At 39.0% G+C, this 288,358-nt stretch overlaps 1 protein-coding gene and 1 pseudogene across 1 annotated transcript; both read left to right on the top strand.

The window, feature by feature from the left end:
• The first annotated feature begins 78,126 nt into the window (after positions 1 to 78,126).
• On the top strand, positions 78,127 to 245,279 carry DGKK (diacylglycerol kinase kappa). The gene is made up of 28 exons (XM_045994759.1): positions 78,127 to 78,747; positions 134,472 to 134,582; positions 136,499 to 136,579; positions 138,870 to 138,974; positions 158,241 to 158,376; positions 158,847 to 158,950; positions 159,270 to 159,395; positions 189,922 to 190,024; positions 201,638 to 201,821; positions 202,525 to 202,633; positions 203,391 to 203,530; positions 204,446 to 204,527; positions 206,806 to 206,897; positions 207,725 to 207,824; positions 225,072 to 225,291; positions 225,920 to 226,024; positions 226,479 to 226,575; positions 228,212 to 228,319; positions 233,511 to 233,607; positions 233,883 to 233,990; positions 234,641 to 234,754; positions 235,093 to 235,227; positions 236,480 to 236,640; positions 237,189 to 237,330; positions 238,372 to 238,458; positions 242,286 to 242,396; positions 243,783 to 243,906; positions 245,218 to 245,279. Exons 1-28 carry the CDS (start codon positions 78,127 to 78,129, stop codon positions 245,277 to 245,279), a joined length of 3,765 nt encoding a protein of 1,254 aa, XP_045850715.1.
• LOC123935219 lies at positions 99,251 to 99,771 on the top strand (annotated as a pseudogene).
• Positions 245,280 to 288,358: the final 43,079 nt, after the last annotated feature.

Raw genomic sequence — 288,358 nt, 5'->3', positions numbered from 1 at the left:
TTAGGTGTAAGGTTAGGTTATGAATTTGAGACTTTTCTTGCTTCTTGAGGTAAGCCAGAATTACAAAATACTTCCCTCTTAAGACTGCCTTTGCTGCATCCCAAAGGTTTTGGACTATTGTGTTTTAATTTTCATTTGCTCTCATTTTTTTAAATTTTATTTCTTCTTTAATTTCCTGGTTAGCCCATTCATTCCTTAGTAGGATGTTCTTTAATCTCCATGTATTTGTGGTCTTTCCAAATTTTTTCTTGTGGTTGACTTTAAGTTTCATAACATTGTGGTCAGAAAATATGCATTGTAAGATCTCCATCTTTTTGTACTTGTTGAGGGTTGATTTGTGACCCAGTATGTAATCTATTGTGGAGAATGTTATATGTGCACTAAAAAAATGTGTATTCTGCTGCTTTATGATGAAATGTTCTGAATATACCTGTTAAATTCATCTGGTCCAGTGTGTCATTCGAAGCCATTGTTTCCTTATTGATTTTCTGTTTAGATGATCTATCCATTGTTGTGCATGGGGTGTTAAGGTTCCCCATTATTATTTTATTATTATCCATAAGTTTCTTTATGTTTGTTATCCATTATATTGTATTACTTTGTATTACTTAATACATTGTAGTGTATTACATTGTATTACTTAATGTAAATACATTATTTATGTATTTGTGTGCTCCCAAGTTGAGGTCATGCATATTTACAATTGTTCAATCTTCTTGATAGATAGACCTCTTAATTATGATATAATGCTCTTTTTCATATCTTGATACATTCTTTGGTTTAAAATCGTCATTTAGGTATGGCTATCCTGGCTTTCTTTTAATGTCCATTAGCATGATAGTTTTTCTCCATCCCATCACTTTCAATCTGCAGATGTCTTTAGGTCTAAAATGAGTCTCTTGTAGGCAACATTAGATGGTTCCCGTTTTGTTTTGTTTTATCTGTTCTGATACCTCATATCTTTTGATTGGAATGTGTAGTCCATTTACATTGAGAGTGACTCTTGATAGATATGAATTTAGTGCCATTGTGTTACCTGTAAAGCTGGTGTTTCTGGTGATGTTTTCTGCTCCTTTCTAGTCTTTGTTGCTTTTGGTATTTTTTCCACCATTCAAAGAGTCCCCTTTACTATTTCTTGCAGGGCTGTCTTAGTCACAAACTACTTTAGGTTTTGTTTGTCTGGGAAATTCATCATCTCTCTTTCTATTCTGAATGACAGCCTTATTGGATAAAGTGTTCTTGGCTGCATATTTTTCTCATTCTGCATGTTGAATATATCTGGCCACTGCTTTCTGGCCTACCAAGTTTAAGTGAACATATCTGCTGAACTTGATTTATCTTCCCTTGTAGGTTAAGGACCCTTTTCCTTGATGGTTTCAGGATTCTTTCCTTGTCCGTGTATTTTGTGAATTAAACTATGATATGTCTTGGTGATGGCCAGGTTTTGTTGAAGTTAATGGGAGGTCTCTGTGCTTCTTGCATTTGAATTTCAATGCCTGTGTCCTCTCCCAGATTAGGGAGGTTTTTAGCTATAATTTGCCCCATAAATCTTCTGTCCATTTTTCTCTCCCTTGATTTTCTGAGACCCCATTGTTACAAATGTTATTACATTTTAGGAAATCACTGAACTCCCTAATTCTACCTTCATCATCCAATACTTTTCTTTCCCTCTTCTTTTCAGCTTCATTATTTTCCATAATTTTATCTTCTATATGCCCCATTCATTACTCTGTTTCTTCCATCTTCATTGTTATGGTATCAATTTTGGTTTGCATCTTGGTTAAAACATCTTTAATTTCAGCCTGATTAGATTTTAGGTCTTTTATCTCTGCAGTAAGGGATTCTTTGGTGTTTTTATGCTTTTTTCAAACCCAGATAATATCCTTGTAATTGCTGTCTTAAATTCCAGTTCCAATATCATTTATATCTGTATTGATAAATCCCTGGCTGTTAGTTCTACTTCCTGTTCTTTCTTTTGGGTTGAATTCCTTTGTCTTGTCATTTTGTCCAGAAAAAAGAGGTGGGTCCTAGGCATGTTTTGATCTGCTTGTTAAAAGAAGTGAGACTCCCCACTCCTCAAAAAAGGAAGATAGATTCTATTTCCCTAGACCCGAAGCTCTGTCACACTCTGTGATCCATAGACTTGGTGAGTGCAATGGGTTTGCACCAGCCATCTTGGGGAAAGTCTTTTTGCACTGATTTTCAGTCCAACTTGCCCTTATGGAAATGCATCCGCAAGACACAAGAGGGTATGGCTTGTTGTAAGTAGCTCTGGTCTCCACTTTTTGGCACTGTTTAGCTTATTGAATTCAGTCAGTGCTGATGAGTGGGGTACAAAACGGTATCACCCCACTCTCTCATTCCATGAGCAGAGAGCTTGCACACATCACTCTTCTGGAAGCCTTCACAGAACAACAAACAATCACCCATAACCCCTCTTGTGTTCTTAGCTTCCATCAGATCCCTGTCTTCACTGTGTGTGTGTCTGAGCTCTTTTCATGCCAGGCATCACAGCATCCCTTTGTTTTATCTCAGGAACACAGCTGGGATTCTAAAGTCTAAATTTTAGATACTCACCTGGCAAGTCCCCATGCTGAACCTTTGGGAAGGAACTCACTACAATTTTGCCATTTGCCAGCTCATTTCAGGAAAGTGGTCACAGGACCATGCAGTGATTTGGAGTTTATGCCAAAGAGAGGAGAAAGCCGGCTCTAAGGTTTGCTGCCCTCAGCCAAGTTCCCTGCTCCTGTGCCTGGGAACAGTGCAGCACATTGGCACAACCCATTCTTCTGTCACTGGAGAGGCCTTGCTGTCGATGCCAAATGCATTCCAAGCAGAGTTACAGTTTCTCCCTGTGTGACCCAGGAGATCCTCAGACCACACTGTTTGCTCCTGGGTCTCCACCCTCCTTCCCCACAGGAGCACTTCTTAGCCAGGAACAAGCCTGGTAGTGGCAAACATCTAAAATGTCAGGTTTTGTGGTCCACTATTTAAAATACTTCGTCGTAGTCTTTGTAAGCATGGCTCCCTCCCCTCCGTAGCACCTACAGTTCTTATTTCCCCCCATGTCAACTCTTGACAGCTTCTACCATCCATGATGCTACTTGTGGACTTGTGGTTTTGTTCTTTCAGTCCTCAGATTGATTTTGGGGGTGTTCAGAATGATTTGATATTTATCTACCTGTGTTTGAGTGACAAGGTAAACTTAGGGTTCCCTTACTTCATTGTCATCTTTACTCCAACTCCAAGACACATTACAATTGAAATGTCAAAAGTAAAAGATAAAGAGAATCTGAAAAGTAGCAAGAGAAAAAAGTATAGAAGGGAACCCCTTATGGCTGTCAGCAGATTTATCATGAGAATGGTGTGACATATTCAAAGTGCTGAAAGGAAAAAAACTCTAACCCAGAATATTCAATCCAACAAGTTTATCATTTACAATTGAAGAAATGGATAATAAGTTTTATAGGCAAGCAAAAGCTAAAGGGTTCATCACTACTAAACTGGTTTACAAGAAATGTTAAAGAGACTTTACTAAGCTTAAAAATGATGGCACTAATTAACAAGATAATATGAGAAAGTAAAAATCTCAGTGGAAAAGGTAAATACATAGAAAGAGTAGTGGGTTAATCACTTATTAATTGACTATGAATGTTAAAAGACAAATGTAGTTAAATGAAATAAAAGTACAATACTTACTTAAGACATATGTAAAATAAAAATATATAAAATGTGGCATCAGAAACATAAAATATGAGAGGAAGTAAAAATGTAGAGTTTTAGAATGTGTTCAAATATAAGTTGCTATCAAATGAAAATAGAATGATTTAGGTGAACCTCATGGTAACCACAAAGCAAAAATATACTAAACATACAAAAGAAAATGAGAAAGACATCTAAACGAAACACTAAAGAAAGTTGTCAAACCACACATGAAGAGAGAAAGAGAAGAAAGGAACAGAGTAAGTAGATATCTACCAATAATTACTTTAATTGTAAATGGACTAAAAAACATAGTGTTTGAATGGATTTAAAAAAAAAAAACAAAGATGAAACCAACCCAAAAAAAAACCCCAAGATGAATCTATATATTGCTTACAAGGGATTTACATTAGAAGTCAGGACACAAAGACAGTAAAGGTATGTGAAAAGATATTCCATGCAAATGAAAACCCAAAGAAAGCTGGTATAGCTATATTCATATCAGAAAGAATAGAATTTAATACAAAGTTTGTAATAAAAGACAAAGAGGTACACTACGTAGTGAAAAAGTGGTCATGCCAGCAAGAAGATATAACATTTATAAATATATATGCATCCAGCATAGAAGAACCAAAATACACAGAGCAAATTTTAACAAACCTAAAGGGAGAAATTGTAAAAACATGTATGGACCTTAAGGGTATTATGCTAAGTGAAGTAGATCAAACAGAGAACAACAAATACTGCGAGATTTCACTTATATGTGGAAGTTTTTTTTTTTTTTAAGATTTTATTTATTTATTTGACAGAGAGAGAGATCACAAGTAGGCAGAGAGGCAGGCAGAGAGAGAGGAGGAAGCAGGCTCCCTGCGGAGCAGAGAGCCCGATGTGGGGCTCGATCCCAGGACCCTGAGATCATGACCTGAGCCGAAGGCAGTGGCTTAATCCACTGAGCCACCCAGGCGCCCCTATATGTGGAAGTTTAAAATAAAACAAGAACAAGTTAGTAATGTAAAAATATTTTAACTTACTATGTTTTGCACTGGAAACTAATGTAATATTGCATATCATTTCTACTTCTATAAAAGGTAGATTTTTGTAGTTTTCCAAATATGTCTTTATTTCTTTTGTTAAACTTATTCCTAAGTATTTTATTCCTTTTTGGTGCTATTATAAATGAAATCTTTTTTAAATTTTATCTTTGGAGTGTTCATTGTAGGCGCAGTAGAAATACAATTGATTGTTGTATATTGATCTTGTGTCTTTGTTGAACACATTTATTCTCATAGTATTTGTAGTGGATTCCTTAGGATTTCCTATGTAAAATCCTAGGATTTTCCATTGTCTTCTGGCAATAGAGATAGTTTTGCTTCTTCTTTTTCAATTTCGTTGCCTTTTACCTATTATCCTTCTCTAATTTCCTTGGATAGTAACTTTTGATAAAGGTAGTGAGAGCAAACATCTTTGTCTTGTTCTTATCTTAGAGAAAATGGATCTAGACCTATACCATTAAGTCATGTTAGCTGTGGATTATTCATAGATGTTCTTTATTGTGTTGGGAAAATTCCTATTTTTAAATTCCTGCTTGTCGAGAATGTTGGATTTTGACAGAAGTTTTTCCATATATATTGAAGGATAGTGTGACTTCTTTTTAAATTTAAATTTAATTTTCATTTGTTTTATTAACATATAATGTATTATTTGCTTCAGGGATACAGGTCTGTAAATCATCAGTCTTAGACAATTCACAGCACTCACCATAGCACATATCCTCCCCAGTGTCCATCATCCAGCCACCCCATCCTTCCTCCCCACCCCCAACAACCCTCAGTTTGCTTTGTGAGATTAAAAGTCTCTTATGGTTTGTCTCCCTCCCCAATCCCATTTTTTTCATTTTATCCCTCCCTATTCCCCACAACACCCCGCTCTACCTCTCAAATTCCTCATATCAGAGAGATCATATGATAATTGTCTTTCTCTGATTGACTTATTTCACTTAGCATAATACCCTCTAGTTCCATCCACACCGCTGCAAATGGCAGGATTTAGGTTTTTTTGATGGCTACATAGTATTCCATCATGTATATATACCACTTCTTCTTTATCCATTTATCTGTTGATAGACATCTCGGTTCTTTCCATAGTTTGGTTATTGTGGACATTGCTGCTATAAACATTCAGGTGCACATGCCCCTTCAGATCACTACATTTGTATCTTTAGGGTTAAATACTCAGTAGCGCAATTGCTGGTCATAGAGTAGCTCTATTTTCAACTTTTTGAGGAACCTCCATGAGTTTTCCAGAGTGGCCAAACCAGCTTACATTACCAACAACAGTGTACGAGGGTTCTCTGTTCTCTACATCCTCGTCAACAACTGTCATTTCCTGACTTGTTAATTTTAGCCATACTGATGGCCGTGAGGTGGTATCTCACTGTGGATTTGATTCGTACTTCCCTGATGTTGATTGAGTGACATCGAGCACTTTTTCATGTCTGTTGGCCATTTGGATGTCTTCTTTTTTTTTTTTTTTAAGATTTTATTTATTTATTTGACAGAGAGAGAGATCACAAGTAGGCAGAGAGAAAGGCAGAGAGAGAGGAAGGCAGAGAGAGAGGAGGAAGCAGGCTCCCCACGGAGCAGAGAGTCCGACACGGGGCTCGATCCCAGGACCCTGAGATCATGACCTGAGCCGAAGGCAGCGGCTTAATCCACTGAGCCACCCAGGCGCCCCTGGATGTCTTCTTTGCAGAAATGTCTGTTCCTGTCTTCTGGCCATTTCTTGATTGGATTATTTGTTCTTTGGGTGTTGAGTTTGATAAGTTCTTTATAGATTTTGGATACTAGCCCTTTGTATGATATGTTATTTGCAAATATCTTCTCCCATTCTGTCTGTTGTCTTTTGGTTTTGTTGACTGTTTTCTTTGCTGTGCAAAAGCTTTTGCTCTTGATGAAGTCCCAATAGTTCATTTTTGCCCTTGCTTCCTTTGCCTTTGGTGCTGTGTCTACGAAGAAGTTGCTGTGGCTGAGGTCAAAGAGGTTGCTTCCTGTGTTCTCCCCAAAGATGTTGATGGATTCCTGTCTCACATTGCAGTCTTTCATCCATTTTGAGTCTATTTCTCTGTGTGGTATAAGGTACAGTTTCATTCTTCTACATGTTGCTCTCCGATTTTCCCAACACCATTTGTTGAAGAGACTGTCTTTTTTCCCCGGACATTCTTCCCTGCTTTGTCTAAGATCAGTTGACCATAGAGTTGAGGGTCCATTTCTGGGATCTCTATTCTGTTCCATTAATCTATGTGTCTGTTTTCATGCCAGCACCATACTGTCTTGATGATGACTGCTTTGTAATAGAGCTAGAAGTCTGGAATTGTGATGCTGCCAACTTTGGTTTTCTTTTTCAACATTCCTCTGGCTATGCAGCATCTTTTCCAGTTCCATTTAAATTTTAAGATTATTTGTTTCACTTCTTGGAAAACAATTGATGGCATTTTGATAGGGATTGCATGAGATGTGTAGATTCCTTTAGGTACCATAGACATTTTCACAATATTTGTCCTTCCAATCCATGAACATGGAACATTTTTCCTTTTCCTTGTGTCTCCTTCAATTTCTTTCATGAGTACTTTATCGTTTGCTGAGTACAGATTCTTTGCCTCTTTGGTTAGGTTTATTTCTAGGTATTTTATAATTTTGGGTGCAGTTGTAAATTGGATCGACTCCTTAATTTCTCTTTCTTCTGTCTTGCTGTTGGTGTATAGAATGCAACTGATTTCTGCACATTGGTTTTATATACTGACAATATACTGAATTCCTATATGAATTCTAGCTGTTTTGGAATGAAGTCTTTTGGGTTTTCCACATAAAGTATCGTGTCATCTGTAAAGAATGAGAGTATGACTTCTTGTTTGCTCATTCAGATGCCTTTTATTTCTTTTTGTTGTCTGATTGCTGAGGCTAGGACTTCTAGTTCTATGTTGAATAGCTATGGTGATAGTGGACAGCCCTGCCATATTCCTGACCTTAGGGGAAAAGCTATTTTTCCCCATTAAGAATGATATTCACTGTGGGTTTTTCACAGATGACTTCTAAGGTATTGAGGTATGTACCTGTATCCCTACACTGTGAAGAATTTTGATCAAGAGAGGGTGCTGTACTGTGTCAAATGCTTTTTCAGCATCTATTGAGAATATCATCTGGTTCATGTTCGTTCCTTTATCAATGTATTGTATCACACTGATTGATTTGTGGATGTTGAACCAACCTTGCAGCCCAGGAATAAATCCCAATTGGTCCTGGTGAATAATCCTTTTTATGTACTGTGAGGTCCTATTGGCTAGTATTTGGTGAGAATTGTTGCATCCATGTTCATCAAGGATGTTGGTCTATAATTCTCCTTTTTGATGGGGTCTTTTTCTGGTTTGGGGATCAAGGTAATGCTGGCCTCATAAAATGAGTTTGGAAGGTTCCTTCCATTTCTTTTATTTTTTGGAACACTTTCAGGAGAATAGGTATTACTTCTTCTTTAAATGTTTGGTAGAATTCCACTGAAAAGCCTTCTGGCCCTGGGCTCTTGTTCGTTGGGAGATTTTTGATGACTGCTTCAATCTCCTTACTGGTTATGAGTCTGTTCAGGTCTTCTGTTTCTTCCTGGTTCAGTTTTGGTAGTTTATATGTCTCTAGGAATGCATCTATTTCTTCCAGATTGTTAAATTTGCTAGCGTATAGCTACTCATAATATGTTCTTATAATTGCTTGTATTTCCTTGGTGCTGGTTGTGATCTCTCTTTTTCATTCATAATTTATTTATTTGGGTCCTTTCTCTTTTCTTTTTGATAAGTCTGGCCAGGGGTTTGTTACTCTTATTAATTCTTTCAAAGAACCAGCTCCTAGTTTCATTGATTTGTTCAACTGTTCTTTTGGTTTCTATATCATTGACTTCTGCTCCGATCTTTATTATTTCTCTTCTTCTGCTGGGTGTAGGCTTTCTTTGCTGTTCCTTCTCCAGTTCCTTTAGGTATGGGGTTAGGTTGTGTATTTGAGACCTTTTTTGTTTCTTGAGATAGGCTCCTATTGTTATGTACTTTCTTCTCAGGATCCCCTGAGATGTCCCAAAGATTTTCAACACTTGTGTTTTCATTTTCATTTGTTTCCAAGAATGTTTTTAATTCTTCTTTAATTTCCTGGTTGACCCATTCATTCTTTTTACTAGGATGCTCTTTGGCCTCCATGTATTTGAGTTCTTTCCAACTTTCCTCTTGTGGTTGAGTTTTTTTTTAAGATTTTATTTATTTATTTGACAGACAAAGATCACAGGTAGGCAGAGAGGCAGCCAGAGAGAGAGGAAGGGAAGCAGGTTTCCTGCTGAGCAGAGAGCCCGATGCGGGGCTTGATCCCAGGACCCTGGGATCATGACCTGAGCCGAAGTCAGAGGCTTTAAGCCACTGAGCCACCCAGGAGCCCCAAGTTTTAATTTCAAAGCACTGTGGTCTGAAAATATGCAGGGAATAATCCTAATCTTTTGGTACCAGTTGAGACCTGATTTGTGACCCAGGATGTGATCTATTCTGGAGAATGTTCCATGTGCACTAGAGAAGAATGGGTATTCTGTTGCTTTGGGATGGAATGTTCTGAATATACCTGTGCTGTCCATCTGTTCCACTGTGTCCTTTAAAACCTTTATTTCCCTTTTGATTAGATGATCTGTCTGGTTCAGTGAGGGGAGTGTTAAAGTCCCCTACTATTATTGTGTTATTGTTTATGTGTTTCTTTGATTTTGTTATTAATTAGTTTATATAATTGCCTGCTCCCATGTGAGGGGCATAGATATTGAAAGTTGTTGAAACTTCTTGTTGGACAGACCCTTTAAGTATGATATAGTGTCCTTCCTCATCTCTTATTATAGTCTTTGGCTTAAAATCTAACTGATCTGATATAAGGATTGTCACACCATCTTTCTTTTGTTGTGCATTAGCATGGTAAATTTTTTTCCACCCCCTCATTTTAAATCTGGAGGTGTCTTTGGGTCTAAAATGAGTTTCTTGCAGAGAGTGTATCGATGGGTCTTTTTTTTTAATCCATTCTGATACCCTGTGTCTTTTGATTCTGGCATTTAGCCCATTTACATTCAGGGTAACTATTGAAAGATATGAATTTAGTGCTATTATATTGCCTGTAAGGTGACTGTTACTGTATATTGTGTCTGTTCCTTTCTGGTCTGTTACTTTTAGGCTCTCGCTTTACTTAGAGAACCCCCTTTTAATATTTCCTGTAGGGCTGGTTTGGGGTTTGCAAATTCTTTTAGTTTTTGTTTGTCCTGGAAGCTTTTTATTGCTCTTTCTGTTTTCAATGACAGCCTAAGTATTCTTGGCTATGTATTTTTCTCATTTAGTGCTCTGAATATATCATGCCAGTCCTTTCTGGCATTCCAGGTCTCTGTGGATAGATCTGCTGTCACTCTAATATTTCTACCATTTTATGTTACATATCTCTTGTCTGGAGCTGCTTTCAGGATTTTCTCTTTGTCACTGAGACTTGTAAGTTGTACTATTAGATGATGGGGTGTGGATGTATTTTTATTGATTTTGAGGGGAGTTCTCTGTGCCTCTTGGACTTTGATGCTTGTTCCCTTCATCAAATTAGGGAAATTCTCTACTATAATTTGATCCAATATACCTTCTGTCCCCCCTCTCTTTTTTCTTCTTCTAGGATCCCAATTATTCTAATATTGTTTTGTCTTATGGTATTACTTATCTCTTGAATTCTCCCCTCGTGGTCTAGTAGTTGTTTGCCCCTGTTTTTCTCAGCTTCCTTATTCTCCGTCATTTGGTCTTCTATATCACTAATTCTCTCTTCTGCCTCATTTATCCTAGCAATAAGAGCCTCCGTTTTTTATTGTACCTCATTAATAGCCTTTTTTATTTCAACTTGGTTAGATTTTAGTTCTTTTGTTTCTCCAGAAAGGGATTTTCTAGTATCTTACAATCTTTTTTTGAGCCCAGCTAACACCTTGATAACCATCATTCTGAACTCTAGTCCTGATGTATTATTAATGTTTGTATTGATTAAGTCCCTAGCCATTGGCACTGCCTCTTGTTCTTTTTTTTTTTTTAGGTGAGGTTTTGTACCTTGTCATTTTATCCAGATAAGAAGAGATGAATGAGAGAAGAAAAAACTAAAAGCATAGGAATGACTACAGAAAGATATACACTAACCAAATCAGAAGAGACCCAAAACTGGGGGGAGAAGAAAGCAGGAATAAAGAAAAAAAATAGAGAGAGATGAAAGAAAAATCTGTACATATACAAAAAATGGTGTTAAATACAATGAAGGGAAAGAATATGACTATAACAATGAAAATTTTAAAAGATTTTTTAAAAGGTATTGATTAGATAAAATAGTTTAAAAAAAACCTTAAAATAAGAAAGAGGAAAACATTTAAAAATGGAATAAGAAAAAAATAAAATTTAAAAAATTTAACTTTGGACGACTAAAGAATCATGGGGGGAGAACCATGAGTTCTATGTACTGTATTCCTGCAGCTCTGAAGTTTTGCAGTTCTCATTGATCAGTGAAGTTGATCATGGCTGGATGTTCTTGTTGATCTTCTGGGGGAGGGGCCTACTGCACTGATTCTCAAATGTCTTTGCCTGAGGCAGAATTGCCCCACCCTTGCCAGGGTCAGGCTAAGTAAACTGCTCAATTTTGTTCTCAGTAGCTTTTGTTCCCTGAATGCTTTCTGTACAGCTTTGGAGGAGGAGAATGAAGATGGCAGCTTCCCAATCTCCAGCTTAGAGGAGCCGAGACCTCAGGAACCCACTCCTCAGTGCACACTCAGAGAAAAGCAGTCCATCATGCCTGTCTCCCTGGTCTCTGGCCACTCTCTATGCTCACCTGGCCTGTGACCAAGCATTTCTATCTCTGGTGCACAGCCCTGTTTGGAGTCTCCAAACCCAGCAGATTCCTGTAGCACATTCCCATGCCACTCCTCCCAGAGGAGGAAGGAGGGGTTCTCCCCAGATCTGCCACTTATGGGGTCCATGCTCAAAGAGCACCTTGGATCGTGGTTTAAGGTAACCCCGAGCTGAGAGCCCACTCCTTGGCTGTCTCTGCAGCCATCTTCCCCACTCTAATATCTGGGAGCTCTGCCCCACTCAGGCACCCCAGTTTCTTTCTGTGACCCTGAGGGCTCTGAGACCACACTGTCCCTGCGAGTACTTCACCCTCTAGCTTAGCCTCTGGAACAAGGTCCCTCAGTGAAGCAAACTTCTAAAAGTTCCAGTTCTGTGTGCCACTGCTCTACCACTTGCCAGGAGCTGGCCCCTGCCCCCATGGTCTCTCTTCCCATATATCATCTTGGATTCACTACTCTACATGTCCTACCTTCCAGAAAATGGTTGATTTTTTAAAGATTTTATTTATTTATTTGACACACAGAAAGAGAGATCACAAGTAGGCAGAGAGGCAGGCAGAAAGAGAGAGGGGGAAGCAGGCTCCCTCCCAAGCAGAAAGCCCCATGCAGGACTGGATACCAGGACCCTGAGATCATGACCTGAGCCAAAGATAGATGCTTAAGCCACTGAGCCACCCAGGTGCCCCTGCCCCTTCATTTTTTTTCCCCTTCATTTTTAAAAGACATTTTTACTGAGTATAATATTCTTGCTTGACAGGGGTTTTTTTTTCCCTCTACTTTGAAGATGCCATGCCACTGCTCCCAAGCTTCAATTGTTTCTGATGAGATGTCATCTAATTATCTGTACATAATGTCATTTTTCTCTTGCTAATTTCAAGATTTTCATTTTGTCTTAGTCTTTCAACATTTTGACTATGATAGGTCTGTTTGTGGCTCTCCTTGAATTTATTCTTGGATTTCAATGAGCACCTTGCATGTGTAGATTAACATTTTTCATCAATTTGGAAAATTTTCAGTATTTCTTTAAATACTTTTCTGCTCATTTCTCTCTCTCCTCTCTTTCTAATATTCCTGCTATGTATGTGTTGTTATACATAATGATGTCCCATATTTATCTGAATCCCTGTCCCCATTTTTCATTTTCTTCCCTTCTGTTCAGATTGCCTAATCTTTATTAACCTATTTTCAAGTTGATTAATTTCTTTTTACCATGTCAAATCTATTTATGAGCCCTTGTAGTCACTTTTTTTTTCATTTTGTTTATCGTACTTTTCAACTCCAGAAATTCTATTTGGTTCTTCATTAAAATTTCTTTCATTTTATTAATTATTTAATGAGATATTGCTATTACACCTTATTTTCTTTAAGCAAGTTTCCATTACTTATTTGAACATATTTATGATAGCTACTTTGAAGTTTTTGTCTGCTAAGTTAGTATCTGGGTCACCATAAAGTCAGTTTCTATTGTATTTTTTCTCTATATGGGTCATACTTTCTTGTTTCTTTTTGTATGTCTCATTTTTTGTTGCTGAAATGGACATTTTAGATAATACACTGAAACAATTCTGGATACAGTTTCTCTCTCTCCTTTTTAGGATTTTATTGGTTGATTGCTTGCTTATTTATTTTGTGACTTAGCTGGACTATCTAGGTGAAGTCCATTTCCCCATTGATGTAGAGCTTCTGTTTCTCCCCAGAGGATACAACCTTAGGCATGCATGCATTATTCCTGACCACCATGAATGACTATGGTTTTAGCTTCTCTCTTCTTGTCTCTTTCCTGAAGTACTTGTTAAACTTCTGACTGGTATGCTTCTATTAGTATTATACCTAGCTCTTAGTCTCTATTAATTGCTACCTGATTGCTCTATTGCTTTTAACAATGCTCTGCAGCATAAATTGCTCCATAATATGGTCCAATCCAGTTGGGTTCTTTGACAGAGACACTGTATTACCAGTCTTTTATGTTTACTCAGATCTAACCTTAAGAAGAACCTCTGAATTATAAATCAGGAGCTGGAGCATAGGGTGGGAATGGGGGGTGGAAAACCCACTATTCACTAGATGTCCCACCTAGGTCCTCTCTTTGGAACAGGTGATATGTGTGAATGCACACATACATGTACAGGAGGCACTGGTGCTGCTCCCAGCTGCTAACACTAATTAGTATGGATCTTCTGCATCTCAGATGTGTGAAGGATAGAATACACAAGTTTATTGGTTCCTGATTCTACCTTAAGTAGGCCTTCTATCCCCAGAAATCTTGGCAAGATAAGAGCTACCACTAGACTGCCAAATGTTTTGGAGTCCCTCTCTTATAACACAACACAGTACATAGTTAGGGGACTATTTTCTTGACCATCTGCCCTGTCTGGTTCTCCTTAAATAGTGGGAGTTGGGGTGGGAAGCAGGCACCTCCTGGTTACTGCCACCTACTCTATATAGACCTTCTACATAACAGAGCTGTCAAAATGGGACCGATGATGTCTGAAAAGCATACAAAATAGTTTTCCCATCCCAGGGGTCTTAGGAAATGAGATTTGCCACTTGATAGTTGAGCCTGATGAAATAGTTCTTCTGCGTGGCAGAGCTATCAGGGATGGCTGCAGTCTCTGGTTCAAACAACATGGCCTTCTTCATGGTTTTTACTGAGTTTCTATACATTTTAAAAATAAATGTATCTCAACTTTTTGTAAGCCTGTTAACCAACTTCCAGAGGTTTTGCTAATTTTGATCAGCTTTCTACATGTATTCCCAGGGGAGAGGTTTCCTTGAACTCTTTACTTGCCATTCTGGGAATTGGAACATCCTTTCTCTTTTTATAGCCACTGTTGTAGAATGAGTTGTTTACACTTAGTCTCTTTACTTCCTCAATTTATTCCTTTCTCAACCAATTGAAGATTGGCTCCTGTTCCCACTATTCTCATGTGGTAAACCTCCTAATGACCTCTAACCTGTCAAATCGATGGACACTTTTCAGTTCTAATTTTGCCAGAAACTCTTCACAGAATTTGACACTGTGAACCAATCCCCTGTTGTGGTTCTCATTCATCTTGTTTTCGGTGATACCATTCTCTCCTGAGTGTTCTCCCACTTCTCTTTCTCTTTTTAAAAGATTTTATTTATTTATTTATTTGAGAGAGAGAAAGAGAGCAGAAGCAGAGGGTGGGGGTGGAGAGGGAGAAGTAGTCTCCCCACCAAGCAGGGAGTCTAATACGGGACTCCACCTCAGGACCCTGGGATCATGACTTGAACTGAAGCAGATGCTTAACCAACTGAGCCACCCAGGCATCCCTCCCACTTCTTAAACTATGCTTTGATATTCTGTCTTTTAGACTCTTCTTTGACTATCTGCCTCCGAAATGTTGGATTTTCCCGGACTTCCCTCCTTGTCACTTCTTCCTATATGAACTCTCCCTACGTAACCAAATTCACCCTCTTTGTTTAAGTACTACCAATATTCAAGTGTCTCCCCAAATCACATCTCTATAACCTTGCCTGGAACTTGATACTTGTGTATCCAAAAGCCTGCTGAATATCTTCACTGCTATTTCTTGGCCTTTTCAAATTCAACAACTACAAATCAGGCCTTATCATCTACCTCTGCTCAAACCTGTTCCTTCTTCTGTATTCTCATTGTCAATGGATTGTGACAATTTCTACCTAGTACCCCAAAAGAGAAGACTGTAAATCATCCTTAATTGTTCTTCTTTATTCCCCTTCCAAATCTATCAGGTCATGAAGACCTGTTGATTTTATTCCCCAAATGTCTCTCAAATTCATCCTTTTGTCTCTAGTCTTACTGCTCATGCCTTAAGGCACCAACCATCATGTCTGGCATTGACCCAATTGTCTTTGTGTTCTAGTCTGGCCCCATCACCTCCCTAACTTTATACAGCAGCCAGAATGATGTATTTATAACACAAAAATGATGTTATCATTACCCTAGTAAAAGTCTTGTGACAGTTCCTTATCATGAACAGGATAATATTCAAATTCTTTATGTCTTATAAAGCCCTTCCTGACGTGGTTCCTGATCACTTTTCTGGTTGCATCTAACCAATTTCTGCCCTCCTCTATCCCTTCCCTCAGGTATCCAAGGCTACCCAACATTCTTTTAATAAACATATTGCCTGTTTTAGATTAAGTTTCTGTTGCTTGCAATAACAATCCCAACCAATTCATGAGCTGTTTGTGTTACTCAGCAAATGAACCAACTTTTGATGTTTCATCATCTTTTCAGAAACTCTTCAAGAAGTTAGAGTATCCCACTTACATATCTTGACTACCTGACAATATCTACAAATTCTTCAAGATTCATTTCCAATACCAGCTCCGATCTGAGGCCATTTTTGGCACTCCTATACTAAATTAAGCATTTGTTCCTTCACTAGATTTGTGGGTTTCCAAGTGTATTTTTCATGTCTGTATCCATGAAGGTTAGCACAGTGCCTGATATATAACAGATGTTCTGTAAATGTTCTATACATGAATGTTAGCTACCATTTACTGAGTTTCTATTATGTTCAGGGTGCTCTACTATTGCTTTTTTTGCATCTGTTACTGCAACCCTGTCCACAATCCTACACAACTTGCATTAAAATTATCCCTATTTTGTACAAGGAAACTGATGTGCATAATAGCAACGTCTCTTCCCTAGGGACATATGGTTAGTCAGTGGTAGAATCTGAATTAAAACTCAGTTCCTCAGGACTCTGAATCCTGTACTTTATAAACTTCTGGAATGAACCTGAGGTTAGGGGTATAATGAACAGCATAAACAAAAGTACAGAACTAAGAAGACAATACATACAGGGAAACAGTAAAGAGTTTAGCTGGTTTTTGGATTTGCAAAACTGGCATAGAAGGAAGACATCTGAATGCAGATGGCCTGAAATGCATAGACTTTATTCAACAGACATATATAGGATTGACATGAAGAATTATCTTTTTGAGAATATTAATCAAGTGTCATTGTTCAAGATGGATTTGAGGGCAAGAGACTGAAGGACAGGAATCAAATCAGAGCCCTTGACGCTGTTCAGCAAACTTATTCCTCAGCAATTCCCTCTTCCCTTCCTCTCAGCAGGTCCCAAACTTTTAAACAATTTTCTTCAGACCTTTACCCACCTGCATTTCTTGCTTCCAGCAACTGGCCTTTATTGAAAGAAAGGTAAAGGACTTATGTAAGAATGCCTTCCATTCTTTTTTTTTAAGATTTTATTTATTTATTTGGTAGAGATCACAAGTAGGCAGAGAGGCAGGCAGAGAGAGAGGAGGAAGCAGGCTCCCTGCTGAGCAGAGAGCCCGATGCAGGGCTCGATCCCAAGACCCTGGGATCATGACCTGAGCCGAAGGCAGAGGCTTACCCCACTGAGCCACCCAGGCGCCCCAGAATGCCTTCCATTCTTATTCCCTACTGCTAAATTTATATCTAGCTGGCCCCCAACATATCCTTCTTAGTATTAATAGCTACCATTTTGAGCACTTACTGTCTTATGTAGTCCTTACAACTACAGTGTGAGAAAAATTTGGTTATTCTCAATTTGTAACAGAAAATTGAGGCTTGCAGTGGTTAAGTCCCTGTCAAGTTCACTCAGATAACAAGTGGCAGATTTGGGATTTGAACCTAGGGTTATTTGGTTCCAAAATCACCTTATAACTACTACAGTCTGAGAGTGAGTGGTATCTGCACCACTACCCTGAAAGGGTTCCATTTCAACTCTCTCCTCCCACCTCTTTTGGGCCCTTCTCCAGCAACTATTCCAGCCTTTCTTTTACAAAGTCTACCTCTCTACTTTCATGGACTTTTCCCTCTCAGTGAATATATACCCTAAAGTATGATCTACTAAAAAATAACATTGAACCAACAGAAGGTCAATTTCACCCAAAGTTTTTTTTCCCTGTAAACATCATCCCAGTTCATACCTTTTATTCTGCATGTCTGTAAATATTTTTCTATCCTGTCTCTACTTTCTCAGTTCCCACACTGAAATATGATTTTGTCTCTACCACAGCATGATATCACTTTTGCTAAAGCCATCAAATTGAAATATCTTATCTCAAAATTTGTATTACCTACTCTCTTTGTTTCCAGTCTTCTCCTTGTTGCTCATCCACTGTGTTTTCTTATCCTCAGCTTCCATACCACTACTTTACTTCAAACTGCCATCATTCCTTGTCTGGATTAATCTTTTTTCCCCACTCTTACTATCTCAAGCCTATTCTCCACACTGGCTGTAAGAATGACCTTTCTAAAATGTAAATTTAACCGTGTTGTTGTTCTGCTTAGAATCCTTTAATTCAAATACAGAACTACAGGGCACCTAGGTGGCTCAGTCATTAAGCATCTGCCTTTACCTCAGGTCATAATCCCAAGGACCTGGGATTGAGCCCTGCATGGAGATCTGCATTGAGCCCCATATCAAGCCCCACAGTGAGCCCCGCATTGGGGTCCCTGTTCCACAGGAAGCCTGTTCTCCCTGCATATGTTCCCTCTTTCACTGTGTCTCTGTCAAAAAATAAGTAAAATCTTACAAATAAAAAAATACAGAACTACATAGTATGTTATACATGCTTTTTAGAATTATGGCCCTTATTTAGACTCTCAGCCTCATCTTCACTCTCTCGTGTTCCATCCATATTGAATGCCTTGCTTTCTCATACCTTCATGCCTTTATATGTGTTTTCCCACTTTTTCATACATTTCTTCTCTTTGGTCACTGGTTGAACTTCTCTTCCTTCAAGATTCAGTTCAGATATAATTTCCTTTGTTCTACCATTCCTGACTTACTGCCCTGCAATCTCTTCACTCTTGTCTCTTCCATATTTCCCAATTCCCCAGTTTGTTGTTCTACCCTCTATTTCAACACAGTACCTCTATTAGCACTAATAGATTCCAATAACAATCATAATATATCCCAACAAGATAATGAATTCCTCAAAGACAGAAACCGGGTCATAAATATTTTTGTATCTTCAGTGCCTGACACATAGTGTGTGCTCAATGAATATTTGTTGAATTTAAAGGATGAATTAATGAGGCTGTCAACCTTGCCCCTATGTAAAATAAGAGATCCAACCTATGGTAACAAACATAGGAATATAAATAGAAGAGACAATAGGCCTTGGCTGGGTAAGATGAACACAGCAGAAAAGATAATTGGGGATGTTCTTATCAATGACAGAAAATGGAAAGTTAATTGAATTGAAACAAAAATGCTGAACTAAGACTGGTTATTTTTATGTAAACATGAGACATCCAGGTAGCAATTTACAACCATTGGAAACTGAGGTGCAAAGTTTAGGGATAAAGCTGAAATTTCTAAGGTAGAATGGGGAAGTGGCCTTTTCTTATAGAAAACAGATACCACAACAGGATTTAGTTTGACTGAAATTTATCTACATCACTTTCTTATCTCCCACGGTTTTGGGAATGACATTTATTAACAAATTCTTATTTATAAGCCAGGACTAGATTACTGTGGTTGCATGTGTGTGAGTGAATGAGTGATGAGGACAGACATTCAGGCTCTCTTTCAGTCACCCATTTATTCAACAAAAATTCAGCAAGCATCTACTCCCTGTCAGACCTTGTGCTAGGTGCTGGTCTGAACAAGAAAGATTAAGTCCCTACCTTTGTGTGATACATGAGATTGTTAACAACAACAACAACAACAACAACAACAAATCAAACATAAAACAAATAACCACTTGAATGTATATAAAAGAAATATAAATCAAAAATTACTGAAACCACGATGACATAAAGGAGAGAATAATTGGGGAAATTCCTCAAGAATTCTTTGAGGATGGGATGCCTGGGAGGCTCAGTCAGTTAAACTTTTATCTTTGGCTCAGGTCATGATGCTGGGATCCTATAATCAAGTTCCACATTGGGCTCCTTGCTCACTGGGGAGCCTGCTTCTCCCTCTGCCTGCCACTCTCCCTGCTTGTGCACAATTCTCTCTCTTTTTCTCTCTCTGACAAATAAAATCTTTTTCTAAAGGATTCTTTGAGTAAGTGATGTTAAACTAAAATCATGATTTTCATCAATCTTCTTAATGATCAGTTACTTAGAAATGGGCCAAAAACCTAAAATTAGGAGTCATTCAATATTGGGAAACTCAGCTGCATTTCCAATCAATCCCCTTAACCTGACTCCCATATATATACACATAACCACCACCACCACCACCACCCCCATTCTCCCAAATCCACCCAGTTATGGCTGCAAAGGGACAAAGAATACTGGGATCAGAAGATGGGAAGGGCTCTGTGGCAGTTAATCTCCAAATGAACCATACTTGCCAGTGTTCATACCATTGTATGGTCCCCTCCTGACTTTGGGCTGGCCCTGTGAATCATTTTCACTAATAGCAAGTAGCAGAAATGATGCTTTGTGACTTTGAATCTTAAGGATCTAAAATTTCTGTTTTCACCACTTAGCACACTCCTTGCTGAACCCAGCTGCCTTGCTGTGAGGAAACCCAAGTAGCCATGTGAAGAGGTTTGCGTGAAGGAAAACCAAGCCTTAGGCCAAAAGTCTGAAAACTATTAGCCAGAAGCCAGCACCAATCAACCACCATGTGGATGAGATGAAAATTTTGGACCTTCCAGCCATCCCAGCACCTCATCTAATAGTACATGAAGAAGAACTGCCAAGTCAGCACACAGAATCATGAAAAACATTGTTGTTCTGAACAACTAAGTTTTGCAGCAATAACTGAAATAAGTCCTTACACCCATGAAAGACCAAAAGTAGGAAAATGTGTTAAGCCAAAACTTCATAGAATCTTCTTTGTGCTTTTTGGGTTGTGTTTATTTGTATTTACCAAACTTTTTTCTTTCACAATGATCAGTAATTGCCTTTATAATGAGAAAAAATAAATATTTAAGGAATTTTTTTTATATTTTATTTATTTGACAGAGAGAAATCACAACTAGGCAGAGAGGCAGGCAGAGAGAGAGGAGGAAGCAGGCTCCCTGCAGAGCAGAGAGCCCAATGTTGTGCTCGATCCCAGGACCCTGGGATCATGACCTGAACGAAGGCAGAGGCTTTAACCCACTGAGCCACCCAGGCGCCCCTTAAGGAATTTTAAAGTAGGATCATTCCTGGGGGATTTGGGTATAGTGTTGGACAGAGTCTGCACCAATGAGGACTGCATTTTTTTTTTACCTAATCAATGTCATACTGGTAAAATATCTTGCTGGCTCATATGAGTCCTGGCAATTGTTTGAAGTTGAGTAAAATTTACCCTCCAATTATCTGGAGATTTGGAATGGAATAGAATAAAGAAGGAAAATAAATTCAGTGATCTAGAAAAAAATGACATGTGGCTTAAAAGGCTGGAAGGTTTGGGGTCATGAGCAGAGAGCTATACATTTCTAGCAACAGTTAAAACCTTCCCATTAGGAGAAAAATCTAACACAGACCTAAAAGTATCTTAACAGGACTTTTGTCCCCCTGAATTTTTCTTCTTTTTACTTTCTTTGGTGAGAAATACATGGGTACTGCAGGTAATTTCCAATTTCCCAAATAAGCAGAACAAAATGATAGCTGCCAAACTGATATTCTCTATCAGACAAGAACCTCTTCTCCTGGTAAGAAGGCATTCTAGTTGGCACACAGCTTTATGGCAGCAAAAGGATGAAGAGTAACTGGACACAAAACTGCATTTTCATGTCACTTGCCATGTGAAATTGCTATTTCAGCCTTATTAAAAAAAAAAGCTTTCTTAAGGTTTATCCTTTTGTCAAAAGAGAGGTGAATTTAAAAATTTTCCTCTCTGTTATTCCATTCAATTAGCAAGTGACAGTCCATTTCCATCCAATCTGTTGATTAAATGTGCACCAACTTATTCAGATTCAGTCAACCAGCAACTTTGGTGACAGACTTCTCTTAAGTGTATAGAAATATAACATAAGCAGATATTCACAACTTGATTATAAATAGTCTGCTTAAATAATATGCAAATGCTATTTATTGCTCATTTCCAAATTAGAAGTAAACTAAATCAAATCCAAGTTCAACATTCAAAGTAAGACCACGGTTATTATGAAATAGCAGAATAAGAGAAAAAAATGCTTTAACAATTTTAAGAAAAATCATCCCAAATTTGTGTTTTTGAGAATAGCTTTGCTAAATGCTTCCTGTTAAAAGAAACAGCCAAAGAAATGTACAAAATGTACATTACATTGGTAAGTTCACATTTCATACCTTGATGGTGTGGGTGTTGGACTATGTGAAAGTTGATGGTGCAAGAAAATGGACCCTGACAACAAAAATTGCAGTACTTATTATTCAATCCACTATGGTTTGAAAATAGTCTTCCTTTTATATTGTACTAGAATTACAAAAATGAAATTAAAATTTTCTGGTTCAGGCAAACACCTGCATGTGAAGACTGAGGTCTGTGGGAAAAAGGAACCTTGCAAATGTTGAAAAAGAAAAACAAAACGGGGGCATCACTTTGCCTGATTTCAAGCTTTACTACAAAGCTGTGATCACCAAGACAGCATGGTACTGGCATAGAAACAGATACATAGACCAGTAGAGCAGAGTAGAGAGCCCAGATATGGACCCTCAACTCTCTGGTCAAATAATCTTTGACAAAGCAGGAAAAAATATACAGTGGAAAAAGACAGTCTCTTCAATAAATGGTTCTGGGAAAATTGGACAGCTATGTGTAGAAGAATGAAATGTGACCATTCTCTTATACCATACACAAAGATAAACTCGAAATGAATAAAAGACCTCAATGTGAGGCAGGAATCCATCAGAATCCTAGAGGAGAACATAGGTAGTAACCTCTTTGACATCGGCCACAGCAACTTCTTTCAAGATATGTCTCCAAAGGCAAAGGAAACAAAAGCGGAAAATGAATTTTTCAGACTTCATCAAGATCAAAAGCTTTTGCACAACAAAGGAAACAGTTAACAAAACAAAGAGGCAACCCACGGAATGGGAGAAGATATTTGCAAATAACACTACAGACAAAGGGCTGGTATCCAGGATCTATAATGAACTCCTCAAACTCAACAAACACAAAACAGATAATCATGTCAAAAAATGGGCAGAAGAAATGAACAGACACTTCTCCAATGATGACATACAAATGGCTAACAGACACATGAAAAAATGTTCATCATCACTAGTCATCAGGGAGATTCAAATCAAAACCACGTTGAGATACCTATTAGAAAGGCCAACATTAACAAGAGAGTAAACAACGTGTGTTGAAGAGAATGTGGAGAAAGGGGAACCCTCTTACACTGTTGGTGGGAATGCAAGTTGGTGCAGCCACTTTGGAAAACAGTGGAGATTCCTTAAGAAATTAAAAATAGAGCTTCTCTATGACCCTAAAGTTGCACTACAGGATATTTACCCCAAAGATACAGATGCAGTGAAAAGAAGGGCCATCTGTACCCCAATGTTCATAGCAGCAATGGCCACAGTCGCCAAACTGTGGAAAGAACCAAGATGCCCTTCAACGGATGAATGGATAAGGAAGATGTGGTCCATATATACAATGGAGTATTATGCCTCCCTCAAAAAGGATGAATACCCAACTTTTATATCAACATGGATGGGACTGGAAGATATTATGCTGAGTGAAATAAATCAAGCAGAGAGAGTCAATTATCATATGGTTTCGCTTATTTGTGAAGCATAAGTAATAACACGGAGGATATGGGGAGATGGAGAGGAGAAGGGAGTGGGAGGAAATTGGAGAGGAAGATGAACCATGAGATACTGTGGACTCTGAAAATCAATCTGAGGGTTTTGGAGGGGCGGGGGGGGGAGGTTGGGTGATCCTGGTGGTGGGTGTTATGGAGGGCACGTACTGCATGAAGCACTGGTTGTGGTGCATAAACGATGAATTCTGGAATACTGAAAAGAGATTAAGAAAAGAAATTTTTTAAAAGGAAAAGAAAAAAAAACAAAAAAATGATGTGAATAAATATCCAAAGTCATTGGGGAGGGGACGCGAACCATAAGAGACTATGGACTCTGAAAAACAACCTGAGGGTTTTGAAGGGTCAGGGGTGGGAGGTTGGGGGAACAGGTGGTGGGTAATAGGGAGGGCACGTTTTGCATGGAGCACTGGGTGTTGTGCAAAAACAATGAATACTGTTATGCTGAAAAAAAATAAAATGGGAAAAAAATATCCAAAGTCATAGTAATGATGAAAATAATTGACTTTATATAACTATTTTTAAAAAAATAATAAATGGATATAGTACAAAAAAAAGGAACCTTACCTCAGTCACACCTAGAAGGACTAGTAAGGAGGTGACTGAGAGATGAGGACTGTTGGAAAAAATGTGAGTTCTGAAATTAATGATGAAAGCTTTAAAACATGACCAGTTCAGGTATTGTTACTTCAGGGGTTGAGTGTATAGAGAAGGGTCTTTGTTCTAGGTGACTCTGTAGACAGCATCTGAGGAACTTATAATTGTACAGAAATGGCCATATTTATTGAGTACCAGAAGAGCTGTAAGGAAAAGGTCTGGTTTAAAATGAAAAGTAACATTCATTCATTGATTTATTCAAAGAATAAATGAGGCAAGGTGGGATTGGGAGGGAAACAAACCATAAGTGACTCTTAATCACCCAAAACAAACTGGGGGTTGGTGGGGGGAGGTGGGGTTGGGAGAGGGGGAGGGGGTTTATGGACATTGGGGAGGGTATGTGCTATGGTGAGCGCTGTGAAGTGTGTAAACCTGGCGATTCACAGTCCTGTACTCCTGGGGATAAAAATACATTATATGTTTATAAAAAATAAGAAATAAAAAAATAATTACTCAGAAAAAAAAAGAAAAACACATTTATAGGGTTCCTATTCCATCCCATGTCCTGTTATAGATTTTGGGGATATAGCAGTGAACAGAACAAAGTCTCTGCTCTCACAGAACCTACAGTTTAGTAGCTAAATTGAAAATATCAATAAACAAAAATTTTAAATGGTTCTAAAAGCAGGATCCATATGTGAGTAATGTCTGTAATTTCACTTGGACAAGTTGTGTCTGATTCCTGAACAGCTTATTTATTTTCCCTTATGGGCATTTCTATATCAACATCAGGAGTCACTCCCAATATTCTTCCCTCTCTGCTTTAGCTCCTAATTTCCCATCCTTCATCTTTCTAATGCTGATTTTGGGGGATCAGTATGCATTAAGAAAGGAATGCTGACTCCACCTTTAAGTTCTTTAAGTTCTAGCCTCAAAGGAATGGTCCTGAATGTCCCAATCTATTAGCAGAAGATCATACCACATAAGAGAAGCCAGTGAGTATGAAGACAGGCCAGAAAGTGGGGACTTGAATTCTGACTCTCGTTGGTTACTTACTCCTAAAAGGCACTTTGCTATAGGACTATAAATCTAAGAGTACCTGATACTGTGCAATAGTAGTCAGAAGAAGATAAACATAGAGAAGGACCATGAATATATAGAATGAATTGGAAATAAAATGTAAATAATTATACTTTCTAGGTTAAAAAATTATAACCTTCTGAATTAAACTGCATACATTTGCTACCCTTTTGAGCCAAGAAAAAATTCACACTGAAAGATAAAGCAACCCTAAACATAGCTGATACACAAAAGTGTAATGTTAAAACACATCTGCACCAAGATAACTTTTAAACAAGTTTTGAAGTGAAATTAAACATAATAAAGAAGTAGCATCATCAGGCTCTAATGTCCTTAAAAGTTTTCAGGAGCTTGCTTAAAATTTCCACAAAACTCTCAATCTACCTCTTCATCCTTCCCTAATTAAATCTGATTTTCTTCAAGCACTAACATTCTAAATCCAAAAAAATAATTTCTTACTCAATTTTATTGTTTTCTCCTTTACTCATTTAAAAATATAATTTATTTTCTTTTTTATTAGAAATCTCTCCAACTTCAGCTACATTGTAAACTGAATTAGTTTGATGGACTATCTTTGGAACCTAACAACCATTTATAAAATATTTCCTTCCTCTCTTTTTGCACAGATATATTTATTACAATGTAATTCATGAAATATTTTAGCTTATTCGTCCTCATAATGGGTTTTGAATTTCAGGACTTTTAGTCTTGTGCACCCAGCTTTATTGAAGTATAATTGAAAAATTTTAAGATATTTAATGTATATAACATGATGATTTCACACCCATTTACGTTGTAAAAGGAGTCCCCCATCTATCATCTACATATTTACTTATTTTTAATGAGAACACTTAAGTTTTACTCTCTTAGTGAATTTCAATTATATAATACAGTGTTGTCAACTATAGTCACCATGTTGCATTTTAGATCCTTATATTTTATTCACCTTATAAATGAAGTTTGTACCCATTTACCAACCTCTACCTATATCCTACAAGCTACCTACCCACTATCCCTGGCAACCACCATTCTGTTTTTATGAGTTCAATCATTTTTTTAGATTCCACATATAGGCAATACCATATATTGTTTGTCTTTCTCTATCTGGCTTATGCAAAATGTCTCAAAGATCTATATATATTGTAACAAATGGGAGGATTTTCTTCTTCTTTGAGGCTGAACAATATTCTTATAGTTATCACATTATCTTCATATGTTCATCCTTTGACAAACATTATTTTGTTTTCATACATTGGCTATTGTAAATAATGCTGCTGTGAACATGGGAGTACAAATAATCTCTTCAAGATACTGATTTTGGGGGCACCTGGGTGGCTCAGTGGGTTAAAGCCTCTGCCTTCGGCTCAGGTCATGATCCCAGGGTCCTGGGTTCAAGCCCCACATCAGGCTCTCTGCTTGGCAGGGAGCCTGCTTCCTCCTCTCTCTCTACCTGCCTCTCTGCCTACTTGTGATATCTGTCTGTCAAATAAATAAATAAATAAAATCTTATTTTAAAAAAGATACTGATTTTGTTTATAAAATTTTTTCTATGGAAAATTAATTCTGTAATCCAGACAACTGACATACAAATGAACATTGCAATGGCCTGTTTGTGATTGATAAGTGTCAGTAAAGTGTTGCAGACAATAAATGTTATTAAAATTCAGATGGAAAGAGCCCTCTGTGTTAAAAATTCTGGGATTGGTTTTACAAGTGAGTCAAGAAAGCATCCTAAACAGGTGAAACAGTAGGATCTGGGGCATTGAAGCAGGAATTGTCTAGGGCATATTTGACAGTTATTGCTGGAGTGAATAGCTTGAACAGAAAACTGTTGAATTGATCCAGATTATAGGGATGGGTGAGGGTTTTTTACAGGGAATAATAAAAGTATACAGAATTCATATGAGCTCCTATGTTAGTACTATTTGCCAACTTGAACACAGAACAATGCAGAGCTCTGCATATGTGTGTATGGAAATTGTCACCATCCCCTCCAAGTTATGGTCTATCCCTTTACTGTATTCTTACTCTCAGTGAATGACACCACATGCACCCATCCACATGAAGTAAAACCCTGGGAAAATTTCCTTGACACACACTACCTCTTCATTCCCACATGTAAGTCATCATCAAATCCTGTAAGCACTACCCCACAAACAAACAAACACTACCCCACAGACATATCCAGAATTCACCCACTTCTCTCCTGCCATACTAGCTTCCTCTACTACCTCCATAGTCCAAGCCATCAACACCTCTCACCTGAACTACCTCAATATCCTCCTGCATCTATATTTGCCACCCTCAATCAATCTACTCCACACTGTAGTCAGTGACCTTTATAGAAAACCAATCTGACTGTGTTACACATTTTAAACTCTTTGGTGGTTTCTCATTGCTTTTAGAAAACAGAACTTCTTCACAAGGTCTTTTACAGTTTGTTCCCCACTATATCTCCAATCATACCTCAAAGCATGAACCCCCACTTTCTACAGTCAGCCATACTAGCCTTCTTTCAGCCTTTTTTCTTTCCCAAGTCTCTACTGCCTTGGGGATTTTGAACACAATGTTCCCTCAGTCTGAAGTGTTTTTTTCATTTTCTTCATTCTTCAACTACTTGACTACTATTCATTCTTCAGATCTCTACTACATAGCAATTCCCCTGAGAAGCTTTACTTGATCTGCCAGTCTAAATTAGACCTTCATATTATTCTCTCACAGCATGTGAAAATTTTCCTTCCCAGAACTTTTCAAAGTTGGACCTTCAGATTTGCCTCTGTGGTTATTTAACTAATGTCTATTTCCTTTATTAGACTGTAAGCTCTAGGGGGCAGGAACTATATTTGTTTTGCTTTCCATTGTATCCCTGATGCTTAGCAAAGTGAAAGACACGCAGTGGGTGCTCAAAAGAAATTTCAATCCAAACTCCTTGCTCCCTTGCACTTCAACCATACTAGCCTCCTTACTATTCCCCTAATCTTCTCCTTGAATACTCCTGTGCAAGAGCTTTGGTACTTGCTGTTACTCTGCCTGGAAAAGTCTTCCTCCAAATTACTCTCTCACATAATTCAGGTCTCCGCTCAAATGTCTTCTCTGAGCAAATACCTGTGGTGTGCATTCTTGCACAAAATGCTGCTATACAGTGATGGTGAGGATAATTAATACAGACCCAGTGAAATATAATTCTTACAAAAGCAAAGATTGATCTGTTTTTTTTTTCATTGCTATATCCCCAATGCCTAGAGCAGCTCCTGAAATAGTTGGTACTCAACAAATATTTGTTGAAAAAAATAGATTATTCCAAGCACCTAACCAAGGCAGTCTATATCATGTAAAAGAAATTTGAAAGACCATTGAGAAAGGAAGATCGCTGGAGCATTAGTGGGAAGCTACCTGAAACAACTTGTGTGAGAAGTTGACAGGTTTACCAGTTTGGGGAAATTTTCTTCAACTTATATTTTCGTTGTTGTTGTTGTTCTTTTTTTAAAATTTCTTTTCTGTGTTCCAGATTTCATTGTTTATGCACCACAACCAGTGCTCCGTGCAATACTTGCCCTCCATAACACCCATCACCAGGCACACCCAACGTCCCACCCCTCGCCACTCCAAAACCCTCAGATTGTTTTTCAGAGTCCACAGTCTCCCATGGTTCATCTCCCCCTCCGATTTCCCCCAACTCCCTTCTCCTCTCTATCTCCCCATGTCCTCCATGTTATTTCTTATGCTCCACAAATAAGCAAAACCATATGATAATTGACTCTCTCTGCTTTACTTATTTCACTCAGCATAATCTCTCTTTTTTTTAAAGATTTTATTTATTTATTTGACAGAGAGAGAGGTCACAAGTAGGCAGAGAGGCAGGCAGAGAGAGAGGAGGAAGCAGGCTCCCTGCAGAGCAGAGAGCCCGATGCGGGGCTCGATCCCAGGACCCTGAGATCATGACCTGAGCCGAAGGCAGTGGCTTAATCCACTGAGCCACCCAGGCGCCCCATAATCTCTTATATTCTATTAAAGGGGAGTACATATTGAGATCTCTCATAGAATCTCTCAAGTTTGAGTATGAAGGAATTCTCAGTTTATATTCTCTTTCTCCCACAATTATCTAACATTAACTTGAAAGTTCTCAAGGGAATTACCCTGTTCTTCCCAACTCCTATAGATTGTAAACTCCTTGAGGCAAGGGACTATATTTCCTCTTGTCTCCAGGAGAGACTCAGTGGTTGCTAAAATACATTGAGTAGGTCCTATTTGGGGAAATGCTTTTAAAGATTCCTTTTTGTTTCTGCTTAGACCAGTGCTCCCCCGTCCTTTTTCTCCCCTTTTCTCAGAAATACTGGAAGTCCTGGGAAGAGAGGAATGAAGCCATGATGATTGTTACAGATATAATCTCTCAGTGTTCTCAAATGAGTAAGAATGCTGCTTTTTTCCTATATGAGCAAATTAGTATATTAGCAAAACAGAACAGAAATGTATTTCTTAACATAGCTAAAAGAACTATACCTTCTACTCAAGGGATCCAAATGATGATGGACTTTATAAATAAAACATTTGCTGGAAACAAATGATATAACCAATTCACAACTTTGTAGCAAGTCTTTTAACTCTCATCACTGAGAAAGGGGTCCGTATGACTTACCTAATCAGGGTCAAAGAGCCCTGAGTATGGCTCAAACATCAGAGACCAAATACAAAGTGGCCAAAAGAAACTTATCAGCTTTCCTGAGGTTACTAGTTAACAAACACAAGATTTTATTTATTTGCTCTTCCATGGGTTGTGTGTCTTTTCAAGTTTCTTAAAGAGATTATAACAGAATAATAACTATGGAATGCAAATAGCCAGACTTTGAGGTTCTTGGATGAATATAAACTTCAAACCATCCCAAACTATTCTTCTTCCCCATTATTCTAACAATAAGAGGAAAGGCAATGGATATCTTTTCCTTTATTCTTATAAAGATAAGACATATCTGAGCATTGGCAGGCTGTCTTTATAGAGCTGACATGACAAGCGGTTACACTAGAGCAAGAACCAAATACTGCAATATATACCTTCCAAAGCCTTCAACCTACCACTCCAATTTACAATGGCCCTAATATGTGGGTATGAAAGAGGTGCCAGACAGGGGTCTGGACTGGCACTATCAATTGATTCTTTGTAGCTTCCAATCTCAGGTAGAGATGACCCCCTCCTACATGCTAGTCTCCAATAAGCCTATTTTGACATGGAAGACACACATTAAAAGGTTTCCCAGGTATACGGACATGGGAATGTCACATATGTAATCTGGGAAGTAAAATTAATTATGAAACCAGAACAGGGGCACCTGGGTGGCTCAGTCAGTTAAGCATCTGCTTTCGGCTCAGGTTGTGATTCCAGGGTCCTGGGATCTAACCCCACAGGATGCCTGCTTCTCCCTCTCACACTCCCCCAATTGTGTTCCCTCTCTCTCTCTCTCTGTCAAATAAATAAATAAAATCTTTATTTAAAAAAAGAAAGAAACCAGAACAATCATACTGAACAAGAAACCAGCTTTGTCATCATTCATATTGGTTTTGTTTTGTTTTGTTTCTTTCAAAGGTACCCCTAAAGCCCAATCCCTCTGTTTTTAACTATCTTGTCTCCTGACTAAGTGAGCAGTATCTGGAACCAGGCTGCTTCAATTTGAATCTCAGTTCTTGCACCTTAGTCTTGCATAAATGAACTAACTCTTTGTCTCTATTTCCCCTTCTGTAAAATGGGAAGAATAACAGTACCTACCTTATAGGGTTTCTGTGACAAGAAAATATGTGTATAGAGGAGTAAATGCAGCACCTAGTTCATAGGACTTTGCTGCTAAATAAAGGGTATTATTGTTATTCATTTAGCTAAACCACAGGTAATTAGGGTTTTGTTTTAAAGAATTTATTTATTTATTTGGCAGACAGAGATCACAAATAAGCAGAGAGGCAGGCAGAGAGAGAGGAGGAAGCAGGCTCCCTGCTGAGCAGAGAGCCTGATGAGGAATTCAATCCTAGGACCCTGAGATCATGACCTGAGCGGAAGGCAGAGGCTTTAACCCACTGAGCCACCCAGGAACCCCGGTAATTAGTCAGTTTTATCAACCAAAACAAACTAGGCCTAAACTTAAGGTCAGACAGCCATGATTTGTAAGCTTTTTTCTTTCAATACATTGATATTTTGCTTGCTTTCCCTTGGCTTCCAAATCAAAAAACAATGACAAAACAACTGCTTATGTTCAAATTATGTCTCTACCACTTACTGTGTGACATTCATTAAGTTATATAACCTCTCTGTTTCAGTTTCTTCACTTACAAAAAGAGAATAATAATAGCATGATAAGGTCATTGTGAGTATTAAGTGGGTTATTTCACATAAAATCCTTCAAACAATGCTTTCTAGAAAGACTGAATAGGGACTGGAGCAAGACTGGAAAAAGCTGGGGAAAGTTAATTTTAAAGATGAGGAAACTGGAATACAAAGAGTAACTTGGCTAAAATCTTACTGCTAGAAGTAGTGGATCCAGAAGTTGAGCTTGTTCTGAATATACTTTTTTCCCTAGAGTTTTCTTCCCCTTCCTTTCTTGTCCCATTCTCTCTTACATAAACTGCCTCCTTCAGACTAGTATGTTCACTGGTCCTCAAATGTACCTTGCCCCTGCACACCTTTGCACATACTATGTCCCTTGCTTGGAATGCCTTTTCCCATTTCTTTACCCCCTCTCTTAATCAAGACCTAAGTGAAAATCTGCCACTGGCTTGCTCTCCAGCTCATGCCATTCTCTTTGCCTCTCAGCTCTGGAATTCTCAGTGTCTACATCAAACCCTTGACAACACCACTAGTAACTAACAATGAATGCCTAATGTGTACCTAGGTATCAACTAATACATTTTATTTAATCCTCCCAAGAAACCCAGAGTTAAGTACTTTTATTAACAGCTTCATTGTACAGATGAGAAAATTGAGCCTCAATAAAGCTAAGTAGTTTGCTCATGGGTAGTAAGTGAGGGAGACAGGGTTCTAATCCAAGCCATGTAATCCCCAAGACCATACTCTTACCATAACATTCCACTGACTGGTGTCCTTGGGCTTCTCTTCACATGTTTCTCCCAGTTCCCCAACTTGATTCTGAGTTAATTGAAGGGAACAACCATGTCTTATTTATCTTTATAGTTCCAGTGTGCCCAGTAGCATAATGCCTGGCAAAGAATAGGCATCATAAATATCTATTTAATAAGAATTGGCTTCCAACTTACTCCACAATTTCACCTTGAAAATCAAACAAACAGACATGAATCATGTTTATGGATGAAATTAGGCAAGGTGGCTTGATCACCAATTCCATTAGTCATTAGTGACAGGATGATGTCTGCATATTCTGGAACCTGAGATAAGCTTCTTTTTGTCTTTCCGTCTTTCTTTCATCACTCACTCATTCAACAAACTATAATAGAGGTAAAAGCTTGCATAGAGCTCTGAGAGAGCACAGAGAAAAGAATTAACTTGGGGGGGGTGTGCAGGGGGAGGGTGCTGGGGAAGGTTTCTCAGAGAAGGTGGCATAGCCCCATTCAGCAACCACTACAGTACCATTTCAATAAGTGGATGCATAATAAATGGAAGTAATAATACCATTACCTAAATAAATAATGGAAATGGAATAGAGTTGGCAGAGATCACTTGATTTTAGAATTATTAGTGAAAACAAGTTAGGAAAAGGATCTTGAGACTTAAGGGCATGGGATTTGCCAGGGCTTAAAGCATAGGTTCTTTGTAAGTAAAAGATGGGGAAATAAAAAAATTCCCCAGGTATTGAATGCTTTTTAGGTACCTGATGTTTGACGTATGTTATTTCATTTAGTCTCCAAAGTAATAATGTGAAATGAGGCTTTTCTCCCACTTTATGGTAATAATGCTGAGGACAGGAAGGTAAAGGGACTTATAAATGGTAAAGATCAGTTGACCTTGCTTTAGTGCTCTTTCCATGAATGTTGGTAACAAACTCTCATACAGAGCTTATTAATTACAAAGCATGTTACTTAGTGTGTTACATTTGTTAAGTTATTTAATTCTTTCAGGACCCTCAATGAGGCAGGCATTAGCATTACCATATTATTTTACTGATAATGACAATGAGACACAAGGAAGCTAAGCAATTTTCCCTAGATCACATAATAAAATGATGGAGCTAGAATTCAAACACAAGTCATCAGTCTCTTAAACTAAGTACATTAGACTGCTTGCATTATGTTAGGCTTAGTTGGCTAGAAGGAGGCATGTACCTTCCTAGTTCTACAAGGTCATTAGCACAAATTCTTCCTTTGAAGGTGATTGATTGGGGGTGGGGGGTGATAGCAAGTTGGAAGAGAGATTTGGTGTCAGCAGAGGAAATCAGCATTTCTTAGTATTTCTTTTTCTTTCCCAGCTTTAACCCAAAGTCAGAGGAGTAGGTATGTGGCAGCCTAGGGATATAGAGGTCACAATCTACTTCCTCACCCCGTCCTTGAATCTAACAAGGGCAGAGTCCATCTTTTCAGAGATTCCCCATAAGTAAACCCTTTAACCTCATCTTGGAAATACACAATGATTGATGTTAGAACATTAAATTTCTCCTCAGTTTGCCCTATGTACCACCCAGGATGAATACCAGGCCAAAGGGAAATGCCAGAGTTAACTCATGATGGGGGTGTCCCTTTTAAGGAAGTTTTAACTTATTTAGTTTCCTATGCCTTCTTTGTTAAGGGGTAGAGCACAGTCTAGGGGAGGGGAGGCATGACATTTTCTAGTTTTGAACTGCAGGGACCCAGGGTAAGGAATATAAGATATACTAGACCTAAGCAATTCCCATGAGAACTTTGAGAATTTGCTGTCCTTCCATCAACAAACTTGTTGATTTGTCCCAATAAGGGTTGTCAAAATAATTGTCTCCACTTACTCCTTACTATCCAGCTTACTTTTCACTTCACTTACCTTTTGTTGCCTTGTTTTTTGAGAAACATTTGTCATGTCACTTTGATGACTGAGTTTTAGCAATGTTTTGTTAGTTGGTTTTAGTGGATGATGGCCAAATAGAGCAAACAAGATCTCGGTCCAAATTGTATCACCCAAAGACACCTCTATCTGACATGCCAATACCTCATTCTGCATGCCACTCAAAGACATTCCACTCAGCTTCCCTCACGTATTCAGAATCAAGTTTATCATGCCAGAGCCCCCACTGAGTTGGCTGAGATATCTCTGCTTATAGAATGGCATACGCTAATTGAAGTAGGCACCTCCCAGTTCTATCATGAATAAGAAATGAAGCATATACTTGATCCCCCAACACCAAGTTTCCAATCTACAAGGCAGTAGAAAGAGTGGTTTGTAACAAGCCAAAGAATTACATTCTAAGTGTTTTCTGCAGCTTGATTTTATTATACCTTTAATTAAATCAATGCTGTGGCACCCACCCCCAGTAGAGATGATGAAGGGTAGTTAGCTCAGAGGATTTCTGAGGGAATAAATGGCTTCTCCAACCTGTAGACAGAGAAAAGAATTGGCTGAAACCAACCTTGCAGCAACTATTGTGGCAAAGAAAAGAGGAAACAGGAAGAGATAGAGGAAGGGATATCAGAGACATATATGAAACAGTGAGAGTGAAGGGAAGCCAAGACCAGAGAGAAGGTGAAGGATGCAACAGCTGCTGATCAAGCCCCATAGCACAGAGCTGAGATATCTGGAAGGGTGTTTTCTCTGGGAAATCACCAGATCAGTGAGCATATTAAAAACCTCACTGAAAGGTGCCTGGGTAGCTCAGTTGGTTAAGCATCCAACTCTTGATTTGGGTTCAGGTCATTATCTCAGGGTCCTGGGATGGACCCTGAGATGGAGCCCGGCATCAGGCTCCATACTCAGCACAGAGTCTGCTTGTCCCTCTCCCTCGGCTCCTCCTCTGGCTCTCTCTCTCTCTCCCTCTCACCCTTGCTTTCTTGCTCTCTCTCTCTCAAATAAATAAATAAAATCTTTAAAAAAAAAGAACCTCATTGAGCAGAACTGTGGCTTCAGCTGCTGGAGGTATGGAGTGGGGAGGGCAAAAGATAAGCTCCTGGAGGTGGGAATGACCTCAAGTTGGGGGTGGAGGGGGACAGAGAATGGAAGAAAAAATGCAACAATCCGTAAGGGAGTAAGAAAAACACATTAAAGGTGGGACTCAGATGTTGACATTCTCTGTGCTGTTTAGTGTCAGGGCCTCACGGGAGAAGAAAGAATTGCACAATTCTCAGGGTGAAAGGAAGACACGTGCAGAATCACTGAGGGGAAGAGAAAACATCAGTAAACCATTCAAATGATGATTTGTTGTCAGGATTAGATACCCAGTGATATTAGTAAATATTCACACAGAGACTGTGTGGTGGGAACATTAATAATTCATACATTGTGATGCTTCCCAGGGATCTATTTGCTACGATTCAAATCTGAGGCATGACAGAATTTGATGTAAGTTGGAGGCCCCAGGGACAGCTGCATATTGTGGGGTTTGAAATAAAGCTTACAATGGAGAGAATTAGATAAATTTTAGAACTAAGGAATCAGCTAATTGAATTCTCCCCCTTGACAAATAAAGACACTGTGGCTCAGAAAGCAAAGGCATTTGCCCAGTGGATTACTGTGGGATCTGGGCTTTTAGACCAGGAACTTGAGCTCGTCTCCATACAATTGGTCACTGGTGCCATCTGTGTGGGTCCAGAACTGAGGAGAATTGGGACAAAGAGTCACTGGAACCCAATGCAATCTTTCACCCCACCCCATCTCCAGGATTCAGAAAGTAAATAGATCCTAAAATGGATAATAAAAGAGAAAAATGCCTATAAGAAAGGCTGGGCCATCATAGCAAGAGAGAAATGGGCTCTTCATCTCATTATCTGAATTAATTAAATGGAAACAGCATCAAATAACATGCAGCTACAATGATGTTCTAGCATCATCTATAAATTGAAAAGTACATTTTGAGATTCTTCTATGTATTCCATACTATGTGAGGTTGTGAGAAATAAGTGAGGAATGATTCTTAAGTTGATTTCTCAAAGGAGAATTCCACGTGGGTAGGGAAAACAGATCTGGCAAATGAATTTAGCTACCAAAAGCCCTAGATTTTCCAGGTCAGTTCTCATTTAAAATATTCAGCACCATATTCATAGTTGCAAATCAACATCTTAAACCACTTGATTTAAAAATTTTGGTTCACTCATTCATTTAACATATATTTATTAGGTGTCCACAGTGTGGCAAGCACTATATATACAAGGTACTAGAGATCCACTTATGAACAAAACACAGTTCCTGGCTTCATGGAGTTTACAGACTGTTAACAGATACAGATAATTGAACACAATTAAAGTCATAAAGTAGAGTTATTTTGGGGTGAAACACACAGTACTATTGGAACATAGAGGAGGGGACAACATTATGCCTCCTGGAGGCTAAAAAGACTTCTGAGAGGAGGTAATGGCTAGGGTAAGGACTGAAGAGCAAGTAGGAATTAAAAGTAGGAATTAACAAGGCAAAAAGAGAGAGTGAGGAAGGAGACAGAAATATATTCTTGTTAAAGGATATAGCATGTGCAAAATCCCCAAGGCAAGAAAACAAAATATGGAAGTTTTTTGTTATCAACTTAGTGTTAAATTGTGGGTTGCAAACATTAAGTGTATCATGAGGTAAGAAATGGGGGGAACTACAGGTTTTTTTTTTGTTGGTGATGGTTAAGAGAGAACAAAGTCTGGAAGAAATTCCAAATACTGAAAATTGGGAAATATAATTTTGACTTTCAAAACAATAGAGAAAAAGGAATTCTGCAACTATTAGCCACTGTGTTTGATGTTAACCCAGGTCCGTATCCCTAAATGTATAGTTAAGGGACTGGTATAAAAACACATCATTTTAAAAAGGAAAGAAAAAGCATAGCAGAACTCACCAAGTGTTAGCCATGGAAAGCTAACTTTATTTTCCCTATTTATGGGATTACTAACTCAGGGAAATGCTATAATCAGGGCATGTCTGAGTGCCAGGCAATCTCTCCTGATAATTTTTTTAACAACTGAAGAAATGAGGCTGGATGATAGTAGAATTTGATGGATTCCCAATAGGATGAATGAACATTCCCAAGTATGCAAATGACAAGATATCAAATATGATGGAAAACAGAACAAGAAGCTACAAAAATATTTCTTCTCAACCGGGTCATAAATGCTCTCTAACTATAATGACCACATAATTTATCACCCGGATTGGAGCATTTTGAAAGAGACAGGGATCATTTTATAATTATGTCAGCAAAATACTCATAAGCCAGGACTGTCACCAGGCAGACTAGGGTATATGGTCCCTTATCTATATTTATTGAATGAATACATAAACAAGTGCACAAATGGAACACATCTAAGAACACCACATCTCCTTAAGTCTTTTTGAAGTGTGCCATAATCGGGCAACAGAATCAACTCTCTCTCTAATTCTCCACATTGCTTCCAAAGAATTACTCCTGATGTAAAAATCTTTTCCTGAGGTTCATATCTTCAGCAGGTGGTCAATACCATGTAAAAACCTCTTGGTCATTCTTCCACATTCATTGAAGACTTTGAAACCCATCCCTAACCTCTCCTCTCACATAGGCTTCGCTGTCATGCTTTGGGGACTTCAGTGGTCACTGACCTGTTCAAGCCCATGCTCTCACAGTTTCTTTCTGGTGAATTTCTCTTTTCTGCTTCAACTACAACCACACCTTGGACTTTTTTGCTGCTTGGAACTGCTCCATTTATGAAATTTTGAACTCTACTATCCTACTATCTAATTACACCTTCCTATCCTTCTAAGCTTCTCACTCCCTTACTCCTATGACATCAATTTTTTAATCTCATTGAGACCTTAGGTTACTTTCTTTAAACAACGTAGACCCCCTAAGCAATAACTTCTTCTCTTCACTATCCTATCTCTGCTACTCCCTTTCCATCTTATCCCTCTACTGCACCCTAAAAAACAAAATATTTTGTGGGTTACCTGCCCTTTCTTTACCTATCTTAAGCTAAGTATGACTAGAGTAAAATATCGCACAAGCATGTGGATAACCACCAGTATAAAATCTTGATATCCAACCTTAGCTTGATCTTCAAGCAGTCAGATAATCCTACTATCTGACCCTAACCAAGTTTCTTTCCCAATACTCTCAGTGGCTATGAGATACTGTCAGCAGGCCCCTCAAGTTCCCTATCCACCCACCATATTTCTTAACATGTACAGTAGATGAGCTTGCCTCCTATTTCACTAGGAAAGCAGAGTCACTAGGTCATCAGGACAGGAACCCTCCCAACTTTATTCCTGTACCTAGAAACTTACCTGCACTTGCAACTACCCTAACCTGACCTCTCATGCCTCAGAGGAAGAGGTGTCTTCTTCTAATTAAGGTTTATTCCTCCATCTGTGCTATTTTTTAGGAAGATTTTATTTATTTATTTGAAAGAGAGAGCAGGAGCCGGGCAGGGGATGGGCAGAGGGAGAAGGACAAGCAGACTCCCAGCTGAATGGGGAGCCCAACACAGGGCTTTATCCCAGGACTCTGATACCATGACCTGGGCCAAAGTTAGATACTTAACCAACTGAGCCACCCAGGCACCCCTCCATATGTGCTCTTCTTCCTCAAGAAACTTGCTCCATTATCTTCTCTCTCTTCTGTGCGTTTCACATTTCCCTCTCTACTAACATGGTCCTTTTGTAGGTCTCCAATGATTACTTGGACACAGTCATTTTTTTTTCAAAACTTGTTTGACTTATTTTGAAATAATTTAATTCACAGGAAATGGCAAAGCTAGTTCAGGAGTGGCCCCATGTATCCTTCACAGTTTCTCCCAGTGATTACACTTTATTTAATTAGTATCAAATCAGAAAATTGACACTAGTTTTATCATATGTGTGGATTCCTGGAACAATCACTGGAATCAAGATATTAATCATACCATCACCATAAGAATCCTCCTTGTGCTGCCCCTTTATAGTCCAATTGCCTCCCCTTTGCCCTCATTATCCCTAACTCCTGGTAACCATTGAACTGTTTTCCATCTCTATAATTTTGTGATTTTGAGAATGTTATATAAATAAAATCATACATTATGTGACCTTTTGAAATTGACCTTTTTTTTTACTCAACATAATTCTTTTGAGATTCATCCAAACTGTTTCACGTATCAATAGTTCATTCATTTTTATTGCTGAACTGTATTTCATCATAGGAATATACCACAGTTTATCCATTCACCTGTGTTGGACATTTTGATTGTTTCCAGTTTGGGGCCGTTAAAAACAAAGATTTTTAAAAACTATTCTAGAGCCTGTGCATTTCCATACACATTTTATAATAAATTTTTCTAATATCTATAAACAATCTAGCTGGGATTTTGATAGGGCTACATTAAATCTACATAACTCTTTGGGGATAACTGTCATTTTTACTATGTTGAGTCTTCCAATCCATGGACACTGTATGTATTTTCATTATTTAAGTCTTCTTTAAATTCTTTCATTAGCATTCTGTAATTTCAACATACAAATTTCATATTTGTTATGTTAGATATTCACCTAAGTGTTCAATTTTCATTTTTTGAGTGATTTTATAAATAGCATTGTATTTTAAATTTTGGTTTCCATATGGTCCCTTGCTAGTATATAGAAATACAATTGACTTTTGTATTTGATATCATATCTCATGACTTCACTGAACTCACTCATTAGTTCCATGAATTTTTTGCAGCTTTCTTGGGATTTTATATATAGACAATCATATTCTCTGCAAATAGAAATAGTTTTATTTCTTGTTTACCTGTGTGCCTTCTATTTCCTCATTGAACTGGCTAGAACTTTCAGTACTCTGTTGAATAGTCATTGTGAGAATGGATATCTTTGCTTGTTTTAGATCTTAGAAGAACATTCAGTCTTTATCTGTTAAGTATGATGTTAGCTGTAGGTTTTTTGTATATGTTATTGACTTGAGAATGTCTCCTTCTATCCTTAGTTTGCTGAGAGTTGTCACCATTAATGAATGTTGAATTTCATCAAATGCATTTCAGCATCAATTGATGCAATCATGTTTTCTTGTTTTTGTTGTTCTGTAAGCCACTTAATGTGATGGATGACATTGATTGATTTTTAAATATTAAAGCAACCTTACATCCCTTGTCTCTCCATTAGAGATTTCTAGTTTGATTCTATTGTAATCATAGAACACATTTTGTGTAATTTCACTTTTTTAAAATCTGTTGTGGCTTGCTGTATAGCCCAGGTTATGGTTTCTCTTGGTATACGACCTTTGAGCCCTTGAAGAGAATGTGTATGCTGATGTTTTGGGGTGAAGTGTTCTATAAACATCAATTAGATCCGGTTGGTTGACGGTATTGTTCAGTTCTCCTATATCCTTGCTAATGTTCTGACAAGTTGTTCTTTTGATTGTTAAGATAGGAGCATTGAAGTCTCCAACTTTAATTCTAGATTTGTCTATTTCTCCTTTCAGTTTTATCAGGTTTTGATTCACATTCTCCTTTTAGTTCTTTCGATTTTTGCCTTACATATTTTGTAACTCTATTGGTTTGTTAATGCACATTTAGGATTCTCACGACTTCTTGGTAGATTGACCCTTTTATCATTATGTAATATTCCTTTGTCTCTGGTGATTTTCTTTGCTCTGAAATTTACTTTATCTAAAATTAACTTAGTCACTCCTGCTTTCTTTTTATTAATGTTTGTATGGTATATCTTTTTCCATACTTTTATTTTCATCTTATATATATCATTATATTTTAAATAAGTTTCTTATAGAAATATAGCATTAAGTTTGGTCATATTTTTAAAAAATTTACTCTGCCAATCTGTCTTTGAATTGATGCATTTAGACAATTTGCATTTAATGTAATTACTGATATGTTAGGATTTAAGCCTATGATTTTATTTTTAACAAAACTGTTTTTCTGAGGATGAATACCCAACTTTTGTAGCAACATGGACGGGACTGGAAGAGATTATGCTGAGCGAAATAAGTCAAGCAGAGAGAGTCAAGTATCATATGGTCTCACTTATTTGTGGAGCATAACAAAGAACATGGAGGACATGGGGAGATGGAGAGGAGAAGGAGTTGAGGGAAACTGGAGGGGGAGATGAACCATGAGAGACTGTGGACTCTGAAAAACAACCAGAGGGTTTTGAAGGGCGGGGGGGAGAGGGGGGAGGAGGTTGAGGAACCCAGGTGGTGGGTAATAAGGAGGGCACCTACTGCATGGAGCACTGGGTGTGGTGCAAAAACAATGAACACTGTTATGCTGAAAATAAACAAACAAACAAACAAAAAACTGTTTTTCTGTTGTTCTGAGGGTTTTTTTTTGTTTGCTTGTTTGGTTGGTTTTCCATTTTTCCCCTAGCCTCCCTGTAGGTTACTTGAATACTTTTTTAGTTTAGTTTTGATTTTTTTCTCCCCCCACCCAATCCCCTACTTTAGTCTTTAATTAATCTTTTTGTATAGCATTTTAGTGATTGATCTTAGTACTCCACTATACATGCATAACATCACATTTTACTGGTGTTATCATTTTTTCAGTTAGAGTATAGAAACTTTATGCTTATGTTCTTTTGTTCTCCTCTATTTCCAGTATAATTGTCCTAAATTGTTGTCCTCTATTTACAGTATAATTGTCCTAAATAGCTCTATATACATTGAGAACAACATCAGTGCTCTCAATTTTCCTTAGCCACCAAACATAATTGATAAACTCATGAGAAGGAAAGCGTGTTACTAGGGCTGCAATAACAAAACACCACAGATTGCATATTTTAAACAGAAATTTATACTCTCACAGTTCTGTAGGCTAAAAGTCTAAAATCACAACATTTTCACGTTTGAGTTCTTCTGAGGCATCTTTCCTTGGCTTACAGATGATGATCTCTCTGTGTCTTCACATGGTCTTTCCTTTTGTGTGGCTGCGTATCTACGTCCTAATCTCCTCTTCTTGTAAGGACACCAATCATATTTGATCAGTGTCCACCCATATGACCTAATTTTACCTTAATCACCTCTTTAAAGGCTCTATCTTTAAATACAGTCACATTCTGAGGATCTGGGGCTTGAGACCTCAACACATGAATTTGGGAGGATATAATTCAGTCCATAACCAAAAGCATATTGTATTTACTCCTATTTTTGCTCTTTCTTGTGTTCTTTCTTCTTGATGTTCCAAGATCCCTTATTTTATAATTTCCTTTCTGTTTTGAGAAATTCTTTTGCTATTCTTTTAAATTGGTCTGTTAGCCACAAATTCTCTTAGTTTCATTCTTTTAAGAATGTCTTGATTTCTCCATCATATCTAAAGGATATTTTCACTAGCTATAGAATTCTGATACAACAGTTGTTTTCTTTCAGCTCTTAAAAAAAAATCTCATGCCTTTTCCTTCCAGCCTCCATAGGTTTTTATTTGTTTGTTTGTTTGTTTTTGAGAAATTCACTATCATTCTAATTGGTTTTTTCTCCCTTTAGGAAATACATTCTTTTCCTAGCTGCTTTAAAGGTTGCTTTTCATTGTCTTTAGTTTTCAGAAGTTTGACTATAATGTGTCTTGGCATGCATTTCTTTCATTATGTTTTGAGTTCACTTAGCATCTCAAATCTACAGGTTTATGTTTTTTGCCAAATTAGGGGAAATTTCGGGCAGAAGATATGAACAGACACTTCTCCAATGAAGACACACAAATGGCTATCAGACACATGAAAAAATGTTCATCATCACTAGCCATCAGGGAGATTCAAATTAAAATCACATTGAGATACCACCTGACACCAGTTAGAATGGCCAAAATTAGCAAGACAGGAAACAACGTGTGTTGGAGAGGATGTGGAGAAAGGGGAACCCTCTTACACTGTTGGTGGGAATGCAAGTTAGTGCAGCCACTTTGGAGAACAGTGTGGAGATTCCTGAAGAAATTAAAAATAGAGCTTCCCTATGACCCTGCAATTGCACTGCTGGGTATTTACCCCAAAGATACAGATGTAGTGAAAAGAAGGGCCATCTGTACCCCAATGTTTATTGCAGCAATGGCTACAGTCGCCAAACTGTGGGAAGAACCAAGATGCCCTTCAACGGATGAATGGATAAGGAAGATGTGGTCCATATACACAATGGAGTATTATGCCTCCATCAGAAAGGATGAATACCCAACTTTTGTAGCAACATGGACGGGACTGGAAGAGATTATGCTGAGCAAAATAAGTCAAGCAGAGAGAGTCAAGTATCATATGGTCTCACTTATTTGTGGAGCATAACAAATAACATGGAGGACATGGGGAGATGGAGAGGAGAGGGAGTTGAGGGAAACTGGAAGGGGAGATGAACCATGAGAGACTATGGACTCTGAAAAACAACCAGAGGGTTTTGAAGGGGCGGGGTGGGGGGTGGGGTGGGAGGTTGAGGAACCAGGTGGTGGGTAATAGGGAGGGCACATACTGCATGGAGCACTGGGTGTGATGCAAAAACAATGAACACTGTTATGCTGAAAATAAACAAATAAACGAATAAAAAAAAAGGAAAAAAAATTAGGGGAAATTTCAGCCATTTTTCCTTCTCCAGTCCCACCCTTTTTTCCCCCTCTCCTTCTGGAAATCCAATGACATGGAAATTAGTGAGGCTTTTAAAATTTTTTTCAGTCTATTACTCATACTGGGTATTTTCTATTGCTCTACTTTCAAGTCCACAAATTCTTTCCTTTCTGTCCTCTATTCTGATACAGAGACCATCCACTGAGTTTTTGTATTTGGTTATTATATTTTTCAGTTCTAAAATCTTCATTTGGTTCTTTTTTATATCTTGCATTTCTTTGCTAAGAATTTCTATTTTTCATTTGTTTCAAGCACGTTTGTAACTATTCATTGAAACAGTTTTATGATAGCTACTTAAAATTTTTTGATAGTTCTAATGTCTGTGTCATCTTACTAGAGTTTGCTGATAGTCTTTATGCAAGTTGAGATCATCCTGGTTCTTCGTATGATGAGTAATTTTTTATTGAAAACTGGACATTTGAGGTATTGTATTGTGAGACTGGATCTTATTTAAATATTTTGTTTTCCAGCTCTCCTCTGATACCACTCTGGTATGGAAAAGTGAGTGCTACCTCATTATTGCCATGCTAGAATTGAAATCCAGGTTCTCTATAGACCTCTGGTGATATTCAGGGAGAGCATTGTGGAAAGTCTCAACTTTCCACAAGGCTTTCCCTGACATCACTCCAGTAAGTAGAGTGTGGGGTTCCTCATTACCACCAAATAGGGTTCCTCATTTTCATTGGAAATGAACATTCAAGCTCTCCATGTGATTTTTCACTCACCCCATGAAAGAGGGATCTTATTACCTCTTGGTGAAGGTAAAAATCCTAGCTCTCTACTCAGCATTCTCTGACATCTTCTTGGCAGGAGATAGTGAAAGACTGGGAGCCTTGTTACAGGGTACAAGTCTAGCTTCCTTATTTGGTCTTTGCTGACAGTGATGGGGTAAGGCCACAGATTTTTCTGTGGTGTTTAATTGGAGTTTTCTGCCTTGCTACTTTCCCCTTTTCCCAGCCTGCTGGAGACAGCAGGCTTTACTAGGCTTTTTTTTTGGGGGGGAGGGTGGGAGGTAGGGCCTCTGTGCCTATTTTTTCTATCTTCTCCTGCAACCAATCTGAGATATATGAAGCACAGGGTAACCCTGGAGGCCTCACCTCTTTCATTGGGGTCCAAAGTCTCTAATGGTCTGTCTTCTCTCCCACCTTGTAGAGTCTTATTTTTGTTCTATAAATAATTACCAGAGAGGTTGCTATATTTGGTGGGAGAAATAAGGAAAAGTATGTTTACCCCATACTACTGGAAGCAGAAGTCCCATAATCCCAAATAATCATTTTATATCTTTGATTTATTTGAACTCTCTGCAACATTTGACACCGTTCTTCTCAAAATTCTCTTTGATTGTTATCCCACTCTTTAAATTTCTCCCTAATTATCTTGCTGTTCACTCTTAGTCAACACTGTGAGTTCCTTTTCCCCTGTCCACCTGATAGATTTTGGGGTTTCCCGGGTTTCACTATCAGATTTCTAATTTTTCACTCTATGACCTATCATGATTGATTTTCAGATTTAAATATCAAGCTCAGTTCTTGTTTTTTTTCACACTCCCCGTCCATATATCCAATTGCCTATAGGATATGAACATTGAATACCTCACGAATATCACAAACTGAAAAGATCAAAACTTAAGCTCATCATTTTTCACCTTGAAACCTGACTTTTGCCTGTATTCTCATAGAGGTGATATGATATAGTGGTAAAACATGCACACTCTGGGAACTAGATTCAAATTCAAGCACAGTTTATTACTAGCTACATAGCTATGGGTAAATTAATTTTTCATTGCACTAGTTTCATGATCTGTAAAGTGGATTCAACCACCTCATAGGTTGAAGGGTAAATTATTAGGACTTAAAATTCCTCAAAGTCTTTCCCTCTCTTTCAGGATCCAATCCAAACACATTACCATGGCAAACAAGGCTTAGTCCCATGTTTTGACATCTTCCCTGTTACTTCCTCCCCTATCGTTGCTAATACACAATCTATACTCTCCTTAGAAAGGTTGTAGTCTTCAAAATATACCACATTCTTCTTATTCATACTGTCTAAAAGATTTTGTTCTGCCTTAAAAAAATTTTCTCACCTTTTAAGAAGCTGCTCAAATGTTCAAGCTTAAGTTGATGAAGACTGTTCCTTGATTTCTTTAACACTAACACAACCGTTATCACACCCAAGGAAGTGTTCTATAAGTTCCATATGTATTAACTCTTTTTTCCCCTACAATTCCATTGGTAGATAATATTATTATTTTCATTTCATTGATGAAGAGAATGAGGCGCAAAGAAATCAAACAACTAATAAGAGACTAAGCGAATCTATCACTCTAGGGTCATTTCTCCCAAACCCAAGCTTAGACTGGGTACCCCTTTTATGTGTTTCTACATAACCCTAAAAACACTTTTAACTTGGCATTTATCTATCAGTGATTTTATTCTCTATTCCTTTCATAATATATGGAAGTCAGGCACTGTCTGTGTTTCATAGCATCCAGCACAAGACCTGTACCACTAAATGTTTTCTGGGTGAATGAACAAAATGATGAGTTGAATGAACCAAAATGAAATTTACCAGGAATGAATGTAAGGGACTACCTTTGAGTTCCAAGAACAAGCTGTACAATGCAGTACAGGCATCTTTGTCTTCACGCCAGCCTGTGTAAGAACCATATAGATGAATGGTTTGACAATAACTCCTATTCCACCCAACAATGAGATGTGGCTGCCAAAAATACAAAGGGATAGAAATCCTCATTACCTCAACCTCTCACAGCCAGAGTCACTGCAGCTCAGCCCTTTCCTCATCATGAGCCATCGTGACTTAGGCAACACATGTAGTGCAATTCAAGTCTAAAATGGCATTAAATGGAAGTAAAATCTAAATTTCAAAAACATCAAAATGAAAAATGGCTGAGAGCCATCGTAAAATGCCATTGACTGTAAGCCCCATCCTGTGTTCAAAGAAAAGAATAGCATGCATCTTAAAGTTGATTAAACATGAGTATCTTCAATTTCAGCTCACCACTTGGTGGGATCTAAATTAGCCTCACTAGCAGCCCATTGGCAATGTCAGGGCTAAACATAAAGCTTTTGTATAACCTCTGAGCTACAGCACTTCCTTAAAATGTATTCCTCCTTTCCTGTTTCCTCTTTTTTTTTTTTTAAGATTTTATTCATTTGCTACAGAGAGAGAGAGAGATCATAAGTAGGCAGAGAGACAGGGGGAAGCAGGCTCCCTGCTAAGCAGAGAGCCTGATGCGGGGCTCGATCCCAGGACCCTGAGATCATGACCTGAGCCGAAGGCAGAGGCTTAACCCACTGAGCCACCCAGGTGCCCCTCCTGTTTCCTCTTAATTTTCTGTGTTAGTGCAAGCAGTACAACAGGGTATCTGTCTGTCTGTCTCCATTTCCTTCTTAAATTCTATCCTACAGCTTGGTCCTAAGGTGCTACTCCAAATCCTAGTCCATGTGGATGAAGCTAACCCAGATCTCTGAACCTTCCAGTCCCCAAATTAAATCTACAGTTAATAAGTTAATTGTCCAGAAGCCCTGGCTTTGAGGACCCCTTTACCTGTTTGGCTTCTGACTCTCAATCCACTTTTTCTCATGGCTTGGGGCTTGCCCCACATTTAAACACCATACATTAGACCCACTGGGGGCTCACCAAAGTTTGGCCTGTGCAGCCCAGTTAGTGTCCACAGTACTGCTTTGCTCTATTATGAAAAGCAGCCTCACAGCTGCGACAAGAGCAGCTCCAAAAAACACTTCATCATGGCTTGAAGCCTGCTGCAGTGTTTAAAGCACATTCGCCGCTTTATTATCAGCCTGTGGATCATTTATTTTGTGAATTATCTGTGGTCATTTAGAGCCCTAGTTTGCCCCTCCTCCCAATCGTAGAGGCTGAATCCAGGCACTTCCACTCCCAACCATCAGGCTCCCCCCTCCCTTTGCCAACAGTTCATGTGTGCTCTGGAAATGCAAACTCATTCTAATATCAGCCCAAGAAAAACCGAATTAGGAACAGAGGTATCTATAAAAACAAATTCTTAAATACATCTCTAAGACAAAAGGAGAGAATTCAGAGCTTATCAGTAGCAATGATAACCTCAAGTAGTGCATATAATTAAGAGCAGGCTTGATTCTCTGAAAAAACTCTGAGGTACATACAAACCTGTAATCTGATGAAATCCATGCAGTGAAAATAGACACATATATATTTTAGCTGTCCAAAGGTAGATCATGTTTGATATCTGGCTGAGAATAGACTAGAAATCAAAGAATTAGATAAAACCCCAGAGAAAAAGAATAGAATGGCCTGGAAGCTCATTGCCACTGAAAAATAAAAAATTTATAGATGCTAAAGAGATGGGAGTGTGGAGAGATGAGGAACTAACAAACAGGGGAGAGGGAAAAGAAGAAAAAGAGATGGGAGAGGGATTTGTAGATACTTTGGGGATGTTTGATGGTAACGATGATGAAATGGAGAAGAAAATCAGCTGTGCTGACTTTCTGCCTGCTGCAGGACTAGAACCATGAAAGGAATTCCAGAGCAGAACACAGTTTGGGATGACTGTAGCAGGCAAGGGGGAGCTCAAAAACAGCTATAGGGATGAGCTATAGATATTTGCATTCATTTTTCAACAAGCTCAAAGTAAAAAGCACAAGTAAGAGATGGAGGAAAATGGTAAAAAGAAGTGATGAGGAAAAGAAAAACCAAGAAAAGGAGCCTAAAGAGGCTGGGACCAGGAAAAAGAGAAGCATATGGTAAAGATGCAAACTAAAAAGTACTTGAGATCCAGCTATTTTAAAAGGTGCCTGATGTCAATTCACAGACTTGTACCCCTGGGGCTAATAATACATTGTATGTTAATAAAACATAAAAATAAATTTTTAATTAAAAAAAATTTTTTTAAAGGTACCTGATGTGAACCAAATGAGACACAGCTTTAGTCATCTTATGCTCTGAAGTGTCTGGCACATTTTGAGTGTTCGCAAGTGTTTTATACGATTCAAGATATGTATATGTGAACATGTGCACATGCATACACACGAATACTCCTATAGAAAGTTGAGGATGGACTAAAACACAAAATTCTCTTCAGAGATATGATAAGACTAGCAGAATTTATTTTTACCTTTATCTCCACTAATGCTTGGTCCTCCAGATGACATCAAGCCCTAATAATGCTCTGCTTCTCAGGACCCCAACTACTCTGTTTATGGCATCTATCTTGCTCTGGGTGTATGATTATAGAGACTGTGGCCTTTTCTGTGCACTCATCAAGGGTAGAGAGCAGTTGTCCACAGCACTGCCTCAAATAGAGCTAGACACATAGTAAGTACTCAAAAAACAAAACAAAACAAAACAAAACAAACCAACCAACAAACCCAGAGTGAGTGAATTAAGTAAGTGGAAAATTCCAGTATTCTTCAGATAAATACCAAATTGGTCTTATCCTCCAAGGAACTGTCTTCAGGTAGAAAGGAGAATTGGCAACCTCCCAGAAATGGTGGCTGGGAGAACATGGCAGATGGGTCTCCTTTTTTACTCCCCCAACCTTTTCCTTCCAGAAAACATCCTGAACCCAAAGGTAATACTGTGAATCACAATACTCTGTATTCTGCAACCAATCTACCCTGCTGGAAAAACCCCTTAATATACTCCTACTTCATGAAGACAGTTCTGCTGCATTCAAAGTGTGACCTCACATTTTAGGACAAGGTCAATTTTAAGCATTCTTTTTTTTTATTTTTTAAAAAAAATAAATATCTGCATATTACATTGAAGAGTTTATATGCATTTTGCAGTACTGAATCTCATCTTGAACATAATAAAAAGGGTCATTCCAAATTCGTATTTCCAAAGGTTTACTGGGTGGGAGTTAGCCAGGTGTTTATTTTTTTTTTTATTTTTTAAGATTTATTTATTTATTTCAGAGATAGCAAGAGAGAGCACTTATTTATTTTTTTGAGAGAGAGGGAGAGAGAGCACAGTTGGGGGGGCAGAGGGAGAGGAAGAGAGAATCTCAAGCAGACTCCCCACTGAGCATGGAGCTTGATCTCACCACCCTGAGATCATGACCTGAACCGAAATCAAGAGTCAGATGTTTAACCAACTGAGCCACCCAGGCACTCTACCAGTTGTTTATGTTAAAATAATTTGTTAAGCTGCACATTTATCTTTCATGCATTTTTCTGTATGTGTGTTATATTTCACAAAAAAAAGGTCTTAAAAAGTTCTGTTGTTTCCAACTGAGAAAGTGAAATACATATTTGTGGAAATTATTTGAAGTATTAAAATGTAACAAATGATTATAAGAGAGTGCTTTTGAAATATGTAAAAGTAATGGTTGTCTTTTTTTTCTGAAACATGTCATAATGATAAGACCTCCATTAACTCTGAAATCCCCATTAAAGGGCTTACTTTGCTCCTATCAAATGAAAGTAATCACCTGTAGTAGATCTACAAGGATTGCTTTGGGGTACAAACCTCTGAAAAAAAATTTTTGTGTGTTGTTGTCTTCTAGGATCCTGTTGAAATTATTGGAAAATAAATGACTATATATAATGCTGCTGTGGGAAAAACAAGCACCAAAGAATGGTCACCTCACCCTTCTTTCCCAACCTATCCAGGACTAGTTGGAAATACAAGAATGATGGTAAAGTTACTGCATTATTTGTTATTGGATATTTCTTTGGCTTCACCAAAGATGATTCACTAAGAGTGACTAAAGTGGAAAAGAAGCTGATTGCTAAGAATACAAAATCTTCTGGTGCAGATTAAAATGTTGGCTTATCCAATAAAATATCAGGAAATTATTATTTTCATCCAGGCTATTCTCTCTGTCTCACTCTTTCTCTCCTTTTGCATACTTCCAAGCCTTATCACAAGCTGCTTCTTCTGCCTAGAACACGGTCTCCCATTACCACCCCAGCTCTGACTCAGTTAACCTGTACTCTTTTCTCTTAGCTTAGATGGTACCTCCAAGAAGTCCATCCAAGGGTACCCAAGGCTAGACTCAGTGCCATTCCTCTGTACTCCTCCTCTCATAGCCCTGATCACATTTGATCCTAATGGCTTATTTATGGTCTTGTTCATCATGGTAGTCCCAAGCATCTATCACAGTTTCTGGCACAAAGTGGATGCTCAATGAAGGCTGTTGAATGAATAATTGAAATCCATTTACATGAAGACTTCCCCGCATCTCCCAGTCAAAGCAAATTGCTCTTTCCATGTGTCATAGCACTTTTTACAGATCTCTATTTTAGGCTGTCTTATGTTATAACTAGCTGTGTACTGGGTGTCTTCCTTCACAATGTTTCATGCTTCCAGGGGACAGGGAATTAACCTGATTTATCTTTGTATTTTCCTTAGGACCTACCTTCTTCCTTATTTGTACAACGTAGACCTCAAAAAATGTTTGTTGAATTGAATTTCTCTGCCCTCTAGCCCCACTGTCACACAATTAATGATCAGTAAGGATTGGTTCATGATCCGTAAACAAAAACTTAACTGCACTAGAGAAATTGCTATTTAAAAGAACAGGTTAGTGAATGCTTAGGGAAAGAAAAAAAAGAATGTGTAATGTGAATAATTATCTCCTAATTACCTGGTTAGCAAATCTAAGATTTCATAAACAGGGTTTGGGGGTGTTTTTCCCTACAAACATAAACGTGCTCCTGTGATTACTTTAAATTTTGCAATTTTACTGTTTTTCCTCCTTGGAATATATATTTATAAATTAGGTAGGGCCAGAATTAATTTTAGGGAACTAGATAAGACAGTGAGATCTCTCTCTCTCTCTCTCTCTCTCTCTCTCTCTGTCTCTCACGTGCACGCACGCACACACACACACACACACACACACACACACATTCACACAAGAAAAAAAGAGTTATAAATTAGAGGGATCTTTTTGGTCTCAGCTCTAACCGGAGATGGTCCCAGTTAACTGAGATAAGATGCAGCATAATGAACATAGCCTGACACTTTTGCAAGGCACGAATTTAAACTCAAGGCATGCATATTAAGTCTTTTTAATTTGTTGCTTATACCACATACTTGTCTGGTTACAACTTAAAAAAATTAAATGGAACATTCTCATCTCTATTCCACTGGTCTCCCAGATTCTACTCTCTCCCTTGCATGGTCCATTTTGCATACAGCTTTCCAGAGTGTTCTCATGAAAACATAAATTATATCATGTATGCACACTGCTTACAGCTTACCATTGACTTCACACCACATGAGAACAAAAATCCATACTTCCCACCTATCAGGCCCTAAATAGCTCAGTCCCTACCTACCTCTCTACCTTGGTCTGATTTTCTTCTAGTTTCTTGAACAAGCCAAACTATTCCCAGCTTAGAGACTGCAAATACTGTTCCCTTTGCCTGGACTGTTTTTCCCATAGATCTTTTCAGGATCAGTGCCTTCTCATCTTTCTTGTCTCAAGTCAAAAATCATTCCCTGACCATTCTATTTAAAGTAACCCTCACTCCCACCATTGATCACTTCTTAAAGCATTACCTTATGGCACTTATCACCGTCTAATATCATTATCTTGTTTATATATTTGTTTATTGTGTGTCTTCTTCTTTAAGAAAATAAGTTCTATTAAAGCAAAGGCATTATACACTGCTGTGTCCTTAGCAGCTAGAATAGTGCCTCATACAGAGGAAGTTGGTTTAATAAATATTCATGAAATAAATTATGGTGAAAATCATTTGGGATCCTTTTCAGTACTGAGTTAGTTCTGCGTCTTGCCCAGGGCTGAGCAATTCAATCTGATTCAATTTAATTTAGTTCAACAAGCATTTATTTGTTTTATTCACCTATGATTCTCCAGAACCTAGGAAGCACTTGGCATATTGTAGATACTCAACTAACAATGGTTAAATGAAGGAATGGGCTGTGCACCTACTGTGTGCAACATGGAGATGGGGAGAGCCACTGGGAAAGAGGGGCACAATAATTAGGAAAGCAGCCCGGAGCCATTTGTTGACTGTCAACAGACCAAAGGCAGAGGCTGGGGCTGGTCTCCATGGCAACCTTACAATAGAAAGCATAGGAAGGAATCCATCTTACACTTTTCCACCAGTCCAAATAGAAGCTAGAAGGAAAATGAAAAAAGAGGAGAGGTGTTTTTTTCTGAGGCCCACATCACCTCTCTTTTCCACTATCAGGGTATGGGTCTCCAAACTGCTTGCAGGGTATGTTTGGGGGAGAGGCTCCTTCATCAGTCTTGTTCCCACTGGAGCTCACTGATGGGAGGAGTGCAGCACAGTGCCAGTTTCCCAGTAAGATGATCCCTTGGGGCCTACCTGAATCACCGCGGGGGAGGAGTTTCCATGGAGAGGGCTGCTTCCTTTAGCTCCATTAGGCCTAGGTGAAAGGTAGGGATGGCGCAGGGGGAAGGGGACTAGCCTGGATTAAAGCTGCAATTTGTGAAGCAGAAGATAGGCTCTGTGCCACCTCTGGGCCTCTTCCTATAGCTGCAGCTCTCTCCTGCTGCTCTAGTTACACTATCAATGACATCTTTATAAAAAAGCACCATCTATATTGTAGATTCTACAGAAAGTTCTTTCTAAAAGCATCAGTTCAGGAGGACTGAGTTGGGCTTTGTATTAAGAATTAGCCCAAGATATATTACCTCTATCTCTCCAAACTCTCCAAAGTAAGATAATAATACTACCCCCATTTTGCAAATAGAATACTGAGACTCAAGTTAAGTAGAAGTTTAAAATCTCAGACTCTGGAGCTGAACTCCAACACTATGAGATCTTGGACAGCTCAATCTTTCAGAGCCTCAGCTTCTCTAAAACGAGGGTAAAAATAATATATAACTCTATAGGGATTTACACACACACACACACACACACACACACACACACCTTGAAAGTGCTTAGCGCATTATCTGGTAAATAGCACATCATTGCTCCATAAATATTAGCTGTTGTCATTATCCAAGGTTACTGAAGTAGTATAGAGATCAGATTCAAACCCAGGTCTCTCAGGTCTCAAGGCCCAAATTTCCTTCATTATAGCAGGAGTTTTCAGACCATAGCATGTTTCAGAATGACCTGGAACACTTGCTAAAGCAGGTTACTAGGTTTTACCCCTAGAGTTTTAGGTCTGAGCGGAGCCTGAGAATTTATGTTTCTAACAAGTTCCCAGGTGATGCTGATGTTGCTGGTCTGGAGACCACGCTAAAGATGACTGCACAGAAGTCCTAAACTAGAGCTTCACTTTCAAAGAACATCTAAAAGCAGCTCAAGATATTTTAGAAGATAATCAGGTAGGAACAATTCCAGAGCAACTGCATTCTAAATAGGGGATTATGGAAGCTGAGAGACTGCAGCTCTGTCTATAGAAAAGCACAAAGTAGGGTTGCCTTTTTAAAGCAAGGAACTTGCTCCTCCAATCACAAAAAGCTTAAGCCAGTTCTTCATTCAGAGACTATACAGCTACTGTGAGCAACATGAGAAGGCCCTAGGGGAGAATCTCCTTTTCACTGCTCACCAGAGCCACAGTGGCAAACAGCCAACCCTGGTGTTTGGGTTTTTTTTTTTTTTAACCATGTCCAAGCCACACTGTTGGCTCTCGTTCAGGCCTAAGCTCACACCTTGGGTATTTCGGAGCTAATGAGAGACACAGAACCTGTAAATCTGTTTTAACAGTGAGTCCACGTGGCTAGGATGGACTTTTCCTTCCATTGGAATGACTACAAAATACTTCCTCACCAATAATTCATTCCAAAAGAGGATGGAACTTGAATACATGGGCTTCTCAGTTCTCCCACTAAGTAAAGTCCATGCTTAGAATTCTGTACCCTGAAACATCCATACTGACATTCCTAAACTCCCATTTCTAGTAGCTACCATCAGAGGTAACAACGCACAACACAGGGCTTATGCTAAGCTCCTCTCCCCACAGTTTCTTAAGGCCCTCTGCTCTATGCTTAATACCCATTGATCTATTTCCATGACATACTCTCAATTATTTAGTTCCCCCCCCCACACACACACCATCACAGGCATCCAAAAACTAGATTTCAATCTCTGGCTAGGCAAGCTTTCCCTAAATTTTCCCATAAACATTGGTTTGAAATACAGTTCTTTGGTATAGGCTCCTCAAAATGCAAATATCCTTGGCAGAGTAACACCTTAAAGCACAGTAAGTCTTAATACTCAAGTGTCAGTGATTCTGGGAGTCCTTTCCCAGCGATTTAGGAAAACGTGGGGTATAAACCTCAAGCTCCTTCAGGGTTAGGTATATGATTGACACATGTATATATTCAGTCCCCAAGAAGACCCCACTTCTATTTATTTGGGAAAGGCAGTTAAGTGTCTATATGCATTATCTGCTAAGTCTTTCAAAACACACCTATACACTGAAAATGTAGAAATTTTAGATTTCTGTCCCAGGCCCCTAATTTTGAATTTTGTGAACAATAGATAGCTTCGTTTGAGAAGAGTGAAAGATATTCTCTTTCTCTTTCTCTCTCTCTCATCTCCTCATCTAACGTTACAACTGGGAAGCCCTTAACAAATATCTGTTGCCAGCATTTCTCTATCGGAGGTATATATTGGAATCTGCTAGGTCACTTTTTATTTTTATTTTTTAATTTTTTATTTAAATTCAATTTAGCTAATATATACTATATTATTAGTTTCAAGGGTAGACATAAGTGATTCAACAGTTACATATAACACCCAGTGCTCATTACAAGTGCCCTCCTTAATGTCCATCACCCAGTTACCCCATGACTCCACCTACCTCCCCTCTAGTATCCCTCAGTTTGTTTCCAAGAGTTAAGAGTCTCTTATGGTTTGCGTCCCTCTCTGATTTCATCTTATTTTATTTTTCCTTCCTTTCCCCTATGTTCATCTGTTTTGTTTCTTAAATTCCACACAGGAGTGAAATTATATAGTATTTCTCTTTCTCTGATTGACTTATTTAACTTAGCATAATACCCTCTACTTCCATCTATGTTGTTGTAAATAAAAAGATTTCATTGTTTTTGATGGTTGAGTAATATTCATATATATATATACATACATCTTCTTTATCCATCCACCTGCCAGTGGACATCTGGGCTCTTTCCATATGTTGGCTCTTGTGGACATTACTGCTATAAACATTGGGCACAGGTGCCCCTTTGAATCACTATTTTTCTGTCCTTTGGATAAATACCTAGTACAGCAATTGCTAAGTCATAGGGTAGTTCTCTTTTTAACTTGTTGAGGAATGTCCATACTGTTTTCCAGAGTGGCTGCATCAGTTTACATTCCCACCAACAGTGTAAGAATGTTACCCTTTCTCCACATCCTGGCCAATATCTGTTGTTTCTTTAGTTGTTAATTTTAGCCATTCTGACCAGTGTGAGATGGTATCTCATTGTGGTTTTGATTTGTATTTCCTTGAGAGGACATGAACAGACATTTCTGCAAAGAAGACATCCAGATGGCCAACAGACACATGAAAAAGTGCTCCACGTCACTCGGCATCAGGGAAATACAAATCAAAACCACAATGAGATATCACCTCACACCAGTCAGAATGGCTAAAATTAACAAGTCAGGAAATGACAGATGCTGGCGAGGATGTGGAGAAAGGGGAACCCTCCTCCACTGTTGGTGGGAATGCAAGCTGGTGCAACCACTCTGGAAAACAGCATGGAGGTTCCTCAAAATGTTGAAAATAGAACTACCCTATGACCCAGCAATTGCACTACTGGGTATTTACCCTAAAGATACAAACATAGTGATCCGAAGGGGCACGTGTACCCGAATGTTTATAGCAGCAATGTCTACAATAGCCAGACTATGGAAAGAACCTAGATGTCCATCAACAGATGAATGGATAAAGAAGATGTGGTATATATACACAATGGAATACTATGCAGCCATCAAAAGAAATGAAATCATGCCATTTGCGACGACGTGGATGGAACTAGAGCATATCATGCTTAGTGAAATAAGTCAATCGGAGAAAGATGCCAAGTGATGTTGAATTAAGTCACCTTTCAAAACTATATATACCTGGGCCCTACTCCATATATACTGAGGCTGGGTCTCAATGCAAGGGGACCCTAGGCATCCAGATTTTCAAAAAACATAACTCTTACTGCTTCCAGTTTATATACCTAGCTGATCTCATTCAAACTCATCATTTTAAAGATGTAGAAACTGATGTCCAGGGAGGAAAGTCACGCATCCAAGGTTACACAGCCTGTTAGTAACAGAACTGACTCCCCAGTCCAATCTTTTTTTTTTTAAAGATTTTATTTATTTATTTGACAGAGAGAGATCACAAGTAGATAGAGAAGCAGGCAGAGAGAGAGAGAGAGAGAGAGGGAAGCAGGCTCCCTGCTGAGCAGAGAGCGATCCCAGGACCCCGAGATCATGACCTGAGCCGAAGGCAGCTGCTCAACCCACTGAGCCACCCAGGTGCCCCTCCCCAGTCCAATCTTGAAAGAGTCAATTAATTGCCTTTACTCACAACTTTGTCCAGAACTGCTTTCTCTGTGTGCCTTATGAACTTAAATGTATACAACAAAAGCTCTAAAAGAAAGGACACAAAGAGAAGGATAAAGAAAAAACAGGGAGAGGGAAACAGAAAGCATGGTGGATTTCAAACTATTCAAGGAGTTAGATGGGGATAAGAACCTGTGAAGGTCTGGAATTTCCAATACTTACTAGCTAGACAGGATCTGCACAGAAATTATTTGAGAGTCACACTGCAAACACTATTGGGAATTTTATGATCCCTGAGCTCAGTGACTGTCATTTTGGTATTGCTATTAATCAGCCAGGCTTGGTCTTCCATTCCCCAGTGTAATCTCCTCAATTGTCCTTAGCCCTAGGCTATGCTATGTGATACTTTCACCCCATATTGAGCCTTACCCAGTCTTCTGTCTCTTTGCAGGTCAGACAGGCTCCCTTCCATCCTTTCTGTGTTAAAGCCACTTACAGAGTGGCAGAGGCAAAGTCTCCATGGACCTAAGTTACATGAGTTTGTTTTCTTTTCAGATTTATTTGTGGATGGTGGAAGCTGGAAGCCTCCAAAGCTTTTTCTACCAATGCATCAATGACATCCAGTCTAGAGGAGGGATTTTCAGCTATCACAATTGTCTATTTGAAATAGGATCCTGAAAAAAAAATAAGCAATTGTAAATTCAAGGTTAAGAAAGTGGTTAGGGGGGTTGGTAACACCAATTTTTCCAACTACCTTAACCTTCTGCCAATGCAGAAGTAATCCTTGCCTTCTGCATTTGTGATTTTTGTTCTTCTGAATCTTGATAAAGGATGTCATGAAATGATGCTGAAGTCATTTTAGGTATAGCTTTCAGCTTCCCCATCTCATTTCCCAAAGTATCTGTCACATACATTCTCTTGTCATACAAGCTCCCTCTACTCAGTCTTACCTCCCACCTTACTGAAACCAAAGTCACACTAAGTGAGCTCCCTAGAACTCCCTTCTCCCTACATTTCTACCCAACATTCATTTTCTTCTTTGTATCACCTATCTTCTCTGCAACGACTGTCTATATCCATCTACTTGCCCTTCTTTTAACCTCCAGCATTCTGGCTTCTATCTCCATCACTCTTCTATACTCCTCTACTTTCATCAGTAAACCCATGAAATGAAATAATAGTGGTAGAGCGTATTGGCACAGTAGAGCATTGGCACAGTTCCTGACACAGAACAAGTACTCAATAACATGGTACATCTTCCCAAACATAAGCAACCGTATGTGTGCACCCGTGCATATGCATGTACACAGACACACAGACACACACACACACACACACAGTCAATTCCAAAGGCTTTCATTCTTTCATTCTTTATCTCTTTGTGGCATTTGACACCATTGACCACTCTCCTTCCATTCTTTTTTTTTTTAATATTTTATTTATTTGACAGAGAGAAATCACAACTAGGCAGAGAGGCAGGCAGAGAGAGAGGAGGAAACAGGCTCCCCGCGGAGCAGAGAGCCTGATGTGGGGCTCGATCCCAGGACCCTAAGATCATGACCTGAGCCAAAGGCAGAGGCTTTAACCCACTGAGCCACCCAGGCGCCCCTCTCCTTCCATTCTTGAATGTTTCTGTCACTATGCATTAGTGTAGTGTCTTCTTACTCCTTTCTTTTTTCTTCCTATCTCTTCCAAATGTGGTCACATCCTAAGATTCACAACTGAAATCCCTTATATCTCTAGATTCTCTTTCATAGATCACTGCTACTCTAACTATAGTCCATGTATCAGTGTCCATCAGCACTAGTTACAGGTCCACAATGAGATAAGAAGCTTATCCAGAATGTAAATCACTCACATTGCTAAGCACATAGCCGAACTGGCATTTTTTTGGTAACAAAGCTTTCTTGATGAAGGAAGCAGTGCATTGATTTGCATTGATTTACATTCTGCCCCAAGTGTCTCCTCTTACCACGGCCCAATGCCCCAAGATTTTTTACACTGTTACAGCTTCAGTATTCATCTCTATTCAAATAAAGTTTATTCAAATCAGCATCTCTAACCCCAGCTTCTTCCCAGAGCTCCAAACCTATATCTTAGGTGCCTGCTAGACTCCAACCACCATCAGCAACCTGGATATTCTTTAAACTCAACAAGTTAAAAACTAAACTCATACCTGAAATCCTTTTTGGTGACAAAAAAACAAACCTACATGTTTCCAAATATGTCTTTTATACATATTTTTTAATCATACACATAATACATAAATTCATTTTCTTTGTAAAAATTTTTAAAGTTACAAATAAAGTCCATTTTGTATACCATCAGCAATCAAGGTCCAATCCTCTCCTCCTCAGAAATAATGTTGATAGTTAGGGTTTGGGTATCATTCTAGATCTTTTCCTACACATTTGCATACATACAGAATATGTCACTATAGAAAACATAGGGCACTGTTTTGTTCTTTTTTTAAAATCTCAGTGTTATATTATAATGTATTATTCTCAAATTGTTCTTTGCATTCAACAAAATATTTGGTAGATCTTTCCACATAGATATATTTCATTCTTTTTAAGTGCTGAATAGTATTCCACAGAAAAGACATCCATAGTTTATTTAGCCATTTCCTATTAATAATGAACCTTGTGTCACAGACACTGCTGTGTTCAGGAAACCACTCTATTACCCTCCTGGGCACACAAAATGTCACAGGTGGGAAACATGACTAGACCTGGCCAATGGAATGTGAATGGAAATATACATTCTATTTTTAGGCCTGGCACTAAAATCTACAACAAACTCCTCTGCTCTCTCTCCCTTCTATTGTGACCATGTGGGCCATATGTGGAAGATGGTGGTATTACAAGATGGGAGAAATAGGATCTCTGAATAACTGTGAGGATGATCTAAGTGAGGAAAGAGATGTCATGTTAGCAGGCAATATATCATTATGGTGTTAAGTCACTAAGACTTTAGGATTGTTTATTACATCTATCATTGCTTAGCCTGACTATTACAGACCTTAAGGTTGTTTCTAGATTTTTACTATTTCAAACAATGCTGCAGTGAATGACTTTTGTATATGTGGAGTTGTTTTCCTATAATAAATTCCTTCCTTACAATTTATCATTTGCTCTAACTCAGACCTCATGGTCATTGTTCACTACTCCCGTTTTTTGGCCCTCCTTCTCACCCAATTAATTATAAAGTTACTTTTTAGTTGGTAATGTCTCTTGCACTTCTCCCTTTCCCACCCCATGTTAATATCAACCTAGTCCAGGGCCCCAACCTCTTATCTGGTCTCACTGCATCAATCCTCTACACACTCTAATCTAGCCTCACAACCAGCTGATCTAAGTTTCATAAACTTCCACTTTAATCATGTCACTATTATTGCTTAAGAAATGATCACTAGCTCCTTGTTCCACATCAGATAAAATATAAACTCCTTGACCTCACACTTAAGGTCACAATTGAATCCCATTCTACCTTTCTAACCTTACTATTAGTTACTTCCCCAAAACTGCATTTCAGTTGGAAGTACCTTCTCTTAAATCTGAATTTACTTCATATATTCACAATGCTGCTTTTGCTTAGTCCCTTTCTTTATTTATTTGAGTCCTACTCATCCCTTAAGACCAAGATTATACCCTTTCTCATCTGTGAAACTATCTGTGATCATTTGATCTCACTGCAATCGCCAAGTCCACAAATTTCTTTAGCACTTTTACTTCCTCATGTGGTTCATGGATACTGTCTCTTTAACCTTTAAAACAATTTTGCCTGCCATATCAAGACCTCCCTGTAGAATTATGCCGTCTCCCTGCCTCAGGACATCATCTCTCTGATATCTATCATACAGCTTTTTCTTTCCCACTTAGGAGTACTGTGCTCCCCTACTTTTTGTCTCTCTTCCACCACTCATATTTCTTCTTCTGGGATTTTAAAAATAAATATTCTCATAACTCAAGCCCAATAGCTCTTTCTCTTCTGGCTTTCTTCCACTGACTCAGATAGACTCCCTCAATTCTGTTGCTTAAATTTGGGTCAAAATGGGTACAGATGGGAAGTTACAACTGTTGCTACTTCAAGAAAAGTGGGAGGGGTCCCCGGTGACTCAGTTGGTTAAGCATCTAACTCTTGATCTCAGCTCAGGTCTTGATCTCAGGGTCATGAGTTCAAGTCCAGCATTGGGCTCCATGCTGGGCTTGGGGTCTCCTTAAAAAAAAAGGAGAAATGTGGGAGCAGCAAAGATCTTGGGGTGATGTTGGGCAGCTCTTGGGAATTTCACAAAAGGTATCAGAGGCTAGGTATCAAAATGGGTAGAAGCACCCCAGAAGTGATGAAAGGAGATGAATGGAGAAATGAAAGGAGAGAATGAGGCAGTCTGGAGAAGGGGGGGAAATGAAAGCAGAAATTGGGGCAGATATGAAAGTAGATCCTTGGATTGAGAAAATTCGGTGGATGGAAAATAAGGGCCAAATTTTAAAAGGTGAAAAGATTACCATTCCTAGGCAGCCAAGAATCTCTGGTGGCCCTGAACATTTTCTTCTTTGTTCCATTTGTGTTTCAACCAAAAGCTCTAATTACAGTTGATGAGTGTTAAGAGCAGTGCTGATGCAACCAAATTAAAGAATGAAGAGCCATATGCTTTACAGTGAAATTAGACATGATAAAAAAAAAAAAACCTGTGCAGCATCCTTTAAAGTCCTTGAAAGTGCCAAAAGTCCTATTCAGAATCTCTGCAAAAGCCCTCATCTTACTTTATCCCACTCATAATTAAACCAGCTTTTCAAAGTACCAGCACTAAAACTTATCTTATTCAACTTTATAGTTAATTTAATTTGATTATTAGTACAACAACAGTATTGCTCACGTGAATTTTTGTAACAATTATACAATTTCAGCTATGCCATGGAACAAATTGGATTTATGGCTGCATCTGTAAAAATATCCATCTTTAGCAAGTTCCTGATATAACATTCACTCCAAGGTCCAAACAACTGTCTTACAGCCCAACATTAAAACATCACTTACTATTTACTTTTCTATGTGTTTGTTTCTTGCCTCATCAAACAACCCATAAGCAACTCAGAGTTAGGGAACCTACCATTTTCATTTCTTACCCAGTGTTTCCCCAACCCTGGGCCAGGCACACAGCCTGTATCTTCTTCAGAACTGGGTTCAGATAAGAATTCAGTTGAATGGCAAATTAAACCTGCCTTCTCCATACTTGTTCCTTTCACTTTCTCTCTTCCTTCACTACTACACCTCTTAAAAGAGTAATCCGTCAGGGCAAGTCACTCAACTTCTTTGACATAGTTTCTACACCTGTATCTTGTGTATGTAATAATTTACTTTACTGATGTAAAATGTTGAGGACAGTGGCTATTTAATAAAAGTGGTCCATCATTATTATCTTACTCCTTGGCTCACTATCAATAAGTTACTGTTACTAATAGTGAAAGCCAGAAACCACCCCCTCCCAGGTGTGCTACAGTGATAAAAGGATTGAGTACCACTCTCTGAAGTGGTAACTCCATAATTTAGTCTTTATAACTGCCTTGGGGATCTCTGATGGACTCAGGAGGGCTCCCCAGGCTTGATTTGCAGGGATGCCTTTATGTTCACTAATGGTACACAGAAAGCGGAGGGTTTCCAGCATATGTAAATTCAGATGTTTCTAAGAGTGCTTCATGCACTACACAATAACGTTCCCTCTGGGCTGAGGATGGGGCTGCTTTTAGGTAGATAGGAGCTTTTCAAGAACCAAAAGGTCAGTAAGGTCTGTGGGCCTTACTCTCCAGAAAGGACCTCCAAAACCATAATCGGCTGCTCACCCTATCAAAAACAACATACCCTCGTATATGTATATATTATATAAAATAGTAAATATGAAAAAATACTAAATATTAGATATGGATTTTTTTTTAAAAAAGCACCTGTCCCTAATATTTCTGGCTATGTACCTTGGTGTACAAGAGACCCTCAAGGCAAGGTTCATTGTTATTGGGAAATTTATGAATTTGCACTTAGTCTCCACTTCCTTCCCTGTAATTTGTGTCTCAGCCCATTTGGCCCAAGATTCTTCTGGCACCATTCTACTGAGTATGTTCTTTTTAAGGTCATCAATATCCCAAGTATGGAATAAGTAGGCCTTGCTCCTGTCGTCATCTTTCTTGACCTCTGTGTAGTATTTGACACTGTGGACCACACCATCCATCTCTTCGGGTTTTCCTCCTAGCTCTCTGATTACTCATTCTCGTCTTTCAACAACTTTTCTTCCTGTGCTTATCTTTCAAATGTTGCTGTTTCTAGAACTCTCATTCATAATGCCCTTTCCATATTTTGCGAACTCTCCCAGAGAAATCTTCTTCACTCCCTTAGCTTCAACTACCTCATTGATGATACATATTTTTATCTCCAACCTACACATTTCTCCTCCACCCTAGACCCATATATTCAACTATCTACTGAATCTCTTCAACCACTCTCCATTAATGACACCATCATTTATAAAGTCTTCTAAACTAGAAATCCGGGAGCCACAAAAAATTTTCCTTCTCTCTGGTATCCACATTCAATTGTCCATGAAATACTATTATAACATTCATTGGAATTGCCTCTTGATCATATTCCCTCCTCATTATTTCCACTGTCACTGGCTTTGTTCTTACCCTTATCACCTCTCACTTGGACTTTTTGCAACAGTTTTTCTAATTGGTCTCCCAGCATCCATTCTCGCCTCCTTCCAAACTGCCTTCCATGTAGCTGTTGGAGTGAACTTTGTAAATTGCCAGTGCTATCTCATGCTTCTGCCCCACAAATATTCAGTGCTAAATCCAAATGCTTTACTATGGCATAGGGAGGTCCTTCACAGTCACTCTAATTTCCTTTTCTAGCAAGATCATCTGACATTGTTTCAGTCAAACTGAACTTCTTGCAGCTCCCTGAACACTCTAAGCCCTTTATATTTCTGTGACTTTGCAAATGCTCTTCCTTATGCCTGAAATGACTCTTCCCTTCTTCTCCATTTTTGAAACATAACTCAAATGTCACCTCCTTTATGAACACTTCCTTTGTTCCCCTGGAGCGAGGGGAGACTATGCCTCTTCTGAGTTTGCATTTTGTCCAGGCATCTAATCATCTCATTTATTATTCTGTATTTCAATAATTTGTGTGCACCTTTGTCTTGAAGATAGATCTGTGTGTAGAGCTATCAATGAAATAAAAGCAGAAAATTGTATCTTATGTGTCTTTATACCTTCATACCTACTACAGTGCCTGGCACATAGTAGATAATCAATAGCAATTTGGTGAAATGATAAATATGGTTGGCTGCCTAGAAAGGCACTAAACCAATAAAATCATAAAACAAAAAAATCTTCACAGAGTTACATGCATGCATTGAGACCCATGAATTACTTGGATTCTAAGCATCTGGGTTCACAGTTAATGACTACATGAATTCTATTCTAAAGGTGCCTAAGGCAATAATGAAAGATTCTATAGCAGCAACCAGAGCTACAATAACCAAGAAACTAATTTACTTAGTTATGGAACTGTAATATCCTTTTCTATTCTTAAGTACATTCCTTCTTGGCACTGAAGAAGAAAAACACTAACCCTTAGGCTAGTGGTGGAAGTGGGAGTGGAGGGAGGGAGTGAGGATTAGCTGACTTCTTCAGTCTCATTCACACATTTTGGTTTCCATGGAAGAGAGAGAGTACACGTGTGATGTCGTCAAGACTACAAAATCTTTCCTCGTTACTCTTTTCTCCAAAGAAGTCAAACCTCTTTTAAGAACTCTATCCTCTGACTTACGCTCACCCACCTTCGCTTGTCACACAAAAGAGAACCTTTATCAAGGGAGGAAAGTCTATGATATTTCAGTATGTAGTCAATCTAGTCACCTCTTTTATCATCATACCAGAGTGTGTCTTGATGAAGCTTAATATAGCACAGAAGAAAGAGATTTACAGAGCAGGAGTGAAAATCCAACCCGAACTCAGTAGAAAGAAAGTAGTTAAAGGCAAAAAGTGAGTCAGCTTTATAGGCACTGTCATAGCTGATGGTACCAAGGAAAACATGGACACTCAAAAATTTTTCGCCGAGGCTTGCTGACCAACTTTGTTGTCAATGCCCTATGTTCTCACCAGATTAATTAGTACTAGGGAAAATGTTCAATAAGCACCTGGCAATGCAGTTTGATTCTCTGCTGTGGACTGAATTGTGTGTCAACAAAATTCATATGTTGAAACCCTAAACCCCAATGTGATGGTATTTAGAAGTGGGCCTCTCAGAGATCATTAGGTTTAGATGAAGTCATGAGGGCCCCGCCCTCATGATGGGACTGATGGCCATAAAAGAAGAGACACCAGAAATCTTGCTCTTTAACTCTCTTCATTGTATGAGGACACAGTAGGAAGGCAGACATCTGCAAGTCAGGAGGAGCACTGTTACACAACCCAACCATCCTGATCTCAGATTTTTAGCCTCCAGAACTATATGAGTAATAAATTTATATTGTTTAAGCCACCTAGTCTGTGGCACTTTGTTATGGCAACCCAAGGCAACTAAGACATCCTCCTAGGATTCTCCTTAAAGGTAGCAACTCCAAGTTATTAGTGGTGAGTTAATTTAGTGTATACTATCTGTATCTGTTCCCAGTTCCCCTAACTCTTCCATTCTTCAAGCTCAAGAGAAGCTTCAAATTGCATTGGAGCACTTCTTCCTGCTCCTCTTGTTTGTTTTCCTCGAGGCTATGTTCATGTGAACAATTCAAGACATTTCCAGCTTTATGCCTTTTATTCCTGAAACTTCAAAGAAGTTTGCAGCTTGGAAGAAGTTCTCCTCATTTCCAGTCCAAGTTTCCATTTCCCCTATGAAGAAGAAGTAGAATAAGACTGCAGTTCCATGCTGCAGTTACATGCTGCAGTTGGAAGAAAAGTCAGTATTCTTGGGAAAGAATGCAAGCACAAGGGAAGATTTTGAAAGGAAGCAATATTCTCAGGTAAGGATGGGAAGAAATGGCTAATGGGAGGGGGAGGTAGTATTGATTAAAAGCAGATGCCTCCTACTGCAGGTTTGGAGTGGACAGCAAATGAGGGGGAATAGCAATGGCTGATGTAATGTGCCTTTCTATCATTTCTAGAGACCCTGACACAATTTGTAGGGAAACTATCCTCTCCAGAACTTGATTGATTTGGAAAGTATTCACTTGGAGGATTCAATGTTAATGAACTACAAATGAGTACCTACCTCACAAGGCTGTTGGGAAAATTAAATGAAATAATCTGTGGAAAGTGTTTAGCATGGACCCTGGCTTATCGTACTCAATCCATAAATGAAAGCAGTCATTATAATTGCTGTTGTTGCTGTTGGTGGTGGTTAAATTAGGGTTTCCTTATTATGGTAACTGTTCCTGTTAATGGTATGTTTTCCCTGAGTTGATTTTGTCACAACAGCAATTGTAATGAAGGGAGACGAGTGAGTTGATAGCAGTCCTGCACAATAACCTGAAAAACAGTGAATCAAGAGATCAATGAAATGCACCATCCATCCCACAACACGAACTTAGGAGTCGTCAGTGACATCTCCCTCTCTGTCTCTGCAATTCATTCTCAATCCACCACCAAGCTCTATTTATTTCTTCTCTTAAATATCCATTGACTGGCTATCTAACTGTTCTCCCGACTTCTCTTATCCCTCCCCAATTGTCTATTCTTCACAAAAGGTCAGCATAATCTTCTTAACATGTAAATTATGACATCCTATTGACCATGACAGGTTACACACATGCATTTATCTCCACTCCTTTGGCAGACCTCACTAAAATGATCATTCTAGGAGAGATGATGATAACAATACAATTTTTGAAGCTAGAAAGTAGAAATACAAGGGTAACTGACTTAGCAGACCTGAGGAAATTGAATCCAAAACAGGCAGTGGGAAAAATTGATAAGCAAAACAATGCACAACAAAGAACTTCCAAAAATTCAGCAATTGGTGGTACCAGTACTTCTGGAATTGGGGGTGAAACTGAGGCTGAAAAAGAGAATATGCTCAAATTAACCAGTTAGATCTCGATATCCCATCTGTAATTTCACACTGTTGGGTGATTGTTTCTGCCATCCTCCCACCAGAATATGTGAGTTTTATTCTTTGAAGAAAGTAAAAAGAAAGGTTTCTGGATTGGGGAAACATTGAACACAGTTGAAGCAGAGGTACTATATGAAAAACAGAAGAATTGAGAAGTTTACATATTGATTGTTGAGACTCCTAGCTTCTTGGTTCTCAGAATTCTGGCAATCAGACTTACAGCCTCCAAGCAGGGTATTAGAATATTCTTCTTTGGGAATATAAGAAAAAAAGAAAGACTTAAAGATACTTGTATAAAGGGTTGTTCAAAGAAAAAAGCCAACCAGATCATCTTATAGTAAAGCCCCTTTGAAGCAGATAAACTCTAAAGTGATCCTCAACAGGTTACACTTCCTGGTGTTCATTCCTTCGTGTAATTCTCTCCCCTGGAATGTTGTTGGGACCTGTGACTCGCTTTTAACCAACAGAATATGGCAAAGATAATGGGATATACTCCCATGATTAAGTTATATTATATAAGGTTCTGCCCTAGCAGACTGGAGCCAGGGTCTCTTCTTGTGGGCTTGATGAAACAAGAAGCCATGCTGAAGAATCCCACATGCAAGGAACTGCCAGTACCTTTAAGGAACAGTGGGTGGCCTCTAGCCAATAGCTAACAAAAAGCCAGGGCCCTCAGTCATATGGCTACAAAAGAATAAATCCTGCCAAAAAACTGAATGGGCTTGGAAGAAAATTATTCCCCAGTCAAATTTCCAGATAAGAATGCATCCTAAACAACACTTTGATTCATCCTGTGCAGAAGGCCCAGCTATGCCAAGCTTGAATTCCGGATGCATAGAAACTATGAGATAATCGATGTGTGTTGTTTTAAGTCACAAACTTGGTGGTAATTTGTTACACAGCAATAGAAAACTCGTGCACTCATAGTCTACAGGTCTTACTAAGCATTCTGATTTTCTAGTCAGCTTTTAAGGAACCTACTTGTAAACATGAGCAGATAGCCAAGGATGATGACATATCTGAGGAAAGCCTCTGATATCAAAGATAGAAATCTAAACAAACAAACCAAAAACTTAAAAAAAGAGAGAGATGAAAAATAACCATTAATACCAAAGAGATTAGAAAAGATACTGCATCCACTAAACAAGGTGATATTTTTTATTTTTTATTTTATTTTTTTATACTGAGAGAAGACAAAATTACTATTTAAAATTCTTTGAAATTCTTATCAGAAGGAGTTGTATAATAAGGAATTTGTATGGTCTTTATCCCAGGTTCCTGGGATGGAGCTTCTATACCCTTGGAATTTCTTGAGTGATAGGATTGTCTTTGTTATTCATGATAGGCTCCTTGAACCATGTTTGAACTTATACTAATTAGGTGATTTATGGTGGGCTCCTAGGTAGTTTCAGGATGGAGGCTGCCATTCTGGAAAGACTAAAAATACTAACCATGAGTGTTAGGGCTTTGAACCAGTTGGTATCAGCTCGACTTGATCTCTGAGGAGAAGGAGGGAGTTGGAGATTGAGTTCAATCACATGGTCAATGATTCGATCATGTCTAATAATAAAGCCACACATATACAAAAAGAAATCTCTGGACACCAAGGCTCAGGTGAGCTTCCTGGCTGGTGAGTACATTGATGTGCCAAGAAAGAGCATCCTTACTCCACTGGTGGGGTGGGGGCATGTAGACTTGGAAGCTCCATATTTGATAACCTCCTAGAACTCACTCTACAGATCACTTCTTTTGACTAGGCTAGACTTCATTTGCATCCTTTGTAATCAAAATGTAATAAGAAATATCACACCTTCCTGAGTTCTGTCTATTGTTCTAGAGACTAATCAAACCTGAGGGAGTCATGGGAACCTCCGAATTTGTAGTCAGTAGGAAAGAAATGTGAGTGTCTTGGAGACCTCTGAATTTGTGACTGGCATTTGAAATGAGGGCAGTCTTTTTGGGAACTATGGGAACTATGACCTTAACCAGTTAGCATAAACCTGGGGCAGGGGGAAGGTAAAAAAAAAAAAAAAAAAAAACCAAACCCGAAGAGAATAAGATGAAATAAATAATTCAAGAAAACTTCCTAGGATTAAAAGACAATTCAAAATTTAAAGAGCCCACAGAATGCCCAGTACAATGGAAGAAAATAGACATGCACCAAGATATATCAATGTGACATTGCACTCATAAGGGCAAAACAAAGAACCTAACAACTTCTAAAGAACAAAAATTAAAAAGGTAACTTACAAGAGATCATGAATCAAAATAGTTTCTGTCTTCTCCAAAGTTAGGAGCAAAAAGACAATGAAGTAATGTCTTCAAAATTATTAGAGATATGGTCAGGATAAGAGCAGTGCCACAGATCTGAAGAACAATTAGGCCATGCCAAAGCAGTTCAGAAGGATGTCTCCCAGAAGACGAATTTGATAGAAGGAGCAAATGCTCTCAATGATATCAATCTTCACACACTGAGAGAAGAGTTGGTTGGGGAACAGGTTATATATGAAGTAATGTTAAGTATGTAGAAAAATAAGAAATTGAATAAATAAGACAATTATCAGTTCCATTAAAAACCCAGATGTGCAAGAAAGGAAAAGTAATCATAGTATGCTATAACTCAACTGTGGACAGGATTTCACATAATATAATAACAATATAAAAATAATGATATAAGCACTGAATATTGATGTAATCAAAATTACAACATAATTGTACTGGCAGAGTGGTAAATGGGAAGTTTATGTTTGTGTGTACATGGGGGCTAATGGTGATAATGTGCTAAACTCCTCTCCCATAGAACACTTACTCTGAAAATTATAAATTAGCTTTATAAGCATGCTATTTAGCTAAAAGAGTTCAGAGTAGTTGCCTCTGGTGAATTGATAATGGGTTGGGTGACAGCTGTTATAAATAACTCTTTGGTTCTTTAAACTGCATAAAAAGTAAAAAAATTAGAAATAAAAACTGCTTTAAAAAGAAAATTAAAATCAGATCATGTCACCAAATAGCTTAAAACTCCTAGTGGATTACCACTGTAATTAGAATCAAATCCTAACTCTCCCATGACTTATATGGCTCATCATGATCTGAATCCTGCCTATTTATACTTCATCTCATACTTATCCCCCACCTCTGCCCCCTACAACTCTAAGTTCCAGCCACTCTGGTCTACTTTCTCTTCCTCAAACATAACAAGCTTTTCCCCATCTCACAGCCTTTGTGTTTGCTGTCCTCTCTGCCTGGAATCACTCTCCCCAGATCTTAACATGGTTGAATCCTTCTCTTCATTCAGGACTCAGCTGAAAGCTGCCTCTTTGGAGATGTCTTCCACAATCAGACAAACCCAGACTGGGGGACAGTTCTGAAAGTAACTCACCCATAAACTTTAAAATTGTCAATGTCAAGAAAAATAAATAGAAGCTGGGGACTATTCTAGATTAAAGGAGAATAAAGAGAAAAGAACAACTAAATGCAATCTATGATTTTACCCTCTAAATTTTTAAAAAGTTATATGGAGCATAATTGGGACAATCGGAGAAATTTTAATATGTATTATATACTAGATAATATTAATGTATCATTGTTAAACCTTCTGAGTGTGATAATTATATTGTGTATATACAAGAATGTTTTTGTTCTTATGAGAGTGATGCTAAAGTGTTTATGGGTGGAGTGTCATGCTGTCTACAACTAACTTTCAAATGGTTCAACCAGAGAGAGATAGAAAGAAAGAGAGAAGAGTTATAGATATCTAGCAAATGTGGCAAAATGTTAACAATTAGTTAATATTAATGAAGAATATATGCATTCACTGTATTATTCTTGCAACTTTTCTGTAAGATTGAAAACTTTCCAAAACAAAAGTTGGTGGGGAAAAAAATATTGAACTTCAGTAGGTTTGTTGATAGTAGTGGTGCTGAAGTAATTGCAAACTATTTTGGATATGTTATAGGATTAAACAGATGAGTAAACATATTGACCAAAGTAGTCCTCTAGGTAGTTTCTAGCACAACATCCCGTTTTGTTTTCTTCATCACATTTATCATTATCTAAAACATTATTTTGTTTATGCATTCATTTGTCTGTTTAATGTTTGTATTTATCCCAGCTCCTACCCATAAATGCTATTTGAGTAGAGATGGTGTCTGTCCTATTTCCTGGTGAATTCCCAGCATTCAAACTAAGGCCTAGCACATTGTAGATGTTCAATAATTACTTGGTGAATGAATGAATGAAACAATCCCAAGAAATCTTAGGTAGAAACAATGGTCAGACAGCTGCAATTTTGTTCCTAGGGTCATGTTAAGGCTCTGAAGCCCAGTTGGGAAAGGGCTTTTTTATTGCAGAGACCTGTGAAGCTGAGAGAGAAAAAGGATAGGGAAGTCAGCCTCATTCGGGCATATGGAGTGTGGTTAAAGGCAATAAGACCTATCAGAAATGGCGGTGACCCCAAAGATTACAACTAGAGGATAGGGACCTAAAACTAAAAGGTAAATGATAACAAGGAGCTCCTGGAAATGCTTTAATCTCCATACAAGTGAGTTATATGACACGTGTCCTTGCAAGTCACTTGAATTGTGTAAAGACTCTTCTTTGAAATTCCCTCTTATCACAGAGCCAATGAATTGTAGATTTAGAGCTAAATCTCAGTAAAGGAGGAGAAACGGGGGAAGAAAAAGGGGGTATCTGAGAACATAGTAGGTGCTTCTTTGGGGGAAAGGAAAGTTACCTTCCACCTCAACTCTTGTCATCACAGCAGTTCTCCCTGTCAAGCTTTTTTTTTTTTTTTTTTAAATTTCCTTTCACTACCTGTTTCTCCCTCAAGCATCATTCCCCTGCTCCCTACCCTACCTGGGGTTAGTGCCAGAAAGAAGTGTTTGTGGAGACTGGAGAAGTGGTAAAGTAATTTTGTGTGGGGACAATTCTTACTAAAATAATCATTTTGTGCTGCTGAAAAGGACACACACACACACACACACACATTCAAATATTGAGAAAGAGTATTACAGTTGTCTGCTTGCTTCCATTATTGACATCACACCATGAGGATGCTAATACAGAAGTTTTTTCAGTCTTTCTAAACACCATCATCTCAGGAATCCTATCAGCTCTACATGCTCTCCTACCCCACCCTACCCCCTCGCACACACCTGTGTCCTGTCATACCACATTCTATCACTTCTTTCTCTGTGGCCTTATAGCAATCTGTTTTCTCTTATTAATCTGAGTTCAGTTTAGATCCTTGGCAGTTCAGAACTGGATGGCTGCTTCTCAACAACTTTCCCACATATCTAAGCCATAGTAAATCAAAGATTCTGCAAAGATCCATTTTCTTATCCCCCCCACCAAATTGTCCTCCATCTCTTAATCTGCTTTCAGGTCTACAACCATCCCACTCCAGCCTGCCTAAGAACTTTCTCTCATCTCCTCCATTCCACTGTTCATTCATCATCAGTTAGAATTTCAAATTAGGAATTCCATTAGCATGTTGAGTCCATGGAAGCCAAATGACCCATTATGGACTGAATCCAAATGTATAGGCAGGTGGTTAAGCAGGTTGGGCCAGCAGTCCTGGCGATGCAAATTCAAAACTAGAGGTTGCAGCAAAAATCAAGAAAGAATCATGATTTCACAAATGACCCTGGATTAGCTGGATACTAGCTCAAGGGAGACAATGTAGATTTGTAGATGATTCTAGAACCAAGTATACCATTACGGATAATTTTCTCACTGGTTGGATCTACTATGTTATCCCCATACTCAAACAGTCTTCATTGGCTCCCAATTACCATTAAAATCAAATCTTCAAATCCTTCAGTCTGGCATTCAAAGCCTTTTACATTTCCCCTTCTTACCATTTACTCTGCTCTTACCTTACTTCTCATCAATCCTTGGTATGATCTGTTTACCTCAATCAACCTGGCATATTCTCACTACCAGTTTGCAATTCTTGCTCTTTTCCTTGACTGTAACATCTTTCACTTCCTCTTTGCAGATCCTCATTAACTGCATTCTTTAAGACCCACTTCAAGATATACTCCCTTCTAATAAGCTTTCCCTGATTCTCTCACTGCATTACTGATATTTTGTGCTAAAACAGACTTTAAAACTCACTGATCAGGGGCGCCTGGGTGGCTCAGAGGGTTAAGCCTCTGCTTCGGCTCAGGTCATGATCTCAGGGTCTTGGGATCGAGCCCCACATCTGGCTCCCCTGCTGAGCAGAGAGCCTGCTTCCTCCTCTCTCTCTGCCTACTTGTGATCTCTGTCTGTCAAATAAATAAATAAAATCTTTTTTAAAAAACTCACTGATCAAGTTCAACTTTACCCCCAACACACACATTTTTCAGATGAGAAAACTTAAGGCCCAAAAATATTAAGTGATTTGTATAAGGTCTTTGAGTTTAGTGGTAGCAACTTAATCTCAAGCCAGATTTCCTGACTCCCTTTGCAATTTCCTTTCTACACTGTTACACTTTGTCCCCATAATCCCATCCCCCACACACAAGTTCAATGTGGTGTAATCATCATAAACTAACATCTGTGTTTGGATTGTTTTTCACCTCTATTTGGTTTATCTCAACCACCAAGTTCTAATAATTCTTGAGGGAAGGGACTATGTCTAATATTTCTGCCCCCTCTTCTCCTTCCCCATGGCACCTAAAAAGACTGTATATACCTCAGAGAGGCAAGAAATACATCTTCACTGTGGAGTGCTTCTCTTCAAGAAAATAAAAAAAAACAAAACTAATAAAATGAGTACACCCAGGGTAGATTATTATATCACATCCATATTCAAAAACTTCCTTTAAACAGGACCTCCTATAGTGAACTTGGTTACAGATCATTAACTACCATCCAGAGAGAGAGGGAGAATGAGAGCTGAGAAACCTCGAAGTGAAAATGTAAGAATCACTGCTCCTCTTACAGGCTTGAGAAATAGAAGGGCGTTAAGGAAGACTTCCCACTTTGCAATAGAGAGGATTTACACAGCCCCTGTCTCGCAACCCCCAACTCAGCACTAGCTCTGGTCTCTCTCAGCTGGAAGTTGAGTGACATAAGTTCTAAATGTCCATTCCAACATTAATTATCTTTGTGACCTAAGACATATCACTTAATCTCACTGGACTTGTGTTTTCTTGTCTGTAAAAGGTTAGGGGGTGGGAGTGTGGGATGGAAGTCCAGACTTGCTTTGCCTCACACATTTTTTGTGAGGCTGAAGTGAGATAATATATGTGAAAGTGCTTCAAAATTCAAAAGGCATTATATGAATGCAAGGTATTAACTTTTTAACTCCCATTCCTGTATCAATTAAATCGTAGGAGACTAGAGCAAGCAAAAGATAACAGGTTTGCGTGTTAATCCCATCTAAATTAATTGTCGGAATCCTCTACCTTCTCTGTAAATGCTGTTCTTCATCTCGTCTCTATTTTATTTGGTAGAATATTATAAAGGTTGCTATTTTGGCTTCGCATATTGCCGAGGTGGCAGGAATGGGGGAGGTTGGCAGCTGCTGAGCCTCAAGAGAGGCACCTATTTCTTTCCCAAATTGCTCTAGAGGGGGAAGGGGAGGGAAATTGAAGCTATTGGTCAAGAAAAAAAGGGCTTGCACTCTAGCTCTACAGTGTCACTCTCTCATTCAATAATGAAAAGAAAAATGAAAATAAAAGGAGAAATAAAAGCTTTAATTTTGCCACATTTCTCAAGTTTTCTCTCCTTTACCTCTCCAGAATTCCTAGCATGCCTGAAATCAAAGGACCTATGTACAGGCTTGGAAGAGCTTTATTTTGGGTGGTATCAGGATAAATGTGAGGCAGGGGAATGAAGTAGCACATTACGTGTTCAAAAATTTGAACCCATTCTTCTGGTATATCCTTCCTCTAGCCCAATGAGGTAACTTATATAATATACCCTAATGTCCCACGTTAAGGACCATGTCTGCCCTGGGACAACCAGAGCCAACTCCACTCAAACCTCTGTGGAAATGGTCATCGTTCTTATTCTTATGCAGCTCTTGGCCTTTATATCAGTATTGTTCAATTAGAAAAGAGCCTCTTAAGAGATCATCAATCATTTGAAATATCAAATACTGCTAAAAAGCAAAGCAGAGGAAGAAAAGACACCCTAACTGATAACCTGCAATGAATCATCCACTTAACAGACATCTTCTGAATCCCTACTATAATTCCAGCCCAGATTATGTTTTGAGGAAAACACACAAGCATCTCAGTAAAGCTTTCTCTGTTAAAACACTAGCAGACTATGGGGGAGAGGAAGGTATAGATAAGATATAGCAATGGTGTCTAGGAAGGTATAGATAAGATATAGCAACGGTGTCTCCCTATGACAGACACCAATGAATTCTAACCTCAACCCCCCCCCCCCCCACACACACACGGTGTTCCCATGTAAAGCATTGTATTCAACGTTGGGCTGAGGAGAGACTAAAAAGCAAAGCCAAGCCTTACTATAACATAAAGCAATAAGGCAGCTTGTGATGTACTAAGAAATGCCTTAAAAATTAAATTAACCATAATTAAATCCAGGCAATATATAACCCACCCTAATGGAGGAAAAATCATGCGCAAACAACTATTTTAGCATTCACCCTCAAACTGACCTTGCAGCAAGAGTTTACATCATTAATTTTTGACTCCTTGTGATTAAGTATAGTATTATAGTCAAGAGTATCAATGAACATACATGAAGCAATAGCTCCAACTTGTCCCCTGGTGGTGTCCTGTTTGATGACACCTGATCTATGCCAAACCCCACCCTATTGCTCTCTAACCCAAGAGGCCGTCCTGAACAGTAACTCCTCCACCTTGAACCCTTCTAATTATATGCGAGGGTTTGGTGAAAATAAGATTTAAATGTAAGATATTAACCCCTGCTAAGGACAGAGATTTCACCAAAGTCTGAAAGCCTGAGAAGTGAGTTCCAAGCATAGGCATACTGGTTAGTCAGCTTTGACATCTGCGTGTTTCAGTCCTGAACTCAGGGTTAAAAGCAGCTTGGCTGCTTACATGTGGGATGTAAGAGAGGAGAAAAAGCCCAAGGCGGGTAAAAAAGATGAACCCTTTGTGTGGATTTACTGGAAAGCAGCCTGCCATCAATGAGAGATGTGGTAGACAGGGCTCACCTCCCCTGGGTTTTCCTAGCCCCAGACATTAGGGATGGTCCTGACGCGAGCTTAGTAACTGCCAAAGAGTGTAGCCCTTCTCCAGAAGGGTGGACTTAGGCTGTGATGCAGCAGTGAGGATCTGGGAAATGCAGATCTCATCAGAGATTCTGGTCTTTGGAGTGAGGGGCTAGGTGAGACTGTCTTCTGCTGTATTATTTACTGCTGCGACGTGGTGTAGGGAACACAAAAATGCGGCAGGTTTTAGAAAATTCTGGGTAGGTCAGTATCATTTGTCAAAAGAAGAGGGATTAGTGGAGGATATGGTCTGGGAGGAGAGGGTGAGAGGAGGGGCTGCAGAAGGAGGGCTGCCATCCACAACTGCAGTGTTATGTGTATCAGAGATAAATTCTTTTGTCATATTTCAAATTAGGTTTATAGGTACTTCCCCATCCCCCACACAGCAGTGGCTTAACTGGTGGTCTTCTCAATTTTTAATTGCAATTTTGCAGTATATTGGTGTCTGAAGTCTAGATCTGACTGAGGTGATGGTCTGTATGTATGTGTACGTGACTAACAGTCGAGAGAAAAGTCTCTCGATGAGGTGGGAAGGGTGCTGCGGCAGGGACCGGCTGTACTCCTCTCAAGAGAATCTTCCATCCCTAACGTCAGAGTGCTATTGAGGTATCAGGAGGTGAAAAAGGTGTGGGTGGTGCAGTGAATTTCCCCCAACACAAGATACACACACACACACACACACACATTAACAAGTTCTGTAAAAAGTCCTGCTGATGCCTGGGAAGTCCAGCTAAAGCAGTAGGTAGTCTCCCATGGCCAGGGCGAGCGAGGCGGACTCCGGAATCGCCACGGAGACCAGGGCAGCGGTCTCTCCGGAGCGCGCAGCCTAGCCGCCGCTTCCCCGGGAACTCTTCTTGCCTTGCTCTAGGGGCTACATCTGCAGGCTGCGGAAAGCCAGGGCTCTAGCCCTTTCTTATTACACACCTTTCCCGAAGCACCCCAAGCCCTGTACCCTACGGCAAACCCGTCAGATCTGGCAAAGCTCAAAAATGCAAAAACTGAGGTGGGGGGCAAATTGTACTTCAATCTTAAGGACTGAACACGCGCGCGCGCGCGAACCGCATATACCCCAACCCCGTGCCGCTTAATTTCTCTCCCCGGGTTAGAAAAGAGGATTACTTGCCCACAGAGGCTTGGAGATGGGGGCAGGAGGTTCGTCCGAGGCTAGGCTCACCTGCTGCTGAGGTGAGAGAGCAGACACAGGATGCAAGCTGTTAGGAGCCGCAGCTCACAGCTGAGTGGTTGGGGGGTTGCAAAGACCCTCAAGTTCTCCTCTGGGTTTTTTTTTTTTTTTTTTTTCCATTCACGTCACCAAAGGGTTAAACGGCTGGGCTCCAACAGCCGCCCCCCGCCCGCCGCTCTACTCCCCCTCCCCTTTTTTGTCCCCCACCCCCACCCCCCCGCACGTCGCTAGGAGGTCATCAAGCCCTCTGTCCAGTCCGCGTTCGCAAGCCCCTCTGCTTCCCGCCCATCGGGCCCGTGGCTGCTTACGAAGAGGTGTGCGCTCACCGAGGGGCGTGTTCCAGCACTGGGAGACGCCGAGCGCCCCTGGGTTAGACCTCAGAGCGAAGCCAGCCATGGAGCGGGGCTGGGGAAAGTTTGGCACCCTGCAAGGGGTAGTCAAACAGGAGTGGGCGGGGCACCCGAGGGTACTTTAGCCTTCCAAGCTCAGGGGCGCTAGCTGCCCAGACCTGAGGCGGTGTGCGGCCATGGACCGCGGAGCTGCCGCGGCCCAGGGCACTGCCCCGCCTCAGGATGGAGAGCAGCCCGCGGAGTCTCCAGAGCCACCGCCGCCGTGGCCGCCGCCGCAGCCGCCGCCGCCACTGCCGCGGGCTCCTGCGCTGCTCCATGCGCCTTCACCAGAACGGGCACCACAGTTCGGTCCAGAGCCTGCTCCAGAACCCTGTCCGAAGGCGACCCCAGAACCAGCCACAGAATTCGACACAGAAACGGTCTCAGAACCCGATACAGAACCGGCCTCAGGGCTGGCTCCAGAACCAGCCACAGAACTCGACAAAGAACCGATCTCAGAACCAGCTACGGAGCCGGTCCCCGAGCGGGCTCCGGAACCAGCCACAGAACCAGCCACAGAACCAGCCACAGAACCGGCCTCTGAGCCGACCCCAGTACCAGCCACAGAACCTGCCCCCAAGCCGGTCCCAGAACCAGCCCCAGAACCAGCCATAGAGTCCTGCCCTGAGCCGGCTCCAAAGTCCCTTTCGGAGCCGAGCCCAGCACCACGTCTATTGCAGTGTCCGGTGGTCGCTCCAGAGAGGGGTCTAAAGACTTCATCATCGCCCCGAACACCAGTGCTGTTCTCCAGTATAAAGGTAGGAAAAAGACCCCCTGGGGCGTGCAGGGGGGAAGAAGCAAAACGAGGACGGATGGCTATTGAGCTCCTGGGACTCTGGGTACCCAGAGCATCCCATTTGGCTGCCACTGACTGGCAAAGATGCGCAGAGAGATGCGGGGATGGAGAAGACCGGGGGAGTGGGAAATGGTTGGGAGGCGGGAAGCAACATGTGGAAGCAAGAGTGGGCAGTTGGGGCTAGAAACAGGGTGACTGCATGCGATGGGAGTCGGAGCAGTTTCCACCATGGGGAGAAGTGGCAGTGCAGTGAGCGCCTAAATCTGGAAAAAGAGGAGGAAGACGTCCCCGGAGCGCAAGAGACCTAGAGAAGTATTTGGGGCTGGCCCTGGGCACACGGGGATGGGACTGAGTGGTGGGGTTCGGGGCGTGGGACACACCTCTCAGCCATGGTCACTGCCGCAGAGGCCCAAGCTGCGGAGCCGCAGCGGTCAGCTTAGCCCCATCCCTGACACTGGGGAGGGGGTCACCAGCTGGGACGCAACTGGCGGCGCTCCGAGGAGGTTCCTGGCGCCTCTGTCTGCTGACCTACTGCTGGGAGCCGGTACTCCGGGTGGGGATGAGGGGATGGGCGGCGCCCACGCGCACTGCAGGGGAAGGGCAGGGTTCCTTGGGGAGGAGGGGGAGAGCATGCGTGTGTCGAGGCCACCATTCCATCTGTCTGCAGGATTTCCCGGCAGGTAGGTGCAAACACTGTGATATGATGATGGACCGCGTTAAGAGCGGGAGACTGGCATCCCGCGCCGGGGCCAGTTGGAATGGTACAGGAGTCCTGGTTTAGAGACACCAAAATAGGAGTTGGTATTTGAGAGCGTGTGAATGGAAATCTTCATCTCTTCCAGTCTTCAGAGATGCCTTCCTAAACGTTGCGGTTTGCCTGGAGAAGACAAGTGGAGGATCCTCAAGCACCCGCCTAGGGGCGGGGGGGGGGGGGGGGGCGGGGGGAGGAGGGAGGAAGGAGGTTTTCTGTATTTGCCTTGGACCCCCTGAAATCCCGCTGGCTCTTCAGCAGGAGTCTGTTTGCCTTTCTTGCTTTCTCTGTACTCCCCCTACTCTTCCCTTCCCCCTATAAACTTCGTTCCAGCTCACTGTGAATACAATGATAATGCATAGATACACCTTGATTTAGCTTCCCCTGCAGGGGAAAAAAAACCACGAAACAAAACACAGAAACAAACAAACAGCACACCACACCAATACCTGTCCATCCTGCTGCCTAGTGGGACATAGGGACAGGGCTCTGGAATCCTTTTGCTGCAGACCGCACACTTGTAGAATGTAGGGGAAGGGGGCAGAACTTGGCACCGCGAAATGGAAATGGAAGCGCTGGTTGCTTCCTGAGTTATGAGTAGGGAGGCTTGAATTTGCAAAATAACTGCAATGATAAATGACTGAACAAGAGGAAGCCTAAAGCAAAAAGTTTCACAGGGAAAAAGAGGTGTAGAGGTTTAAAAATATAAATAAAATAGGACCATAGGAGACTAAGACAGGTTGTGGTGGCTGTTTTAAATCCAACAACTGAGTTCTCACCAGGGGGTGGATCTCCCCTTCCCTGCAATGATCTCAGGAAAGGAAAGGACCCTGCTGCTAGACACTGGAGATCACCCTAACCTGGGATGTGCTCTGGTCTTTTTGGAAGAGTTTGCAATGAAGCAGGTGGGAGGGAGACCAGCAGGGATGACCTAAGCTATGGCCTTCTTAAGTGAGATTTTGGGAACATGGCTCAGAAACTGACGCCTGGGGACTTAATTACCAGGATATCCGGCAAATACAGGGACTCTTTGACCCCTGAAAGACTGACGAGAGGCCAGGAACTCCAGGGATGAACCCTGTGGCAGTGGGAAAGCATGTCCCACAAGCTTGACAGGAAAATGCCTGTTGCCAGACAGCTAAGGAGGATCAAAGTAAGGGGAATCAGGTTAGTTTCCTCTACAGAGTGCCCTCTCAGACCGGCTGGCCAGCTGACCCATGGGCATTTGTCAGCCCTGGCAGCTGACAGGTTTGACTTTGCCCTTGGTAGAGTTAGTCATTTGTTCAGCCATTTGTCTTCTAAAGTGGGGTTAAGAATCCTGACCATCCACTAAAAGGGCCAAGAAAATGAACCCATCAGTGGCTCTAGATGATTTCAAAGGATGCAAAGGATCTGGGTAAATGCTCAGATTGCTAGGCGCCAAACCCGTCTTCAACACCCTAGGTGTTGCTATGCAGTTGCTCTGTGGTGCCCATGGGAACATCTGATCTTAAGTGATAGGACCGTTCTCTGCTGCATCCCCCTCAGGCAAACAGCACGCACAGCCAGCTGACTTGCATCTTAACATTCAAGGCAAATAGGAGGTTGCCATCTTAGCAGGGAAAGCCTTGTTCTCAGACACTGCCTCCTTGAGGCAAGCTTGGGGAAACACACACACACACACACACAAACACACACAGTCTCAGAGATTGTAACAAAATACAGCTTTTATCATACAATGAAATCCTACATGGCAAGGCACAGTCAGTGCCAGTAGCATGAAACTAGCCTGAAACTACTCATTTCATCAAAGGACGAAATGAATAAAACGAAGAGTTTGAATGTGACTGCAGGTTTCTCCCAGATAATTTTTGCTGATTGGTATTGCAGTTAAAAAAAAAAAAAAATTCAACATCTTCCAGTATGTAGTCTGCTCTCTATTCAGGTTTCAGAAACTGTTGGTTGCAAATCGATGCCAGTCATGAAGATGGAGACTGGGAAAAGGGGACTCATATTGTCTTTCCAAATAGATACCAGGATAACACAATCTTGTGAACCAAACCTGTCTATTCCCCTCCTTTCTAAAATGTTTTGATTTCCAGGAAATGAGCCATGGTCATTTCGCAGCAAGTGTAAGTGAGGATGTGTGAACTGGTTCTTTAACTATGCTATGACTTGCTTGGGGGGCGTGGGGCTTACATGAAATATACTGTATTTTGTTTCCCTTGCCTCACCTATAGTTGAAGAAAGATAGTTCATGTTTTTATCAATTGGGTTTGACTAGCTATGAAATTATGATCACACTGTACAGGTGATTGATGAAAAATCTGAAAAGAAATAACACTTTTGTGGCCTTTATTTCTGGGATGGGGGTGTGTGTGATAAGAGATCCATTGCCATTTACTATTACACCCCAAACCATAACAAAGCAGTTTTCTGGTATTTTTTGCACACACTTTCTTGCAAGGTAGCAAGCATTTGTTTATATGTTATCTGGTAATTCTTGCCCAAATACTTTATCGTTTTACTTATTTCTGAGCTTCTCAAAGGTAGATACTGTCTCTCCCTCTCAGTGCCCAATACAATTCAGCCCTCCCTGTTTTTGCTCAGTAAACATTCGCTGAAGCTTTAAACCTAGCAATTCCACTTCCAGCAATGATAAGGACAGCAATGTAGAGACTGCTACTGTGAATGAATAAAAATGCATTCTCAATGATTTCAGAGTGAGAAGTAAATGCTTACTTAAATAGCCTGAAATATATAGCCCTTAATGAAATGCAGTCAATCTTTCCCTTTCAAAATGGGTGTTAGAACCATAATTAAGAAGCAAATTACCAACAATTAAAAAAATGGTTTGGAAAGTATCCTTATCCCCTGCAGTCCCCAGCAGCAGTAGACTAATGATGATGCAGGGGTAATAAATTTTTTTCTTAAGTGAACAAAATATCTGCAGTGACTATAAACAACTTTGGGATTGTAGAATTGAATGTTTAACCTGTTGAAGGTCAGGATGAAATTAATTTCTCTCCTCTTAGGTTCTCTCCCCCCACTCTTTGCCAGGTTTTGATGAAACCATCTGATTTGTTTGGTATATATTGAGAGCTCCTGAACATTTGCGGCAATGTGTTCTAGAAAAGATAATGAGATATTTGGTCAGTTGTCTTTCTTTTCTGAGAATATAATTCTTAGGTGTTTATTAAAATCTCTGACTGAGGCTTCTGCACAATCACAGCCCAAAACCAAAGGCTGATCCATTGTCCAAAGTGCTTCCAAGGAAAGGGGGAAAATCCATAGAGACCAGGAAACCATTCAGGGATATTATAATAAGGATTATATAATCCTTTCTGCTAGTATGGAGCTCTACAGTTTGCAGAATGCTTTCCTCTGCATTATTAACTCTTATTCTCCTGACAAAGGCAAGCAGGGTAGGAGAAGTCAAAAAAAAACTTGACGCCTAATAGGATATAACTATTAATTTATCTAGTGTGGATTTAAGAAAATATCCAACATAGGGCTTTCTGTGATACACAGGATCCTCATTTGTCTAAGAACAATCTTTTAAAATTAACATATAATGTATTATTAGCTTCAGGGGTACTGGTCTGTGAATCATAAGTCTTACAATTTCACAGCACTCACCATAGCACATATCCTCCTCAATGTCCAAAACCCAGCCACCCTATCCCTTCCCCCCACCCCCCAGCAACCTTCAGTTTGTTTTGTGAGATTAAGAGTCTTCTAAGAACAATCTTTAAGCTGACATTCCCTGGCCTGGATTTTTTTTTTTAAAGCAGCCATTGCTGTTCCCAGTCTGATGCTCCCGCTGGGGGCCATCCTAGAACAGGAGTCTGAGAAGGAAGGATAAGAGGCAGAGGCACAAGACCCTGAAACCTATTACTCCCAAAGAAGACATTTTTGGAATGAAAATAAATAGAAATTCTGCCACGTATAGGATGCCAACCTTTCCAAAGACTGCTGACTGTAATTCCCTCAGTGGAAAAAAATAATTTTAAGGGTTAAAAAAAGAAATCGTCCATTCCTAAAGGGAGATGCCCCACCCTCCCCAAAGCAAATAAACCTTATTCTCAAAATAGAAAAACAAATTTACAAGTTAAAAAAAAAAAAGAAAGGAACAGTGACCCCAGATAATGAAACTTATCCCTCCCCTTAAAATTATTTTAGGAAAAAAAGAAATTCTAAAGGGAGATGTTCTTCACCCTCATTAAAACCCATAAAACTTATGTCCTCAAGAGAAAAATTAAAGAGGAAAAGAGAGAAATCACCTCAAGGTAAACAGTATTTCTAATCATAAAAAATTCACAAAATTTATAAACTTTATTTACACTCACTGCTCATGCCCAATCTCTTACAAAAAAATATGGTGGCAAAAAGAAATCTCCCAAAGGGGAATCTCACCACATCTCCCTAAGGTTATTTCTTCTAATTACATGAAATGTCCAAAATAGGCAAATCCTTAGAGACTGAAAGTAGATTAGTGGTACCCTGGGGCTTGGGGGAAAGGAAAAGGGGAAGTGTGGGTGATGGCTAAAGGGTACAGGGTTTCTTTGGAAGATAACAAAAATGTTCTGAAATTAGATAGTGGTAATGGTTGCACAATCCTGTGAATATACTAAAAAACACTGACTTTGTACACTTGAAAACAGTGAGTTCTGTGATATGTAAATTATATCCAAATTTTTAAAAATAAGTAAAAGAAAGAGATCACTCCTCTAACTGCAAGATAATGAACCTACTGTTTTCCCTCAAATAAACAAAGGAATAAATGAATACATAAGGAAAAAATAAATTTTTAAAAAAGAACCAAAAGACAGAGAGATCCTTTTAAGGGCACGGCCACCAACCTCACCAAGGAAAATAACCTTTATTCACAGCCCCCCCACCCCAATTTTTTCTCTTTGGGAAAAATAAACAAAAAGGACATCTTTGTATGGGCAGATATTTTCAAAATCATCAAAGCCCATGAAACTTACTAATCCTTCCATCCCAGAAAAACACAAATGATTTTACCAAAAAGAAAGAAATATTAAAGGACAGGATCCCTGATCTTACCAAGCATCCTGAATTTTAATTCCCAGAAAAAGAGAAACAAAAGAAATAAATCCCTCCACTGCCAAGGGGAGATACCCCATCCTTACCAAAGCACATGAACCTTATTTTCAAAATGCATTTTTTTAAGATTTAAAAGAAAATCGATAATGGAAAGGCATGTATACTGGTGGAGGAGATAATATCAATGAAATTAAAATAAAATCCTCCAGCCTCACAGACACATGAAATTTTCTGTCAAGATACAGCAAAACCAAATGCAGATTCTGTAAAGGAGAAAAAATAAAAGGAAATCCTTCTAGTGGGAGATGATCTGAATTTATTCAAACTCCAAAGCTTGATCCCTAATGTAGGAAATTTAAAAATTGGAAGCATAAATAGAAAGAGAGAGAAACAGAAACAAAACCAAGATGTCCCCAGCCTCAACAGAGCCCCTTTTTACTCAAACAAGAATATATATTTAGGATTAGGGAGAAAAGAAGGGGAAAAAATGAAAAAGATATTTTCAAAGAGAAACCTCCTTTTTATGGAATGAAGATGCCCCAAACTCACCAAAGTCCCTGAATGTTTTTCACCAAACAACAAAAAGGAAGGGAGAGAGCAAAGAGGTGAGGGAAAGAAGTTGGAAGGGGAGGGAGAGGGGGTGAGGAAATGAAGAGGGTAGAGAGGAAGGGAAGGAAGGAAGGAGAGGCAGATGAAAATAAATTAAGGGACAATTTTTAAAAGAAAGACATTCTTCTCAGGGAAGGTATGCCAATACTTTATTGATGATAATGCATATTATTCCTGCTGATCAAGCCACTCTACCTCCCACAAAAAGGAGAAAAAAAATCCCCCACAAAATCTCTTCCTAAAACTTCTTTAAGAGATGTCCCCAATCTCACCCAAACACAGGGGCCTTACTTATCCTCCAGCCTTCAAGTATTTTTTAATGAAATAAAGGAAAAAGAAATTCTTTTATAGAAAGATGCTCTCAATCTTATTACTTCCAAGTTAATTATTTATTTTAAAAAACATGAAAGAAAAGAAATCCCCCCACCCCACCAGGACGGCCCCCAACCTCACTAAAACCTGTGGCCCTTATAGTTTTGCCATACAAAACCCAATCTTTTTCTGAATGGAAATCCTCCAAACTTAAGGAGTTATGACAACCCCACCAAAAGCAAGGGATCTTTTTCCCCATCTTTTTTTCAGAGAAAAGTCCTTCCATCATAAGAGATGCCTTCAATTTCACAGAAATCAATCTACCTTATTCCTCTTTACATCCTCTAGGAAAACAAAACCAGAAAAGAATGGTAAAAGGAAAAGAAATTCTCCTAACCTAAAGCAAGTTGGCCACAATCTCACCAACATCTTTAAACTTTATTCCCCTAAAGAGATTAAAAAAAAAAAGAGGGGAGAGAAAAGCCTGTCTTTTAAGAACAAGTGCTCTCTACACCTACCCCATACTAAAGACTTCCTAGGAAGTGTAATGCAAAGAAAAGGCAATATCTTTCTAGAACTGTGCCAATGAACCTTAAATTCAGAACCTGAGGCTGAAGGGTAGTAAATGTTTAATCCCAGGCTGGTTTCCCTTTGCTCCAACTCCAGCCCATTTCTGGTTACCTTCCCCATCAGTCAGTCAGGCTGTGCACTCCAGTAAGGCAAACCTTGCCCATGGGAAACAAAATTAGGAAAACAAACCTTCTGGGAAAAAATGATATACTGCATTTCCAAACCAAACAGAAATGATTTGGGGGATTAGCTGCCTAGTTGTTCCCTTCTAGCACTATAGAAACTCAAGAGTTGATGATAAACTCTAAAGCAATGACGCTCTATTAACTTCCAAATTAGACACACACCTACCTAGCAGAGAAGGACCCTTAGCCAATTCAGTAATGGGTTTCTCAAGGTGGTTGTCTAATCATGTGCTCACTTAAATGTCTGTTCTCTAGAGTTATAAAGGGCTTGATTTTCACAAATACATAAAATTTGCAAGTCAGATTTATAAGCAGAGACTAAGACTCAATTAATGTTTTCCAAAGTTTTTAATTCATTTACTTATTTAAAAATTAATTTGAGTACCTGTTTATATCCTATGTGCTCAGCAATGAAGATTCCATGGTGAGCAAAATCACAGAGATGAGACTTTCTTTAAACAAACTGGCAAATGAGACACCCAATTACCAAAACAGATATACAGGGGGCAAGGATTTGTTTTACTAGATGTTTTGCTGATGCATTCATTTAAATAATTCTCTCAACATACCTCCTCTTAAATAAAAATTTAATGTAATAAAATAAAGGTTATGTGTCTTAATTTTAGAGAAAGTAGGAAATCAAAACTGCTTCCAAAAAGTAAGTAAAAATTATGTAGCACCCTCCACTCAAGATTGCGTATCAAGAGATAATGAATATTTTGTTGTTTTTTCCATTTATTTTCTCAGAAAAGATGCTTATATACACTTACAATCTACAGTTAAGGCTTTAAAGGAATGTACAATTGTGTCTCAGCCTCCTCTTACCCGTTACCTCCCCCACTTAATTATTAAATCATGTGTGTTGTTCTACATTGTATTTAGGAAACAATTGTTAATTTTAGCTTAAAGTTTATCTAATCAAATGTCTGCCTGTGTGATCTGATTGATGAACATATGCTGGAAACCTAACAGTTCAGAGATGTATTTGAAATGTAAAGCAATGAGAATATACATTGTCACATACACAATTGGCAGTTTGATCTCACATTTACCATGTGCACTTTCTTAGACATCCAGATTTCATTTGTTCAACTAACTTTCGCGATTTGGACTTGAAGCAGGAGACCTGAGTAAAATCCATCCTTTTCCCACTGTTAAATTCCCAAAAGGAAAATCTACATTTAAATTTCTAAGACTCTGCTGGGTCACTTTTAACTATATGCAAAAATGTACTAATGGTTTTGTCTCTTTAACACACGGTTACCAACCATGCTCATTAGGGTTCCTCCTACCCAGAAGGGAAATACTTTTGTTTGAGGACGTTATCAGCAATTATAAGGAGACAGAATATTCATTCACTTTTCATTAACCAAATGTGGTAGAAAATTGAGAGAGTTAATAAACTGTATACAATCCAACTGAGGTTGAAGTAGCAATTTAAAAGGCAAGTGTGATGTGGTATTGAGAAGATCAGAGTCTTCTTCCTTGTCTGTAGCACTTGGAGATTTTCATCTTCCAAAACATTACAGGCATTTGCTGTTTAAAGGCTGTTTAAGCCTTTTTCTTTAAAGAGATTGTAAAAGAGATTTCAGACCCTAAGGACGGCAATTCCCACCCCCTTGTTTTCCTCCCAGCACAGGGCAAGGCACATGATACTGGGAGATTCTTAGAGATAAGTGTGATGCTCCAACCCAGAGCTTTGCAGAATTCTTCTAAAACAAGAGGCAGTGGGTTTGGGGAATGAGCTTGCCTCTGCCTCCAGGAGTGGGACGAGGATAGAAAAGCTGCTTACAGGGCTCAACTAAGAACTTCCAGAATCCTGGATGTTCGTTCATTTGCCTTCTCCTGCAGCTAACGTCTCTACCTGTTCTCTTCCGGGATTTTGCAGTTTGAGGCAGGAAATGAAAGGTACCTGCTGAGCAAAACCGAAATTGTTGATCTTCTTGGCTGTAAGAGGAGACACTTGAAACCAGGCAAGTTTTTGTTTAACCTGGGCTCTGTCAACTGAGCCCCCCACTCTCACTTCACTCTTCACTCTGTGAAGTTGCTCCAGCATTACAGCAGGATCCTCTGAACCCCACCTCTAACAGTAGTCCCTGCTTACCTTGATTGTTAATATTCCCTCAATAAGTGCATTTATTATGTTCCTTGAACATATTATTTCATGGTTTATTCACATCACCACGCATGGCCCTTGCAATATAAATGATAAAGGTGATGTAGCGTTACTAAAACAGCTATGCATAAACAGCAAAGAGGAAAGTAAATTAGGCTACAGAACAAAATTATTGATTTCAGAAAATTAATAAGTTTGTGCCCTTCTCACTAACCTCAATTAATGCCTACTACGACAGTTTCCCTCCTGCCAGGCTTGAGTAGAACATAACTTTTCTCTTACTCAGAATTTGGGTATTGCTGTCCCTTTCTCACACCCTCACCTTACTCTGCTTGACTGTTAAGACTAACTAAATTAAAATGATAAGTTTGGCATTGTCCTGGTCTCTTTTTCTTTAATTTATTCAACTTGGTGACTAGATCTCCAGGGCTTGCTTTTTTTTTTTTCATGTGAAATCAAAGCACCCATTTGTGGCTCACTTCATAGCTTTCTTAGTATATTGCTTTTCCCTAATGAGTTGTCTTTCTAGAAATGCCTGGAAAAACCTTAATTTGCCTTTTCATCATCCCTCATTGCACTAAATTTTTTAAGAGTTGCTCCATTTCATCTTCTAATGGTGGAGAAACAAATATTCCCAGGCAGCTTGAAAGCCTACTTTATTTGTTTGTTTGTTGGGTTTTTTATTTGTTTGTTTGCTTGTTTTGCATCCAGTATAGTAAGGCATCATTGTGAGTGACTCGTAAGCATATCTGTTAGTTAGGTCATAAAGTGTTCAATAATTATGTAATTTATATAAAATGCTCTCAATATGATACATATTTGGAGGATTGCTACATGGGTATTTTAGAGTATTTTACTGATATTTGAGGAAATTGGTTGGGGTTTTTAAGATGAAATGGGAATACATTATTACTTATCCGATGTAGAATAATGGAAAAAATTTTCTCACTATACAACAAATTTTTAGAGGTGGATTAGATTCAGATATGAAGGACTGCCTGATAGCAAATACACTTTGGTATAAGAAATTCAGGGGAAAAATATAAAGTTGTTTGAGGTAAGTGGGATATATTATTCCCAATATATTCTCCTCAAACCCAGAGAAAATCAGAATTAAATTAAACAGTAACATTATCAGGTAGAAACGAGGTTATTCCTGAATTGGGCAGGTGAGGCCAAGGCCTACAGACAGAAGAGTGAGGCCTTGGTATAGTATATGGAGTTAGAAAAAAAATGGCCACTCCAATAGAATGATAGAATAGAGATTGAAATAATGGGGAAAATTAAGTGAACAGGCAAAGTCCTATTAAAACTTTGAAGGCAACCAACAAAATTGTATATATCATCCAACTGATGACATACAACCATTGGAGGGCTGTTGACTAGTAAAATTAACATGGCTAAAGCAGAGGATTGGTTGATGGGGCATATAATTAAAAACTTTCAATTTCTTTGCATGCCAAATTCCAAATTAAACTACTAAAGCTAAAAGTGGAAGAAAAGAATTTTATTATCTAGTGTCCTTTTTCTATTGCTTTGGTCTTCTTTGCTCTTTTGTAAGTGGCTGTCTGCTTTCTCTATATTTTTTTTTCTATTTCATATCACAGACTTTTTCTATAGCAAAAGTAAGAAGTTGATGGGAATCCAGTGAAACCTTTTGTCCTCGGTGTTGTACACCCATGAAATGTCCTGAAAAGGGCCTTTGGGGATCAGCTAACCTAATATGTTTAAAACCTTTTTTAAAGATTTTTATTTATTCATTTGACAGACAGAGATCACAAGTAGGCAGAGAGGCAGGCAGAGAGAAAGAGAGGGAAGCAGGCTCCCTGCTGAGCAGAGAGCCCGATGCGGGGCTCTATCCCAGGACCCTGAGATCATGACCTGAGCCAAAGGCAGAGGCTTTAACTTATTGAGCCACCCAGGCGCCCCTAAAACCTTTTTAACAGTAGAAACTTTTTAATATTTTCTCAATAAAATCTTAAATGAGAGCCCAATATTTAATATAAATACAAGAAATATTTCATTAGGTCTTTTCTTTAGTAAAATGGGTTTATAACTGATGTACATTTCTAATTGTTTATTTGAATCTAAGAGGAAAGCAAGTTTGCACTCCCTGTTTATTACTGGCTGCTTAGCAAGGGTACTGGTGATATAAGAACATATTGAATAGGAAAAAGAAACAAGTCAGAATTTAAAATTTGGCCTAAAATATTCCAAAAATTCATAATAGTCTCCTGGAAATATAGCCATTCTGAAGAGTTCCTCCTCCCACACACCCCAGGAATGTGTTACAACAGGCCTCATAAAATGGATTGTCATAATGTGCATTGCCTTTGCTTATAAGAATATATATATTATGGGGGATTGTGTTCTTGACCAAGGACACTATATCAAGTAAATGGTAGGTATAACTAAAAACATGTAGTGAAAGCTAATGTATAACTGTAAGCTTCTGTAATAATGTAAACTAGCAAAATTTTTCCAAGCCCTATAAAATGGGCATAAATGTACCATACACATTGATTTTGTAAGGGGTCCTATTGTACTACAAAGTGTATATGCAGCACATTAAAGAGCCAATTCTACATAAATTTAATCTATTGTTATTATTCATTTAAAATTTGTGCTCTGCCTGCATCCAGGAAGGAAATGAAGTATCCTACAAAATTAAACATATAGAACAGGACAATTAAGCTCAAACAAATACAAGACAATACCAGTTCAATGCAGTGGTGAATGAGACTTTAAACTAATACATTCTAGTTATAATAAACCCCAATTACACATTTAACTAGCAGTACTTTTGTTTGCTGCCTTCGGTGCTTGAAGGACTTTGGGGAATGATCTGAATGACTCAGGCCTCTTAAAGTTGGTATCCAAGGAAGTTGAGCTGATGCCTCATTTTTGTGCAATACATCTTCCTGTAGCAAGCTGCAGCAACCACAAAATGAGAAACTAAAGGTTGCCAGGATTGTGGTATAGGTGTTAATTAACTGTCCTAGAAGGCTGAGGCTTCGGTTATTTTGGTGTGCCTGCATTTTCTAATATCACAATGCATGTGTCTGAGAGGCATATAAGTATGGGATTTCTCAAATAAAATAGTATTTCCAATAAAATTTCTCAAAAAAATCCAAACAGTAACTGGTTTGATAGTTTGGACTCTTTCTCAGATTGGGAATTGCTTCACGTTGGTTCTAGTCATAATTACACCCTACATAGCTGTACAATATGGGGTAAATTGCTTAATCTTTCTGTGGCTTAGCTTCTGTGTCTCTTAAATGAAGCCAATAATGTGCTGTTGACTCAGCGCAGCTTAGCAGTCTCCTCCAGCAAGTCTTCACTGCTATCACATCCCTGCTAGGCACCCTTCCTGTAGGCTTCCATAGCATCCTACACAAACTTCTGCTTCTCAGTTGCCAAATATACTGAGATTATCAGCTTCTGTATCCCATTAGGGCTGTAAGGATAAGGTCCTTAGGACCTAACATGCTGTCTGACATTCAATAAATTGTGGCTAAACTACTTTATAAAATTTTGACATTCCAAATTTTATCCAAAATACCTTTCTACTAATTACAGGAAAAGCTTTAACTTGTTTTGCCAATGTCTCTGATCAGATTAGCACACTGATCTTGAAAATGGTTTGATCAGGAAAGAGAATATGGAATCTCTACTTAGACACAGGAAACTCTTAAAAGCTGTCTTGTTTCCAATTAGAAGGAACAACTTTTCCCTAAAATAAGATAAACAACTTCTGTCTTTTCAGCTGGGAAAGATCACCACATAAAGTTTTACAGTTTGTATACTATATAAGCCTGCCATGTCTAAGGGGACACTTTTCATAAAGTAAGCCATTATATGTGTGTGTGTGTGTGTGTGTGTGTGTGTGTGTGTGTGTGTGTGTATTTCTTCTAACAATTTTCCTGCAGATGGCAGTCAAGTGCCTTGTGCTAACAAAATTGGTGTATTATGACAATTTTCTGACAAATGGAAGGAAAATACCTTTAGCAAATGGTGCCTTTTCCTGATGTGCCCAATGGTGTGTTGTGGGCTGATCCTGCTACTAATTCTTTGCATTGAAATACAATGTCCCCCTTAGCAACTCCTTCAAAGCTTATAAACCATATGCTCAGAACTGATTTCCAAAAGCACCTATTTTATTCCATAACACGATTAACCTGAGCATCATTTTAAAACAGAAACCTACAACTGCTTGAAAAAGGAATTTTCAGGGGCACAGGCATAGTCAGGCATACACCCACAGATGCATACTGGCACATTTACTCCAGGAACTAAGTATATATACTTCAATAGCTGAACAGCCTGGTAAGTAGGTATACACACACACAGCTTAGCTGTACATTAAAACATATAAAGAAGGAGGTTCTTGTTGCTTGCTTTGGTACTAACCTCTTGCTCAGTTTTCCTATTTCATATATTTTCATTATGTCTCACTCCTACAGGCCATGAGTTCCCCAAAGTTTGCACGCTCTTTTGTGAGTTCAATTCAACATTCCTTTGTAAGGGCTTACTAGTGACAAAGAACTGCACTAAGTAGATAAAGGAACCCATTTCATCTTGGAAGATTGTTTGAAGGTGGTTAGATCTGAACTGTGTCTGAAAACTAAGTAGGACTTTGATAGGCAAACATGAAAAAGGAGAGAAAAGGCAGAGGGAGTATCCTAAGCATAAACATAGAAGAGGTGGAAAGGACAATGCTCTCTGATAATCCCACAAAGACTAGATATGGTAGGAAGTTTTAGTGCATCAGGAGGAAAGGCTGGAGAAGCCAGGTGGGACCTAAAACGCAGAGGACCTTGAATACCAGGTGAAGGAATATGTGATTGATTCCTTAAACAGTGGAGAATTGTGAAAATTTTTGATTGAGAGTAACATGACTAGGTTTGGATTTAAGAAAACTCTATCAATATATAGATTGGGTTAAATAGGACGACTCTAAGGGATGGGACATCAGTCTAGGCAAGAGTAAAGGCAATCAGTATGGGAAGAAATGGAAGAGAGGCTAACAGGATTTTGTTTGTAACTGATTGGGTGTGGACGATGGGCAAGATGAGTAGAAGACAACTTCGAACGTATGAGTCCAGCATGGTTAGAATTATAGAGATCAGGACAAGAGCAGACTTAGGTAGTAGCTAGAGGAAGATTATGAGTTTAGTTTTGGAAAATTTGAGTTTGAGGTGTTGGTGAGGCCTGTGCTCAAGACAGTGATTATAGAAAGGCAAGAACTTAAGGGTTAGAGGACTGGAGGACTGTTGCCCTGCCCTTGGATTGAAAACAATGAAATGAAATTAATAGAATCAGATAATGGAAGAGAAACAATAAGAACAAATTCTGTTTGAGAAAATACACAGAAGAAAAAAAATACTGATGTAGAAATTAAAGTTTTGGAAGAGAAGGGAGAGATAAGAGAATGTATACTTTTTAAAAAGGAACACTTTCTTTTTAAAGTGTTGATCCTGAATAACTTTTTAAAATAACTTCTCTATCCTCTCCTTTGGCTATTTTGTTGATGAAAACCCTCTGAATGGTATTGAAAGGACAGAAAATATTATTAATGTGTTGTTCTCAGACTGAATACAAGTAGCTCTTCTCCCATTACACAAGTCTTTATTTGTAAGCCTCAGAATATACTGTGTTCGGGGAAACCATTAAGAAAGGTTAATAGTTACCTAATTATTAAGGGAAAAGCATGAGAACATTTTTCTTATGTTAACATAATAAGAAGAAAATATTGTCCTCTACATCAAAGATTCTATTTTAAAGCTCTTTGCACATAGTACGCACTTAATAACTTGAAATAACAAGAACCGCAAAACAGTCTTATATGTATAATGATATTAAAAGATCTCCAAAGACGGTAAACTAAGACAAGTTAAGGTATTATAAGATTTTCTCTGAATATGTTGAGAGGAGATAGGGACTTTCTTAAAGAAAACTATTCTTACCAGGTGACCCTTGTCTTTTGGCAGCGAGGTAAATAATAAGCCACTTAAAATGGCTCCAGACAGTGGAGGAAACACATGAAATTCCAGGCAGAATAATCAAAGAAGAAACTGATAAATGTTTGAAGGTGTGAGCTGAAGTTTTAGTAGGTCCCTAGCTCTTTGCCAGTTGGTGTAGAAAAAGCAAAGGTAGATAAATAAATAAATAAATAAATAAAGTCTACGATTTTATTTGGGAAACAAAACATGTATACAGAAGACGGGTACATAACAATACAAGGAAAGATATCATTATATTTCAGCATGCGTAGTACAGAAAATAATGCTATAGAAATATAAAAGAGGAGAAATAAAGGATGAGTTAGTTTGGGAAGGCTTCCTGATGGAGGTGAGATCAATTGAGTTTAGATCTGGGAGCAATATACAGAGACTTGGAAGCAGCCAGGACTCTATTCAACTGATATCAAAGAGCTTTTAGAGAAAATCAGAGGGATTTGGACTCTATTCTGTATAGCAGGACATTATTTAAGGTTCTTGAATAGGAGAGTAACATAATGAAAGAAATTTTTCTAAGATATATATTGTGACAGTAAGAACGATAGATTGGAAGAGAACAAGATAGGAGGCAGGGAGATTAGGCTGTTATAAAAATCCAGGTGAGAGATGCTGGTGGCCTGATTATTGAAGTGGTGATGATCACTCATTCATCTAAAATCATTTATTGAATACCTATTCTGTGTCAGGCACTGTGCTGATAACTGTAATTTACCTGAAGGAAATTATAGCCAAGCAAAGGAAATAAAACCAAGTATACAAATAACTGCAATTCCAAGGAGAAAAATGATACTCATTTTAATACAAAAGAAACTCTGGGTTCAAAGGAGATAAGAAGTGATTGGACCCTGGCAGAACGGGGTAGACTTGGGTTCAGAGATGAATTAAAGTATATTCCAGAGTTTTTCTTACTTGGGGGGGAGTACCAGAAGGAGTGATAAGAAGGACAAACAAAAGAGTGTGAGCAAAGGAACAAAGGTGAGAAAACACTGTGTTTTTGGAAGCCAGAGGATGTAGATCTTCAGGGATACAGATAGAAATGTAGAACTGGGAGAAAATGGGGATAGAACAACTGATTTGGGGGGTGGTGAGTAAGGAGGAAGGGAAATCATTAAGTGAGAAGCATGAGAGATTAATAATTTCTAATTTTCTTTCTACTTTGCAACTCACCTTTTTTCAAACTCTGTCTGGATTCTTTCTTGGTGACATCTAAGGGTCCAAGATGCTTTTGTTTCATTTCTGGACTACCCACTTCTACATACCATCTTTCTCTAACATGAGAGTATAGACTCCTGCCTGATGTTCAGAGATACCCTAATCTGAGAAGAGAAATGATTCACCTATGGATTTCATACAGGGTCTGTTCCTGTAGTAAGCAATATCTACATTCAATCTTTGGATTTAAGAGCATCTTCTAGTCTCAGTTTTGCTACTGTATATTCACGTTTGGTGTGCCTTTAGAAGGCATTGTTGTGCATGTGAGGAACACTATTCCTAATCAACTTTCTCTGCATGCTTATAATACTAAAATTTCAGACTGAGCTTTCAGAGACCTTGCCCAATCACTCATGTTATAGCCATAAAAAGCAGTGGTCTTTCTAGACTACCATTTGATTTTTGTATTATACTCCACAATTTTCTAAAATATTTCCACATTTCCCATATCCTATGTCTTTAGATCCTCACCCCAACCCTGTGTGTGATATTGACTTTATCCCCATTGTGCAGATGAGAAAACTGAAGCTAAAGGACACTTGAATTAAGAATCGGAGTCAAGATTCAAGCCCAAGTCTCCTGACTCCAAAACCGGCCCCTAACAGGCCAGTTAGTACAAGGTTTTCAAAGCAGCCCTTTTGAGCCCACAAATGATCTAGATTCCTCTAAACAAAGTGGCAAAATGGGGGCCTGTCTTCATTTCAGGACTAATTACCTTCATTAAAGCCAACCAAGTCCACAAGCTTAAGATAAGACAAGGTTTTTGGGTGGTCATAATGTTGTTTTGTTTTGGTTTTTTTTTTTGATGCTGAAAAATGCTTTAGATGCTTATAATAATGATTCATTATGTAAATAATTGGGGACTTCCTGAGGTCAGAATTCTCAAAAGGTTCTCTAATTCTTAAGAGATTAAAAACACACCAGTCTAGTCATTCGGCCCCAGAATTGAGATTTAAGCGGTTGATTCTATTCTTCGCATGCCTTTGTGATTTGAGGTAAATCCTTTAACCTCTCACTTTTTATTTATCCATTTGTAAATAAGCATATTGCCCATCATGGAATACCCGGGAAATACTTTAAAATTCTAGGCTTAAAAGTATTTCAAAGCCTTATAATTCCTTAAACCTCTTTATACAGCTTCAAAATGACTGTGACATCAATACAAGGTAGAATTATTTTGTTAAAAACAAGTATATGTGAGATTAAGAGTCATTTATGGTTTGTCTCCCTCCCAATCCCATCTTGTTTCATTTATTCTTCTCCTATCTCCTACCCCCCCATGTTGCTTCTCCATGTCCTCATATCAGGGAGATCATATGATAGTTGTCTTTCTCCGATTGACTTATTTCACTAAGCATGATACGCTCTAGTTCCATCCACATCGTCGCAAATGGCAAGATTTCATTTCTTTTGATGGCTGCATAGTATTCCATTGTGTATATATACCACATCTTCTTGATCCAAATGACTCTTAATCTCACAAAACAAACTGGGGGTTGCTGCGGGGAGGTGGGATTGGGGGAGGGGGAGCGGGCTATGGACATTGGGGAGGGGAAGCGAACCATAAGAGACTATGGACTCTGAAAAACAACCTGAGGGTTTTGAAGGGTCAGGGGTGGGAGGTTGGGGCAACCTGAGGGTTTTGAAGGGTCAGGGGTGGGAGGTTGGGGGAACAGGTGGTGGGTAATGGAGAGGGCACGTTTTGCATGGAGCACTGGGTGTTGTGCAAAAAGAATGAATACTGTTACGCTGAAAAAATAAATAAAATGAGAAAAAAAAAAAAAAAAACAAGTATATGGAGATCATATGATAGTTGTCTTTCTCCGATTGACTTATTTCACTAAGCATGATATGCTCTAGTTCCATCCACGTCGTGGAGAAGCAACATGGGGGGGTAGGGGGATAGGAGAAGAATAAATGAAACAAGATGGGATTGGGAGGGAGACAAACCATAAATGACTCTTAATCTCACAAAACAAACTGGGGGTTGCTGGGGGGAGGTGGGATTGGGAGAGGGGGAGCGGGCTATGGACATTGGGGAGGGGAGGCGAACCATAAGAGACTATGGACTCTGAAAAACAACCTGAGGGTTTTGAAGGGTCAGGGGTGGGAGGATGGGGCAACCTGAGGGTTTTGAAGGGTCAGGGGTGGGAGGTTGGGGGAACAGGTGGTGGGTAATGGGGAGGGCACGTTTTGCATGGAGCACTGGGTGTTGTGCAAAAAGAATGAATACTGTTACGCTGAAAAAATAAATTAAAAAAAAAAAAACAAGTATATGGAGACAGGGTTAAAGCACAGATTTCTGCCTGCCTACTACTGTTTCTAATAGGCACAGCTCAGGTCTGTGTTCCACTTTCACCTCCACCACAATGTGGTCTTGCCACTGCTAGTGGGATCATCTTGCATCCCACCTCCTGCAGGGTCATAAGTCACAAAGACTGTTATCCATGGGTGGAGATTTTTCTATAGTAGAAGACCAGTGAAGCACAGCAATTCTCTAATTTCATTTCCTCCCTTTGAAGGCTGGATTATGTGGAAGGAAAAATATTTTAGACTCTAATACAATATTTCTCTGTCCCATGCCTTAATGTCCCTGTGTATAAAATGGAGTTATTAAGATCTGCTTCTACCTGCAGAGAGGATGGTGTGAGATTAACACCAGGAGTTGCACTATAATATAGAGGGCTTCAAAGTCAGACACATTTGAGTTGAACTCCCAGCTCTGTCATTTCTTATCTCTGTGACCTTGGGCAAAGACCCTCACTCACCTCTCTGAGTCTTATTTTTCTCATTTTACACAGGAAACTAATAATTCCTACCTTGTAGTGTTGTTCTAAGGATCAATGGCATATCAAGAGTTTAGTTCAGTACCTGGCACCTAGTTGGTTCTTTAAAAAATGGTAACTGGGGGCGCCTGGGTGGCTCAGTGGATTAAGCCGCTGCCTTCGGCTCAGGTCATGATCTCAGGGTCTTGGGATCGAGCCCCACATCGGGCTCTCTGCTCCGCAGGGAGCCTGCTTCCTCCTCTCTCTCTGCCTGCCTCTCTGCCTACTTATGATCTCTCTCTCTCACTGTCAAATAAATTTAAAAAAAAATCTTAAAAAAAATGGTAACTGTAGGGGCGTCTGGGTGGCTCAGTCATTGAGCCTCTGCCTTTGGCTCAGATTGTGATCCCAGGGTCCTGGGATGGAGCCCCACATCGGGGTCCCTGCTTCTCCCTCTCCCACTCCCCCTGCTTGTATTCCCTCTCTCATGGTCTCTCCCTATCTGTGTCAAATAAATAAATAAAATATTTTTTTAGGGTATATTTTTTTTTATTTGTTTATTTTCAGCGTAACAGTGTTCATTGTTTTTGCATCACACCCAGTGCTCCATGCAGTACGTGCCCTCCCTAATACCCACCACCTGGTTCCTCAACCTCCCACCCCCCACCCCCCCCGCCCCTTCAAAACCCTCTGGTTGTTTTTCAGAGTCCATAGTCTCTCATGGTTCATCTCCCCTTCCAGTTTCCCTCAACTCCCTCTCCTATCCATCTCCCCATGTCCACCGTGTTCTTTGTTATGCTCCCCAAATAAGTGAGACCATATGATACTTGACTCTCTCTGCTTGACTTATTTCGCTCAGCATAATCTTTTTAAAAAATGGTAACTGTAGTTTTCCTTGCCCCTGCTAGCAGAGGTGGCAGCCATCTCCTACTTGGTATCATAGCCACCCTCAGAACACTTGTGAAGTTCAAGATTGTTTAAAAAAGAACCAAGAAGTTCATCCAGCACCAGTCAGACCAATATGTCAAAATTAACCATAATTGGTGGAAACCCAGAAGCACTGACAGTAGGGTGCACAGAAGATTCAAGGGCCAAACCTTGATGCCCAACATCGGTTACAGAAGCAACAAGAAAGCAGAGCACACACTGTCCAGTGGCTTGCGGAAGTTCCTAGTCTATCTCAGGTGCTGCTGATGTGCAGCAAATCTTACTGCGCCCAGGCTGCTCACAATGTCTCCTCCAAGAACCGCCAAGCCGCTGTAGAAAGAGCAGCCCACTTGTCCGTCAGCGTCACCAATCCCAATGCCAGGCTGCGCAGTGAAGAAAATGAATTGACAGCTTATGTGCATGTTGTGTTTGTGTTAATAAAACCACAAATATATTTTTTTAAAAGGTAGCTGCTACCATGTGAAAGACACTGATTTTGTTTCAAGCAAGTGCTGTGTGTGTGTGTATAATGTATATATGCGATCACTGCCTCTGCTTCCCTTCTCTTTTTAAAAGGATGAGTGCTCCATGCAAAGCAAACTGAGAAGAACAAGGGTGGCTACCATTGCTTCTTAATAATATATCTTAACATCAGAGTCATATACCCCCTTTACTTACTGATGTTTTCTTCTTCTGGTTAGAGGGGTATGTCAAGATAGAGTCTTGCAGTTCAAGTCAACAAGTATTTTTCTTTTGCTTTAAAAAATTTTATTGTGATATAACTGATGTATAACATTACATTAGTCTCAGGTGTACAACGTAATGATTCCATATTTGTATATATTGCAAAATGATCACCACAATAAGTCTAGTTAACATCTGTCACCATATACTATTACAACATTTTTTTCCTCCAGTCAACAAGTATTTTTGAGCGTGTTGTATGTGCCCCTCTGACTTCTTAAGTTCTCCCCTCTTACCATGATTTCATTAATATTAATTACTTATAGAATTTCCCAAGTTTTTATTTAATAATGATTTCAATCCCTCCTGACACCTGACTACCTTCCCCAGAAAAGTAGCAATTTTAATTCAAAAGCAATGTTATGTGTGAGCAAAGGAAGAGAAAAGAACCCCCAAAAAGCTGCAGGGCAAAAGCGATACAGCTGCAGCAGTCTGTCTCTGCAGGCAGCCTGCATATATATATATATTCATAGTCATATATATATATATATATATTCATTCTCCAGCGTGCATAGAATTGGCACCAATTTAATTTATGCTTGCCTCTAGCAAGAATGTTGATAACACTTGAGTGATCTTCCTTCAGTCATCAAGGATGATGGACTTTCATGATCAAAGAATGAGAACTTGCAATCTAGTGTTAACTTTATTCCAACTTTTGAAGAAGTTGCTGCAGAAACTTAAGCCCTGAAAGAGGCTCTTTTCATTTGTAGGCTCTCCCAGGGAGATATTTTAAGCAGATAGTAGAAGTACTAATTCAATATTTACATAGGATTTTTCCCTTTAGGTAGAGGACTAGAGAAATGCAATTAGATCTCAAAGTTCCCTTTATCATTTTTTTCATCTGGACAGAAAAGAAAATTTTTTAAAAAGAAAGAAGAAAATGATTTTTTGTGTTGCCCTTCCCTCACCCCTTTCGATAAAAATTGTTTTGAAGCTGCTATCAAAGAATACTGACAACTGTATTTTCCTGGTATTGCCTTGTAATTTGATGTTTTAGCATAGCAAACATGGCAGACACAATCTCTGCCTCAGGCACATGTCTGATACATGGATTTCTATCCATGAGACGATGTGGAGGGAATAAGTCTGTTCTGTTTATGAGCTAATGTTACAACATTTGTTACTATTAAGAGACTTGAGCTCTGACATTGAGTTTGGCTGCTTTGAGAAGGTCTCTAAGATCCTAGGGCTCCTCATAATGGGTGACATCATGTATAACCAACTCTCCATCATTAGGTGAAATGAAGACAGATTTGGGTATTCAATTTATAGTGTCAAGTCGTCTTGAGATTTCATGAAGGAGGTTCATGGTGGAGCATGTCTCTTGTCCTCTGGGAAATTCTTAAACTCGGTAGTTTAAAAATAACCTTTGAATTTCAGGGAAATTCATTTAGATACCACTGCGGTTAAGTGGTTGTGTTTGCTAAGCACACACCTCAGAGGACAGGCAAATTATTATAAATGGCAGTACAGAGGCAGCATTGCACTTCTGGGAAGCGTAAAGCTAATCCAGTTTATGTGTCATCCTGCAACTGGATCAAGTTCTGTGCATAGATGACAGTCAGTGGAAATCTGCCACTTAAAGCTCACCAGTAGAACAAGGTGGGCAGTATCAAAAAGTCAGGGCAGCAACATCTGAGTTTCCATCATACCTCCACTTAACCTGTGTTGGCACTATGTAGATTATAAATTAAAGCCGGAAACTCAACAGCCAGTATACAATGAGGTGAGGTCATCAGAAGCCTAGAGAATAGATAAAGAGAAACTTCCAAAACACACTGAAACAGAGCATGACTTGGCCTTGGATTTCTAGAACATGAGAGTATGCTCCTAGTCAGAAGCTCTCAGAAGCAGAGTATCTTTTTACATATTGAGCCAAATCTTATCTTTTTTTTTCCCATTTTATTTATTTTTTCAGCGTAACAGTATTCATTCTTTTTGCACAACACCCAGTGCTCCATGCAAAACGTGCCCTCCCCATTACCCACCACCTGTTCCCCCAACCTCCCACCCCTGACCCTTCAAAACCCTCAGGTTGCCCCATCCTCCCACCCCTGACCCTTCAAAACCCTCAGGTTGTTTTTCAGAGTCCATAGTCTCTTATGGTTCGCCTTCCCTCCCCAATGTCCATAGCCCGCTCCCCCTCTCCCAATCCCACCTCCCCCCAGCAACCCCCAGTTTGTTTTGTGAGATTAAGAGTCATTTATGGTTTGTCTCCCTCCCAATCCCATCTTGTTTCATTTATTCCAAATCTTATCTTAGTTGCAAATGTATACAAAACACCTGGCATGAGGTAGATACTCAGTGGATAAGGCTGGCCTCAAGCATAGGGTTTGTGTTTAGTTTTCTCACACTAATTATTGACAACCATGTATATACACGACTCATCATCACTTGAACCTGTACTACATTCCAGCATGAAGGACAATATGCTCCATGTTTTTCAAGTCCCAAAATCAGAAGTCCATATACACATTTTCTATGATTTAGGGAGTGGAGGAAGAAAAAGAGAAAAAAACACATAAACCTAGTCATTCTTTCTAGGCTAAAGTCAACCCTAGAAACTAACTCCTGATTGCCAGAGGGAGTTTTATGGGAAAAGTATAATATAGCTGAAGAAGTCAGGCATGAAAGCTTTAACTCACTGTAGGATCTGTTGAATCATTCTATGCTCTACATGTGTCTGAGCAAGGGCAGGCATCATACCAATAGCATAAATGGTAGCACTGGGGTGGTTTTGAGTCAGGTCAGATCTTAAGACCAGAGTATTTATTGGTTTTTCTTTATAGGGAGCCTGGTAACCAGAATATGTGCATGACCAATTGCATTCTTTGCTCAGAGGCAGAGGATATCTGTTCTCTGCATGTGGCTTCTTTTTAACTCTGAGGTAGAGGGAGGAAAGCAAACTAAGTAGTAGTCAGCCTTGTCTCTCCTCAGTGTCTTCTAGTCCAACTGCTATTGAACTCTGTCTTTAACTGTTTTAATTGAGGTTTCCACCACAGCAGACACTTCCTTTGTGGGATGACTATTGGTGGGTCATGCGGGGGGGGGCGGTTCATCACCTTTGGGCAGGCCTTTCTTTGCTTCTGCTTAAGGAAAGAGAAAGTGGGAAGAGAGGAAGCTCTAAGTGGGTAAATCTGAGATGCTGTTATTTCCTGTCTTCCTTCTGATGACTATCTGGACTGCCATCCTGAGGGATACTTGGGTTTTGGTGTCATCATGTGTTTTAGCATGCTAGTCACACTCCAGAGATTGGACTTCCTACCCAGCAATAGCAGTGTAGTGGTGACTTTAAGAAGGAAGTTGATTTTTGAACGATTTTATTTATTTATTTGACAGAGAAAGACAGTGAGAGAGGGAATGCAAGCAGGGGGAGTGGGAGAGGGAGAAGCAGGCTTCCCGCAGAGCAGGGAGCCTGATGCATGGCTTGATCCCAGGACCCTGGGATCATGACCTGAGCCGAAGGCAGCCACTTAATGACTGAGCCACCCAGGTGCCCTGGAAGTTGATATTTTTATTGAGAAACCAAGCTACTGTTAGCAGCTTGTTGAGGCTATAGGCTGACAGCAATGAACTTCACCTTACCCTGCCCCTGCTCTAGAAGAAAAAGACCTAAGACTCACTATTGTTAAAGATAACCACTCAGTTAATTCTAATATCCTGACAATTATTTTGCCAGGGTGTGAATACAGAGGCACCTCCCCCTTCCTCCCAACTTCACAGTTCCCTGCAGTCCCACTGGGGCAATGAAGACCATTATTCCTAGGGAATCCTACGAGGGGAATTCCAGGTCAGGGAGCAGGATGGGGTCCTTAGCTTTTGTTGGAATATAGTTTTGTTCACTGTTGGGACACCTTTCACAGTGACTCATAGTAGGTACCTGATCTTTGAGTCATCACTATTAAGAGATGCTGGTCATCCAGTGTTAATTATGAGCCCTTGATAGTTATACAGACTTTACAGACCATAAGAAGAACAAGAGAATCTATGTGGAAGCTCACCATCCCTTACTTCATCCCCTCTGTGTATTGTGTCCATTTGTGGCTCACTGTATACTTACGCACATTCATATGGATTTGCCCTTGCTGATATATGTTTCTCTTCCTACCAGTGGGAGTTAGTGTTCTGTGTAGGAGTCTGGCATTGTCCTTTTTAGTCAAGTCCTATGAGGAGAATTCTCAGGAGAATTAATAGGACAATTTCTTTAGAAAACACTTCCCACCCCCAGATGTTCCTAAGCAGAACAAAATGATTACAAAAAGGACTAATCAAATCAGAACTCATTGGGAAGTTCTCAGAAGATCAAACAGTCCCATTTCAGATTAGACATTTGGGATCTAGAGAAAGGTATTTGAGCTAGAGCCTGCAAGATGGAGGTACTGGGGATGTGATGATAAAAGAGAAGAAGAGAAAGGAGGTTTGGTAAAAGGTTAAAAAGAACAACAAATAAGGACATAGCCCCTGCCAGAAGCCTAATTTCTCTCTCAATGTTTTCAAATGCCACACAAATAGCTCTTGCATTTGAGTTGTTCAGGTGGCTAGAGATCTATTTGTTTTGCATTTAACCAAGGGTCAAAGGATCTTTGCTGATGTTTTTGCTTAAGTGTTCCAAATAAACTTTCTACCACGTTTACCTGAGTGTAGACTGGAGTTGAGGCGGTTTGTTCAGTACTTAAGTTATTTTTTTTTATCACCTTTAAGTGACTCCTTTGGAAAAAAAAAAGCAGCATTTATGTCCTGAAGGATTTCCAAAAAGAATAGAAAAAAGTTGGGTTACTGCCCCCTCATTCCTGACTCTGAGAGAATTTGCCATGGGGAGCCAGGCAAGTCACTTGGACTCTGTTTTCCCTCGTCTCAAAGTGTTATTGGGCAAATAACCAGAACTGGTCAAATAGTGGTACAAACTAAGGCAAAGTATTAGAGATCTAGCTATATCTCAAGCCAGGTTAAGTTTTAAGGGCAGATAATGACAAGTCAGTGGTTGGCAATATAAACTCATGGACTCTGGTTGTCCTCATATGGAACATCTAAAACCGTGTTGTGCTGTGAGTTCCATTTTACTGAATTTTATTCATGTTATCTTACTAAAGTAGGTATGTCAAGCATTTGTTGTACATTGGTCTCAAATCTCAGTTCCTGTAAAACTATATACTGTTTCCCCTAGGTGCCAAAGAATTTCAGATTTTAGAATTTTCCCCTGTGTATGACCACATAATTTTCAAGGTATAAATTTCACAGATTTATATAACATTATATGTATATATATACAAGTCATGGTTCTCTATTTAGTTTTTCTAAATAGAGATAGTATAATTTAAAGAGGAATTGTAACTTTATGAGCTATTTTCTCCCTGTTCACATCAGAGATAATAAATAAACTCTTCTAGATAATATATTTTGTAGCATTATACTCAGCATTAGGAGCTGTATTTCTATAGATTCCACAGTAGTACATATACTTTAGTAATTATGCACAAGCAAGTTAAAATTCTTCTAGTTAGGCCAGTTAGTGCATGTGCATGTGCACACATATAAAAGCTTCCAAAGGCATGGAAGATAGCAGAAAGGACTTCATGGACAATGTTTCTCCAAAGGTGTTATATAAATATGCATATAATAAAATGGTACCAAAAACATGATTCATAAAAATGAAAGTTGATAAACCAGACCTCATTAAAAGGTAAAACTTTTGCTCTGTGACTTTATTAGGAGGATAAAAAGGGAAATTATAGACTGGGAGAAAATATTTTCATATCACATTTCCAACAAAGTGCTTATTTCTATAACATATAAAGACTCTAAAATCTAAGTATTTAAAAACCAAAAAATCTAATTAGAAAATGGGTAAAAAACAGATATTTCATCCAAGAGAATATACAGACAGCGAATAAGTACATGAAAAAATGTTCAATATCATTAGCCATTAGGAAAATGTAAATTAAAACCACAATTAGATGTTACTACATGTCTATTAGAATGGTTAAAATTAAAAAATAGTGACACCACCAAATGCTAGAGAGGATATAAAGACACTGGATCACTCATATATTATTGATGGGAATGTAAAATGGTACAGGCACTCTGAAAAATAGTTTGAATGTAAAACGGTACAGACAATCTGAAAAATAGTTTGGAAGTTTCCTTTCAAACTAAAAACAGATTTGCCATACGTCCCAGCAATTGAACTCTTGGACACAGATTCCAGAGAAGAAAAAATTTATTTTCAGGTAGAAATGTGTGCACATATAGTCATGGAAGTTTTTTTTTAATTGTGTTATGTTAGTCACCATACAGTACATCATTAGGTTTTGAGGTAGTGTTCCATGATTCATTGTTTGAGTATAACACTCAGTGCTCCATGTAAACCATGCCCTCCTTAATACCCCTCACCAGGCTCACCCATCCCCTCCTTTTAAACCCTCAGTTTTTGTTTCCCAGAGTCCATAGTCTCTCATGGTTTTTCTCCCCATCCGATTTCTCCCTTCTCCTAATGTTCTCCATGCTATTCCTTATGTTCCACAAATAAGTGGAACCATATGATAATTGACTTTCTCTGTTTGATTTATTTCACGTAGCATAATCTCCTCCAGTCTCATCTTTGTTGGTGCAAAAGTTGGGTATTCATCCTTTCTGATGGCTGAGTAATATTCCATTGTGTATATGGGCCACACCTTCTTTATCCATTCATCTGTTGAAGGGCATCTTGGTTCTTTCCACATTTTGACTATTGTGGATATTGCTGCTATGTTCATAGATGTTTTATTCATAATATCCAAACACTGTAAACTACCCAGATGTCCTTCAATTGTTGAATGGTTAAACAAATCATGGTACATGCATACCATGGAAAACTACTCAACAGTATAACTTTGATGAACCTCAAGGAACTTATTCTGAATGTATAAAGCTAATCTCAATGCTGTGAAGTGTGTAAACCTGGCGATTCACAGACCTGTACCCCTGGGGATAAAAATACATTATATGTTTATAAAAAAAATAAGAAATAAATAAAAAAATTTTAAAAAGCTAATCTCAAAAGGATACATCCTGAATAATTCCCTTCATAATAACAATTGTGAAATAATAAATTACAGAAACAGAACAGATTGGTGGATGCCAGTGGTTAGGGATGGGAGGGGCAGAGGCAGTAGTTTGGCTATAAAGGAGTAGCATGAGAAAAATCTTGTAGTGATGGTATAGTCCAGTATCTTGATTGTCATGAAGTTTACTCAAAGCTACACCTGTGATAAAATTGCACAGACACACACACACAGACACACACACATAGAGTTTATGTGTAAATGGTGAAATCTGCGTAAGTTCTATGGATTGTACCAATGTCAGTTTCCTGCTTTTCATATTGTACAATAGTTATGCAAGCTGGTAACATGGGGAAGGGTGGGTGAAGGGTGCACAGGACCTCCTTGTACATTTCTTGGAACCTTCCTTTGAATTTATAATTATTTCAAAACACTTTTTAAATGTCTAAAAAAACCAAGAGTAACATTTTTTGGTTGCCATATATTTTGTTTTCTATGTAGGACATACTTAATTTTTAAAATTTTATGTATTAAAATAATTATTGTATATTAAAAAATAATTTCCCGTCTTTTTGTGCCTAAACATAGCATGATGTATTTTAAAAAGTGCAGCTTATAATATAAAAAGATATTAATTCTCTGGCATAAGAATGTGATGGTGAAAATGGGAAGTACCAGAACACAGCTGAAACCAGAGTTTTACAGCCCACTGTTAAACTGTAATTAACAAATTTCATAGTGTTGTTTGTTTAGGATTTTGTAATAATCAGTCCTCAGTTGTGGCATGATTGATCAAAATATGTTTATGTTTGGCTTTTAGAATGTGTTTTATACTTTCACTTAAATATGGTTATATAAGCCCAGTGACTCCATATTCCAATCAGAAGGCAGATAGCATCTCGTCTTAGACTCAAAGTACTCAACTAAGGCAGAATGGCTGTCTTGAGACTTGAAAAATATGTATTTCACGTGTTTTTAGTTCTTAGTTGCTTTAGATTGTTTATTATGTGGTGAGTTGGTCTTGTGACATTTACCTTAAGGAAATTAATTAAGTATTTTGATTCAAGAGGACTTTTTTAGGGCTATAGGTTACATTAGACTTTAAAACTCAAGAATAAAGAATGTTATCAATGGACTTTCTCAAGATCCTTTGTTAAATTGTCTTAGTGAGACCCCGAAAACATTTTAATCCAGGAAAATGGTATAACTTTTATTTATTTATATCAGCTTACCAAAAGGTTTATATCTAAGCTAATATATACCTACAAACATATTCTGGAAAAAAACATGCAAGTGGCAATAATATAAACTGAACAGAATCTGTAACACACTTTGACGTTCTTAAATGCTATTGAGAAAATATGACATTTTACCACAGCTAAACTTGGAGAAGGAAAATCACTCTAAGTGTACTTATTGAAGCAATGAATTATAAAGATGATACCCTATGTTCTCATTGCCTTTGTAGGATGCTGAAAGGATAAATCAGGCAGAGTATAGAAAATATTATAAGCCTTATAGAAAATGTAACCTTGATTTTTTTTTTCTCATAGAGTAAAAGCTTTTACACACGGAATTCTGCCTTCCTGGTATCCTTCACTGCCATCTTTTCCTCTACCATTTTTCTCTTTTATTCTCCTATCCAATCATTCCAGAACCACCTTCTTTCATCCAAATACCCATATACCTCATTTCAAGCTGTCAATCAACACGTCCTCTTGACCTCTGAATATGCGTTTTGAAACACTTGTATATGTGGGATTCAATTAGAAAATTAAGATAGACTAAAGGGCATCCCAATCCACCTCCAAGTCCTTGAATGAGGAGATGGTATGTGCATATACTCTACATATTTGGGGGTCAATAAGATTGTCCTCTTTCATACTTACTCAAGGTTTATGAGGTTTTCAGGTTATATTTCCCTTGTTATTTTTCATTATGTAAGGAGCTACTCCTGGCTAAAAATCATGTGAATTTAAAAAATCAGTAAATAACGAGCCTGGAAAAGTCTTACCTTGCCTCCAGTTCTGGAGAAATTAAAAAGCCCATCAGCTAGGAATATCACAGTGGAAGTTCGACCCATCAGGAAAAGCATAGAGATTATACGTAGGTGGAGTATTTTCTTATAGCTGATTTCTCTGCAATAACCAGAGAGCGTTCATTGGCATGGGCAATCTCTGCCTATTCTGCGCTCACTTCTCTTCATTAAAAGTGCTCTTAGTTTTCTACTGGTCTCATGTTGGTAGAGCAAATATTTAGTTGCTCCTGTCGAATTGAGAGCTAAGTAGAACAAGCATTTACTTTCTCTGCATCAAGTCTAAAAGGAGGAGAGGAATCTTTTAAGAAAAATAAGAGCAGCCATTTGGAGGGGGTATCTTAAGTATATAGTTATAAGTATATAGCCATGAACAAGGAGATGGGTTTGTTGACTATGATGTCCACTCTAAATATCTTAAGGTTTTGAAAGGTACACAGATAAAATGAGAAGATGCATTTGCCAGTTTTCACTGTGTAACTGTACATTTAGACTTCCCTTGAAAGCTCAAGGCACATAAATGGCAAAGTAGAAAAGAAGGGTTAGAATTTGCTTTATGTTGGCAGAAGTTGTTATGTAGTTAGCTGTAGACTTCTGGGTTCTGTCCCATAAAGCCATAGGTCATACTAGTTGGTGTGTTGACACTCTGCTTTTAATTGTTAGTTCTGTGGGAATGATCTTGTGATACTTACCTTTATTTCATATAACTATATTTCATATAACTAGTTTTGAGTTTGCAAGGTCAGATCTCTACAAACTAGTCATTTCTTCCTACATAATTGGCCTAGAATTAGAATATGCTATCAGAATAGATTGCCACCAGGTAAATGGTGGTGCCTTAGTTATGGCAGATTATAGCAGCTCTTGAAACTATTTCCCATAGTTGTGATTAATGGAATATAACAGAAGAGGATGTTTTCACGTCAGTCATTCTTTTGGTTCTTCAAAAATTGCCTTGCTGTTTTAATATAAACATTAGAGAAGATTAGACTCAAAATGTCTATGTGCTAAATTTAAAAAGATTAAAAAAACACACACACTTGGGTTTACTAATCTGAGCTGTTCTAATCACTACTTATTTCAACACTGGTTTCTCTTCCAGACTTGAGTAGCACATTTCTCTTAGCTTACCTTAAATCTTCATATCTCCAATCAGAAGCCCTTCTGATACTCTAGGTTCTCTTTTTGGGGGGTGTGGAGAGAAGTTCAAAAGTCCCAGCACTATGAGTATGGGGACAGCCGGCACAAATTCCTCTATAGACTTAAAATTGATTTTCTATTTATAGGCTTTGTTTCCTTCCCCAGTGATCCCTGCTCTGTTATTCATGGGAGGGAGAGATCCTGTGCTCACATGAACTGATCCTTAAAAATCAAAATTACCCTAACCTCTGGTAGTAAAGACCCACTGGGTTTGGACAATTAGTATGTAAATGATGCTGTCAAATTTGGGAAAAAACACTGATTTCAAATTGAACCCCTCAGTATCCTGTTGCAACCACATATATACTCACACTCAACAAATCTTGCATTCCAATTTAAGGATCAAAAAATATTACCACCATATCCACAGAGGGAAAAAAGAAATTAGTATTGGATTTGTATGTAGCACTAAGCACTTTCATGTATTCTCTTGATCTTTATTAAGAGTTGAATGTCATTATATGTGTTTTTTAAATAAAAATGCAGAGGTTTATAAGTTAAATTACTTGCCCAAGGACACACACATAATAAGTGATGGAGCTGAGTTTCAAATCCAGGTTTATCTGACTCCAAACTAATACACTCTCTTTTTATTATACTTAATTGGCTTCTGCCTAAATATATATGTTTGAAAATATAAGAAACCTCATGTGTTTTCTACAATAGCAAGTGGCTTATAGGAGCCAATTAATTAGAACATTCAAGAATACCCTTTCTCATTGTTCTCCCCAGGTGTGTTTTTCCTGCACTCAATTTCATGTTATATACATTCATCAACTACCTGCTATGGGTAAGCACTCTGGGCGCTGTGCTGGTCAGATATAACTCAGCCTTGTGATTTACCAAGAGTCCTGAGCTGAAGTTTGCCTTTCTGACCTGCTCAGTTTTGAAATAATTTCTATTCCTGAATCCAGGAGTTATCCTTGCAGTCTTTAATTTGGTAGGAGGCTACTTTATGGCAATAGACCTGAGCAGTATTAATAGGTTTGTTGCTTATGTCTTAGTCTTCCCTTGAAGAAACAATGCCTAATGTTAGCATCTTTATCTGTAGTTCACAGCAAAGAGATGGCAGCTTGGGGAAGTAACATGACTCGCTCATATAGCAGATTACTGATGGAGTCCACACTCCATGGAATTCAGAGTTTATTATTCCCACTGTCTCTCCCAGGTGCCATATTGCTCCCACGTACAAATGCTTCTCTGAAAACTCCCAAACTGGATCATTCAGATCTCTTGTGGTTTTAGAAACTACCTTCTCTCTCACCTCAAATCCACCCTTACTTTCCAGGAAAGAGGGGCAATGTGTACAGTATACTGGGTAGAAGTGTGTCTAGGCTTTGTAATCAGACAGATTTGGGTTGGCAGTCATCCCTTTTTGTAAATATGTATGATCTTGGAGAAAGTGGTTGACCATTCCGAGTTTCAGTGCCTTATCTGTAATATGAAGGCAGTAATACTTACTTGGAAATACTGTTGTGAGTATTAGAACTAATGTACACAATGTGACTAGCAGGATGCCAAACCATAATGGACACTTCAGAAAAGGTGTGGATATCAGACTTGTGTCTGTAATAAGATAATTAGGAATAAACTTAACCAAGAAGGTAAAAGACCTGTACACTGAAACTATAAAACACTGATGAATATGACTGAAGATAACACAACCAAATGGAAATGATATTATATGTTCATGGATTGGGAAAGCAAATATTGTTAAAATGTCCTTGGCACACAAAGAAACCTACGGAATTAACAAGTACATCACTTTTTATCATATGTATGAAGAGAAGAAAGGAGCAAGAGGGATTAGCTGTGTCTCCATATTTCTCTGTGTATCAATTTTGGTGTTTGTTTATTGCTTTTTGTCTGTTTCACACTGGATTCCCCCCTGCCACTTCCCCTGCCCCTCCCCTTTCCTAAGCAAGTTGGATTGTTAGGACCTGTTTCCAATTAAATGTCAGTCCCCTCACCCTCCCAGAGGACAGTTTTGCCTACTGTTTATTTTTTGTGTGATGAAGCTCTAGCTGTCCCCAGATCTTAGCTAATAACCCTTCTTCCCATTTTAGTCAGTGCTGCATTCTCCCCAGCAACTCTGAGCAGGGATCTGCCCACATTGATTAGGGCACAATCTCAGAGCTAATGAAATAGTGGCTGAGAGATGGTTCCAAGACCAGTGGAAATCCTATGTATGCATCCTTGGTGGGAAAACAAGCATCTTTTGTCATCTACAAGTCTGTGAATGATCACTGCCATTCCCAGTCACTCTTCCAATGTAGCACACTCATTTTATTCTTTTTTTTGAATTTTTTTAAATTTTTTTTATTTGTTTATTTAGAGCATAACAGTGTTCATTGTTTTGGCATCACACCCAGTGCTCCATGCAGTACGTGCCCTCCCTATTACCCACCACCTGGTTCCTCAACCTCCCACCTCCCCCCCCACCCCCCTGCCGCCCCTTCATAACCCTCTGGTTGTTTTTCAGAGTCCATAGTCTCTCATGGTTCATCTCCCCTTCCAGTTTCCCTCAACTCCCTCTCCTCTCCATCTCCCCATGTCCTCCATGTTATTTGTTATGCTCCACAAATAAGTGAGACCATATGATACTTGACTCTCTCTGCTTGACTTATTTCGCTCAGCATAATCTCTTCCAGTCCCGTCCATGTTGTTATAAAAGTTGGGTATTCATCCTTTCTGATGGAGGCATAATACTCCATTGTGTATATGGACCACATCTTCCTTATCCATTCATCCGTTGAAGGGCATCTTGGTTCTTTCCACAGTTTGGAAAGACCGTAGCCATTGCTGCAATAAACATTGGGGTACAGATGGCCCTTCTTTTCACTACATCTGTATCTTTGGGGTAAATACCCAGCAGTGCAATTGCAGGCTCATAGGGAAGCTCTATTCTTAATTTCTTCAGGAATCTCCACACTGTTCTCCAAAGTGGCTGCACCAACTTGCATTCCCACCAACAGTGTAAGAGGGTTCCCCTTTCTCCACATCTTCTCCAACACAAGTTGTTTCCTGTCTTGCTAATTTTGGCCATTCTAACTGGTGTCAGGTGGTATCTCAATGTGGTTTTAATTTGAATCTCCCTGATGGCTAGTGATAATGAACATTTTTTCATGTGTCTGATAGCCATTTGTATGTCTTCGTTGGAGAAGTGTCTGTTCATATCTTCTGCCCATTTTTTGATATGATTATCTGTTTTGTGTGTGTTGAGTTTGAGAAGTTCTTTATAGATCCTGGATATCAACCTTTTGTCTGTACTGGCATTTGCAAATATATTCTTATCTCTTTTCTATCCCTCTCTTCCTCCACATTTCCAGGCCTGTCAGGTTGAGTATACCACTGATCTCTCCCTTTCTCCCTCTCTTTCCCTCTCCCTTAATGCATTTGTACTTTTCTGGATAAGCTATCAAGAGTTGAGCAGCACAAAATCCAGATGGTAACAGTCAGCTTTGCTTTAAGCCCTGGCCAGTGGGTGTTAGAATTTGATTACTGTAGTTAGTAGCCATTTAGAAGTTGAGCAGTCTTAATCTCTTAAATATAGCCTGGCTAGAGACAGGGGTTGTAGTTTTACCAGATGTTTGCATTCAGGGAAAAGTTGGAAAGGGATGCATATCTTGTTGGTGTTTCAACAGGGAAATAAATGAAGGTCCAAAACTATGAGAAGGATAGCAGTAGGTCTTAGAGTAAAGCATCTGAAAGGGCTTTAGCAAGTGGTTCCTGAGGGGGAGGCAGCAGTAACAATGGCACTCTCAGTCTTTTCTAGTAAGATCCTTACACAATGCTTTTGTGTAATAGTTGTATGGCCAAGTTATTTTTTAATAATTGCTACCAGGAGCTGTTCAGGTCAGAGAAGAATTTCCCTTTGGGCCCAGCATGGTATTACCCTCATTAACCATGAAGATATCTGCTAATAGTGCACTTGAGTATGCCATATTTCTTTACCAGAGGTGACAGTAGAGAGTTGTACTGCAGGATGGAAGAAAAGGGATGAGAAGGGGAAATTAGACTTTGAAAATACAGATGACTAATTAAAAAGATAGAAAATAACACCAAAAACAGAAAATGTAGAGATACAGTGAAAAGAGCCTTGTAATGGGAGTTAGGAGGCCAGGGTTAGTTTGCCACATAGTGGCCTGGGCAAGTTACCTACTTCACTTGGATCACAGTGCTTTCTCTGGAAAAAAAGCCAATAGTATTACTTACCTTGCCTACTCCTCAGGGTTATCTTCAAAGCCAAATAAGAATCTTCAAGATCTTTATAGCTGATAAAGTGCCGTGTAAATTAAACAATTAGTATCACCTTAATTACTTTAGCATTTCATATTAAAAACAAAACCAAAACTGAACCAAATACCTGTGATTCACACCATGAATCTCCCCCCATATCCTGCCTCCTTTTGTCAAATGACCTGGAATAGGATGTAACTTGCAAAAGAGACCTGTGATTTAAACCTTTCTTTTTCTTTCACTGAGGAAATAGCTGGTTTTCCATGTCCTATAAAACTCCAAGAGAGATTTTAGCTCTGCCATTTATTAACCTACGTGGGAAGCTACTAAAGTTGTCCAAGCCTCAGTTTCTCCATCTATAAAATAAGGATTGTTACAGCACATACCTTTTAGGGTTGTTGCTGATATCAAATGAGATAATACATGTGATATGGTTTTACAGTGCTTCTCACATAGTAAAGATCCACCAACTGTTAGCAATTCACATTATTTTTATCATTACTACTACTAGACTACTACTACTGCTACCACTACTATCACCACCACTGCTAAGGAATCTTGTCCCTGGTGGCCTTCTTTGTCACAGCTTTTTAGCTTTGTTACTTGGCCAGTAATTCGTCTGGAACCAAAGCCCACAAATATAATCTCTTCCTTGACAAATTAGTGTTTCCTGCAATCACAGCTCTCCCCTCCCATTTTCCTCCATATTTGGTGGGCTGCCATATTACCATTGCCTCCAGGTGAGGCAATTTTACTCAGCCAGAGAGTCCTCTGCTCAGAGGCAGCTAAGGTATCCACAGGTTTAGGGGTTGCGTGAAGTCTCCCATGGATCTGCCTCTTACTCTACCCTGAAGTCAATCCCACCTTTGAAGTCCTTTTACCTGAGAACTTGCTCCTGCTCTCACCTATCACTGGTGGAGCAAAGGGGACAAGGCACACACACACATACATACACACACCTCCAACATGGACACATGCCTCCCATCACCGCCCCCTACAGAGGTACTAATGAATTAATGAATTTCATCTTCCCTAGACCACTACTGCTGCAAGAAACAAGCAGAACCAACTGGTTCTAGTATCTATTTCTGTCTACCAACCTCATGATTTTTGTCAACACAACTTTATAAAACTGAGAAAAAATAAAAATGAAAACTCACACAACCCCTCTTTATTATCTAACCACTTCATCACAAGAGGACCTCTTAGTAAGTGTATTCTTAGGTCCTGTTCATGCCTTCAGATAGCTGTCTCCATGGGGCCAGTTTGGCAATGAGGCAATCTCCCCAAATCCCCATGTACATGGGTTAGGTGATATGGGCTTGTCACACCCACATTATGAGGTACATTTGAAGACATGATTAGAAAGAGACAGGTATTTTTAATAAAGACCAAATCACAGAAAGCATCAATTGAGTCTTCAGTGTTTTGTTCTTTGAGTGAGTTGTATGTTTACAAGGTTCCTTTGGTACTAGATTGCAAGCATTTTAAAACACCTCTAAAGGCTAAAGTCCCCAGCTTTAAGAGCTTCTAGGTATGGTATATACCATGTTGTTACAAAGTATAAAAATATGCAAAATTTGAAATTATGGCATTTCAGGCACCTCTCCAAAGGATTGTGATATTTTTCCTCCCCATTTATGAATCATTTGCAGTATATGGTCTACTCCAGCTAAACTAGTGGGAAATCTATAGACATTGCCAGCCCATAGTTTTTCTTTTGGGTGAAATGGTGGCCTCTATAGGGTGAAGAAGTGGATTACAGTGATTCCCAGGTTAGACCTCACACCCGAGCCAGAACATAGTGACCACCTTGTAGCTCCTTGGTATTTGGACGGGACAGGCAGTAAAGTCAAACAGACCTGGGTTACTATGACTTGAACTAATCACTTAACCTCTCTAAGCCTCAACTTCTCCACCTCTCTTACAGGACTGTTACTGTGGGCGTTAAATGAGATAATGCATGTAAACCAAGAGCTAATCACAGGTATTTGTTAGCCAAAAACAACTCTCTTCCTTTGGAGGGGGATAGTTGAAGAGAAAATTGAAGAGGAAATCACTGCCATGGCTGCTTCAGTGAGGACATCACCAGAGTCAGAACAGGAACCACTGATCTCATAGGAGGTGGTTAGGATATCATGTGGCTTGGTGGTGGGATCCCAGAGCTGGAAGCAGCAGGTGGGGTGTCCCCAAGAAGAAACATCCACAGAAGAACTTATCCATTGTTGGTAGCTGGTAGGTGAAAGGGTGGGGAATAAGGCAGTTGGAAGAAATCATTCCTTTTTTTTTATTGAAAACAGTCATTCCTTTTAAGTTGGTGGCACTAGATAATTGATGCCCTGGTGTCTGTGATCTTGGATAACTTGAAGACCAGGGTCCAAAATTATCTGATATCTTTCATTTAGGGACCTTGTGTGACAACTTAACTTCCTTTTCTAACCATTAGCAACTGTGCTATAGCAACAGGAGTCTTCCACTAAGCTCCCACTTACACTATTCATTTCACTGGGTTTCCTGTTTCTGAGCTTTTAGTTCTCCCAAGGCTCAAAAACAATCCTCTTTTCCCTAGTTGACACCTTTAGTCGTCCCTGCATTTGCAGAGGAAGGCCACCCTTCTGCCTTACCATGAGCTACTTTTCTCCCCAAACTTCCAAAGCTCTGACCCAACCCTTCCTCATGATCCAGCTCTTAGACCCAACCTATCTCCCTGCTGGTCTCCTTGCATCCCTTTCCCCGATATCCTGCTAGAGCCCCCAAAACTATGCATATGTTCCAGAAGGCACTTCCAATACAAAACAAACTCAGTGGCTGTGATTATAGGGCACCTTCACTCCCACTAAAGAGTTAATGAAGATTCTCCACACCACTAAAATAGAGCGGCCTGAAGCCCCAGTCCTGGTCCTGCCACTAATTTTCTGTTTGAATTGGGTAAGCACAGTCCCTCTTAGGGCCTTATTTTCATCATCTCTAATGGGGTGAGGAGGAAGATGATTAGTCATTGCTAAGGTCTAGCTCTGAAAATTAAAAGGCAGTTTTGCAGCAAGAGCACAGATTTTGAACTACATAAACCCCATCTTCATATTCCTATCTTCAGCTATCTTGCTAGTCCCTTATAGCAGTGAAATAGCATGTTGAAGTCTGCACAGTTCAATGCAGCAAACCAGCATGCAAATCTTTGTATAGGTCTGGGAGGACTCAGCTGAGCTCTTCCCCCTTCCTGGATGCTGCTGGTCCCAGAGCAATTATCAAGAGCCAGGTTACTGTTTTCTGCACTTTGTCAGCCTCAGTCCAAATTACTCACCTCCTCCCCAACCCACAAGCAATTAGTGGTCCTTACCCTTCCTAGGAAACTCCAACAATAGAAAAAGGAAAGGGAGAGACATAAGAGAGATTTGAGAAGACATATGTGTTTGGGTTTTATGGTCCCAGTCGATTAGTTTAAAGTTACCAACCCTTGATATTTATCTTATCAATGTACTCACACCAGTGCAAAATGACATGTATATACAGAAAGTCACTGCAATGTTGTTTGAAATAGAATAAGATTTTAAACCACTTCCACCAATAGGGAACTGTTGAAGTAAATCCTATTACATCCATACAGTGGAATGCTATGCAGCTATAAAAAGAAATGAGGCATGAGTGCTGTGAAGTGTGTAAACCTGGCGATTCGCAGACCTGTACCCCTGGGGATAAAAATACATTATATGTTTATTTAAAAAAAATTTGGAAGGGGAGGAGAACCATAAGAGACTATGAACTCTGGAAAAAACCTGAGGGTTTTGAAGGGTCAGGGGTGGGAGGTTGGGGGAATAGGTGGTGGGTAATGGGGAGGGCACTTTTTTTTTAAAGATTTTATTTTATTTATTTGACAGTGAGAGAGAGAGATAACAAGTAGGCAGAGAGGCAGGCAGAGAGAGAGGAGGAAGCAGGCTCCCTGCGGAGCAGAGAGCCCGATGCGGGGCTCGATCCCAGGACCCTGAGATCATGACCCGAGCCAAAGGGAGGGCACGTTTTGCATGGAGCACTGGGTGTTGTGCAAAAACAATGAATACTGTTACACTGAAAAAATAAATAAAATGGGGGAAAAAAAAGATGCATGAAAGTATGATCAACAAAAAAAAAAAAAAAAAAGAAATGAGGCAGCTCAGTATGTACCAATATTGAAAGGACTCCATGATGAGTTAGGTGTAGAAAGTGAGAAACAAAACACTCTGCATACGTGAAGGCAAAATAATATGTGCACGTATGTTTGTACATGTGCATAAAATATCTTTTGAATGGTGTATGAGGAACTGGTTAAAGTTTATTCCTATTCGGAAAAAAATGTAGCGTCATTCTCATCTTTATTTTATTTCACTCATAGAGAATAGGGACATGGATGAGTGTCTATATACTTCTTCCTTAGCACAAGAAATAATGAGAGGAATTTGCAGCTATAGTCCTTATAGACCTGAGCAGTAGAAAGATCTGACTCTTCAATGTTAAGGTGACCAACAGATCTTGGTTTTCCCATGACTCTCCTGGTTTTAGCACTTATAGTCCTGGGAAAACTGGAACAACTGGTCACCTTCACGTTCTTCTGCTGCAACCCTTAGCCATCCAGAGTTGCTAGTGCCAAGGGGAAAGCTCCCATTAGTGGGATGAACGAAACTGTGGCACAAGCCTCTGCCTCCACAATCCAGGAGGGGCTCACACTTACAGAGTGGCTGGCACTTGTTCTGTGAGATATCCTCATCTAACAAGACAAGGAAATTGGGGCTCAGAGAGGTTAAGTGATTTGCCCAAGGTCACACAGCTAGTAAACGCTGGAGCCAGTCTGTCTGACTCCTGCCATGTCAACAGGACCCTGGGGAGTGTTAAGCTTTCAGTGCAACACCAGTTTTGGCCTTGTTTAAAGCCTAAAGCACCCAAAGTTACATTTTAACCAAATCAAACATTGTTGCTCTGAATCAGCTTTGACAGGCCATTTTGGGACATGGCTTTTTTCCCATCACCTCAGCCCTCAAGGCAAAGAGAAGAGATGTTCCAGGTTTTCAGACTGAAGGAGCCATAAGCAGGAAGCTGGCTTCCCCAGCTGTGCTCACGGTGGGAGTCCAGTTCTCAGCTGAAGAGTGGCAACCTACTCCTCTCCCAACCTGATCTACCTCCCTCCCAAGATCAGCATGAGAAAATAAAACAGAACACCAAGCTAGTAACAGGTAGTGGTACATGTCATGATGCTTGCCTACTCTTTGATTGGCTGGGGTTAGAATTCAATTTAGCTATGTAATAAGAGCTCCTTTTGCTAGGAAACATTAAAGAAAAAAAAAAACCCTAAAGCCTCACCCATCAGAAGCTCACTGAGCCACAATAAAAACAGACATAGCAGATAGTCACAGCTTTGGGGATTTGGGAAGAATATAGGAAAAGGTCACAGCAGCAGCTGTACTTGCCCTTTCTCAATTAAGCAGCAGGCAGGTGTTAATTATATATAGGAAATTTGGCTGTTTTGTAGACCCTGTTGAGATATTTTATAGAAGATATTTAATAAATATGGGTCAAGGGAAATCTTACCCGCACTGCTGGCAATTAATTTGTACATACTGAGTTGCAGAGCATCAGGGAGAGAGGTCATCTGTGCCAGGATGCAAGAGTTTCTGGGAATAATGGAGATCGACTTCTCAAAGAAGACTTGAAAGGAAACTGAAGCAGAGCTTTCCAAAGCTCTAGCTTCCTCTACAATTGTTGCTACACTTTAGGCAAAGACATTTTGTGTGAACGTGAATTACCTATACTTCGATAAATTCTGTAATCTCGGATCTGAATGAAGCTGATCCATCTCTGTGGTAGCTGAACTCAACACCACACTCACTCCCTACAAAGCAACCAACCTTGAGAGTTTAAGAGTAGACACTACAGTGTTTCGGTTTTAATGTCGGATAAAACTGGCAGGAAGGAGTAGGAGACTTGCCTGCAGTATGTTCTGGTTTAAGAAGCATCAGGTGGGTCACATGGCATTTCAGTATGTACAAGGATCCTATGACCCTTCCTAACTTCTTCCTATCTGCAGTGTCAAAACATTGGCACGGAAATGTGGCATCTTGGACCAAAAAGATTACTGGTGTGCTCCATTTTTTGTGAAATTGTTGTATGTCTGTAAACGTGACCACCAAGAAAAATTTTACATATAGAACCTATTCCTCAGTACCTTTCATAATAACATTACAGATGGATTCTTCTGACAAATTTTTTGCCCCAAGATGCTGCAAAATCTCAGAAACGCAAAACAAACATTAACAATTTTATTTGAGAGGAAAAATTTCAAGCGCCTTGATATGTCTTAGAAATAAAAATATATGGTCGAGCCACTTAAACTGCAGCTCAGGTTATCTTTCATAGGGCAATATTGAGTTAGATGCCTTCACTATCAACTTCAAAGAGCTGCTGAGAGGATTCAATAACAAAAGTAAAAGTGCTTTATCAATTGAAAGTGCAGTATACATGTGAATTCTCATTACTCTTCTAGTCAATCCTGGACAGTCACTTTATTTATTTTCTTAATTATTTTTATTAACATGTAATGTATTATTTGCCCCAGAGGTACAGGTCTGTGAATCATCAGGCTTACACATTTTACAGCACTCACCATAGCACATACCCTCCCCAATATCCATAACGTAACCACCCTCTCCCTACCTCCTCACCCCCCAGCAACCCTCAGTTTGTTTGTTGAGATGAAGAGTCTCTTATGGGGGTGCCTGGGTGGCTCAGTGGGTTAAGCCTCTGCCTTCAGCTCAGGTCATGATCTCAGGGTCCTAGGATTGAGCCCTGCATCAGGCTCTCTGCTCAGTGGGGAGCCTGCTTCTCCCTCTTTCTCTGCCTACTTGTGATCTGTCAAATAAAAATCTTTAAAAAAGGGGCGCCTGGGTGGCTCAGCGGGTTAAAGCCTCTGCCTTCGGCTCAGGTCATGATCCCAGGGTCCTGGGATCGAGCCCCGCATCGGGCTCTCTGCTTGGCTGGGAGCCTGCTTCCTCCTCTCTCTCTCTCTGCCTGCCTCTCTGCCTACTTGCCTACTTGTAATCTCTATCTGTCAAATAAATAAATCTTTAAAAAAAAATCTTTAAAAAAAAAAAGAGTCTCCTATGATTTGTCTCCCTCCCAGTCCCATCTTGTTTCATTTTTTTTCTTCCCTACCCCACACAACCCCCTGTCCTGCCTCTCATATTCTTCATATCACAGATATCATATGATAATTGTCTTTCTCTGATTGACTTATTTCACTCAGCATAATACCCTCTAGTTCCATCCACATCATTGATATGTATATATCACATTTTCTTTATCCATTCTTCTGTTGATGGACATCTAGGTACTTCCCACAGTTTGGCTATTGTGGACATTGCTGCTATAAACATATGGGTGCACATACCCCTTCAGATCACTACGTTTGTATCTTTTGTATAAATACCCAGTAGTGCAATTGCTGGGTTGTAGGGTAGCTCTATTTCCAACTTTTTGAGGAACCTCCATACTATTTTCCAAAGGGGCTGAACCAACTTGCATTCCCACCAACAGTGTAGGAAGGTTCCCCTGTCTCTGCATCCTCGCCAACATCTGTCATTTCCTGACTTGTTAATTTTAGCCATTCTGACTGGTGTGAGGTGGTATCTCACTGTGGTTTTGATTTGTATTTCCCTAATGCCTAGTGGTGTGGAGCACTTTTTCATGTGTCTGTGGGCCTTCTGGATGTCTTTTTTGCAGAAATGTCTGTTCATGTCTTCTGGCCATTTCTTGATTGGATTATTTGTTCTTTGGGTGTTGAGTTTGATAAATTCTTTCTATATTTTGGATATTAGCCATTTATCTCATATGTCATTTGCAAAATCTTCTCCATTCTGTCAGTTTTCTTTTGGTTTTGTTGACTATTTTCTTTGCTGTGCAAAAGCTTTTGATCTTGATTAAGTTCCCATAGTTCATTTATGCCCTTGCTTCCCTTGCCTTTGACAATGTTTCTAGGAAGAAGTTGCTGTGGCTGAGGTCAAAGAGGTAGTTGCCTGTGTTCTTTTCAAGGATTTTGATGGATTCTTATCTTACATTGAGGTCTTTCATCCATTTTGAGTCTATTTTTCTGTGTGCTATAAGGAAATGGTCCAGTTTCATTTTTCTGCATGTAGCTGTCCAATTTTCCCAGCGCCATTTGTGGATGAGATTGTCTTTTTTCCACTGAACATTCTTTGCTGCTTTGTGATGATTTTTTGATCATAGAGTTGAGGGTCTATTTATGGACTCTCTATTCTGTTCCACTAGTCTATGTGTCTGCTTTTGTACCAATACCATACTGTCTTAATGATTACAGCTTTGTAATAGAGCTTGAAGCCTGGAATTTTGATGCCACCAACTTTGGTTTTATTTTTCAACGTTCCTCTGGTTATTTGGGGGTCTTTTCTGGTTCCATATAAATTTTAGGATTATTTGTTCCATTTCTTTGAAAAAGCATTGATGGCATTTTGATAGGGATTGCATGAAATGCATAGATTCCTTTTGGTGGCGCAGGCATTTTCACAATATTTGTTCTTCCCATCTATGAGAATGGAATATTTTTCCATTTCTTTATGTATTCCTCCATTGCTTTCATGAGTCCTTTATAATTTTCTGAGTACAGATTCTTTGCCTCTTTGGTTAGGTTTATTCCTAGGTATCTTATGGTTTTGGGTGCAATTGTAAATGGGATTGAATCCTTAATTTCTCTTTCTTCTGTCTTGCTGTTGGTGTATAAAAATGCAACTTATTTTTTGTGCATTGATTTTATACCCTGCCACTCTGCTGAATTCTTGTGTGTGAGTTCTAGCAATTGTGGGGTGGAGTCTTTTGGGTTTTTCACATGAAGTATCATGTCATCTGCAAAGAGTGAGAGTTTGACTTCTTCTTTGCTGATTCAGATGCCTTTAATTTCTTTTTGTTGTCTGAATCCTGAGGCTAGGACTTCTAGTTCTATGTTTAACAGCAGTGGTGATAGTGGACAGTCCTGCCATGTTCCTGACCTTAGGGGGAAAGCTCTCAGTGTTTTCCCATTAAGAATGATATTCACTGTGGGTTTTTCATAGATGGCTTCTATGATATTGAGGTATGTACCCTCCATTCCTACACTGTGAAGAATTTTGATCAAGAAAGGATGCTGTACTGTGTCAAATGCATTTTCAGCATCTATTGAGAGTATCATCTGCTTCAAGTTCTTTCTTTTATTAATGTATTGTATCACACTGATTGATTTGTGGATGTTGAACCAAACTTGCAGCTGAGGAAGAAATCCCACTTGGTCCTGTGAATAATCCTTTTAATGTATTGTTGGATCCTATTGGCTAGTATTTTGGTGAGAATTGTTGCATCCATGTTCATCAAGGTTATTGGTCTGTAATTCTCCTTTTTGATGGGGTCTTTGTCTGGTTTTGGGATCAAGGTAATGCTGGCCTCATAAAATGAGTTTGGAAGTTTTCCTTCCATTTCTATTTTTTTGGAACAGTTTCAGGAGAATAGGTATTAATTCTTCTTTAAATGTTTGGTAGAATTCAGCTGGGAAGCCTTCTGGCCCTGGGCTCTTGTTCGTTGAGAGATTTTTGATGGCTGCTTCAATCTCCTTACTGGTTATGGGTCTGTTCAGGTTTCCTATTTCTTCCTGATTCAGTTTTGGTAGTTTATATGTCTCTAGGAGTGCATCCATTTCATCCAGATTGTCAAATTTGTTGAGGTATAGCTGCTCATAATATGTTCTTATAATTGTTTGTATTTGTTTGGTGTTGGTTGTGGTCTCTCCTCTTTCATTCATGATTTTATTTATTTGGGTCCTTTCTCTTTTCTTTTTGATAAGTCTGGTTAGGGATTTATCAATCTTATTAATTCTTTCAAAGAACCAACTCCTAGTTTCGTTGATTTGTTCTACTGTTCTTTTGGTTTCTATCTCATTGATTTCTGCTCTGATCGTTATTATTTTTCTTCTCCTGCTAGGTTTGGGCTTTCTTTGCTGTTCTTTCTCCAGCTCCTTTAGGTGTAGGGTTATGTTGTATATTTGAGAACTTTCATTTTTCTTGAGAAAGTCTTGTATTGTTATATACTTTCCTCTCAGGACTGCCTTTGCTGTGTCCCACAGGTTTTGAACCATTGTGTTTTCATTTTCATTTGTTTCCATGAATTTTTCAATTCTTCTTTAATTTCCTGGTTGACCCATTCACTCTTTACTAGGATGCTCTTTAGCTTCCATATATGAGTTCTTTCCAACTTTCCTCTTGTGATTGAGTTCTAGCTTCAGAGCATTGTAGTCTGAAAATATACAGGGAATGATCCCAATCTTTTGGTACCAGCTGAGACCTGATTTGTGACCCAGGATGTGATCCATTCTGGAGAATGTTCCAGGTGCCCTAGAGAAGAATGTGTATTCTATTGCTTTGGGATGGAATATTTTGAATAGAGCTGTGATGTCCATCTGGTCCAGTGTGTCATTTAAGGCTCTTATTTCCTTGTTGATCTTTTGCTTAAATGATCTATCCATTTCAGTGAGGGGGGGTATTAAAGTCCCCTACTATTATTGTATTATTATTGATGTGTTTCATTGATTTTGTTATTAATTGTTTTATATAATTGTCTGCTCTCATGTGAGGAGCATAGATATTGAAAGTTGTTGGATCTTTTTGTAGGACAGACACTTTAAGTATGATATAGTGTCCTTCCTCCTCTCTTATTATAGGCTTTGGTTTAAAATCTAATTGATCTGATATAAGGATTGCCACCCCAGCTTTATTTTGATGTCCATTAACATGGTAAATTGTTTTCCACCCCCTCACTTTAAATCTGGAGGTCTCTTTGGGTCTAAATTGAGTTTCCTGCAGACAGCATATCAATGGGTCTTTTTTTTTTATTATCCATTCTGATACCCTGTGTCTTTTGATTGGGGCATTTAGCCCATTTACATTCAGGGTAACTATTGAAAGATATGAATTTAGTGCTATTGTATTGCCTGTAAGGTGACTATTGCTGTATATTGTGTCTGTTCCTTTCTGGTCTATTACTCTTAGGCTCTCTCTTGGCTTAGAGGACCCTTTCAATATTTCCTGTAGTACTGATTTGGTGTTTACAAATTCTTTTAATTTTTGTTTGTCCTGGAAGCTTTTGTTCTCTCCTTCTTTTTTCAATGACAGCCTAGCTGGATATAGTATTCTTGGCTATGTATTTTTCTCGTTTAGTGTGCTAAACATATCATGCCAGTTCTTTCTGGCCTGCCAGGTCTCTGTGGATAAATCTGCTGCCAGTCTAATATTTCTGCCATTGTATGTTACAGACCTCTTCCTGAGTTTCTTTCAGGATTTTCTCTTTGTCACTGAGACTTGTTAGTTGTACTATTAGATGATGCAGTGTGGACCTATTTTTATTGATTTTGAGGGGAGTTCTCTGTGCCTCTTGGATTTTGATGCTTGTTCCCTTTGCCATATTAGGGAAATTCTATGCTATAATTTGCTCCAATATACCTTCTTCCCCCTCTCTTTCTTCTTATTCTGCAATCCCAATTATTCTAATATTGTTTCATCTTATGGTATCAATTATCTCTCAAATTCTCCCCTCATAGTCCAGTCATTGTTTGTCTCTGTTTTTCTCAGCTTCTTTATTTTCTATAATTTGATCTTCTATAGCACTAATTCTCTCTTCTGCCTCATTTATCCTAGCAGTAAGCCCCTCCATTTTTTATTGCACCTTATTAATAGCTTTTTTCATTTCAATTTGGTTAGTTTAGTTCTTTTAATTCTCCAGAAAAGGATTTTATTTCTCCAGAAAGGAATTCTCTAATATCTTCCATGCCTTTTTCGAGCCCAGCTAGCACCTTGATAATCATCCTTCTGAACTCTTGTTCTAACATATTACCAATTCCGTATTGATTAGGTCCATAGTCATTAGTACTGCCTCTTTTTCTTTTTTTGTGGTGTGTTTTTCCACCTTGTCATTTTATCCAGATAAGAATATATGAATGAGAGAGTAAAATACTAAAAGGATGGCAAAGATCCCAGAGAAATATATGCTAACCAAATCAGAAGAGACCCGAAACCAGGAGGGAGAAGAAAGGGGAAAAAAGAATTACATACACATATGTGTGTGTGTGTGTGTGTGTGTGTGTGTATCTAACTGGTGAATAGAACAGATCCACACACTTCACTTTGGGTGTATTCTGGTCTCTTGAAAGAAATTACCTCCCAAAATTTTAAAGAAGGAAAACATTTTATTTATTTATTTATTTACATATTTATATGCATATTTTTATTTATAAATTTATTTATTTTATATTTTGATATATTTATATATACTTATATATTCATATATATAAATTTTTATATAATTTTAAATTTATTTATATATATATACACACACCATATATATGGGTAAACATGATAAAGGAATGGGATATGATTATAAAAATGAAAATTTTAAAATATTCTAAAAAATAAATTGATACATTGGTTGGAAAAAGAAAAAAAGAAGAGAGAATGTGATCAGGCTGGAGCTAGATTTAGGGTATATTTTTATCTATTAGAAGAAATTGTATCTTAAAATTTTAATTTTTTTTAAAGATTTTATTTATTTGACAGAGAGAGATCACAAGCAGATAGAGAGGCAGGCAGAGAGAGAGAGGGAAGCAGGCTCCCTGCTGAGCAGAGAGCTCGATGCAGGACTCAATCCCAGGACCCCAAGATCATGACCCGAGCCGAAGGCAGCGGCTTAACCCACTGAGCCACCCAGACGCCCTCTTAAAATTTTAAAGAAAAAAAACCTATATGTATACAAAAATAAGGTTAAATACAATGAAGGGAGAAAAATGACTATAACAATGAAAATTTAAAATCTTTTTTAAAAAAAGGTATTGATAAAATAGTTTAAAAACGTTAAAAAGGAATGAGGAAAAGTTAAAAACTGGAATAAGAAAAAAAAATTTAGGGGCGCCTAGGTGGCTCAGTGAGTTAGGGCCTCTGCCTTCGGCCCAGGTCATGATCCCAGGGTCCTGGGATCAAGCCCTGCATCAGGCTCTCTGCTCAGCAGGGACCCTGCTTCCCCCTCTCTCTCTGCCTGCCTCTCTGCCTACTTGTGATCTCTGTCTGTTAAATAAATAAACAAAATCTTTAAAAAAATTTGACTTCACAAGACTAAAGGATCATGGGGGGGGAAAGCCGTGAATTCTATGTGTTACTTTCCCCTAGCTCTGGAGTTCCACAGTTTTCTTTGATCGGTGAACTTGGTCTTGGCTGGATGTTCTTACTGATTTTCTGGGGGTGGCACCTGTTGCAGTGATTCTCAAATGTCCTTGCCCAAGGCAGAATTGCACAGCCCTTGCCAGGGGCCAGGCTAAGTAATCTGCTTGGGTTTGCTCTCAGTGGCTTTTGTTCCCTGAATGCTTTCTGTAGAGCTTTGGAGGACAGGAATGAAAATGGTGCCCTCCCTATCTCCAGCCTGGAGGAGCCGAGAGCTCGGGACCCCACTTCTCAGGTGCCTTCAGAGAAAAGCAGTCATTCTCTCCCATCTCCTTGGTCTCTGGCCACACTCGAGCTCACCCACCCTGTGACTGTTTCTATCTCTGGCTCATGGCCCCATTTGGAGTCTCCAAACCCAGGAGATTCCTGAAGTGTGCTCCCATGCCTCTCCTTCCAGAGGAGGAAGGAGGGGTTCTCTCAGGATCTGCCACTTCTGGGGTCCACACTTGAAGAGCAGTGGCCCAACTGTGACTTGGATTGTGGCTTAAGGTAACCCTGAGCTGACAGCGCACTCCTCAGCTCTGTCTCTGTAGCCGGCTTCCCCACTCCAATACCTGGCAGCTCTGCCACACTCAGACACCCATGGTCTTTCTGTGACCCTGCAACACCTGAGACCACACTGTCCCCACCCCCTGCTTAGCCTCTGGAGTGATGTCCCTCAGTGTAGCAGACTTCTAAAAGTTCCGATTTTGTGTCCACTGCTCCACCACTTGCCAGGAGCCGACTCTTCCTCCCACGGTCTCTCTTCCTATCACTTCGATTCACTTCTCCGCACTTCCTACCTTCCCAAAATTGGTCACTTTTCTGTTCCTAGAATTGCTGCTCTTCTTCTCTTCTATCTCCTCTTTCATTTGTAGGTGTTCAGAATGGTTTGATAACTATCTAGTTGAACTCCTAGGACCTAATGCTATTTCAGTCTCCTACTCCTCTGCCATCTTGCCTCCTCCCCACCCTAGACAGTCACTTAAAAAAAAAAAACCATAGGAGAACTACCCTCTTACTCACTATGGATTGCCATTTACCTCTTAGAGGGAAGCTCATTAACAGTTTTAGTATTGAGTATTCAGAACTGTTCATAGAACAGCTTTTAATTGTTTGATATCTATGGTCTTGTCTTTCAGGACAAAGTTTGATTAGTGTGCTTACTCTGTGGTGTGCATACTAATTATTCAGTCACTCCACATTTTCTTGTCATGGGCAGAGTAGTGGAAAGAGCATAGAGCCCACCAGTCTTTTATAATTGTGGTTCCTCAAGCAAAGCAACAGAGGATTGCTTTGAGAGAGCAAAACACCCAATCCTCAGATTTACCTTCTGGAAATTGGAGGTACCACTGCATGGTTGTGGTGGAGGGTAATGAGATGATGTTATCTGCAAACAGCCAGGAACTGGGAAACACTATGCAAATACTCTCATGGGACACAAGCGTTCTTCTTCCAAAGCTACCCTTCGCAGGGTGTGTGTGTGTGTGTGTGTGTGTGTGTGTGTGTGTGTGTGTGTTTCTTCCAATTTTTGTCTCACATGGTTGTTAGGTTTAGTAGCCTTGAGAAGGTAAAAGTTTGTTTGCATGCACATATTTTATTGACTTGAGGCAAGCCATTGATTGATTTTTAGCTTCTGCTTGTTCAAATTGGAGCTGCTTTTCAAGTTTTAAATAAAAAGTGGTTTATCTAAAAATGGGGATTGGGTTAGTAGGTAAGTTTCTCCCAAAGGTGGACAGAGTTAAAAAGGAAAGGAACTATAGTAATTTTACCTTTTTCCAACCCAGATTTTTATATTTGTGGAAGTTCAGAGTTAATGATATAGAGTCTGTGTTTAGAACTTAAGAAACTCTTGTGTGACCTTCTGACCTTCTTACCTACTATACATGGACCACATCAACATTTATCTGCTCCCAACATGGCAATATACATCTCATACACAGGATCCTAACACACAAACTCTAAATTCATGCACTGCAATCTCCTCTGACACTAGAAATAACTACCATTTAATTCACTTTGTCCTCTAGGGAAAGTGACAATTGTTATAGTTCAGAAATTGCAGACTGGTTGCTTAGGTGGGCTTTGTCCTGCATACATGTTTTGTTTGGCACTCAAAAATTTTTAAAAAGTTAGTTAGTTCCTAGTATTTAAATATTAAAATACTTCACACAGATTTTAGTTTGTATTGCCAGCTTGTCTTAAAAAATGGAATGAGCTGGTAATATTTGTCAGCATTCAATCATTATAATCACCTAGAATTTAGTAGCAACTGATCTTTGTCTCTCCAATTCCCTGCTAAGTCTTGATGAGCCTTTTGTTACCAACCAGCCCTCTATGGATATTGACTAGATAGACCTACACTTAAAGCTGTGCATTCAAAGTGATCAGTTTAATATTATGGGACAGAGAAGAGATAATTGTGATTTGGCTGGTATACCCAATGATAGGATATATGAGTAGATAGCCACTGTCTTGGTGGAACCCCTCATTTGAATCAGAAGGTAAACATTTACAGCAATAAGCATGAAGCCTCCAAGGCTTTTTCAAATAATTCTCTGAGCTCATATAACTTTGTGTCTCTCTACATGAATTATCAGTCCCTCCTCCTCTACTCCCACTATCTTCATCTTTGAGGCAGAGAATGTGCCTGCAATTTCTTCAGCTACCCCAAAGGGCCCTGCCAAAGGTGGAGTCCATATTAGAAGCTCAGAAAATATGAATGAAGCACTCTATCCAATGATACATGTATCACAAAGTCTCTTTTTCCTTTTTCTTCACTGACAAATACTAGGCTCATGGAATGAGAAATGAAGATTTTGATGACTTGCTATATCCTGAGATTAATAGATTAATTAATTAATTGGTTGGATCACTGTGTCCTTGGGTGGATAATAAAATGTCATTAATTAGCAAGGCACAGGTAAGAGAAGAAAAGAGAACCATTTCTTTAGTACCAGGAAGGGGAATTAAAGAGTGGTCATTACTAAGATTTCATGGAAGGAAGCAGCTGGGGAGAAGAGGCTGAATTCTATTATTTCAATGTTTCAAATCACCAGGGTCTGGGAATTTTCTGAAGGCCAGAAAGCCCAGAGTTCTGGGAATCTTCTAGAGCAACAAATCCCTCTCCTCATTTCTCATTACTACCTCATCCTATCATGCCACCCTTGAAAGGAACAGAAAGAGAAGAGAGCTAGGTATGGCAGCAGCAGTAAGAAGAATGTTGAAGTTAAGGGAGACTTTAAAGAAGTGAAGGGAAGCTTTAAACTAAAAATGGAAGGAAGATAAAAATATCCACCCAATGACTGTAAAATGAATCATTTTACAGGGGACACCATATATGACAAAAGTAAGAACAGTATGAGAAACATTTAATAATTGACTGAATAGAATAACTTGAGAAAGGGGCAGAAATAATGGCCGTGGCTTCAATGGTTGGAGCAGTTAAAATTTTGAACTTTAGTCTTTAGCAGAAAGGGATAATATGACTGCTTAGGTATCATTAAGACTTAGTGTGGAAGAATATATGGCATAGAGGTGAGGAAGTTGGGATAGAGAAAATTAAATACCATCATTGAGAGTATATACCATAGGCCACCAGACCAGAGAAAGACTGATGTAATTACAATGTTTAGAAGAGTTGTTTTCTCTTTGATGACTCAGTTTTAACAATTTAAATATAATTTCTCACTCTCCCTGCCAGATTTCCCCTTCCCACAGATATTAATGTTCATTTTGTCTTGACTCTTTCACACCATTCTTTTGTAAACATTTCAAGGGTATTGTAATAACCTTGAAACTCCCATAAACTATCAAGAGAACTCAAGTAAACTTTCCTCATGATCTGACTTTACAGTTGACATACTGAGGTTCTGTCTATTAGTGGTATCTTATGGGTTGGAGATAAGATAACAGAGAGTGTAATATATGTGTGTATATTTGGGAGAACAGGAGTAGCGAAGGATTGCTTAGATCAGGGTCCCAAGCTCAAATGCCTACTGGAGTCAAATACCCCAAACTGAAAGAAGCAATTGCTACTCTGATCCAGCAAACTGTAACCATGTGAGACTATAGGTTCACATTGTTACCAGATTTTCTGTTTTTTCTTAATGTTATGTTAGTCACTATACAGTACATCATTAGTTTTTGATGTAGTGTTCCATGATTCATTGTTTGTGAATAATACCCAGTGCTCCATGCAATATGTGCCCTCCTTAATACCCATCACCAGGCTCACCCATCTCCCTACCCCCATCTCCTCTAAACCCAAAGGAAACCATCAACAAAACAAAGAAGTAATCCACAGAATGGGAGAAGATATTTGCAAATGACACTATAGACAAAGGGCTGATATCCAAGATCTATAAAGAACTTCTCAAACTCAACACCCAAAAAACAAGTAATCAAGTCAAAAAATGGGCAGAAGACATGAACAGACACTTCTCCAAAAAAGACATACAGATGGCTAACATACACATGAAAAAATGTTCATTATCATTAGCCATCAGGGAAATTCAAATCAAAATCACACTGAGATAACACCTTACACCAGTTAGAATGGCCAAAATTGACAAGGCAAGAAACAACAGATGTTGGAGAGGCTGTGGAGAAAGGGAACCTCTTACACTGTTGGTGGGAATGCAAGTTGGTTCAGCCACTTTGGAAAATAGTGTGGGTGTTCCTCAAAAAATTAAAAATAGAGCTACCCTATGACCCAGCAATTACATTACTAGGTATTTGCCCTCAAAATACAGATGCAGTGAAAAGAAGGGCCAAATGTACCCCAATGTTCATAGCAGTAATGTCCACAATAACCAAAATGTGGAAAGAGCAGAGATGCCCTTCAAAAGACGAATGGATAAAGAAGATGTGGTCCATATATACAATTGAATATTTTTAAAAATATTTTATTCATTTATTTGACAGAGAGAGAGGGAGACCACAAGAAGACAAAGAGGCAGGCAGAGAAAGAGGGGGAAGCAGACTCCCCGCTGAGCAGAGAGCCCCATACGGGGCTCGATCCCAGGACCCTGGGATCATGACCTGAGCCGAAGGCAGAGGCTTAACCCACTGAGCCACCCAGGCGCCCCTATACAATGGAATATTAATCAGCTATCAGAAAGGATGAATACGCAGCTTTTGCATCAACATGGATGGGAGTGGAGGAGATTACGCTAAGTGAAATAAGTCAAGCATAAAAAGCCAATTATCATTTGGTTTCACTAATTTGTGGAACATAAGGAATAGCATGGAGGACATTAGGAGAAGGAAGGGGAAAATGAAGGGGTGGGGCATCAGAGTGGGAGATGCACCATGAGAGATTATGGACTCTGAGAAACAATGTGTTGGGTTGTTTTTTTTTGTTGTTGCTGTTTTTGTTTTAAGAAACAAGAGACTTGACTTTTTCTGTGAAATATTCTGTCCCTTAAATATTATCAGCTAATTAAAAACTGAAAAACACAAGGTAGGCCAAACAAAACACTTCCACAACCACTAAGCAGTGAATTCTAATTTAGATTATGATTGGAATTCATGGTAGTGCCCTGATTTGGTGACTTAACTAAGTCTGACTCTTTGTCCATTCAGTATGGGTTTGGTTCCAGCTTTGTGGTTGTGAATATTTCTCCCAAATGGCACTCTCGTATGTTGGTTTATATCCTATAAATGTAACTGAGAACTTCCTGAAGATAAAAATGGTAAACAGATTCTATGCTTGCTTAAAATCAGTCTGTTCAAAAAGTGAAAAAGTGACCAGACTGTGAGATACATAAAGAAAATAATCTGAAGGTAGTTCCTTTTGGTGACTCTTTTTCTTTCTTACCAGATCATAAATCCCTTGAAGGTCATGGTAAAGACTTAGAATTTGGTTCTGAAAATGTTAGGAAGCTATTGGCCTTCCTTCATGAGCAGGGGAAAGGATGTGATCCAACTTAATATTCTAAAAGGAACACTCTAACACTGATAGGAATGGTCTAGAGATACAACCTGGAGCCTTCCAGAATATCTGCCATTGCTGAACACAGATTTTTCCCCTATTAATTATCTTCTCCTAAGAATGTTGTTCTTTTTTTTTCCCATTTTATTTATTTTTTCAGCGTAACAGTATTCATTCTTTTTGCACAACACCCAGTGCTCCATGCAAAACGTGCCCTCCCCATTACCCACCACCTGTTCCCCCAACCTCCCACCCCTGACCCTTCAAAACCCTCAGGTTGTTTTTCAGAGTCCATAGTCTCTTAAGGTTCGCCTCCCCTTCCAAATTTTTTTTTTAATAAACATATAATGTATTTTTATCGCCAGGGGTACAGGTCTGTGAATCGCCAGGTTTACACACTTCACAGCACTCAGAATGTTGTTCTTATATTTTTATGTTCATGTCCCTCCTCCCCATCCCTTATCACGAGTGGAGATGTTCTCCATGTTTCTTGGGCTAAATATCCTGAGGAACTTAGAGCCTATATCATTCTAAATGTGTTTTCCAAGAGTAACCAATTCCTTTTCTAACTGAATTAACTTTCTTGTATTTTTATCTGGCTCTTGGGCCATTTCTCGGATATGTGACAGAGATAGAGCCATCCAGATACCTGATATTCTTAACTGAGAGAGAAAGTGATATGGTCTTCCAAATTCACCTAATTACTCAACATTATGCTTTTATCTTTCAGAAAATACTGAAGGAAGGACCTTTGCTGAAGAACTGTAATTCCTTCAAGAGATGGAAGCTTAGGTATTTTCTGGTTCGAGGACAAAGGCTCTGTTTTGCCCATCATCCCGCGGTAAGAAAATATATAGTATATATAGAATATTTATTCCAGAGAATATCTATATAATCTTGCCATTTGGGTGAGTGGGCGGGAATGCCAGGAAATGTTTGTGAGGGGAAATAGGACAATAGGTAAATACATGTTGGCAAATATCAAGGTAGAATTTAAGATCTTCTACTTTTCCTTTAACTTGTCCTTTTGGGCCAAATCGGGGGACACTTTTCTCTCCCTTCCCTTTCCTCTTTCCCTTACCTCTATAGATTTCCTCAATTAGCTTCTACATCAGAACCAACTACACAATTTGTGGTGCCCAGTACAAAATGAAAATGCAGGGGCCCTTATTTAAAGCAAGGAAAAACGTCATTAAAGATATTAAAATATAAATCAATGATTAGTCATGTCATCTTTTATTTGTTGTTTAATGTCATTCTAAGAAAAGATAAAATTTTAAATTATTAGTATTTTTGCCATTCATCTGTATATTATGCAATGCCAGTTTTAAAAGCAAATATAAAAGCATTTAGCTCATATGAAAAATGACCAAAATTATATAATTTGTATTTAGTAGCTCATACACACATACATACATATTTTGTTCTCACCAGTATGCAAAGCCATCTCAACTGTTTTTATTTCACATCTTGATATTTATACATTCTACCAGCACCCTGGCTGAAAGAAAAAGGAACTATGGGCTGCCCCTATCTTTCCCTTTCCTTCAATGTTATCATTTTCAGCATAAATTATTGGCTAATATAGGGAACTAACATAAGTAAGAAAGAACACAATAAGGTGCCTTGGTTGTTCATATTTCTCAGAACACCATTGCCTTTTTCTCTGTTTGAGGCAAGTTCTAGTTCCTACCAAAAGTGTGGACTCTCAGGGCTGTAAGCTCCCTTACTTACTCAGTCAAAGATGTAACATGCTTACCTTGTACTTGCTTTGAGTCTCCTTGAATTCCCATGCACCATAGGTCCACTGGAATTCTATGCTTATGGGCATCATGAATGCAAATGGAGTGATAAGACATGGGTGACGTGCATGTTGTGCATATCTCCTCTGCTTATTATGTTCATGAGTGATTGTCCCATTGGACTTCATTTCCAAAACCTGTCCAAAGATGAAATTATTAAAAATTTCAAGATTGGGGGTGCCTGGGTGGCTCAATGGGTTAAAGCCTCTGCCTTCAGCTCAGGTCATGATCCCAGGGTCCTGGAACCAAGCCCCGCATATGCTCGGCAGGGAGCCTGTTTCCTCCTCTCTCTCTCTGCCTGCCTCTCTGCCTACTTATAATCTCTGTCTGTCAAATAAATAAATAAAATCTTTAAAAAACTTATAAAAAATTTTTCAAGATTGTAACAGCAGAGCATTAAATCAAGTGCAGGGCCCTTCTGAACATGGGGCCTTGTATGAATGCACAGGCTCTATGCCAGGGAAGCCAGCCCTATCTCTATTCATAGTACTGCTTTTCTTGCTGCTGGCTGGATGTTAGCTATTATAGCCAATGTATAAGGAGACATAGGCCTCAAACTGGATAGGACTAGCAAACTTTAACAAAGTTAAAGGCTGCCAGCTAATAAATAGGAGCTAATAACTCTTATCTGCTCCCTTTGGCCCTTAGCTAGACCACATACCATTATCTTCTCCAGCATAAACCCTTATTTTTGAATATTTCTGAACCACCTAAGCCTTCTGGTAAATCCACATAACAGTTTTAGGAAGAGTTGTGTTTTGCTTTAGTTTGGTTTGGTTTTTGTAGGTCACATGATATATCAACAAATATCATGATGCTAAATAAATCTCAGCACTCGAGTCAAAGAAATGATGGACTCGTGACTGCCAAAAATGCCTCTGTGTGTGTTTATTTTTTAGTGTCTCTTGACATTACTAACCATATTTTTTTTCTTCTCTTTCTTATCTCTTTCCAGTTTGCACGCTTTGAAACAATTGATCTGTCTCAAGTTGCCTTGGCAGAAAGTAGCTGTAGAAATCTTTGTCATAGTTTTTGTGTAAGTAATATTGGAAATGATTAAATTGGTAGGGGTGTGAGCTAGCTGGGTAGAGGGGTTGCCATACCCATGTGTTTCCTCTTTGGAGTGCATGTTTCCCAAGTCTCCTTTGATCCCAAAGTGTGTGTGGAAATCCACTTAAAGTAGTATTGCAAATGAGTGCTAAAGATTATTTCATGTAAACAATTTCTACCATCCCATTGACAGAGAGGAAAAAGTGATGTCTTATTCTCTATTACCAGCCTGATATAAAGCTGAGCTGATTTCTGGGTGGTGGGGAGAATGAGTATTACAAAAAATCAATCCTCCTAGTGAAGGTGATTTAGAAGAGTATCACTGTGAGGTTTTCAAGAGACTGCTAATATGCTGTAGAACATATCAAGATAATCAAGTTACATGACACTCTCTCCATTGATGAGGTATATAAGAACCTAATCCAAAGTGAGAGCTAACTTATGCTGAGATTACTGATGGGAGCACCTCAAAGAAAGCAGAGGATTTTCAAGGGATGCATTCAAGGGTTTGGCACTGATGAAATGTCATAAATCTTTGCTTATTCAAGTGGATCCAGACAGAAAGCTCACTGAAAAATAGCAAATCCATTGGCTTGGGAATTCTACACACTTCCTTCTAGAATTGTCTTCTCCCAGCCTCAATGGTGGGTTATGGAGACTGGGGTTCCACTTCAGAAGGGTGATAATTAGCAGTCTAAAAACCTACAGGCCCAATACTCCACTTTTGTGGCTGCTCCACATATCATTCTCTCTTGAAAGCAAAACAGTAGGATATAAGAGGGAGACTCTACTATCATTTCTCTCTCTCATATCACAGTGACCTAGGGTAAAGTTCAGAGTCCTCTTGACCCAGTTCCAGAAATCTCAACTTTGGGTGATGAGCATATATGTTAATGTTTTTCATATTTATTATACAAAGAAATTCCAAGGACTAGGAAGTCCTTTAGCCTAATTAAAACACAGAGGTATCATTGATCAACCTCATACAAGAAAGGGTTTGGACCAAATATGTGACTGTTATCATAATTCCCACGAGATTCTATTCCTATCTATCATAGACTCATGTTGTGCTACATGGAAAAGGCAATGGAAATTTCTTTTTTTTCCATTTTATTTATTTTTTCAGCGTAACAGTATTCATTCTTTTTGCACAACACCCAGTGCTCCATGCAAAACGTGCCCTCCCCATTACCCACCACCTGTTCCCCCAACCTCCCACCCCTGACCCTTCAAAACCCTCAGGTTGTTTTTCAGAGTCCATAGTCTCTTATGGTTCGCCTCCCCTCCCCAATGTCCATAGCCCGCTCCCCTTCTCCCAATCCCACCTCCCTCCAGCAACCCCCAGTTTGCTTTGTGAGATTAAGAGTCATTTATGGTTTGTCTCCCTCCCAATCCCATCTTGTTTCAAGCAATGGAAATTTCTTGTTGGTGTAGTGAGCTCTAGTTCTAAGATTTGGGGACTGGCAGTAAAGGCAAGTAGGACCACTGAAGCAATCACTGATGTTGTAGCCATCTGTGTCCCTCCTGCCTTCTGGGAAAAGACCAAGTCCTGGACGTGGTCTACCTCGGCTAGACCCTCAACATGGCTTTCTCATTATTCCTGCCAGGATCCATACACCAACCAGGATTAAGAGACCAATGGTAAAGTTGTCTTCAAGTTGTCCTTGACTATAATCAAGAAAGAAACTAGACTTTTCACTATTTTTCACTCTCCCCTCATAGAGAAAGAGACAGACCCTGCTGAAGCATATACCCTTTTACCATTTTTAAGTAGACAAGGCAGCAGTAAGTGAATAAGATTTTCAAGCAGCCTCAGTGAAGTAATAGATGGTGCATGGCTTAATGTTTAAAAACATGTATTCTGGAGCCAAAGAAGCTGTATTTTGATTCTGGCTCAGCTTTCTACCTGCTAGGTGACCTGGGCAAGTCATTAAACTTTGCCTTGGGTTTCCTGACTATGAAATGAGAAAAATAATAATGGCCATTTCATGGGATCATAATAAAGATTGAAATAAATAATATATATAAAATGTAATAGAGCAGTGCCTGGTCCATAATAAATACTATTAAATTGTTACTCATTACTATTATTATTATTATTATTTTGGGTAGATATCTGAAAATTTCTATCTTACATTTAAGCGGCTCTGGGAATTTCTGTCTTACATTTAAGAAGTGGCTTGGTAGACCTGTCTAGTCCTTGGAGAGTTCACAGGCTCTGTTTGGGGGTAAAGTTGTAGAATGCGAACCAGCTAATAATGTAACTTTTTGTTTAGGTGATCACACCACAACGAAAAGTTACCCTGGCTGCACCCAACCGGAAAGACATGGAAGAATGGATTAATGTCATAAAAACTGTCCAACAGGGAGAAATTCGTAAGGTAAGGGAAATAGTAGAGAATTCACACAGCTTTCAGAAGTAAACAGTTAATTTATTGCATTAGTTAAGCCACCTTTTAAATAATAAGGTGGAACTAGAGACCATGGGGTCAGAAATTATAGATGGATATCATTAGGAAACCTACTTAGAACTATTTATAAAAAAGGAGTAATTCACCTAGACTTGACTTCGGTAAGTGTGTGATTTAGAAAATTCCATATACATCCAACTGATACATAGATGTCACTGTACGCCCAATGGATGAGGCACTCAAGATGTATGTGAGCAGCTAACTTAGAAGTTCTTTTGTTAGCAAATCAGCAGTTTTGACCTGGGTCTCCTGAGTGACTATAGTAACAGCTGATGAAACTGAGGCTCACAAAGGAGAAAGAAACAAAGATGAAATAGCTACTCAGTAGCAATGAAATAACTACTCAATAGAAAGAGCAAGATTTGGACCCAGGCTGTGTGACTCTAAAGCCTGTGTCTTTAAACATTATGTCATTTTTCCTTTCTGTTCACTGTCTACCAAAAAAGAAATGTAGGAGGAAGAGCAAGGAACAGTCCCCTCCAAAGCTTAGCAGAGTTCTTCTCCTTAGTAATACCAAACCCCAAGCCTCTGGTCCCTGAAACAAATTGTACACCATTCAAACTCTGGGCTATGTGCTCAATCCACTCTCCTGAAGACCTACTATAGTTAGAAGTTATGTAAGCCTCAAGAAGGAAGGAATTTTTGTAATTTTTTTCTTATATCAGTGTGTGGCACATAGTAGAGGCATAATAAATATTTGTTGAATGAATAAATGAATCTGAGGGTAATCATGGAACCAGGGTTTAGAAAAAGAATGATACATGGTTCATATTAAAGCAAAGCTCTCCTGTGCAGGTCTTGGAGATAACGGAGAAGATGAATCCATCCTTAAGAAGAAGCTGATATTTTAAATAACTAGCAAAGGGTAGAGAATTATTATAGGCACTTGGGATGAAGGAGAGGTAATGATAGGTTTTATAAGCAAAAACAATGCCATGGGGGGGAAAACATGTGTTCTCATTTCTCTAGAATGTCTCAGGCTTTTGACCACTTATTTTCATACCTATATACTCTGCTACTCATGGGCTATGGGTACATGACAAGTTGACTTAACTCGGGCCTAGGTGTCTTTCCACATATCAGTAAGCTTCTCCCAGGCCTAGGTTGTCTATGCATAAATGAGAGATTTTTGCTTAGAACCTGATGATGGTCTTTACATGAAATGCTCTCATCATTTTACTCCATTGTCGTTTCCTTCTTCCTTTCCTAATAGAGAAAATCATCCCAATCCTCCCCTCCACTCCCATTAAGCCCACTATGGCACAGCATTAGTGGTAGCCACAAAAAGTTTTTATTTCCATGCTCCTCTTCCATTATCATCCCTATGGGCCAATACCTTTCCTTCCCTTGGTTTATTTCTATCCAAACTGGAGCACTTCTCATGAAACACACACTTTCAATTTGGCATAAAAGCTTACATAGGATATTTTAAAATTTCAATTATTAGTCTAGAAATGCAAAAGCTTCTAAAGAAAACCATCAGACCATTACTGTGCCATTCCTGATTCAACTGAATTAAATATCTAAGTATTTAATCCAGCTCTAGCATAAACTAGAAAGGAAAAATAAATGGTCTGCCTGTTTACTCTCTTAGAAGAATAGTGTTTCAGGTTGCAATCACAACCTCCGTGAAGCTGTTCCAGGGATCTAAATATATTAAGAAACACTTTTAGCTGACAGTGAAATGTTTCAGCATGAACATGTTAGCAATTCATCTTGCATGAGTCTTAAAGAGTCAAATGTGCTTTCTCTCACATGTACTTTATCTCTAATGGTCTCTTCTATTCTCTGTCACGACCAGTGCCTGATACAGATGAAGGAAGATTAGTTATGGACTTAGTGGTCTATTAAAGTCACTATAAACTAATTGGATAACCTACTATAAAATAGGCAGTGCACATTAAGGAATAAAACCTTACTAGGCCCCAGCTCTGTTCCATAGAGAGTTGAAAAGAAGGTGTGGCTTTGGCTTCTGGCCCCAATGAGCTTTTTAGGTAGTTGGGAAGACAAGATATAAACAAAAGAAACAGTAAAATGACAGCATTTGAGATAAAAAATAGTTTCCAGATATGTTACAAGACAGTGCATGATTGATTGCCAGATGAATGAAACAGACAATAAAGTGGTATAGGAGTTCAGGAGAGAAAAGTATGGGATAGAGTTCTCTGGGAAGAGTTAATAGAAGATAAATTTGAGACTGACCTTGAAAGGTGAACAGGATTTTATTGGTGACAGGGAACTAGGGGTAAGGGGAAGTCCTAAACAGGGGAATTAGTTTAAGCAAAAGCTGAGTAACATAAAAAGAGAAACTTATAATAGAGCAAAAGGGAAACTCCATTTCAGCAGAAGAGTTTGGGAAAGTTAGTTTAAGAAATGTCTAGAGAGGTTGCCTGGGCTCGATTGTACAGGATTATCAATGCCAGGATAAAGAGTGGTAAAGAATAGTAATATATTCAGTTCAGTTTAAAGATGGATTGGAAAAGAAAGAGAGTTTATCAAAGGGATATAGGAAGCTAGAAATTAATTCAGACAAGACAAAGTTAAACTCCAGAATTCAGATAGAAAGGGAGGACAAATAGTGGATACCGAGAAGGAGGTGGGGAAAATCTAAATATATGAAAGAAGTAAAGGAGAGAGAAGAGTCATAAGCAGAAAAAAGGTTTGAGCCTCACAGACTTAAAGAAAGAATAGGAAGAAAATCAGAAATATAGAGCTACTTAGAAAACTAGATTAAAAGGTTAGCTCTTTCTGATGAATTGTCATGCATCCATTGACTATGGGAATAGGAATAGACCTTAAAAGTTATCTAGACTCCAGATTCTTGATTCTAAAACATCTTTAGATCAAGTCTTGGAGCCTTTATTTAAATTCTTCCAAAGATGTGTAACTAAGTTTCTTACAAAATAGTCCTTTCTGTAAACCTAACGATTCACAGACCTGTACCCCTGGGGATAAAAATACATTATATGTTTATAAAAAATAAGAAATAAATAAAAAATGTTTAAAAAAGAATTTTAAAAAAAAAGAGTCCTTTCTGAGGCACCTGGATGGCTCAGTCAGTTAAGTGTCCAACTCTTGACCTCAGCTCCAGGTCACGAGTTAAAGCCCCATATTGGGTATAGAGATGACTTAAGTAAATAAGAGAAAAATATTTTAAAGAGTCCATTCAGTGTTCTTAAAGGTGTAAATTTTAGAAAGTTTTTGTAGTTTTTGGCCTAGTAGAATAACTTTCTACAAGAATGGCATCTGCTGCCTCTTGAAGTAGAAAGCTACCTGTTATTGGTAGCATTAAAAGCAAATTATTTAAGCAACTGCTTCTGAGAATGTTATATATAAAATTAATTTTTCATAGTGACATCAGCAAGATGGTTGAGGTCCCAATGCTCATTCACTTTTACAAAAACAACAAATAAACAGTTACATGCCAACTAGAAAAGCTCTGAGAAAGCTTCAGAATATAATGAAGAAGCTTCAGAAACTCTATGAAGCACAGAGATGGAATGGCCATGTAGAAGAACATTGTAAGCAGTTTATTTGCATTGGCCCATCCTCCAATCTGGCAGAGCTTGGGGCCAAAAATCATCCCCTCAGCCTGACCTCCCTCCATAAGGGAAAAGGAGAGCTGGCGGATTCCAACAGTCTTCATCAATGTTGTGGACACATGCAGCTTTCACCATGGAGATGCTCTACAGACTTCATTGATGCTGAATCAAATAAATCACAGCTGCCTGGCCCCCATGTTGCTGTGGACACCCCCCCCCCAAATAGCTGCTATAGCAACCTCCCTAAAAAATCTGCCACCACTGTGCCCCCACTGGGAAAGTGCCACCATATTTACCCCACCAAATCTGCCACCCACCACTACATTCTGCCCCCAAACCAGAGTCACAATCTCCATTCCTGTAGCCATGCACACATCCTGGACCCCAGATCCATGGCTCCTCAGCACACACTCATGCCTCACACACCAGAGCACTGTGATAAAAGTACCTTTGCCCCAGTCCCAGATACTACAGTTTTTCTGGTTGACCCTGAACTCCAATCCCAGTGCCATAGTGACTGTGTAGGTCCCCACACCCAAGACATTAACATCATTGTCACTGAAAACGTGTTTGTGCCCTGATCCTAGTACCACTACAGCCACATATGTGCCTACCCACTGGACCTAGCAATAAGAAGAATCCTCTTGGCAATGACTTCCCTTGTGGAGGAAAAGGAGAACAGCAGTACCAAGCAGCCCTCACCACCGAGGAGCCCAACAGCCCTTACCACCCATATGGAAGCCCACACCAATGAGGTGTCCTGCAGTCTTTGCCAACCCTGGCCTCAGCTGATGGAGCTCCACAGAAGCTTTGCTGCTGTGCCCTCCCTGAAGCAGAAATTGCTGCTGTACACCATAGAGCCAGAGCTGATACATCCAACCCAAATTATACCCTCACACCCAATTATAAGTAAAAGTCTTTATACCAAAATGAGTCTGTGGAGTCTGAAAGAGGTGACTACTCGATCACATGTGAAAACATCAACACAAGCGTACCAAAAACATTTTAAAAAATCAAGAAAACAGAACAGCATCAAATAATTAACAATAATTTTCCAGTAATTGACATCAAAGAAATAAAGATCTATGGACTTCCTGAAAGATGTTTTAAGGAAGTTCAGTGAGCTACAAGAGAGCACAGATGAACCATTCAGAAAAACCAGGAAAACAATACATGAACAAAATTGGAAATTCAACAGAAAGATAGAAATAATTTTAAAAAGAGCCAAACAAATTTCTAGTGCTGAAGAATACAATGAATGGAATGAAAAATGCAACAGGAAACTTCAATTGAAGACTTGATCATGCAGAAGAAAGATTCTACAAATAGCTCATTTTAAATCAGTCAGAGAAGAAAAAAGAATGAAAAAGCATGGAGAAAAGCAAACAAATATATGCATTATGGGAGTCCAAGAAGAAGAGAAAGGGGCAGAAAGCTATTTAAAGAAATAATGTTTGAAAACTCCCCAAATCTTGGGGGGAGGATGGAAATCCAGATTCATGAAGCTCAAAAATCTTCATGAAGATCAGCCCAAAGACGACTACACCAAGACATAATCGAACTGTTAAAAGTCAAGAACAACAACAACAAAAAATTCGAAAGCAGCAAGAGAAAAGTAACCCATCAAATAAAAGGGAACCCTAAGAGGATAAGCAGTTTTCTCAACAGATATCTTGGCCACAAAGAAAGTAAGATGATGTAATCAAAGTACTGAAAGAAAAAAAAAAAACCTGCAGGAATGTTATGCCTGGTAAAATTATCCTTTAAAAGGAAGGAGAGGGGTGCCTAGGTGGAGCAGTCATTAAGCATCTGACTCTTGGTTTTGGCTCAGGTCGTGATCTCAGGGTCCTGGGATTAAGCCCTTTGTTAGGCCCCATGCTTCACATGGAGTCTGCTTGGGATTTTCTCTACCTTTCCCTCTGTCCCTTCCCCCATGCTTGCTTGCCCACTGTCTTGCTCTCTCAAATAAATAAATAAATCTTTTTAAAAATAAAATAAAATGAAGGAGAGATAAAATCTTTCCCAAACAAACAAAAACTGAAGGAATTTGTCACCACTAAACCTGCCTTACAAGAAATGTTTGGAAGAGTTCTTCAAATTTAACTAAAAACACACTAAACATTATGAAAGCATAAATCTCACAAGTAAGGCCTTTATTTCCTTGTTGGTCTTTTGCTTGGATGATCTGTCCATTTCAGTGAGGGGAGTGTATGGAACTAGAGGGTATCATGCTTAGTGAAATAAGTCAATCAGAGAAAGACAACTATCATATGAGCTCCCTGATATGAGGACATGGAGATGCAACATGGGGGGTTAGGGGGATAGGAGAAGAATAAATGAAACAAGATGAGATTGGGAGGGAGACAAACCTTAAATGACTCTTAATCTCACAAAACAAACTGGGGGGTTGCTGGGGGGAGGTGGGGTTGGGAGAGGGGGAGGGGGTTACGGACATTGGGGAGGGTATGGGCTATCGTGAGTGCTGTGAAGTGTGTAAACCTGGCGATTCACAGACCTGATCCCTGGGGATAAAAATACATTATATGTTAATAAAAAAAAATTGGAAGGGGAGGCAAACCATAAGAGACTATGGACTCTGAAAAACAACCTGAGGGTTTTGAAGGGTCGGGGGTGGGAGGTTGGGGGAACAGGTGGTGGGTAATAGGGAGGGCACGTATTGCATGGAGCACTGGGTGTTGTGCAAAAACAATGAATACTGTTACGCTGAAAAAATAAATAAATTTAAATACTGAAAAAAAAATCTCACAAGTAAATGTAAGTATATAGATGTATAAGGATTAATATAACACTGATAATTTATGCATTAATTTATGTAGTGGATAAATTACTTATAACCCTAAATGCTTTGTTAATGGATACACAATACAAAAATAAGGAAACTCTGCCTACAAGAACACAAAGTGTATGTGTTAGGGGGGAGTAACAGTGTAATGTTTTTATACGTTACTGAAATTAAATTGTTAACAACTCAAAATAGAAGGTTATAATGCTAAGTATTTTATACAAGCCTTGAGCGACCCCCCAAAAAACAGCTATAATAGATATACAAAAGATTAAAGAAAACCAAAACAAATCACTATGAAAAATAATCATTAATAATAAAGAAAGACAACAAGAGAATAAGACAGGGTAAAAACAATTGAAAGACATACAGAAAGCAAATACTAAAATAGTAATAGTGTATCTTCACTTATCAATAATTACTTTAAATATAAATGGATTAACTTCAACAATCAAAAAACATGGAGTGTAATACTCTACCTCCATCCATGCTGTTGCAAATGGCAAGATTTCATTCTTTTTTATGGCTGAGATATAGATAGATATAGATATAGATATATACCATTTCTTCTTTATTTATTCATCAGTCCATGGACATGAGCTGTTTCCATATCTTGGCTATTGTAGGTAATGCACTGGGGTGCATGTACCCCTTTGAATTAGTATTTTTGTATTCTTTGGGTAAATACCTAGTAGGGCAATTACTATATCATAGGATAGTTCTACTTTAACTTTTTGAGTAATCTCTATGCTCTTTTGCAGAGTGACTGCACAAGTTTGTATTTCTACCAACAGTGCAGGAGAATTCCCCATAAGTCAATCAGAGAGACAAACAGTGTTTTTCACTCATGTGGAATTTAAGAAACAAAATAAATGAGCACTGGGGAAAAAAGAGAGAGAGGCAAACTAAGAAACAGACTTTAACTATAGAGAACAAACTATGGTTACCAGTGGAGAAATGAGTGAGGGGATGGGTTAAATAGGTAGTAGGTATTAAGGAGTACACCCGTGATGAACCCCGAGTGTTGTATGGAAGTGCTGAATCACTATATTGTACACCTGAAATTAATATTACATTGTATGTTAACTAACTGGAATTTAAATAAAAGTCTTAAAAAAAAGACATGTACTGGCTGAATGTGTAAGAAATAAGAACCAGAAATATGCTGTCTACAAGAGACTCACTTTAGATGGGCATTAAGGGGACACATGATGTGATGAGCGCTGAGTATTATATATAACTAATGAATCATTGACCACTACATTAAGAACTGATGATGTACTACATGTTGGCTAATTGAATTTAAATAAATACTGTATATTGTACAGTATTGTAGTTCCCTACAATTATTGTATTGATGTCAATTTCTGCTTCCAGATCTGTCATTATTTGCTTTGTATATTTAGGTACTCTGATGTTGGGTACATATATTTTTATAATTGTTATATTTTCCTCTTGAATTGATGCTTTTATCATTATATGCCCTTCTTTGTCTCTAAAAACAGTTTTAGTCTTAAAATCTATTTTATCTGATATAAGTATAGCCACCCCTGCTTTCTTTTGATTACTAATTTCATGAAATATCTGTTTTCATCTTTTCACTTTTGGCCCATGATTTTTTTATTTTAAAAAAATACCCATACAGTATGGGTAAATGCCTAGGAACATATAAACTACTAAAACTAAGAAAAAAAGAGAGAGGATTCAAATAAATAAAGTCAGAAATGAAAGAATAGACATTACAACAGATACCTCATAAATAAAAAGGATCACAAGAAACTATTATAAACAAACTAGATAACCTTAAATAGGTAAATGCCTAGAAACACATAAACTACTAAAACTGAATCAGGAAGAAATAGAAAACCTGAATAAACCAATAACAAATAAGGAGCTTGAATCAGTAATCACCAATCTCCCAATGAAGAAAAGCCCAGGAACAAAAAAAAAAAAAAAAAGAAAAGCCCAGGACCTGATGGCTTCATGGGTGAATTCTACCATTCAAAGAAAAATTAATGCCAATCCTTTCTAAATTCTTCCAAGGTTTAGATAGTAAACCAGATACTGACACCAAAACCAGGTAAAGACACTACAGAAAAAAAAACCACAGGCCAGTATCCCTGATGAACATGAATGCAAAAATTCCTAGGAAAATACTAGCAAAATACTGAATTCAGTAGTACACTAAAAAGATCATACATTATAAATAAGAGGGATTTATCCCAGAAATACATGAGTGATTCGACATAAATTGATCATTCTGATGATACATTAACAAAAGGAAAGGGAAAAAAACACAATATCATCTCAAAAGATGCAGAAAAAGCATTTGACAAAGTTCAACACCCATTCACCAAAACTTTTTTTTTTACCATTTTATTTATTTTTTCAGCATAACAGTATTCATTGTTTTTGCACAACACCCAGTGCTCCATGCAAAACGTGCCCTCCCTATTACCCACCACCTGTTCCCCCAACCTCCCACCCCTGACCCTTCAAAACCCTCAGGTTGTTTTTCAGAGTCCATAGTCTCTTATGGTTTGCCTCCCCTTCCAAATTTTTTTTTATAAACATATAATGTATTTTTATTCCCAGGGGTACAGGTCTGTGAATCGCCAGGTTTACATACTTCACAGCACTCACGATAGCACATACCCTCCCCAATGTCCATAATCCCCTCCCCCTCTCCCAATCCCACCTCCCCCCAGAAACCCCCAGTTTGTTTTGTGAGATTAAGAGTCATTTATGGTTTGTCTCCCTCCCAATCCCATCTTGTTTCATTTATTCTTCTCCTATTCCCCCTAACCCCCCATGTTGCTTCTCCATGTCCTCATATCAGGGAGATCATAAGATAGTTGTCTTTCTCCGATTGAGTTATTTCACTAAGCATGATACCCTCTAGTTCCATCCACGTTGTCGCAAATGGCAAGATTTCATTTCTTTTGATGGCTGCATAGTATTCCATTGTATATATATACCACATCTTCTTTATCCATTCATCTGTTGATGGACATCTAGGTTCTTTCCATAGTTTGGCTATTGTAGACATTGCTGCTATAAACATTCAGGTACACGTGCCCTTCGGATCACTATGTTTGTATCTTTAGGGTAAATACCCAGTAGTGCAATTGCTGGGTCATAGGGTAACTCTATTTTTAAGTATTCCAAAGTGGCTGCACCAACTTGCATTCCCACCAACAGTGTAAGAGGGTTCCCCTTTCTCCACATCTTCTCCAACATTTTTTGTCCCCTATCCTGTTAGGTTTGGCCATTCTTAATGGTAAGGTTGTATCTCAAAGTGGTTTTGATTTGAATTTCCCTGATGGCTAATGATGATGAAGTCCTAGCAACAGCAGACAACAAAAAGAAATAAAAGGTATTCAAATTGACAAAGAAGAAGTCAAACTCTCTCTCTTCGCAGATGACATGATACTTTATATGGAAAACCCAAAAGACTCCACCCCCCAAACTACTAGAACTAATACAATTCAGTAATGTGGCAGGATACAAAATCGATGCACAGAAATCAGTTGCTTTCTTATACACTAACAATGAAACTATAGAAAGGGAAATTAGAGAATCGATTCCATTTACTATAGCACCAAGAACCATAAGATACCTTGGAATAAACCTGTATTCGAGGAACTACAGAACATTCATGAAATAAATTGAAAAAGACACAAAAAGATAGAAAAGCATTCCATGCTCATGGATCAGAAGAATAAACATTGTTAAAATGTCTGTGCTGTCCAAAGCAGTCTATACTTTCAATGCCATCCCAATCAAAATTCCACTGGCATTTTTCAAATTGCTGGAACAAACAATCCTAAAATTTGGTTAGAACCAGAAAAGACCCCAAATCACAAAGAAAATGTTGAAAAAGAAAAGCAAAGCTGGGAGCATCACGTTGCCTGATTTCAAGCTTTACTACAAAGCTGTGATCACCAAGACAGCATGGTACTGGCACAAAAACAGACACAGAGACCAATGGAACAGAGTAGAGAGCCCAGATTGGACCCTTAACTCTATTGTCAAATAATCTTTGACAAAGCAGGAAATAATATCTACTGGAAAAAAGACAGTCTCTTCAATAAATGGTGCTGGGGAAATTAGACAGCTGTGTACAGAAGAATGAAACTCAACCATTCTCTTACACCACACACAAAGGTAAACACAAAATGGATGGAAGACCTCAACATGAGGCAGGAATCTATCAGAATCCTAGAGAAGGGGCCCCTGGGTGGCTCAGTGGGTTAAAGCCTCTGCCTTTGGCTCAGGTCATGATCCCAGAGTCCTGGGATCGAGCCCCGCATCGGGCTCTCTGCTTGGCAGGGAGCCTGCTTCCTCCTCTCTCTCTCTGCCTGCCTCTCTCCCTACTTGTGATCTCTATCTGTCAAATAAATAAATAAAATCTTTAAAAAAAAAAAGAATCCTAGAGAAGAACATAGGCAATAACATCTTTGACATGGGCCACAGCAACTTCTTTCAAGACATGTCTCCAAAGGCAAAGGAAACAAAAGCAAAAATGAGCTTTGGGACTTCATCAAGATCAAAAGCTTCTGCACAGCAAGGGAAACAATCAACAAACAAAAAGGCAACCCACAGAATGGGAGAAGAGATTCCCAAATGACACTACAGACAAAGGGCTGATATCCAAGATCTATAAAGAAGTCCTCAAACTCAGCAGTCAAAAAACAGATTATCACATCAAGAAAAGGGCAGAAGACATGAACAGACACTTCTCCAAAGAAGACATACAAATGGCTAACAGACACAAGAAAAAATGTTCATCATCCTTAGCAATCAGGGAGATTCAAATCAGAACCACTTTGAGATACCACCTCACACCAGTTAGAATGGCCAAAATCAACAAGGCAGTAAACAAGTGTTGGAGAGGATGTGGAGAAAGGGGATCCCTCTTACACTGTTGGTGGGAATGCAAGTTGGTGCAGCCACTTTGGAAAACAGTGTGGAGATTCCTTAAGAAATTAAAAATAGAGCTACCCTATGACCCTGAAATTGCACTACTGGGTATTTACCCCAAAGATACAGATGTAGTGAAAAGAAGGACCATCTGTACCCCAATGTTCATAGCAGTATCAACATGGACGGGACTGGAGGAGATTATGCTGAGTGAAATAAGTCAAGCCGAGAAAGCCAATTATCATATGGTTTCACTTACTTGTGGAGCATAAGGAATAACATGGAGGACATTAGAAGGAAAGGAAAAGTGGGTTGGGGTAAATCAGAGTGGGAGATGAAGTATGAGAGACTATGGACTCTGAGAAACAAGCGGAAGGATTTAGAGGGGAGGGGTGGGGGAATGGGTGAGTCTGGTGATGAGTATTAAAGAGGGCACGTATTGCATGGAGCAGTGGGTGTGGTGCATAAACAGTGAATCTTAGAACACTAAAAAATTTAAATTAAATTAAGATATTAAAAAATAAAATAAATAATGAGTCTTTAAAAAAAAGAAAGGGGGAAATTCTGCTAGTTAAAACAATATGGATGAACCTGGAAGACATTATGTTAAATTAAATAAGCTAAACACAGAAAGACAAATACTGCATGAACTCACTTATATGTAGAATCTTAAATAGTCAAATGCTAGGGTGGCTCAGTTGGTTAAGTGTCTGCCTTTGGCTCAGGTCATGATCCTGGGGTCCTGATATGGAGACCTGCATTAGTCTCCTTGCTCCCTGGGGATTCTGCTTCTCCCTGTCTTTCTGTCCTTCCCTGCTCATGCTCTCTCAATCCCTTTCTCTCTCAAAGAAATAAAATCTTAAAATAATGAAATAGTCAAACTTATAGAAGCAGAGAGTATGTGGTGGTTACCAAGTGCTAGGAGAGGAGGAAATGAGGGTATGTTGGTTAAGGGATACAGAGTTTCAGTTACACTGAATGATGAAAGAATTGAATAAGTTCTGGAGATCTAATATACAACAATGGGTTTATAAGTAATAATCATTCATTGTATATTAAAATTTGCTAAGAGGGACTATCTTGAGTGTTCTTAATACACACACACAGAGGGAAAGAAAGAGGTAACTATCTGAGGTGATGAATATATTGATTAATTTGATTTGGGGTAATTATTTCACTGTGTGTATAGTGTACATATATATGTATATTGGATCATCAAATCAAATTAAATATATAAATTTTAATTGTCAAATGCACCTCAATTTTTACAGTTCATTTAAAAAAGAAAATTAGTTTCTTTTTGGTGGATAGACTAGATGAAATCTAACATTCTTTTCAATTTGAGAAGTTTATGATTCTAAGATTTAACTAAGCAGATGAGAAAACTGAAAATCAGAAGTGTTCAGTTGCTTTGCCTGAAATCACAGTTTATTATTGCAGAATTGAGGTTTCAGATCTCCTAACTCTTAATCCATGCTCCTGGAAGAACGTCTTAAATTCTGACTAATTAATTATTTTCGTTCTCTCTTCTAGTCCCCACCACTTGTGATTATGTAGTAGTCTAACACACAACTAGTGACATTAAGCCAGACAACTAGATTGTGTAGGGCACCATATAGATTCACGTTGGCCAAATGATTCTCTAGCTCATGCATAGTATTTTCATGGCTAATGATTTGCTCAGAATGAACATATTTTACACTTGTTGTCCTAGCATAATTACTAATAACTTCCCCTTTCACTGTTAAAGTGTCACGATTTGGATGCTATGGTTACCTTACCAATGGCCAACCCAGCAGGCTCTAACATTTTGTAGTTACTAAACCTTGATGTAACAAAGCAGTTGAGTTTAAGTTGCAGCAAAACCAGTGATTTTGTTATGTTCAAACATAGCCTTTCATCACATAAGCCATTCCAAACAAGATTCCTTTAAGGAAATAGATCTTTAGAAGATTTTGTGCCTTATGGGATGTTTCATCTGAGACTCATGCACTTTGAAGATTATTAAGTTCTCACATTTGGATAGTGCTGTAGAATTTACAAAATGCCTAGACTAACAAGACCTTCTTTAACTAATAGAAAAATAATTACTGTACCTATCTGGGTTTTGGATAGTGCTGAGAGGGATTCAGGAGATTGAAGAAATAGCCTTAACTGCCCTAACTGTGAATTAAAACAACAGAAACTTATTCTCTCACAGTTCTGGAGTCGAGAATTCCAAAACCAAGGTGTCAACAGAACCATGCTCTTTCTGAAGCCTCTAGGGGAGGATCCTTCTTTGCCTCTTCTTAGCTTCTGGTATTTGTGTACATTCCTTGGCTTGTTGAACATATTATTCCAATCCCCGGCTCCATAATCACACAGTTGTCGCCTCTGTGTCTACATGCTCTGTATCTTCACATGGTGTTCTTCTCTGTGTGTGTAGCTGTGTCCAAAATTTCCTCTTATTATACGGACACCAGTCATTGGATCAGGGCTATGTGTGGTCTAATTCAGTATGACGTCTTTTTAAATTGACTCTATCTGCAAAGACCTTATTTTCAAATAAGATCACATTCACAGGTACTGGAGAATAGGACTTGAACATATTTGGGGGGAAAAACAGTCTATCCTCTGCCCACACCCACAAAACTCACAGCTTTCCTATATGCAAAACACATTAATTCTTAGCTCAAAATATTACCTTCTAAATAATCTAAATCAAGAGTGGATGAGATTTTTTGTATGACCCATCTTGGGTAAAAGCGTCTCTCTATTAGTGGACTTGTAAAACCTAGAAAACAAGTTTTCTGCCTGCAAAATACAATGCTGTGACAGGCATAGGATAGACATTCCCCTTCTGAAAGAGAAGAAATGGGAGGAATACAAGGGTATTCCTAGGGTTGCTGAACTAAAGCAAACTGACAACCCCATAGAGCAAATTCCATTAGGTTTCCAGGCCTCAGAATAATTCTCTGGTGGCTTGATATTCTTTCCTTGGGCCCTATTCTCTCAAGTTCACAGGGTTGGGAGCCCCCCACTCTACCCAAGGAAGTGGATCCAGGAATACAGTGGCCTCACCTCCAGGCCACCACTCTCTGGCTTCTGAACCACCCTCAGCATCCGTGCTGACCTCTGAGCCCCCTTAGAGTCATTCTTCCATTTTGTTGAAGAATTCTTCCATTTTGTTGAAGAATAACACATGTTCACAGCCAAGTAACTTTATCAGCCTGTTTTCTGCCTGTAGAATCCTCAAAGTCTAACAGTCTTCATTTGGTCCCATGTCTGACCCTTTAGTCCAAGCTGGCAATGTTTCTGCTGAGATAGTTTATTGGATCTGTGTGTCACACATCTAATCCCTCCAGCAAAATTTATCCAGCCACACTCTTAGGCTCTCTCCAGAGCACATTTTCTTTTTTTTTTTTAATTAATTAATTTATTTTTATTTGCTTATTTACAGCATAACAGTGTTCATTGTTTTGGCATCACACCCAGTGCTCCATGCAGTACGTGCCCTCCCTATTACCCACCACCTGGTTCCTCAACCTCCCACCCCACCCCACCCCCTCCCACCGCCCCTTCATAACCCTCTGGTTGTTTTTCAGAGTCCATAGTCTCTCATGGTTCATCTCCCCTTCCAGTTTCCCTCAACTCCCTCTCCTCTCCATCTCCCCATGTCCTCCATGTTATTTGTTATGCTCCACAAATAAGTGAGACCATATGATACTTGACTCTCTCTGCTTGACTTATTTTGCTCAGCATAATTTCTTCCAGTCCTGTCCATGTTGCTACAAAAGTTGGGTATTCGTCCTTTCTGATGGAGGCATAATACTCCATTGTGTATATGGACCACATCTTCCTTATCCATTCATCCGTTGAAGGGCATCTTGGTTCTTTCCACAGTTTGGCGACCGTAGCCATTGCTGCAATAAACATTGGGGTACAGATGGCCCTCCTTTTCACTACATCTGTATCTTTGGGGTAAATACCCAGCAGTGCAATTGCAGGGTCATAGGGAAGCTCTATTCTTAATTTCTTCAGGAATCTCCACACTGTTCTCCAAAGGGGCTGCACTAACTTGCATTCCCACCAACAGTGTAAGAGGGTTCCCCTTTCTCCACATCCTCTCCAGCACACGTTGTTTCCTGTCTTGCTAATTTTGGCCATTCTAACTGGTGTTAGGTGGTATCTCAATGTTGTTTTAATTTGAATCTCCCTGATGGCTAGTGATGATGAACATTTTTTCATGTGTCTGATAGCCATTTGTATGTCTTCGTTGGAGAAGTGTCTGTTCATATCTTCTGCCCATTTTTTGATATGATTATCTGTTTTGTGTGTGTTGAGTTTGAGAAGTTCTTTGTAGATCCTGGATATCAACCTTTTTTCTGTACTGTCATTTACAAATATCTTCTCCCATTCCGTGGGTTGCCTCTTTGTTTTGTTGACTGTTTCCTTTGCTGTGCAGAAGCTTTTGATCTTGATGAAGTCCCAAAAGTTCATTTTTGCTTTTGTTTCCTTGGCCTTTGGAGACTTATCTTGAAAGAAGTTGCTGTGGCTGATATCGAAGAGGTTACTGCCTATGTTCTCCTCTAGGATTCTGATAGATTCCTGTCTCACGTTGAGGTCTTTTATCCATTTCGAGTTTATCTTTGTGAACGGTGTAAGAGAATGGTCGAGTTTCATTCTTCTACATATTGCTGTCCAGTTTTCCCAGCCCCATTTATTGAAGAGACTGTCTTTTTTCCATTGAATATTTTTTCCTGTTTTGTCGAAGATTATTTGACCATAGAGTTGAGGGTCCATATCTGGGCTCTCCACTCTGTTCCACTGGTCTATGTGTCTGTTTTTATGCCAGTACCACGCTGTCTTGGTGATCACAGCTTTGTAGTAAAGCTTGAAATCGGGTAACGTGATGCCGCCAGTTTGGTTTTTGTTTTTCAACATTTCCTTAGCAATTCGGGGTCTCTTCTGACTCCATACAAATTTTAGGATTATTTGCTCCAGCTCTTTGAAAAATATCGGTGGAATTTTGATCGGAATGGCATTAAAAGTATAGATTGCTCTAGGCAGTATAGACATTTTAACAATGTTTATTCTTCCAATCCAAGAGCATGGAACAGTCTTCCTTCTTTTTGTGTCTTCTTCAATTTCTTTCATGAGTGTTCTGTAGTTCCTCAAGTACAGGTCCTTTACTTCTTTGGTTAGGTTTATGCCCAGGTATCTTATGGTTTTTGGTGCTATAGTAAATGGAATCGATTCTCTAATTTCCCTTTCTGTATTTTCATTGTTAGTGTATAAGAAAGCCACTGATTTCTGTACATTGACTTTGTATCCTGCCACGTTACTGAATTGCTGTATGAGTTCTAGTAGTTTGGGGGTGGAGTCTTTGGGGTTTTCCATATAAAGAATCATGTCATCTGCGAAGAGAGAGAGTTTGACTTCTTCCTTGCCAATTGGGATACCTTTTATTTCTCTTTGTTGTCTGATTGCCGTTGCTAGAACTTCTAATACTATGTTGAACAAGAGTGGTGAGAGTGGGCATCCTTGTCGTGTTCCTGATCTCAACGGGAAGGCTGCAAGCTTTTTCCCATTGAGGATGATATTTGCTGTGGGTCTTTCATAGATAGATTTTATGAAGTTCAGGAATGTTCCCTCTATCCCTATACTTTGAAGCGTTTTCATCAGGAACGGATGCTGGATTTTGTCAAATGCTTTTTCTGCATCAATTGAGAGGACCATGTGGTTCTTCTCTCTTCTCTTATTGATGCAGAGCACATTTTCTAATGTTTTGCAATATATGTAGGCTAATAATTTTTCCAAATCTTCAAATTCTGGTGACTTTTTGCTTAATAGTTCTGGAATGGACTGAAACTTGCACATTCTAGGAGAGAACACTTGTCACTTGTCACTCTGTAATGAAATGATCTGTTTAAGAAGTTTTCTCCTCCACTAGACTATGAGCTCCCTAGAGGCAAGAACTTTGGACCATTTATCTTTACATATCTAGTATCTAGCTTCATCAGTGACACAAAGTTGGCTCTTAGTAACTATTGGAAGAGGGAAGGAGGTTGGAAGGAAAGAAGGAATATATTTGTAGAGTTATAATTTAGTGATTTAGGGAGTAGAAAGGTGCTGGGAGCTCAGACTGCCAAAGCCAAGACTATGTCAACTTCCTCAGGACTCTTCACCATCTACTCTGATTTTCTTGGGGCTTTGCATGAAAGAAACATTGCAATCAGAAAGTGATCCCAGATCAGGTGAGCTTTTAGCTCATCAAAGTAGCTTTTCTTTCTGGAAGCTTCCTGGTCAATCCAGCTGCAGTTTAGCACATAGCTAGCATGCCAGAAGGGGTAAGGATGGAAAAGAGAGTGCCATGTGTAGGCTAAAGTTGAGATGGCTAATTCCTGTAAATTGATCAAGGCCGAATACTTAATGTGCTAGAACCCTCAACAGCTCTCTCTCTCTCTCTAATGGACCACTATTGGCTGGCATCAGGGAGAATATATAGTTCTTTCTAAAGTCTTGTTGTGCCTTTATGCACCCTACCCATTATATTTTATAAATATAACCCATTACTTATTGTCAAGAATAAAAAGCTAAATGTGTACACCTATGTCTACACTTGGGAGGAAAGCAGAAAGGAAAAAAATCAGACATTCACAGGAATTAGAGAAAAATTGAAAGAGTCCCATGGAATGCACACACAGAACAAACCTGGGTGCTTTTGGTGCCCACCACTTCCTTTCTCCTTTCAACCCCCAAACTGCTTTCCCCACAGTCATGAAGAGTTAGTCTGTGATAAACAAATGCAATATTTACAGGCAGGTTAACAGTAAATGCCAAATTCATGAATTCATGAAATAGGGCACCAGACAGGATATCATTTCATGAAGGCAAGGACTTTGTCTTTTTCATATAGCTCCAATCCCTTGAAAGGTGCTACGCACATAGTAAATATTTGCTTTATTTTACTAAAGTAAATATTCAGTATATTGAAATATTTGTTTCAAATATTTCAATATTTGTAAATATTGAAATATTTCAATATTTACTCAGTAAATATTTGTTTAATGAATTTTGAATGAATTAAATTTATTAACCAGGAAACTGATATAGGTAGTCATAGTATAGCATTCAGGAAAAAAGAAATGTTGCAACAAGAAGCCCCTGAGATGAAACTGTTGTGCAAGGGGACACCTGGGTGGCTCAGTTGGTTAAGCGGCTGCCTTCGGCTCGGGTCATGATCCTAGTGTCCTGGGATCGAGTCCCATATCAGGCTCCTTGCTGGGCAGGGAGCCTGCTTCTCCCTCTGCCTCTGCCTACCTCTCTGCCTACTTGTGATCTTTCTCTCTCTCTCTCTGACAAATAAATAAATAAAATCTTTTAAAAAAAAAAAAAAAAAAGAAACTGTTGTGCAGGTAATGCACTACTCTGCTTACCTGGCAGCAGTAAGTCAGGAAAGGGAATGTGTATCTCCAGGAGATAGTTAAAGCATTCCTTAGCACAAAGTCAGAGATTCCTGCCTCCTCCCTTTCTTTCCTGGCCAGATGACTTGGATTATCACTATATTTCCAACTGACCACTTCCTTTAGCTGACTACTAAAAGAGAACCAAGGCCAAGTCTAGCTGAACTAATTTTGCTTAGACTAAATCAAACAGTGGTTTGGCCAAACAGTACAGAGATCATTGCTCCTGTCTTCAGCTCCAGTGGCAAGATCTACCTTCCTGTTCTTTTCTCCTTTCCAAAACCACTGGGAAAAAAACTGGAGTTGGGAGATTTATTAGATATTGACTCCAATATTTACTCTTCCTCTTCACATGCTCTGATACCTAACTGGCCATTTTAGACTTAGAAGCAAAATGTCTGTCCTTCCCTAATATGTCTCTATAATTAACTCTCCATTCTCTCTTCTCTTTGATTTATTTTAGATACCTGCAGCAGAAAACAACCCTTTCCTTACTGGAATGCACTATTGGTACTCCAGTCACAGCTCCCGGACCCAGCACTGCAATGTCTGTCGGGAGAGCATTCCTGCCTTATCTAGAAATGTTATCATCTGTGAAGGTACCTTTCTGATTACTTCAGGAAATGGAGCCCAGTGGGTGGAGATAGGGGTGAAGGAGCTCATATGGCTTTAGTGTCATTGATTCGTACTAGGTCATTGACTCTAATGTAAGGTTAATTCTGATACTTAACAGACTGAAGAAGAGAGATGGGAAGAAGCTGGCATGAGAGGAAGTTCTCATGAATTAATGGAGGGTTGGGTCTGAGAGAATTGGACAACATGGTTACAACAGTTGGAATAACAGAAATCACCTCATTCTTGCCATCAGTTTCCATTCAAGTCATATAGTAGGTAATTTAGCCAGTAAGAATAAAAAGGAACTAGATAATAGGAGAAATAGGCCTTTGGAGGTGGGTCAGAACTATTTAGATGCATCTTAGTTCTAACTTTCAGAGAAGCTTAGGGAAGGACCTTAGAATCTTGATTGTCACCAGATTCACATCCACCTTCTTTCTTCCTTTTTTCATAGTGTGCAAAGTGAAGTCTCACAAATTATGTGCTTTGAGAGCAAGCAAAGACTGCAAATGGAATACTTTGTCTATCACTGATGATCTCTTCATGCCTGCTGATGAAGTAGTGAGTACCAGCCTACAGCCAATCTTTCCCATCTCACCTTTAGCCAGGATACACAGGGGAAGGTAGACTTCTTCCTGTCTCCATGCATCCCAAGTAGACTTCCTCCCTAGGCTTACAATCCAACCAATCTAGAAGAATGAAAGCCCCCTACTTCCAGCTGCCATCACTTGCTAGCATTGGAGTGAAGAGGGCAGGACCATGAAAAACATTGTTGAGGTTACTTAATGTCCTCCATAGGGTAGTATAGTTACTCCAGTTGGCCCTTTCTCTCCTTATATCTCTAACTTTTACCTCTTATATATTTTTTAACTTTCAGAAAACTATGCCTCATCAGTGGGTAGAAGGAAACATATCTGTCAGTTCTCAGTGTGCAGTATGTCATGAGAACTGTGGCAGTTACCAAAGACTTCAAGATTTCCGATGTCTCTGGTGTAATTCTACGGTAAGTCTTCTCATCTCCTTGGTAATTAGAGAACTTGACTTCTAGAGAAGGGGTGGAGTTAAGCTATGTGCCTACACATAGATAGAAATCTCAGAGACCCTTACCCCAAAATAGATTATGCAGCTTACATAGTATAGAGCTCACTATCTTGCCTTTCCAGATATGGTTATGGACTCTTGGAGAGAAGCACTTAACTCTCATCTTTAATGGTTCTTAATTGGTGAGGTCTACTACCAAATGGGAAAAGCTGAACTATGTTATGACAGTACAGGCAATTTAAAAAATATGTTGAGCCTATCCTTAAGAAAACTTCTCCCTTCCTTATTCACTATTTCCTAGGAACTTATAATCTTCATTAATTAATAATGGTTGATAATATTAACATATTACTATTGCCACAATGTATTGAGTGTTTTGTGTACATGGTCTCATTTAATCCTTACAACAACCCTAAACTAGGCCTCATTGTCCCCATTTACAGCTGAGAAAAGTGAGGTTCAGAAAAATGAAGTCATTTGCTCAAGGTCATGCAGCCAGGAAGCAAAAAGAGTCTTGATTCAAACATAATTCTACAAAAATCATATTCTTAACTACAATACTACCATGCTTCTAAACCAGTAGTTCTTAACGGGGGGTGATTTTGCCCAACCCACAGGAAACATCTGACAATATCTGGAGACAGGAAACATCTGACAATATCTGGAGAATCCCAGACCTCTACCTAGCACACCTCCTCTCTCCTCTGGGGAGAGAGGGTGTGCTAGGTAGAGGTCTGGGATTCTACTAAACCTCCTATAAAGCACAAGAGAGTGCAAAACAACTACCTGGTCCAAAATATCCATAGTATCAATGTCAAGAAACTCTGATTTAGACTTTAGCTTTTAGATGCTCCCATCAAAATAGTGCTCAAACTATTCTGGACAAGAAAAAAACAAAGTATGAGCTTCTTTTTAGAAGACTCTGGGTCCCTCTACCTTGTTCCAGTTCATTAGTTTCTCCAGAAAAGGAGCTTGTGCCCTCATCAGGCATTCAAATTTTTTCAGCTGTCCCCAAGGAACACCTCTAGATCACGTGGATCTAGTGGTCAGTGAGTGTAGGTCCCAAGAACTGTAACCAGTGGAGAAAGAGTTCTTACCTAGCGACCAAGCCCAGGGTTCAGAAAGGGGTAACAATCTGAGGAATCCAGTGTTACTGTAGAAGAGGACTTTTAGCATATCTTCATAATTATGACCTGAAGGACAAGCTTCTAATTAAAAACACATCTAAATGTCCACTGTCATACTTTTTAGAGACCTACGATAGACACCACCTTTGTGCTCTCCCTCGTCCAAAATGCCAGTATCTCCAAGAGGGGAAATTTTACATGCATCTGGTATGCCTGGGTTTTTTTTTGGTTTTTTGTTTGTTTGTTTGCAGCTGCTGCCCAGGTGATCCCCCTTTATTGTCTGGCTCTTCTGGCCAGCAGGGCTTTCATTCCTGGGTCTTATGGGACTGTAACAAATGGAGAGAGGGTTCCTGGCCAACTACCATAAACAAGGCACACAAAACAGCTGGCTGGAAAGAGGCCTATTTGTTTGTCCAGGAGTTTCAGCCTGAAGGGCAGGCTTCTGGTTCAACACACATCTAGGAGCCTACTAAGATGCTCTCTGAGGATAAAAGCCAGTGGGTGTCATTTGCACTCTCCCTCTGACTTGCTCCATGTTGCCAGTACCACCCAAAAAGGAGCTTGCACACTTCACTAGCACACCAATATTTGCAGCTGGCATACAGGGAACACGTCTAAGTCTCCCAGCTCTGGTAGCCAGTAGGACATATATCTGTAGTCCCACAGGACTATATGTATTTACATAATTTAAAAGCTGTTTAAGGATCTGGCTCCTAATCACCTGAATTAGGTGCTGATTGAAATCCTCCCCTTTGGGACACTGACATGTTTTGGCACACCTTCAATTACCGGGAGTCACTAGAAATAAAATAGGCTCTTCAGACAATCACAAAAATTTGAGAGACAACCAAGAGCTAAGGCAGGAGTGAATAATAAGGTCCAGCCCCTACACGAGGCCACACCCTCTAGGCTGAGAGAGGTAGCTATTTAATTGGTAGAAATCAATGCAAGGAAAATGAAGAAACAGAAGAATATATTCTAAATAAAAGAACAAGATAACACCTCAGGGGTGCTTGGGTGTCTCAGTCAGCTGGTTAAGCATCTGCCTTTGGCTCAGGTCATGATCCCAGAGTTCTGGGATCAAGTTCCTCATCAGACTCCCTGCTCATTGGGGAGTCTGTTTTGCCTTCTGCCCCTCACCCCACTCATGCTCTCTCTCACACACTTTCTCTCAAATAAATAAATAAAATCTTTAAAAAAAACATAACGCCTCAGAAAAAAGTACTTATTGAATATAGAAGGGTTATTTACCTGATAGAGTTCAAAAGAGGGGTACTTGGGTGATTAAGTCAGTTAAGCACCTGCCGTCAGCTCAGGTCTTGATCCCAGGGTCCTGGAATTGAGGCCCATGTCGGGCTCCCTGCTCAGTGGGGAGTCTGCTTCTTCCTCTGCCCTCCCTCTGCTCGTGTTGTGCTCTCTCTCTCTTTCAAATAAATAAATAAAATCTTTTTTTAAAAGTTCAATATAATGGCCATAATGATACTCACCAAGCTCAGGAGAAGAATGATGAACACAGTGAGAACTTCAACAAAGAGATAGAAAATATAAAAATAAGAAGAAACAAATAAATGGAAAAATATTCTGTGCTCATGAAATGGAAAAATTAATATTGTTAAAATGTCCATACTGCCCAATCCATAAATCTATAAATTTATAGATTTAATGCAATCTCCATCAAAATTTCAATGGCATTTTTCACAGAACAAGAACAAGTAATCCCAAAATTTGTATGGAAACATAAAAGACCCCCAAATAGCCAAAGCATCTTCAGAAAGGTAAAGGAAGTAGGAGACATCATGCTCCCTGATTTCAAACTATATTACAAATCTATAGTAATCAAAATAGTATGCTACTGGCAGAAAAACAGACTCATAGGTCAATGGAATAGAATATAGAACCCAAAAATAAACCCATTCATATATGGTCAATTAATTTATGAAAAATCCAAGAATATACAATGGGGAAAAGACAGTCTCTTCAATAAATGGTTTTGGGAAAACTGGACGACCACATGCAAAATAATGAAATCAGACCACTATTTTACACCACTCACAAAAAATTAACTCAAAATAGATTAATGACTTGAACATAAGACCTGAAACCATAAAACTCCTAGAAGATAACATGAGCAGTAAGATATTTGGTATTTGTCTTGGCTATGATATTTTTGTATTTGATACCATAAACAAAGAAACAAAAACAAAAATAAATATGTGACTACACTTCTGGGTACTTAGCCAAAGAAAATGAAAACATTAATTTGAAAAAATCTATGCACCAACTTATATGTGCATATCTAATAATAAAATTTTACCTAGTTAAAAAAAATCTATGCACCATATTGCACCACCATGTTATTTACAATAGTCAAGATATGGAAACAACTGAAGTATTCATGGACAGATGAATGGATAAGAAAATGTGATGTATATAATAATGGAATATTATTCAGCAATAAAAAATAAAATCTTGCCATTTGCAACAACATGAGTGGACCTGGAGGGCATTTTGCTAAGTGAAATAAGTCAGAAAGAAAAATACCGTATGATCTCACTTAAATGTGGAAACTTTAAAAAAAAAATACCAAACTCATAGATACAGAGAATAGATTGGTACTTGCCAAAGTGAGGATTGGATGAAATGCATAAGAGGGGGGTTATTTTTTTAGCCACTGTATAGTACAGCATTACTTTTTGATGTAGTGTTCAATGATTCATTAGTTGCATAATAATGCCCAGTGCTCATCACAACACATTCCTTCCTTAATACTCATCATACCCCATCCCCTACACCCCTTCCCCTCAGAAACCCTCGGTTTGTTTCCCAGAGTCCATAGTCTCTCATGGTTTGTCTCCCTCTCTGATTTATCTCCTTTCAGATTTCCCTCCCTTCCCCTATGGTCCTTCCTGCTATTCCTTATGTTCCACATATGGATGAAACCATATGATAATTATCTTTCTCTGCTTGACTTATTTCACTTAGCATAATCCCCCCAGTTCCATCCATGTCGATGCAAATGGTGAGTATTCATCCTTTCTGATGACTGAATAATATTCTATTGTATATAACCATGTCTTTTTATCTATTCATCTGTTGAACGGCATCCCGGCTCCTTCCGCAGTTTGGCTATTGTGGACATTACTTCTGTGAACATTGGGGTGCAGTGCCCTTTGTTTTCACTACATCTGTATCTTTGGGGTAAATACCTAGTAGTGCAATTGCTGGGTTGTAGGGTAGCTCTATTCTTAACATCTAGAGGAAGCTCCATTCTGTTTTCCAGAGTGGCTGCACCAGCTTGCATTCCCACCAACAGTGTAAGAAGATTCCCCTTTCTCCACATCCTGGCCAACACTTGCTGTTTCCTGTTTTGTTAATTTTTGCCATTCTAACTGGAGGAAGGTGGTATCTCATTGTGGTTTTGATTTGTGTTTCCCTGATGGCTAGTGAAGTTGAGTGTTTTTCATGTGTCTGTTAGCCATTTGTATGTCTTCTTTGGAGAAGTGTCTATTCATGTCTTCTGCCCATTTTTTGACATGATTATCTGTTTTGTGTGTGTTGAGTTTGAGAAGTTCTTTGCAGATCTTGGATATCAGCCCTTTATCTGTAGTGCATTTGCAAATATCTTGTCTCATTCTGTGGATTATCTCTTAGTTTTGTTGACTATTTCCTTTGCTGTTCAGACGTTTATTGTCTTGATGAAGTCCCGAAAGTTCATTTTTGCTTTTGTTTCCTTTGGCTTTGGAGACATATCTGGAAAGAAGTTGCCATGGTTGATGTTGAAGAGGTTACTGCCTATGTTCTCCTCTAGGATTTTGATGAATTCCTGTCTTGTGTTGAGGTCTTTCATGCATTTTGAGTTTAACTTTGTGTATGGTGTAAGAGAATGGTTGAGTTTCATTCTTGTGTATGTAGCTGTCCAATTTTCCCAGCCCCACTTATTGAAGAAACTGTCTTTTTTCCATTGGGTATTTTTTCCTGCTTTGTCAAATATTAGTTGACCATAGAGTTGAGGGTCCATTTCTGGAATCTCTATTCTGTTCCATTGTTCTATGTGCCTGTTCTTGTGCCAGTACCATGCTGTCTTGGTGATCACAGCTTTGTAACATAGCTTAATGTGAAACAATGTGATGCCCCCAGCTTTGTTTTCCTTTTTCAACATTCCTTTGGTGACTCAGAGTCTTTTCTGGTTCCATACAAATTTTGTAATTGTTTGTTCCAGCTCCTTGAAAAATGCCAATGTATTTTAATGGGGATGGCATTAAAAGTGTAGATTTCTCTGGGCAAGATAGACATTTTAACAATGTTTGTTCTTCCAATGCATGAGCCTGGAATGTTTTTCCATCTTTTTGTATCTTCAATTTCTTTCATAAGTGTTCTGTAGTTTCTAGAGTATAGATTCTTTACCTCTTTGGTTGGATTCATCTCAAAGTATCTTATGGTTTTTGGTGCTATTGTAAATGGAATCGATTCCCTAATTTCTCTTTCTATGGTTACACTGTTAGTGTATAGGAGAGAAACTGATGGATCGATTTTATGTCCTGCCACATTGCTGAATTGCTGTATGAGTTCTAATAATTTGGAGGTGGAGTCTGTTGGGTTTTCCACATAAAGTATGTCATCTTCAAAGAGAGAGTTTGATTTCTTTTCCAGTTTGGATGATTTTATTTCTTTTTGTTATCTGATTGCTGCTGCTAAGACTTCTAGCACTATATTGAACAATAGTGGTGAGAGTGGGCATCTCTGTCACATTCCTGACCTTAAGGAAAAGCTCTTAGCTTTTCCCCATTGAAAATGATATTCACTGTGGGCTTTTCATAGATGTTTTTTATGATATTGAGGAGTGTTTGCTCTATCCCTATACCCTGAAAAGTTTTAATCAGGAGCAGATGTTGGACTTTGTCAACTACTTTTTCTGCATCAGATGAGAGGATCATATCATTCTTGTATTTTCTTTTATTAATGTGCTCTATCACATTGACTGATTTGCAAATGTTGAACCACCCTTGCATACATAAATACATAGGAATAAATCCCACTTGGTTGTGATGAATAATCCTTTTAATGTACTGTTGGATCTTATTGGATCTAATGTACATTGGCTCTTGTTGAGAATTTTGGCATCCATGTTCTTCAGGGTTACTGGTCTGCAATTCTCCTTTTTGATGGGATCTTTGCCTGATTTGTGGATCAAGGTAATGTCTGCCTCATAGAATGACTTTGGGAATTTTTCTTCTGTTTCTATTTTTTGAAACAGCTTCTGCAGAATAGGTATTATTTCTTCTTTAAATATTTGGTAGAATTCTGATGGGAAGCAGGGAATCTGGCCCTGAACTTGTGTTTTTTGGAAGGTTTTTGATTACTATTTCAATTTCATTACTGGCTATTGGTCTATTCAGATTACCTGTTTCTTCCTGTTCCAGTTTTGGTAGTTTATAAGTTTCTAGGAAGGCATGCATTTCTTTCAGGCTGCTTAATTTGTTGGCATATAGTTGCTGGTAATAATTTCTAAGAATTGTTTTTATTTCCTTGGGGTTAGTCATGATCTCTCGCCTTTTATTCATGATTTTGTTAATTGGGATCATTTCTCTTTTGTTTTGGACAAGTCTGGTCAGTGGTTTATCAATCTTATTAATTCTTTCAGAGAATGAGCCTCTAGTTTTGTTAATCTGTTCTACTGTTTTTCTGGTTTCTATTTCATTGATCTCTGCTCTAATTATTATTTCTCTTCTCCTGCTTGGTTTAGGTTTTACTTACTGCTCTTTCTCCAGCTCCTTTATGTACTTTATACTTTAGCTTGTGCATTTGGGATTTTTCTAATTTTCTGAGAGAGACTTGGATGGCTAAGTATTTCCCACGTGGGACCTGTTTTGCAGTATCCCATAGATTTTGGACTGAAGTGTTTTCATTCTCATTAGTTTCCATGAATTTTTAAAGTTCTCCTTGAATTTCCTGGTTGGCCCAGTCATTCTTTAGCAGGATGCTCTTTAACTTCCAAATGTTTGAATTCCTTTCCATTTTTTTTCTTGTGATTGAGTTTCAGTTTAAGGCAGTGTGCTCTGATAACATGCAGGAAATAATCTCAATCTTTTGGTATTGGCTGAGACCAATACCAAATACTGTGACCACATACTGTGACCTAGTATGTGATCTATTTTGGAGAAAGTTCCATGTGCATTCAAGAAGAATTAGTATTCTGTTGTTTCAGTTGGAATGTTCTGTATATATCTATGAAGTCCATCTGGTCCAACATATCATTCACAGCTCTTGTTTCTTTGTTGATCTCCTGCTTAGATGATCTGCCCAGTGCTGAGAGTGGAGTATTAAAATCTCTTACTATACATGTATTACTGTTGATATGATTCTTTATCTTTGTTAACTGCTGGTTTATGTAGTTTGCTGCTCCCAGGTTAAGGGTATAGATATTTACAATTGTTAGATTTTCTTGTTGGATAGGCCTTTTAAGTAAGATATAGTGTCGCTCTTCATCTCTTAATACAGTCTTTACTTTAAATTCTAATTTGTCTGATATGAGAATTGCTACCCCAGCTTTCTTTTGAGGTTTGCTGGCATGAAAAATGGTTCTCCATCTCCTCACTTTCGGTCTGGAGGTATCTTTAGGTTCAAAACTTGTCTCTTATAGACAGCTCATGGCTGGGTCCTGTCTTTGTATCCAATCTGCAACTCTGTGCCATTTCATGGGAACATTTAGGCCATTCACATTGAGAGTAACTACTGAAATATATGTATTTATTGCCATCCTATTGTCTGTACAAGCCCTGTTTCTATGGATTGTCTCTGTAAATTTCTGGTCTATATTACTCTTGGGGTATTTCTTCTTTTATAGAATCCCCCTTAATATTTTTTGCAGGGCTGGTTTGGTGTTCACATATTCTTTTAATTTCTGCCAGTCCTGGACGCTATTTTTCTCTCTGTCTGTTCTGAATGACAGCCTTGCTGGATAAAATATTCTTGGCTGCATGTTGTCATTTAGTACCCTGATTATGTCATGCTAGCACTTTCTGTCTTGCCAGGTCTCTGTGGACAGGTCTGATGTTATTCTGATGTTCCTCCCTCTGTATGTAAGAAATCTTTTCCCCCAGTAGCTCTCAGGATAGCTTCATTGGTTCTAAGATTTGCAAGTTTTACTAATGTATGTCGGGATGTTGGTCTGTTCTCATTGATCTAGGGAGGGTTCTTCTCTGCCTCTTGGACACAAATACTTATTTCCTTCCCTGGATTAGGGAAGTTCTCAGCTGTGGTTTGCTCAAATATACCTTCTAGTCCTCTCTCTCCACTCCCTCAAGGATCCCAATACTTCTGACATTGGAACATTTCATGGCATCATTAATCTCTCTAAATCTGTTCTCAAACAGCTTTTAGCTGTTTATCCCATACCTTCTTGGCTGCCTTCCTTTTTATCAATTTATCGTCTAAATGACTAATTCATTCTTCTGATTCCTTTACTCTAGCTGTTAGAGTATCCAATTTAAACTTCATCTCATTCATAGCATTTTTTAAAAAGATTTTATCCATCTATTTGACTGACAGAGATCACAAGTAGGCAGAGAGGCCGGCAGAGAGAGAGAGAGGGGGAAGCAAGCTTCCTGCTGAGCAGAGAGCCTGATGTGGGGCTCCATCCCAGGACCCCAGGATCATTACCTGAGCCGAAGGCAAAGGTTTTAACCCACTGAGCCACCCAGGCACCCCTCATTCATAGTATTTTTAAGTTTGGCCTGATTAGCTCTCATTTATGCCTATATTGTCTCTCATAGTTTCTCAAATCTGGCTATTGACTTCATAATTGCTACCTTGAAATCTCTCTGACATCTTACTTATATCCAGATCCATTAGGTCTGCAGGAGAGACCACTGTCTCTGGTTCTTTTATTTGTTGGGCATTCCTCCTTCTATTCATTCTGTTGAGGGGTGTTGAGGGGATGTACAGAGTTCAAAATATCGACCACAACCCAGGAAAGAAGCACCTTAGGAAGATCTGGAGCAGTCAGAAACCACCACAGAAAAAGCAAAGCCGAAATGAAACTCAAGAATAAAATTTATAAAATTAAAGAAGAATTTAAAATTAAAAATTGAAATAAAGGGAAGAAAAAACAAGGGGGTGAAGTGTGGTGGGGGCTATAATCTCCCCATGTGGGCAAGTTCTTCTTAGGTGTATTTTGCTCTGCTTGTTAGAGGACACAAATTCCCACAGTTACAGGGAAAATAAAACTGGTAGAAAAAAGGTCTACATTGAAGAATTTATCTATATAAAAAATATACCTGTGAAAAAATACAAGTTAAAAACCTACTATGAAATATGTTATATTAAACATCTAGTTGAAATGAGAAAAAGGTAAAAAGAAAAAATATAAAAGAAAGAATAAAAAGAAAAAAAGTTGTATCTGAAAAATTCCCAAGCCGTGAGGCAATGCCTGGAGCTCAATATATTATTTTGCTCTGGCATTAGAGTTTTATAGTTTTATGGGGGCCATAGGGTTGTCGTCCTCTTGTTCTTCCAGCCTGTCTTCTGGGGGAGGTGCCTGCCATGCTGTTTCTCAGGCGACACTGTCTGGGCTCTGTGGAAACTGGTTTTTTTTTTTTTTTTTTTAGCTTTTGCTCTCTGGAGACTTTCTGTGCCTTTTCTGAGGGTCAGAGCAAAATGACTGCACCCAGAACTCTGTCCCAAATCACAGTCTGCTCTTTCTGAACCCTCCAGAACACAGTCTCCATTTCTGTAAGTGCCACTGAAAATTGCAGCCTCCTGCATGCAGTGTGTGCCCACAGCAACCTTCTTAGCAGTCTAAGCAGGGGCCCTGCTTTTCTCTGCCTTTTGTGCTTCTGAAACCTCGAGCGGTCCGAGGTTCCTGCACATTCCCCTGAAGCTCCTGGATCCTGGATCCTGTTTGAGCACTGTTAAAAAGCCCTTCCTTGTTGCTACCAGTCTGCAAGTTATCACCCAGTCCCCCAGCACAGGGCACTATTGTGCTCCAGTGTTTCATCACTTCACAGGGGCCAGATTATGGTGGCTCCTTCCCGCTTCTACTTCTCTTCTGATAACTGTTCACAGATTCATGAGTTCTCCCTTCCTACCTTGGGACAGATGGTGTTTTTCTGCTTGTAGAGACCCAGATACATATTCGTATATCTCAGCTTGATTTTGTGGATATTCAGAATGGTTTGGTTGATATCCAGCTAAATTCAGGGGACCTGTTAAAAGAGTCCCCTATTCATCCACCATCTTGCCTAAAGGGGGGTTTATTCTGAAATAAATCCGTCATGGGATGTAATGTATAATATCATCACTATAGTTAATAGTACTACATTACATATCGGGAAGTTGATAAGAAAGTAGATCTTAAAAGTTCTCATCACAAGAAAAAGATTCTGTAATTATATACAGTGAGAGATGTTAGCTAGACTTATTGTGATGATCATATCACCATTGTATTTAAATATCAAATTATTATGCCATACTCCTGGAACAAATATAAAGTTGTATGTTGACTATACCTCAATAACAAAAGAAAGAAAATAGCAAATAGAAGTCAGAAAACTGAAGAATATGATAACTGAACTACAAAATACACTAGAGGGATTCAACCTAGACTAGGTGAAACTGAAGGAAAGATCAGTGAATTCAAAGACAGGGCAGTGGAACTCAATCAGAAAAGCAGAAAAAAAATGAGAATGAAAAAATGTGAAGATAGCTGAAGGGACTATGAGACAACATCAAGTGAACCAACATTCTCATTATAGGGTCCCAGAAAGAGAAAATAGAGAGAGAGAAGGGACAGAAAACTTATTCAAATAAATAATGGCTGAAAACTTTTTTTAATATTTTATTTTATTTATTTGTCAGAGAGAAGGAGAGAGAGAGAGAGCACACAGGCAGGCAGAGAGGCAGGCAGAGGTGGAGAGAAAAGCAGGCTCCCTGCCAAGCAAGGAGGCCATGTGGGACTCGATCCCAGGACCCTGGGATCATGACCCGAGCTGAAGGCAGTGGTTTAACCCACTGAGCCACCCAGGCGTCCCATGGCTGAAAACTTTTTTAACCTGGAGAAGGAAACAGACATACAGATACAGGAAGCACAGAGAGTTGCAAATAAGATGAACCAAAGAGACCCACATAAAGACACATTATAATTAAAATATTAAAAGTTAAAGACAAGAAGAGAATGTTCAAAGCAAGAAGAGAGAAACAACTTGTTATGTACTAGGGAACTCCCATAAGACTATAGCAGATTTTTCAGCAGACAATTGGCAGGCCATAAATGAGTGGAACAATATATTCAAAATGCTGAAAGAAAAAAACTTCCAAACAATACTCTACACAGCAATATCAATCATAATTGAAGGAGAGATAAAGAGTTTTTCAAACAAAAGCTAAACAAGCTCATTACCACTATACTGGCCTTATAAAAATGTTAAAGAGGGGACACCTGGGTGGCTCAGTCGGTTAAGTGACTGACTCCTTTATTATTATTATTATTAATTTCAGAGGTAGAATTTAGTGATTCATCTGCTGCATATAACAGCCAGTGCTCATTACATCAAGTGCCCTCCTTAATGTCCATTATCCAATTACCTGTTCCCCCCACCCACCTCCCCTCTGGCAACTCTCAGTTTGTTTCCTAGAGTTAAGGGTCTCTTATGGTTTGCCTCCCTCTCTGTTTTCATCTTTTTTAAAATTTTTTCCTTCCCTTCCCCTATGTTCATCTGTTTTGTTTCTTAAATTCCGTATATGAGTAAAATCCTATGGTATTTATCTTTCTCTGACTAATTTTGTTAGCATAATACCCTCTAGTTCCATCCATGTCATTTCAAATGACAAGATTTCATTATTTTTGATGGCTAAGTAATATTCCATTGCATGTGTCCATACATACACACACACACACACACACACACACACACACACACACACATCTTTATCTGGAACATCTTTCAATATATTGGCTATTGTGGAGTATCTGACTCTTGATTTCAGCTCAGGTCATGAGATCAAGCCCCATGTTGGACTCTGTGCTGCTTGTGGAGCCTGCTTGAGATTTTCTCTCTCTCTCTCCCTCTGCCCCTCCCCACTGAAGAAAAAAAGAGAAGAAGTGCAAAAGGGACTTCCTTAAGCCGAAATTAAAGGGCATTAATTAATAAAATGAAAGCCTATGAAAAATATAAGTCTCACTGGTAAGGGTAAATTCAGAATAATCTAAGAGTGTAAAAGTGGTGAATTAATCACGCATAAAGCTATTATGAAGGTTAAAAGACAGAAGTAGTAAAAGCAACTATAACTATAATTTGATAAGTGATACATGGCATAAAAATGTAAATATGATATCAAAAACATAAAACATGTGGGGGAGTAAAATATAGAACTTTATAATGCATTCAAGCTTCAATTGTTATCAACTAAAAACAGACTGTTACAAAAGTTGTGATATGTAAGTCTCATGGTAACCACAAAACAATAACCTTAGTAGATACACAAAAGATAAAGAGAAAGAAATCTTCGTATACCACTACAGAAAATCTTCAAATCACAAAGGAAGAGAGCAAGGAACAAAGGAACAGGGGAACTACAAAAGAGCAGAAAGAAATTCAAAACAGCAATTACATACCTAGCAATAATTACCTTAAATATAAGTGAACTAAATTCTCAACTCAAAAGACATAGAGGGACTGGATGGATTAAAAAACAAAAAAGACCCAGTTATATCCTGCCTAGAAGAGACTCACTTCAGATATAATGACACACTCAGACTGAAAGTAAAGGGATGGAAAAAGATATTCCATCCAAATGGAAATTTTAAAAAAGAGGGGTAGTTATACTTATATCAGACAAAATAGACTTTAAATATATACAGAATATTCTATCCAAAAGCAATAGAATATACTTTTTTTCAAATACACATAGAACAGTCTCCAGGATAGATCATATGTTAGACAACAAAACTAGTCTTAATAAATTTTAAATGATTGACGTAATATAAAGCATCTTTTCTGACAACAATGGTATGAAATTAGTAATCAATTATAGGAAGAAAACTGGAAAAACCACAAATATGTGGATATTAAACAACTTGCTACTGAACAACTAATGGGTCAAAGAAGAAATCAAAAGAAAAATTTAAAAAAATTCTTTGAGAATAATGAAAATGGAAATACTGCATACCAAAACTTATGGGATACAGAATTCTGAGAAAATGGTGCTATAGAAGGATCCTGAGCTCACCTCATTCCACAGACACACTGAACTAACCACCACATCAGTACAGCTAATTCAGAAAATGACCCAAAGACTGGCAGAAGAGACCTTCCACAGTTAATTGTGGAAAGGAGGCCATGAGGAAAAGAATAAGAGGGGCAGAGCCACAGGTGGGAACCAAACCCCTGGTTAGGCTAACCACAATTGGAAGAGACACCTCAAGTACAGAGAAATAAGAGGATCAGACCCCACCACCAGGCACCTCAGTCATGGGAGACCTGAAACTGGGAAGACAAGTTCCCATAATATTTGGCTTTGAAAACCAGAGGGGCTTAACTTCATGAGTTTTTACAGTCAGCAGGGCTTAATTCTGAGTACTTTAGAAATCAGTGGGTTTAGCTCCAAGAGAATCAGATGGTGATTGGAAACTAGATCCCTGCTGTTAAAGAGACAGTATAACAAATAACCCAGCTGAGATACAGCACAGAAGCAGAGTTTGAGAAGCACCTGGGCTGTATAAGTGGAGGAGACTTATTAACTAATCACAGAACATAAACTGGAAGGGCAGGATCATTAGGAGACTTATCAAAGAACAAAAGAGCTGATAGATGTCTTTTCTCTCCCATTCTCCAGCCTAGATAGTTGGACACCTGCAGGAACCAGCAAGAACACTCTCTACATAGCTTCCTAAGACTGTGCACCCTACCTCTATTCTCCTGTAGGTCTGCCCCCATTCAACCAGCCAATAGTCCCTTCAAAGCAGCTCCTGCTAAATCTCATCCTGCAAGCAGCTCCAGCAGGGATAAACACCATTCCAAGGTGACTCCTACCTTTGGGAGAGTAGAAGATAACCACACTCACCAGTACACCCACAGTCCCAGCAGTCAAATCTTATAGCTGGCAGTGCAAAGAGGGTATCCTGCTGATCAGTGTAACTGCAATCCTGGCATATGGGCTGGGAGCAGGCATCTGGTCTGACTGCAGGCCTTACCCACCAAAAAAAAGCCTCTCAAGAGATAATGCAAGGAGAGCATCCTGCAGGTCAGTGTGACTGCAGCCTTGGTAGATGAGCTGAAGGAAGGCATCTGGTCTGATTGTCAACACTGCCCAACTACAAGCCTGTGGCAGCCCCACAATGGCTTCTTAACGGCACAGGGACAAACCCCTGCCTAGTATGCCCACAACAGGCAAAGTGAACTATTGCACTAACTAGACTAAAGGCAAACAAGGCTCAGCCACAAAAGAGGGGCAAACACAACCCACATAGGAGACACCACTGAAGTGCCTGGTTCTGGCGAATCAGAGATACTATGCTACAGGGCACCACAAGATTTCTTCATAGAGACACTACTTTGAAGATCAGGAGATGTAACTGACTTATCTAATACACAGAAACAAGCACAAAGAGTTAGACAAAATGAGAAGACAGAGGAATATATCCTGAATGAAAGAACAGGGGGAAAAAAGCAAAAGAGTTAAATGGAAAAAAAATATACATATAAGCAATATATCTGATAAAGAATACAAAGTAATTGTCATAAAAATATTTACTGGACATGAGAAAAGACTGGATGATTTCAGTGAGACCTTCAGCAAAAAAAAAAAAAAAAATCATAGATGAAGAACTCAGTAACTGAAATTAAAAATAAGCTAGAGGAAATCAATATTAGATTAGAGGAGACAGAATCAATAATAGATAAGAGGAGACAGAAGAACAGATCAGTGATGTGGAAGACAGGATAATTGAAAGCAACCAAGATAAAGAACAAAAACAAAGAAGAAGAAGAAGAAATGAGAGTAAGTTAAGGGAACTCAGTGACATCATCAAATATATTAACATTCACATTTAGGGATCCCATAAGGAAAAGAGAGAGAAGAGGCAGAAAATGTATTTGAAGAAATAATAGCTGAAAACTTCTTTAATCTTGGGAAGGAAATAAAGATCCAAATCCAGGCAGCACAGACAGTCCCCAATAATATCAGTCCAAAGAGGTCCACACCAAAATACGTGGTAATTAAAATGGCAAAAACTAGTGATAAAGAAAGGATTTTAAAAGCAACAAGAAAAAATAGTTATATTCAAGGGAAATTCCATAAGGTTCTCAGCTGACTTTTCAGAATAAACTTTGCAGGCCAGAAGAGACTGGCATGATATATTCAAACTACTAAAAGGATAAACCTGCAACCATAAGTACGCTACCCAGCAGAGATGTCATTCAGAACAGGAGAGATCAAGGGTTTCTCAGACCAAAACAAAACAAAACAAAAAAACAAAAAACAAAAAACAACAACAACAAGAAAAGAAAAACAAATAACAACAACAACAACAAAAAAAAAAACAGAAAAAAAAACCCTGAAAGAGTTCATCACCATTAACCCAGCCTTACAATAAATGTTAAAGAAAAGGCCATAATCATGAGTAACAAAATTATAAAAAGAAAAAATTTCACAGGTAACTGCAACCTTATAATAAGAGTAGTAACTAAGTTTAACCATATATATAGATAGATAGATAGATATAGATATATATATGAACTTAGAGAACCAGTATGAAGGTTAAAGCACAAAAACAGTAAAATCAATTATATCTATAAAAATCAGTCAAGGGATTCACAAAATAAAAAGGGTATAAAGTATGACATCCATAAAACATGTGAAGGGAAAATTAAAAACTTAGTGCTTTTAATGAGTTTAAGCTTAGGAAACCATCAACTTAATATAGACTGCTATGTACATAAGATGTTACATACAAACCTAATAGTAACCACAAATAAAAAATATGTAACAGATACACAAGAAAGAAAGACAAAGGAATGCAAGCGTATCACTAAGCAAAGCCATCAAAACACAAGGCACAAGAGCAAGAAAAGAAAGGAACAGAGAAGAACTATAAAAACAACTATAAAATAAGTGGAAAATGGCTATAAGTACAACCTATCAATAATTACTTTTAATACAAATGAACTAAATGCTTTATTTAAGGCATAGAGGGACTGCATGGATAAGAAAGTAAGACCAATCTGTATGTTGCCTACAAGAGTCTCACTTAAGACCTAATGACATGCAGATTGGAAGTGAAAGGATAGGAAAACATTTATCATGCAAATGGAAGACAAGAAAAGCTGGGGTAATAATACATAATAATAAGTAATAATAATAAGACAAAATAGACATTAAAACAAAGACTAACAAGAGACAGAGGACACTACGTAATGAGAAAGGAAAAAAACTATAAGAGGATATAAATTATAAATATTTGTACGCCCAGCATGGGAACACCTAAATACATAGTGTCACCATTAACAGTCATAAAGGAAAAAACTGACAGTGATAAAATAGTGGGGGACTTGGGGCGCCTGGGTGGCTCAGTGGGTTAAAGCCTCTGCCTTCAGCTCAGGTCATGATCCCAGGATCCTGGGATCAAGCCCCGCATCGGGCTCTCTGCTCTGCAGGAAGCCTGCTTCCTCCTCTCTCTCTGCCTGCCTCTCTGCCTAGTTGTGATTTCTCTCTGTTAAATTAATAAAATATTTAAAAAAAATAGTGGGGGACTTTAACACCCCACTTATATCAATGGATACATCATCCAGACAAAAAATAAACAAAGAAATAGCGGCTTTGATGACACATTGGACTAGATGGATGTAATAGATATATTTAGAACATTCCATCCCAAACATCAGAATATACATTCTTTTCAAGTGCATATGGAACATTCTCCAGAATAGATCACATGTGAAGCCACAAAACAAGTTTCAATAAACTCAAAAAGATTGAAACCATATTATGCATGATTTCCAACCATGATGGTATGAAACTAGAAATCAACCACAAGAAGAAATGTGGAAAGAATACAAAAACATGGAGGTTAAATAACCTGCTACTGAACAATGAAGGGTCAATAAAGAAATCAAAGAGGAAATCACAAACTACACAGAGGCAAATAAAAATGAAAGCAAAATGGCCCCAAATCTTTGATGCAGCAAAAGCTGTTCCAAGAGGGAAGATTATAGCAATACAGGCTTTCCTAAATTAAATACATAAATAAATCCTCAAATAAACAACCTAACTTTACATCTAAAGGAGCTATAAAAAGAACAACCAAAGCTGTGAGCCAGTAGAAGGAAGGAAGTAATAAAGATTAGAGCAGAAATAAATGAAATGGAGACTTAAAAAAACAATGGAATAAGAGATCAATGAAACCAGGAGCTTTTTAAAAAATAATAAACAAAAATGATAACTCTTTAGCCAGACCCATCATGAAAAAGAGAGGACTCAAATAAATAAAATTGAAAATGAAGGAGAAATAATAAACAACACCATAGCAATACAAAGGATTATAAGAGAATATTATTAATAATTATAAGCCAATAAGTTCAACAACCTAGAAGAAATGGATAAATTCCTAGAAACATATAACTGTCCAAAACCAAATCAAGATGAAATGGAAAATTTAGAAAAATTACTAGCAATAAAATTTAATCAGTAATCAAAAAACTCCCAACACACAAAACTTTAGTATCAGCTGGCTTCACAGATGAATTCTACCAAACATTTACAGAAGAGTTAAAACATATTCTTCTCGGGCGCCTGGGTGGCTCAGTGGGTTAAGCCGCTGCCTTCGGCTCAGGTCATGATCTCGGGGTCCTGGGATCAAGTCCCACATAGGGCTCTCTGCTCAGAAGGGAGCCTGCTTCCCTCTCTCTCTCTCTCTGCCTGCCTCTCTATCTACTTGTGATCTGTCTCTGTCAAATAAATGAAAAAAAAAAAAAAAACATATTCTTCTCAAACTATTCCAAAAAACAGAATAGGATATATACCTTCCAAATTCATTCTATAATGCTACTATTACCCTCATTACAAACACTAGATAAAGACCTTAAAAAAAAAACTGTAGGCCTATGTCCCTGAAGAATACAGATAAAAGATTCACCACAAAATATTATCAAACTGAATCTAAGAATACTATAAAAAATCATTCACTATAATCAAGTGTCACTTATTCAAAGGAAGCAAATATAGATAGATGATAGATAGATAGAGGTAGATATCATAAAAATAATGAAATCTTGCTATTTGCAACAACATGGATAGATCTAGAGGGTATAACTCTAAATAAAATAGATCAGACAGGGGTGATTGGGTGAGTCTATCAGTGAAGTGTCCAACTCTTGATCTCTACTCAGGTCTTGATCTCAGAGTTGGGAGTTTAAGCCCCATGTTGGGCTGCATGCTGGGTATGGAGCCTACTTTAAAAAATGTTAGGGGGTATCTGGGTGGCTCAGTGGGTTAAGCCTCTGCCTTTGGCTTAGGTCATGATCTCAGGGTCCTGGGATTGAGCCCCACATCGGGCTCTCTGCTCAGCAGGGAGTCTGCTTCCTCCCCCCACCGCCTGCCTCTCTGCTTGCTTGTGATCTCTGTCTGTCAAATAAATAAACAAATAAAATCTTTTTAAAAGATAAGTTAGAGAAAGAAAAATACCATGTGATTTTACAATATGTGAAATTTAAGAAACAAAGCAAATGAACAAACAAAAAAAAGTGACAGACAGACTCTTAAATACAGAGCACAAAAATGGTTGCGAGAGCAGAGGTGGATGGGATATGGGTGGAAAAGGTGGAGGTTAAGAGTATACTTTTCCTAATGAGTACCAAGTAATGTATAGAATTGTTGAATCATTATATTGTACACCCAAAATCAATATAACATTGTATGTTAATTAAACTTTAACTTAAAAAAAAGAAAAAAAAAACTTAAGGGACACAACAAAAGTAGTTCTAAGAGGAAATTTCATAGTGATAAAAACCTGAAGGACGACACATGTTGTGATGATCATTGTGTGTAATACCCAACTAAGGAACTGTTGAACACTACATCAAAACTAATGATGTACTGCATGTTGGCTAATTGAATATAATTTTTAAAAAACTGAAGAAATAAGAAAATCTCAAATGAACAACCTAACTTTATACTTCAAAGAAATAGAATAAGACCAAGTGAAACCCAAAGTTAGTAAAAGGAAATTACTAAGATTAGAACAGCAATAAATGCAATTGAAACTAAAAAGACAATAGATCAATGAAGCAAAGAGGTGATTCCTTTAAAAGATAAACAAAACTGAAAAATCTTTAGCTACACTCACCCTGAAAACAAAGAGAAATGTCAAATAAATAATATCAGAAATGATTGAAGAAATATCACAACTGATATCACAGAAATACAAAGGATCATAAAGGAGTACCATGAATGATTTATACACCAACAAACTGGAAACATAGAAGAAATGAATAAATTACTCGAAACATAAAACCACAAAGACTGAATCATAAAGATATAGAAAATCTGAGCAGACAGATTACTAGTAGGGAGACTGACTCAATAATCAAAAACCTTCCAACAGGGGTGCCTGAGTGGCTCAGTCAGTTGGGTATCTGCCTTCAACTCGGGTCATGATCCCGGGGTCCTAAGCTTGAGCCCTGCATCATGCTCCCTGCTCAGCAGGGAGTCTGCTTCTCCATCTCCCTCTGCCATTTCCACTGCTTGTGCTCCCCTCTCTATCTATCTATCTCCCTCCCTCTCTCTTTCTCCCTCTCTTTCTCTCAAATAAATAAAATCTAAAAACAAATACCTCCCAACAAAAAAATGTCCAGGGCCAGACATATTCACTAGTAAATTCTATCAAACATTAAAAAATAATACCAATCCTTCTTAAATTCTTTCAAAAAATAGAAGAAGGAACACTTCCAAACTCCTTCTATGAAACCAACATTACCCTGGCACCAAGACCAGACAAGAATGTCACAAGAAAAAAAGTTACAGGCCAGGGACACCTGTGTGGCTCAGTCAGTTAAGCCACTGCCTTTGGCTCAGGTCATGATCCCAGGGTCCTGGGACTGAGTCCCACATCAGGCTCCTAGCTCAGTGGGGAACATGCTTCTCTCTCTGCCTCTGCCTGCCACTCTGCCTGCTTGTTGTGTGCTCTCTCTCTCTCTCTTCTTTCTCTGACAAATAAATAAATAAAATCTTTTTTAAAAAATTACAGGCTAAATACCTCTGATGAACATAGATGAAAAAATCCTCAACAAAATATTAACAAGCCAAATTCAACAGTACATAAAAGGATCATACACTGTAATCAAGTGGGATTTATTCAAGGGATGCAGTCCTGGTTCAACATGCACAAACCAATTGATATGATACCCCACATTAAAAAAATGAAAACTAAAAATTATATGATTATTTTATGGGGCACCTTGGTGGCTCAGTCAGTTAAGCATCTCCCTTTGGCTTGGGTCATGGTCCCAGGGTCCTGGAATTAAGTCCCACGTCAGGCTCCCTGCTCAGTAGAGAGCCTGCTTCTCCCTCTCCCCCCTGATCATGCTCTCTCTCTCTACCTCTTTCTCTCTTTCTCTCTCTCTCAAATAAATAAAAATCTTTAAAGAAAAAAATGATCATTTCAATAGATGGAGAAAATCACTTTACAGGATTTGGTATTTATGATAAGATCTCTCAACAAAGTGGATATAGAGAAAATATACTTCAACATGATAAAGGCCATATATGACAAGCTCACAGCTAATATCATACTCAATGGTGAAAAGCTTTCAGCTTTTTCTCTAAAATCAGGAGCATGACAAGGATATCTACTCGCCTTGCTATTATTCTACATCATATTAGAAGTCTTAGGGGGAAAAAAGAAAAGATGAAAGAAAAATCATCCAGTTATAAAATGAATAAGTCACAGAGTTAAAAAAGAAGTACAGCATAGGGAATAGAGTCAACAATATTGTAGTAACATTGTATGGTGACTACATTAATCATGGTGATAATTGAATGATATATAGAGTTATTGGATCAATATGTTGTACACCTGAAGCTAATATAACATTGTATGTCAATAGCACTTCAATAATAAATTCTTTAAAGCATCCAAATCATAAAAGAAGTAAAGCTGTCATTATTTGCAGATGACATATTATGTATAGAAAACCCTAAAGAGTTTACAAAAATCTGTTAGAATTAATAAATTCAGCAAAACTGCAAGATTCAAAATTAACATACAAAAATCTGTTGCATTTTTATATACTAATTAACTATCAGAAAGAAATTAAGAAAATAATCTCATTGATAATTACATCAAAAAGAATAAAATACCTAGGAATAAGTTTAACCAAGGAAATGAAAGAACTGTACTCTGAAAACTACAAGATATTGATGAAAGAAATTGAGTAAGGCAAAAATAAATGGAAAAATATTTTGTGCTCATGGATTGGAAGAATTAATATTGTTAAAATGTCTATACTGCCCAATGAAAGGACAGATTCAAAGCAGTCCCTATCAAAATTCCAATGGGGATTGCCAGGGTGGATCAGTCTGTTAAGCATCTGACTCTTGATTTCAGCTCAGGTCAAAATCTCAGAGTCATGAGATTGAGCTCCGTATCAGGCTCTGCGCTCAGTGTGGTGTATGCTTGGAATTTTCTTTCTCTCCCTCTCCCTCTGCTCCTCCACCAAACTCATACACAAGCATGCTCACGTGCTCTAAATATATACATACATATATGCATGCACATATACATACATACATACATAAAATCTGTTTTAAAAATTCCAATGGGATTTTTCACAGAAATAGAACAATCCCAAAATTTGTATGGAACCACAGTAGACCCCAAATAACAAACACAATCCTGAGAAAGAAGAACAAAGTAGGAGACATCATACTCCATGATTTAAAACTATATTATAAAGTCATAGTAATAAAAATAGTATGGTATTAGCATAACTACAGGCACATAGATCAATGGAACAAAAGAGAGAGCACAGAGATAAACCCACACATATCTGGTCAACTGATTGGCAAAGGAGCCAAGAATATACAATGAAGAAAGGAGTCTTTTCAATAAATGGTGCGAGAAAAAGTAGACAGTCACATGAAAAAAGAATGAAACAAGATCACTATCTCATACCACTCACAAATAATAGCTCAATGAATTCAAGTCTTGAATGTAAGACCTAAAACCATAAAACTCCTAAAAGAAAACATAAGTGGTGAGTTCCTTGATATCAGACATGCCATGGTTTCTTTGGATTTAACATCAAAAGTAAAGACAACAATGGAAAAGATAAGTGAAATTACTAAAAAACTTTCTGTAGAGGAGGAGTTATGATGACAGAGGAGTAGGGGTACCCTAAGCTTGCCTTGTCCCTCAAACACAGCTAGATAAATATCAAATCATTTTGAACAACCAAGAAATCAATCTGAGGACTGAGAGAGCTAAACTGTGCAAGTAGAGGTAGCAAAATGACCTCATCATCAAAGATAGAAGCTGTGGAGAGTTGATTTGGGGGAGAAAGGAACTGTGGGTGCTGTATAGGGGAGGGAGCTCTGATCACAGAGAGAGGAGCAAGAGAGAAAGAGAGACAGAAAACGTGAAAGTGTGTGCAAGGGGTTGCACAAGAAAAACTCTTCCTCAAAATCATTGACTAAGAAAAGAAGAGGGGCTGAACACCACAAGTTTTTTTTTTTAATTTTTTATTTTTTTAATGTATTTATTTTTTAAGCATAACAGTATTCATTGTTTTTGCACAACACCCAGTGCTCCATGCAATACGTGCCCTCCCTATTACCTACCACCTGTTCCCCCAACCTCCCACCCCTGACCCTTCAAAACCCTCAGGTTGTTTTTCAGAGTCCATAGTCTCTTATGGTTCGCCTCCCCTTCCAATTTTTTTTTTATAAACATATAATGTATTTTTATCGCCAGGGGTACAGGTCTGTGAATCGCCAGGTTTACACACTTCACAGCACTCACCATAGCACATACCCTCCCCAATGTCCATAACCCCCTCCCCCTCTCCCAACCCCACCTCCCCCCAGCAACCCCCAGTTTGTTTTGTGAGATTAAGAGTCATTTATGGTTTGTCTCCCTCCCAATCCTATCTTGTTTTTTTTAAGTGACAAAGCTCTAAAGCTTCAGAGTCCACACAATCACCAGTGTCATGTCTGGTGGGCTTGGTGGTACTCCAGTGGGGCAGGGATCAAGGAGCTGGCAGTGTGGTCTGAGGATCCCCTGGGTCACCTAGGGACAAACAGTTCCCCTGCTTGGAGTGCATTTAGGAGAGGTGGCATGGCCTCTCCAGGGATAAAAGATCCAGTGGGCACCATTTGAGCTGCCCCATTCACTAGCATAGGAACAGAGACACCAGCTGAGGACAGCAATACTTGTGCTTGGTTTTGGCCGTGCTTTCCCATAAACTCCAAACCACTGTGCAGTTTCACAATTAACTTCCTAGACAAAATGGCACAGGCCATAGCACAGTAAGAACCTTCCCCTAGAGGATCAAACACAGGAGTGTGTTTGCCACACAAACACCTGGCAGGCAGACAGCCTAAGCAAAGATAGGGTGAAGGCAGGGATCTGGCAGAAGAGGGAGAAGAACAGGGGTAATTTTTTGCTCTTCTGTGAGGGCTTCCTGAAGAGTGGTGGGTGCGAACTCCCCATTCCAGTTAGGAGACGGCAGGGGAAGGCTGCTTTCTCTCCTGCCCATTAGCACTAACCACCCTCAGTGAGCAAAACAGCACCAACTCATGGAGGCTGGAATCACTTTCAATAAGCTCTGCCTCCCCTGCACCCTGCAAGTGCATCTCTGCTAGGGCAAGTCTGCCTGAGAATCAGCTGCAGTGGGCCCCACCCTCAGAAGACCAGCACAAACTCCTCCATGCACCAAGTCTACTGGTCATAGAATGCTGCACAGTTTCAGCTCTAGGGGAAATAGGATATAGCTTCCTTTTTTTATTATTTTTTATTTTTTGGATATAGCTTCTTTTAACAAGCAGACCAAAGCACACCTAGGCTTTAGCTTCCTTTTGTTTTTGTTTTTGTTTTTTTCTTGAACCTCTTCTTAATATAACCATTACTCTCAGGAGCAGGAATATAACATGCTTTCCTAATAAAAAACAGTGACCTGGACAAAATGACAAGATAGAGAAACTCATCCCAAAAGAAAGAATAGGAAGAAGTCACAGCCAGGGATTTAATCAATACTGATACAACTAAGATATCTGAACTAGGATTTACAAAAATAATCATAAGAATACCAGTTGGGCTTGAGAAAAGTCTGGAAGAAACTAGAGTATCCCTTACTGCAGAGATAAAAGTATTAAAAACTAGTCAGGCCAAAATAAATAATGCTATAACTAAGATGCAAAACTGACTGGATACAATGACAATGAGGATGGATGAAGCAGAGGAACAAATCAGTGATATAGAAGATAAAATTATAGAAAATAACGAATCACAAATGTAGACTTAGGGAACTCAGTTTCTCCTTAAAATGTAATAATGTTCATGTCATAGAAGTCCAGAAAGAAGAAAAAGAAAATAGAGCAGAACGTTTATTTGAGCAAATTATAGCTGAAAACTTCCTTAATCTTGGATAGGAAATAGACATTTCAATCCAAGAAGCACAGAGAATTCCCATTAAATACAACAAAACCTGGCCATCAACAAGACATATCATAGTAAAATTCACAAAATACACAGACAAGGAAAGAATCCTGAAAGCACCAAGGGGAAAAAAAAGTCCTTAACATACAAGGTAATACAGATCAGGTCATAGCAGGTCTGTCCACAAAAACATGGCAGGTCAGAAGACAGTGGTAGGATATATTCTACATGCTGAATGAGAAAAACATGCAGTCAGAATACTTTATCTAGCAAGGCTGTCATTCATAATTGAGGGAGAGGGAAAGAGTTTCCCAAACAAACAAACAAATAAACAAAAAGGAGTTTGTGACCACTAAACCAGCCCTGGAAGAGATAGTAAAGGGGGACTCTTTGAGTAGGGGGGGAAGACAAAAGCAACAAAGTCTAGAAGGGACAGAAAACATCACCAGAAACACCAAATTTAGAGGTAACACAATGGCTCTAAATCCATATCTATCAATAATCACACTCAATGTAAATGGACTAGATGTTCCAATCAAGATGTAAGGTATCAGAATGGATAAAAAAGCAAGACCCATCCATATGCCATCTACAAGAGACTCATTTTAGACCAAGACACCTACAGATTGAAAGTGAAGAGTTGGAGAACCATCTATTATCATAATGGATATCCAAAAGAAAGCCAAAGTAGCCATACTTATATCAGAAAAATGAGATTTTAAACCAAACTGTAACAAGAGATAAAGAAGAGCATTATATCCTAATCAAGGGACCTATTCATTAAGAAGGTCTAACAATTCTAAGAATCTATGTCCCCAACTTGGGAGCACCCAAATATATAAATCAATTAATAATGAACATAAAGAAACTCATGAATAATAATACAATAACAGTAGGGGACATTAATACCCCGCTTATAGCAATAGACAGATCATCTAAACAGAAAATCAATAAGGAAACAATGGCTTTGAATGACACACTGGACCAAATGAATTTAACAGGTATATTCAGAACATTTCATGCTAAAGCAGCAGAATACACATTCTTTTTGAGTGCACGTGGAACATTCTCCACAATAGATCACATACTGACTGGGTCACAAATCAGTCTTCAACAAGGAAAAAATGGAGATCATACAATGCATATTTTCTGACCACAATGTTTTGAAACTTGAAGTCAACCACAAGAAAAAAATTTGGAAAGACCAAAAATACATGGAGATTAAAGAATATCTTACTAAAGAATGAATGGGTTAACCAGCAAATTAAAGAAGAAATTGGGGAAAAAAAACACACAGAAGCAAATAAAAATGAAAACATATCAGTCCAAAACCTTTGGGATGCAGCAAAGGCAATCCTAAGAGGGAAGTATATTGCAATATAGGCCTACCTCAAGAAGCAAGAAAAGTCTCAAAAACACAACCTAACTTCACACCTAAAGAAAGTAGAAAGAGAACAGCAAATAAAGCCTAAAGCCAGCAGAAGAAGGGAAATAATTAAAATTAAAGCAGAAATAAACAACATAGGGAAAAAAAATTAAACAAATCAGTGAAACTAAGAGCTAGTTCTGTGAAAGAATTAATAAAATTGATAAGCCCCCAGCCAGACTTATCCCAAAGAGAAAGGACACAGATAAATAAAATCATGAATGAAAGAGGAGAGATCAAAACCAACACCACAGAAATCCAATCAATCATAAAAGAATATTATGAAAAAATATGTGCCCACAAACCGAGCAATCTGGAAGGAATGGAGGAATTCCTACAAACATACAAACTACCAAAACTGAAACAGGATGAAATAGAAAATTTGAGTAGATCCACAACCACCAAAGAAATGGAATCAGGAATCAAAAATCTCCAAACAAACAAATGTCCAGGGCCAGATGGCTTCCCAGGAGAATTCTACCAGACATTTGAAAAAGAGCGTATACCTAGTCTTCTCAACTGTTCCAAAAATTGCAAAAGGAAGGGAAACTTCCAAACTCATTCCACAGGGCCAACATTACTTTGATTCCAAAACCAAACACCTCACTGAGAAAGAGAACTACAGGTCAATATCCCTGATGAACATGGATGCAAAAATTCTCAATAAGATACTGGTAAATTGAATCTAAATGTACATTAAAAGAATTATTCACCACAATCAGGAGATATTTATTCCTGGGCTGCAGGGGTGTTTTAACATCTGAAAGTCAATCAATGTTGATGCACCACATTAATAAAAGAAAGGATAAGAATCAGATGATCCTCTTAATAGATGCAGAAAAGTATTTGACAAAACACAGCATCCATTCTTGATAAAAGCCCTCAGTAAAGGAGGGATAGATGGAACATATTTTAACATCTTAAGTGCCTTATAGGAAACACCTACAGTGAATATCATCCTCAAGGGTGAAAAACTGAAAGCTTTTCCTCTACAGCTGGAACAGGACAAGGATGTTCACTCTCACTATTACTATTCAACATTGTACTGGAAGTCTTACCCTCAGTGATCAGACAACAAAAAGAAATAAAAGGCATCTGAATCAGCAGGGAAGAAGTCAAACTTTCACTATTTGTAGACATCCTACTCTATATAGAAAACCTGGACAAATTCACCAAAAATTTACTAGAACTAACACATGAATTCAGCAAAGTTGCAAGAAATAAAGTCAATGTACAGAAATCTGTTGCATATCCATACACCAATAATGAAGTAGCAGAAAAAGAAACCAAGGATTTGATCCCATTTATAATTGCACCAAAAACAATAAGATACCTAGGAATAAACCTAATTAAAGAGGTAAAGATCTGTACTCTGAAAACTATAGAACACTTATGGAAGTAATTGAAGAGGACAAAAAGAAATGGAAAAAAAATTTCATGCTCATGAATTAGAAGAACAAAAATGGTTCAAATGTCCATACTACTGAAAGCAATCTACACATTTAATGCAATCCCTATCAAATAGCATTTTTCACAGAGCTAGAACAAATCCTAAAATTTGTACAGAACCACAAAAGACCCCAAAGAGCCAAAGCAGTCTTGAAAAAGAAACACAAATCTGGAGGCATCATGATTCTGAACTTCAAGCTATATTACAAAGTTATAGTCATGAAGACAGTATGGTACTGGCCCAAAAACAGACACATGGATCAAGAGAACAGAATATAGTACTCAGAAATGAACCCACAACTATATGATCAACTAACCTTTGACAAGTCAGGAAGGAATATCCAATGGAAAGCAGACAGTCTCTTCAATAAATAGTGTTGGGAAAACTGGACAGCAACATGCAAAAGAATGAAACTGGATCACTTACACCATACACAAAAATAAAATCAAAATGGATGAAAGACCTAAAAGTGAGATAGGAAACTATCAAAATCCTAGAGGAAAACAGAGGCAGCAACCTCTTTGACATTGGCCATAGCAACATCTTGCTAGACATATTGCTGGAGGCATGGGAAACAAAAGCAAAAATGAACTATTAGGACTTCATCAAGATAAAAAGCTTCTGCACAGTGAAGAAAACAATCAACATAACTAAAAGGCAGCCTACAGAATGGGAGAAGATATTCGCAAATGGCATAGTATCAAAAATGTATAAATAATGTATTAAACTCAACCCCCAGAAAACAAATAATCCTGTTAAGAAATGGGCGGAAGACATGAACAGACATTTTTCCAAAGAAGACATGTAGATGGCTAACAGACATGCGAAGAGATGCTTAATATCACTAATCATCATGGAAATACAAATCCATACCACGATGACCTCACACATCAGAATGGCTAAAATTAACAACATGAGAAACAACAGGTGTTTGTGAGGAGTCCAAGAAAGGGGAGCCCTTTTGCCCTGTTGGTGGGAATGCAAACTGAGGCAACCACTCTGGAAAACAGTATGGAGGTTCCTCAAAAAGTTAAAAATAGAACTACACTATAACCCAGCAATTGCACTATTAGGTATTTACCCAAAAGATACAAAAGTACAGATTTGAAGGGGTACATGCACCCCCATGTTTATAGCGGCATTGTCAACAAAGGCCAAACTATAGAAAGAGCCCGAGTGTCCACTGACTGATGTATGGATAAAGAAAAAGTATTATATCTATTCAACGGACTGTTACTCAGCCATCAAAAAGAATGAAATCTTGCCATTTGCCATGATGTAGATGGATCTATACTGTGCTGTGCTAAGCGAAATAAGTCAGTCAGAGAAAGACAAATACTATGTGATTTTGCTCATATGTGGAATTTAGGAAACAATGCAGATGAACATGTGGGAAGGAAAAAGAAACAAGAGAAGGAGGCAAACTCTAAGAGTCTCTTAAAGTTAGAGGACAAACTGAGGGTTGATGGAAGGAGGTGGATGGAGGATGGGTTAAAATTAAAAATTAAAAATAGAACTACTATTTGACCTAGCAATTCAACTTCTGTGTATTTATGTGAAAAAAATGAAAACACGAGTTCAAAATCATATAGGCACCCTCATGTTCCCTGCGACACCATTTACAATAGTCAAGATATGAAAACAACATTAAGTGTCAAGATATGGACACAACATAAGTGCTGTATGAATGAAGAAAATGTGGTAGATGTATGTGCAATGGAATATTATTCAGCCCTAAAAATGAAGGAAATCTTGCCATTTGCAATAACATGGATGGACCTTAGGGCATTATGCTACATAAAATGAGTCAGACAGAGAATGAGAAATACTATATGATCTCACATATATATGAAATTTTTAAAAAAATGAGCTCATGCATATGGGGAGAGGGGAAATGGGCAAAATAGGTGAAGGTGGTCAAAAGATACAAAATTCCAGTTATAAAATAAATAAGTCATCAGGATATCATGAACAGCATAGTGACTATAGTTAATAATGCTGTTTTGCCTCTTTCTAAGTTGCTAAGAGTATAGACCTTAAAATTTCCCATCACAAGAAAAAACTGTAATTATGTATGGTGACAGATATTAACTATATTTACTGTGGTGATCATTTTGTAATATATACAAATATCAAATCATTATGTTGTACACCTGGAACTGATAAAATGTTATATGTCAATTATGTCTCAGTTTTAAAAAAAAAGAGAGAGAGAGAGAGGCGACTCTGGTTGTTCTCTGGCTCTCTTTTAATTGCTTTTGTGTAATCAAGCCAGGTTCATGTCCTCTACGAACTGTAAAATTGTCTAGGAAAGGTACCTAAAAATATCGAAATTTGGGAAATATAACCACTTGTGGGAAAGGCAGCAGAATCTCAGTTCTGCCACTTCCCAGCTGTTTGACCTTGAGCAAGATTCTTCACCTCTCCAACCTTTCGTATCCTCGTTTCTAAAATGAACCTAATAATGTGTTCCCTACCATACAGAGTTGTTGTAAGGATTGAAGCGTAATAGCATATTAACAGGATTAGTACTCTTAAAATGCAAGTAAGTTCCCCATTCTGTAGGCCACTAAGATTGTGCCCTATGGTTAACGTCTTCTTAATGCCTTTGAAAGCTACCTTTGAAAGGAACAGAGTTCAAAGCCCCCCTTCAGGATAGTGCATGCTGAAGTTGGGAAGGTGTGTCTAGTTTGAGACAGGGGAATGTGTATGGCACCAAATCTCAGAAAGGGAGATTTTAATACTGGGGACCCAAATCTTGGAACTGGAACTCAAGACTAATCAATTGTACCATTTTCTCTCCCCTCCCTTTTTTTCTCTGTTCTTCTTTTGTCGTTTCAGGTGCATGATGACTGCCGGGGACGGTTTTCCAAGGAATGCTGGTTTGGAAGTCATCGAACATCAGTCATTCCTCCCACTGCCCTCAGCGACCCTAAAGGAGATGGTGAGTACCCAAATTTTAACCTCAGAATGTATTTCACTGGGGAGGGAGGAAAGGTGATAAGACTGGGGAAATTTTTAAATTAATTTTAATTAAATTATTATTTTCAACCAGTAAATGGGGAAGTAGGAATGTGTATATATGTAGAGACAGCTCATGTTTCTTTTTAGACCTTTGGGATAAGGACTGTTGATGTTTATGGCATATATGTATGTGGGCATGTTCTCTGTAGGCTTTGTCCCAATTGTTCCTGAATTATCAGAATTGATTCCAGCTTTTTCATGATTTTCAGATGCTAGAAAATCCACAAAATAAGTTTGCTTGCATCCAGGTGGGCAAGGAAGAACTACATAAAGGCCCAGGTCATATTATTTTTAGAATGGAAACTAATACCAAGGTTGACTCCAAATCTGAAACTAGCATGATTATTGCCCCAACATGCTCTGTTGATGCTTTGTCAATTCCTAAACTCAAGTGATTTATTGAGAATTCTATTCATAAGGTGCTGAAAGGCTACAAAGAGATCCAAGATAAGAACATTTTCAGAGCTTTTGGTTATTGTTGACCCAGGATATTGATATAGTATGACAATATATAGATTAAGGTAGCATTATGGTAAGCACCAAAGGATTTACACTTGGAGACCCTTGGAGATCAGAAAATATTAGGACTGTCAACTAATTGCAAGATGTTGTATAGAAAGGAGGCAGAAATGAAATAAATGCAGCAAGAGTAAGCTTTCTATAGAGTCTTCTTTCAGAAGGTCTAGAGATGTTAGAACAGATAAAACAGGGGCAAAGCAGAGGGATGTTTCATCCAGTTTGCTTGTCTTTATTATTAAATAATGATGAGACTTAGAAACAACATGGTGTAAAGGAAAAAAACAAAGGCCAGACAACCATGAGTTTTAGTCACTTACTAGCTAGGTGACCTTGAGTAAGTCACACATTCTCTGAGCTTCACTTTCCACATCTAAGTGGGAATGATAACTGTGTATTGGGAGGATAAGTGATAATATGTAAAGGGTTTGAATATCAAGAAAGATAGCCCCAAAGGACAACAAAATTAAATCACTAGTCTTCTAGCCTAATGAAAACTGTAGACCCCCACAAGGATATTTCGCTCTAGCCATTGCTAACAATACCTTTTTGAATATACCTCACCTTCCCCACTTTTTCCTTAAAGAGACTTTCCTTTTGCCATTGAGTTATTCATTTGCTTCTCACATTACTCATTATTAAATAATGGGAACTGTCAAGATCAAAATCACATATCACAGCTAAAAACGGCTGACCTATTTTATGAACACTAAAGAATTTAGAAACCTAATATATTTACCAACTGACACACTACTATTTCACTAAGCCAGCAGAGAGATACACTGCCCATTAATTTCAGTTTGTGTAGTTAGCTTCACTCTATATATGGTCAATTTCACTTACTGGAGCTAAAGTTCAAACCCTGCCTGGAATGTTTTCATTTATATTTCACTAATACACTAATTTACCCATCTCTGACATGTGGGATGTCCACTGGTCTGGATGTGATTAGTGAACCAGCATTTCATTGACTTAACAATTTTCCCCATATTGATACTTGCTGCCCACTTTGTCATCAAGGAAGAGCCAGCATTGGCTGACAGCAAAGAAAAGAAAAAAGAGTTTGTAGTTTCTTCAGTCAGAGAACAGAAAGGGGTAAGGATTCCGTAGCCATTACAATGGAGTTTTATAACTAGACAGAGCACATGTGCACATGTGTGCACATACATATATACGCACTCAGAGACACTCTAGTCTCTTCCAGTTCATTTTCCAACCCTAATACAGATATATCCAGGTAGACATTGGTACAAGGAATGAGCCATTCACACGGGTTTCTTCAAGCAAGCATGTTCATATGTTCCCATAATGATATGCATAGACACAAAGCTAACTTCACTCAGAGGTGCATGCATATATTATTCTCAGATCTACTCAAATATTTATCCACATAAGTCATCTACCAGACAGGTAACTAGAGAGGTGTTGAGGTGGAAGACTTGGTAAATAAGAGATGTTTGGCTGGGTAGAAAAAGGAAGAGACTGGGGGGAAGTGGGATTGATAGAAGAGAAAAAGTAGCAAATTAGTCACCCAAGCAAATTCAAGCTGCCATGAAAGTCAATCTAGTCCTGAATCTGAGACTTTGCTCACACCAATGGGGAACCTAGGGAAGATGTCTAAGCAAAATGAAGGAGGCCTACCTCAGCATCCCACCAATCACCCCAAATAGGTATAAGGTGCTGCAAACTCTTCTTTATAATTAGCCCAACAGGCTTTGTGCTTCTTCTTGTCCTTATGGAAGTTGGGTTTTTTTTTATCCTATACTTCTTCTTATTCTTTTTGTTTGTTTGTTTTTGTTGTTGTTGTTGTTTTGTTTTTTAACAAGAATTTTTTCTTTTCTTTATTTCTAAGTTTATTTTTTATGTTATGTTAGTCACCATACAGTACATCATTAGTTTTTGATGTAGTATTCCATGATTCATTGTGTATTACACCCAGTGCTCCATGCATCACTTCTTATTCTTATTATATCATCAACTAACGGCATTGCTACTTTCTTTTGTTTTCCACCAATGACATAATATTGCCTAGAAGTACCTGAGCTAAGCCATTCTTTTTGTGTAGTATCTCATCTAATGCCCTATGAGTTAGTTTCGAGCCTTTCCTTTGAGTCATCTACATTCTTGATCCAATTGAATCTCACTCGTGAGAGACTTTCTTTCAATAGCAGTTGTACTCAGGTGCATTATGAGGGTTAGATGAACTAACATTTGTTAAAGATGGTTTTAAAATACAGGAAGAAGATTGGTAAGCCATCCTTATGCTAATTTAACATCCTTCTGTGGTATGAACTGAAAAATTTGAGAGAGATTATAGACCCCCTGTTTTGCAGCACTGTGTTTGTATTAATGCAGCTCAAAGAAACATGAGAGTTTTCTTGAAAAGCTCTTTCAGGCTGTTGAGCCATCTGGAGCTTAAAGTCAACTTAAATCCTCTAAGCCCTTTTCACATTTGATGCTCCAAACCAAGATCGTGTTGTCCTACTCAGTATGATTTATGTCCTTGGGCCTAAAAATCCTGTCTTCACATTTATCCCATTTTCTTCTTGTTGACTTTGACCTATCAGCCCTTTGAGGTTATTTTTCAATCTTATTCTATTTTTTTTCCATTTTATTTATTTTTTCAGCGTAACAGTATTCATTGTTTTTGCACCACACCCAGTGCTCCATGCAATACGTGCCCTCCCTATTACCCACCACCTGGTTCCCCAACCTCTCATCCCTCGCTCCTTCAAAACCCTCAGGTTGTTTTTCAGAGTCCATAATCTCTCATGGTTCATCTCCCCTTCCAATTTCCCACAACTCCTTTCTCCTCTCCATCTCCCCATGTCCTCCATATTATTTGTTATGCTCCACAAATAAGTGAAACCATATGATACTTGACTCTCTCTGCTTGACTTATTTCACTCAGCATAATCTCTTCCAGTCCCATCCATGTTGCTACAAAAGTTGGGTATTCATCCTTTCTGATGGAGGCATAATACTCCATCATGTATATGGACCACATCTTCCTTTTCCATTCGTCTGTTGAAGGGCATCTTGGTTCTTTCCACAGTTTGGTGACCATGGCCATTGTTGCTATAAACATTGGGGTACAGATGGCTCTTCTTTTCACTACATCTGTATCTTTGGGGTAAATACCCAGCAGTGCAATTGCAGAGTCATACAGTAGCTCTATTTTTAATTTCTTGAGGAATCTCCACACTGTTCTCCAGAGTGGCTGCACCAACTTGCATTCCCACCAACAGTGTAAGAGGGTTCCCCTTTCTCCACATCCTCTCCAACACATATTGTTTCCTGTCTTGCTAATTTTGGCCATTCTAAATGGTGTAAGGTCATATCTCAATGTGGTTTTAATTTGAATCTCCCTGATGGCTAGTGATGATGAGCATTTTTTCATGTGTCTGATAGCCATTTGTATGTCTTCATTGGAGAAGTGTCTGTTCATATCTTCTGCCCATTTTTTGATATGATTATCTGTTTTGTGTGTGTTGAGTTTGAGGAGTTCTTTATAATTCCTGGATATCAAACTTTTGTCTGTACTGTCATTTGCAAATATCTTCTCCCATTCCTTGGGTTGCCTCTTTGTTTTGTTGACTGTTTCCTTTGCTGTGTAGAAGCTTTTGATCTTGAGGAAGTCCTAAAAGTTCATTTTCACTTTTGTTTCCTTTGCCTTTGGAGACATATCTTGAAAGAAGTTGCTGTGGCTGATATCTAAGAGGTTACTGCCTATGTTCTCCTCTAGGATTCTGATAGATTCCTGTCTCACGTTGAGGTCTTTTATCCATTTCGAGTTTATCTTTGTGTACGGTGTAAGAGAATGGTCGAGTTTCATTCTTCTACATATAGCTGTCCAGTTTTCCCAGCACCATTTATTGAAGAGACTGTCTTTTTTCCACTGTATATTTTTTCCTGTTTTGTCGAAGATTATTTGACCATAGAGTTGAGGGTCCATATCTGAGCTCTCTACTCTGTTCCACTGGTCTATGTGTCTGTTTTTATGCCAGTACCACGCTGTCTTGGTGATCACAGCTTTGTAGTAAAGCTTGAAATCAGGTAACGTGATGTCACCAGTTTTGTTTTGTTTTTCAACACTTCCTTAGCAATTCGGGGTCTTTTCTGATTCCATACAAATTTTAGGATTATTTGCTCCAGCTCTTTGAAAAATACCGGTGGAATTTTGATCAGAATGGCATTAAAAGTATAGATTGCTCTAGGCAGTATAGACATTTTAACAATGTTTATTCTTCCGATCCAAGAGCATGGAATGGACTTCCATCATTTTGTGTCTTCTTCAGTTTCTTTCATGAGTGTTCTGTAGTTCCTTGAGTACAGATCCTTTACCTCTTTGGTTAGGTTTATGCCCAGGTATCTTATGGTTCTTGGTGCTATAGTAAATGGAATCGATTCTCTAATTTCCCTTTCTCTATTTTCATTGCTAGTGTATAAGAAAGCCACTGATTTCTGTACATTGACTTTGTATCCTGCCACGTTACTGAATTGCTGTATGAGTTCTAGTAGTTTGGGGGTGGAGTCTTTGGGGTTTTCCATATAAAGAATCATGTCATCTGCGAAGAGAGAGAGTTTGACTTCTTCATTGCCAATTTAGATACCTTTTATTTCTTTTTGTTGTCTGATTGCTGTTGCTAGGACTTCTAAAACTATGTTGAACAAGAGTGGTGAGAGTGGGCATCCTTGTCGTGTTCCTGATCTCAACGGGAAGGCTGCAAGCTTTTTCCCATTGAGGATGATATTTGCTGTGGGTCTTTCATAGATAGATTTTATGAAGTTGAGGAATGTTCCTTCTATCCCTATACTTTGAAGCATTTTTATCAAGAATGGATGCTGGATTTTGTCAAATGCTTTTTCTGCATCAATTGAGAGGACCATGTCGTTCTTCTCTCTTCTCTTATTGATTTGTTCTATCACATTGATTGATTTGATAATGTTGAACCACCCTTGCAACCCAGGGATAAATCCCACCTGGTCATACTGGATAATCTTTTTAATGTACTGTTGGATCCTCTTTGCTAGGATCTTGTTGAGAATCTTAGCATCCATATTCATCAGGGATATTGGTCTGAAATTCTCCTTTTTGGTAGGGTCTTTGCCTGGTTTGGGGATCAGGGTAATGCTGGCTTCATAAAAAGAGTCTGGAAGTTTTCCTTCTGCCTCAATTTTTTGAAACAGCTTCAGGAGAATTGGTGTTATTTCTTCTTTGAAAGTTTGGTAGAATTCCCCAGGGAATCCGTCAGGTCCTGGGCTCTTGTTTTTTGGGAGATTTTTGATCACTGCTTCAATCTCATTACTAGATATTGGTCTATTCATGTTGTCAATTTCTTCCTGGTTCAATTTTGGGAGTTTGAAGTTTTCCAGGAATGCATCCATTTCATCTAGGTTGCTTAGCTTATTGGCATATAACTGTTGGTGATAATTTCTGATGATTATTTCTATTTCCTTGGTGTTAGTTGTGATCTCTCCCTTTTCATTCATAATTTTATTAATTTGGGCTTTCTCTCTTTTCTTTTGGATTAGCGTGGCCAATGGTTTATCGATCTTATTGATTCTTTCAAAAAACCAGCTTCTAGTTTCATTGATAGATTCTACTGTATCTCTGGTTTCTACCTCATTGATCTTTGCTCTAATCTTGATTATTTCCCTTCTTGCATGTGGAGTTGGTTTGATTTGTTGTTGATTCTCCAGTTCTTTAAGGTGTAGAGACAGCAGGTGTATTCTGGATTTTTCAATTTTTTTCTGAGGGAGGCTTGGATGGCTATGTATTTTTATTTTTTATTATTTTTAATTTTTAATGTAATTTTTATTTATTTATTTATTTTTGTTTTATTTATTATTTTATTTATTTATTTATTTGACAGAGAGAGTCACAGCAAGAGAGCGAACAGAAGCAGAGGGATTGGGGAGGGAGAAGGAGGCTTCCCGCCAAACAGAGAGCCTGATGTGGGGCTCAATCTGAGGACCCTGGGATCATGACCTGGGCTGAAGGCAGATACTTAATGACTGAGCCACCCAGGCACCCCATTCAGTCCTTTTTCTGTCATCCAATAACTCTCCCTCCAGCTTTGAGTACTTCAGAGTTGAGAAGTCGTCTATGTTTTCATTTGAATTGTTGATTAAAATTATGAAACAGTAGAGGACACCCCCCTACAATTAACATCAGCCTATTCAAAAGCAACTTCGTGAACACACTTACCTGGTTATGAATCTGCCTAACATTGCTACATTCCAGCCCACGATGCCACACAATTTTGTCACCTTCTTCACAAGATTCCCTTGACAAACTTGGCCTTGCTCGAATTCAGATGCTCTAGGGAAATGCTAGATGTTGCTGTCCCTGTCTTCTCCTAGGGATAGCTTTCTGCCAGCACTTCTTCCTCTTGTCTTCCCATCTGTGACCAAGTTAGGTTTGACACTGAAGTTTAAGTTGTCTTAATTACAGAATTTTCTTTTTATCTCAGTTTTCCACCCCCATCCTGGATTATTTTATTAATCATCGCAACATGATGCTATTATACATATGTAGAAATGAACACCCAGAGAAGTTAAGATGTTTGCTGTAGGTTAGTGAATAAATCTGGAGGGCAACCAGCTATGGCACACAGCTACATTCTGTTGCAGAAATACACTACAGAAGGCAGCCCATGCTCCAAGCTGCCAAATGGATCTACAAATGATTTCAGCTACAACTTCATGGCTATTTAATTTATAGATAACATTAACACATTAACATAATTATTCTTCCTACTTCTTTTTTTTTCCCCTTTTTATTAATTTTTTCAGCGTAACAGTATTCATTCTTTTTGCACAACACCCAGTGCTCCATGCAAAACGTGCCCTCCCCATCACCCACCACCTGTTCCCCCAACCTCCCACCCCTGACCCTTCAAAACCCTCAGGTTGTTTTTCAGAGTCCATAGTCTCTTATGGTTTGCCTCCCCTCCCCAATGTCCATAGCCCGCTCCCCCTCTCCCAATCCCACCTCCCCCCAGCAACCCCCAGTTTGTTTTGTGAGATTAAGAGTCATTTATGGTTTGTCTCCCTCCCAATCCCATCTTGTTTCATTTATTCTTCTTACTTCTTAATTTAATTCTTGACTAGTTAATAGAGTCACATGGTTCAAACTTTTTAAAATAGAAACACATATGCACATGTTTAGTAAAAAACTTACTATCCTTTCTCTCAATCTTCTCAATCTCCCATAGCCCCATCCAATCCCCATTCACAAAAAGTTGATTACTGCCATTAGTTTATTGAATAGCTTCCAGTATTTCTTTCTGTATATACTACTAAATATAAACATATATTTTTATCCCTTCCCTTTTTAATATTATACACATTCCTCTGAACCCTGCTTCTCTTTTTCCTTCACAGCATATTTTGGAGATCTTTTTGATCAACAAAAGTTTGCTTCCTCATTCCTTTTTACAGTTACAAGATACTCTATTATATGAATATATACCATAATTTATTTGAGCAGTCCTCTAATTTCAAAGTTTTCGGTCTCTTGCTATTACAACAATGCTGCAATGAATAATCTCATGCAGGTCATTTTACATGTAAATCTATAGGGAAATTCCCAGAAGTGTAATTCCTGGCTCATAATGCATAGGCATTTATAATTTTCATAGATGCTGTCAGATTGCCCCCCCATAGGGCTTGTGTCACTTTGCACTTCCACCTTCAGTGAGAGTTCATATTTTCTGTCTTCCTAATCAAGTGTATCATCTATTTTTTTAAAGCTTTTTTTAAAAGATTTTATTTATTTATTTGACAGACAGAGATCACAAGTAGGCAGAGAGGCAGGCAGAGAGAGAGAGGAAGGGAAGCAGGCTCCCCGCTGAGCAGAGAGCCCGATGCGGGGCTCGATCCCAGGACCCTGAGATCATGACCTGAGCCGAAGGCAGCAGCTTAACCCACTGAACCACGCAGGCGCCCCCATCTATTTTTTTGCCAGTTTTCCAGATAAGAAAAAAATGGTACCATGGCCTGGTTTAAATCAGTATCTTTCTCACTTATGAATGAGTTTGGTCATCTTTGCACCTTTAAGAAACAATTTATATTTCTTTTTCTCATCAATGTAACATCTAGCTCATTTTCATCTCAACACTGGGAAACAAGTTAGTTTTTCAAATGGCCCACTATGCAGATAAGTAAACAGAGGTCCAAACAGCTCATAGTAGTTGGTCTCAGTGCCACTGCAGCCTCCTCTTTAGAAAGGGACTAACCCATATGTTAAAAATCACTGGGCATAGATAGGTCTATTCCAGGACCTCTGGCAGGGGACGTCCTTGCTTCTAAGCATAGCTCACAGTTCCTCTAGATGTTGGCAGCAACCTGTTTCCATAAATCTTTTCACTGGAGTACATACCCAAAGTCACATGATCCCCTGGAGGGTGTTAGCAGAAGGTTGCTGAATAAGGAAAGGAAGCTCAGAGCAGAATCAGCTTCTCAAACGAAGGAGAGATAAGCTTGAGGCCAGGCCATGAGTTGATCCCTACATTGCTGGTTGGATGAGGAGCAAGCACATAAAACGTTACTACCTTTTTTAGGAGCGTGTAAGGTGTCTCGGTTAAGTGTCTAAATCTTGATTTTGGCTCAGGTCATGATCTTCATGTTGTTAGATAAGTCTCCATCCTGGGCACGGAGACTACTTAAGATTCTCTCTCTCCTTCTCCCTCTGTTCTTCCCTCATACCCACACTACCCCACCCGTGTGTGTGCACATGCCCTCTCTCCTTAAGAAAAAAATAAGGGGCACCTGGGTGCTTTAGTCGTTAAGCATCTGCTTTTGGCTCAGGTCATGATCCCGGGATCCTGGGGTCGAGCCCTGCACCGGGCTCCCTGTTCGGTGGAAGACTGCTTCTCCCTCTCCCACTCCCCCTGCTTGTGTTCCCTCTCTCATTGTGTCTCTCTCCATGTCCAATAAATAAATAAAATCTTTTAAAAAAAAAAAGAAAAGAAAAAATAAGTAAAATAAAAATAAAAAGGTATGACCTTTTTTGATGATTTTCTTCATATGTCTTATGGCCTAACCCCTAATGTTTTATACTATACTAAACAGTCTCACCCTGGTTTTTTAACTGCTTCCTCACATCTCATTGTCATTTTGTATGGTTCTGTCATCTCTCTGACCTCATTTCGGCCACTCTGCCCCTCACTCACTCCACAATAGTCATGCCATTCTGTTCAGTGGCCCTCAGATACCCCAGACATTCTCCTTCTCTGGGTCCTAGCACTTATTTTTTCTTCTGCTCCCAAAACTCTCCCCCCACATATGCATTTCTCACTTTTTTACTTCATTCAAGTCTCATCTCAAATGTCACTTCCCTAGAGAAGCTGTCCCTGACCACCCCGTCTAAAATAACACTCCCTTTAGTCTCTATCCTGTTTCCCTCACTTCTTTTTCTTCATATCATGTTCTTTTCTATATTACTTTATTTTGTTGTGCTTTCCACCATTAGAATATAAGTTCCACAAGAGCAGAAACTATTTCTATCTTGCCCACCATTGTATTCTCAGAACATAAGAAGGACAAGCACAGAGAATGCCCTCAATACATGTTTGTTGAATGAATGAATTAATGTCTTAACTAGCATTGCATCAACATACTACCTTTTGTAAATATTGAATAGGGTACTACCTTCAGGTAATGTGTTCAGGGAGAGTAACTACTTCCAAGATATGCTACTGAAGGAACATGGCAGACTCCCCTTGTAGCTGTGAGTCCTAACAAACCCTGAAAATTTGGTTCCTGACTGGCTAACTGGCTAAGGATGCCTTCAAGTTCTACTGGCCAGTGAGTAGGAATTGGCCCATAGAGGAAGACTGCTTTAAGTTTTTCCAGGCAAAACAGCCATGAAATCTGCTCATGCCAGCAGTATTCCTCCAGGCTCCCTTTCACCCAAATTACAACAAATGGGACATCTCAACCCACCTCCCTCCCTGTGTCCCGCACAATTCAGGAGTGAGCCACATGACTTTTGCCCTTTGCATCTATTTTTGCTGGGGTATCCCTGGCAAGTCAAAGCTCAGAGTTTAGGGGTTCACGATTTGTCTGCCATCTCCTAGGGGGCCATTGCTTATTGCCTGTCTCCCTGCCAACAGGCTCTAAGACTCAGCATGAGCTGGCAGGCATTGACAATTTAGGCTGCTATAACTTCACTTCCCTATAGGGAACTTCAGAGTTAGGAATTATTAAAAGACTCTTGTTCAGACAATTTCCCTATAGTCTTGTTTCCCCTGAAATTTGGTGTGATAACTGGGATTGCCCTGCCAGAGCCTTGGAAGGGTGATTAAATTTCCCTCCTTCCTCCCACATTGATATGTTTTCTGTCATTAACTGCTGTCTAAAAGGCAGCCTTTCCCCCCTCCTCTCTCCTTACCTGATATCCTCTCACTGTGAGAACTGGACTATCCCAGGCAAAGAGAGAACTAATTGGTATTCTGATCCTCCTCTCCAGCTTTCAATCCTCTCCTTCTTCAGTTTCCCCCACGGTGTTTTATTAATCCTTCATTGTGGCACCAATTTCCTTAATCTTTGTGTTCCAACATACTATTGTGTATGAGTCTGTTTCCCTAGCTGGAGGACAGGAGCTGTACCCCTAGAAGTATCTAGCATGACGATTAGCATGTAGTAATTGCTCGGCAAATGTTGTTTGCCTGGCAACAGCTGGGCAGACATTAAATGAGAGCCCCTTTGCGTTGTGTTCTGAATTCTTTGCTTCTCAGTCTCAGCAGACTAGAGCATAAGGAAACTCTGAGAGTTTTTGGATATGTCTTTTTGCCTTGCTTGTGGTGATTGTATCATGGGTGTTTGTATATATCTAAACCCATTAAATTGTATATATTAAATATGTGCCGTTCTTTGTTTATCAATTATACCTCAATAAAGCTGTTTTTAAAAAGTCTTTTCAAAATGTGATGTCAAGTCATCTCTTATTTCCATCTCAGTAGCCCTTTTCTTTTTTTCTCCTTTTCTTTTTGTTGTGTGCATATATCAGGCCAATTAGTAGTGTCTTCAGACTTCTGGAACCTCGATTGGTCATCAGCCTGTTCATGTCCCCTTCTCATCTTCATCAACTCCAAAAGCGGCGATCACCAAGGGATCGTCTTCCTCCGAAAATTCAAACAATACCTTAACCCGTCTCAAGTTTTTGACCTGTCGAAGGGTGGACCTGAAGCTGGGTAAGCATGGGCTAAGGGATACAGTTGAGTATATAGAAGGGACTCTTTGTACTATACATTTTAGAGTACAGCTTTCTGGAATCGGTTCTAGTACTTGGGCATAATCAAGTCAGGATGCAGACACATAACTTCAGAGCATTTGGGGTTTGCTAGTTGGAGGATTTTTAGCCCTCTCCCAGAAATCCCTTCAAGCTCTTGTCCTGCTCTCAGATTCATTCCACCTTTCCTGGTTGGAAGAAGTCTAACTGTGTCTCCTGACCTTAGGGGAAGAGGCAAATGGGTATTGCTGTTCACCTTTCCTGTCCCTCATTCTTTCCTGGGACCAAATAGATATATCTCCACTATAGACCTGTTTTACTTATGGACCATCTGGCTGTTCAGCTCTGGTTTCTGTGAAGCCACTGGCCACTGTACAAGGCTTCTTGGACCTCAGCAAGTGGGTTCAGCTAGGTTACGAGTAGCTTCTCAGGCAAGGGTAGGCATAGAAGAGGGTGGGCTGAAGCAAGGCCTCATCTCCAGGATTGCCTATGGGAGCATTGCCTGTGATGTTAGGTACACAGAGAGATAGGAGCTAAGTGAAAGAAGGTAGGTAGCCTGTTAGCAGGATGCAGAAGCAGTAGTCCTTAGCTCCCAGCACAGTATAGAAAAGAGTTGTAAAACTTAGTAGTTCATGAAATGACTCCTGTTCCCCTCTTTCTTTCAGGCTATGCATGTTCAAGAATTTTGCTCGCTTTCGCATTGTGGTTTGTGGTGGAGATGGCAGCGTGAGCTGGGTCTTATCTCTGATTGATGCCTTTGGATTACATGAAAAGGTGAGTTCTTGCTGACCTTGTTCAATCATTGCTAGAGAGGCTGTGGGTATGGACATGCTCATCCCAAAATATCCTTAGTCTTCACTCTCCTTATCTATACAGCACATGTTTTCCACTGGTTTCATAGTCAACCTGACAGGGAGATTCTCACTCTAAGCTTCCTCACCTAAACCATTTTCTGTGGGAAGGAGAAATGAGGGAGTTAGCAGAAAGAATGAGGAGTGCTTTATGCCCCAGGCCCCAAAGTAAATATTTGAAGAAAAGGAGAGCAAGCAAAAAGAAGTGGCTTCAGGCCACATTCAGCCTCCAATTTCCTTCCCCTCTTGAGGCCACCAGTTTTCTTTCCTGAGTCTCAAAAGTAGCAGAAACTTTCCTCTCACTTTCCTCCCTCTCCCTAGGTAGCTCCCTGTTCTTCTGACTTTAGTAGCTTTGTCTCCCAAGACACCTATCTTCTTGGCCAAGCCTTGATAGAAATTTGTGGCTATATTTCTCTTTCATAAGCATGGCTATAAATATTGGCATATTCTAATTTTTCCCTGCACTGAGTATGTTCTGTATTGTCAAGAGTGGTGCCAAACTTTTCAGGAAAAAGTTCACTTAGCATCAATATCTTCCTATTACACTTCCTAAAATCAGAAGTGTCTTATTGCCACTGGTTTTTAGACCACTATCTTTCCCAAGGAGCACCTTCTGGGTTCTTTTATGGGTGGATCTTGGTAGAATTGACTGAAAATGGCTTCTGGTTTTGTTCTTGCAGTGTCAGTTGGCAGTCATCCCACTTGGAACTGGCAACGATCTGGCCCGTGTCCTAGGCTGGGGTGCATTCTGGAACAAAAACAAGTCACCTATTACCATACTCAACAGAGTGGAGCAGGCTAGTGTGAGGATTCTAGACAGGTGAGTGGCTGAATGATCAGATCACTGTGTCTGTTCCAGTCCCATATCAGTTACTCTCATTTACATCATCTCAATCATGAATATTCTAACCCCCCTCACAGAGCCTCATTCCTTTCTGGCTTCAGTGCAGGGCAGTTTTAGGTAGCGTTGTCTATTAGGAAGTCGGGATCTACCATGCTTCTTTTAGACATCACTAAAGCCCCTGTTCAAACTTAAAAGATCCTAAATCAGGAGCCCCACAGGTAAATTTTAAGAGTTCTGTAAACCTCCTTCAAATTGCATAGCTAGTTATCTATGTAAGCATATTTTCCCCCTTGGGAATGTTTCTATCTTTCTATTCTATTCCAGAATAGTATAGAAACCATTCTATAGCTTCATCAGTTTTTCAAAGAAACTCAAAAAACAGGGTTCAGAAACAATTGGCTTAGATTGTCTCTGCTTTAGAGAAGAATGAGTATTGCCATCTTATCTCCTGAAAAGAGATAGGGTCAATGCTGGGTCATAGTATTTAATTTATGGCTTCCCATAAGGATATTCTGAGAAGCTTTTTCAAGGTACCAAGCTGAAGCTACCACAAAGATTCTTATTCAGTATATCTTGGGTAGGGCCCTGGCATATCTATTTTACAAAAGCACCTGAAGTGATCTTGATAGTTACCTCTCTGGTTGAGAAGCACTGTCCTCTGACCCGGTGATGAAATTTTTTCCATCACACTGGTCTTAGAAGTATTGAGGCAGAGGCCCCACTTGTAGTATATTTGAGATCACATGACCTGAGATAGTGTGGGCATCTCTACAACTCATCTTCCCTCACCACATAAACATTTTGACCTTTTTCTTGCTATGTGTAGCATTGATGACAGCCTGTGACAAAACAGAGCCCTAAATATCTGTCTGTCCTTGACCTTAATTTCAGATGGAGTGTGATGATCCGTGAGACTCCCAGACAAACCCCATTGCTAAGAGGACAGGTTGAAATGGATGTACCCCGATTTGAGGTAACTACTGCCCAGCTGTAATTCAAGCCAACACCTTTATTACATAGTAAAATAAAAGGCAAAACCTAGAGAGAGACTTTTGTATTGTCCCTGGCTCAATGAGCATAAGATCATTGAGGACTAGAGACATGTCAATAAGCAGCTTTTACTAGGAACGGTGTTAGACACTGGGGATATAATTCATTCATCCATTTGCTTATTCATTAATTCAAATTATGTATGAAAATATTTCTGGATTACCTACTATGTGTGAGATACTCTTCTAGGAGCTGTTCTTATGTACTAGTAGGTAAAAAAGAATGACACAGTTCATGCTGTCATGCAGTTCATAGTAATAGAAACAATAGTTTTAATAAAGTAGTATGAGTGTTAGTATATAAGGAAGTAGAAAGTGGTATGAACACCCAGCAGGTGTACCAAGCCCAATCTGGGGGAAATTAAGGAAAGATTCTCAGAAACTCCATTTCAGAAAAGATTGAAGGACCAGAGGGAGTTAATCAGGATATTAAGAAAGAGGAGGCCTGTTCCAGACAGATTGAATACTGTGTGTTGTTCCAAAGGCAAGAGAGAGCATAGAATATTCACAGAACAGAATAGAATATTCACATACATTTATTAATGGCTAAAGCATTGGGGTCAGGGAGGAGAAATGCAGAAAGTATGACTAAAAATGAGGCTGAAAAAGCAATCAGGGCCCAGGCCAGGAAGAACCCAATAACCCATGGTAGGAAGTTTGGGCTTTTGCCCTAAAGAGAATTATAGAAGGATTTTTTCCTTATATTATTATGAGAATTTTCAAGCATACTAGCTTCTTGAACTCAATAGTAGAATTAGTTAGTTAAATTTCATTATACTTGCTTTATCACATATGTGTCTGTATTCTTAACTACAGCTGCTACTCTTCCCTCTCCCATCACCTCTTTCATTCAAATATCTACCAAGTCCTGATGATTCTATCCTTCCTATATGTCTTAAATATGCCCACTTCTTCTTATCCCTGTTACTACTTCACCAGTTCAAATCACCAAAATCTTTTGCCTAGATAATTGCAGCATCTCCTCTCTTTTCTCCTTGCCTCTAGTCTTTATTCCTTCAATTGTTTTTCCATGTACCATGGAATTCTACTTAAAACCCTTCTATTAGATAGCAGAATGCTATCTATTAGATAACAGAATGGATATATGGACACATATGTGATAAAGCAAGTATAATGAAATTTAATGGTAGACTCTACCATTTTATATATATATATAGGTTTGCATACTTATTGGCACTATATATCTCAAACTTTAATATAAAACCTAATAATATGTACTATGATATACATATAGCAGGTGACCAATAAAATGTCATTTATAGGGGTGCCTGGGTGGCTCAGTCGTTAAACATCTGCCTTTGGCTTAGGTCATGATCCCAGGGTTCTGGAATCGGGCCCTGCACCAGGCTCTCTCCTAGGCGGGAAGACTGCTTCTCCCTCACCCACTCCTCCTGCTTGTTTTCCTTCTCTTGCTGTGTCTCTCTCTGTCAAATAAAAAAATAAAATCTTAAAAAATGTAATTTATATTGAAATAAGCTTTTTTATGTCTTTGAGAGTTACATCCTATAGGCTAGAGTCCTGGCTAGTTCAGTTGGTAGAGCATGTAACTCTCAATCTCAGGTCCATGAGTTCAAATTCTACATTGGGCAAAATGCCTAGGGGAAAAAAAGAGAGAATACCGACTCAAGAGCCAGACTACCTGGAATCAAATCCTGTCTCTGCCACTTATCAGTTACCCCTTTCCTGTGCCTCAGTTTGCTGTTCTGTGAAATGGGGTTATTACAAGGATTACATAAGAAAATATTTATATATAGCTTAGAACAGAGCCTGGTACATTGTAAGTACTATATAAGTGAATGTTATTGTTATTACTAATATTATTATAATAAGAGGTAACACTCTGGCATTGGAAAGATGTGGGTTCAAATCCCAGATCTATTATTTATTAGCTATGCAATATGAGATTGTTTGTTCATTTGAAATATGGAACAAAAATTTACCTCCGTGAGTTTTTGAGAATTATTTAAATGACAGCAAACAATATACATCTCTTATTTTTAGAATGACCACAGATCTAAGATTATCTATGGGGCCCTTCAAAAACAATTATTTCATTGTGATTATTTTTAGTGAAGCAGTTGAGTTGTTGGTAAAGAGGAGGAAATAATGAGGAGATAAAGATAGACAGCAGACTATGTCTCAATCCTGAGATTCAAGAGCTGAATACTCCTTTCTCCCTAGGCTGCTGCCATCCAACATCTAGAATCCGCAACCACTGAGCTGAACAAAATCCTAAAGGCCAAGTACCCCACAGAGATGATCATCGCAACAAGGTCAGTCTTCCTTTGGCTTTCATACTGGGGTGTTTTTATTCCCTTCATGGGCTGTTCCACAGTCAGAGAAGGAGCTCATTTTGATAGGTTGGGGGTACTGAGGCGAAGGAAAGTTATCAAATTTCTCCCAGCTCAAACCACCTGAATGAAAAAAATAGATGGGATTGAGGTGAGGGATCCTGCTCGTTCAAAAAGACAGAATTACAAGCCAGAGATTTGGAAAAAGGGTTACAGAAGAGAAACAACATTCCACACTATTCAGGGGCATAACATAACTCCCTACAGTAGGAACACCTTGCTTTCCATCTGACACTGGGAAAGGTCTCTGTAGAATTGATGACAGCTGCTTTCTCATATCCTAAACAACACATTCTGCCCTTCCAAATATGTGGGTCATTCATTTCTCCTGGGACACTTTGGATGGTTCCTGATGAGTCTGCCATATTCTCCTTTGATAAATACTCCCCCCCAGGGACAGTCCTCCCAAAGCCATTATGTTTGTGCTAAATTATATGGGCCCTTGAACCATATCTGATTTTATCCCTGTGAAAACCTGACCCAAGGTGGATCAACTGAATTTTCTTTTCTGGAAATTCTGAATTTAGGGCTAATAATATCTAATTAAACTCTCTTAGGTACTCATGTATTTAACCATATATACATGAGAAAATAGAAAAACAAAGAAAGGGGAGATAAAGGAAAGGGAGAGAATACAGATCAGGAAAGAGAGACAAGGAACGAGAAGGTGGAAGATGGACTTTATAAGACAGAAGGGCTCTGGACATCATGATCCATATCACATTGTCCCATCTATCTTATCTTTGCAGATTCCTGTGTTCAGCAGTGGAAGATTTTGTGGTGGATATTGTAAAGGCTTGGAGTCGGATAAAACAGAATAATACAGCTATAGAATCTGTGATTTTGAAAGTAAGTTTCCATTCCTTTTATCTTCCATGCTTTGTGGAGCCAGGGCCTCCTTTTTATCTTTTATTTTTTAATTTATTATTGTTATTCCATTATAATTAACATACACTATTATATTAGTTTCAGGTGTACTATATAGTGATTCAATTATTCTGTACATTACTCAGTGCTCATCATGATAAGTGTATTCTTAATCCCATTGACACCTATTTCATCCATTCCCCAACAACCTCCCCTCTGGTAACTATCAGTTTGTTCTCTACACTTGGGAGTCTGTTTTTTGGTTTATTTTTTCTTTCTTCTTTTGTTTTGTTTCTTAAATTCCAAATAAGAGTGAAATCACTTGGCATTTGTCTTTCTCTGACTGACTTATTCGCTTAGTATTGTGCCCTATAGATCCATCCATATTGTTGTACATGGCAAGATGTCATTATTTTTTATGGATGAGTAATATTCCATTGTATGTATATAACACATCTTCTTTATCCACTTACCCATGGATGGACACTTGGCTGTTGTAAATAATGCTGCAATAAACATAAGGGTACATGTATCTTTTAAAATTAGTATTTTCATTTTCTTTGGTTAAATAACCTGTAGTGGAATTACTGGATCCTATGGTAATTCTATTTTAATTTTTTGAGGAACCTCCATATTGTTTTCCAGAGTGGCTGCACCAGTTTGCATTCCCACTAACAGTGTAAGAGGGTTCCCCTTTCCCCACATCCTCGCCAATACTTGTTGTTTCTTGTGTTGTTGATTTTAGCCAGTCCGACAGGTGTGAGGTCATAGCTTGTTGTGGTTTTGACTTGTATTTCCCTGATGATGAGTGATGTTGAGCATCTTTTGAAGTGTCTGTTGGCCATATGGATGTCTTCTTTGGAAAAGTGTCTGTTCATGTCTTCTGGCCATTTTTTAATTGGGTTATTGGTGTTTTAGGTCTTGAGTTGAGTCAATTCTTTATATATTTTAGATACCAACCCTCTGTCAGACATGTCATTTGCAAATATCTTCTCCCATTCCATAGGTAGCCTTGTAGTTTTGTTGAGTATTTCCTTCACTGTGCAGAGCTTTTTATTTTGATGTAGTTCCAATATTTTATTTTTGCTTTTGTTTCCCTTGTCTGAGGGGACCTATCTAGAAAAATTACTACAACTGATGCCAGACAAGTTACTGCCTGTGCTATCTTCTAGGATTTTATGGTTTCATGTCTCACATTTAGGTCTTTCATCCATTTTCAATTTGTTTTTGTGTATGCCATAAGAAAGTTGTCCAGTTTCTTTCTTTTGCATGTTAATGCCCAGTTTTCCCAACACAATTTTTTGAAGAGACCATCTTTTTCCCATTGGATATTCTTTCCTGCTTTGTTGAAGATTAACTGACCATATAATTATGGGTTTACTTCTGGGTTTTCTATTCTGTTCCACTGATCTGTGTGTCTATTTTTGTGCCATTATCATACTGGTTTCTTTCTATTTTTATTTTATTTTATTTCTTTTAAGTGCTCCAAAATTCATTTTTTATGCAACACACCCAGTGCTCCATGCAATACATGCCCTCCATAATACCCACCACTAGACTCACCCATCCCCCCATCCCCTCCCCTCCAAAACCCTTGGTTTGTTTCTCAGAGTCCACAGTCTCTCATGGTTTGTCTCCCCCTCTGATTTCCCCCAACTCACTTCTCCTTTCCATCTCCCAGTGTCCTCTGTGTTACTCCCTATTCTCCACAAGAAAGGGAAACCATATGATAATTGAGTCTCTCTGCTTGACTCATTTCACTCAGCATAATCTCTTCCAGTCCCATCCATGTTGATACAAAAGTTGGGTATTTATCTTTTCTGATGGAGGCATAATATTCCATTGTATATATGTATATATATATATATATATATATATATATATATATGTAAACATATATACATATATATAATATAAATATATATACATACATATATAATAATATAAATAATGCACAGTATATATATATAGTATATATGATACTGTGTATTATTTATATTATTATATTATATTATTTATATTATTACTTATCCATTTGTCCATTGAAGGGAATCTTAGTTCTTTCCACAGTTTGGCAACTGTGGCCATTGCTGCTATGAACATTGGGGTACAGATGGCCCTTCTTTTTACTACATCTGTATCTTTGGGGTAAATACCCAGTAGTGCAATTGCAGAGTCATACAGTAGCTCTATTTTTAATTTCTTAAGGAATCTCCACACTATTTTCCAAAGTGGCTGCACCAACTTGCATTCCCACCAACAGTGGAAGAGGGTGCTCTTTTCTCCACATCCTCTCCAACACACGTTGTTTACTATCTTGTTAATTTTGGCCATTCTAACTGGTGTAAGGTGGTTTCTCAATGTGGTTTTGATTTGAATCTCCCTGATTGCTAAGGATGATGAACATTTTTTCATGTGTCTATTAGCCATTTGTATGTCTTCTTTGGAGAAGTGTCTGTTCAGGTCGCCTGCCCATTTTTTTTTTTTTTAAAGATTTTATTTATTTATTTGACAGATAGAGATCACAAGTAGGGAGAGAGGCAGGCAGAGAGAGAGAGAGAGGAGGAAGCAGGCTCCCTGCCAAGCAGAGAGCCCGATGCGGGACTCGATCCCAGGACCCTGAGATCATGACCTGAGCTGAAGGCAGCAGCTTAAACCACTGAGCCACCCAGGCGCCCCCGCCTGCCCATTTTTTGACGTTATTATCTGTTTTATGTGTGTGTTGAGTTTGAGGAGTTCCTTATAGATCTTGGATATTATACTGTTTTGATTACTACAGCTTTGTAATATAACTTGAAGTCCAGAATTATGGTACCTCTAGCTTTGCTTTTCTTTCTCAAGATTGCTTTGGCTATTCTGGGCCTTGTGTTTCCATACACATTTTAGGAGAGTTTGATCCAGTTCTGTGAAAAATACTGTTGATAATTTGACAGGGATTGCATTGATGTGTAGATTGTTTTGGGTAGTATAGACATTTTGACAATATTTGTTCTTCCAATGCATGAGCATGGATTATCTTGCCATTTCTTTGTGTTGTCTTCAATTTCTTTCATCAATATTTGTTTTCAGAGTACAGGTCTTTCACTTCTGTGGTTACATTTATTCCTAAGTATCATATTATTTTGGGTGCAATTGTAAACAGGATTGATTCCTTAATTTCTCGTTCTGTCACTTCATTATTGGTGTATAAAAATGCAGCAAATTTCTATACATTGATTTTGTATCCTACAACTTTATTGAATTGGCTCACCAGTACTACCAGTTTTTTGGTGGAGTCATTCTGGTTTTCTATATATAGTATCATGTCAACTGCAAATAGTGAATGTTTGACTTCCTCCTTGCCCATTTGGATGCCTTTTATTTCTTTGCGTTGTCTGACTGCTGTGGCTTGGACTTCCAGTACCATGTTGAATAACAGTGGTGAGAGTGGACACCCTTGTCTTGTTCCTGACCATAGAGGAAAAGCTCCCAGTTTTTCCCTGTAAGAATGATTTTGATAAATGATCTTTATTATGTTGAGGTATCTTTGTGGGTTTATTTCTGGGCTCTGTCTATTGTTCTATTGATCTATGTGTTGATTTTTGTTCCAGTACCATACTGTTTTGATTACTACAGCTTTGTAGTACATCTTTAAAACTGGGATTGTAATATCTCGTTTTGTTCTTCTTTCTCAGGATTACTTTGGCTATTTAGGGTCTTTTGTCATTCCATAAAAATTTTATGATTGGGGCACCTGGGTGGCTCAGTGGTTTAAGCCGCTGCCTTCGGCTCAGGTCATGATCTCAGGGTCCTGGGATCGAGTCCCACGTCAGGCTCTCTGCTCAGCAGGGAGCCTGCTTCCCTCTCACTCTCTCTGCCTGTCTCTCTGCCTACTTATGATCTCTCTCTGTCACGTAAATAAATAGAATCTTTAAAAAAATTTTTATGATTATTTGCTCCAGTTCTGTGAAAAATGCTGTAGGTAATTTGATGGGTATTGCATTAAATGTGTATATTGCTTTGGGTAGTATGGACATTTTAACAATATTTGTTTTCCCAATCCATGAACATGGAATATCTTTCCATTTGTGTCATCTTTAATTTCATTCATCAGTGTTTTATAACATTCAGAGTACAGATCTTACACTGCCTCAGTTAAGTTTATTATTTTTGGTGAAATTGTAAATGGGATTTTCTTAATTCTTAATTCTTAATTAAGAAATTTTCTTAATTTCTCTTTCTGCTACTTACTTATTAGTGCATAGACTGCTTTAGATAGCTTTTGTATTCTTCAACTTTACTGAATTCACTTTTTTGCCCTAGTAGTTTTTTGGTGGAGTCTTTTTAGGGTTTTCTATATACAGTATCATTTCATTTGCAGATAGCAAAAGTTTTACTTCTTCCTTAGCGATTTGGATGCCTTTTATTTCTTTTTGTTGTCTGATTGCTGTGGCTAGGACTTCGAGTAGTATGCTGAATAACAATGGTGAGAATGGGCATCCTTGTCTTATTTCTAATCTTGGGGGAAAGCTCTGTTTTTTCACCATTTACTATGATGCTGACTGCGGGCTTTTCATAAATGGCCTTTATCATGTTGAGGTATGTTCCCTATAAAACTACTTTATTAAGGGTTTTTACCATGAATGGATGTGTACTTTGTTAGATGCTTTTTCTATATCTGTTGAAATAATCACGTGATTTTTATCCTTTCTATTGTTGATGTGGTGTGTCACGCTAATTAATCACAAATATTGAATCACCCTTGCCTCCGAGGAATAAATCCTACTTGATCATGGTGAATGATTTTTTAATGTATTGTTGGGTTCAGTTTGCTAAGATTTTGTTGAAGATTTTTGCATCTATGTTCTTAGAGATATTGGCCTGTAGTTCCCTTTTTTTATATTGTGTTTATCTCGTTTTGTTATCAGGTTAATGCTGGCTTCATAGAATGAATGTGGAAGCTTTCCCTCCTCTTCTGTTTTTTGGAATAGTTGAGAATGTGTTTTAACTCCTCTGTAAATGTTCAGTAGAATTCAGCTGGTCCTGGACTTTTGTTTGTTGGGGATTTCTTGATTGGTGAATCAATTTCATTGCTGGTAATCAGTCTGTTCAAATCTTCTATTTCTTCCTAGTTCAGTTAAGGAAGGTGATTTTTTTCCTAGGAATTTTCCATTTATTCTAGGTTGTCCAATTTGTATAATTTTTCATAATATCCTCTCGTAATACTTTGTATTTCTGTGCCGTCAGTTGTTATTTCTCTTCTTTCACTTCTGATTTTGTTTATTCTTCTCTCTTTCTTTTGGTAAGTCTGGTTAAAGGTCTATCAATTTAGTTTGTCTTTGCAAAGAACCAGCTCCTGGTTTTACTGATCTATTCTATTGGTTGTTTAATTTCTATTTCACTTATTCTGCTCTCACTTTTATTATTTTCTTCCTCATAGTGTTGTTGGATTTGGTTGTTTTCTTTTTTCTATCTCCTTTAGGTGTAAGTTTAGGTTTTTGATATTTTTGAGATGTGAGGTTTTTCTTGCTTTTTGAAGTAGGCCTATATTGCTATAAACTTCCCTCTTCAAACAGCCTTTCCTATATCCCAAAGGTTCAGGATGTGTGTTCATTTTCACTTGTCTCCATGTTTTATTTTGTTTTGTTTTGTTTTGTTTTGTTTTGTTTTAGATTTTATTTATTTATTTGACAGACAGAGATCACAAGTAGGCAGAGAGGCAGGCAGAGAGAGGAGGGAAGCAGGCTCCCTGCTGAGCAGAGAGCCCAACGCGGGGCTCGATCCCAGGACCCTGAGATCATGACCTGAGCCGAAGGCAGAGGCTGAACCCACTGAGCCACCCAGGTGCCCCTTGTTTTGTTTTTTTATGTCCCCTGACCTATTCATTGTTTAGTAGCATGCTATTTAACCTCCTTGTATTTGTTTTCTTTCCTGATTTTGCCCAGTGGTTGATTTCTAGTTTCACAGCATTGTGTAAGAAAAGATGCATGATATGACTTCAGTCATCTTGATTTTGTTGAGACTTGTTTCATGGCCTAACATGTGATCTATCTGGAGAACATTCCATATGCATTTGAAAAGAATGTCTATTCTACTGTTTCAGGATAGAATATTCTAAATATATCTGTTAGATCCATCTGGCCCAAATTGTCATTTAAGTCACAGTTTCCTCTTTGATCTCTTGGATGATTTATCCATTGATGTAATTGAGCTGTTATAATACCAGCTATTATTTTATCATTATAAATTACTTCCTTTATTTTTTCATTTATTCACAATTTGTTTTTTCAAAAAGGTAAAGCATTTGGCTGTATGACACAGATACACCTTTATTTAAACCACTAAAAGATGGTTTCTGTAATTTGCCACCAAATGTATTCCTTGCTGATTTATATAGTTTTCTTTCTTTTATTTTTTGCATTATATTTTTTAATTCAATTAATTATATAATGTATTATTCATTTCAGAGGTATAGGTCTGTGATTCATCAGTCTAATATAATACCCAGTGCCCTCCTTAATATCACATGCCCTCCTTAATGTCCATCACCCAGTTATCCCATCCCTACATGCCCCTACCCTCCAGCAACCCTGTTTGTTTCCTATGATTAAGAGTCTCTTATAATTCTTCTCCTTCCCTGGTTTCATTTTGTTTTATTTTTTCCTCTCATCCCCTATAATCCTGCTTTGTTTCTTAAATTCCACATACCAGTGAGATCATATGATAATTGTCTTTATCTGATTGACTTATTTCAGTTAGTATAATACCCCTTACTTTCATCCACATCATTGCAAATGACAAGATTTCATTTTTTTGATGGCTGCTTAATATTCCTGTGTGTGTGTGGTGTGCATATGCACACATGTGCACATGTGTATGTATACACCAGATCTTTATCCATTCATCTGTCGATAGACATCTGCTCTTTCTGTAGTTTGGCTATTATGGACATTGGTGCTATAAACATTGGGGTGCAGGTGTCCCTCCACATCACTACATTTGTATCTTTGGGGTAAATTCATAGCAGTGCAATTGCTGGGTCATGGGGAAGCTCTATATTCAGCTTTCTGAGGAATCTCCATACTGTTTTCCAGAGTGGCTGCACAAGCTTGCATCCCCACCAACAGTATAAGAGGGTTCTCCTTTCTCCACATCCTCACCAACATTTGTTGTTTCATGATTTGTTAATTTTAGCCATTCTGACTTGTGTGAGGTGGTATCTCATTGGGTTTTTGATTTGTATTTCACTGATATCAAGTGATGTGGAACATTTTTTCATGTATCTGTTGACCATTTGTAGGTCTTCTTTGGAGAAATGTCTGTTCATGTCTTCTGCCCATCCATTTTTTGACTGGATTATTTGGGTTTGGGTGTTGAGTTTCATAAGTTATTTATAGATCTTGGATACTTGCCCTTTATCTGATATGTCATTTGCAAATATCTGCTCTCATTATGTCAGTTGTCTTTTGGTTTTGCTGTGCAAAAGCTTTTCATTTTGATGAAGTCCCAATAGTTCATTTTTGCCTTTATTTTCCTTACCTTTGGAGACGTGTCTAGCAAGAAGTTGCTGCAGCTGAGGTCAAAGAGGTTGCTGCTTGTGTTTTCTTGCAGGATTTTGATGTATTCCTGTCTCATATTTAAGTCTTTCACCCATTTTGAGTCTATTTTTGTGTATAGTGAAAGGAAATGGACTAGTTTCATTCTTCTGCATGTTGCTGTCCACTTTTCTCAACACCATTTGTTAAAGAGACTGCCTTTTCCCCACTGAATATCCTTTCCTGATTTGTTGAAGATTAGGTGACCATAGAGCTGAGGGTTCATTTCTGGATTCTCTATTCTGTTCCATTGATCTATGTGTCTGTTTTTGTGCCAGTACCATACTGTCTTGATGATTACAACTTTGTAATAGAGCTTGAAGTTTGGAATTATGATGCCACAAGTTTTGGTTTTCTTTTTCAACATTCCTTTAGCTATTCAGTGTCTTTTCTAGTTCCATACAAATTTTAGCCTTAAAATTTAGGTTGCAGCTCTGTGAACAAAGTTGATGGTATTTTGGTAGGGATTGAATTGAATGTGTAGATTGTTTTAAGTAGCATAGACATTTTAACAATATTTGTTCTTCTAATCCATGAGCATGGAATGTTTTCTATTTCTTTGTGTCTTCCTTAATTTCTTTCATGAGTGTTCTATAGTTTTCTGAGAACAGATCTTTTGCCTCTTTGGTTAGATTTATTCCTAGGTATCTTATGGCTTTTTGTGCAACCATAAATGGGATTGATTCCTTGATTTCTCTTTCTTTTGCCTCATTGTAAGTATATAGAAATGCAACTGATTTCTGTGCATTGATGTTTATATCCTGCCAATTTGCTGAATTCCTGTGTGATTTCTAGCAATTTGGGGGTAGACTCTTGTGATTTCCACATAGACTATCATGTCATCCGCAAAGAGTAAGAGTTTTACTTCTTTGCCAATTCGGATGCCTTTATTTCTTTTTGTTGTCCAATTGCTGAGACTGACTTCTAGTACTATGTTGAACAGCAGTGGTGATAATGGACATGTCTGCCATGTTCCTGACCTTAGGGGAAAAACTCTCAGTTTTCCCCCCATTGAAAATGATATTTGCTGTGGGCTTTCCATAAATGGCTTTTATGATGACTCTATCCTTACATTGTGAAGAGTTTTAATCAAGAAAGGATGTTGTGCTTTGTCAAATGCTTTTTCTACAGCTATTGAAAAGATGGTATGGCTCTTGTCCTTTCTTTCAGTTATGTAGGATATCATATTGATTGATTTGCAGATGTTGAACCACCTTTTCAGCCCAGGAATAAATCCCACTTGGTCATGGTGAATAATCCTTTTAATGTACTGTTGGCTTTTATTGGCTAGTATTTTGATGAGAATTTTTCCATCCATGTTCATCAGGGATATTGGTCTGTAATTCTTCTTTTTGGTAGAGTCTTTGATTTGGGGATCAAGGTAACACTAACCTCATAGAAAGAGTTTGGAAGTTTTTCTTCCATTCCTATTTTTTGAAACAGCTTCAGAAGAATAGGTATTGATTTTTCTTTGAATATTTGCTACAATTCCCCTGGGAAGCCATCCAGCCCTGGGCTCTTGTTTGTTGGGAGATTATTGATTACTGCTTCAATTTCCTTGCTGGTTATGGGTCTGTTCAGCTTTCCTATTTCTTCCTGTTCCAGTCTTGGTAGTTTATAAGTTTCCGGGAATGCATCCATTTCTTCTAGATTGCTTAATTTGTTGGCATATAGTTGTTGGTAATCATTTTTAATAATTATTTCTATTTCCTTGGTGTTAGTCATGATCTCTCCCCTGTCATTCATGATTTTATTAATTTGGGTCTTTTCCCTCTTCTTTTGAATAAATCTGGCCAGTTGTTTATTGATCTTATTAATTCTATTAAAGAACCAGCTTCTAGGTTCATTGATCAGTTCTACTTTCCTTTTGTTTTCTAGTTCATTGACTTCTGCTCTGATCTTTATTATTTCTCTTCTCCTGCTGGTTTAGGCTTTGTTGTTCTTTCTCAGCATCCTTTAGGTATAAGGTTAGGTTATATATTTAAGACCTTTCTCGTTTCTTGAGAAAGTCTTGTATTGCTGTATACTTCCCTCTTAGGACCACTTATGCTGTATCCCAATGATTTTGAACAGTTGTGTTTTCATTTTCATTTGTTTCCATGAATTTTTTTTAATTCTTTAATTTCCTGGTTGACCCATTAATTCTTTAGTAGGATACTCTTTAGCCTCCATTTATTTCTTTCCAAATTTCCTTTTGGGACTGAGTTCCAGTTTCAAAGCATTGTGGTCTGAAAATATGCAGGGAATGATCCCAGTCTTTTGGTACTAATTGGGACTTAATTTGAGACCCAGTATGTTATCTATTCTGGAGAATGTTCCATGTGCACTTGAGAAGAATGTGTGTTCCATTGCTTTAAGATGGAGTGTTCTGGATAAGTGTGAAGTCCATCTGGTCCAGTGTGTCACTCAAAGCACTTATTTCTTTCTTGATCTTCTGCTTTGATGACCTGTCCATTTCAGCGAGGGAGGGTGTTAAATTCCCCTACTATTATTGTATTATTATCAATGTGTTTCTTTAATTTTGTTATTAATAGTTTTATATAATTGCCTGCTCCCATGTTAAGGGCATAAATATTTATAATTGTTATATCTTCTTATTGGATAGACACTTTAATTACAATATAGTGTCCTTCCTCATCTCTTATTCTAGTCTTTGGTTAAAATCTAATTTGTCTGATATAAGGATTGCCACCCCAGCTTTCTTTTGTTGTCCATTAGCATGATAAATGGTTTTTTATTTAAAAGGACATCTGGAGGTGTGTTTGGGTCTAAAATGAGCCTCTTTAAGACAGCATATCAGTGGGTCTTGCTTTTATCTAATCTGAAATCCTATGTCTTTTGATTGGGGGCATTTAGCCCATTTACATTCAGAGTAACTACTGAAAGATGAATTTAATGTCATTTATACAAAAAACAAAAGAGAAAAACAGCAACAAATAAAAAGGAGTATAAACAGGTGAACAGAACAGAGCAATACACTATCTACTGAGTGTATATTGGTCAGTTTGTTAGAAGAAACTATATCCCAAAATTTTAAGGAAATAAAAGTGTATATATACAAAAATAAAATTAAATACATTGAAAGGATAGGATGTAACTGTAAAGGTGAAAATTAAAAAAGACTTGAACAATGCAAAAAAAGGAAGAAGGGAAAAAAGAAAAAAGAGAATATGATTAGATAGGTGAAGAGAACAGAACCATTCACTAGATTTTGGGTGTATTTTGGTCTATTAGAAGAAACTGCATCCCAAAATTGTAAAGAAAGAAAAACTTACATATATACAAAAATAAGTTATACACAAACAATGAATCCTGGAACACTACATCAAAATCTAATGATGTACTGTATGGTGACTAACATAACATAATAAAAAATTATTAAAAATTATAAAATAATAAATAAATAAATACAATGAAGGGATAAAATGTAACTGTAGTTACAGTGGGTTAGTGGGTTAAGCCTCTGCCTTTGGCTCAGGTCATGATCTCAGGGTCCTGAGATCGAGCCCCGCATCAGCCTCTCTGCTCAGCAGGGAGCCTGCTTCCCCCTCTCTCTCTGCCTGCTGCTCTGCCTACTTGTGATCTCTCTCTCTCTCCCTGTCAAATAAATAAATAAAATCTTTTTTAAAAACTGTAACTGTAAAAATGAAAATTTAAAAAGTTTTTTAGAAAGAGTTGATAAAATAAATTGGTTAAAAAAAGAAAAAATTTTGGAGGAGATTATGCTGAGTGAAATACATCAAGCAGAGAAAGTCAATTATAAGGTTTCACTTTCTTGTGGAACATAAGGAATAGCATGGAGAACATTAGGAGAAGGAAGGTAAAAATGAAGGGAGGGATTAGATAGGGAGATGAACTATAAGAGACTGTGGACTCTAAGAAACAAACTGAGGGTTTTAGAGGGGAAGGGAGTGGGAGGATGGGCTGCCCTGGTGATGGGTATTAAAGAGGACACATTGCGTAGAGCACTATGTGTTATAAGTAAACAATGATTCTTGGAACACTACATCAAAAACTAATGACACACACACACCAAAAAAAACTAATGACATACTGTATGATGACATAACAATAAAAAATAATAATATAAAAAATAATAAATAAAGATTTTTGTTCTAAAAATACAAGTTCTAAAAAAAAGAGAATTAAAGTTGAAAGATTACAGAACCATGAATTCTATGTGCTGTATTCCCTTAGGGCTGGAATTTTGCAGTTCTTGATTGGTAAACTTGGTCTTATCCGGATGATCTTGCTGATCTTCTGGGGGAGGAGCCTGTTGCATTTATTCTCAAGTGTCTTTGCCCTAGGCAGAATTGTACTGCCCTTGCCAGGGAACCAGGCTATGTAATCTACTCTGGTTTGCTCTATGTGGTTTTATTCCCTGAAGGCTTTCCATACAGCTTTAGAGGATGAGAATGAAAATGGCAACCTCCCAATCTCCCACCCCTGAGCAGAAAGCTGGGGGCCCTACTCCTCAGTGAGCCCTCAGAAAATAGCAGTCAGTCACTCTTGTCTCTCTCACCCAGCCTGTAACTGAGCATTTCTGTCTCAGGCACATGACACGTTTCTGGTCTCCAAAGCCTACAGACTCCTGCAGTGTGCTCCCATGCTGCTCCTCCAGGGGGAGGAAGGGGGGGCCTCACTGGCTCTGCAGTTTGTTGGACCCTTCTCCGATAGCAGTCAACCGATTGTGCTATGGTTCCCAGTTTATGGCAACCCTGAGCTGAGAGCCTACTCCTGGGCTCGCTCTTCGCAGCCAGCTTCCCTGCTCTGATGCCTGGGAGCTCTGTCACACTCAAGCATTCCCAATCTTCCTATGACCCCAAGGTTCCTGAGACCACACTGTCCCAGCTAGAGTTTCGTGCCCCCCCCCCCCACTTAGCCTGAGTGATGTCCTTCACTAGAGCAGACTTCTAAAAGTTCTGATTTATGTTCCACTGCTGTATCACTTGCCAGTAGTTGGCTTATGGAGGCTCCTTCTCCCTGTAGCTTATCTTCCCATATATCACCTCAGGTTCACTTTTCCACACTTCCTATTTTGCAAAAAGTGGTTGCTTTTCTATTTGTAGAGTTTCAGCTATTCTTTTCTTACATCTCTCGTTGAGTTTGCAGGTGTTCAGAATGATTTGATAGCTATCTAGCTAAATCCCTGGGGCCAGATGAAATTAAAGTCTCCTACTTCTTTGCCATCTTGTAAATAAATCTTCCTTTACGTTTTTTAATAGCTACTTTATGTATTTGAGTGCTCCCATGTTCGGTGCATAAATATTTACAATTGTTATATCTTCCTGTTGGATTGTTCCTTTTATGATTATATAGTGTCTTTCTTTGACTCTTATTAGAGTCCTTGTTTATTTATTTTTATTTTTATTTTTTTAAAGATTTTACTTATTTATTTGATGGAGAGAGACCATGAGAGAGAGGGAACACAAGCAATCTCCCACCCCTGAACAGAAAGCTGGGGGCCCTACTCCTCAGTGAGCCCTCAGAGAATAGCAGTCAGTCACTCTTGTCTCTCTCACCCAGCTTGTAACTAAGCATTTCTGTCTCAAGCACATGACACATTTCTGGTCTCCAAAGCCTGCAGACTCCTGCAGTGTCCTCCCCCTCCCACAAGAAGTGGGAGAGGGAGAGGCAGGTTTCTCACTGAGCAGAGAGCCCAATGTGGGGCTCAATCCCAGGACCCCAGGATCATGACCCAAGCCAAAGGCAGAATCTTAATGACTAAGCCACCCAGGCACCCCAAGTCTTAGTTTTAAAGTCTACTTTATCCAATACAAGAATTGCTACCCTGGCTTTCTTTTCATTCCTATTGACATGATAAATGGTTTTCTATCCCTCAACTTTCAATCTGCATGTGTCTATAGGTTTTAAATGAGTCTCTTGTATGCAGCATATAGGTGGGTCTTGTTTTTATATCCACTCTGTCACCTTATGCCCTTTGAGTCCTTTACATTCAAAGTAATTATTGAAAGTTACACACATATTACCATTTTGTTACTCATTTTATGGTTGTTTTTGTACTTCTCCATTCCTTTCTTCTCTTGCTCTCTTCTTTTGTGGTTTGCTGGCTTGCTTTTATGATATACTTGGATCCCTTTTTCTTTATTTTTTGCATATCCACTATCAGTTTTTGATTTGTGGTTACCATTAGCTTTGCATATAACATTTTCTGCATATAGGAGTCTATATTAAGTTGATGGTCACTTAAGCTTGAACTCATTCTGAAAGAACTAAATTTTTACCCCTCTCCCACTCCACTTTACATCATTTCATTTTGTGAATCCCTTAGCTGATTTTTATAGATATACTTAAGTTTACTGTGTCTGTGCTTTCTAGTTTTCTTAGTCCTGCTTACGGTTTTTCCTTTCCACTCAAAGAGTCTTCTTTAACATTTCTTTTAAGTCTGGTTCAGTGGTGATGAATTCTTTTAAATTTTCTTTGTCTGGGAAATGATCTTTCCTTCTTTTCTGAACAATAGCCTTGCTAGATAGAGTATTCTTGGCTGCAGGGTTTTTTATTTCACCACTTTGAATATATTATGGAAATCCCTTCTGGTCTGCAAAGTTTCTGCTGAAAATCAACTGATAGACTTATGGACTTTTTTCTTGTATGTAACTGTTTTCTCTTGCTGCTTTTAACATTCTCTTTATCACTACTTCTTGCCATCTTAATTACTATGTGTCTTGGTGTGAACCTCCTTGGGTTAATTTTGTGGGGTCTCTCTGTGTCTCCTGGATCTGGATTTTTGTTTCTTTCTCCATATTAAGGAATATTTTCAGCTGTTATATCTTTAAATAAATTTTCTGCCCTCTTTTCTGTCTCTTCTCCTTCTGGGATCCATATAATATGAACAGTGTTATGCTTGATGGTGTCACTGCATTCCCTTAATCTATTCTCATTCTTTATTACTCTTTTTTCTTCCACCTGTTCAGCTTGACTGTTTTCCATTACTCTATCCTCCAGGTCACTGATCTGTTCCTTCCTCTAGTCTACTATTTATTCCCTCTAATGTATTTTTAATATCAGTTACTGAGTTTTTCATCTCCAATTGGTTCTTTTTTATGTTTTCTATCTCTTTGTTGTGGATCTCTCTGAGGTCCTCCACTCTTTTCCCAAGTCAAGTGACTATCTTTATGACCATCACTTTAAATTTTCTATCAGGTATATTGTTAGCTCTGTTTTGTTTCGCTCTCTTGCTGTGATTTTGACCTGTTCTTTCATTTGTGACATATTCCTCTGTCTCACAATTTTTTCTAAATCTCTGTATCTGTTTCTATGTGCTAGGAAAGTCAGCTATGCTGCCTGCTCTTGAAAGCAGTGGCGTTATGAAAAAGAGTTCCCATAGTGCCCTGTAGTGCAATGTCCCCTGTTCCTCAGAACGTGGTACTTCAAGGGTGTCTCCTATATGTGTTGCATGTGCCCTGCTATTGTGGCTGAGCTGCATTTGCCTTCAGTCCACTCATCTGCAATGGCCTTCTTTGACTGTTGTGTGCAGTGTTTTATGTCTGTTTTGTTAATGGGCAAGTTTGGGGCCACACTGGGCTTGAGCTGGGTTAGACTAGGCACTTGTCAAAGCTGCAGACACCAAACTGCAAGATGCTATCCCCGTGTTGCCCCCTGAAAGGCTTTTGTTAGTAGGCAGGGCATTCTCCCTGTGTTGCCCCCTGAGAAGCTTTCATTGGTGGTTGGGCCCTGCTATCAAACCAGGTGTCTCCCCCCAGCCCATTGCTGCGGTTGTAGTTGAACTGTGTTGTGGTTTTCTTCCCCTCTCTCCAGGGCAGGAGTCACTTTGGAGTGACATGTTGGATGGGGTGGGTTTTCAGCTAGGGGTATGTTGAATGGAGTGGGTCTTCGGGAATATGCAGGGAGCAGGGTACCTGGTGTTAGCAAGGTGTGTGCTAATCTCTAGGGGAGGGGACCTGTAGCTGCTTTGGAGAATTATTGAGGATGGGTTGTAGGGGGCATGTCCACAGAAGTGCATGGGGGTGAGGTGTGCTGTTAGCAAGCTAGGTGGAAATTATTCCTATTTGTTCCCACAGGTGTCTGTGTATCTAGGCTGGGAGCAGCAGGTAGGAAATGGGACCTTCCAGCTCTTTTGTTCTTGGAGAAGTCTCCTAAGGATCCCTGCCCTCCCAGCCCACATTCTGAGATTAGTAAATTAATCTCCTTCCTGTATGTACCAATTGTTTTTCAAATTGCTACTTTGATGCTGTATTTCAGTGGGGTTGTTTGTTTTGCTGTGTCTGTAAGGGTAGAGACTCAGTTTTCTACTGCCTTCTAGCTCTTCCAGAGCTGAGCCCACTGATTTTAAAGTTCTTGGTGTTGAGACTCACTGATTGTAGGAACTTGCAAAGTTAAATCCTTCTGTTTTTCAAAGCCAAATGTTATGGGGATTTGTCTTCCCAGTGTGGGTCCCCCATGCCTGAGGTGACTGGTGTGGTATCTTCTTCTCTCCATTCTCTGTGTCTGTGGTGTTCCTCCCTCCTGCATAGAGTCTTGTAGGTCAGTTTGGTTCCCAATCATGTCCCTGCCCTTCCGACCACTGTCAGTATGGCCTCTTCTCTATGATTAGCTGTGAATAGTGTGTTTTGCCAGTCTTTGGGTCATCTTCAGTGTTATTTACACCAGTGTGACTGTTATCTAGGTGTGTCCATGGGATGAGGTAAGCTTAGGTAAGCTTAGGATCCTTCTGTTCTGCCATCTTCCTGGAAGTCCCAGAACCCTCTTTTTAATAAAAGCAAGTGTACCTTTCACTGAGAATCCCTATCACTGGGAATTGTAAAAGAAAAGGAAGGCTGATAAACCTCCATTGTAGGAAAAGTCCAACTTCATCACATTTCCATCTTTCACCAAATGAAGAGTGGCATTATGCATCCTAACACATGTACCATGTATCTCAGCATGTACCAAGCATCTGTCCACACCTAGACACAAGTGTACACCAAGCATGTATGCACATGGTTGTATACCAGAACATGCATGACAATATGTACAAATACATGCTAGAAATATGCCCACATTAATTTCTACAACAACAATAGCAACAACAATAACTAACACTTGTATAGCACCCTGTGCCAGGAAATGTTTAAGGATTTTTAATGCATTAATTTATTTAATCTTCACAATTGCCCTAGAATATAAAAGCACATAGAGGTAATGTAAATTGTCTCAGGCCACAAACTATTCAGTGATGGAGCAGAAAATCAAGCCATAATCACTCAGTGCATTCCCCAAATATACACATATACAAAGGCAGACACTAGGCACCCATGCAGAAGCACATCCACATCCTTAGGAGCATGCCCATGAAAACACCAATCCAGAAATGTTTAAGTTTCCTCAAGTTTGTCATGTTACATATCATTTTACAAGTCAGTCTGACACAAGAAAAATTTGACAACATACATTGATGCCTGCAGCTGCTCAGAAACAAATGATAGCTGTTTGATACCCTAACACCCTTTGGTTATCTCATCACATCTACCAAGTACTTCTTTCCCCAAACTTTTATTTCCTCAGCTTTTTTTGCTCAGGGTTCCTAGCCAACTATCACCCCTCCTTACCTCTTCCATACCTCCCAGCTCCTCACTTTGCCCTTTCAAGTACTGGTCCCTCATAACAATGCCCTGTCCCCTTCGTCCTTATACAGAGTGACATAATGTATGACAAGCTCAGTGTCCTGATTGATATCCTGGCTGAGGAGGCAGCAGCTGAGAAAAGTACTACAGTATATGCAGATGATGCCAAGGCAGATGGAAAACCCTTCGTTCCTCAAATAGACCACATAGCCAAGTGCAAGTTGGAGCTGGCCACAAAGGCCCAGAATCTCCAGAAATCCTTGAAGCTCATCATATTTCAAGTTGAACAAGGTAAGTGTCCCAGAGTTGTGGGGATTGAAGTAAGGTAAGTGAAGTTTCCAGTGAATGAATTTCCCACAGTGCTTCTTTGAAATACAGATCAGAAAATGCTATAAAACCAAGTATGCTCTACTTCAACTGTTGGAATTGAGTAGAAGTCTATGTAACAAGGAAGTCCCTTTGGCTGGCCTCTGACTTTTAGCCATGGTACCTTCTCCTGCCTTGGTACCTTTAATATAATCTCAGCCTAGTTTCCCAGAAAGAAGGGAAATCTCCATTCTGCACTGTGAATGTAGTAAACAACCCATTTGCTTCTATTTCTATAGTTAGTTCCCAAGTAGTGGAGATGTAGCTATAATCTTATCACAACTAACCCTCAGCCTGCTCCATCAACACGTAAGTCAGATTTATATGTGCAGATTGTGCCCATGGGACAGAAAAAGGCACCCCTAGTAGGATAGGGATTGAACCTATGAGCTTTGGCACAGGCTGAGCACCTACTTTCCTTTCTCCCTCCCTCCCACCTTTCCTTCCTTCCTACCTTCCCTTTTCCCTTCTTCCCTCTCTCCCTTATTTCCCTCCTACCTTGCTTTCTTCCTCCCTCCTTCCTTCCTTTTTTCCCTCCACTTTTACTCCATAGTTCTGGATGAGCAAAGCCGACAGACAATATCGGTTAAGAACTTCACTTCAACTTTCTTCCTGGAAGATGACTCAGAAGATATTCGCCAGATGAGCCCAAGACACCGTAAGGATCTTTCTTTCTCTTTCTTATTCTAGTCTTCATCACTGTCTTCTAGTTCCCAGAGAATAAGGATGTGTTCTCATGCATCTTTCTTTAGCCATAATCCTACTCTGCAGTAGATAACCCCCCTCTTTCCCAGAAAGCTCACAGTATATGATCCCATGTCAACATCCAGAAATAATGACCTCATTAGGTACTTTGAAAAGGATGGCCTGATGAAACCCAGGATTTGAACCTGTTTTCACTGCCAACAAGCAAGCAGCTCAGTCTTAATACTCTCTCAGAGGAAGTCCCTGTCCATCTAAGATGATCCCTCTTTGGATTGAGAACCTTGATTATAATCTAAGAAAAAATTGAGCTTGACCTTGGTCCCACATAGAAAATAGGGTGAAATGCAAGTGAGGGGAAGGGCTTTCTTATTTGTATCTAACAGCAAGGTGATGTCTTTCGTGTCTAGGTTCTCGTCTTGGCACTTTGTCTTCTATATCTTCTCTCAAAAGTGAAGACCTAGATAACCTCAATTTAGAGCACTTACATTTTACACCGGAAACTATGTAAGTATTTAACCCTACCACCATTTTATAACTTCCTTCTTTCTCTGGTTAAAAGAATAGTCTAAATATATCTAGAGTTAAATCCGGACTCCACTTCCTAGTTGTGTGAGCTTACAAAAGTAATTCAACATTAGTTTTCTCATTATAAATTGAAGATAATTTGTAGAATTATCCACATCGTGTTTCTTGTGTTTTACTTGCATTGAACAGTGCTCAGCACCCATAGTTAAGTGCTATATGTGTTAACAGTAATTACTGTTATTCTTATTATAAATACTTAATAAATGTTAGCTATTGTTATTTCAAAGGATCTGTTTTTCCACTGTTGCTTTTAACAGTAAATAGTTGGAGGCGCTAAAAAATAAATGAGCACTAATGGGACTAGATAGAAAATCTAAGGGCATCTTTTTCATTAGCCCTACCTGTTTAAAATATTCCCAGCAGCCAGGTTCCACCACATTCTCCTTTTGAGTTTCATTAAGATAAGTTTGGACATCAACTAGAGAAACCCTAAGCTCCAGACTGCAGTTGAGGGAGGCAATCTCATGTGTGAGAGATGTGGGGTCAATTTTATAATGAATAAAAAATTATCTATGACTGAGTAACTGAACTGTACTCATTTTCAGTTTCTCAAAGGAAGGACACAGCTGGCAATTATTTCAGTTAACTGCAGCTTCTCATTTATTTGTATCTCCAACCCTACACCCCTTTACTTCAACACTGGCTTCATGTCTGAAGTCTCATGGACCTACCTACCTTATGAGTTTTAATCAGTTGTATACTGCCAAATGTTTTTGGTTTTTGGTTTTGGGGTTTTTTTTGTTGTTGTTGTTTTGGTTTGGATTTTTTTTTGTTGTTTTTTTTTTTTGTTTGTTTGTTTGTTTGTTTGTTTTTCGCCAAGTGTTTAACAACCAGCTCTCCAGGGGAAAAAAGTCCCAAGTTATTCCTGGTACAAACCCTCCCACCATGACCTATTTCAAGCTACTGATATAATTCCATTGAAGGCAGAATTGGGATAATAGGCATAATCAGCTTATATGAGCTGGTCTTAACTAGCTCCAACACACTACTGGTTTTGATGCTGACACTCAGGATGGGTGCAGAAGAATAAAAAAAAAACTGCGTGGCTTTTTTGGCTGTGTGTATTTCTACCCTCTTTTATCAGTCTTCTCCCTCAAATGTATAGTCACTTTGCCCTTTGATGTAAAAGTGCTACAAAGGAGTTCAGACATCTCTGAAAACAGTAGTGTAGAGTTCACTTTCATCATACGTTTTTATCTGAGATACTTGAAAGTTCTTTATGTGAATAAGTCAATTACTATTTCCCTCTATTATATGTGAAGAACATATTGACCATTCATATATAATGGCCTCCAAAGATGATTTTTTTATTATGAATTCTAATCCCACTGAATCCTCCCACCTGGCTGGGTGCACTTTCTTAAAGCAAACAAGCTAGTTGTTAACACAACAGGATCTATATGTGTCTGTCACAAATATAAAGTCTTGTGCCCAATGTAGGGGAGGCTCTCCCTTAGTGATTTTCAATCATGCAGATAAAGCCTCCAGCTTAATGATAATGGCACTTCTTTCTTGCACCAATGTCTGTCCTCTTCTTTCCTTTGGCTAATTTCAGACGTTTCAAAGAAAGATGTGTCATGAACAACTATTTTGGAATTGGACTGGATGCTAAAATTTCTCTGGAATTCAACACCAGAAGAGATGAACACCCAGGACAATACAAGTAAGGAAAAGAAACTTCCCTCCCTACATGCAAACACACAATTACAATATGCACATATATTCCTACATCCCCTAACTTTCAGATAACCAAGAGAAAGAAAGAGGTTCTTTAGAGGTAAAACTCACTGGTCCCAACGTTAGCCTAGTGGGGTGGCTTGCACTAAATGTTGACCTGATTTGTGATGACTCTGCACTTGCATCCTGAACTCGGGGCTACCTACATTGTTTAGACCAATAGACTGCTGTGTTACACAGCTCCTGGTGTTACTGTTATTGAAAACGGATTACACTGACATGATTCAGCAAATTTTCTACCTTTGGTCTGTCTGTGAGAGTTTGACCAGGTCCTAGTAGGGGCTTAAGTCTGTTTTTGCTTGGCAAGGCTACAAATCACCAAAGCTTGCCCTGCTGGGTCGAGGTGTTCCTAACCTGGTTCCCCTGGATCCATTGATTTTACCCAATCTGGTGTTACGGTACTTGGCACCCTTTAGTACTTTTGTACTAAGGTGGGCTCAGAGTCCTTGTAAATTGAAACTACAAGAAAAAAAGCATGCATCCCACAACCACCCCTGCCACCAGCCACCAGAACCTCTTTCTCAGAGCAGACCTGGGCTGAGGATCAAGTACATTATCAGATATGTGCTTTGCAAATATTATTTTCCAGTTGCTTGTCTTTTTTATGATTCATTTTATGTAAACATTTTTTAAATAGGTATGCATAGATGTATATAGAAGAAGGTTTATAATTATAAAACAATGTTACCAGTAATTGTTTCATAAGGATTCAATTGCAGGGTGATTTTCCTTTCTACTTTATATATTTATTTTTTTAATTATTGAAGTATAATTGACATATAATCTTATATTAGTTTCAAGTGTACAACGTATTGATTCAACAATTCCATACATTGCTCAGTGCTCACCAGGATAAGTGTAGTTACTATCTGTCACTGTATAATATTATTAAGATATTATTGACTCCATTCCCTATGCTGCATATTTCATCTCTGTGACTTATTTGTATTATAACTGGACATTTGTACCTGTTAATCCTCTTTATCTATCTTGCTCATCTCCCCACCCATGTCCCCTCTAGCAACCACCAGCTTGTGCTCTGTATTTATGAATCTTTTTCTGTTTTGTTTTGTTTTTAGATTCCACATATAAGTGAAATTATACAGTATTTGTCTTTCTCTGTCTGACTTATTTCACTTAGCATAATACTCTCTGGGTTCATCCATACTGTTACAAATGACAAGATTTCATTCAGTTGCTTGTCTTTTTTTGTTGTTGTCTGTCTTCATTTTCTTGAAATAAAAAAAGTTTTGAATTTTGATGAGCTCCAAATGATAAATTGTTTTCTTTTATGGACCATGCTTTAGATGGCATATCTAAACAGTTTCACCTAATCTAAGGTCTCAAAAATTTGTTCCTAAGTTTTCTTCAAAAATTTGTGTTGTTTTGCTCTTATATTTAAGTCTATGATCTACTTTGAGTTAGTGTTTATGCACGGTGTGATGCAAGGTTCTAAGTTCGTCTTTTTGCATATGAAGATCCACTTAGCACAGCACCATTTTTGAAGACCTTTTCCCCAAGGAATTGTGTTGGCATCTTTGTGAAAAATCAATTGATGAGAAACGTAAGGGTTTTTTCTAGACTCTCACTTCTGTTTCATTTTTCTATATGTCTACCTTTATACACTGTCTTAATAACTGTAGGTTTATAGTAAGTTTTGAAATTGGAAGATGAAAGTCCTCCAACTTAGTTCTTTTTCAGAATTGTTTGGTTGCTCTATGTATTTTGAATTTCCATTTAACTAAACTCCTATTTTTATAGATGAGGAAACTAAAGTGCACAGAGAACTTATGGTTTAAAACAAGAGTCCAAATAACTTTTTTAAGATTTTATTTATTTATTTATTTGACACAGAGAGCGTGAGCAAGAGAAACAGAGACAGAGAGCAAGCACAAGCAAGGGGAAAGGCAGGCAGGGGAAAAGCAGGCTCCCAGTTGAGCAAGGAGCCGGAAGCAGGACTCGATCCCAGGACCCTGGCATCATGACCAACTGAGCCCCCTGGCACCCCAAGAGTCCAAATAATTTTGTGCTAGCCTTCTTACATTTCAAAACTCATGCCTTGTAGTAACTCATTGTGGCTCTACTTTAAAAGCTCATAGTATTCATCTTATTTTATTTTTCATTCCCTTCCCCTGTGTTCATCTCTATTGTTTCTTAAATTCCATATATGAGTGAAATTATATTGTATTTATCTTTCTCTGACGACTTATTTTACTTAGCATAATACCCTCTAGTTCCATCCATGTCATTGCAATGGCAAGATTTCATTCTTTTTGATAGCTCAATAATATTCCATTATACAAATATATACACCCCACATCTTCTTTATCCATTCTTCTGTTGATGGGCATCTGAGATCTTTCCATATTTTGGCTATTGTGGACATTGCTGCTATAAACATTGGTGTGCATGTGCCCCTTCATATCACTTTGTTTGTATCCTTTGGATAAATACCTAGTAGTCTAATTGCTAGGTCCTAAGGTAGCTCTATTTTTAAACAGAGAGGGAGACAAACCATAAAAGAGTCTTAACTATAGGGAACAAACTGAAGGTTGCTGGAGGGGAGGCAGGTAGAGGGATAGGGTAACGTGATGGGCATTAAGGAGAGCATTTGAAGTAATAAGCACTGAGTGTTGTATGCAACTGATGAATCACTGAATACTACCCCTAAAACTAATAATATAGCAAATGTTAATTAAATTGTGTTTAAATTTTAAAAATTAAAGAAATAAAAAAGAAAGAGAGTGAGCGAGTGAAGAATTTGGGGAAGTAAACTGAGTTCAAAGGTCATTCTTCTAAATAGCCTTGATGACTACCAAAAGGAAGCTTGTGCAATGGAAGAATATATCTCATTATACAGTACATGAAATAATAGTAACTATAAAACATAACACTTCTATTACTATATTTAGGCATCCACATCATAATCAGGCATAAAAGCTTAAGGCCTGGAAGGCTATACAAGAATAACAAAGAATGATTATGTACTATATTTATTAAAATATACATACATCTTATTTAATATCAGTAAAAGGATTAAAATAGTAAAAAAAAAAACCTCATAGTAAACTCTATCCAAACTCTATATGATTGTAAGCCCCTTCCTGTTTTTATCAGAGATCTTAAGTCAGTAGAACCCTGACCTTCGCACCTCCACCCTAAGTCTCCTGAAATCCTTTGCCTGTCCCATATTCCCTCTACTGGCTCCTCTACAATCTGCCTTGTATACTTAGCTCTATTCTATGGCACTGGTTTAATATACAGGTCTTGAAAAATCCTTTCATTTTGCCAGAAAAGTTACGTTTCAAATATATTGCAGTATAAGAGTTGTATGCTTCAAATGAAATTGATCCCAAGCAACTGAAATTTTATGCTCCTGGAATGACACTTGCCAGACTAGCTGGTGTGTATAAACCAGTTATGCTCATAGTTTAAGAATATTGCTTTCTGAATATAGCCTGTGTCTTCCAAGTCTGAGCTGATATCAACATCAAGGAAAAGCAGCAAACTGAGATGATCCTGAGGCTTCCAGAGGGTCAGGAACCCATTTCAATAGGTATTTGCATAAGGATTCAAGTTACATTACCCTAGCATCCCCTCTTGTGTCCACTTACCATTTGACATGACTCCTCTCTATAAGAAGGCACTTGAAGATGGTACTGGCACAAATATAGACACATAGATCAATGGAACATAATAGAGAGTCCAGAAATAAACCTATGATTATATAGTCAATTAATCTACAACAAAGGAGGCATAAATATGCAATAGGAAATGTCCAGTTGGCAAAAATGGACAGCTACATGCAAAAGAATGAAACTGGACCACTTTCTTACACCATACATAAAAATAAACTCAAAATGGATTAAGGACCTAAGTATGAGACCTGAAACCATAAATATTCTAGAAGAGAGCACAAGCAGTAATCTCTCTGACATAGGCTGTAACAACATTTTTCTAGGTATGTCTCCTCTGGCAAGGAAAAAAAAAAGGAAAAATAAACTATTGGGACTACATCAAAATAAAAATCTTTTGCACAACAAAGGAAACAATTAGCAAAACAAAAAGATAATCTACTCAATGGAAGAAGATATTTGCAAATGATATATCCAATAAGGGTTAGTATCTAAAATATAAAGAATTTATGCAGTTCATCACCAGAAAAACAAATAATCCAGTTAAAATGGGCAGAAGATGTGAATAGACATTTCTCCAAAGAACACATACAGATGGCCAACAGATACATGAAAAGATGCTTGGTATCACTAATCATCAGGGAAATGCAAATAAAAACATCAATGAGATAATGTCTCACACTTATCAGAATGGCTACAATCAAAAGCACAAGAAACAAATGTTGGCAAGGATGTGGAGAAAGGAGCCCTCTTTCACTGTTGGGAAGGCAAGCTGGTGCAACCACTCTGGAAAACAATATGGAGTTTCCTCAAAAAATTAAACATAGAATTATCATATAATCTAGTAATTCCACTCTGGCTATTTACCCAAAGAAAATGAAACCACTAAATCAAAAAGATATATGTATCCTTCTGTTTTTTGCGACATTATTTACAATAGCCAACCCAAGTGTCCATCCTTAGATGAATGGATAAAGATATCCATTCCATAGATATACAATGGAATATTACTCAGCCATAAAAAATAATGAAATCTTGCCGTTTGCAACAACATGGTTGAATCTAAAGTGTATAACAGTAAATGAAATAACTGAGAGAAAGACAAATACCTTATGATTTCATTTATATGTGGAATTCAAGAAACAAAACAAATGAACAAAGATAAAATAGACAAACCAAAAAATAATCTCTTAAGTATAGAGAATAAATTGATGGTTACCAGAGGGGATGAGTATAATAGGTGATAGGATTAAAGAGTGCACTTGGCATGATGAGCACTGAGTAATGTGTAGAATTATTAAATCACTATATTGTACACCTGAAACTAATAAAACACTGTATGTTAATTATACTGAACTTTTTTAAAAAAAACTTTTTTTTTAAAGGAAGGCACTTGAGAAAAAAGATTGTGTTTCCTCTTGCTTTTCTTCATTTATATTATTCACCTTCTGACTACCTTTCTCCACCCTTACCTCCCTGTAGTAGCCGCTTTAAGAACAAGATGTGGTATGGCCTTCTGGGAAGCAAGGAACTTTTCCATCGCTCTTACAGGAAACTGGAAGAACGAGTACACCTGGAGGTGAGTGGAAAAGAGGGCACTACTTCCTAGACATATAGAAAGGAAATCTCATTACTTTGGGAATCAACTTTTCCCTTTATCTTTGGTTCTCCCCAAGCTTTAACTCTGATATTCCCTCGCAGCTCATGGGAGGAAGGCATAAGGACAGATTTCCATTTTATGGATAAGAAAATGATAACATGAAGATAAGACAGAGCCCTTCCCCCATCTCTGTAAATGTCCCCCTGCATTGGTATCTGAACGGCCAACCAATGAGAACTACTCTTTTCTTTCAGTGTGATGGAGAAGCCATCTCCTTGCCAAACCTGCAGGGCATTGTAGTGCTCAACATTACCAGCTATGCTGGAGGTGTCAACTTTTGGGGAAGCAGCACAGCAACTGCAGTGAGTATGGAACAAGGAACAGGGAAGGAAAAAGGCTTGACCCCTCTAAGGTCTCTCAGAAAGGGTGGCTGGAATGACTGGTAAAGAAAGTAGACTCTGGGGGAATAGGAGATAGACTGGGGATGTTTATTAGCTCAGTTATGTGATCAGGGTTTTTTTTTAAGGCAATTACAATCCCAGAACACAAGAATCAACAACCAAAGACTTCAGGATCAGATCAATCCTTAGGTGTTGCCTAGGCTTTGAATTTTCTATTCCTCAAGACTGAAAGATCCTTAAAAGTTTTCTCTTTTCTCCAAGGAGTTCTGTCAATAAAATTACCTGGGAAATTGGCCATGACTCCTTTCTTCTGAGCTCACCCAAGAAGATTATGAGGACAGTGGGACTGGCCTTGGGGATTTATGATGCTAGATTGGACAGGGAGGAACAAGCTAAGAGTTGTAATCTCAAAAGGGGTTAAGAATTGTGATCTTGGTGCCCTTTTCCCAGATTGGCTTCCTGAACTCATCTTTCCCCTTTTAATATGTAGTTTTTCCATTCTTCATGAGCTAGAAAAATTCTAACCAGGAGCCTTCCCAGCATGTGTGCTTGTGATAGTCAGGGTGTGGTTTCTCAAAGGTGGGATATGTGACACAGTTTTTCCTCCTCAGGACTATGAGGCTCCTGCAATAGATGACAGGAAGCTAGAGGTAGTGGCTATCTTTGGTTCTGTACAAATGGCAATGTCCCGTATCATTAACCTGCATCATCATCGCATCGCCCAGGTAGGCAAGGGTTGGGTGGGCACCAGAAAAGTTTGGGCTTTGAGCTACAACTTAGAATGTGGAGTAGTCCCACAAAATAACTGGGTCTAAGAGTGCCAGGGTGGAGAGAGGTTATATGGTGGGTGGTAAGCGTGCTGGCTAAGGTTGGAGACAGAGGTCATAGGGTCCAAAAGGAGCAAAAAGCCCGTAGGAAACAGGTGTTTTTCCCTGATATAATCTGATTCACATCCATGCCAGTCCTGCTTCAGGTACACATTAAGGCCATTACTGTGAGATTATCATATTGATCTGTAGTAGTGGCCTCATTTTCCTCCCCCATGCTCCCTCTTCTCTGGCAGTGCCAGGAGGTGATGATAACCATTGATGGTGAAGAAGGTATCCCAGTGCAGGTGGATGGAGAGGCCTGGATTCAGAGGCCAGGCCTTATCAAGATTAGATACAAGAATGCTGCCCAAATGTTGACAAGAGATCGGGTAAGAAAGTCTCACCTTTCTCCTTTATTGTCTCCTCTATAGCTGTCACTTCCCACACTAGACCCACTGAATCAGAATGGGGATGGGTAGTTCTTGGGAATTGCATTTGTCAATAAGTTCTCTGAGACATTCTGTTATATACAGACATTTGCAAACCACTATCCAAGACAGTGAGACGAGAAGTTCTCTCCTTTGGTTTTGGACAAAGTTGTTCCTCTCCCACCACTGCACAGAGAACTAAATGCCTCAAATAGCTATGGAGATATCTCCTTCAACAAGAGATTCTTCATTGAATTGGTCTTTAAGTTCCTCTAAGATTGAAAATGCTGCATTTGCAAGTGCCACCTACTGCCAAACCATCTAAAGCTAGAAAGAAGCCATTATTGATCAGATGTTCAGTACCTGGAGGCTTTCTTCCACTCGGACCCGTGAACCATCCATAGAAATAACAATAGAGAAGGGAGGGGAAGTCTGGTTTACAAACGGCCTACTTTGTGCTGGACACATGTATTGTCTCAAGTAGGTCCTCCCACCAATCCTGTGAGGTAGATACACTTGTGCCTGTTTTACAGGTGAGGAAAATGAAAACCAGAGAGGTTAAATAATGTGTGCTAAAAATCACACAACCAGTAAATGACAAAAGCACAATTCAAAATTAAACTATGTATGTCTGGCTCTAGAGTCCATCACAACAGGGGCACCTGGGTGGCTCAGTTTGTTGAGCATCTGCCTTTGACTTAGGTTGTGATCCTGGGGTCCTGGGATCAAGCCCCACGTCAGGCTCCCCACTCAGCAGGACATCTGCTTCTACCTTTCCTATCTCTCCCTCTGCCCCCCCTTTTCCTGCTCGCTTATATCTCTCTCAAATAAATAAATAAATAAAATCTTTTTTTAAAATCCATCATGACATAGGGCCTAGATTTGGCAAAGAAAGGAGCATGAAAGGTGCACCATTATCTTATGATTATGATACTCTCATATAGGAGTTTCTAGAAGGTTAACATCTATCTGACTGAAGCATGTGATCCCAAGACACATCACAGTAACAGTAAAAATTAACAGTGCCTAGTAAGAAAGGGACAGTGAACAAAATGAAGGATAGATGTGGAGGTGTGTAGATGAGTGTGTAGGAGAATGAGTGGGGTCCCTTTCTCCTTTACCCATTATCCCCTCAAATATTAGACTCTCAGATTTGTCAAGTACCCTCTAAGCTATAGTGATCATCAGGATCTGCCACTATCTTCATTTTCAGGACTTTGAGAACTCAATGAAAATGTGGGAGTGCAAGCATGGTGAAATTCAAGCTGCCTCTCAACCTCATCTGGACTCCCAGGGATCTCAGGATAGCCTCTCTGATGAGGAATATGCCCAAATGCAGCACTTAGCTCGACTTGCAGAAAACCTCATCAGCAGGTAAGTGGACTGGCCCAGATACAGGGTGGGAATCCCAAGAACAGTTAAGGAGAAGAAGCTAACCTGTGTCTGTTGGCTCCTAGGGAGTCTGGCCTCAGAAAGTAGTCTTTCCCAGAGCTCTGAAGATTGGGAGGGACCCTGACAATCCAGGGAGGAATAGTCTTTGTGCTCAGCAATAAGCCATTTTGAACCTCTTCCTTTAGCCGCAGAGGTGAATTTGATCTCCTGATGCCCCAGACCCAGAGGACTAAGAATATTTATCCTTGCCCTTAAATATCAAGAGGGCTTCAGAGTTCTTGGAGTCAGCTTCCCTTCTCTAGCCTGGCCTGCCACTCTCCCAAAGTACCTGGTATCTAATTCAGGTGGCATAAGGATGGACAAAGACAAATACCTAGAAAAGTTCAGAAATATTTTCTGGCATAATTAACTACCCAACCCAGGTACCCAGGGCTCTCGTTTCTACCTTCATCTCAACCATCACCAGCACCACAAGCCAGGAGATTTTTTAAAATTTCCAGACCCATTTATCTGTTCTTGCTTTATTACAGACTTACTGACCTGAGTAAGGTCCACCAGCATGTGTCTGTTCTCATGGATTCTGTGAATGCCAGTGCTAACATCCTGAATGATATATTTTACAGCCAAGATAGTGGCAATGAGGCAGGTGCAGCTTCCTGCATTCCCAATGAGGTAAGCAAGGAAGGGGAAGATGAAGAAAAAGAGTCAAACCAAGTAGGAAGGGGGATGAGTGAAGAAAAGTGAGCCAGAGGCTGGGTGGAGAAACTGGGCAAATGATATGGCAAGAAACTGATCGATAGAATAGACAGAGAGTAGAGGTATTCCTTAACTCGTTACAGATGAAAGTGGCTACTGGGGAAATTCCATAGCAGATTTCATCAGCCTGAGAGCTAGCCCTTTTCCTGAGAGCTATCAACAATACTGGCCTCGTGGGAGAAATAGCCAATGGATAGAGAGAAACTTGGCATTGGCACTTCCTCATCCCAAGTGGATCCCTGTATAAACTCTTATGGTGATACCTGCCATGGAAACCTGAGCTCCAGGCTGCCTTGGTTTCCCTTCTGAGGGAAATTTCCAGATTGGGATATTTGATGTTAAATGTGCTGACCCATGATTTTACCCACTGCCAGAAAATTTAAGTGATTCTTTTAAAAAGTAACTTTAGTGGTAGGGAAACAATACAAAAGAGCCACATATAGGATCAAGGCCGCCTACAACATGGGTTGCCTATTTATTTTCAACCAGATTTAGTTGTTGGAGGCCTGGAGCTCAAAGCCCAGAGTTTTGAAAAGGGTGGTTGGGCCTAATCCCACCTTCCATGGGAAAGGAGGTTTTAGTGTAGCAGCAACAAGTAGACTCAGATTTACTCTCTGGTTTACATATTTCTTATTTTACTACATCCACCACAGTCAATCAATGGTGCCAAATGCCAAGATGTGCTTCACCACTTTGTAGGACACACAAATACAGTTGTACAAGTAGTTGACAGCTCTGGTTATGTCAGTTATGATTGGCTGATGTCCATGCTATTTTTTTAATTAATATTAATTAGAAATTAATATTTCTAATATTTTGAATATTACTTTTTCACCTATGGCCACATCCTACTAGTCTGCTCCTACCTTCCTACAGAAAAGCCAGCTGCATGCTTACTAACCAAAAACTCCTCTGTCTTTGTCCTTTCCCTTTCTTTCTTTTCCTTTCTTCTCTCAGACTCTAAGCAGAAATGATGCAGTAGATGTTACATTTAGTCTTAAAGGGCTCTACGATGACACCAAAGCTTTCCTGGATAAAAACTTGGTGAGTGGAGGGGGTTGGAAGGAGGGAGGGCAAAGTGTTCCATCTGAACATGGTTATGGTCTATGCTTGGTTCTAGAGTATTGGAAGACATGTAGGAACATTTTGGCCAGGTGCTTACCTGGTAGTCCCTGCCTTTTCATCCTCACCCAAGGTTGTCATTGATTGTGTCAACTCACCATTATGTTAATCCATAGTGACTACCATATCCTTGAAGAAAAGTCTCTCCCTCTCCTTTGGTAAATGTTTCCTGGGTCCAGACCAGGTCAATCAAAAGTAGGGTGTTCTCATTATACTTCACACAGGTTCAGTAGAAGGGGGTGAACTCTTTTGAGCTGCTCTATATCTCCCAAGTTTCCATATACCTTTGTCACCATATGGGAAGACAATATAGACTAGTGGGAAGCACTAGGTTCAAATCTCCGATCTGCCACTCACTAATTCCATTCATTTCATAAGGCTGCTCTACGAAAGTGCTGAAACCTGGGTAACTTAAAACAACAGAAATTTATTATCTCACAGTTTTGGAGACTAGAAGCTGAAATCAACATGTCATCAGGGCCATATTCCCTCTGAAAGCTGTAGGCAAATCCTTCCTTGCCTTTTCTAGCTTCTGGTGACTTGCCAGTCATCTTTGGTGCTCCTTGGCTTATAGGTGCATTACTCCAATCCTTCATCTTTACATGGTATTCTCCATGTGTCTCTCTGTCTTCACATGACCATCTTCTTATAAGGACACCAGTCATACTGGATCGGGGTCCAACCCTACACCAGTATGGAGTATGGCATCAGCAATGATGGCATTTCCAAATAAGATCATATTCTGAGGTACTGGCGGCTAGAATTTCAACAACTCTTTCTTGTGGTGGGGACACAATTGAATCCTTAACACTAGCTGTGTGAAGCAACCTCACATCTCTGGGTCTTGGTTTCTTTATCTATGAAATAGTAATTTTAATCTCTACCTCTCCAGGTTGTGTGAGAATTAAATTCACTATTGTGTATTAAGTGCATACCTGGCCTGGCACTAGTAGCAGCCTGATACATGGTAGATTTTATTCGTGTTAGGGAAAATGGACTGAAGCTCAGTTTTTGAGCTACAAGAATAGTTGGATGGTTCTCATAATGCAAACCCTATAGGCACACTTGACGAGTGTGCTCTGATGAGTCAACTGATCGTGACCACCCCACTTTTGTGTTGGCTGCTAAAGCCCTGAGGCAGGTGCTGTTCTTGCCTCTCATCTAATTAAGGTTTATTTGAAGAGGGGTGTCTGACTTGATATTGCAAGAAGTGCATCCACTTCCCCTTTTCCATTTGCACATCTAATTGGCACACTGCACAGGCGGCAAAGTGGCTAAAGCAATCAGGCCAGGCCTTCCCAGCATCTGAGCCCCAAGCTAGAATCTTTCAGCCTTAAACAACAACAACAACACAAGTACCTTCTATATATAGGCAGAGCTCAGTGGCCTTGCAATCCGAGCAGCAGGAAATATGAGACCTTGGCCTCTCATTGCCATTCAGGCTTTCTTGAAGCTCATGGCATGAAAGTTGGTTTGTGCCAGCCAACAACCCAAATTGAGCATATACCACACTTAATACAGGTTGAGGATCTGATAAGAACCCCCATACACATACATACATCCAAATGAGACCAGGGGCAGGCAGCAGCTAAGAATGATCATGTATCTCCAAAAAGGCTACATCAGAAGTGGCATGGAAATATAGCTTATTTCTTTTTGGCGTTATTATTCTTCCCCTTGAAGAAGGAGGGCAGTAAGCAGCTCAGTGTCAGAGGGATGTAGATTTAGGATGAAGTAAATCCCACCCAGTAACAGCCACTTTCTTTATGTGGAAACCTCACTTATACTATGGCCAGTGATGTGTTAGAACAGAAACCAAGAAATAAGCAATGAAGTCCTCTGAGTCAGTTCACACAATTACCTCAGAGAGTCCTGAACAAGGTCTCCTATAGAGCCAGGAGGATGTGAGAATAGAGGATGAGGCTCAAACCCACCACCTAGAATTTTTCAAAGCCTGAGTGCCTGTATGCTAAACAGGAAGTCATTAGGAAGCCATTTTTTCTTCTCCTATTATGATTAGAAATGATTTTCCAGGGCTCTAAATCCTTCTTTCTCCTATGTGGCTTTGGGTTTGACTACCAACTCCCTTTTGAGCATTGCTGGTAAGTATGCCCTTTCTCCCTTACTTTGAAGTGATAGCCATTTCTACCTGACATGTGCTATCCTCCATCCTACCCCCATGTACACACACATGTTCTGTGCATCTGAGATACTCTGTACTGTCTTAAATCATTAGCTGTAAAGCAAAAGATTATTTGTCAGCACTGAGTTGTTTCTCTCTCATATCCCATTCTGATTGACCATAATCTCCAACTCCATCCCCCACCTATTTACCTGCCATCCATTTTGTGATAGTTGGCAATGCTCCATTTATGGCTGGAGCATCAAGTGGCCTGTGCACAGCTAGAAGCCACATGAGTGCCAGATTGAAAGTAAACTATATGACAGGGAGGAGAGGTGAGGCCAAGTTAGGTGGGCTGGAAAGTATGTCAGGGCTGATGATAGCAACATGCATCTGTTCTCTCAGCTCACCATTTAATGGAACATAACTATCTCAGCTATGTTGCTGGTCCAGTAATTGGGTCTTCTGAGTTGGAAGATGGTCCCAGAAGAATTCATTTTAACTCTCACATGGACTGTACAGAGTTCATCTTGTGGGTTATGGGGATTATTAGGGAATGCTTAAGCTTTGTTTCCTGAACCTGTAAGACAAGCCATCTGGATCACATTTCTAAACTACAAAAGAGACTAGCTAGGGGCTAAAGCACAGCTTGGGGGGCACATGGGTAGCTCAGTTGGTTAAGTATTTGCCTTCGGCTCAGGTCATGATTCCAGGGTCGTGGGATCAAGTCCCACATCGGGCTCCTTGCTTGGCAGAAAGCCTGCTTCTCCTTCTGCCTGCCACTCCCCTGCTTCCCCTGCTTGTGTGCTCTCTCTCTCTCTCTCTCTATATATATATATATATATATGTCTCTTTCTGACAAATAAATAAAATCTTTAAAATTAATAGATAGATAATAGATGATAGATAGAGAGATGATAGATAAGTAAAGAGAGAAACACAGCTTGGGGAGGAAGACCCTCTTTGCCAGAAAGTGAAAATTAAAGCCAATATCTATCTAGCCTTCTCCTTATTTCACAAAGGAGCCTTTAAATTATGGTAACTGTATAATAAAGATTCCCCCAGCATCTAGCCACCTCACATATCTTTCCTGGGCACTGTGTCTAGCCACACCAAACTTGAGCACCAAACTTCTTTGAGTCTGTTTTCTTGTCTATAAAATGAGAATAGTATTATAAAGTTATTGGGAAGATAGAATGATATCATGTATGCAAAATGCCTGGTATACAGCATGTACTAGAAATTGGTAGCTATTATTTAGGGTGACAATTAGATGTCTCTGGGGACTTGAGGGTCAGGGGTAAGACCCTTGTTCTGGACCCTGAGCAGTAGGGGTATAACTCAAGTGATCATTGATACTGATCAAAGGCCTCTCTGCTTGCCAGACTGTGAGCATGCCCAGCCCCAAGGAAATTACCACAATATGGTTGTTTCCTAGATCTCCCTATTGAGAAAGTAAAGAGCTAGCTATACCTTCCACTAATCCCATGGCCAAAGGAGATACGAGTTGGCACCCTGTGGTCTCATGGCCACTAGCATGGTGGCCTGGGAGTGTGGGAGAGAGCCAGACTTTATGGGGGCAAGGTGTTGGGCATTGGATACTCACTCTTTTTCTTGTCTTTACCAGCTGAGAAATGCTGAGGATGAGGCCACACTTCAAACTGCCCTGGAAACCATGAATAAGGAGCTTGAAAAGCTATCTGAGATTGACTGGATGAATTCAATCCTTGTTCCAGAGGTGTGTTAACTGGGAATTAGGAAATAAAGAGGAAGAAGTCTTCTTCCTTGATTCCTTGTGTGGGCCAGGATACAGTGACTGATGTAGCAGAAGGTGTCCAGTAGTGGCTTTCAGCTTGAGCTTGAAGGAATGCCCTCCTCCCATCTCCTCATCATAAGCAGACAGGACATGGTAGAAAGCACATTGAAAACGTAGATGACCATGGGAAAATAACCAAAAGAAGAGCTACTCTGTGGCAGGAGATGATTGGGAAAGAATAAGCAAGATTGGTTTTTTTCTATACTGTTCTCTGGTCACAATTCCCCCTCCCTGCCCAATACCTGCTACTAGGAACTGGATTTCATCTGGCACATACCATTATGGCCGATACCAGTTGTTTGCAGCCAACATCTGTTCTAAATTGTTGGTGCCTGGGCCATGTGGGTGGTTAAAACACCTCTCTCTGCTGATTCCTGTCCCTCCCACTCTGGGAGGATAGCAGGTTCAGTGCCTTTCCTTAGCAGGTGTGTGGTTTAAAAGAAAATCAAGCATGGCAGGAGTGGTTGCAGTATAACTGTGGGGATACTGTCATTTTTGGAGAGTCAGATCAGGAAGAGGAAGAGGACAGGTTTATACTCTCTCTAATGGAGAGGACTGGAGGTATAAATATCTTGAAAAGATAAAAGTCCCAGTGTTTCTTGGAAAGTGTTTGGCTGGACTTTCTGACAACAAAGTTAACCTGGGAATTATGCTTTACTGAGATCAGCGGTGAAATAAGCACACTTTAGCAGGAATGAGAGGGCTGGGAGGCTAAGCTGGAATTAAAGAGCCTGCATGATCTGTAGATCAGAGAACCCATATTCATAATTAAGAGCTATGTGTGGAGAACCCTCTTTGCATTCCAGACAGGGAAGAAGGTGGCCTATGAGGCAGGCTCTTCTCTAAGTGAAAGCACTTGACGAAGGAAGTTTGCTTTAGCTCATCAAACCATATTTCTTTTTTTTTTTTTTTCTAATTCATGCAGAGGTGCCATATGAGCTAGCAGTGGTCCTAGCAATCTCACCCTTCCAATCCCTAGCCACATGGCCTCAGGCAAAATATTTTACCTCTCCACGCCATTGCTTCCTCATTTCTAAAATAGGGATGATAATAGCCACTTTGCAAGGTTGTTTGGGGGCTTATATGAAACAATTATTAAAGTATTTAGCAAGGAACCGGCACAGAGTCGGATCTTGGTATAGATCATTTGCCCTCTTAGGACAAGGGACTAGTCTCCCACATTTGGATGGATAGCGTATCTATCTGTTTTATGCAGCCATCCTTGTTCACCAATTTACCAGGCCTCTAGGAATTGTTTCTCAGTGTTAGGCAACTAATTCTGACCTTCCTTTTGCTATGGTTTTCCAGGAAAAATCTTCAGACACTGACAGTAGAAGCACCAGAATGAAAGTTAAGTTCCCCAAGTTGGGGAAGAAGAAGCTAGAAGAGGAAGACAAGCCTAAATCAGGCCAAGGAGTCCAGGGTTTTATTGGTAAGTGTTTCCACTCCACAGGCATAGTGGTCATGAAGACTTCCCCAGCAGCCAGGTACCTCCCAGGGACATGGAGCTCACAATAGAAATGTTCATGGAGGGGCGCCAGGGTGGTTCAGTGGGTTAAGGTCTCTGCCTTTGGCTCAGGTCATGATCCCAGGGTCCTGGGATTGAGCCCTGCATCAGGCTCTCTGCTCAGCAAGGAGCCTGCTTCCTTCTCTCTCTCTGCCTGCCTCTCTGCCTACTTGTGATACCTCTCTCTGTCAAATAAATAAATAAAGTCTTTTTAAAAAAATGTTCATGGATATGGTGGTAATGGAGGAGATGGGCTGGGAGCCAACCTTAGACAATTCCAAGCAGCTTCTTAGACAAAGTATGAGTTAAAAAGTGATATGGACAGTGGGAAGAACCTGAGAAGGAACCACGCTATGTGGTCTCTGTGATAAAGCTGAAGAGAAAAATGAGATCGGGCAGTCACTTTTCTGCTTCACCCATTCATGTCCTTGGTTGATAAAGTATGACAAAATAGTCATACTTAGATCATTCTCCCAATCAAACACAGCTACGAGCTTTTTGTGTGTGTGTGTGCTCCAGAAAGCAGTATAGTTTGAGATGGGTTGAGATATCAGTGCTAGGCACCTACAGGGTGAAGAATAGTTTCTATGACTTAACTAAACACTGTTTTTCCTTATCTGTAAATCCCTAGAGATGCAAGTTTTCTGTTTCATTTTTTGAATTTTGGTTCCATTTCTTCTTTGGAGTTGGAATAAAACATAATTGATATGTCAGTGGGGCTCAAAAGAGGGTTCTCCTAGAGTTGTCAGTTACACCAATTCTGATGTCAATAATCTCTACTAAATTTTGGGCCTAGATAACCTGGAAGCTTGAGAGATATACCAACAGTGGACATGGGTCGGGGGAGGGATGGAGGGTGACTGTTTGTTTCTGAGGAAATGAGAATTTACACAGATGCCAAGAGAGAATTTCTTGGATCAAGCTCAGGTTTGGTCCAACAAGTTCGATTTCCTAAGAATCTTCTGGTTGGGAGGCATGGTATTTCAAAGTCTTTCAGAAGACTCTGAAGGGGTCAATAGCATTTCCACAGATTATCATGTTCAGAGAACTCATTCCATTTGTGTTTGGCTCACCTGGTGACAGCTGGTATTCTTGGATGATTCAAAGATGTTTGGTACAATAAGAACAAACCAGTCTGTCTCCTAACAGACTCTTTGTTGGCTCTCTTTAGGGTCCATACATTTGGGTATCTGACAATGTGCTAACATTATTTCTGTACTTGTTTTTTCTCTAAAGGACGTTTGTGGCATCGCAGAAGTCATGAAGATAAAGCAAAAGATGATGATCCTCCAACATAATCAATTCAACTGTAGTCCTTAAAAGCTGGAAGGAGAACTCACAATGTTTGGAATTCCACTACAAAACTCTGAAAACCTCAATATACGCTAGACTAAATTACTTCAGAATAAACATGAGCACCACCAAGAAAGATCCTCCAATTCTTCACACTAATATGATTTTCCTGGACTCAATCAGGTCTCCTTAGAGGTTTACATTTTCTCATTGGCCAAAGATTCTTGTTTCGAGTTGTTTTGTTCAGTTCTCCTTCTCTGTGCATCTTGAGCAACTACAGTATTTAATTGGGATGAGCTCGTTATGAATGGCCTGGGATCTATAAAGGATTCAAGAAAGTTCACCTCTTCAGGGAATTTGGGAACAGTTTTCTCTGATAAGTAGAGAAACTGTTGATGCTAGGGAATGAATGAAAGAAAGAAATACTCTCAGGGAGATAAGGAGAGGGATGAGGACAGCCAGGCTTGGTTGTTTCTCCCCCAATCCCTGCCAGTTGCAACTTGTAACTTCAGGAGGTCTTTTCTACTTGGCTTAAGATGAAAACTAGGTCCTGGGGGCTTGTCCACTTGCCTGTTACAATGACCATGTGAAATCTTTTCTTGTAGACATGGTAACTGCTTTCTCTGCAAACCCTTTTTGTTTTTCCATGTGTGCATGTATGTCTTTGCACATGTCTAGGTGGTGCTCTGGTGGCTGGGTGGGCCCATTTATTGGAACTCACCTCTATGGCAACCATATAGGATCCCCTGCTACTGCCTTGACCCTAGTCTGCATGCCTCCATGGAGTGTTTGCCTGCATTCTCGCTGGATTTTTTAACTAAATGTTTTGCCGCTGTGCTGCAGTATAGATTATGTACAGAGACATAAAGATGTATATATATATATATATATATTTTTTTTTTTCTTTTTAAGAACTGAAAATACAACTCGACCTCTAAGTAACCCTATAATTTATTGTGCTAACCCAGGAATCCCTCCCCACCCTGATCCCATCCCCCACTCCCATTACCCTACACACACATACATGCCTCTACCAACTGCCCTAGTTCTTGGTGGAGCTTCTAATCTTTTGGTGCATTTTCAGCGTCTTGGAAGTGGCCGGGATCTACCTATTGCCCAGCTGATTCTATCTGACGCCCTCCCCCCGCCGTAAAATTCTGAGCCAGGCCACGGAAGGGGGAACAAAAATACCAACGCCCTAGAGAAGGGGGCTAAGCTGGCATGCTGCCTTTTTTGCTCTATTTGTCCTGGACTCTACATCAGCAACTGCCCCAAACTGTGCTGTCCCCTTCTCCAGTAAAGACAATATGGAGCAACCAGGACTTGAGCTCTGTGACTTAGATGCCTAAGCTAGGGACTGCCTGACAAGTCACAGCCTAGGCCCTTCCCCACAAGCTCCATCTTGGCCTGAGCCTTCTGGACAGGCTGTTGGGTTAGTCTTCAAGTCACCTTTGAATCTCCCATCTTGCTCCTTTCCCTTGAGTACAGAGGGGCATTCAGAGCAATTGGAAAGTACGTGGGCCTGGGAAAATGGAGGTTGAAAGCCTCTGCTTTTCCCATGGTTCTTCCAAATTTCTCATGGAAACAAACTAGGCCAAAATTGCTCCAAATCCCAATGCACATTTTTTGAATGCCTGCACCCAGTCAGGCAAATCTAATCAAATGCTAGTGTCCAGAGAGATTCTCTCTGGTCTGCCTTGTATACCCACCCCACCCCCTTCAACTCATACTTTTTGTAAGTGCCCCTTCCCACTTATCAAGAGAAAGCCAGAAAACTGGCCTCTCCCCACTTCTTAGACAAACAGTGTGCTCAATTACCTGACTCAGTCCAATGGCTGGTTCATCGAGGTGCACAATCCAGACTCCAAGCACTGGTTCTCAACTCTGGAACTTCACCAGCCTAGCCCACTTAAACCAGCCACCTGTGTTCCACCTCTGCAGGGGTGAGGAGAAAAATACTAATAAGGGGATAGTCCCCATATATCTGATTGCTGTGTCAATCAAACAAAAAAGTCCTAGCTCTACAACTAGAGAAGAAAGTTAACGGAAAAAGATGAGAGAAAACATTTATAACTTATTTAAGCATCAGAAATATGTTAACTTATTGTATGTATTTGAGTGGGAAGTGTACTGCTGCTGTGTCTTTGGCTTTCTCTGCATCACTTTCTTTCCAGGAGGAGGTATTAGATCAAATCAGCAAGGTCACCACTGCAGCCTGACTTGGCTCCTCTGTGGCTGCATGCATTAACATTTGCACACACAATCACTCACAGAGTTGGGAACCAAGTTATGTATTTTTTTTCTCAAAACAGCCTTTTTCAAAACAGAAAGTTTCCAAATGAGCAAATTTTAGGAAACAGAAGGAAGTCCTGGGAGAGGGTAGCTTTATCTTGGCAGTGCCTAAGCAGGGCTTTGTCTTGTAATTATTTTTATTACCGATGATAGTAAACTGTAATAGGGCTCCATCTCTTGTGCTTACTTTGCTGAGTTACTATATGTCATTGTATACTGTAATGCTACTGTTGCTCTGTGGTATTATCTGGATTCCCTTTCACCCATGCTGTGCTCTCACCTTGAGTCAAGATGGTATTGAATGAAACCAGTAGGATTTGAGGTTGAAGTCAACTCATGGAGTAGAATTGATTGATGAGACCCAGGAGCAGGTGTAGCATACTAAATCACTTGGTTACCTCCTAAATTTCCTAGTTAACAAGCTGATTCCCAAAAAGGAATGCTGAGCACCTGTTCTTAAATGTACTATCTTGGAAACAAAGCAAGAAGTGGTAATCTCTTTCTCAAGAGAGTTGGCTAAGCCTCGATAAGAATAAACTGCTTTTAGAACTTCATTGTTTACTACCTGCAGTAATACAGTTGCTCAGGTGATGGGACCAGACACGAACTATCCATCTTAATTATGTTCAGAGATGCCATTACAAGCCAAAGTTCTGGGGTTTGGTTGCATCTTTGGTAGTACTTTCTGAGAGATTGACTGGGCAATTCCTGGCCAGAAGAATAGTGGGGAAAGAGAGTACCAATAGATTTGGACTGGCATCAACTGCTTCAGGTATCAATACTACAAGAGGTCAGCAGCTTTCAGTCCCCACTCCCAAAAGGACCTGTGCTATGGCCAAAAGAACAGGAGAGGAATAAAGGAGACATTTTCAACTTAATTACTTAGGTTATAGATTGATCAGAAGAAATAGCTGGGGTCAACATCATCTTCCCTGAGGACGCAAGTAGAAGAATTTTAGCTTCATAAGAGGTAGAAACTAATACCAAAGCAACCAAACCCATGAGCACCATTCCACCCTGTAAAGAACCTTGACTGTTTATCTGGTTTATGGAATTGCATTTGTATATCTGTCTGCTAATCTGTAATACATGTTGCTTCCTCTTCTGTGTTTTTTGTTTCCTCAGAGGTCCCTGCAAATAAACAGCAGGGCCAGGGTCTGGTTGGGGGAGGAAACTAGAGTAGTTAGGGGTAATAGAAAAAAAGCAGAAAGAAAAGGTCCATAAAGCGTGCCTATTCCTCCTCCCCACCCCCCAATGGAACACCAGTTCTCAAAGTTAATAAAGTTTTGCTTCTTAAAATATTTTAATAAATAGATAAATGTAATCAATGCCAGTGTCTCATTATTTACCTTGGCATGGGAGGAGTTGGACTGTAATGGAAATGGGGTTGCACTTGGGTAGTCATCCAAACTCTAAACATGTCACATGCACAATAGCAGGTGAGGAGGACAGCAGCAGTGCAAGTCAAGAATCTCCATCAGGGGCGCCTGGGTGGCTCGGTGGGTTAAAGCCTCTGCCTTCGGCTCAGGTCATGATCCCGGGGTCCTGGGATCGAGCCCCACGTCTGGCTCTCTGCTCCTCGGAGAGCCTGCTTCCTCCTCTCTCTGTCTGCCTCCCTGTCTACCTATGATCTCTCTCTCTCTGTCAAATAAATAAAATCTTAAAAAAAAAGAATCTCCATCAGTATGATCATAACACTGAAAAAACTACCACAAAAAGTTCTAAAGCCTCGCTCAACTCAAGACAACCCAGTGGCGAAATATCTACCACTATAATTGTTCCAGAACTCAATTCTCTGCGGGATCCATATTTAAAGGAAAAGAATTAGTTACTGGAGAGGTGAAATGAGGTAGAGGAGTACAGCCCAGACTGCTGAATAGATGCATAAATACAAAAAGCACTTTAAAAAACATTTAACAATAAAATCTGCCCCCGTAAGACATATATTGCATAATTCCGCTCCATTCCAAAAGGGTTTGAAGTGGGAAGGAGTGTGTTTTGTTCAGATGAAAAAATAGGTTAGGCCAAGGATCAAAAATGGCTCAGTTTCTGCCCTGACAGCGACCCTGAAGGCGGCGGCAGTTATTAGTCATATTTCATAGGTAGGCCATTGAGACTGTATTAGACCAAGATTCCACAAAATGCTACACTAGAGTGAGAATTCAGATCTCCCAAATCCTTGAATTTCCGCTATTAAAAACTGTCTCTTACTTAGAGACAAAATGTTGTGACCTTCAGGACCACATTTCAGTCTCCCACATAAAAACGACATTCTTAGGCTGTATGAAAGAACGAGCCCTGTTGCTGAGAAACTACCACCAGAGTGGGCCCTGTAATTCATGTTAAGACTCTTAGACTAATCCTGTAGGCTAGTGAATTACCATCAGAATTCAATTTGTCTTGGTTTTTTATTAATCATTATGCAGTAAAATTGCTTTTTTTTCTTTTGGTGTATAATTCAGTGAATTTTTTTTAAACATTTTTTGGGGGGAGCGCCTGGGTGGCTCAGTGGATTAAAGCCTCTGCCTTCAGCTCAGGTCATGATCCCAGGGTTCTGGGATCAAGCCCCACATCGGGCTCTCTGCTCAGCGGGGAGCCTGCTTCCTCCTGTCTCTCTGCATGCCTCTCTGCCTGTTTGTGATCTCTGTCAAATAAAAAAAAATCTTTATCCATTCATCTGTTGATGGACATCTAGGTTATTTCCATAGTTTGGCTATTGTAGACATTGCTGCTATAAACATTTGGGTACACGTGCCCCTTCGGATCACTACGTCTGTATCTTTAGGGTAAATACCCAGTAGTGCAATTGCTGGGTCATAGGGTAGTTCTATTTTCAACACAATGGAATACTATGCAGCCATCAAAAGAAATGAAATCTTGCCATTTGCGACGACGTGGATGGAACTAGAGCGTATCATGCTTAGTGAAATAAGTCAATCGGAGAAAGACAACTATCATATGATCTCCCTGATATGAGGACATGGAGAAGCAACATGGGGGGTTAGGGGGATAGGAGAAGAATAAATGAAACAAGATGGGATTGGGAGGGAGACAAACCATAAATGACTCTTAATCTCACAAAACAAACTGGGGATTGCTGGGGGGAGGTGGGATTGGGAGAGGGGGAGGGGGCTATGGACATTGGGGAGGGGAGGCGAACCATAAGAGACTATGGACTCTGAAAAACAACCTGAGGGTTTTGAAGGGTCAGGGGTGGGAGGTTGGGGGAACAGGTGGTGGGTAATAGGGAGGGCACGTTTTGCATGGAGCACTGGGTGTTGTGCAAAAACAATGAATACTGTTATGCTGAAAAAAATAAATAAAATGGGAAAAAAATAAAAAAATAAAAAGAAAAATAAAAAGAAAAAATCTTTAAACATTTTTAAAAAGATTTTATTATTTATTTATTATGTAAATTTATTATATAAATTTGTCAAATTAAATAATCTTTGAACATTTTTTAAAGATTTTATTTATTTATTTATTATTTATTTGACAGACAGAGATCACAAGTAGGCAGAGAGGCAGGCAGAGAGACAGGAGGAAGCAGGCTCACTGCTGAGCAGAGAGCCCAATGCGGGGCTTGATCCCAGGACTCTGGGATCATGACCTGAGCTGAAGGCAGAGGCTTTAATCCACTGAGCCACCCAAGCACCCCTAATTTAGTGAATTTTTAACACATATAGACATTCATGTAACCACTGCTATTATCAGGATACTGAACAGTTTCCACTGCCCCAATCAATTTCTTGTATCCTTCCTGATTTTAAGACTTATTCCTTACTTTAACTCTAACCCCTGAACTCTTTTCCCTCCCTACCATTTAGTCTTTCAAGAATGTTCATAGAATATGTAACATTTTGAGATAAGCTTATTAAATTCAGCATAAAGCCTTTCAGATTCTTTCAAGTTGTCATGTGAATCAATAGTTTGTTCCTTCTCGTCGCTGAATAATATTCCATTGTATGGATCTACCAGGTTATTTGCCAATCAAAGAAACTTTAGGTTGCTTCCAGTTTGGGGCAATTATGCATAGAGCTGTTATAAACATTAATATACAGGCTATTGTATTCACTTTCCTAGGATAAATACCCAGGAGAGGGATTGCTGGGTTATATCCTAATGCATGTTTTAATTAATAAGAAATTTCCAAACTATTTTTCAGAGTGCCTGTACCATTTTGCATCCAAACTAGCAATGTTTGACAGTTTTACTTACTCCGCATCGTCACCAGCTCTTGTCTTTGTATTTTAGCCATTCTAAGAGATGTTTAGGGGCACCTCACCATAGCATCATAGATGATGTTCAAAATCTTTTTATGTGTTTATTTGTCATACTTCAGTCCTGTTTAGTTAACTGTTCAAATTATTTTCCCTGTATTTCTAATTGTATTTTTCATTTACTCATTGAGCTTTCAGAATTCTTTATGTATTCTGCATCCAAGTCCTTCGTCAGATATGCGATTTACAAATATCTTTCACCCATCCATAGTTTGTCTTCTCATTCTCTCAACAATATCTTTCAAGGGAAAAATTTTACATTTTTATAATAGAGACAATTCATTTTTTCTTCTATGGATGTGTCATTAGTGTCATATTAAGAACTCTTCCTCTAACTCAGTAGTCCTCAACCAGGAGTAACTTGACGCCGAGGGAAATTAGGCAATTGACGAGGTATGTTTTTGGTTGCCATAGCATGAGGGTGGGATGTCTCTGGTATTTAATGGATAAAGGCTAGAAAAACTGCTAAATATCTTACAATGCACAGGAAAATTCCCACAGCAAACAATTATTTATCTGGCCTAAAATGTCAATAGTGCTGCTGCTCAGAAAACCCAATTTAACCCCCAGGTAATAAAGATTTTATGTTGAATTCTAAAGGTTTTATAGTTTTATATGTTAATTTTAGATACATAACCCACTTTGATAATGTATGAGGTTTAGATGAAGGTTCATTCTTTACCACATGGATGTCCAATTGTTCCATCACCATGTATTGAAAAAGACTGCTTTTATTAAAAGTTTTTTTTTCATTTTATTTATTTTTTTCAGCGTAACAGTATTCATTGTTTTTGCACAACACCCAGTGCTCCATGCAAAACGTGCCCTCCCTATTACCCACCACCTGTTCCCCCAACCTCCCACCCCTGACCCTTCAAAACCCTCAGGTTGTTTTTTAGAGTCCATAGTCTCTTATGGTTCGCCTCCCCTCCCCAATGTTCAAAGCCCCCTCCCCCTCTCCCAGTCCCACCTCCCCCCAGCAAACCCAAGTTTGTTTTGTGAGATTAAGAGTCATTTATGGTTTGTCTCCCTCCCAATCCCATCTTGTTTCATTTATTCTTCTCCTATCCCCCTAACCCCCCATGTTGCTTCTCCATGTCCTCATATCAGGGAGATCATATGATAGTTGTCTCTCTCCGATTGACTTATTTCACTAAGCATGATACGCTCTAGTTCCATCCACGTCGTCGCAAATGGCAAGATTTCATTTCTTTTGATGGCTGTATAGTATTCCATTGTGTATATATAGCACATCTTCTTTATCCATTCATCTGTTGATGGACATCTAGGTTCTTTCCATAGTTCGGCTATTGTAGACATTGCTGCTATAAACATTTGGGTACACCTCGAATAGCCAAAGGAATATTGAAAAAGAAAGCCAAAGTTGGTGGCATCACAATTCCGGACTTCAAGCTCTATTACAAAGCTGTCATCATCAAGACAACATGGTAATGGCACAAAAACAGACACATAGATCAATGGAACAGAATAGAGAGCCCAGAAATAGACCCTCAACTCTATGGTCAACTAATCTTCGACAAAGCAGGAAAGAATGTCCAATGGAAAAAAGACAGCCTCTTCAATAAATGGTGCTGGGAAAATTGGACAGCCACATGCAGAAAAATGAAATTGGACCACTTCCTTACACCACACATGAAAATAGACTCCAAATGGATGAAGGACCTCAATGTGAGAAAGGAATCCATCAAAATCCTTGAGGAGAATGCAGGCAGCAACCTCTTCGACCTCAGCCGCAGCAACATCTTCCTAGGAACAACGGCAAAGGCAAGGGAAGCAAGGGCAAAAATGAACTATTGGGACTTCATCAAGATCAAAAGCTTTTGCACAGCAAAGGAAACAGTTAACAAAACCAAAAGACAACTGACAGAATGGGAGAAGATATTTGCAAACGACATATCAGATAAAGGGCTAGTATCCAAAATCTATAAGGAACTTAGCAAACTCAACACCCAAAGAACAAACAATCCAATCAAGAAATGGGCAGAGGACATGAACAGACATTTCTGCAAAGAAGACATCCAGATGGCCAACAGACACATGAAAAAGTGCTCCACGTCACTCGGCATCAGGGAAATACAAATCAAAACCACAATGAAAAAGACTGCTTTTATCACTGAATTGCTTTTACATCAGAGCCATAATTGTGTAGCTCTATTTCCGGACTCTATTCATTACATTGCTCTTTCTCTTCTTCCCCAGTAACATACCATATTCATTACCATAGTTTTATAGTAAGTCTTTGAATCAGGTGGTATGGTTCCATCTTTATTCTTTTTCAAAATTATCTTAACTATTCTAGTTCATTTGCCCATGTAAATTTTACAATCAGTTTATCTATACCTACAAAAAGAAATCTTGCTAGGACTTTGTGTATTGAGTTAAATCTACAGACCAATTGGAGAAGTGACATCTTTACTAAGTTGACAATTACATTCCATTCCATGATGCCAAACAATTTATATGATTTATTTCATCAGCATTCTGTATCTTTCACCACATAGATCTCATAAATGTTTTACTAGACTTATACTTAAGCATTTCTATTTTAAGAACTATTATAAATGGCATTTAAAGCTTTAATTTCCTTATAGATTGCCATAATATAGAAATGTGATTGATTTTTGTATATTGATCTTGTGTTCTGTGACTTTGCTAAAAAATATATTAGTTCTAGTTTTTTATAGATTGAGATTTCCTACATATATTATCAAGCTATCTGCAAAAAAATTAATTTTATTTCTTCATTTCCAGTCTGTATTCTTTTTTTCCCCCATTTTATTTATTTTTTTCAGTGTAACAGTATTCATTGTTTTTGCACAACACCCAGTGCTCCATGCAAAACGTGCCCTCCCCATTACCCACCACCTGTTCCCCCAACCTCCCACCCCTGACCCTTCAAAACCCTCAGGTTGTTTTTCAGAGTCCGTAGTCTCTTATGGTTCGCCTCCCCTTCCAAATTTTTTTTTTAATAAACATATAATGCATTTTTATCCCCAGGGGTACAGGTCTGTGAATCGCCAGGTTTACACACTTCACAGCACTCACGATAGCACATACCCTCCCCAATGTCCATAACCCCCTCCCCCTCTCCCAATCCCACCTCCCCCCAGCAACCCCCAGTTTGTTTTGTGAGATTAAGAGTCATTTATGGTTTGTCTCCCTCCCAATCCCATCTTGTTTCATTATTCTTCTCCTATCCCCCTAACCCCCCATGTTGCTTCTCCATGTCCTCATATCAGGGAGATCATATGATAGTTGTCTTTCTCCGATTGACTTATTTCACTAAGCATGATACACTCTAGTTCCATCCACGTCGTCGCAGCATGGATGGATCCAGTCTGTATTCTTTTCACTTCTTTTTCTTGTCTCATTACACTGTTTAAAATTTGCAGTGTAATGTTGAGTAGGACTTGTAAAAGTGAACACCCTTGCCTTGTACCTAATTTAGAAAAAACATATTCTGTCTTTCAATATTAAATATATTACATGTAGATTGTTGGAGACAACCTTTATCAGGTTGAGAAAGTTTTTTTAATTTTTTAAAATTATTTTATTTTATTTTTCAGTGTGCCAAGATTCATTGTTAATGCACCGCACCCATGTAGTACATGCCTTCCTTAATACCATCCATGCAATTCATGCCTTCCTTAATACCCAACACCAGGCTCTCGCAGCCCCCCACCCCTTCCTCTCCAAAACCCTCGGTTTGTTTCTCAGAGTCCGCAGTCTGTCATGCTTCATCTCCCACTCTGATTTCCCCCAACTCACTTCTCTCCTTCACCCAATATCCTCCGTGTTATTCCTTATGCTCCACAAGTAAGTGAAACCATATGATAATTGACTCTGCTTGATTTATTTCACTCAGCATAATCTCTTCCAGTCCCATCCATGTTGATACAAAAGTTGGGTATTCATCCTTTCTGAGGGAGGCATAATACTCCATTGTATATATGGACCATATCTTCTTTATCCAATCGTCTGTTGAAGGGCATCTTGGCTCATTCCACAGTTCGGTGACTGTGGCCATTGCTGCTATGAACATTGGGGTACAGATGGCCCTTCTTTTCAATACATCTGTATCTTTGGGGTAAATACCCAGCAGTGCAATTGCAGGATCATAGGGTAGCTCTATTTTTAATTGCTTAAGGAATGTCCACGCTGTTTTCAAAAGTGGCTGCACCAGCTGGCATTCTGACCAACAATGTAAGAGGGTTCCCCTTTCTCCACATCTTCTCCAACATTTGTTGCTTACTGACTTGTTAATTTTGGCTATGCTACTTGGTATAAGGTGGCATCTCAATGTGGTTTGGATTTGAATCTCCCTGATTGCTAATGATGATGAACATTTTTTCATGTGTCTGTTAGCTCTTTGTATGTTCTCTTTGGAGAAGTGTCTGTTTATATCTTCTGCCCATTTCTAATGTGATTCTCTGTTTTTTGAGTGCTGAGTTTGAGGAGTTCTTTTAAAGATCTTGGATATCAGCCCTTTGTCTATAGTATTATTTGCAAATATCTTCTCCTATTCCATGGGTTGCTTCTTTGTTTTGTTGACTATTTCCTTTGCTGTGCAGAAGCTTTTGATCTTGATGAAGTCCCAAACATTCACTTTCGCTTTTGTTTCCTTTGCCTTTGGAGACATGTCTTGAAAGAAGTTGCTGTGACCCATGTCAAAAAGGTTACTGCCTATGTTCTCCTCTAGGATTTTGATAGATTCCTGCCTCACATTGAGGTATTTTATCCATTTTGAGTTCATCTTTGTGTATGCTGTGAGATAATGGTCAAGATTCATTCTCCTATACACAGCTGTCCAATTTTCCCAGCACCATTTATTGAAGAGACTGTCTGTTTCCACTGTATATTTTTTCTTGCTTTGCCGAAGATTATTTGACCACAGAGTTGTGGTCCATATCTGGCTCTCTATTCAGTTCCACTGGTCTATGTGTCTGTTTCTGTACCAGTTCAGGTTGAGAAAGCTTCCATCTATTCTTAGATTGTTGATAATTTTTTTTCACATTTCTGAAATAACTTTCCTTTTTTTTTAATTTTAAAATTATTTAATTAACATATAATGTATTATTAGCCCCAGGGGTACAGGTCTGTGAATCGCCAGGTTTACACACTTCATAGCACTCGCCATAGCACATACCTTCCCCAATGTTCATAACCCCACCACCCTCTCCCTACCCCCCTCCTCCCGGCAACCCTCAGTTTGTTTTGTGAGATTAAGAGTCATTTATGGTTTGTCTCCCTCCCAATCCCATCTTGTTTCATATATTCATTTCCTACCCCCCAAACCCCCCATGATGCATCTCCACTTCCTCATATCAGGGAGATCATATGATAGTTGTCTTTCTCCAATTGACTTATTTCACTAAGCATAATACCTTCTAGTTCCATCCATGTTGTTGCAAATGGCAAGATTTCGTTTCTTTTGATGGCTGCATAATATTCCATTGTGTATATATACCACATCTTCTTTATCCATTCATCTGTTGATGGACATCTAGATTCTTTCCATAGTTTGGTTATTATGGACATTGCTGCTATAAACATTCAGGTGCATGTGCCCCTTCAGAGCACTACATTTGTTTCTTTAGGGTAAATACACATTACTGCAATTGCTGGGTCATAGGGTAGCTCTATTTTCAACTTTTTGAGGAAACTCCATGCTGTTTTCCAGAGTGCTGAACCAACTTGCATTCCCACCAACAGTGTAGGAGGGTTCCCCTGTCTCTGCATCCTCGCCAGCATCTATCATTCCCTGACTTGTTAATTTTAGCCATTCTGACGGGTGTGAGGTGGTATTTCATTGTGGTTTTGATTTGTATTTCCCTGATGCCTAGTGATGTGGAGAAACTTTTTCATGTGTCTGTTGGCCATCTGGATGTCTTCTTTGCAGAACTGTCTGTTTCTGTCCTCTGCCCCTTTCTTGATTGGATTATTCATTGTGTGTTGAGTTTGATAAGTTCTTTACAGATTTTGGATACTAGCCCTTTATTTGATACATCGTTTGCAAATATCTTTTCCCATTCTGTCAGTTGTCTTCTGGTTTTGTTAACTGTTTCCTTTGCTGTGCAAAAGCTTTTGATCTTGATGAAGTCCCAATAGTTCATTTTTGCCCTTGCTTCCCTTGCCTTTGGCGATGTTCCTAGGAAGAAGTTGCTGCAGCTGAGGTCGAAGAGGTTGCTGCCTGTGTTTTCCTCAAGGATTTTGATGGATTCCTTTCTCACATTGAGGTCCTTCATCCATTTTGAGCCTATTTTCGTGTATGGTGTAAGGAAATGGTCCAGTTTCATTTTTCTGCATGTGGATGCCCAATTTTCCCAACACCATTTGTTGAAGAGACTGTCTTTTTTCCATTGGACATGCTTTCTTGCTTTGTCGAAGATTAGTTGACCATAGAGTTGAGGGTCTATTTCTGGGCTCTCTATTCTGTTCCATTGGTCTATGTGTCTGTTTATGTGCCAGTACCATACTGTCTTGATGATGACAACTTTGTAATAAAGCTTGAAGTCTGGGATTGTGATGCCACCAACGTTGGCTTTCTTTTTCAATATTCCTTTGGCCATTCGAGGTCTTTTCTGGTTCAATATAAATTTTAGGATTATTTGTTCCATTTCTTTGAAAAAAAAATGGATGGGATTTTGATAGACATTGCATTAAATGTGTAGATTGCTTTAGGTAGCATAGACATTTTCACAATATTTCCAATCCATGAACATGGAATATTTTTCCATTTCTTTGTGTCTTCCTCAATTTCTTTCATGAGTACTTCATAGTTTTCTGAGTATAGATTCTTTGCCTCTTTGGTTAGGTTTACTCCTAGGTATCTTATGGTTTTGGGTGCAATTATAAATGGAATTGACTCTTAATTTCTCTTTCTTCTGTCTTGTTGTTGGTGTATAGAAATGCAACTGATTTCTGTGCCTTGATTTTATATCCTGACACTTTACTGAATTCCTGTACAAGTTCTAGCAGTTTGGAGTGGAGTCTTTTGGGTTTTCCACATATAGTATCATATCACCTGCAAAGAGTAATAATTTGACTTCTTTGCTGATTTGGATGTCTTTAATTTCTTTTTGTTGTCTGATTGCTGAGGCTAGGACTTCTAGTTCTATGTTGAATAGCAGTGGTGATAATGGGCATCCCTGCCATGTTCCTGACCTTAGCAGGAAAGCTCTCAGTTTTTCTCCATTGAGAATGATATTTGCGGTGGGTTTTCCATAGATGACTTTGATGATGTTGAGGTATGTAGCCTCTATCCCTACACATTGAAGAGTTTTGATCAGGAAAGGATGCTGTACTTTGTCAAATGCTTTTTCAGCATCTATTGAGAGTATCATATGGTACTTGTTCTTTCTTTTATTAATGTATTGTATATCATTGATTGATTTGTGGATGTTGAACCAAACTTGCAGCCCAGGAATAAATCCCACTTGGTCGTGGTGAATAATCCTTTTAATGTACTGTTGGATCCTATTAGCTAGTATTTTGGTGAGAATTTTCGCATCCGTGTTCATCAAGGATATATGTTTGTAATTCTCTTTTTTGATGGGATCCTTGTCTGGTTTTGGGATCAAGGTAATGCTGGCCTCATAAAATGAGTTTGGAAGTTTCCCTTCCATTTCTATTTTTTGAAACAGTTTCAGGAGAATAGGAATTAATTCTTCTTTAAATTTTTGGTAGAATTCCCCTGGGAAGCCATCTGGCCCTGGGTTCTTGTTTGTTGGGAGATTTTTTTTTTAATTTTACTTATTTATTTGACAGACAGAGATCACAAGTAGGTAGAGAGGCAGACAGAGAGAGAGGAGGAAGCAGGCTCCCTGCTGAGCAGAGAGCCCCATGTGGGGCTCAATCCCAGGACCCTGAGATCATGACCTGAGCCGAAGGCAGAGGCTTAACCCACTGAGCCACCCAGGTGCCCCTGTTGGGAGATTTTTGATGACTGCTTCAATCCCCTTACTGCTTATGGATCTGTTCAGGTTTTCTTTTTCTTCCTGGTTCAGTTTTGGTAGTTTATACGCCTCTAGGAAAGCATTCATTTCTTTCAGATTGTCAAATTTGCTGGCGTATAGTTGCTCATAATATGTTCTTATAATTGTTTGTATTTGTTTGGTGTTGGTTGTGATCTCTCCTCTTTCATTCATGATTTTATTTATTTGGGTCCTTTCTCTTTTCTTTTTCATAAGTCTGGTCAGGGGTTTATCAATCTTGTTAATTCTTTCAAAGAACCAGCTCCTAGTTTCATTGATTTGTTCTATTGTGTTTTTGGTTTCTATTTCATTGATGTCTGCTCTGATCTTTATGATTTCTCTTCTCCTGCTGGGTTTAGGCATCCTTTGTTGTTCTATCTCCAGCTCCTTTAGGTGTAGGGTTCGGTTGTGTATTTGAGACCTTTCTTGTTTCTTGAGAAAGGCTTGTATTGCTATATATTTTCCTCTCAGGACTACCTTTGCTGTGTCCCACAGATTTTGAACCATTGTGTTCTCATTATCATTTGTTGCCATGAATGTTTTCAATTCTTCTTTAATTTCCTGGTTGACCCATTCATTCTTTAGAAGGATACTCTTTAGTCTCCATGTATTTGAGTTCTTTCCAAATTTCCTCTTGTGATTGAGTTTTAGCTTCAGAGCATTGTGGTCTGAAAATATGCAGGGAAGGATCCCAATCTTTTTTTTTTAAAGACTTTATTTATTTGACAGAGATCACAAGTAGGCAGAGAGGCAGGCAGAGAGAGAGAGGAAGGGAACTAGGCTCCCCGCTGAGTGGAGAGCCTGATGCAGGGCTCGATCCCAGGACTCCGAGATCATGACCCGAGCCGAAGGCAGAGGCTTTAACCCACTGAGCCACCCAGGCGCCCCAGGATCCCAATCTTTTGATACTGTTTGAGACCTGATTTATGACCCAGGATGTGATCTATTCTGGAGAATGTTCCATGTGCACTAGAGAAGAATGTGTATTCTGTTGCTTTGGGATGAAATGTTCTGAATATATCTGTGATGTCCATCTGGTACAGTGTGTCATTTAAGATCTTTATTTCCTTGTTGATCTTTTGCTTGGATGATCTGTCCATTTCAGTGAGGGGAGTGTTAACGTCCCCTACTATTATTGTATGATTGTCAATGTATTTCTTTGATTTTGTTATTAATTGGTTTATACAGTTGGCTGCTCCCACGTTAGGGGCATAGATATTTAAAATTATTAGATCTTCTTGTTGGACAGACCCTTTGAGTATGATATAGTCCTTCCTCATGTCTTATTATAGTCTTTGGCTTAATATCTAATTGATCTGATATAAGGATTGCCACCCAGCTTTCTTTTGATGTCCATTAGCATGGTAAATTGTTTTCCACTCCCTCACTTTAAATCTGGAGGTGTCTTTGAGTCTAAAATGAGTTTCTTGTAGACAGCATATTGATTTTTTTTTATCCATTCTGATGCCCTGTGTCTTTTGATTGGGGGAATTTAGCCCATTTACATTCGGGGTAACTATTGAGAGATAGGAGTTTAGTGCCATTGTATTGCCTGTAAGGTGACTATTACTGTATATTATCTCATGGATTTTGATGCTTGTTCCCTTTGCCATATTAGGGAAATTCTCTATGGTAATGCTCTCCAATATACCTTCTGCTCCTCTCTCTCTTTCTTCTTCTTCTGGAATCCCAAGTATTCTAATGATGTTTCATCTTATGGTATCACTTATCTCTCAAATTCTCCCCTTGTGGTCCAGTAGTTGTTTGTCTCTCTTTTGTTCATCTACTTTATTCTCTGTCATTTGGCCTTCTATATCACTAATTCTCTCTTCTGCCTCATTTATCCTAACAGTGAGAGCCTCGATTTTTTATTGCACCTCATTAATAGCTTTTTTGACTTCAACTTGGTTAGATTTTAGTTCTTTTATTTCTCCAGAAAGTGCTTTTATTTCTCCAGACAGCGTTTCTCTAATATCTTCTATGCCTTTTTCGAGCCCGGCTACCACCTTGAGAATCGTCATTCTGAACTCTAGATCTGACATATTACCAATGTCCATATTGATTAGGTCCCTAGCCTTCGGTACTGCCTCTTGTTCTTTTTATTTTTGTGGTGAGTTTTTCTGCCTTGTCATTTTATCCAGATTAGAATATATGAAGGAGAGAATAAAATACTAAAAGGGTGCCAATGACCCCAGGAAAATGTGATTTAACCAAATCAGAAGAGACCTCAAATCGTGGGGGAAGAAAGGGGGTAAAAAGAATCTCAGAAAAAAAATTAATAAAAGAAAAAACATAAAAAATAAAATGTATATATTAGCCTGGTGAATAGAACAGGGTCACCCACTTAATTTGGGGAGTATTTTGGTCTCTTAGAAGAAACCACCTCCCAAAATTTTAAAGAATGATAAACATATATAAGGGTAAACACAATGAAGAGATGGAATATGACTATAAAGGGATGGAATATGGAAAAAAATTTTTTAATTTCTAAAAAAGGAGTTGATAAGTTGGTTGGGAGAATAAAAAAAAAGAAAGTGGAGAGAATTTGCTCAGGCTGGAGACTAGAACAAAGCCCTGTGCTAGATTTAGGGTATATTTTAATCTATTAGAAGAAGTTGTATCCCAAATTTTTTTAGAAGAAAAAATGTTACGTGTATACAAAAAATAAAGTTAGATACAATGAAGGATAAAATATGACTATAATCATGAAGATTCAAGAAATATTTTATGAAAGGTATTGGGGGTTTTTTTGCTGTATTTTTTTATTTCTTTTCCGCATAACATAATTCATTGTTTTTGCACCACACCCAGTGCTTCATGCAATACGTGCCCTCCTTAATACCCACCACCTGGCTCCCCCAACCTCCCACCGCCCTCCCCTTCAAAACCCTCAGATTGTTTTTCAGAGTCCATAGTCTCTTATGGTTCACCTCCCCTTCCAATTTCCCTCAACTCCCATCTCCTCTCCATCTCCCCATGTCCTCCGTGTTAATTCTTATGCTCCACAAATAAGTGAAACCATATGATAATTGACTCTCTCTGCTTGACTTATTTCACTCAGCATAATCTCTTCCAGTCCCGTCCATGTTGCTATAAAAGTTGGGTATTCATCCTTTCTGATGGAGGCATAATACTCTATGGACCACATCCTCCTTATCCATTCATCCATTGAAGGGCATCTTGGTTCTTTCCACAGTTTGGCGACTGTGGCCATTGCTGCTGTAAACATTGGGGTACAGATGGCCCTTCTATGAAAGGTATTGTTAAGATAAACTAGTTAAAAAAGTTAAAAGAGGAAAGAGTAAAAGTTAAAAAAAATTTAGCATAAGAAAAAATAAAATTAAAAAAAATTAACTTTGCAAGACTAAGGAATCCTGGGGAGAAAGCCCTGAATTCAATGCTTTACTTTCTCCTCCTCTGGAATTCCGCTGTTCTCCTTGGTAAGTGAACTTGATCTTGGCTGGATTTCTTGCTGATCTTCTGGGGGAGGGGCCTGTTGTAGTGATTCTCATGTGTCTTTGCCCGAGGCAGAGTTGCACCGCCCTTACCAGGGGCCAGGCTAAGTAATCCAATATGTTTTGCTTTGGGGGGGGGGGAGTCTTTTGTTCCCTGAACGCTTTCCATAGAGTTCTGGAGGACGGGAATGAAAATGGCGGCCTCCCAATCTCCGGCGTGGAGGAGCCGAGAGCTCAGGGCCCCACTCCTCAGTGCACCTCTGGAGAAAAGTGCTCAATCACTCCCATCTCCTTGGCCTCCGGCTACGTTCCGAACTCACCCAGTCTGTGACCAAGCGTCTCTGTCTCTGGCACATAGCCCCGCCTGGAGTGTCCAAACCCCACAGATCCCTGTCTTCTTCAGGGGGGAGGGGTCTCCCCAGATCTTGTGGGGTCCCTGCTCACAGAGCAGTGGCCTGTGCCATCGGTCACAATTTAAGGTAATCCCAAGTTGAGTGCTCACTCCTCAGCTCCATCTCTGTAGCCAGCTTCCCTGTTCTAATACCTGCGAGCTCTGCAACACTCAGACACCCCTGATCCTTCTGTGACCCTGCGGGACCTGAGACCACTCTGTCCCCGTGTGAGCTTTACCCCAGCTTACCCTCTGGAGTGATGTCCCTCAGTGGAGCAAACTTTTAAAAGTTCTGATTTTGGGGCGCCTGGGTGGCTCAGTGGGTTAAACCTCTGCCTTCAGCTCAGGTCATGATCTCAGGGTCCTGGGATCGAGCCCCACATTGGGCTCTCTGCTCAGCGGGGAGCCTGCTTCCCCCTCTCTCTCTACTTGCCTCTCTATCTACTTGTGATCTCTCTCTATATATCAAATAAATAAAATCTTAAAAAAAAATAAAAAAAAAATAAAAGTTCTGATTTTATGCTCTGTTGCTCTGCCACTTGCCGGGAGCCAGCCCCTCCCCCCATGGTCTATCTTCCTGTCTCTTTGGAGTCACTACTCCACCTGTCCTACCTTTCAGAAAGTGGTTGATTTTCTGTTTCTAGAATTGTTGCTTTTCTTCTCTTTGATCTGCTGTTTGATTTGTAGGTGTTCAGAATGGTTTGATAAGCTATCTAGTTGATCTCCTGCTACCTGATATCATCTCAGCCTGCTACTTCTCCACCATCTTGACTCCTGCCTGTTGATCATTTTTTCATGGATGTTGAATTTTGTCAAATACCTTTTCCATACCAATTGATAAGTGATTTTTCTTCTTTAGACTCTTATTATGGTTGATTACACTGATTGATTTTCAAAGATTGAAACAGCCTTGTATTCCCAGGATGAACCTTACTTGTTCGTGGTATATTACTTCTGGGTTGGATTTGTTAAAGATCTTTGAGTCTATGTTTATGAAGGATATTGATCTATAAATTTATTTTTACTGTCTTTGGCTTTGGTGTCAGGGTAAAGCAAGTGTCATAAAATGAGCTTAAAAGGGGGCACCTGGGTGGCTTAGTGGGTTGGGGCCTCTGCTTTCAGCTCGGGTCGTGATCCCAGGGTCCTAGGATCAAGCCCCATATCGGGCTCTCTGCTCAGCGGGCAGCCTGCTTCCTCCTCTCGCTCTGCCTGCCTCTCTGCCTACTTGTGATCTCTGTCTCATAAATAAGTTAAAAAAAAAGCCTTTAAAAATGAGCTTAAAAGTGTTCCCTTTTTTAATAATAATTTTTAAAATTTCAGTGTTCCAGAATTCATTGTTTATGCACCACACCCAGAGCTCCATGCAATATGTGCCCTCCATAATACCCAGCACCAGGCTCACCCAATCTCCCATGCCCCTCCCCTCTAAAACCCTCAGTTTATTTCTCAGAGTCCACAGTCTCTCATGGTTTGTCTCCCCCTCCAATTTCCCCCAACTCACTTCTCCTCTCCATCTATTTCTTTTTTTCTTTTATTTTTTATTATGTTAGTCACCATATAGTACATCATTAGTTTTTGCTCTAGTGTTCCATGATTCATTGTTTATGTATACCACTCAGTGCTCCATGCAATAAGTGCCCTCCTTAATATCCATCACTGGGCTAACCCATCTTCCCACCCCCTTCCCTTAAAAACCCCCAGTTTGTTTCCCAGAGTCCATAGTCTCTCATGGTTCATCTCCCCCTTTGATCCCCCCCCTTCATTTTTCCCTTCCTTCTCCTAATGTCCTCCATGCTATTCCTTATGTTTCACAAGTAAGTGAAACCATATGATAATTGTCTTTCTCTTCTTGACTTATTTCACTTTGCATAATCTCCTCCAATCCCGCCCATGTTGATACAAATGTTGGGTATTCATCCTTTCTGATGGCTGAGTAATATTCCACTGTATATATGGACCACATCTTTATCCATTTGTCTGTTAAGGGCATCTTGGCTCCTTCCAATTTCATTATTGTGCACATTGCTTCTATGAACATTGGGGTTCATGTGGCCCTTATTTTCACTACATCTGTCTCTTTAAGGTAAATACCAAGTAGTGCACTTGCTGGATCATAGGGTAGCTCTATTTTCAACTTTTAAAGGAACCTCCACACTGTTTTCCAAAGTGGCTATACCAACTTGCATTCCCACCAACAGTGTGAGAGGGTCTCCCTTTCTCCACAGCCTCTCCAACATGTGTTGTTTCTTGCCTTGTCAATTTTTGCCATTCTAATTTGTGTAGGGTTGTATCTCTATGTGGTTTTGACTTGAATTTCCCTGATGGCTAATGATGTTGAACATTTTTTCATGTGCCTGTTAGCCATTTGTATGTCTGCTTTGGAGAAGTGTCTGTTCATGTCTTCTTCCCATTTTTAACTTGATTATTTTTTTGGAGTGCTGAGTTTGAGAAGTTCTTTATAGATCTTACATACCAGCCCTTTATCTGTAGTGTCATTTGCAAATATCGTCACCCATTCCGTGGGTTTCCTCTTTGTTTTGTTGACTGTTTCCTTTGCTGTGCAGAAGCTTTTGATCTTGATGAAGTTCCAAATATTCACTTTCTTTTTTTTAAGATTTTTATTTATTTATTTGACAGACAGAGATTACAAGTAGGCAGAGAGACAGGCAGAGTGAGGAGAGGAATCAGGCTCCCCACCGAGAAGAGAGCCCGACACGGGGTTCAATCCCAGGACCCTGGGCTCATGACCCGAGCTGAAGGCAGGGGCTTTAACCCACTGAGCCACCCAAGAACCCCCCAAATATTCATTTTCCCTTTTGTTTCCCTTGCCTTTGAGATGTGTCTTGAAAGAAGCTGCTGTGGCCACCATGGAAAAGATGGTTCTCATCTAGGATTTTGATAGATTCCTGTCTCACAATGATACATTCCTGTCTCACATAGGTCTTTCATCATTTTAGAGTTTATCTTTGTGTATGGTGTAAGAGAATGGTCAAGTTTTCCCAGCTGTCCAATTTTCCCAGCATAGCTGTCTAATTTTCCCACCACCATTTATTGAAGAGACTTTTTTCCACTGTATATTTTTTTCTGCTTTGTCAAAGACGATTTGACCATAGAGTTGCGGGTCCATATCTGGGCACTCTATTCTGTTCCACTGATCTAGCTGTCTGTTTCTGTGCCAGTACCATGCTGTCTTGGTGATCACAGCTTTGTAATATAGTTTGAAATCAGGCAATGTGATGCCCCCAACTTTTTGTTTTTCAATATTTCCTTGGTGATTTGGAGAACTACAGATGAATATCCCTAATGAATGTGGATGCCAGAATTGCCAACAAGATCCAACTGTACATTAAAAGGATTATCCATCATTACCAGGTAGGATTTATCCCTGGGATGCAAGGGTAGTTCAACGTTCACAAATCAGTCAGTGTGATAGAACACATTATTAAGGGAGGAGATAAGAACCTTATGGTCCTCTCAACTGATACAGAAAAAGCATTTGACAAAATATAGCATCCTTTCCTGATTAAAACTCTTCAGAATATAGGGATAGAGGGAAGAGTCCTCAATTTCTTAAAAACCACCTATGAAAAGCCCACAGCAAATACCATTCTCAATGGGGAAAAGCTGAGAGCCTTTCCCTTAAGATCAAGAACATGACAAGGGTGACCACTCTCACCACTATTGTTCAACATAGTACTGAAAGTCCTAGCAACAGCAATCAGACAAGAAATGAAATAAAATGTATTAAAATTGGTAAAGAAGAAGTCAAACTCTCTTTGAAGATGACATTATACTTTATATGGAAAACCCAAAAGACTCCACCCTCAAATTATTAGAACTCATACAGCAATTCAGTAATGTGGCAGGATACAAAATCAATGCACAGAAATCAGTTGCTTTCCTATACACTAACAATGTAACTGTAGAAAGAGAAATTAGGGAATTGACTCCATTTACAATTGCACCAAAAACCATAAGATACCCTGGGATAAACCAAACCAAAAAGGTAAATGATCTGTACTCGAGGAGCTACAGAACACTTATGAAAGAAATTGAAGAAGACACAAAAAGATGGAAAAGCATTCCATGCTCATGGATTGGAAGAATAAACATTGTTAAAATGTCTATGTTGTCCAGAGCAATCTATATTTTCAATGCCATCCCGATCAAAATACCAATGGCATTTTTCAAAGTACTGGAACAAACAATCCTAAAATTTGTATTTTCTTTTTTTAAAAGATTTTATTGATTTATTTGAGAGAGAGAGAGAGAGAGAGTAAGTACATGAGCAGGGGGCAGGAGCAGAGGAAGAAGCAGACTCTCTGCTGAGCACAGAACCCAGGCAGAGCTCTATCCCAGAACTCTGGGATCATGACCTGAACTGAAGACAGCCATTTAACTGACTGAGCCACCCAGGCACCCCACCTTTTCTAATTTCTATAAGAAATTGTATAGAATTTATAGTTCATTCTTCTTTAAATGTTTGGTAGAATTTGCCAATAAAAATTCCTGATAATGGAGATTTCTTTTGTGGAAGGTTTTTAACTATAAGTCCAATTTCTATATTAGTTATAGAACTACTTGGATTATTTTATCTTGGACGACACTGGTAGTTTGTGGTTTTCAGGAAATTGGTCCATTTCATCTAAGTTGTCACATTTATGTTCATAGAGTTGTTTTTAGTGTTCTTTAATAGCCTTTTAATGAATGTAACATCTGTAGTGATCATTCCTGATATTGGCAATTTGAATCTTCTCTCATTTTTCTTTGTTTAGCTGAACTAGAAATTTAGTAATTTTACTGATATTTTCAAAGACCCAGTTTTGGGTTTTATTGATTTTTTTTCTTTTTTTGTTTTCAATTTCATTGATTGTTATTTACTATTTCTTTCCTTCTGCTTTATTGTGTTCTTTTTCTAGTTTAAGACAAAAGCTTAAATTATTGGTGTTAGATCATTCTTATTTTCTAATATGACCATTTAATGCTATAAATTTCCCTCAAGTCACTGCTTTTTACTGTATTCAACAAATTTTGATACTGTACTTTAATTCTCATTGTATACAAAATATTCTTAATTACTCTTGGACATCTCTTTGACCCATGGATTATTTAGAGCTGTATTATTTAATTTCCAAGTGTTTGAAGATTTTACTATTATTTTCCTGTTACTGATTTCCAGTTTAATTCCACTGTGGTCAGATAACACACTTCATATTATTTCAATTATTTTCTTTAAAGATTTTATTTATAGAAAGAAAGCATATGTGCAAGCTGGGGGACAGGCAAAGGAAGAGGGAAAGAGAATCTCAAGCAGACTCTGCATTAAGCGTGGAGTCTAATGTGGGGCTGAAATCGAGAGTTGGACATTTAACCAACTGAGCCACCCATAGGCCTCTTAATTATTTTTAATTGCATAAAGCTTCCTTTCCAGGTGCAGGAGGCACAGAAAACTCCCATCAAAATCAACAAAAGCAGAGCCACACCAAAACTTACTGTAATTAAATTTGCTCTAAGATATAGTGATAAAAAATTTTAAAAGCACCAAGAAAAAAGAGGTCAGTAACTTGTAAGTGAAAAACCTATAGGCTAGAAGGAGACTTTTCAACAAAAATTTGAAAGACTGAAAGGTATGGCACTTTATATTCAAAGTGCTGAGTGGGATAAATCTGCAGCCAAGAATACTCTATCCAGCAAGGCTATCATTCAGAACAGAAGGAGAGATAAAGAGGTTCCCAAATTAACAAAAACTAGAGTTTGTGACCACTAAACTTTGAATGTAAATGGACTAAACATTCCAATCAAAAGACACAAAGTGTCATAATGGATTAAAAAAAAACTCATCCATATGCTGCCTAGAAGAGACTCATTTTAGATCTAAAGACACCTGCAGATTAAAAGTGAGGGGATGAACTTGGCATCAGAGAAATACAAATCAAAACCACAGTGAGATACCACTTCACACCCGTCAGAATGGCTAAAATTAACAAGTCAGGAAATGACAGATGTTAGTGAGGATGCAGAGAAAGCGGAATCCTCCTATGCTGTTGGTGGGAATGCAAACTGGTGCAGCCACTCTGCAAAACAGTATGGAGGTTCCTCAGAAAGTTGAAAATAGAGCTACCCTATGACCCAGCAATTGCACTATTGGGTTTTTACCCTAAAGATACAAAGGTAGTGATCTGAAGGGGCATGTGCACCTGAATGTTTATAGCAGCAATGTCCACAATAGCCAAACTATGGAAAGAACCTAGATGTCCATCAACAGATGAATGGATAAAGAAGATGTGGTATATGTAAACAATGTAATACTATGCAGCCATCAAAAGAAATGAAATCTTGCCATTTGCAACAACATGGATAGAAATAGAGGGTATTATGCTAAATGAAATAAGTCAATCAGAGAAAGACAATTATCATATGATCTCTCTGATATGAGGAATTTGAGAGGCAGGGTGGGGGGTTGTGAGGGGTAGGGAGGGAAAAAAATGGAACAAGATGGGATCAGGAGGGAGACAAACAGTGTGAGACTCTTAATCTCACGAAACAAACTGAGGGTTACTGGGGGATTGTGGGGGGAGTTACAGGGTGGCTGGGTGATGGATACTAGGGAGGGTATGTGCTATGGTGAGTCCTGTGAAATATGTAAGCCTGATGATTCACAGACTTGTACCCCTGGGGCAAATAATACATTTTAGGTTAATTTTTTAAAGTGAGGGACTGAAGAAACATTTATTGGGCAAATGGATGCTAAAAGAAAGCTATAGTAGCAATACTTACATCAGACAACTACACTTTAAAACAAAGACTATAACAAGAGACAAAAAAGGGCACTATGTAATCATAAAGGGGACAACCCAACAAGAAGATATAACAATTATAAATATTTACATACCCCAAATAGGAGTAACAAATACATAAAATAGTAACAAACATAATAGAAACCATCTATAATAATACAATAATAATAAGGGATTTTAATACCCCACTTACATTAATGGACAGAGCACCTCAAAAACTAATATGCTGGCTAACTGAACATAATAATAATAAAATAAATAAAATAAAATAATAAAATAATAATAATTATTATTATAATAAAAATAATAATTAATAATAAATTATTATTATTATAAATAATAATAGAATAAATAAAACATAAAATAAAATAATAATAAAATTCCATGAATAGACATTAGACCTGAATAGAGGCAAATATTTAAAGAGTCTGTGAGAGTCTCGTTTACCAAGAGATTTAATTTGGTATCCAAAATAAAAACCTTGAAAAATAAAAATAACAAGTAGAAAATAAAGAAACAATGGCTTTGAATGACACATGGGAATGGATGGACTTAACAGAAATATTCAGAACAGTCCATCCTAAACAGCAGAATATATTCTTCTCAAGGGTATATAAAATATTTTCCAGACCAGATCACATATTAGGCCACAAGACAGGCCTCAACAAATTCAAGAAGATCGAAGTCATACTATGCACCTTTTCTGACCACAATGCTATGAAACTAGCAATCCACCACAAGAAAAAATCTGGAAAGACCACAAATCCATGGATATTAAATAACATGCTACTAAAAAACAAGGAAATCAAAGAAAAAAGAAAAAAATACATGGAAACAAGAATGAAAACACAATGATCAAAACCTTTAGGATGCAGCAAAAGTGGTTCTAAGATGGAAGTATATAGCAATACAGACCTACTTCAAAAAGCAAGAAAAATTTCAAATGACCTAACCTTACCCCTAAAGGATCTAGAAAAAGAACAAATGAAGCCTAAAGCCAGCAGAATGAAGGAAATTATAAAGATTAGGGCAAAAATAAATGATATAGAAGCTTTAAAAACAGTAGAACAAATCAGTGAAACCAAGTGGTAGTTCTTTGAAACCATTAATAAAATTGATAAAACCTCTAGCCAGACTTATCAAAAAGAAGAGAAAGCACCCAAAAGAATAAAATCACAAATGAGAGGGGAGGAATAACAACCAACACCATAGAAATACAAACAATCCTGAGAGTATTATGAAAAACTGTATGTAAACAAATTGGACAACCTGGAAGAAATGGGTAAATTCTTACAAACAAATAACCTACTAAAAGTGAAACAGGAGAAATAAAAAATTTGAACAGACCAATAACCTGCAAAGTAATTGAATCAGTAATCAAAAAACTCCCAACAAAGAAAAGTCCAGGACCAGGTGTCTTCACAGGCAAATTCTAGCAAACATTTACAGAAGAGTTAATATCTATTCTTCTCAAACTATTTCAAAAAATAGAAAAGGAAGGAAAATTAATTTTAATTAATTTAATTAATTCTAAATTAATTCTATGAGGCCAGCACTAAACCTGATACCAAAACCAGATAAAGCTTCCATTAAAAAACAGAACTACAGGACAATATCTCTGATGAACAGGCTCTTAACTATAGAACCAAATGACAGTTACCAGAAGGAAGGTGGGTAGGTGAATGGGTTAAATAGGTGATAGGGATAAGGAGTGCACTTATGATTGGTACCAGGTGATGTATGGAATTGTTGAATCACTGTATTATACACCTGAAACTAATATTTCACTGCATGTTAGCTAAGTGGAATTTAAATAATGACTTTTTAAAAGGCTTCTTTTATTATCCAGGATATGGTCTGTCTTGGTGAATATTCTACGTGCACTTAAGAAGAACATGTATTCCTGCTGTCATTGTGTGGAGTATTCTATAAATGTCAGTTGGAGTCAGTGGATTGATGTTGTTGTTCAAATATCCTTCCTGATTTTGTCTATTTTCCATCAATTACTGAAGCTTTAATTATAAATTTGTCTGTTTCTTCATTCAGCTATGTCAATTTTTTGCCTCTTAGTATTTTGAACTTGTTAGGAGTAAACATAGTTTGGACTGTTATGTCTTCTCATGAGCTGACATTTTATTGATATATAAATCCCTGTTTATCCTTGGCAATTTTTTTTGCTCTAAAGTCAACTTTGATGTTAATATAGCCACTCCAACTCTATTTTGATTAGTTTTTGAATGGTATCTGTTTTCATCCTTTTGCTTTTAACCTACTTATGTAATTATTTTTGAAATTAGTTTCTGTAGGTGGCATATGGCTGGGTCTTGGTTTTTTTTATCCATTCTGACAATCTGTCTTTTAGTTGATGTGTTTAGACCATTTAGTAAATTATTGATATGAATGGATTGAGATCTGTCATGTTACTATTTGTTTTCTGTTTGGTCTCTCTGGTTTTTACTCTTGTTTCCCTTTTCCTGCCTTCTTTTAGATTTGAACATTTTTAGTATCCCATTTTAATATGTCTATTGTGACTCTGATATCTCTTTGTATAACTTTTAGTAGTTGCTCTAGAGACTACAAAATACATACTTTTCACAGTCTACTTAGAATCAATATTTCACCACTTCAATTGCAATGTAAAATCTTTACCAGCATATTGGGCCCTCTACCTTCTCCACTTTATGCGATCATTATGTAATATATAAAGTACTTATGTACTACATCTACATACACTGAAAATCCCATCAGAAAGTGTTGTTTTACTTTCAATCAAAACTCAAACGAAGGAAAATAGTGCATTATATTTACCCAGACATTTACCACTTCTGTTGTTTTTTAAATTCCTAATGATCCAATTTCCCTTCTGGTAAAATTTCATTTCTGTATGAATAAAGTCCTTTAACAATTCTTTTTCAGCAGGTCTGCTTACTATGAATTTTCTTAGTTTTCCTTCATCTGAAATTGTGTTTTAAATTTTATCTTCATTCCAAAGGATATTTTTTGTTGGATATTGAATTCTGGATTGACAAATTTTTCAATACTTGAAATATTTTATGTTGCTTCCTTTTGACCTAGAGTTTCTGATGAGAAATTTGCAGCCATTCAAATCATTGTTCCCATGCAAATAATGCATCATTTCTCTCTGGATGCTTTCAAGATTCTTTTGTCTTTATCTTTCATCAGTTTAATTATGATATATGGGTTTCTTTTGGTTTATTCTGGTTGGAATTTACTCATTTTCTTGAATCTGTAGGTTGGTGTCTTTCACCAAAATGTTGCAATTTTTCAGCCACTGTTTCTTTAAAGATTTTTTTCAGCACTTTTTTCTCCTCTCTTTCTTTTTTTTTTTTTATATTTATTTTTATTTGTTTATTTACAGCATAACAGTGTTCATTGTTTTGGCATCACACCCAGTGCTCCATGCAGTACGTGCCCTCCCTATTACCCACCACCTGGTTCCTCAACCTCCCACCCCCCCCACCCCCCTGCCGCCCCTTCATAACCCTCTGGTTGTTTTTCAGAGTCCATAGTCTCTCATGGTTCATCTCCCCTTCCAGTTTCCCTCAACTCCCTCTCCTCTCCATCTCCCCATGTCCTCCATGTTATTTGTTATGCTCCACAAATAAGTGAGACCATATGATACTTGACTCTCTCTGCTTGACTTATTTCGCTCAGCATAATTTCTTCCAGTCCCGTCCATGTTGCTACAAAAGTTGGGTATTCGTCCTTTCTGATGGAGGCATAATACTCCATTGTGTATATGGACCACATCTTCCTTATCCATTCATCCGTTGAAGGGCATCTTGGTTCTTTCCACAGTTTGGCAACCGTAGCCATTGCTGCAATAAACATTGGGGTACAAATGGCCCTTCTTTTCACTACATCTGTATCTTTGGGGTAAATACCCAGCAGTGCAATTGCAGGGTCATAGGGAAGCTCTATTTTTAATTTCTTAAGGAATCTCCACACTGTTCTCCAAAGTGGCTGCACTAACTTGCATTCCCACCAACAGTGTAAGAGGGTTCCCCTTTCTCCACATCCTCTCCAACACACGTTGTTTCCTGTCTTGCTAATTTTGGCCATTCTAACTGGTGTTAGGTGGTATCTCAATGTTGTTTTAATTTGAATCTCCCTGATGGCTAGTGATAATGAAAATTTTTTCATGTGTCTGATAGCCATTTGTAAGTCTTCGTTGGAGAAGTGTCTGTTCATATCTTCTGCCCATTTTTTGATATGATTATCTGTTTTGTGTGTGTTGAGTTTGAGAAGTTCTTTATAGATCCGGGATATCAACCTTTTGTCTGTACTGTCATTTGCAAATATCTTCTCCCATTCCGTGGGTTGCCTCTTTGTTTTGTTGACTGTTTCCTTTGCTGTGCAGAAGCTTTTGATCTTGATTAAGTCCCAAAAGTTCATCTTTGCTTTTGTTTCCTTGGCCTTTGGAGACATATCTTGAAAGAAGTTGCTGTGGCTGATATCGAAGAGGTTACTGCCTATGTTCTCCTCTAGGATTCTGATAGATTCCTGTCTCACGTTGAGGTCTTTTATCCATTTCGAGTTTATCTTTGTGTACGGTGTAAGAGAATGGTCGAGTTTCATTCTTCTACATATCGCTGTCCAGTTTTCCCAGCACCATTTATTGAAGAGACTGTCTTTTTTCCATTGGATATTTTTTCCTGTTTTGTCGAAGATTATTTGACCATAGAGTTGAGGGTCCATATCTGGGCTCTCCACTCTGTTCCACTGGTCTATGTGTCTGTTTTTATGCCAGTACCACGCTGTCTTGGTGATCACAGCTTTCTAGTAAAGCTTGAAATCGGGTAACGTGATGCCGCCAGTTTTGTTTTTGTTTTTCAACATTTCCTTAGCAATTCGGGGTCTCTTCTGGCTCCATACAAATTTTAGGATTATTTGCTCCAGCTCTTTGAAAAATATCGGTGGAATTTTGATCGGAATGGCATTAAAAGTATAGATTGCTCTAGGCAGTATAGACATTTTAACAATGTTTATTCTTCCAATCCAAGAGCATGGAACAGTCTTCCATCTTTTTGTGTCTTCTTCAATTTCTTTCATGAGTGTTCTGTAGTTCCTCGAGTACAGGTCCTTTACTTCTTTGGTTAGGTTTATGCCCAGGTATCTTATGGTTCTTGGTGCTATAGTAAATGGAATCGATTCTCTAATTTCCCTTTCTGTATTTTCATTGTTGGTGTATAAGAAAGCCACTGATTTCTGTACATTGACTTTGTATCCTGCCACGTTACTGAATTGCTGTATGAGTTCTAGTAGTTTGGGGGTGGAGTCTTTGGGGTTTTCCATATAAAGAATCATGTCATCTGCGAAGAGAGAGAGTTTGACTTCTTCCTTGCCAATTTGGATACCTTTTATTTCTCTTTGTTGTCTGATTGCCATTGCTAGAACTTCTAATACTATGTTGAACAAGAGTGGTGAGAGTGGGCATCCTTGTCGTGTTCCTGATCTCAACAGGAAGGCTGCAAGCTTTTTCCCACTGAAGATGATATTTGCTGTGGGTCTTTCATAGATAGATTTTATGAAGTTCAGGAATGTTCCCTCTATCCCTATACTTTGAAGCGTTTTCATCAGGAACGGATGCTGGATTTTGTCAAATGCTTTTTCTGCATCCATTGAGAGGACCATGTGGTTCTTCTCTCTTCTCTTATTGATGTGTTCTATCACACTGATTGATTTGCGAATGTTGAACCAACCTTGCAACCCAGGGATGAATCCCACCTGGTCATGGTGGATAATCTTTTTAATGTGCTGCTGGATCCTGTTTGCTAGGATCTTGTTGAGAATCTTTGCATCCATATTCATCAGTGATATTGGTCTGAAATTCTCCTTTTTGGTAGGGTCTTTGCCTGGTTTGGGGATCAGGGTAATGCTGGCTTCATAAAAAGAGTCTGGAAGTTTTCCTTCTGCTTCAATTTTTTGGAACAGCTTCAGGAGAATTGGTGTTATTTCTTCTTTGAAAGTTTGGTAGAATTCCCCAGGGAATCCGTCAGGTCCTGGGCTCTTGTTTTTTGGGAGGTTTTTGATCACTGCTTCAATCTCATTACTAGATATCGGTCTATTCAGGTTGTCCATTTCTTCCTGGTTCAATTTTGGGAGTTTGTAGCTTACCAGGAATGCATCCATTTCATCTAGGTTGCTTAGCTTATTGGCATATAACTGTTGGTAAGAATTTCTGATGATTGTTTCTATTTCCTTGGTGTTCGCTGTGATCTCTCCCTTTTCATTCATAATTTTATTAATTTGGGCTTTCTCTCTTTTCTTTTGGATTAGTGTGGCCAATGGTTTATCGATCTTATTGATTCTTTCAAAAAACCAGCTTCTAGTTTCATTGATACGTTCTACTGTATCTCTCGTTTCTACCTCATTGATCTCTGCTCTAATCTTGATTATTTCCCTTCTTGCATGTGGAGTTGGTTTGATTTGTTGTTGATTCTCCAGTTCTTTAAGGTGTAGAGACAGCTGGTGTATTCTGGATTTTTCAATGTTTTTGAGGGAGGCTTGGATGGCTATGTATTTCCCCCTTAGAACCGCCTTTGCTGTATCCCATAGGTTTTGGACCGAGGTGTCTTCATTCTCATTGGTTTCCATGAATTGTTTAAGTTCGTCTTTGATCTCCTGGTTGATCCAAGCATTCTTAAGCAAGGTGGTCTTTAGCTTCCAGGTGTTTGAGTTCCTTCTGAACTTTTCCTTGTGATTGAGCTCCAGTTTCAAAGCATTGTGATCGGAGAATATGCAGGGAATAATGTCAGTCTTTTGGTATCGGTTGAGTCCTGCTTTGTGACCCAGTATGTGGTCTATTCTGGAGAAGGTTCCATGTGCACTTGAGAAGAATGAGTATTCTGTTGTTTTAGGGTGGAATGTTCTGTATACGTCGATGAGGTCCATCTGGTCCAATGTTTCATTCAATGCTCTTATTTCTTTATTAATTTTCTGCTTCGATGATCTGTCTATTTCTGAGAGAGGCGTATTAAGATCTCCTACTATTATTGTATTCGTATCAATATGACTCTTTATCTTGATTAATAGTTTTCTTATGTAATTGGGTGCTCCCATATTGGGGGCATAGATATTCACAATTGTTAGATCGTCTTGGCGGATAGTCCCTTTAAGAATTATGTAGTGTCCTTCTGTATCTCTGACTACAGTCTTTAGTTTAAAATCTAATTTATCTGATATGAGAATCGCTACTCCGGCCTTCTTTTGAGGCCCATTGGCATGAAAGATGCTTCTCCATCCCTTCACTTTCAGTCTGGGTGTATCCTTAGGTTCAAAATGGGTCTCTTGTAGACAACATATGGATGGGTCCTGTCGTTTTATCCAATCTGCAACCCTGTGTTGTTTTATGGGCGCATTTAGGACATTCACATTGAGAGTGATTATTGAGAGATAGGTTTTTATTGACATCGTGTTGCCTTTGAAGTCTTTCTCTCTATAGATTGTTTCTGTATTTCTGTTCAATGATATTCTTAGGATTTTTCCTCTCTTATAGGACCCCCCTTAATATTTCCTGCAGTGTTGGCTTGGTGGTTGCATAGTCTTTTAAGCCTTGCCGGTCTTGGAAACTCTTTATCTCTCCATCCATTTTAAATGTCAGTCTTGCTGGATAGAGTATTCTTGGTTGCATGTTCTTCTCATTTAGTACTCTGAATATATTTTGCCAGCCCTTCCTGGCTATCCAGGTCTCTGTGGAAAGGTCTGACGTTATTCTAATGGGCTTTCCTCTGTATGTAAGAAGCTTCTTTGTCCTAGCTGCTTTTAAGAGGGTCTCTCTTGAAACAAAATTCCCCATTCTAATGATAAGGTGCCGTGAGGACTTTCGAGAATCTAAAATCTTGGGAGGAAATCTTTCTGCCTCTAGTACATGAACGTTGTTTCCATTCGTGAGATTGGGAAAATTTTCATAGACAACTTCTTCCACTATATCTTCTAGACTTCTTTCTTTTTCTTCCCCTTCAGGGATTCCAATAATTCTGATGTTGGAACGTTTCATGGCATCATTTATTTCCCTGATTCTGTTTTCGTGGCTTCTGAGCTGTTTGTTCCAGGCTTCCTCCTGATCCTTTCTCTCTATCTGTTTGTCCTCCAGATCACTAATTCTGTCTTCTGTCTCAGTTACCCTAGCTTTTAGAGAATTTAGATTGGATTGGAACTCATTGAGAGCATTTTGAACATCATCCCTGGTGGCTTTCAGTTCTGCCCTAACATTGTGAACATCATCCCTGGTGGCTTTCAGTTCTGCCCTAATCAATTCTGTTTGGTCATCCATGGCTTTCTCCAACCTAGCTATTGCCTGGATAATTGTTAGTCTGAATTCCTTTTCTGACATATTGTCTATGTCGATAGCCATTAGCTCTGTTGCAGAAGGCCCATCCTCTGTATTTTTCTTCTGTTGGGTATTCCTCCTCCTAGTCATTTTGGTAAGAGATGACTAAACAGATGCAGCTGGACTTATCGATTGTGGTGCAGTCAATGTGCACCCTGGAACGCTTCTGTGCAATCAGGATTCCCCACCCAAATGAGAGAAAAACGAGAAGAAAAAGAAATAGAGAAGAAGAAAGAAAAAAAAGGGGAAAGAAAAAAGGGAAAAAAAAAGAGAGGGAGAGATAGGAAAAAAAGGGAAGATAAAAGAGAAGGCTCAGCCCAAATGGGCTACAAGGTAAGATTTGTGGAGTATACAAACAAAAACAGACAGACAAAAAGAGTGATAAAAGTATATGACAAGAGAAAAAAATATGTATATATAAGCAAAAAAAAAAGGGAAGAACCTCATCAGAAAGAACCCCAAGTATAAGGTTTATATATTATCAGGACAAACACAAATTCACAGAAACACTGACAGAAGGAAAAATTGGGAGAATGGTTATAGATTCTCAGTGTGGGTGAGGAAGGTTATTTTGATTCTTCCTGAAGGTATCTTGATGTTTTTGTTAAGGGACTCAACTTTCCTAAGTTACAGGGGGATTAGAAACTGGTTTGCCTATAGGGGTAGCATTGATTGGGGAAAGGGGATTACCTTGAAGTTTAACTCTATATGTATAGTAGAAAATAAAAATTAAAAAAGAATAAACTAGACTAGACTAAGTTAAAATTAAAAAAGAATTAAAAAAATAGAAAAACACGGGTGTATGTATCAAAAAGTTCAGGTTAGAAGGTTATTAAAGAATTCGATGTACTGGACATCTGGGTGTGATGGTAAATAGGTTAAAAAATTATCTGTATATTAAAAAAAGGAACCAGAATATTGGTAAAGAGTTAAAAATAAAAGTTGTATTTATGAAGTAGTGGTGGTTGTTCTCTTGTAGTCTTTTTTTTTTTTTTCTTCCTTCCTGGTTGGTTTTCTGGGGGAGGGGCCTGCCACGTGGGTTTTCAGACAATGATGTTCCCTGAGTTAGGTCCTCCGGCTCCCCTCAAGGGGGTGAGCTCTTTTTTTTTTTCCAGGAAACTGTTTTTTTCAGCCTTTTGTTCTCTGGGGGTTTTTATGTTCTTTCATCTGCTTTCTCTCGCCTTGACAGCTTTTGATGGTTTTTGGAGGTTTAGAGGAGAGCAAACAGCACCCCGACCTCCCTCTCAGAGAGAAGCCTCAGACTGTTTTGCAAAAGCTGCTGGCAGAGTCGGTTCTGAGTCACTGTCCCTGGGGATGCAGGAGCTCCTCGTTGTACCCAAAACCAGGGCAGCAGTGGCTGTCTAGGCAGCTCCAGACCGCCAGAGAGGTTCTGAGCAGAGATCGCACACTGAGATTTTCCCGCTGTCCCAGGCTGGGAATGTCTGGTTTTTCAGGATGCCAGAGCTCCAGGCTAGCGCCTATGAGCACCTATCCCAAGGGAGGGTGTGGGACGCGCGCGTTTCAGGATTGCCGTCTGGCCGGGCTCCCAGCCCCTCACGGGAGCCAGACCCCACTCGTTCTCGGGCGCGCTGGCCTTCAGGTGCACTGACTGCTCAGGGACAGAGACCTGATTTCTCTGCCGCACTCTCTCTGGCTCCGCGCCAGGGGAGGCTGTCCTGGGTCTGGGGACTTAGGTCCCTGACCCTAACTGCCCAGGTTCCCACTATTACCCCCCGCGATCCTTTGCTGTTTGTTTTTTGAGTGCTTTCAACCAGACTCCAAGTTAATGCTGGTCCCCAGATGCAGAGCACTCTCGTGTTGGGGTGTTACTTTCCGATCGGTCACCTCTGGTGGCTCCCTCCCCCTTTTGTTTATCTTCCGATATCAGTCGGACGTTCCCAGTCTGCTTTACCTGCCACTGGCGTCTTCTGCTCCTGTAGAGATCCAGACGTGTATAATTCTGATCTCAGGCTGATTTCATGGGTGGTCGGAGTTCTTTGGTAGATAATCAGCTCACTTTAGGGTACAGGTTGAAATGGTGCCTCCTCCTACTTCCCGGCCATCTTGGCTCCCCCCTCTCCTCTCTTTCTGAAACCCCAATGGCACAACTGATAGATTTTTTTATTAAATTGCCCCACATGTCCCTGAGGCTAATCTTTTTTCACACTTTTATATTGCATAAATTTTTTAAAGATTTTGTTTATTTATTTGAGAGAAAGAGAGATAACACATGAGCAGGGGAGAGGGTGGGGGAGAAGCAGACTCCCCTGCTGACCAGGGAGCTCAACACAGGGCTCAATCCCAGAACCCTAGGATCATGTCCCGAGCCAAAGGTAGACACTTAACCAACTGAGCCACCCAGGCACCCCTATACTGCATAAGTTTTATTTCTCTATCTTGAAGTTTATTCTTTCCTCTGACATCTCACTTCTACTATTACATCTATCCATGAGGTTTTTTTTTTTAATTTGTTACTGTATTTTTCAATTCTGAAGTTCAACTTGATTTCTACTTCTTTATACCTTCTATTTATTGGATGAGACTGTATTTTAACATTTGTTCCAAGAGTGCAACTGTTTGGTTTTTTAATAGTAGTTGATTTAAAGTCTTTGTCAGATAATTAAAATATTCATATCCCCTTGTAATTGATATCTTTTGGCATATAAGCTGAGATACTCATGGTTCTTTGTATGCCTATTAATTCTGGACTATCTCCTGGATACTTTGAATATGACATTATAAAACTCTAGGACTTGCTTAAATTGTATGGAAAACATATTTTTGCTTTAGCAGTCAATCTGATTAGGTCTAGGCTACACATTCCCACAAGGCTTCTGTGGGCTTATCGTCCAATGTCAGTTTAGTTTTCAAAGCCTTTTCAGTGTTCTTCAGATCTGCCTAGAGTATTTCTGTCACTAAGTGATCAGTCTGGAACCTAGATGGATGTCTGTTAACTCAGTTCTCAAATTCTTTGGTATGCTAATTAAGAACTGATCAACTCATACATAGGTTAGTTGCACATACCCAGAAGCTCATAAAAAGAAAAAAACAACAACAACAACTTTGAGGGGCACCTGGGTAGCTCACTTCGTTAAGCATCCAGCTCTTGATTTCAACCCAGATCATGATCTCAGGGTCCTGGGATCAAGGCCTACATCAGGCTCCACATTCAGTGCAGAGTCTGCTTAGGATTCTCTCTCTCTCTCTCTCTCTCTCCCCACCCCATTTTTCTCCCCCTTCCCTCACTCATGCTCTATCTCTAAAATAAATAAAATCTTTTTAAAAATGAAGGAGAGTTGTTTTTAAAAAAATCTCTAAAGGGAGACAAATCATATGAGGACTCTTGACTCCAGGAAACAAACTGAGGGTTTCAGAAAGAGAGGTGGGTGGGGGCCTGGGGTAATTCAGTGATGGGCAACAAGGAAGGCATATGACATGATAAGCACTGGGTGTTATATGCAACTAATAATTATTAGACATAATATCAAAAACTAATGATGTACTATATGTTGGCTAACTGATTTAAATTTTAAAATATCTCTAAAAAAAACTTTGAGTTTTCTTTCTTGAGCATCTCTCCAGTACTATCCAATTCCTGGGACTTCCTTTCAGTCCTGTGGTCAGAAATTGTTCACTACTGCAATTGTGCTACCTCTGAAGACAAACAGTGGAAGAATAGAGATATAAAAAAGCAACAGTGTATGGTTCTACTCACTACGGCCACAGCTCCATCAAATCATAATAAGGGTCAATAGTCAAGACTATTGTTTCCTGACGGTTCCCATTAGCCACTACAGTTGCTGCCGCTGCATAACTGGGGATTGGGATGTGAGAGAAGAGAGAAATAAAGAAAAACATGGGGGATTTCTGCCCCCCCTCACTTTTCAAGTCAGAACTAGAGAACTCTCTTGGAGTTCTCTGTCTGTACTACAGTGCTCGCTTCAGGTTTTCAGCTGCATTAAGTTCAGGTTGGAGAATCTGAGAGTGAAAAGAGTAGGAAACTCTCTACTGGTTTGCTGGTTCCTCAAATTTTGGTGTTTTCTTCCAATCTGCCTTAAGCTGCTTACTTTTCAGAATTCTCAAATAGTTGTGCCAGGCATTCTGTCCAGATTTTATGATTGTGTTCACTGACAGACAAAGAGTAACAGGAGCTTAACAGTGTTACCCAGAACTATAATCAGAACTGAATTTTAAATAAATAATTCTGGTCGTTGTATGGAGAGCGAATTTGAAGGGAACAAAGTTGAAGATAGGGAGACCAGTTAGGAAAGTCCCATAAGTAATCCATGCAAAAGATAAGATCTCAAACCTGGGCAGTGGTAGTAGACACATTATGATGAAAATGCAAATTCAAGAAATAGGAGGTAAAGTTGGCAAGACTTAATGAGGTCACCCTTTTGTAAGGCCATAATCAAAACATGTAAGCAAAAAATTGAAAGTGATCAAGACTGATGGTTCCATTAAAAAATACTTAGGAATAAATGTAATAATAGAAATATAAGCTTATACTCTGATAACTATAAAACATTGTTGAAAAAAATTAAAGACCAAAATAAAAGACATACCGTGTTGTAATGTAATCCCTAACAGTTGGGCTGTTGTTGTTTTGTTTTGTTTTTCATAATGCAAGTGCCTGACTTAAACAGATTGCTAGTCTCCCATGTCTCCTTGGTTGATTTTGATAACTGATTATTTGGGCCAATTGTTTTTTCTCTTCCTACACTATTTTTTTTCTCTTTCCATACTTTAAATTCTTGCTCTTAGGTTTTAGAGTCACCAATAAAGAATGAGCCCACAAAACCCTAGTCTCCCACCCTCAACCTTAATAGAAGCAGAACCCTAGGTCTCTGTGTGCCAAGGACCCTTCCTTTCCCTCTCCCCCACCATACATAGACCATCCTGCATGCCTCCACATGTCCTGGGTTATTTCCAGAATTTGTAAGTAGTAAACATTGTCTCTTTCAGAGTTGCCTGATGGTTACTGCTAAGGGCCTCTTGCAATCATAATAAGAACCACAAGGATCAGAGCAGATCCAGCCATAACACTGGTTATCAGCAGGCTGAGGCTGGCACAAAATACATGTTCAAAGATTAGAAAATGTAATATGGTTAAGATGGCAATACTCAGGGCGCCTACGTGGCTCAGTCAGTTAAGTGGCTGCCTTCAGCTCAGGTCATGATCCCAGGGTCCTCGGATCAAGTCCTGCATCGAGCTCTCTGCTCAGTGGAAAGCCTGCTTCTCCTTCTTCCTCTGCCTTCCGCTCTGCCTACTTGTGCTTGCTTGCTCTCTCTCTCTCTGTGTCAAATAAATAAATAAAATCTTAAAAAACGACAACAAAAAAGATGGCAATACTCAAACTGGCCTACAAATTCAAAGCAATATCTATGAAAATCCCAGCTTTCTTTTCAGAAATTGACAAGCTGATGCAAAAATTCATTTAGAAATGCATAGCCAAAACAATCTTGAAGAGAAGCAAAGTGGGATAACTCAAAATTTCCTGATTTCAATACTTACTAGAAAGCTACAATAATTAAGATGGTGTGGCAGTGGAATAAGGATAAACATATAGGTAAGTAGAGTAGAACTGAGAGCCCAGAAATAAGCTCTCACACTTACAGTCAACAAGGTTGCTAAGATAAGTAAGTGAAGAAAGCATTAATCTTTTTCAAAAACAGTGCTAGAGCAACTGGATATCCACATGTAAGAAAGTGAAGTTGGACACATACATCTCACCATATATATAAAAATAAATTCAAAATAGATTTAAGACTTAAATGTAACAGTAAAACTATAAATTTCCTAGAAGAAAACATGGGGATAAATCTTCATGATTCTGGACTAGGCAATGGTATCTTAGATGTGACACAAAAGCAAAAATATGCCCCAAAATGGATAAATTTGACTTCATTAAAATCAAAAACTTTTATGTTTCAAATAGCACTATCTAGATTGTCTTGTGAAAAGACAGAACTAGAGAAAATACTTGCAAATCATATATATGATCCAGACTATATGAAGAATTCTTACCACTCAATAATAAAGACACAACCCAATTAAGAATGAGCAGAGAACTTGAATAGACATCTCTCCAAAGAGGACAAACAAATGGCAAATAAGCACATAAAAAATGCTCAACATCATTGGCCATCAAGGAATTATAAATTAAAACCATAATAACATACCACTTCACACCCACTGGGATGGCTATAATTAAAAAGACTGATAATAACAAGCATTAGAAAGAACACAGAGAAATTGAGACCCTAATATACTGCTCATGGGGATGCAAAACAGTACATAATCCAGCAATTCCACTCCTAAGTATATTCACAAGAGAAATGAAAACATATGCCCATATAAAACCTTGTTCATGAGTGCTCATAACAAAATTACTCATAATAGCCAAAAAGTAGGAGGGAAAAACAGATTTCCATCAACTGATACCCAGATAAACAAAACGTAGTATATTTATAAAATGGAATACCATTCATCAATAAAAGGAAATGAAGTACTGACACCTACTACAACATGGATAAACCTTAAAAACATTACACTAAGAGAAATTAGCCAGACACAAAAGGTTACACATTGTATGATTTAGTTTATATGAAATGTTAATAGGCAAGTCTATAGAGACAGAAAAATTAGTGGTTGCCTAGGGCTGCAGGGTGGGGGAGTGGGTAATGGGGATGGGGTTTCTTTTGGGGGTGATGAAAATGTTCCAAAATTAGATTATGGCTATAGATGTACAACTCCGGGAGTACACTGAAAAAATACTGTTTTTTAAAATGGGTAAATTGTATGGTATGTGAATTATATCTCAATAAAACTGGTACAAATACATAAAGTTACAAGGAAAGCCAATTACACTGATCTAGAGTCATCAAAATATAAAAACAAATTCTTGATAAAGAATTAGATGTGCTGACTCAACCCCGTGGAGTCTGAGGGCAGCAGGACTAGCAGTGGAGCCACAGGCTCTGGAGGACTAGAAGGGAAGAGGGGAGAAAAGATGTTAAAGAAGGGGCCCTATTTCAACTGGTCCCCTGAACGGAGCTGGATATCTACCAGACCATTCTGAACACCCATGAAATCAGCCTGAGATGTAAGAAGATATATCTGGATCTCTACAAACAGAATACCTCTGGTGACTGGTCTTGAGGTATGAAGCGGGGAGCTGTAATTCTGAAGGCAGATATTAGAAGATAAATGGAAGGGGGAGGGAGCCTCTGGGATCTTGTGGTGGAGCGCAAAATCCTCCCACACTGGGGACTGCTCACAGACTGGCAGATCTGTAGCGACAGGAGATGACTTTAGGGAAGCCCCCCAGGCTGAAACCTGGAGCTACAGGGATGCAAGTGTGAACTGGGGGTGGCTTGTGGTTTTAGAAGCACAAAGGGCAGAGACTTGCCTGGCTTTAGGGGCAAGGGCTGGGAGTGCTGCTGTGGGGAGCATAACCCAGCTGTGGTTTTTTGGTTTTTTTGTTTTGTTTTGTTTTGTTTTGTTTTTAAAGATTCTTCATTCATTTATTTGTCAGAGAGAGATCACAAGTAGGCAGAGAGGCAGGCAGAGAGAGAGGAGGAAGCAGGCTCCCCACGGAGCAGAGAGCCTGACGTGGGGCTCGATCCCAGGACCCTGAGATCATGACCCGAGCCGAAGGCAGCGGCTTAATCCACTGAGCCACCCAGGCGCCCCCCAGCTGTGGTTTTTAGCAGCACAGACAGAAAACAGAGAGAGTATGGCCTGAGGAGCTCAGTGAAGGGCAGACAGCAACCTCTCTGTTCTGAGACAAGATTTGGATATAGTCACTTCTGCTCTGACTCTCGGAAGAGACATGGAAAGCCACCAGGGAAAGCTGCCAGAGAACGAAAACCCCCCATAACAGTTTTCACTGAACCCATCCTGCTCTACAGGGGGCAGAACAATTCTGCCCAAACAGGGTTGCCTGAGTAATAGCACCCCTCCCCCTAGAAGACAGGCTGGAAGAACAGAGACCCATAGCCCTAAGGTCCCTCTAAAACAGATCATCTTTCTGGGGTGGTGGTTAACACTTTGGACTCTGTATGTACTCTCAACCACCCCTCAAAAGAATGACTAAAAGGAGGAACCCCCAAAAAAGGAAAGAACCAGAGAACATGGCCTCTGCCACAGAACTAAAGAATATGGATATAACCAAGATGTCAGAAAAAGACTTCAGAGTAACAATTATCAAGGCAATATCTAGGCTTGAGAAAAATATTAATGACAATATAGAATCTCTAAGGGAAGAAATGAGATCTAATCAGGCTGAACTTAAAAATGCTATGAATGAAATGCAGTCTAAACTGGATACTCTGATTGCCAGGGTAAACGAGGCAGAAGAATGAATTAGTGAACTAGAGGATAAGATGATAGAAAAAGAAGGAAACTGAAGCGGTGTGGGAAAAACAAACTAAAACCCAAGAAATCAGAGAGATTAGTGACTCAGTGAAACATTCCAATATCAGAATTATTGGGATCCCTGAGGGGGTGGAGAGAGAGAGGTCTAGAAGATACAGTGAGCAATTGTAGCTGGGAATTTCCCCAATCTGGGGAAGGAAACAAGCATCCATGTCCAAGAGGCAGAGGATCCCTCCCAAGATCAATGAGAACAGACGGAAACCAAGATATATAATAGTACAATCTGCAAATCTTAGATCCAAGGAAACAATCTTGAAAGTGGCAAGGAGGAAGAGGTTTCTTATATACAGAGCAAGGAAAATCAGAACAACATCAGAACGGTCTACAGAGACCTGGCAAGCCAGCAAGGGATGGCAAAACGTATTGAGGGTATTAAATGAGAAGAACATGCAGCCAAGGGTACATGATCCAGCAAGGCTGTCATTCAGAATGGAATGAATGGCAGAAACTGAAAGAGTATGTGACCATCAAGCTGACCCTGCATGAAATACTAAGGGGGGATCTATAAAAGGACAAAGACCTCAAGAGTGATATAGAACAGATATTTACCGAGACAATCTATAAAAACAAGGATTTCACAGGGAACATGATGACAATAAAATTATATCTTTCAATAATCAATTTCAATGTGCATGGTCTAAATGTTCCCATAAAATGGCACAGGTTTGAAGACTGGATAAAAAGATAGGACTCAACCATATGCTGTCTACAAGAGACTCATTTTGAACCTAAAAATACATCCAGACTGAAAGTGAAGGGTTGGTAAAACATTTTTCATGCCAATGGACCTCAAAAGAAAGCTGGGGTAGCAATTCTCATATCAAACAAATTAGATTTAAGCTAAAGACTGTAGATAGAGATACAGAAACACTGTATCATTCTTTTATTTTTATTTTTTAAATTTCTTTTCAATGTTCCAGAATTCATTGTTTATGCACCACACTCAGTGCTCCATGCAATACTTGTCCTCCATAATACCCACCACCAGGCTCACCCAACCTCCCACCCTCCACCCCTTCAAAACCCTCAGATTGATTTTCAGAGTCCACAGTCTCTCATGATTCATCTCCCCCTCCAATTTC

Source organism: Meles meles, chromosome X, assembly GCF_922984935.1.
Source record: "Meles meles chromosome X, mMelMel3.1 paternal haplotype, whole genome shotgun sequence".
Taxonomy (NCBI): Eukaryota; Metazoa; Chordata; class Mammalia; order Carnivora; family Mustelidae; genus Meles; species Meles meles.
The sequence above is the reverse complement of the archived record's forward strand: the minus strand, read 5'-3'. Positions and strand labels throughout refer to the sequence as shown.

What these genes read in the sequence shown, in the direction of transcription:
- DGKK (XM_045994759.1), top strand. Translation starts at nt 78,127, where the DNA reads ATGGACCGCGGAGCTGCCGCGGCCCAGGGCACTGCCCCGCCTCAGGAT. An exon ending in AAGGGTGGACCTGAAGCTGG is followed by an intron (nt 201,822 to 202,524) that starts GTAAGCATGGGC and finishes TCTTTCTTTCAG; the next exon opens with GCTATGCATGTTCAAGAATT. An exon ending in GAAGCAGCACAGCAACTGCA is followed by an intron (nt 233,991 to 234,640) that starts GTGAGTATGGAA and finishes TTTCCTCCTCAG; the next exon opens with GACTATGAGGCTCCTGCAAT.